The 247,709-nt window shown below is 43.1% G+C and overlaps 2 protein-coding genes and 1 long non-coding RNA gene across 7 annotated transcripts; 2 read left to right on the top strand and 1 right to left on the bottom strand.

The window, feature by feature from the left end:
- The first annotated feature begins 74,256 nt into the window (after positions 1-74,256).
- On the top strand, positions 74,257-195,437 carry TUBGCP3 (tubulin gamma complex component 3). Of its 2 annotated transcripts, XM_084631503.1 has the most exons (22): positions 74,258-74,467; positions 84,852-84,959; positions 88,825-88,892; positions 96,496-96,573; positions 97,276-97,493; positions 97,910-98,082; positions 100,945-101,063; positions 117,366-117,491; positions 124,729-124,797; positions 138,559-138,691; positions 140,613-140,779; positions 144,783-144,893; positions 145,261-145,369; positions 157,894-158,083; positions 159,431-159,566; positions 160,385-160,453; positions 166,925-167,060; positions 187,562-187,650; positions 187,805-187,936; positions 189,657-189,797; positions 190,752-190,868; positions 194,305-195,436. In XM_084631503.1, the coding sequence occupies exons 1-22, from the start codon at positions 74,392-74,394 to the stop codon at positions 194,461-194,463; spliced, it is 2,724 nt and encodes a 907-aa protein (XP_084487629.1). In that variant the 5' UTR covers positions 74,258-74,391; the 3' UTR covers positions 194,464-195,436. The 2 variants fall into 2 exon arrangements, with proteins under 2 accessions (XP_084487630.1, XP_084487629.1); XM_084631504.1 differs by lacking the exon at positions 124,729-124,797 and having other exon boundaries at positions 74,257-74,467; positions 194,305-195,437.
- LOC311522326 lies at positions 101,291-105,057 on the top strand. Its single transcript, XR_014712103.1, has 2 exons — positions 101,291-102,102; positions 103,521-105,057. It is a non-coding gene; the product is annotated as an uncharacterized lncRNA (long non-coding RNA).
- Positions 195,438-201,330: 5,893 nt separating the features above from the next.
- On the bottom strand, positions 201,331-230,231 carry LOC311512584 (uncharacterized protein). Of its 4 annotated transcripts, XM_084613861.1 has the most exons (11): positions 229,952-230,231; positions 223,422-223,529; positions 222,649-223,248; positions 218,560-218,643; positions 216,598-216,669; positions 216,422-216,520; positions 214,476-214,559; positions 206,439-206,555; positions 205,787-205,858; positions 202,475-202,622; positions 201,331-202,236 (listed from the first exon to the last, which is right to left on the bottom strand). In XM_084613861.1, the coding sequence occupies exons 1-11, from the start codon at positions 230,058-230,060 to the stop codon at positions 201,468-201,470; spliced, it is 2,262 nt and encodes a 753-aa protein (XP_084469987.1). In that variant the 5' UTR covers positions 230,061-230,231; the 3' UTR covers positions 201,331-201,467. The 4 variants fall into 4 exon arrangements, with proteins under 4 accessions (XP_084469987.1, XP_084469988.1, XP_084469989.1 ...); XM_084613862.1 differs by lacking the exon at positions 214,476-214,559; XM_084613863.1 differs by lacking the exons at positions 214,476-214,559; positions 216,422-216,520.
- Positions 230,232-247,709: the final 17,478 nt, after the last annotated feature.

The raw sequence follows: 247,709 nt of genomic DNA, 5'->3' as shown, positions 1-247,709 counted from the left end.
CCCCCATCCCAATTTGGGACAGGACCCCCAGGGTTACAACACTGTGAAACATCTGAAATCTTTAAATTGACCAGTTTTAAAACCCTCTGGCTATGAAATTGACCAGGATGGACTGAATTTGGTAGGGCCCTACCTGTATCTTAATCGTTGCCCTACCAATACAGGTGGACTTTAGTCTGTCAGTACATATCTGGTCAAATTAAACTATACAAAAATTGCAAATCCTGCTGCTTTAAAGACCATGAGTTTGATTCAGTCCAACTATGGACAATTGACATGCAAATCTGGGCCCAATCAGGCTGCTCCTTTGGGCTCACTCAAGTGCAGGCAAGATCAAAGAGGCATCTGAAATGTTTGCTGTTGAGAGAAGAAACTGTGAAATACTCCAGCACTAAAGTAGGGCAGACACACCCTGGGGTGGGAAGGTAGGAAAATGTTGTTACAAGATAGAGAAAACAAAAGTGGTTGTACAGAAAACAGGGACTGTTACCATCTCTCCCCCACTCTAGATGATCAAACATTACTTTGGTGAAATGCTGATGTAAACTTCATCGGCATGCCTGATTTCTGTCATGCCTTTAACTCAGAAAAAGTCAGACTATAACAAACATAAGAATGGCCATATTGGGTCAGACCAAAGGTCCTTCTAGCTCAGTACTCTGTCTTTCAACAGTGGCCAATGCCAGGTGCCCCAGAGGGAATGAACAGAACAGGCAATCATCAAGTGATCCGTCCCCTTTTGCCCATTCCCAGCTAGGGACACGCTAATAGCCATTGATGGGCCTATCCTCCATGAATGTATCTAGTTCTTTTTTGAACCCTGTTATAGTCTTGGCCTTCACAACATCCTCTGGAAGAGTTCCACAGGTTGACTGCGCCTTGTGTGAAGAAATGCTTCCTATTGTTTGTTTTAAACCTGCTGCCTATTCATTTCATTTGGTGACCCCAGTTCTTGTGTTATGAGAAGGAGTAAATAACATTTCCTTATTTACTTTCTCCACGCCAGTCATGATTTTTATAGACCTCTATCATATCCCCCCTTAGTCATCTCTTTTCCAAGCTGAAAAGTCCCAGTCTTATTAATCTTATCTCCTCATATGGAAGCTGTCTGTACCCCTAAAAATTTTTGTTGTCCTTTTCTGAACTTTTTCCAATTCCAGTCTATCTTTTTTGAGATGGGGCGACCACATCTGCATGCAGTATTCAAGATGTGGGCGTACTATAGATTTATACAGAGGCAATATGATATTTTCTGTCTTATTATCTATCCTTTCTTAATGATTCCCAACATCCTATTAGGTTTTTTTGACTGCCTCTGCACACTGAGTGGATGTTTTCAGAGAACTATCCACAATGACTCCAAAATATCTTTTTCTTGAGTGGTAATAGCTAATTTAGACCCCATCATTTTATATGAATAGTTAGGATTATGTTTTCCAATGTGCATTACTTTGCATTTATCAACATTGAATTTCATCTTCCGTTTTGTAGCCCAGTCATCCAGTTTTGTGAGATCCTTTTGTAGCTCTTCGCAGTCTGTTGTGACTTAACTATCTTGAGTAGTTTTGTATCATCTGCAAATTTTGCCACGTTTACCCCTTTTTCCAGATCATTTATGAATATGTTGAATAGTACTATTCCAAGTGAAGACCCCTGGGAGATACCACTATTTACATCTCTCCATTCTGAAAACTGACCATTTTATTCCTACCCTTTGTTTCCTATCTTTTAACTAGTTACCAATCCATGAAAAGACTTTCCATCTTATCCCATTATAGCTTACTTTGCTTAAGAGCCTTTGGTGAGGGACCTTGTCAAAGGCTTTCTGAAAATCTAAGTACACTATATACACTGGATCATGCTTGTTGACCCCCTCAAAGAATTTTAGTATATTGGTGAGGCATGATTTCCCTCTACAAAAACCATGTTGACTCTTCCCCAACAAATCATGTTTCTCTGTGTGTCTGACAATTCTGTTCTTTACTATAGTTTCAACCAATTTTCCCAGTACTGAAGTCGGACTTACCGGTCTGTACTTGCCAGGATAAACCTCTGGAGCCATTTTTAAAAATTGGTGTCACATTAGCTATCCTCCAGTCATTTGGTACAGAAGCTGATTTAAATGATAGGTTACAAACTACGTAGTAGTTCTGCAATTTCACAGTTTCTTCAGAACTCTTAGGTAAATACCATCTGGTCCTGGGGACTTGTTCCTGTTTAATTTATCAATTTGTTCCAAAACCTCCTCTAATGACATCTCAATCTGGGACAGTTCCCAAACCTGAGCCATTCTTTTTAGGTGACAAATCTGAGGAAGTTCCATCACATCCTCAGCCATGAAGACCGATGCAAAGAATTCATTTAGTTTCTCTGCAATGGTGTTATCATCCTGGAGTGCTCTTTTAGCATCTCAGTCATCCAGTTGCTCCTCTGGTTGTTTAGCAGGCTTCCTGCTTCTGATGTACTTTTTTTTTTTTTTTTAATTGCTGTTACTTTTTGAGTCTTTGGCTTGTTGTTCTTCAGATTCTTTCTTGGCCTTTCTAATTATATTTTTATACTTCATTTGCCAGAGTTTATGCTCCTTTCTATTTTCCTCAGTAAGATTTAACCTCCACTTTTTAAAGGAAGCCTTTTTGCCTCACTGCTTCTTTTACTTTGTTTAGATGTAGTGACACTTTTTTGGTTCTCTTACTGTGTTTTTTTAATTTGGGGTATACGTTTGAGTGTCTATTATGGTGTCTTTAAAAAGTTTCCCTGCAGCTTGCAGGGATTTCACTTTTGGCACTGTACCCTTCAATTTCTGTTTAACTAACTTCTCATTTTTGTGTAGTTTCCCTTTCTGAAATTAAATGCTACAGTGTTGGGCTGCTGTGGTATTTTTCCCGCCACAGGGATCTTAAATTTAATTTTATTATGGTCACTATTACCAAGTGGTTTAGCTATATTCACCTCGTGGTGAAAGGACAGATTCAAGAGTGAAGGGGAACTGAAGACACTTGAAACCAGAAGCTGTTTCTCTGAGATACTAGATGGCTGAGTGGATCAAAGTGGGAAAAGTTTGACAGCTACCTTGATGGAAGAGGTGGTCTCACTGATAGGGTGCACAGAGAAGTAAGATATCCTTTCTTTCACTGTAGATTATCCAAAGTTGTACCACCCTAGCTCAATTCTTGCAGAGTATAAGAATGAATATATGGAGATTTTTTTTTTCATTTCAATCAGATGTTCATTCTTCTTTCTTAATAAACCTGGTTGATTTAATTTAAGTATTTGAGTCTTAGGTCATATCTACACTACCACTAATGTTGGCAAAATTTATGTTGCCTAGGGGTGTGAAAAAACCACCTCCCTGAGCGACATAAGTTTCGCTAGCATAAGTCGTAGTGTGCACAGTGCTATGTTGGCAGGAGAACTTCTCCCTCTGACATAGCTACCACTACCCATTGGGAGTGGTTTAATTATGTCAAGGTGTGACAGGGTGTTTCAACCCCGAACCGATGCAACAGGGGTTAACGCTTCTCTCTTGGCTGAGGAGGCCAGGCCCCCTCAGCTCTTTTGGGCATGCTCCAACTGCAGACAGGATATAAAAGGCAGCAGAGTGGCACAGTCTGGGCTGACCACTTGTGAGGAAGGAGGTGTGCTGCTGACTCTTAGGGGAGGACTACCTGCATTGCAGGACATGGAGGCCAGCCAGCCAGAGATGGACCCCTACACACCGGCTCGAGATGCCACAGAGAGGGGAGAGACCGTGGAGACCCAGAGACGGCGAACTGTTGAGAGTTGGGTAGGAAGTGACCCAGGGAAACTTGGCAGGGAAGCGGCTGTAGAACAGGAGACAGGCTCGGCGTGTTTCGATAGGATCCCTGCTGAGTGGGTGGTGGGCAACTCCACCACTAACAGGCCCTGGGTTGGGACCTGATGGAGAAGGTGGGCCTGGGTCCCCCTATCCTGGCCATCGCTCACCCTGGGGTGGTGGCTCAGCTCCCTAGCACTATTGACTCTTGCCGCTAGGCTGCACTGCCCGAACAGCAGGGGCTGTATTATTGACTCTGGCCGCTGGAACTCAATACCCCAATAGCAGGGGCCATTATTGACTCCAGCCATCAGGCCGCACTGCCTTGATCGCAAGGGTGTCTGACTAAGGCCATGTGGCCCTGAGACCTGGGGCAGCCCTACAGATGCAACCACAGGGCTGTAATGCACCCCACCCCATCCCTGCAAAGGGTGATGAGTGTATCAAACCCATGACACAAGGGAAGAGGACTCTCCCGTCAGCATACAGGAGCTACACGAGAGATTACAGTGGCACAGCTACATTGGTACAGCCAGTGATGAGCTGCCAAAATCTTAACAACCGGTTCCCTATAAAAAGTTCTAATTTAAGGGATGTGCCCCAGTATGTATTTTTTGTACCAACAGGGTTACCATACATCCATATTTTCCCGGGAGGAGTTTTTAAAATTTAAAAATTCCTCCCGGATGGCGATTTAAATACCAAAAAGCCGGACCTGTCCAGGAAAATACGGATGTATGTTAACCCTGGCTAAAGTTCTTTTTTAAAAAGATGGGCCTAAACTAGAAATGAGCTCCGTTTCACATGTGTGGGTCCCTGCCACTCTCTCTGGGGGTGTGCTAGGGTGACCAGATGTCCCAATTTTATAGGGACAGTCCTGACTTTGGGGTCTTTTTCTTATATAGGTTCCTATTACGCCCTACCCCCTGTCCTGATTTTTCACACTTGCTGTCTGGTCACCCTCGGGTGTGCACATGTGTGGGTCCCAACTGCTCCCTGCCCCCCTCATTGAAGCAGGTGTGCAGGGTTACTGCCCTGGGAACTGCAGGGCACCAGTGGACGTGGGGCCAGCTGCAGACAGGAGGGTGCAGGCAGGGCAGGGGCAGCGTGCAGGGGTTGGCTGGATACAGGGCAGGGGGTGCGGCAGGGGCTGGCTGCGGGCAGGGCGGGGGTGGCTGGAGACGGGCTGGCTGCGGGCAGGGCAGGGGGTGTGTACGGCAGGGGCTGGCTGCAGGCAGGGGGTGCAGGGGTGGCTGGAGATGGGCTGGCTGCGGGCAGGGCAGGGGGTGTGTGCGGCAGGGGCTGGCTGCAGGCACGGGGTGCAGGGGTGACTGGAGATGGGCTGGCTGTGGGCAGGGCAGGGGGTGTGTGCGGCAGGGGCTGGCTGCAGGCAGGGGGTGCAGGGGTGGCTGGAGATGGGCTGGCTGCGGGCAGGGCAGGGGGTGTGTGCGGCAGGGGCTGGCTGCAGGCAGGGGGGTGCAGGGGTGGCTGGAGATGGGCTGGCTGCGGGCAGGGCAGGGGGTGTGTGCGGCAGGGGCTGGCCGCAGGCAGAGGGTGCGGGGGTGGCTGGAGATGGGCTGGTTTCAGGCAGGGCAGGGGGTGCGGCAGGGGCTGGCTGCGGGCAGGGCAGGGGGTGCGGGGGTGGCTGGAGACGGGCTGGCTGCGGGCAGGGCAGGGGGTGTGTGCGGCAGGGGCTGGCTGCGGGCAGGGGGTGCGGGGGTGGCTGGAGACGGGCCGGTTGCAGGTAGGGCAGGGGGTGCGGCAGGGGCTGGCTGCGGGCAGGGCAGGGGGTGCGGGGGTGGCTGGAGGCAGGGGCTGGCTCCGGGCAGGGTGGTGGGTACTCACAGGGAGAGCATCCAGAAGCAGCCGGGACCCACCAGGCAGCAGCAGGAGCCCCGGGGCCAGGGGAGCAGCAGCAACAGGGCTTGTGCCCAGGGCCAGGTGGCAGCCCACATGGCTCCCGCAGTGCCCCCGGCGGCCGGAGGAGGAATTATATCACTTTCCAGCTGGAGCCCATCAAAGCCTCAGCGCCCCCTGCAGGGAAGCAGGTTAACAACTGGTTCTAAAACTGCTTCAAAATTTAACAACCGGTTCGCGTGAACCGGTGCGAACCACCTCCAGCTTACCACTGGATACAGCTGTTCTGCTGTAAGGGCTCTTGTGTAGACATAGCCTGAGACTGCTGCTTAGGAGCTTTATGTAGACTGTTTAGAAAGTTGAAATAATTTTCAACTTCTAAGATAGGGTGGAAAAGGCAGAGCATCTTTCACTTGAGATTCTCAGCCGAAAGGGTACAGATTAATAAGTCCTCTTCGGTATGCCTTCACTGCAGTTAGCTCAGATGATCAACACCTGAGTTAGCCTAGTCTGGGTGTGAGCAGCCACACCACAAAACCCTATTCACGTCACTCTGTTCTCATTAGTGCTGCACTCCCTAACGTGTGGGGTCAGTACTTCTGGGGGCACATCCAGTAAGCTGATGCTTTCCCAGTGAATGATAAGAGAACTTTTGTGTCCTGAGCATATAGGGGGAATTGTGGGAAGGCACTGGAGGACTATTAGCACTTGAGTGATTTAGCCTGTGTCCTCACTGTGAAATGGGTTGGCTTCTAGCTCAGGTGAAAGGGGCACCCAACCTAGCTCTTGATGGGCCAGTTAGCCTGGGTTAAAAGCAACACTTGATTTGGGTGAGGAGGTTTTATGTGTGGATGGAAGTGGAATTAGGGGCCACACCTGAGTTAACTCTGCAGCAAAGACATACCCAGAGTGTGTTGCTTACAGGGCTGCAGTCTGAGGGACACCTAGACAATGCTTAATGAGTACTGATGAGAAATGAGTTACACAAGTGACACATTCAAGAAATGTTTGGGATTTGAATTCCCCCATTTACCAGGGTCTATTGGCTCTGAGAATGCCCCACTAGCACTGATGGGAGATTTCTTGAAAACTGTCAGTGGATATAAGGTTTGGTAAAGTATGGAATCTAAAGGAACCACCGCACTGTCAGCCTGATTTTGCAGTGTATAATGGAAAAAATGACACAGCTAAAATACTGTACAACAAATATTATACAATATGTCTTTCATTTGTCTAATTGGAGCAGCATTAGAAAACAAGGTAGCAAAAGACCTCTTAAAGTGCCTCCGGAGGTACTTATATGGCTTACATTACCTTTCTTTCAGCACTATGCAATCTATAATGTATCCTCTCAACATCCCTGTGAGTGCTATTGTCCACATTTTACAAATGAAGCACAGAGTGACTAAGTGACTTGGTCAAGGTCACACAGAAAGTCTCTTGTGAAGCGGATAATTGAATGCACATCTCCCAAGTTTCAGGCTAATGCTTTAACCACAGTGTCATCCAGATTGAATTATTTTATAAATAGGTTTAATTTTCCAGAAAATAAAACTTAATTTGATGCAGTAACATGAGAATCTTAAATCAGACTTGAAACAACTCCCAACTCCTTCCTTACATTTTTAATTTTAAAAAATATTGAGCATGACATGATGTTCAATATTGATTATTTGCGGCTCCTTTTAAATTTAGACCAAGATTTTCCAAAGTGACTCATTATTTTAGGTGTCCAACTTGAGAGGCTTTAACTGAGCCTGATTTTCAGAAAGTGCTCAGTGCTAGCCTTTGCAAATCAGGCCTCTGTAAGGGTGATAAGGGGGCCCCAAAACCAAGGCACTCAAAATCACCTGACACTTTTGAAAATCTTGGCCATAACTTCTAATTTGAATGGACCTGTACGAGTTCCCAAGTCCGTCTTTTAATTCCCCAGTTGCATAACTTAAAATTCCTGTTTTACTCTGGCTTTGTTCGGTGTGTGTAACTCTAGGTCCCAATATAGTAAGGTACCTCAGCACTTACCTAACTTTAACTACGTGAGTAGTTCTTCACTGGAACTACTTATGTGATTAAAGTTAGGCATGTGCTTAAGTATCTTGCTGAATTGGGGTCTGAAAGACTTTTTTTTTTTTTTAACCTGCTATTCTCTCTCCTTTTCTCCTGTCTTCTCCTTTCTTTCTCTTGATTCTCCTCCTCACTGTGCTTTTCCTTCCTCTTTTCTACTTTTCCCATCTTCTTCACTTTTTCCTCTTCCTTCTCTTCCCACTCTCCACATTTTTGTTCTGTTAAAGATCTAAAAGAGCATTAACCAGTGTCTCCAAAAAAGTAGGACTGGAGATGGGAAGAGGAGTCAATTAATATGGCTTCCAGTTTTCAATTAATTTCTGCTGGACGGATGCCTGTGTGTTGTATGCTAAGAGATTTCTGGTTAGACACATCTAAAAGTTAGAAGAGAAGAGGAAAGGCAGAATTATTGATGAATTTCACTCCTAAGTGCTCCATAATATGGGAACCTTTTATCTCTTTAGCTGATCCAATCAGTCTTAAGCTCAGTTTTTGTAAATGGATTTTCGGGTTGGGAGCTGGGGAAGCTCTGCTGTCCTGCAATGAGAACAATCTGAGCGTCACTGTCTATTTGGTTCTCTGTGCAGCAGAATCAGGGCCTTAATATGTGTATTTATAATTTTAAACTGAGGCTTTATTTGAATGTGAAAGTGGTGATGATACTTGGAAATTATTTGGTTTTATATCATGTAAAAATGTGTATAGATATAACGGGTTTCCAGCCTGTGTGGGATGGGAGAAAGGGGCAGAGGGGTTTTTTAATCTCATCATAGTAGTAGATGACAGGAAGGGTGCTATTTCTCTATTATATATGATGAGAGATGATTTTTAGTGTGTGTTTTCTGTTGAGCATCAGGGATTGTTGGATGGAATAGGGTCATGTTTCTGACCTGGTGTCACTGTGCCTCAGTGGGTCACAGCTAAGAATGCCAGATTCAGGACTAACTGCGGAAAAATAGGGCAGATTTACCCCAAACTGGTGGTTATTCTCTCATTAGATTATACCGACCAGTAGCAACAATAAACTTCTTTCTCTACACGCTGATTAACAAGAAGTCAGAAATGCAGTCTACTTAGGTATTCCAGCTGTTGTCTCACCACTCAGACACTAGACTTTAAGATGAATGGTTATTGAAAACCAATTTAATCAAATGTAGGGTCCTTCTAATCCCAAGAAATGTGCCACTTGGCCAAGTCAATATATAACTCAGATCTTACCCAGTAATCACACTGCTGCTGATCCTTTAGTAACTAAAATCTAAAGGTTTGTTAAGAAAAGAAGACGCGAGTTAAAACGGTTAATAGGTCACTGTGATGGAGTGCCTTTCTACGCTGGCCCATAACGGGGTAACAGAGCCCTACGGAGGCTGTGGAGAAGGCAGCCAATTAGAGAGGGGCTGCAAGGAGCAGCCAATCAGGGCCAGGCTGGCCCATATAAGAAGGTCTGCAGAGCAGCGTCAATAGCTTCCTGGAGCTTGCGGAGGGAAGACCAGGCTCCTAGCGGAAAGGAGTCCTGGCACCTCTCTCAGAGCAGTACTGCCAGCAGGGATCAGGGAAGCTAGAGAGAGTACTTGGCTAGCTGCTAAGATTGGCAGGCTGAAGCCCAGAGGCAAGGGTAAAGAAGGTGCTGGGAGCCACAGGGAAGTAGCCCAGGGAAATGAACTGAGGAGTTGGAGGAGGCACATCAAGTGGCAGCCATCTACAGGGACCCTGGGCCGGGACCTGGAGTAGTAGGTGGTCCTGGGTCCCCCACACCCTTGCCACTGAGGAAGTGGCCAGACAATGGGTTGCAGTCACATCTGAGGGAAGTGGCTGGATGGTGGACTGCAGGTGCCCCGAAAAGGGGGAGCATAGAGTGTGGCACAGCCGGAGGGCTGTGTCATAAAGAGGATGCTGTGGTTCTGGGAGTGACGTGGGTCCTGGAGCAGAAGTGACGGTGGTGAGACACCACCAGAAGAGGGCACACTGGCTAGCAGAGCTAATCCCTGGGACAGCCAGCAGGAGGTGAAGCATTGGTGAGTCGCAGCCCCGTTAGTCATTTACATACTATATTTGCAATGTCCTTACATCAGGTTTGTAGATGGAATAGACTGCTGGCTTGTAAATAGAGTTGCCAATTTTGGTTGGATGTATTTTGGGAGGTTTCATCATATAACATCATATTTAATTAAAGATTAATCTTTAATTCCTTGAGACTCCAGGACAATCCTGAAGGGTTGGCAACCCTACTTGTAAAATCTCTCTGGTAACTTCCAAAAGTTTGAACTGTGGTCTAAGGACCTTCCAATATGCTCCTTTTAGTTGTAAATCCACAGTCCAGAGATTGAGAGCAGAAAATATGCAAAATGAAGTCATCCCAGGGGTCTTTCATACTTTTTGCTATGTGCCTGGAAATTTTCTGTTTCAAAGAAAGCTCACAGCCCAGTTTTTGGAAAGTTATTGGCATAAGATCAAGTCCAGGGTCAAATGAGGATATCGCATGTCCTTACAAGGTTTGATGACTCACCATGGGTATCCATTGGCCCCTTGGAGACTGAGGCGTCTGCAAGAAGAGATATCTGGGCAGAATGAGTTTCTTCTATGGCCCATTGTTAGAGTGAAGTGTCATTAATGGGTCATCAAGCTTGAGTAGTCCATTCACAATAAGTGGCTAGCGTGGATATGTAAACTACACCAGACCCCACCCTAGAAAGCGCGTCTATACAGCGCGAATTCGCATATAAGGCGGTTGTGGCCATGGATCACAAATCTCATTACTTTAATTGGAATTCATTTTAACTCGGTCCCCGCTATAACGCGATCCCTGCGTTAACGGATCCCAAATCCCGCGTTCTAGCGAGGGTCCAGTGTACGTTGTGGGTGTTACCCCAGAAACAAATGCATTTGGGAGATATAAATATTGGAGATATAGATATATAACTTAGATTTAAACAGGATAATCTTATTTAGCAATTCATAACTTTTCCAGTGACACCTTATATGTCAAACTTTGTACAAGATTTGTTGCAATTGTCTAACAGTGGCAATATCGTAAGAACATAAGAACGGCCATGCTGAGTCAGATCAATGGTCCATCTAGCCCAGTATCCTGTCTTCTGACAGTGGCCAATGCCAGGTGCTTCAGAGGGAATGAACAGAGCAGGCAATCATCGGGTGATCCATTTCCTGTCGCCCAATATATGATCAATGATCTGCATGGTCATATCTCAATGACACCTGGATATAGAGAGAAAAGAGGGAAGATGGTGTCTGTCACAGTTCAGGGCAACTGCATTTGTGTTTCCCCTTAGTGGTTCAGCAAGGGCACCCATTCTCAGGCTTTTGGCTCCCTAGCTGTTGTGTTTCTTGGGTGGAGACCTATGTCTTTCTCCTTCCTGACCAGGGTATTTCCAGGCCGAACATTTCCCTGCCTTTACTGTGTTGTTCACAACACAAGAACATCTGCCTAAACAGGTGTGGTTGCTTTCTCTTCAGAGACTAATAACAGAGTAATTGCAAACAGTTATAGGTTACCACACAGCATTTCCAAAGGCATAAGCATTACAGAGAAAACCTATTAAAAAAACCTTCACACATGTGAATAAGTTTACCAGAGATCACTCCAACTGTTTCCAACATGGGCTCTGGCAGGTAAGTCCCTAAACCCCTGCTTCCCCAAAGGGGCTTCTTGTGCTCACAAGTTCATAATATCCTTAGCTCAGAACTAGCACCCACTCTTATGGGGCCTCAGTAGGACAAGTCCTTCCAACACTTACCTAAGGATTGGGGCTCACCTTGGACCAGAAGTCCTGTCCGCTTGCTGATCAGGAAGGAGGCCCTGAGCCAGTTTAAAACCAAGCTATTTATCCAAAAATCCTTCCTTTATCTGTTGGTCCCTGGAGAATCTAGTTTGAACTAGTCTATGCAGACCTCTCGAGGGAGAAGTGTTTCTCTGGAGATGTTACAACCCGAGTGAATTTGTCTAATCACTCTCTGCTGTTCTCCTGTTTACTCTTCACATGGCAATGCATACAATCACACAATAGCACATAGACAATTGCAGTTTTAATATGGTGAACTCCAAAGATATTAAACTCAAGTCAATAAGTTTTAACTCAGTTCAGTAAAGTTTGTCCAGGAGCTTACCGGACTGTCACAGTTTCTCTAACCAATGGCAGCAGTGAACTGGAAGGATGGTCTGGAGGACATATGTGGGTGTGCATAGATGGTGGATTGTGAGAGTCAGTCAGTACCCCATATTGGGAAGCTTATATTCTGTAAGGTGGATGGGTGAAAGAAAGCTTCATGTCTGTGGGCTCAGTCTCTACAGGGATACAGGGGAAGAATTCAAGCTGTTTTTGAAAAGTGCCATGTGCTATTTCACAAGACCTACCTTCCCTGAACTGTTAATTTCTGTACTTTTAAATGCAGTCACAGGTCCATGCTTTTATATTCCTTGGTCTTACATTGTACTTTCCATGGTATAAACACACCTTAACTGTTTGTCTGTTAATAGGAAAAAGTGTAGCTTTTAAAGATCTACCAGTTCTCGTCTGGTTTCAGAGTAGCAGCCGTGTTGGTCTGTATCCGCAAAAATAACAGGAGTACTTGTGGTTCTTGTTAGTCTCTAAGGCGCCACAAGTAGTCCAGTTCTTGTCTGATTGTTCCATGTATCTTTACATAAATGCCTCCCTTCGTCTCCTCAAATAGGACTTAGCCTCTGACTGCTATATTGGAGAAAACACGGTCTTTACTGTTCCTGAAGAGATTTGTTTCCTGTCTTCAATTCTGGAAGAAATAAACAGAGCTAAAGGGTAATATTTGCTGAATTGCTGGTCTGGCAAAGAGGTGACACTGTTTGAAGAAGACCAACTCTTTCAAAATTGTCCTGGCACAGCCTAAAAAGAAGCTGAAGTCCAGAGAGGCAAAGAGCAAGAGGATAACTAAAGGTTAAATCTTAAGTAACTTCATGCTGTTGGCATTGATTTTTCTATTTCTCTCAGAAGTCTGAGGATAAGACAAGAAGCAATGGGCTTAAACTGCAGCGGTTTAGGTTGGACATTAGGAAAAACTTTCTAACTGCCAGGGTGGTTAAGCACTGGAAAAAATTGCCATGGGAGATTTTTAAGAGCAGGTGAGACAAACAGGAATGGTCTAGATCAGGGGTGGGCAAACTACATCCCGGGAGCCGCATCTGGACCTTCAAACATTTTTTAATCCAGCCCTTGAGCTCCTTCAAGGGAGCGGGGTCTAGGTTTTGCCCCACTCCACGCTTGCCGTGGCTCTGCGCAGCTCCTGGAAGCAGCAGCATGTCCCGGCTCTGGCTCTGGCTCCCATGCATGGGGCAGGCATGGGGCTCTGTACGCTGCCCCCACCCCAAGTGCCGCCCCCCCAGCTCCCATTGGCCGGCAACGGCGGCCAATGGGAGCTGCAGGGACAGCGCCTGTGGACGGGGCAGTGCACAGAGCTCCCTGGCCATGCCTCCATGTAGGAGCCGGAGGGGGGACATGCCGCTGCTTCCAGGAGCTGCTTGAGGTAAGTGCCGCCCGGAGCCTGCAGCCCTGATCCCCCTCCCGCCCTCCGAACCCCTCAGTCCTACCCTCCTGCCCCAGAGCCCCCATCGTCAGCCAAAGTCCTCATGCCCCCACCTGCACTCCAACCCTCTGGGCCAGCCCGGAGCCCCTTCCCACACCCTGAACTCCTCATTTCTGGCCCCAGCTGGAGCCCTCGCCCCCTCACACATATCCCCAATTTCATGAACATTCATGGCCCGCCATACAATTTCCATACCCAGATGTGGTCCTTGGGCCAAAATGTTTGCCCACCCCTGGTCTAGATATTACTTAATCCTGCCATGAGTGCAGGGGACTGGACTAGATGACCTCTTGAGGTCCCTTCCAATCCTACAATTCTATAAATTCAAATCTGTTGAGTCTGAATTGAAAATCACGGTAACACGATGTATGCCTTACAGTATTTATAACTCTGCATTGCAATAGTTTGGAGAATCCTGGGAAAAGGCCTCTTGATTTTTATCTGCTACGTTCATAATTAATCTCTTTTACAGGAGCATAGTACATCTATGTTTATGGTGATGTGTAAATCACTTCGCTGTTAAGATTGAAACTAGCCAAGTATTTTTGGCACCAGCCAGAGAAGATTACTTTTCCTAATGTTTGCAAAGAGTTATTTAAGTAACAAGCCTTAATAGTTGATGTAACAGCAAATTATTTTATATATAGTTATGTATTGTGCAATTAGTTTTCAATTAAGTCTTAAAGGTAATGCTTCACTGATTATATGTTAATGTTAAACTAATGAATATGAATTGCCATTTGTAAGACTGTTACAATTTTTATTATTTGTTTAGGATAAATAAGCATGGCTGTTCTGTGTTGTTGTTGTTGTCAACAAAGAGTAAAAGGATTTAAAGTCTTATCCTACAGAGAAACTACTCTCATCAGCTCTGTTTTTTCTTCCTTTGGGTATTTGGCTAAAAAATTGACATGCAAATTCCAAAAAGTATTGCACTGCTGCAATCCAATACTGTGGCAGATGTTCAGACAATTTAATGAAAAAATCTGCTATTAATAAAATTTAATCATATGCATTCTTAATAATTGTCCCGTGGATTGCAGCAGATACCCATCTGCCCAGCATGAACAATATTTCATGGGCATCTGCCACAGTCCAGAGAACCAGAACTGGGAACCTATGCCATGTTATTGAGTCCAATCGGTAGTCTCCTCTGTGTGTGTATTTTATCTAATAATGGTTAGCTTTTTTTCACAAATGATCTGCAGTTGGGCCAGCTATTCATAGACACATTCAAGCCAGACACATGAATTGCTTACTCAATTTTATTTACTTTTACACAGGTAATTTCTCCAATATTTAAATCAAAGCACTACACAGAGCATTCTTTAAGACTCTTGAAAGTATTTTGCTCCACACAACCTGTATTTTGATTTTTCCCTCCCTTTTTTGAGGGAGAGAGGAGAAGGAATATTTTACTTTGCATTTTCAATTATTTATTAGTAAATGTCAATCTCTTATTTTGTTTTTTGTTTGACACTTTGAGATTTCATTTATAAAACATCTGAACCTATAATTAATTGTCTCCACATAAAGCCATTCTACTGTTCTTAACAAAAAATGACTTTATTGTTTGTTTCTCATGTAAAGATCCTTCCATGATTCTGGATTCAGTACAGTCCACTGTTGATAATATCATTGCTCATGTTATTTCTTTCTATTCCAGAGGTCTAATGCAGTTCTTAAATCTTAACACTGAATAACTCCTTTGATACTTAGAGGTTAAACATTTCCACAATTGAAGTATTCCTATATGCCATTCTAAATCTTGGAGGTAATATTGGGACATCCAGATTAGACACAATACTATTAGCAGTAATAAAATCATAGCTATCTGGAATAATGCTGGAACAGCCAGAATATTAGCAGTGCTATATTCACTACAGTAATATATCTGTTCCATAGACTACCCAAATCATCACAATTGACCCTTGTGAGGCCTTTGTGTGAACAATACCGGAGAGATGAATAATGCAAAATATAATTCAGTGCAAAAAGTAGATTATTTCTCTAAACCAACAAAAAATAATCCTGCCTAACAATTAAACTGTTACAGTTAGTGCAGATTATCATGGGAGGACACTAATGGTTTGAATACAAGTGAGTTTTCATGTTAATTTAAAAAGTTATTAATGTTAATTTATTATTGTCACCCTTTTCCTCTCTTCCCCCTTCTATGCTGCTATTTGTAACCCACACCTCTTGTGTCTTGTCTTACATTAGGCCGTGATACCGCAAAGATTTACAGGCGTGCTTAACTTTACCCAGTTGAGTAGTCCTATTGAATTAATGTGTGTAAAATTAAGCATATGCATAAGTCTGCAGGATCAAGGACCTAGGTTGTAGGGGCACGGATTCATAACTGTTAAGCTGTGTAGTGATCTTTGGAAATGTTGTTTTAAAGCCTAAAAGAAAGGATAACCAACCATCTGAAATCCAGCCAGGGTGGGTTAGCTATCCTGATCAGGTGGCTAGTGATGATTCAAAATCATGCAGTTTTTAACAGCTCTGAGTGAGTGCCCATATCCTGTAGAAACTTATGCATGTGCTTAACTTTACACACACTAATTCAATGGCAGTATTTAAGTGGGTAAAGTTACCCTTCAAAGAATTCTAATAGATTGGTGAGGCATGATTTCCCTTTACAAAAGCCATGTTGACTCTTCCCCAACATCTAAGTGTCTGATCATTCTGTTCTTTGCTGTAGTTTCAACCAATTTGCCTGATACTGAAATTAGACTGACTTTCCTGCATTTGCCAGGTTCACCTTTGGAACCTTTTTAAAAAAATCAGTGTTACATTAGCTACCTGCCAGTCATCTGGTACAGAGGCTGATTTAAAGCAATAGGTTACATACCACAGTTAGTTGTTATGCAATTTCATATTTGAGTTCCTTCAGAACACTTGGGTGAATGCCACCTGTTCTTGGTGACTTACTACTCTTTTATCAATTTGTTCCAAAACCATCTCTATGGATATCTCAGTGTGGGACAATTCCTCAGACTGGTCCCCTAAACAGAATGGTTCAGGTGTGAGAATCTCCCTCGCATCCTCTGCAGGGAAGGCCAATGCAAATAATTAATTTAGTTTCTCTGCAATGGCCTTGTTTTCCTTGAGGTGGCCTTTTAGCACCTCAATCATCCAGTGGCCCCCCTAAGTGTTTGGCCGGCTTCCTGGCTCTGACGTACTTTAAAATTTTTTGTTGTTTTTGTCTTTTGCTAGTTGCTCTTCAAATTATTTTTTGGCCTGCCTAATTATGCTTTTATTCCTGACTTACCAGAATTTATGTGCCTTTCTATTTTCCTCAGTAGGATTTGACTTCCAATTTTTAAAGGATGTCTTTGTGTGTAACTGTCTCTTTAACTCTGTTTAGCGATGGTGCCATTTTTTTTTGGATCTCTTGGGTTTTTTTTAATTATTTTTATTTGGGGTATACATTTACTTTGAGCCTCTTTATGGTGTGTTTTTTTTAAGCTGCCATGCAGTTTGCAAGCATTTCACTTTTGTGGCTGTTCCTTTTAAGTTCTATTGGAATAGCTTCTTCATCTTTGTGTAGTTCCCCTTTCTGAAGTTCAATATTACTGTGGTGGGTTTCCTTGGTATTCCCCTTCTCTCCCAGGATATTAAATTTAATTACATTATGGTTGCTATTATTGGACCAGATCCTCTGCGCTGCTTAGGACTAAATCAAGAATTGCCTCTCTGTGGATTTCAGAACTAGTTGCTTCAAAAAGCAGTGATTAATGGTTTCTAGAAATTTTATCTCTGCATCCCAGCCTGAGGAGACATATATACCAGGTCAATATGGGGATAGTTGAAATCCCCCTTTATTATTGGGTTTTCTGTTTGTTCTAGCCTCTCTAATCTCCCTGGTTATTTCACAATCACAGTCACCATCCTGGTCAGGTGGTCGATAATATATCCCTACTGCTATATTCTTATTATTAGGGCATGGAATTACTATCCATAGAGATTGTATGGTACAGTTTGATTCATGTGAGATTTTTACTCTCTTTGTCTCTATGCTTTCTTCTACATATAGAACCACTCCTTCACCAGTGCAACCTACTCTCATTCCAATATATATATTGTACCCTGGGATTACCGTGTCCCACTGATTATCATTGTTTCACCAAATTTCTGCCATGCCTATTACATCAATATTCTCATTTAATACCAGGTACTCAAGTTCACGCATCTTAGTATTTATAATTCTAGCATTTGTATACCAGCACATATAAAATTGTCAGTATTTAGTTGCCCGTCTTCATGTGATGTAATTGAATGGGACTCGTTTTAGTTTTACTGTTTCTCTTCAGTTCCTACCTGTACTTTATCAATGTCTATCCTCTCCTCTTTACTAGGATATAGAGCAGAGTTTCTCAACCCATTGGTCGGAACTCAAAATTGAGTGGCCAGGATGTTTCAAAGGGGCACGTGGCAGCTCCCGTGGCTCCTGTCCCACAGGGCTGGCTGAGCTCACCTCCCTGCTCCAGGCACTGCAACCTCTGGGGTCCCAGCACCACTCAGGTTTGGGCCAGTCGTCATGATGACGGGAGCCTGGGTAGGCCAAATTTGAGTATGTGGCACTTCAACCCCATGAGCCATGTCAAAACTCCATTCACACCAATTTGGTCCAGTCAACATGATGGGGCCAAACCTGAGTGGTGCTTCAACCCCAAAGGTTGCAACATCCAGAGCAGAGAGCCAGGCCCAGCCTGCCCCACAGCACAGGAGCTGCAGAAGCCATTACTGTGGGGTGAGTGTCAGGCAGGACCCAATCCTCCGGGTGGGGCAGGATCAGACTGAAACCACTCCAGAGCAGAGCTGTAATCGGGGTGGGGCAAATGAGGCAGCCATCTAGGGTGCAAAGCCGCGGGGCTGGCTCAGGCCGGTGATGCCAGGTGGCTCAGGCCAACCCCACACGGTGGGGCTCCATGGGGCTAGCCCCGCATGGCAGAGCTCGGGGAGGAAGTGCCACCTTCACCTCCAACTTGCCTCTGCGATCCACTCAGCCTCTCTGGGTTGGGGGAAGGAGAAAGCTACCAAAAAATCTAGGGTGGGCACGTGCCCCCACATGCCCCCTCCATGCTTCGCCTCTGGTAGGGGGTGCAAATATGCTTGTTCGCTCTGGGTGTTAAAATGACGAGTTACATCTCTGCCCCAGGGCTTCCACCCCCGACTATTTACTGGGTCATGACAGGCCATAAACATTTACAAATGGGTCGTAAGTTTGAAAAGGTTGAGAACCACAGATATAGAGTATCTCCCTTACCTAGGGGACGTCTCTGTCTGAACTGTGTGGTACTCCACGCATGTCAGCTTTCCCCCAGCCCTTAGTTTAAAACAGGGTTTCTCAAACTGGGGGTTGGGACCCTTGGGGTCATGAGATTATTACATGGGGGGGGGGGTTTGCAAGCTGTCAGCCTCCACCCCAAACCCAGCTTTGCATCCAACATTTATAATGGTGTTAAATATATTTATAAGTATTTTTATAAGGGGGGGGGTCGCACTCAGAGGCTTGCTACGTGAAAGGGGTCAACAGTACAAAAGTTTGAGAACTACTGGTTTAAAAACTCCTCTACAACCTTCTTAATTTTACATGTCAGCAATCTGATTCCATTCATTTTAGGTGGAGCCTATACTTCCTGAATAGGCTCCTCCTTTCCCAACAGGTTCCCCAGTTTCAAATAAACTTAAATCCCTCCTCCGAATACCATCATCTCATCCACACATTGAGACACTGCAGTTCTGCCTGTCTTAACTGGCCCTGTGCATGGAACTGGAAGCATTTCAGAGGTTGTACATGTGAGGGGTTCCCTCTGTGCAAAGACTTCCCCCTTCTCTTGTGAAGGGGAGAGGGACAGCTGCCTCTATGGCTCTGAGGGAAGGGGAAGTTTTGCCAATGTAGGGCCCCGCTACTTTGCATAGGCGTGGAGGGGAGAGGAAATGTATCAGGGAAGAAATGAGTGGGTTTGTGGGAGGGAAAGGATGTGCTTTATTTCCTCGCTGACACACAGTGGAGATTAGTCAGGAGTGTTAGCAAAGACTGTAGAAAATTTTGCGGGACACCCCCTCCATGCTGGCAAGCCTCCCTTTGTGTCTTGGAAGTGCGGCTCCATTAGAGCTGTACTTTCAGGAAACAGGGTAGAGCTTCAGGCACAGCGCTTCATGCTTGCCACAGATTCCTAGAGATACATGAGATTTGTTTCAGAGTAGCAGCTGTGTTAGTCTGTATTCGCAAAAAGAAAAAGAGTACTTGTGGCACCTTAGAGACTAACCAATTTATTTGAGCATAAGCTTTCGTGAGCTACAGCTCACTTCATCGGATGCATAAAGTGGGAAGTACAGTGAGGAGATTTTATACATACAGACAGACAGACCATGAAAAAATACACATTGTAAGGAGAGTGATCACTTAAGATGAGCTATTACCAGCAGGAGAGTGGGGTGGGGGGAGAGAAAACCTTTTGAAGTGATAATCAAGGTGGGCCATTTCCAGCACATTTCCAGGAGTTAACAAGAACGTCTGAGGAACAGTGGCTGGTGGGGGGCGGAATAAACAAGGGGAAATAGTTTTACTTAGTATAATGACTCAACCACGCCCAGTCTCTATTCAAGCCAAAGTTAATTGTATCCAATTTGCAAATTAATTCCAATTCAGCAGTCTCTCGTTGAAGTCTGTTTTCGAAGTTTTTTTTTTTTTTTGAAGGATAGTCACTTTGAGATCAGAAATCGAGTGACCAGAGAGATTGAAGTGTTCTCCTACTGGTTTATGAATGTTATAATTCTTGACATCTGATTTGTGTCCATTTATTCTTTTACGTAGAGACTGTCTAGTTTGCCCAATGTACATGGCAGAGGGGCATTGCTGGCACATGATGGCATATATCACATTGGTAGATGTGCAGGAGAACGAGCCTCTGATTTGTGGGTAAGATCCTTGCTTCCTTCCCCAGTGAGCCATCCTGCCAGGATAGAAGAATGGAGGGGAAACTCATGGAGTTTCCTGGCCCTATGAGAGGATGAATATGGCCCTTTGTTTAAGGCTGGTAATTATTCTGTGAAATTACCTGGCACTTGAACTGGCAACTAGTTTCACCACCCTTATAACAGGGCTTTATAAGAGCAAGAAATGTTCTTTGCCCATGTGCTGATTTAGATCAGCTCTGATGTGTTAAATATTAAAATATTACCCATTTAAGAACTATTTTTACTTCTATCTTTATAGTTAAAGTAGGAGGCCTGAAATAGCTGCCAGATAAGAAGACAGGAAGAACTAAACAAATATCATCAGTTTTCTTTCCTTCTAGACTTGCATTGTAAAACACAATGACTGCTGCTCCCATCATTAAACTTTGTCCTACATATTTTTAAACCACTATGTAAGTATCTCTGTGTAATGATCCTGGGATGGAGGTGTGGGGGTGGAATGTATCTTTTTAAAAGATCAGTATAGATAAGACAGATTTTTTTTCAGAGAAGTCTTGGAGAGATGATCAAAATTAATATATTTTAAGACAAACTCTTTCCATTAACTTCAAACCTTTAACAGCCATATCAGAACATGTTCATTTTATAGGAGTAATTCTCATTCTAAATGAATGGAATGTAGATCAGTGTTTCCATATTAAGAACTGGTTCTATTAAGGTTCATCTTGTCCATCAATAATAAATACTTGTCACCTCGGGGAGGTAAGAAACCGTAGCAGCTAGCTAAGGTTTTCAGATCTGGCTGAAAATTAGACTCGAAGTCAAGATTCTCAGTTAGTCATTGGGGTCAATATTTTCCTTGCCTTGCCTTCCATTTTCATTCAGGGCATATAGTAAACTAGATACAGAAATGTGTTTACAATGTGACTCATAAACTGCTGGCCTTTGACTTACACAGTTAGTCATCAGTAATATTTTCTTCACTTATTGAAGAACTTTTTTACTCTGAAGCCTACTTACACACACGACCCCCTTTTTAGTTCTGGCAAAACACATAGTGTGGCTGTATTATAAATTCATCAACCAGCTAGCATTCTGGATTCCCCAAAGCATACTGCATGATTACTTTGGATACTTCTCAAGTCTTTCGATTGTTCCGGGTGTTATAGGTAAGGATTTTTGTTAGTTAAGACTTCTGCTGGGTACAATTGTTCATGGTATTCAAAATCAATTTTGAAAACACTTTTGCTATTTTGGGAATGGCTTTGAAATGCCTCTGTAATGCTGGACCATACTTAATCAGAGTACAGTAGATGATTTTGGTATTCTGCCTCCTTGATGGTGTCCTTAGGAGGCCATAGAGAAGACAGAGGACCTAGGTTGTGTACATTTCTTTAGATGTTCCTGTCATATGATGACTGAGTTTGGCAGGAGAAGATGGTGACCTGTTCTGATTCTGGTAACCAGGTGCTAGCTCATGCCAAAGCCCCAGGACAGTTCACCTGTGTATGAGTATAGATCAAAGTGATCCGTTAAATGTATAAGAGTGTATTTGGAGTTTAAACTTCATGAAAACTAATGGGATGTAACTAGCATCACTTATCTGTATGCCATTATAATGTACTAGCAAACATTTATATTGTGTTTACTCCTGTAACTAAATAACCCATCAAATGAGAAAGAAGCCTTGTGGAATGCAAATGAAGAACTTAAACAGAAAAGTGATAATTGCAAAGCAAGTGGTCATTATGTGTGGTGATCGGAGGTCAAAGTCTCAAAATGCATTCCTCACTGTCTGTCAACAAAGGAAAAGCCCATGTGGGTAGTGACCCTGTCAGCTTGTTTTCTGTGAGAAGAAGCTATAAGTATGGTTTGAGGGAAAGATCCTGCATCTCTGGACTGTTTGGATTCTAACAGAGTGGAATAGCTGAATGAGAAGACAGAGATTCTGGGTAGCCCTAAGAGACTTTTGAGAAACTGGCAGATTACTACATCTCTGGTACAATGTGGATTTATAGACTGTGACTCACTTGTACATATATTTTACCTACTTTAACCTCTCAATAACTCTCATTTCCTTTTCTTAGCTAATAAACCTTCAGTTAACTATAGAACTGGCTACCATCTTGTCTTTTGGTGTAAGACCTAGGGTACCAGTTGATCTGGAGTAAGTCACTGATCTCTTGGGACTGGGAGTAACCTGAATGTGATATGATTTTTGGTGTAAGTGATCTTTTATTACAAAGTGCAGTTTGTCTGAGTGGCAAGATAGATTGGAGAGCCTAAGGGGACTGTCTGTGACTCCGTGGTAAGACTAGTACAATGATCCAGGAATTCACATTCATTACCGTCTTGGTGAAATCTAATTATAGAACGCTCCACAGGTTGGAGCTGTCTGCCCTGTTTTCTGCCAGTGTGCCCTGGGTAGGCACTCTCCGTTGTGAGCCACTCCAGCCAGCGTGACACATGTTATGAAAAATAGGGCAGCAGCAGAATTTGAAGTACATGGCATGGGCCAAAATCATCCCTGGTGTAAATAAGGAAAAACTTCACTGAAGTGCATGAATTTGCCTCAGGACTGAATTTGGACAAATGGGAACAGAATTATATGAGTTCCTGATGACATAAGTGTGTCTTCTGTGGTATGCACTAGGAGACATGTGGCAGCACATATTTAATCCCGGTACTGTGGTTGTGGGGTTTATAAAGGAGCTGTCCACTATGCACAAACTATAAGAACCCTCTCCTTAATGGTAAATAAACTTGTTCATATGTGCCTTGTCAAAAACTGTTCATAAAGTTCTCTTGAGTTAGATGTCAGAAAATATCTTACCTCTGTGCCCTTCACCTCCCTCATTTTTTTTATCTGTGAAAGCTGACATAGGTATATGTATATGTGTATATATATATATATATAATGTCAACCAGTAAAATAATACACACCCAGAAAATGACATCTTACAGCTCTGACAGACACGAACTGACAAGCATTGTTCCTGTTAGGGTCTCCGTCTGTGGTGATATTGTCATCAGTCAGCCTTTGTGAGCTCCTGTGTGCCTAAACTGTTCAGTTAGAGCAGGGGTGGGCAAACTATGGCCCAGGGGCCGCATCCAGCCCTTCAGACATTTTAATAAGGCCCTCGAACTCCTGCCGGGGAGCGGGGTCCAGGGCTTGCCCCACTCTGCGCGTGCCATGGCTCTACGCGTCTCCTGGAAGCAGCAGAATGTCTCCCCTGTTTCCTATGTGTAGGGGCAGTAAGGGGGCTCCACATACTGCCGCTGCCCCCGCCCCAAGCGCCGCCCCCGCAGCTCCCATTAGCCAGCAACTGCGGCCAATGGGAGCTGCAGGGGCGGCACCTGCGGACAGGGCAGCATGCTGAGCTGCCTGGCTGCACCTCTGAGTAAGAGCTGGAGAGGGGACATGCCGCTGCTTCCAGGAGCTGTTTGAGGTAAGCGCCGCCTGGAGCCTGCACCCCTGACCACTTCCAGCACCCCTTCCCCAGCCCTGATCACCCTCCCGCCCTCCGAACCCCTCAGTCCCACCTTCCTGCACCTCACGGTGTGCACTGCGAGCTGGAGCCCTCACCCTCCCACCCGCACCCCAACCGCCTGTCCAAGCCTGGAGCCCCCTCCCAAACCCTGAACCCCTTATTTCTGGCCCCACCCCAGATCCCACACCCCAACCCCCAATTTTCTGAGCATTCATGGCCCGCGAAACAATTTCCATACCCAGATGTGGCCCTCAGGCCAAAAAGTTTCCTTGACCCTGAGTCAGAGCATGATGATTTCACATCTTAAAAGAAAATTGCACCCATTTTTTCTCAGCACAGCCATCTGGAAATTCAGATAGCAAGTACCACTTTTTCAGTGACATCAGACTCTGAGATATCTAGGGCATGTGGGCTATGCTTATTTTAGAAGATGAGTTTCTACAAGTGCTGGCACTGTACCCATTATACTGCTGAAAAAATATCATTTGTGACACTTAGTTTGCAACCTACATACCAGGCTCCTCTATCTTCTATCCTTAAATACGGATGTATGTCACAGGAAACACTATTTCAGTTACAGGGAATGAGGGAATGTGTGGGGTTGGGGGAGTAGTGGTTGTGGGGAGGAAGCTGGACAATGGACTGGAAGAACGTATTTTCTAGGTCCTCTGCAACACCTCATGAGAAAACATTGATGCATTACTTTATTGTTACAGAGGCACAGTAATCTCTCTCTAAATTAATAAATATTTTAGTTTGTCCCAAATCCAGGTGGATATTTTTTCCCCACGGGGACCCATCAAATAGAATAAATTATGGGCCTGCTTAACCACTGAAAGCTCTAGGGAAATAATCTTTGCTGTAACTGTTGAAACATGATGGTTTGGAAAAAAACAACTGCTCATTGAAATTGCTTTTTTTGTCTGAGCACTAGGGCTGTCAAGCGATTAAAAAAATTAATCGTGATTAATTGCACTGTTAAACAATATTAGAATACTGTTTGTTTAAATATTTTTGGATGTTTTATACATTTTCAAATATATTGATTTCAGTTACAACACAGAATACAAAGTGTACAGTGCTCACTTTATATTTATTTTTGATTACAAGTACTTGCACTGTAAAAAACCAGAAAAAAACTATTATCTACCCTTTCGTAATTGCTGTTCTTCTAAATGTGTTGCTCATGTCCATTCCGTTTTAGGTGTGTGCTCACCCACGTGCACAGTTGTCGAAGATTTCTGCCTTAGCGGTTTCTGTAGGTCTGGCTGAGGTGCTCCCACATGGCAGTATATCAGGCGCCGCCAACCCTATGCCCTCTCAGTTCCTTCTTGCTGGCAGCTCCGACATAGGGGTAGGAGGGCAGGTAATGGAATGGACATGAGTAACACATCTCGAAGAACAACAAGTAAGGAAAAAGTAGGTAACTGTTTTTTCTTCAAGTGCTTGCTCATGTCAGTTCCATTTTAGGTGCCTCACAAGCAATATCCACGGAGGAAGGCTTGGAGTTCACAGCTTAGCAGCTAGCAGTACTGCCCTACCAAAGCCAGCATCGTCCTGGGCCTGCTTCGTCGGTGCATAGTGGGATGTAAAAGTGTGGACAGATGACCATCTGCTCTACAGATGTCCTGAATAGGCACATGGGCCAGAAAGGCTGCCGAAGAGGCCTGCGCCCTGGTAGAGTGGGCAGTGACAATCGCTGGGGGGGCACCTTCGCTTGGTTGTAGCAGAAGCGAACGGAGGCAGTGATCCAAGAAGAAATTCTTTGAATGGATACAGGGCGACCTTTCATTCTGTCGGCCACAGCAACGAATAATTGCGTCAACTACAGGAACAGCATAGTCCTGTCAATCTAGAAGGCCAGAGCCCTTTTGACATCCAGGGCATGTAGCCTACACTCCTCCTCCGATCTATGTGGCTTCAGATAGAAGACTGGTAGGTAAATGACCTGGCTTGAATGAAACTGAGAGACTACCTTGGAAGAAAAGCTGGGTGCGGCCTTAGTTGGACCTTATCCTTGTAAAAGACCATGTGTGGCGGCTCCAAGGTGAGCGCCTGAATCTCAGATACCAAGATGTCACCGCAACCAGGAACACAACCTTCCAGGAGAAGAGAAGGAGGGAGCAGGAAACCAGCAGCTTGAAAGGAGGAGCCACGAGCTGAGACAGCACCAGATTCAAGTCCCACAGACGGACGGGGTCCCTGGTGTGTGGGTAAAGGCGCTCCAGGCCCTTTAGGAATCTGGCTGTGATATCCTGAGCAAAAACCGACCTGCCCTTGAACGGCAGGTAGAAGGCTGAGGTGGCCGCTAGATGGACCTTGATCGATGAGAGAGACAAGCCCTGAAGCTTGAGTTGCAGGAGGTATAGTCCATAATAAGCTCCAGCAAAGCCCACTTAGGAGAAACACCTTTGTCTGAAATCCAGCCGGTGAACCGTTTCAACTTGGCTAGGTAAGTCACTCTGCTGGAGGGCTTCCTACTTCCCAGGAGAATGTGCTGAACCTCAGCCGAGCGCTGCTGCTCCTGCCATGGAGCAGCCAGGCTGTCAGATGTAATGCCACCAGGCTGGGATGCAAAAGACAGCCATGGTTCTGGGACGAGGTCCGACCAGAGTGGTAGCTGGAATGGGGTCGCCACCAAGAGGTCCATCAGAGTGCTGAACCAGTGTTGGCATGGCCACACTGGTGGTAGGAGGATGACCTTCACCCTGTCCTGTTTGATTTTCATGAGGTCCCTGGGTAGTAATGGCACCGGAGGGAAGGCGTACATCAGATCCCCGATCATGGGAGCAGAAAGGCGTCGGATAGGGCTCCTCTGTCCATGCCCCCAATTAATCAGAAGATGTGGCATTTCCTGTACTGCCAGGACACAAACAGGTCCCCCCGGGGAGTTTCCTACCTGCAGAAGATGGAACTGGCCACCTCCAGATGAAGGGACCACTCGTGGCGAGATGAGAACATCCCGCTGAGGCAATCTGCCAAAGTGTTTTAAGTCCCTGGAAGATGAGCGGCTACGGGATGGATGCTGTGCTGGAGACCGAAGTCCCCGAGCCAGAGGGCTTTCTGGCAGAGGGCAAATGGCCTGGCTCTGCCCTGCCTGTTGATATAGAAGACCGTAGTCGTGTTGTCCATCAGGACCTTGACTACCCTGCCTTGTATATGAGGTAGAAAGGCTTGGTAGGCTAGCCGAACTGGCCTGAGCTCCCTGACATTGATATGCAGGGAATTATCATGACTGGACTAGCAACCTTGAGTGCTGAGATGCCAAGGTGGGCTCCCCTGCCCAGGTCTGAGGCATCAGAGACAAGGGTCACTGACAGGGCTGGGGCTGCAAAGGGAACTCCTTCCAACACCGACTTGGGATCCTACAGCCAGAGGAGGGACGACCAGTACGCTGTCCGAGATCCTGACCGCTCGGTCCAGGCTGTGCCAGTTGGGGACATAGACCGATGCCAGTCACATCTGAAGAGGTCTGAGGCAGAGCCGTGTGTGCCCGACCACATAAGTACATGCTACCATGTGGCCCAACAGCTTCAGGCATGCGTGGGCAGTGGTGAGTGGGCGGGCCTGCAGCCCGTGATGAGGTTCGCCATGGTCTGGAACCGAGTCTTCGGGAGGAAGGCCCTGGCCCGAATAGAGTTGAGGACCGTTCCGATTTAATTCTATGCATTGTGCTGGTGTCAAGGTTGAGTTTTTCTCATTATCAACCGCAGGTTGCAACAGGTGGAACATATCAGGTCGAGATGTCTCCGCACCTGCTCCGAAGACTGATCCCTTATCAATCAGTCATCAAGGTACCGGTATATTTGAGTCAACCAGTCATCTCAGGTAAGCGGCCTCTGGCTCTATACACTTTGTGAACACTCTCAGGGCCAACAAGAGACCAAAGGACATTGCTGTAAACTGAAAATGGCACTGACCCAACATGTAGCAGAGGAAGTGCCGGAGCCCCAGGAAGATGAAAATATGGAAGTAAGCTTCCTTTATATCGATGGTGGCGTACCAGTCTCCTGGATCCAGGGAGGGGATGATGGAAGCCAAGGAGACCATGCAAAACTTCAACTTCTTGAGAGACTTGTTGAGGCCCCACAGGTCTAGGATGGGTCTGAGGTCCTGTTTTGCCTTCAGAATTAGGAAGTAGTGGGAGTAGAATTCTCTGCCTTCATGTTCCGATGAACCTTTTCCACTGCCCCCAGGAGCAGGAGGCTTTCAACCTCCTGAACGAGGAGTTGCTCATGAGAAGGGTCCCTGAAGAAGGATGGGGAAGCGGGGTGGGAGGAACAATCGGCTATAAACTGCAGGGTGTAGCCTGAAGAAAGTGTGTCTTGCACCCACTGGTCCGAGGTGACACGGTGCTGAGGAAAGGGAGGGTTGGATCCAGTACATTGGCTGGGGCGACGTCCTTGAGCACACCCTCAAAATGACTGCTTCTGCCCTCCCTAACTTCTGGGAGGGTCAGGTTGGGCAGCCGGGTGGGAAGAGGATGGGTAGCATCTCTTAGGCCCTTTGTCCTTGTCCTTCCTTCTGTAGGAGACAGACCTGGGAGCCCCCCAGGACCTAGACTGCATCAGAGTAGGTAGAGGACGGAACAGTTTCCTGGGCTGCTGAGGGGTGTGCAAACCCAGGGAGCGGAGGGTGGCTCTTGAGTCCTTGAGCTCAGGGAGCCTACAGTCAGCTAAGAAAAGAGCCCCAAACTTTCGAATGGCAGGTCCTGGCTAGTGGCCTGCATCTCCTGGGGCAGCCCAGAAGCTTGCAACCAGGAGCTGCATCTTGTAGCCAACGCAACCGCCCTGGCAGCTGAGTCCACTGCATCCCAGGCCCTCTGGAGGATTCCCTGGGCCACCGCCATTCCTTCGCTCACCAACGTGGCAAACTCTTGGGTATGCTCCTGTGGGAGGGCTTCTGTGAACTTATTAAGGGAGTTCCACGGGTTACAGTTATAACATCCCAGCCTGGTGGTTAAGAGACCCTAAACTGTAAGCTGTCCATCAAATAAACCTTCCTGCTGAATAAATAGTCTCTTGACCTCCTTATTTTTTGGCATTCGCTGGGGTGGCCCTGCCTGCCCCTTTCGTTCACCGTGGACACGACCAGTGATGCTGTGGGGGGGGATGAGTATACAGATACTTGAAGCCCTTTGCAGGGACATATTTCTTTTCTGCTTTCTTGGACGTTGGTGGTATAGATGAGGGGCTTTGACCCACCGATTTGGCTATTTTGAGCACCCCTGGGTGGACGAACAAGGCAATTTTTGCCGGTGTGGTGGCCAAGATGACATTGAAGAGGTCATCTGCCTCCTGCTCAATCTGCAGGCCAAGCTTTTCAGTCTCCTGTTTAAGGAGGGCCTGGTGCTCCTTAAAATCGTCTGGGGGACTGCTGGTGTGGGAGAGTCTGGGCACTGCCTTGTCTGGGGACAACGAGGACGATTGTACCACCCGAGGGATGGTGTCATCCCCTCCCTTGTCGGGGGAAGGCTACCTCAGTGCGGGGGTATGGTGTGCGGGCTCTGCTTCCGTCGTGGTGCTGTGTTCCGATTTGCGGTACCATTGGTACTTCTACTGGTTTGTCCAATGCAGCCAGTGAGGGGTGGGAGTACTGGACTGGAACCACCGGCTCGCCACCAAGTTCCAGTATGGCCACTGGGGGGGCCCACAGCCCCTGCTGCGTCAGCACCATGGCCGGAGTCCCACGTCAGAAGGGAGTCCGTCCGTCTCGGCGACAGGCTAAAGTCGCTGTCCGACCCTGATCACTGTCCCTCCAGTGACCACGGTGGGGCCGTTGAGGCTTGAGTCTGCCTACTGACCCTGGTAGGCGATCAATTAGGGGATGGGAAGTAGAGTTGCCTGCCGGAGGAACAGTACCAGGGTGAGCGCGAAGGACACTGAGATCCTGAACGAGCCCTCCAGGACAGAGCCCGACAATGATGAGACCTTCTGGGTGTGTCTAGGTGACCTATGGCCAGACAGTCGTCAGTACCAGCGGCATGGGGAGCGGCACTGTGAATCTGGAGTCCCTTGCCTAGTAGGCGGGGATCTCAATGCAGATCTAGGTCTTCTGGCTGACGGGCTAGTCTGCGGTGCCTGGTCCCGAGGTTGGAGCAACACGGACTTGCGCCTGCAATCCGATGATCTGGGGTGTTCCGCCACTCTTTGCTGCAGCACCCTGGTGGCTTTCCCGTTTGGTGCCGCAAGCAGAGCCCTATCAGTCACCTGGCATGGCACTTCTGGAGCCGGTTGGCCTTGCTCCTTGGCTGCCAGGACTGCTTCAAGCGCTGAAGGCCCCATCACTAGCTGAGAGCCCCTGCCGCTGCGGGGCTGGTGGGTCCGACCTCTGCGATACCCCCATGAACCCTGTAGTGGACATAAGGCCTGACACAGGTCCTTTACCTGAGGTCCCACTTGTCGTCGATGCCCAAGGGCTTCTTTTCATCAGCCTCTTCTTAGGCACAGGCGAAATGGAACCATGCCGGGCCGAGTCTGGCACCGGCAGTGCATTGCGCACTGAGGCCGAACTGCTGGGCATGGGTACCACGGTGGAGCATTCCAAGGCTGGACGAAGAGCAGCCTCCATCAATAACATCCTCAAGCAGATATCCCGCTCTTTTTGGGTCCATGGGAAAAATGTATTACAGATGCGGTACTTGTCTTTGCAATGGTCTTCCCCCAGACACTTAAAACAGCTATCGTACAGATTGCTGATAGGCATCAGCCTGCTGCATGATGCACATGGCCTGAAGCCGGGGGAGCGGGGCATGTGCTGCTCAGAGCAAAGTCCCAAATGGGACTCTATTGACTAACTAACACTATCAGCTAACTATCTATGAAACAATGTACAAAAACAATGAAACCAGTCAATGGATAACCATTACTGCTCTTGCTAAGCAAGACGAGGCGTTCCAATCAACCGTTACAGGCGATAAGAAAGAACTGAGAGGGCACAGGGCTGTCGGCGCCTGATATACCACCTCATGGAGCGCCGCTCTCCATTAATATTTTGGATGTGAATTTTTAAAAAACGTATACATGACATACTTAAAATGTTCTTTAATACCAAGCCAAAATTTTATTTTCAGACTGTTAGTGATAAAAATTGTGGTTCTGTCCCTCCTAATTTGTGGTTTCTTGCCAAAGACTCCTAGGTTAGAGAAATTATTATTATTTATATATGTAACATTTTTAATGAACACTTGGTTAACACATTACCCAAAAAGGATATTAAGGTCTATTACACATTTTAAGAGAAGAAGGGACCATTATAATCATGTAATCTAGTTTACTGCATAACAGACAGGGACCAACAGGGACAAATTAATCACTGTGGGCCTAGGAAGCCACGCCCCCTTTCCCCTGCTGCTCATGCTTCAGGTGGAAGAGCCGGATAAAAGGAGGCAACCCAGCTCAGTCAGGCTGGCTGAGGAGGAGGAATAATGTGTACTGCAGGCTCCTGCAGAGGTGCCTGTGATGTTCCAGGCGGCATAGCCCATGGACCCCGACTACGCTGTGGAGATTGATGGGGACACCAGGTCTCCTCCAGCTGAGGAGATGTCTCAGACGCAATTTGTGGTAGGAACTGACCCAGGGGATGTAGTAGAAGCCAATACCTTAACCCTTAACGTGGAAGTCTTCATAGGGCCCTGGGTCGGGTCAGAACCTGGTGGCGCGGGCAGGGCTGGGTTCCCCTACTACTCCCTACAGGCCAATAGGCTCAGGGGCCACAGACTATTTGTTTGCCTCGCCCCACCCAGGGCTACAGGTTGATCATTATTCCTCCCTGCCCAGAGGGCCAGAACTCCCAACTGTTATTGGCCTCAGCCTTGAGGCTCGGGCTAGGGTCTGTTTGTTTGCTAGGCCCCACCAGGGGTCCGGAACCCACCGTGCTGCAATTACCTGCTCTAACAGGGAATCCTGATGACTGGGTGATGGAGTATACCAACCCTGCACTGGGCCAACAGTGACGACCTAGCTCGAGAAACAGGGCTCCCACCCCACCCCCGCTCACACAGACCATAAACTGCTTCTAGGGATTCTACAGACGTTGGTCTCAAAAATGTCCAGTATCAAGTCAGTATTTATAGTTTTACAAAATTGCTTCTATTTAGCTCTAACAATATTGAGAATATTAATTTAAACAGTTTACATTAAAATGTATTGTTTTGGACAATGTTGCATCACTTACGATACGAGGCTTAATAAAGCTAAAATTTATATTTTCAAAAACATTTCAATGGTTTAGGAGCCTGTCACATTTTAAAAAGTGACTTAGGCACTTACAATCCAAGTTCTATTGAAAACCAATGGGACTTAGGCTCATGAGTTACATTTGAAAATGAGGGTTAGTCTCCTAAATCAGTCAGACCTTGCAATACTATGCAGACCAAAAACTAAATATCTATAAAAATTTGAGGTTTATGCTCCTAAATCAGATAGGTGCTTTTGAAAAATTTTCCCATAATCTTCTTAGCACATAATTTCCCATTATGTAATTAGTATAAATCTTTTCTAGTTTTCCTAATTAAAACTCACTTGCTTCCAAGATCAGGGGCAACACCTGAACTGTGGGCATTGGCTGTCTCTCTGAGGCTCCCCGAGGATACCACTTTATACAATAGATTCTTCCCTGAGGTCTCCACTAGTAGGACTGGTGAGGCAGGAAATTTCACTCTAGGCCAGGGGTCTGCAACCCTTAAGAAGTGGTGGGCCAAGTCTTCAGTTATTCACTCTAATTTAAGGTTTTGCGTACCAGTAATACATATTAACATTTTTAGAGGGTCTCTTTCTATACAATATAACCACGCTATTGTTGTATGTAAAGTAAATAAAGTTTTTTAAATGTTTAAGAAACTTCATTTAAAATTAAATTAAAATGCAGATCTTACCAGTTTAGTGTGATCCTTGCCCTTCCTTTTCCTTGCTGAGTTTTCCAATGTCTGGCACGTATTTGGATACTTTAAGGTGCACACCAGCTTCTGAGTGATCAGTTGTTAACTGGCTCGAAGAGGGTCAGAGAACAGATTTCATGTGTGAAAATACCTGTTCACACAGGTATGTGGATGCAAATACTGAAAGCATTGCAAACGCAATTTTCTTCAAACAGTTGAATTTCACTGGCAGGGACATCCAGCAGGTCAGAATAGAGACCCCATGATCTCTCTTGGTAGCATCAAATGCACTCTTCAGATCTCCAAACTTTGATGCCCACAATTCTGAGCTTTTTAACTAAATGAGCTGCATTTTGAAATCTTAAACATCCATCCACTGAAATACAGACCAATCCAAGTCACTTTCATTGAAGTTTTCAGGTTTATTTAGAAAAGAAAGCATTGGGCCAAATAGCTGGAAATCTTCAAATCTGTCAGAAAATTCGGATTCCAGTTCTTGCATGTACATTCCAATCTCATCGACACTGACAGTGCAACGTGGTGTTAGTTCTTTTATGGGTTGGAAGTAGCAGAAAGTCAAAGTTCGAATATCCTGAGAAAAAACTGCTAGTTTTAGAACAAATGCCTTCCAGGTTTCATAAAGATCCAGAACTGTTTGCTCTGCACCCTGGAGACGGAGGTTGAGTTCGTTTAGGTGAGCGGTGATGTCAGTTAGAAACCTGAGCTTACGCAGCCATTTGTCATCATCCAGTTCTGGGTAGTTTTGTCCTTTTTCTGACAAAAAGGCCTTGATTGCATTAAAACAGTTTTCAGAGCACACCAAAACCTTGCCATGAGTTTGCCACCGAATATTGCTGTGAAGTGGAATGTCATTATAAGCACTGTCCATCTCTTCTGTCAGTGCTTGAAACTATCTGTGAGTCAAAGCAGATAGAGCAACAAGGAAATTCACAGTTCTCACTGCTGTATTCATCACATTATTAAGCTCTGAATTAGAAATTTTAGCACACAGGTTTTCTTGATGGATGACGCAGTGAAATTTGACTGTTGGGTGGCCAATTTGATCTTCAAGTAACTTTACAAGCACCATCTATTGTCTCACAAAATATTTTTCTGATGTCAATGCCTCGTTCTTCAAAACGGTTTACAAAAGTTTCCACTATATCTTCCCCCCTTTGTTGTGCCATGCAGGGGTTTTAGGCAACAAAGTTCTTCTTGGATTTTATTGGAAGCACAATAGGTTGCAACCACTGCCAAATGTGGAATGTCATTTATATCCACGCTCTCATCAACTGCAATGCTAAACACTGCTGTGTCTTTTAATGCAGTCGTCTGCTTTTCGTTAATGTTTTCTGCCATTTCGCTTACGCATCTCTCAATTGTTCTGGCAGAGACAGGCAGTTCTTTTATTCTAGATATGATCGTGTCTTTATTTGGCAAATCATTGAACAAAATTTCCAAACTGCTGAGAAAAGCTTTTTATCTATTCCCTATCTGTAAATGACTTTCTGTTTTTTGCAATGCACTGTGCAATCTTGTAACTTCCTTCTGTGGCTTGATTTTTACTTACACTTAAGCATTTAAAAACACTGCTTTGCTTCTCATATCCTGCTACTGCCTTTTTGATCAATTCTGTCTTGTCCGCTTCATCAAGAAAGGTTTTCTCATGCTTTGTTTGAAAATATCGTTGAACACTTGATGTATGACAAACCACGCTTTCACAACAGAAAGCACAAATCAGCATGGTCCTTCTTTTGAATAATGTGTCTGTCCAAGAAGTCTGAAATGAATGGACATCTAAGTTGCTTTCTTAGGAGCTGATATTTTGTCAAATGTACCCCCTCAAAAAAAATCGCGACAGACGGCACGCACAATGTCAAACGCAGTGTGCTGTTCCACATGATGTGATAGTGATGTAAGCAGCAAATCAGGACTTAAAAATATCCCAATACAGTGGCACTGGAACAATTTTTAAGGTGGGGGTGCTGAGCTGTGCCTTCCCTTGCCCCTGTCTGCACCTCTCACTGCCCCAGGCTGGAGCCAGTGGGCCACAGCTGTGGAGCGGAGCCCTGGCCGAGGCCAGGAGCAGAGTCCCGGGCTGAGGCCAGGACCCAGGATGGCAGCAGAGCCCCCAGGACCGGTGGCTGGGACCCAGGGCTGGTGGACAGGACCCTGGGTGGCACGGGGCTGGCAGTAGGACCCCAGGCCAGCAGCAGAGCACCAAGGCCGGGGGCCAGGACCTGGGAAGTGTGAGTGCTCTAGGCTGTGACAGAATACAAAATTACAAGTGTCCCATTTGATATCAAGCATTCTCTCTAACGTTCCTTGAGGACCAACGAAGAAAACTTCTGACTGAGTCTGATGGCATGGCCAGGTGCAGTGAGGTAGGCTGAAAGACACCTTTAAAATGCAAAACATATAGTTAAAGATTGAAGTGTACAGAGCCTCCTTTGTGAAGTGTGTGGCAGGCTCAAGTCAGAAGACAATAGAGAGAAGACTAGAGGCAACTGAAAACCAAATAAGATCTGGAGATTTGCCCATCCTTGGATTCCCCTTTGATGCAAAGGGAGCAGATTCTATTACATTTGTTACTAAAACTCTTGCTGAACTTCTGGAAACGGATGTCAAGAAGGAACATTTTTATGTGGGGAAAGTGCTGTAGGATACCAATGAGGAGAATGTGACTGTGAGTGACAGTCGGAATACTTTTATTTCATCTATGTTTGAAATCGGAGAACAGGATAGACTGTTGTGAAAGCAACTCAAGCAACACAATCTCCAAGATCAGGACAACAAAATCCTTTTGTTCCCTGACATCAGCCCCACCATAGAAAGCAGGAGACGTGTTCAGAGGTGGATTATGTTTTTCAGGGGCCCTGGGCCAAAGCAAGTGGGCCACCCTGCACTCCTGCTGGAGAAATGGGGTTGGAGCGTAGGGGCTTCCACTGCCTCACCCAGCACTCCTGCTGCAGTGCGGGGGCTTGCCCCGCTCCGCCCACCCAGCACTCGTGCTGGGGAGCGGATGTGGGGAGCAGGGGCTTGCCCCGCTCCCCAGCAGGAGTGCCAGGCAGGCTGGTGAGCAGGGTAAGCCCCCGCACACTGACCCTGCTCCCCAGCAGGAGTGCTGGTCAGGTGGGCAGAGCAGGTCGGTGCACGGGGACGCCAATTTTTCTGGGATCTCCCAATTGGCTGGGGCCTTTGGACCAGTGGCTAATCTGCCACTGGAAATGTTATTGAGCTGGATGCAGTGTTGTAGCCATGGTGCTCCCAGGATGTTAGAGAGACAAAGCAGGTGAGATAATCTCTCTTACTGGACAAACATCTGTTGGTGAGAGACAGAAACTTTTGAGCTCTTCAAAAGAAGAAGAGAATTCGTAGAAGAGCTCTGTGTACTTGTCTCTCTCATGAATAGAAATCAGTCCAATAAAAGATACGCCCTCATCCACCTCTTACTGAGCTACAGGCTTCTGTTTACTGAATGGAATACTGAAGCTGTACGACTGTGTCTAGCAAAACTAAAAGTGCTATAACCAAAGAGAGCTATTTTGGTTGAAGAAGCAGCAGGGATTACACTGATGAGAGAAAGGTCAATGAATGCTGAACTTTTATAAACTGTAAACTAAATCCTGTAGATCAATATTTCTCAACCTGTTTGACACCAGGGACCAGCTTGCTGCCTTCCTAAACTGGTGTTGGGCAGATCTCGGGGACCAGCGCCAGTCCATGGACTGATCGTTGAGAAACACTGCTGTAGAGAATGTTGGTTCTTTTAGTTAGTCTACATCTCTACCTGAACATGGTCTAAAGGGCACTGATGTAAGACATTTTAAAGGGCATGTAACTCGTGCAAGTTTAATTTTGTTAATATTGTTCCGTTTAAGACATTTGCAACACTTCAGTCAGCTCAACTTTTGAATTTTGAATTTAGTATTGTAGTAATATCCATCCCCTTTTCTACGTGCAAGTTTTATGTATGGACTGAGTAATTCCTTGGTCCTGATCCTGCAATGAGCTCTGGGTGGGTGGGTCCTTGTGCCTCTGCAGAGCTCACTGCAGGATTGAGGACTTTCTTTGTAAATACTTGTGGACTAGCTTTCCTAGTGGGTGCTTAGCACTGACTGTCAGCTAAGCTCCCTCCCCTCAGCTCCTCCAGCCTTCTGGCGGTCCTGCTGATCAATTCCTCCCCCTCTCTTCCAGCACCTCCCTCCCTGCGGATCAGCTGTTCCATGGCATGTAGGAGGTGCTGGGAGGGAGTGGGAGGAGCAGGGACGGAGCACACTCAGGAGAGGAGGCCGGAAGGGGCAGGAGTGGGGCCTTGGGGGAAGGGGTGGAGTGGGGGCAGAATGGGGGTGGGAAGGGAGGAGATGGGGGCTAGGGGAAACGGTGGGGACAGGGTCTGGGGTTTGAGCACCCCTGGGGAATATTAGAAGCCGGCATCGCTGACCTCCACCACAAAAACATCAGCACATGGGTGTTCACAAACTGTTCGCTTTGACTTCATTATTTGTTAGGTATGCTTAATCACACCTAAGCCACATGGTGTTTCTGATCTGTAATCAGATGACATACTTTTAAAATAGGAAAAAAGACAAATAATGTGTAGTGAATAAAGTATTTCCAATTTGAACTTATTGATAAATTAATCACTTGTGCTAAACTTCACAAATTACAGAAGTTTTATGAATATTTTGAATATGCATGAACTAATAAATGATCTTACAAATTAAAACCCAAAGTCACAAGTTTTATTCAGTCAAGTTCCTTTTACTGACAAAAATATTCAGAGATTGTTCTGTGTATGATTCTACCAACTCTACTCCAGAGTGTTATCAAAGACATTAGGTCAGTTCCAGAGTTGTTCATGTTTCTATTAGATATTTATTAAAAAAATTATTAACATTAACTTCCAAAAGCTAAAAACATTTCTTTCTAATATAGATCTCCTCCTCCCTTTAAATGAAGACAAATTAGTAGAGATGACAGGATGGAATTTATCCTCTGAAGGAAATTAGTTATTTAGATTTATGTGCTTATTTCATACTTTAGGTTCATTACACATGAAAAACACAAACTTCAAAAAAGTAGATCCAATAAATCTTAAGTCTTCTCCCCATATGTGACAATCAGTGTCCAGAAACGCCAAGAGGCGAACAGAAGATTTAAATCCCAAATATGAGCAGTTGAAACAACTTTTATAGTCCAATAATACAGTATGCAAATCAGAATATCAGGAAAGGTCTTTTAAGAAAGCTTGTAAGGTTCTGAACTTGATGGCCATTATGAGATATGTATAGAGACTTGTCTTTATGATTCTGTGTATTTATGTACATAGGAAAACTGTTCATAACCTCTGCTACAACTTCAGCTTACACCTCCTCAGTTGTAAGGTAGTGCTCATGTTTCTTGTCCTTACTGAAATCTTTTAGCTCTGTACAAATCTTTGACATGTTTGATTTTATTATAATAACTGCACTATTAACATAGTCGGTATCTGAATTTGCTCAATAGCGTCTATGGTCAAGTAGAGCTTTTACTTTATCACTCAGTTCTATGAGAGTTTACATTATCCATATATTTTGGTGGCACACTACGGGTATGTCTACACTATGAAATTAGGTTGAATTTATAGAAGTCAGTTTTTTAGAAATCGTTTTTATATAGTTGATTGTGTGTGTCCCCACACAAAATGCTCTAAGTGCATTAACTCGGCAGAGTGCTTCCACAGTACCAAGGCTAGCATCAACTTCCGGAGCATTGCACTGTGGGTAGCTATCCCACAGTTCCCGCAGTCTCTGCTGCCCATTGGAATTCTGGGTTGAGATCCCAATGCCTAATGGGGCAAAAATATTGTCACAGGTGTTCTGGGTACATGTCGTCAGACCCTCCCTCCCTCTGTGAAAGCAACAGCAGACAATCGTTTTGCGCCTTTTTTTCCTGAGTTACCTGTTCAGACACCATACCATGGCAAGCATGGAGCTCACTCAGCTCACTGTCACCCTACGTCTCCTGGGTGCTGGCAGACGTGGTACTGCATTGCTACACAGCACCAGCTCCCTGCCTTGTAGCAGCAGATGGTGCAATAGGCCTGATAACCATTGTTATAATGTCTGAGGTGCTCCTGGCCGCCTTCGTAAGGTCGTTCAGGAGCGCCTGGGCAGACATGGGCGCAGGGACTGAAATTGGAGTGACTCGACCAGGTCATTCTCTTTAGTCCTGTCGGCAGTCCTATTGCACTGTCTTCTGGCGAGCAGCCAGGAGATCAGGATGGCTAGTAGTCCTACTGCACCATCTTCTGCCGAGCAGCCAGGAGATGAGGATGGCTAGCAGTCCTACTGCACCATCTGCTACCAGCCAAAGATGCAGAAGATAGATGGAGTGGATCAAAACAAGAAATAGACCAGATTTGTTTTGTATTCATTTGCTCCCCCTTCCCTCCCTCCATCTGTGAAATCAATGGCCGACAATCGTTTCGGTGAGGTCTGTCAGAGGCACCTTGAAAAGTTTAATGGAGATTCAGGGGGAGGGATAGCTCAGTGGGTTGAGCATTGGGTTGAGCATTGGCCTGCTAAACCCAGGGTTTTGAGTTCAATCCTTGAGGGGGCCATTCTGTGTGACAGTTGTTTTTGTTTCTCCTTGATGTAAAGCTATCCCCTTTGTTGATTTTAATTCCCTGTAAGCCATGTCGTCAGTCGCCTCCCTCCCGCCATCAGAGCAACAGCAGACAATCATTCTGCACCTTTTTTCTGTGCAGACGCCATACCATGGCAAACATGGAGCCCACTCAGATCACTTTGGCAATTATGAGCACGTTAAACACCACGCGCATTATCCGGGAGTATATGCAGCACCAGAACCTGGCAAAGCGAAACCTGGTGAGTAGGCAATGTCAGCGCAGTGAGTGATGAGGACATGGACACAGACTTCTCTCAAAGCACGGGCCGTGGCAATGTGGGCAACATGGTGCTAATTTGGCAGGTTCATGCCGTGGAACGCCAATTCTGGGCCCAGGAAACAAGCACAGACTGGTGGGACCGCATAGTGTTGCAGGTCTGGGAAGATTCCCAGTGTCTGCAAAACTTTCGCATGTGTAAGGGCACTTTGATGAAATTTTGTGACTTGCTTTCCCCAGCCTGAGGCACAATAATACCAAGATGAGAGCAGTCCTCACAGTTAAGAAGCAAGTGGCAATAGCCCTATGGAAGCTTACAACGCCAGACAGCTACCGGTCTGTTGGGAATCAATTTGGAGGGGGCAAATCTACTGTGAGGGCTGTTGTGATGCAAGTAGGCAATGCAATCAAAGATCTGCTGATTTCAAGGGTAGTGACCTTGGGAAATGTGCAGGTCATAGTGGATGGCTTTGCTGCAATGGGATTCCCTAACTGTGGTAGGGCCATAGATGGAACCCATATCCCTCTCTTGGGACCGGAGCACCAAGCCAGCGAGTACATAAACCGCAAGGGGTACTTTTCAATGGTGCTGCAAGCACTGGTGGATCACAAGGGATGTTTCACCAACATTAACGTGGGATGGCCGGGAAAGGTACATGACGATCGCATCTTCAGGAACTCTGGTCTGTTTCAAAAGCTGCTGGAAGGGACTTTCTTCCCCGACCAGAAAATAACTGTTGGGGATGTTGAAATGCCTATAGTTATCCTTGGGGACCCAGCCTACTCCTTAATGCCATGGTTCATGAAGCCATACACAGGCAGCCTGGACAGTAGTCAGGAGCTGTTCAACCACAGAAAGTGCAGAATGGTGGTAGAATGTGCATTTGGATGTTTAAACGTGCTCTGGCGCAGTTTACTGACTTGCTCAGACCTCAGCGAAACCAATATTTCCATTGTTATTACTGCTTGCTGTGAGCTCCACAATATCTGTGAGAGTAAGGGGGAGAAGTTTATGGAGGGGTGGGAGGTTGAGGCAAATCGTCTGCCTGCTGGTTATGTGCAGCCAGGCACCAGGGCGGTTAGAAGAGCACAGGAGGGTGTGGTGCGCATCAGAAAAGCTTTGAAAACCAGTTTCATGACTGGCCAGGCTACGGTGTGAAAGTTCTGTTTGTTTCTCCTTGATGAATCACCCCCACCCTTGGTTCACTCTACTTCCCTGTAAGCTAACCACCCTCTCCTCTCCTTCCCCCTTCGATCACCGCTTGCAGAGACAATAAAGTCATTGTTGCTTCACATTCATGCATTCTTTACTAATTCATCACACAAATAGGGGGATAACTGCCAAGGTAGCCTGGGAGGGGTGGTGGAAGAGGGAAGGACAAGGCCACACAGAACTTTAAAGCTTATTGGGTGCCAGCCTTCTGTTGCTTGGGCAATCCTCTGGGGTGGAGTGGCTGGGTGGCCAGAGGCCCCCCCCCCGCCGCATTCTTGGGCATGTGGGTGAGGAGGCTATGGAACTTGGAAAGGAGGGGCTGTATCGGCGGTCTGTGCTCCAGCTGCCTTTCCTGCAGCTCAACCATACGCTGGAGCATATTAGTTTGATCCTCCAGCAGCCTCAGCACTGAATCCTGCCTCCTCTCATCACGCTGCCGCCACCTATCAGCTTCAGCCCTCTCTTCAGCCTGCCACCTGTCCTCGCATTCATTTTGTGCTTTCCTGCACTCTGACATTGTCTACTGCCACATATTTGTTTGTGCTCTGTCAGTGTGGGAGGACAGCATGAGCTCAGAGAACATTTCATCACAAATGCGTTTTTTTCGCTTTCTAATCTTCGCTAGCCTCGGGGAAGGAGAAGATCCTGTGATCCTTGAAACACATGCAGCTGGTGGAGGAAAAAAAAAGGGACAGTAGTATTTAAAAAGACACATTTTATAGAACAATGGGTACACTCTTTCACGGTAAACCTTGCTGTTAACATTACATACATAGCACTTGTGCTTTTGTTACAAGGTTGCATTTTGCCTCTCCTTCCACCCTCCACATGACTAACAGCGGGGAACATTTCTGTTCAGCCACAGGCAAACAACCCAGCAGGAACGGGCACCTTTGAATGTCCCCTTAAGAAAAACACCCTATTTCAACTAGGTGACCATGAATGATATCACTCTCTTGAGAATAACACAGAGAGAGATAAAGGACGGATGTTGTTTGAACGCCAGCAAACATACGCTGCAATGCTTTGTTCTGCAATGATTCCCGACTACGTGCTACTGGCCTGGCATGGTAAAGTGTCCTACCATGGTGGAGGGAATAAGGCTGCTCTCCCCAGAAACCTTTTGCAAAGGCTTTGGGAGTACATCCAGGTGAGCTTTATGGAGATATCCCTGAAGGATTTCTGCTCCGTCCCCAGACACGTTAACAGACTTTTCCAGTAGCTGTACTGGCCGCGAATGCCAGGGCAAATGAATCATTAAACACACTTGCTTTTAAACCGTGTATACTATTTTAAAAGGTACAGTCACCAGAGGTCCCTTCTCTGCCTGGAGTGTCCAGCCTTGGGTGGGTTCGGGGGGTACTGGCTCCAAGTCCAGGGTGAGAAACAGTTCCTGGCTGTCAGGAAAACCGGTTTCTCCACTTGCTTGCTGTGAGCTATCTACAACCTCATCATCATCATCTTCCTGGTCCCCAAAACCTGATTCTGTGTTGCCTCCCTCTCCATTGAAGGAGTCAAAGCAAATGGTTGGGATAGTGGTGGCTGAACCCCCTAAAATGGCATGCAGCTCATCACAGAAGCAGCATGTTTGGGGCTCTGACCTGGAGCGGCCGTTTGCCTCTCTGGTAGGCTTGCCTCAGCTCCTTAAGTTTCATGCAGTACTGCTTCGGGTCACTGTTATGGCCTCTGTCCTTCATGCCCTGGGAGATCTTGACAAATGTTTTGGCATTTCGAAAACTGGAACGGAGTTCTGATAGCATGGATTCCTCTCCCCATACAGCGATCAGATCCCATACCTCCCGTTCAGTCCATGCTGGTGCTCTCTTGCGATTATGGGACTCCATCATGATCACCTCTGCTGATGAGCTCTGCACTCACCTGCAGCTTGCCACACTGGCCAAACAGGAAACGAAATTCAAAAGTTCACGGGCCTTTTCCTGTCTACCTGGCCAGTGCATCTGAGTTGAGAGTGCTGTCCAGAGCAGTCACAATGGAGCACTTTGGCATAGCTCCCGGAGGCCAATACCATCTAATTGCGTCCACAGTACCCCAAATTCAAGCCGGCAAGGCCGATTTCAGCACTAATCCCCTTGTCGGGGGTGGAGTAAAGAAATCAATTTTAAGAGCCCTGTAAGTTGAAAAAAAGGGCTTCGTTGTGTGGACGGGTGCAGGGTTAAATTGATTTAATGCTGCTAAATTCGACCTCAAGTCCTAGTGTAGACCAGGGCTAAGATCTATATCTGTGTGATATATTACTGTATATCCTTAATTCATCCTAATTATTTAAACTCCTTATCCAAATCCTTTAAGAAATTCTTTTGCATTTTTGTTCAGTAGACAAGTTATGCACCCATTCTATCACCTGCATTTGCAGATTGCTCTTCCACTCAAGCACAAATGGGACATCCTGTTTCAGTATTTCAAACTGAGTGGTATGTGTTCTTATATGGGCATGCAGATATTTGGACCCCTCAGACAAGACAGACACCGGACCACAGTGCCTGCAAAATCTACAAGATCACCACTGACATCTACCTGGACTTGAGACTGACATGTTAGGGGGGTTAACATAACAACTAGAGTCATGCCAGGAAACTGTGAGTGGTTGTGTTAAATGACCAAAAAGGGGGAGGAGGGAAGTTTATGGCATCCTCTACCAATGGTTCTGGATGTATATTTTAAAAATCTAGCCATATTTGTGTTAATTTAGTGTAACTTGTTCTAGCATTTTTGTGTTCATAATTTCTATTGTTTGTATAAAGTTTATTGGAGTTGTTTTGTAACTCGAGAAGTGTGTACTTATTTATAAAGGGAGTATGGTAACCACTGTTAGGATGGATTACCTGTCATTTCCCAAAGGCATCATTATTACAGTAGCAGTCCGAGTAATCCAGAACACCTGGGAGGGGATGGGACAGACAGGAAGAGGCAGTCATAAGTTCAGAAGGGAGACGTACGCTGGCAGAATGACCCAGGATCTCAGGATACAGAGCACATCCCCAGCCACTTGAGTTTGTACCCTCAGAGGCACCCCGGGGGTAGGGGGAGGGGTTACACAAATCTGTCTTTTGCTGGGAATAACACAGTGAAGACAGGAAAGTGTTCAGCAGGGGGATAGATGCAGGTCTCCATCCAAGAGAGGTGAAGACGATGGGAGCCAGAAGCCTAGAGTTGGTGCCTTTTCTGGACCACTGAGGGGAAATACAGGTGTAGCTGTTCTGAACTGTGACAATCTGCACCACAGTTTTGGAGAATCTGCCCATGGTATGATGTCTCTTTGCTCCCCGAGTGCCTGCGGGTAACCACGCTCGTGACTGGAGCACTAGGTAACTCCAGTTTTGAAGAGGGAACAACAGACTTTCACAGGAAGCGTTTCTGAGTCATGCTCACCAGTCATAGGTTTCTCCAATAAAAACATTTTTTTTGCCTCCGGGCAATTTGACTGCATCAGCAAAAAGATTTGTGTAACTCCCCCACCCCCAGCACCTCTGAAGGTACAAACTCAGGAGGTATGGTGTGTTCTCTGCCTCACCCGCCCCCAGCACCTCTGAAGATACAAACTCAGGAGGTATGGTGTGTTCATTTTTCCAGAGTGGAACAGAGGAGTCTATTCTCCATATTTCTTGATTTCAGAGAAGGAAGGTTGGCATCCTATTCTGGACCTCAGGTGGCTGAACAAGTTTATCCACTGCATCAAGTTCTGATGATTGAAGGAGGCAGGCTTTCCACATACTATTTTCCAGAAGAACAGAAGAATGACTAAGATTTTGCTCAAAGTTTATACCAAAAGTAGTTTCAGACTTTCACCTGAACAATTATATACACTTACCAGTGATTCTTCCCCCCCCCCCCCCCCGCCCCAGCCTCATTCATCTGGCAAGGCAAAACTCTGTACTTAAGATATTCTGAGAGCTCTTTCTTATTCCCTTAATTGAAACTGTTATGCACATCGCTCAGACTTTTTGTAGCCTTTGGAATTAAGTCTTGAGGACAAGCCATTTCTACACAGAGACTTTTGTAATAGATCTCAGATTGCATTAGGATTTTATCTGAACAAATTGGCTCCCCCCCCCAATCAAATCTCACTAGTAGCTAAAAGCCTGTGCTGTTGCACAGGTGCAATTCACATGTAGTGCTATGTAAAAAAGCTGAAAATGGCTGAGAACTTAAATATTGGGTGGTAACAGACCATGAGTCCTAGTGATGACTGAACCTGCTAATATTTGAAACAAAAAAGAGCTCTCAGCCATGGTTGTAGCTGTTTCTGTCACTTCATACTGATTCAACAGACATTCTAGGCTTCAAAGTGATGTTTGGGATTATTGTGTGTGCTAGTTGTATTGATTTGTGTGGGGGTTGTGTTGTCCTGGGAGAGCTGTGTTCATTTATGTAGGTGGCAAATGAGGGGGGTGTGCTGCTCTGAGGGCCTATGTGTGTTTGAGGTTGTCGCGTGTGCTGGTTGTGTTGTGGAGGCGGTTTTGAAGAACAGTGGCAGCTGCGTCAAGTATTCCACCATCTATGCAGGCTCCTTCATTCAACCAGTGAAGTTGTTGCATGCAAATTAGCTGTAGAATAAGTGTAGTGATTGATTGAGTTACCTCTGATATCACAATGGTCTAAGATTCTTGGCATGGTGTGTATACATGCCTTGCTGTTGCATAGGTATACATTTGTAAAGTCAAAATGGACAAGAACTTAAAAATTGGATGGTAACAGACCATGCAATCCAGTTAAAATTGAATCAGAACAAAAAGAGCTCTCAGCTCTACTTGTAATTGTTTCCATCACTTCACAGTGACCCAGACATTCTAGGCTTCAGCATGACACAGAGAATGACAATCCCAGAATCTTATTATATGGATGAGTAGCTGAAAGCCTGTGCTGTCACAGGGGTGTGCCAGTTGGTCCTCAGTGATCCACAATCAATGCTGTATATCTCATACAACCAATAAAATTGTTGCATGCAAATTAACTGTAGAGTAAGGGAGGTGATTGGTTGAGTCACCTCTGATCTCACAATGGCCTAGGATAGGGTTTCTCAGCCTGTGGAGAGTTGTGTAGATTTGCGTGGGTGGCAAATGTGTGTTTGGGGTTATTCTGTATGATTGTTGTTTTGTTTTGTGTAGTTGGTTGTGTTGATTTATGTTGGGGGGGTTGGGCTGGGAGATGTGTTGATTTGTGCGGGTGGCAATTGGGAGCACAGATTTGGGGATTATAGTGGGTTATTTAGATATTCTGTCCACATGGATCCCACATCCTCCTTTCTCACTGCTAGGGAATCCTTTTATTCTGGATTGTGTGTGGCAAAATAGCTGAATGGCAGTGTGAACAGCCCCAAAACTCACTGCTCATTAAAAGATTCCAATCTCATATGGATTGGGTGCATGCACACCAAGAATTGGATCCATGTGGACAGGACATCTCGAAGAACCAGAATTACTTTAAGGTAAGTAACTGTTCTTTGTACATTTATTGTAAAAAACTCCAACAATGAACTTTGTATCATCCATTCTCCTCATCAGAGGTTTGTCCAGCAGCTGTACTTTCATGAATGTATTTTTTGTACTGAATTTACAATATGTCTTGAGAATGATAAAGGGTTTGCTTCTATTGCATTCATGGAATTGCACCCATTGTCATGAACACTTCTTGGCAATGTGTTGTGATTATTTCCACATTTATCATTAACAAATCTTGTCTCTGCAGTTTTATTTACCTTTGAATTCTCTCCTTTGCTTTAGGAGGTGGAGTTGTCTTGGCTAGTCTTGTAGGAACATCGGTGCAAACTGAGAGCCCATTTCTCTTGCATAGCAAGGACACATACTGGGAGCACTTGTGGCAGATATACTCTTCTTTGCCTTTTTAGAAGGTCTCTTCCTGACCTTTCGCCTGCTCTATTTGGCTAGCCTCACTGTTCGGGGTGGGGAGGAAAGGAGCTTGACAAGTGGGACTGTTTCAGTAATGATACCTCCCTTCCCAAATTTCATCCCACAGATGAAAGACAGGGGAGAGGGAAGGAATACCACAATGCTGCCCCAAAATTTGGCTTTTAAAATCTGAAATAGTAGCATGTAAGGCTGGAGAGCTGAGCTGCTACATTATTTGTCTGACAAGAAGCCGAGAAGCTGGAATAAAGGCAGAAAGGGTGTGGGCAAGCTCTGGAATTTTGAGTACAAGTCTGAGCTGCCTCAGGTACGTGCAGGAAGAGAAGCACAACACAAAATGTCTAGATTGTTGGCAGAGGTGGGGATCCAGAAATATGTGTTATGCACATTCTGTACACAAAGAAGTCTGATTCCTGATCAGAGAAAACAAACAGAAATTCATATATACATTTACCACATCATAGTATGTGCCATCCTCTTCGTCTTTTAGATCCTGGTCTGTAGCATCCATGTGGGACAAACCATATTGTCACCGATAGTGATGCCATCATTTTAGTACAACCAAAATAATAATTTAGCAAGAGGGTAGGTAGGCTCAAGGCTGCTTGAGCATCATTTATTGAATTGCTTTAAATTTGCTACTTTTTTCCTAGCTTTAGCACTGCCATCTGGTGCTTTTACTTGGAATTGCAAGCTATTTCAACCACAGTGATAATTTTTTCCGAATTTCATAGACAATGTACCTTCCTGACAGGTTTGAAGTACACACAGCTTCCTTTGCAAAATCACCAGTAAGTCTCACAGAGGCAGTTTGCCCTGTTGCTGCAGCCAACTCGTCTCTGGCATCCACTCATCCTGTGTATTCTTTGAGACTCCAAACTCTTGTCATTTTCTAGGTGTCACATTGAGAAGCAATAGTAGCTTCATAACACTGCTTGCATATAATCCTCCATGTAGAAAAGCACCATTTTCTGTGTGGTCAAATTCATTGAGCTTTCCTCAAAAGCAAAATATCATCAATATCAGACTCTGATGCTTGGAGTCACTTTTGTCAGCTCTCATGCCTCATAGTTTTTTTTCATTGCTTACATATCTCCCTCTCTATCTTTGTTCTGGTACTCCTTACATTCCTACTGTAAGCAATGTCAGGATGAGCTCCACCCTGACATCTGGTGGTGAGGTGTGGCAAGTTGTGGAAAAGAACTTCAGGGGCCGATCTCATTTGCATAGACACACCCACCCCGCTTAGAATGAGGCCATAGCTGCCCAAATGGTCACTTTGGCTGCTGTGGGATCCCCAGTGTCTCTGTTATTGGGGCAGGAAGAATAAATTGTTATTATCCTGATTATGGGAACTGTGCTTGGAACTGTACTTGGCCTTTTGTTACGATGGAGGGACTCACCATCAATTAAGTAGCACTCGCTAGGCAAGGGACATGGGTTCCAAAACTCTGTGAATTGAGAGAGGTTGGGGACAAGTATTAATACTTGGTGGCATGGGCCCCTTGGTGAGGGCCTTACATGCTAATTGCACTTTCTCCTCTCTCCACTGTGGAATATCAGAGCTAATTTTGATTTCATTAGGAGTCTAGTTACAGGCTGCTGAGTTCGCTTTGGGCTAATGGTGCACCAGCACTGAGGTTCCCCTACTACAAGCTGAATTCAGCGAAGAGCTGAACTGACAAAGAGCTGAAATCACTGAGCGTTGTGTTAAGTAGTGGGGGAGCCTGAAGATCTATTGTGGAGCAGTTTGCAGGACGGCTGGAGTGCCTTGTGGACAGGCTGGTGGAGCAGTTCATAGGATGGCGGGAGCTGCTGGTGGGACGCGGAGCAGTTTGTGGGACAGCGGGAGCTGCTTGTGGGCCACGGAGCTGAGCGAAGCAGTTCGTGGGGCGGCTGGTGGAGCGGAGCGAAGGCCTATGGAGCTGTGGGGCGGTCAGCTTCAGATCATGTAAGGTGCCTTTTACCCTCGCCCCCATCTCCACCCAGGTTGGGAGGTAAAGCTCTGCAGATAAACTTTTGAACTCTGGGGCTGCCCTGACCAGGGACAGAGACTTTTGGGTCATTGGACTTTTGGGACTTTGGGTGATTTGGGGTTGCTAGACTCAAGAACCAAAGGGAAAGGGGCATGCCCCAATTTGCTTGGGGTGGGTTTTTTGCTCATGGGTTTTGTTATGAATCCTGTTGGTGGTGTTTCCCCAACATAATGCCACATTGTTTCTCTCTGTTATTAAAAGGCTTTTTGCTACACTCAGACTAGGTGCTTGCGAGAGGGGAAGTATTGCCTCTTGGAGGCGCCCAGCGGGGGTGGTATATATTTGTCCCAGGTCACTGGGTGGGGGCTCGAGCCCGTTTGCATTGTGTTATTGGAATGGATCCCCTAGATATTGAACCCGGCCCTTGTTCCTGCCAACTCTGATGGGCAGAAGGGTTACAATTTTGGGGGCTCGTCCGGGATCCCTGGATCAGTACCCCTCACAAGCACCTGTTGAGTGATCCACTACATTGGGAAACAATTTATATTTTGTTTGTTTGTGCTTATATTTTGAGGAAATTACTGTTTGTATAATGGCTAATATGTCAGGTTTGTTGGGCCCTGGCTCAGCAGCTTCTAGCTCAGAGGCTGCAGCCTCGGCTGATGATTGGACAAAAGCTCTGGGGCAAACATTGGAAAAGGTTGTGCTGTCCCATGCTGCGTCAAACTCTTGTCGTAAGTTAAGATTATTTGCTGGGGAGGAGGAGTTTGAACCCTGGTTAGAGCATACCGCTGAAATGCTGCAAGAATGGGCCGTACCAGATGCAGAAAAGCGAAGATGCCTCATAGAGAGCCTTGGCAGCCCAGAATTAGATGTGATTCGCACCCTGAAACTCATTGACCCTGGGATCAGTGTGAAGGACTGCCTAGAGGCCCTTGAACACACCTTTGGGAGTGTAGGGGTCCCTGAAAACAGCTACTGTAAGTTCCTTAATTCCCGACAGCAAAAGGGCGAGAAGGCTTCAGCCTACATACAGAGACTGGAGAGACTGCTTCAGAGAGCTGTCATGAGGGGAGCAGTGACTGCTGAGCAGATGGATCAGACCAGCCTGGCTCAAATTGTAAGAGGAACTCAGTATCAGAACCTGATTCTACTTCATCTCCAGCTAAGAGAACAACAGGAACATCCCCCAAGTTACTCCCAGCTGATAAAAGAGGTCAGAGAGGAGGAAGAAAGGCAGGCTGCCAGTGAGTTTTGGGAAGCCCAAACATCGGATCCAGCCAGCACAACACCACTGCAAACGGCCAGTGTACTGATGGTGAGCACCAGAGAGGAATTTGCCCAACAAATGCAGGTCCTGACGGAACGGATAGCTGAGCTGCAAAGTACCATTGACCGAGTTAAGACTTCCAGGAATAAGAAGCCTCAAACTGTGGCGATTGAGAAGCCCGCACTTAGAGCCACCATCCCACCCAGGCGAAGGGGGAAAGGTCAATTCTTCTGGTACCGATGTGGTCAGGATGGACACAGTGCTGCCAAGTGCTGTAATGAAGAAAACCCCTCCTTAGTGTATGGAAAGCTGAGGATCAGTTGGGAGAGATCCGGTAGCTGCCAGAGGGTCTGGGGACGGGGACCCCCTAGGTCTGCAGGATTTGAAGATTCCCCCAGAAAAGACTGTCCAGCTGGGATCCCCACAGGACTGATAGGGCCTCGAGCAGAGGTCATGGTGAGGATCGAAGGGGTGGAGTGTAAAGCAGTGCTTGACACTGGATCTCAAGTGACTATTATATTTCAGTCATTCTACCAACAGATGCTTAGGCACCTGCCTATACAGCCACTGACTGGCCTTGGCCTGTGTGGCCTCAGCATGGATGAATACCCCTACCAAGGGTATGTCATAGTGCACCTGGAATTCCCAGAGGAGGTTGCTGGGGTAAGAGAAGAGGTAGACACAGCTGCCTTAATATGCCCTGACCCTAAAGGGACCTCTGATGTGTCTGTGCTGATAGGGACTAACTCCAGTCTCTTCAAGGTACTCGCAGATTACTGCAGAAGGCAGGCTGGGGACCAGTACCTGAATACCCTGATGATCCATACGCTTTGTGCTGAAGCCTATAGGAAAATTGAGAGCGCTAAAAGGGACACATCTGAGCTACTGCTTGGGGCACTGAAGTACGCGGGCACAACCCCCTTAGTAGTGCCTGCAAGGACAGAGCAAGAAGTGCTTGTTATGAGTACCTGGCTGAAAGGCAGTAAATGGACGTTAGCAATGATAGAGCAGCCGATGGGAGGAGAGCTCCCTGAAGGAGTGCTGGTCCCCAGTGGAGTCATAACCCTACCTGTTGAAGCCCAGGAAAGGGTGACTATACTGATTGCTAATGAAACAAGTCGTGATGTTGTTGTGAAGCAAGGACAAAGATAGCAGACTTCTTTGAGCCCGAGTCGATTGTAAAACCCCAGTGTGAAACTCAAGTTCCGACAATAGACCCAGCAAAGTTTGACTTTGGAGATTCACCAGTGTCCGAGGACTGGAAAGATTGCCTGAGGAAGAAACTTTGTGAAAGATCCAAGGTGTTCTCACTGCATAGGTGGGATGTGGGATGTGCAAAAGGAGTAGAGCACAATATCAGACTACATGACTCTCGCCTTTCAGGGAGAGATCTAGGAAGATTGCTCTCTCTGAGATGGAAGATGTGCGACATCATCTTCAGGAGCTGGCTGCGAATGACATCATTACAGAGTCCCGCAGCCCATACGCCTCACCCATTGTGGTAGTCCGTAAAAAGAATGGGAAAATCCGGATGTGTATTGACTACCGCACCCTAAACAGCCGTACTGTGGTCGACCAGTACACTATGCCTCGAGTGCAAGATGCCTTTATACTGTTTGCTGGGAAGCCAGTGGTTCTCTGTGTTGGATCTTCGAAGTGGATACTACCAGATCCCTCTGGGAGAAGAAGATAAGGAGAAGACAGCCTTCATCTGCCCATTAGGGTTTTATCAGTTCGAACGCATGCCCCAAGGGATTTCTGGAGCACCTGCCACCTTTCAACGTCTCATGGAGAAAGTTGTGGGAGACATGAATTTACTGCAAGTGTTAGTTTATTTGGATGACCTGATTGTGTTTGGAAGAACCTTAGAGGAGCATGAAGAAAGACTTCTTAAAGTGCTTGATAAGTTGGACGATTATGGTCTGAAGCTTTCAATTGACAAATGCCAGTTCTTCAGAACCTCAGTGAAGTATGTGGGTCACATTGTGTCCCAAGAGGGTGTGAGTACTGATCCTGATAAAATAGAAGCACTCACTACATGGCCACGTCCAAGTAACTACAAAGAACTCAAGACCTTTCTTGGATTTAGTGGCTACTACCGCAGATTTGTGAAAAACTATGCTACGATTGTAAAGCCTCTGAACGATCTTACCAGGGGACATCAGTCCAGCAAGAACAAATCTAAGACCAAGAATAAGGGGAGGTCCCCAAAGCCTCCTGTGCAGAGACACTATGGCCCCTTTGAACCATTTGGGCCACGGTGGGATGAGAGATGTGAAAGGGCTTTTCGAGAAATCATTACTTGCCTAACTCATGCTCCAGTCCTAGTTTTTGCTGACCCAAGCAAACCATTTATCCTGCATACTGATGCCAGTTTGGAGGGTCTGGGAGCAGTCCTGTACCAGGAAGTGGAAGCAAACATAAACCTGTAGCCTTTGCCAGCCGAGGATTGTCTGATAGTGAAACTCGCTGTCCCACCCACAAGCTGGAATTCTTGGCCTTGAAATGGGCCATCACTGAGAAATTTCAAGACTACTTGTATGGTGCTCAGGTCCAGGTGTGGACAGACAACAGTCCATTGACTTATGTGTTAACAAGTGCTAAGCTGGATGCTACAGGGCAGAGATGGGTGGCTGCCTTGGCTAGCTATGAGTTCAGCATTCAGTACCAATCAGGGAGAAGCAATGTAGATGCAGATGCATTGTCCAGGCGTCCGCAGGCTCCAGAAGTTGCTGTGATACCCACAGATGGAGTGAGAGCTATTTGCAGTGTGAGTCACTGAGAGCCAGAGGCCCGTGAGAGCCTTCAGGGATGTGTTGCAGAAGCTTTGGGCCTGCCCCCTGAATGCATGCCTTCTGCTTCAGTGAACTATATTGCATTGGACCAATCTCCTTTGCCCATGCTCAATGTGGCTGACTGGCAAGAAGCCCAGCGGCAAGATATTGACATTCGTGATACACTACTTGCCAAAAGGGAGGGGCGAAGCCCAGCTGCGCTTGTCCCACCTAACCCGGAGGGTAAACTACTATTGAGAGAATGGACCAAACTAAAACTGATTCAGGGAGTGCTACACCGAATGACCACCGACCCTTTACAAAAGCAACGAGCACAACGAGTACAGCCAAAAGAGTACAGAGCCCTGGCCATGAGGGCCCTGCATGATGACTTTGGGCATTTAGGGATGGAGAGGACCCTGGAACTTATTCGTAGTAGGTTCCATTGGCCCCGAATGGCTGAAGATGTTCGCAGGAAATGTGAGACTTGCGCTCGATGTGTTCAAAGGAAAACTCTGCCCACGAGGGCTGCATATCTCAAGAACATCACCAGCAACAAACCTTTGGAATTGGTATGCATTGATTTCTTGTCTGTAGAGGTGGACAAGAGGAATGTTGGGAACATTCTAGTAGTGACTGACCATTTTACACGGTATGCACAGGCATATCCCACACATGATCAGAGGGCCACCACCGTCGCTCGAGTATTGTGGGACAAATATTTCTCAGTCTATGGATTCCCAGCTCGGATACACTCTGATCGGGGCGGGATTTTGAGAGTCACCTTCTGAAGGAGGTGCTGAAGATAGCAGGAATTAAAAAGTCTAGGACAACGCCTTATCACCCCCAAGGTGATCCTCAGCCAGAGAGGTTCAACCGAACCCTATTAGATATGTTGGGAACTTTGCGACCAGAGCAGAAGGCAACCTGGAGTCAGCATGTCACATTTCTGGTGCATGCCTACAATGCCACAAAGAACGATGCTATGGGAGTCACCCCCTATCTCTTGATGTTTGGGCGAGAACCAAGATTACCCATAGACTTGTGCTTTGGTGTATCAGAGGATGGAGATAGCTATGAAACTCATCAGCAATATGTATCCCGACTAAGAGAAAAGCTGCGGGATGCTTATCGCTTAGCTACCGCTGCGGCTCGGAAAAACGCAGACCGCAACAAACATCGATATGATGCTAGAGTGCGTTTGCAGGAGCTCCAGCCGGGGGACAGAGTCCTGCTGCGAAATTTGGGTATTGCTGGCAAACACAAGATAGCTGACAGATGGAAGTCAATACCTTACCTGGTGATGGAAAAGCTGGGAGATCTGCCGGTCTAGAAGATCAAACCTGAAGACGGTCCAGGGCAAATAAAGACGGTGCATAGAACTCTTTTGCTCCCTATGGGGGAATTGGTAAGCACCCCTTATGAGATGGGCCATGACAGGGCAGCCGGGCAGAACAGAAGTGCTAGACCAAAGCCACCATCCAACACAGACAGCGGGCCTCTTGCAGCTACCTTACCCCTATTCTGCACACCTGAGAGTGAGTCTGAGGAGGAAGACACAACCCTGGTGTATCCTGGGATGGACACAAGATTTCAGTCTCGATCAGCTGAACCAAACGAGAGTTCTCCCTCTTCCCCCCTAAACCCCATGGCGGAATTATTTAGGCCCATTTCTGACACCCCTGTGCCGCTGATGAGACCCCCGTGTGATGACACACACAGGTTATTGGACAGTGGAGACACACAGGTAGAGGATGTCCTGGGCACCTTGGACCCTCCAGCGTTAGAACTAGGAGTGCAGGGGCCTACGCCAGTAGGCAAGGGACCCTCAAAGGAAGCCTCTCCATCCGTCAATCAAGAGGATGTTCCCCCTACCTCGGCAACAGAGATTCTCAATAGACGAGACAGGGTGATAAGACCAGTAAAACGGTTAACTTTTATGATGCACCTGGGGTGACTAGTGAGGAGCCAATACATTTAGCACACAGGATTGTGGAAGCTAAAGTGGGCTTTCTGAGGCCCTTTGGAGGAAACCAATGAGTTGGTATAAAGGGAGTGTGATTTGTTGGGACGACAAATTCTCGACTGGGGGGAGGATGTAAGCAGTGTCAGGATGAGCTCCACCCTGACATCTGGTGGTGAGGTCAGGGGCTGATCTCATTTGCATAGGCACACCCATCCCACCTAGAATGAGGCCATAGCTGCCCAAATGGTCACTTTGGCTGCTGTGGGATCCCCAGTGTCTCTGTTATTGCGGCAGGAAGAATAAATTGTTATTACCCTGATTATGGGAACTGTGCTTGGAACTGTACTTGGCCTTTTGTTATGATGGAGGGACTCACCATCAACTAAGTAGCACTCGCTAGGCAAGGGTCATGGGTTCCAAAACTGTGAATTGAGAGAGGTTGGGGACAAGTATTAATATTTGGTGGCATGGGCCCCTTGGTGAGGGCCTTACATGCTAATTGCACTTCCTCCTCTCTCCAATGTGGAATATCAGAGCTAATTTTGATTTCATTAGGAGTCTAGTTACAGGTTGCTGAGCTCACTTTGGGATAATGGTGCACCAGCACTGAGGCTCCCTTACTACAAGCTGAATTCAGCGAAGAGCTGAACTGACAAAGAGCTGAAATCACTGAGCATTGTGTTAAGCAGTGGGGGAGCCTGAAGAGCTATTGTGGAGCAGTTTGCGGGACGGCTGAAGTGCCTTGTGGACAGGCTGGTGGAGCAGTTCATAGATGGCGGAAGCTGCTGGTAGGATGCAGAGCAGTTTATGGGACGGCAGGAGCTGCTTGTGGGCCACGGAGCTGAGCGAAGCAGTTCGTGGGGCGGCTGGTGGAGCGGAGAGGAGCGGAGCGAAAGCCTATAGAGCTGTGGGGCGGTCAGCTTCAGATCATGTATGGTGCCTTTTACCCCCGCCCCCATCTCCACCCAGGTTGGGAGTTAAAGCTCTGCAGATAAACTTTTGAACTCTGGGGCTGCCCTGACCAGGGACAGCGACTTTTGGGTCATTGGACTTTTGGGACTTTGGGTGATTTGGGGTTGCTGGACTCAAGAACCAAAGGGAAAGGGCATGCCCCAATTTGCTTGGGGTGGGTTTTTTTGCTCATGGGTTGTGTTATGAATCCTGTTGGTGGTGTTTCCCCAACATAATGCCACATTGTTTCTCTCTGTTATTAAAAGGCTTTTTGCTACACTCAGACTAGGTGCTTGCGAGAGGGGAAGTATTGCCTCTTGGAGGCACCCAGCGGGGGTGGTATATATTTGTCCCAGGTCACTGGGTGGGGGCTCGAGCCGGTTTGCATTGTGTTATTGGAATGAATCCCCTAGATATTGAACCCTTGTTGCTGCCAACTCTGATGGGCAGAAGGGTTACACTGCTTTACTCTACTTGGGCTGCTGATTTTGAAGCAATCTAGTTCAGTGATACAATCCAATGAGCCCAGCACTTCAGCTCTTTCCGAGCAATCTGTAACCTGTTCTCATCATTCAGTCAGCTATCTTAGTGTCTTCATTACATTTCATTACAGAGATTAGTTAGTTACTAATAGTCTTTAATAGTCTACTAATACCTATCTTTACCCTAGACTTCCACATTGGAGTCTCTGTTTTGAAGCTAAAACCTCCAAAAGTCCAACTCTTTCTTAGTCATTAAAATATAAGAACATAAGAATGGCCATACTGGATCAGACCATAGGTCCATTCAGACCAAAGGTCCAGTATCCTGTCTTCCGACGGTGGCCAGTACCAGGTGCCCCAGAGGGACTGAACAGAACAGGGAATCATCAAGTGATCCATCCCCTGTTACCCATTCCCAGCTTCTGGCAAACAAAGGCTAGGGACATCATCCCTGCCCATCCTCGCTAATAGCCATTGATGGACTTATCCTCCATAAACTTATCTAGTTCTTTTTTGAACCTTGTTATAGTTTTGGCCTTCACAACATCCTCTGGCAAGGAGTTCCACGGGTTGACTGCGTTGTGTGAAAAAATACTTCCTTTTGTTTGGTTTAAACCTGCTGCCTATTAATTTCATTTGGTGACTCCTAGTTCTTGTGTTATGAGAAGGAGTAATTAAAACATCCTTATTTACTTTCTCCACATCAGTCATGATTTTACAGACCTCTATCATATCCCACCTTAGTCATCTCTTTTCCAAGCTTAAAAGTCCCAGTCTTATTAACCGCTTCTCATATGGAAGCTGTTCCATGCCCCTTTTTTGTTGCCCTTTTCTGAATTTTTCTAATTTCAATGTATCTTTTTTGAGATGGGGCGACCACATCTGCAGGCAGTACTCAAGATGTGGGTGGTACTATGGATTTATATAGAGGCAATATGAGATTTTCTGTCTTCTTATCTATCACTTTCTTAATGATTCCCAACATTCTGTTCTCTTTTTTGACTGCTGCTGCACACTGAGTGGATGTTTCCAGAGAACTATCCACAATGACTCCAAGATCTCTTTCTTGGGTGGTAACAGGTCATTTAGACTCCATCATTTTATATGTATGGTTGAGATTATGTTTTCTAATGTGTGTTTGGCTATTACTTTTTGAGTTTTGGCTAACTATTCTTCAAATTCTTTTTTAGCCTTCCTAATGATATTTTTACACTTCATTTGCCAGAGTTTATGCTCCTTTCTATTTTCCTCAATTGGATTTAACCTCCACTTTTTAAAGGAAGCCTTTTTGCCTCTAACTGCTTATTTTAGTTTGTTTAGCCATAGTGGCATTTTTTGGTTCTCTTACAATGTTTTTTCAATTTGGGGTATACATTTAAGTTGAGCCTCTATTATGGTGTCTTTAAAAAGTTTCCTTGCAGCTTGCAGGTATTTCACTTTTGGCACTGTACCTTTTAATTTCTGTTTTACTAACTTCTCATTTTTGTGTAGTTTCCCTTTCTGAAATTAAATGCTACAGTGTTGGGCTGCTGCGGTGTTTTCCCCACCACAGGGATGTTGAATTTAATTATGTGGTCACTATTACCAACTATATTCACCTCTTGGACCAGATCCTGTGCTGCACTTAGGACTAAATCAAGAATTGCGTCTCCTCTTGTGGGTTCCAGAACTAGCTGCTCCAAGAAGCAGTCATTTAAGGTGTCAAGAAACTTTATCTCTGCATCCTGTCCTGAGGTGACATGCACCCAGTTAATATGGGGATAGTTGAAATCCACCATTATTATTGAGTTTTTTTCATTTTTATAGCCTCTCTAATCTCCCTAAGCATTTCACAGTCACTATCACCGTCCTGGTCAGGTGGTTGGTAGTATATCCCTACTGCTATATTCTTATTATTAGAGCATGGAATTACTATCCACAGAGATTCTGCGGTACAGTTTGGTGCATTTAAAATTTTTACTTCATTTGATTCTATGCTTTCTTTCACATAATGCCAACATGACCTGTTCTATCCTTCCAATATTTTTTGTACGCTGGTATTACTGTCCCATTGATTATCCTTATTCCACCAAGTTTCTGTGATGCCTAATATATCAATATCCTCACTTAATACGAGGCACTCTAGTTCACCCATCTTATTATTTAGACGTCTAGCATTTGTATATAAGCACTTTAAAAACTTGTCACTTTTTAGCTGTCTGCCATTACATGATGGGATATAGAGAATTTCCATTAATAGATCCTCCCCGAAGGGATGCCTCTGTCTGAAAGCAATGCTCCTCCACACCTGTCGGCTTTCCCCCAGCCCTTAGTTTAAAAACTACTCTCTGACCTTTTTACTTTAAGTGCCAGCAATCTGGTTCCATTTTGGTTTAGGTGGAGCCCACCCATCCGATATAGGGCCCCCATTTCCCAAAAAATTCCCAGTTCCTAATAAACCGAAATCCTTCCTCCCTACACCATTGTTTCATCATGCATTGAGACCCTGCAATTCTGTCTGTCTAACTGGTCCTGCACATGGAACTAGAAGCATTTCAGAGAAAGCTACCGTAGAGGTCCTGGACTTCGATCTCTTACCTAGCAGCCTAAATTTGGGCTCCAAGACCGCTATCCTATCCTTCCCTTTGTCATTGGTACCTACATGTACCATGACCACCAGCTCCTCCCCAGTATTACACATACATCTATCTAGATGTCTTGAGAGAGCCGTAACCTTTGCACCAGGCAGGCAAGTCACCATGCAGTTCTCCCAGTCATCACTAACCCAGCTATCTATGTTTCTAATGACCGAATCCCCCATAACTATTACCTCTCTCTTCCTAATAACTGGAGTTCCCTCCCCTGGGGAGGTACCCTCAGTGCAAGAAGATACCATGACATCATCTGGAAGGAGGGTCCTAACTATGGGATCGTTTTTCTCTGCTCCAGTTGGATATTCAACTTTCTTGAGACTTTCATCCTCCTCAATGACACAGAGGCTGTCAGACTGGGGGTGGAATAGTTCTCCTATGTCCCGGAAAGTGTATCTATGTATCTCTCTGTCTCCCTTAGCTCCTCCGTTTCAGCCACGCTGGTCTCCAAACCCATACATGGTCTGTGAGGGCCAGGAGCTCCCTACACTGAATGCACGCATACACCACCTGTCCATACGGCAGGTAATCATACATGCTGCATTGGTGCAATAAACTGGATAGCCCCCACTCTATTGCTGGACTTCTGTCTGCATTCTCTTTTTACTCCTGCAGCTCATTCCTTTGTTGATGTTTTGTTTTTATCAGGGAATGTTTTGGGCTTTAAGATTAAATAATGTTAAGTGTATCTACCCCCCCCCTCACATTTTCCCTCTAAACTCCTTCGCAAAACTCCCCTGTTAGCTGATCCTGTTCACTAGCTTTCTCTGGTCACTTAGGAGTGGGCTTTTTAAAGCCCCAGTGTTCCTGAGTAGCCCTGCCCCCTGGTTAAGGGTTGATAGGTGCTAAAGGGCTTGGGGATCAAAGCCTCGTTAAGAAGCTCTCAGCCTTGCCTAGCAGGCCGCTGGGCTCAGCACATGTTCCCCCAAACAAACAGACCACATGGTATATTTCAGTCAAGCAGCAAAACTCTTTCAGGGCCCATCATTGTAGAACATAGAGCTTGCTACAGTACTTACCCACTCCATTATTTGTCGCTTGAATATTCTGCTTTAAGAAAGGCTTTTCCTTTTCCGGAAAATTATTTTTTGTTGCCTTTCCTGCTAACAATTTTTTATTTACATTTATAAAATGTGCCTATCGTTAACATCAGAGTACACTTCCAATAAATAAAACTGCATGGTATGTCAGTTAAACCAAGGCTTACTAACACAAAGAGCTCCATTACGAAACAAATTATCTTAAACAGCCCCCTCAAAAAATACCCCACCATATTTAAATAGATAGGTTTTGCTTGTCTTCAAAGTTGGACTCGGTTGAACTGGTTGTAGAAAAAAATTCCAGAGTCAGGGAGCCCACACATGCTGAGAATACCCTACCACCACTCTCTTCATATTTAAATCTAGGCACTGTCATTTGGTGCTAACTACAAGTACTGTGGTGCAGATTAGAATCATAGGACTGGAAGGGATCTCAATAGATCACCTACTCCAGTCCCCTGCACTCAAGGCAGGACTAAGTAATAATTAAACCGTCCCTGACAGGTGTTTGTCCAACCTGTTCTTAAAAACCTCCAATGACAGAGATTTCACAACTTCTCTAGGCAATTTGTTGCAGTGCACAACTACTCTGGCAGTTAGGAAGTGTTTCCTAATGTCCAACCTAAACCTCCCTTGCTGCAATATAAGCCCATTGCTCCTTGTCCGATCCTCAAAGGTTAACAAAAACAATTTTTCACCCTCCTCCTTTTAACAACCTTTTATGTACTTGAAAACGGTTATCATGTCCCACCTCAGTCTCCTTTTCTCCAGACTAAACAAACCCAATTTTTTCAATCTTCCCTCATCGGTCATGTTTTCTAGACCTTTAATCATGTTTGTGGCTCCCTTCTGGACTTTGTGCAATTTGTCCACATCTTTTCTGAAATGTGGCACCCAGAACTGGACAAGGCACTCCACCTGAGGCCTTATCAGTGTGGAGCAGGGTGGAAGAATTACTCTCATGTCTTGCTTACAACATTCCTGCTGATACGTCCCAGAAAGATATTTGCCTATTTTTTTTTAACAATAGCGATACACGATTGACTCATATTTACTTTGTGATCCACTATAACCCTCAGATCCATTTCCACAGTACTCCTTTGTAGGCAGTCATTTCCAATTTTGAATGTGTGCAATTAATTGTTTCTTCCTAAGTGAAGTACTTCCCATTTGTCCGTATTGAATTTCGTCCTCTTTACTTCAGACCTTTTCTCCAGTTTGTCCAAATCATTTTGAATTTTAATCTTATCCTCCAAAGTACTTCCAATCCCTCTCAGCTTGGTACCATCCACAAACTTTATAAGTGTACTCTCTATGCCATTATCTAAATTATTGATGAAGATATCGAGCAGAACAGGACCGTACTCAAGAAGTCCTTCCAGCTTGTCTGTGAACTACTCTTTGGAAACGGTTTTGCACCCACCTTATGCGAGACAGTATCAAAAGCCTTACAAAAGTCAAGATATACCATACCACATCTACTACTTTTCCCGTATGCACATGGCTTGTTACCCTGTCAAAAAAAGCTATTAGGTTGGTTTGACATAATTTGTTCTTGAGAAATCCATGTTGACTGTTACTTATCACCTTATTATCTTCTAGGTGTTTACAAATTGATTATTTGCTTATTTGCTCCATTATCTTTCTGGGTACAGAAGTTAAGCTGACTGGTCTGTAATTCCCTGGGTTGTCCTTATTCTCGTTTTTATAGATTGGCACTATATTTGCCATCTTCCAGTCCTCTGGAATCTCTCCAGTCTTCCAGGAGTTTTCAAAGATAATCACTAATGGTTCAGACATCTCCTCGGTCAGCACTTTGAGTATTCTAGGATGTATTTATCAGGCCCTACCATGCTGAAGACATCTAACTTTTCTAAGTGATTTTTAATTTGTTCTTTACCTGTTTTAGCCTCAGATCCTACCTCATTTTTACTGGCGTTCACTATGTTAGACATCCGATTTCTACTAACCTTTTTGGTGAAAACTGAAACACAGTCATTTAGCACTTCTGCCATTTCCACATTTTCTGTTATTTTCTTTCTCCCCTCATTGAGTAATGGGCCTACCCTGTCTTTGGTCGTCTTGTTCCTTCTAATGTATATAGAGAATGTTTTCTTGTTATCCTTTGTGTCTCTAGCTAGTTTAATCTCAATTTGTGCTTTGGCCTTTGTTTGTTTACTTTTATGAGGTGGCATGCTCTCTCTCAGATAATTCAAAAATCAGGAAATGGCAAGTTCCAAGCTGAATGTGTAGCCTTAACTTTGCTTCTTGTGCATATATATTATTATGCTACAGTCTTAATTGCATGATCCCAAACTGTCTTAAATAACATTAAATATTTTTCTGCAACTTTAGATATATATGTAGCTACTTGTAATATTTTTAAGTTATATTTACACTAATGTCATTGTCAAAGATCCAGCATATTTTTGACAGACTTTTATGTAAGTTTCCTTTTCTCTGAGGTATTTTAATAATTTGGTCAGGAATTGTGTGATATATAGTTTCTTTTTAACCAGTAGCACAGGCAGTTGAGGGGATAAGGCAGTTGATTACAAAATGAAGTTACAGAGTAACAGCCGTGTTAATCTGTATTCGCAAAAAGAAAAGGAGTACTTGTGGCACCTTAGAGACTAACCAATTTATTTGAGCATGAGCTTTCGTGAGCTACAGCTCACTTCATCGCTTCATCACTTCATGCTCAAATAAATTGGTTAGTCTCTAAGGTGCCACAAGTACTCCTTTTCTTAAAATGAAGTTAGTTGTGAATGGATGTGCAATGCTCTTTTTCTTAGGTGCAGGTCTGGGCGTGAGGCAAATAGCTTTGTGAAGCTGGGTGGCCAGCAAATTTTTACTGATACTCTGTGTTTTATATTTAGGCCAAATTTTTTGTATGTAGGTGCCTAAAGTCAGGCACTTAAATTCATATTAGGCACCTAAATAAGTGGTCTGATTTTAAGAGGCCTTTAGCACACACAGCTCTTGATCAGTTTCCCTTATTTGATTTTCAGAAAGTAGACCTGCAACCATATTACTGTGTGTGATGTTTTCTGCCTCAACTGTTTGGTGTCAGAGATCTGGACTTAATAGACACTCCAGCATTTATATATGTCCCTAATGAGGGAAATGATTAGGATGGGTTTTCTCTGTAATGACGTCACAGCATCAAATATTGGACGATACTTTTATTTTGAGATTTGATCACATATTTAATTGTGCAACAGGCTCTGTATCAGGTAGGATGATAATACAGCAAACTCAAATACAAGAAGAAACTGAGGAGTGTGATCAGTATTATTCAACAAGAGCAAGGGACTTCAAATCATGAACACAAGTATAAAAATGAATGAGATCATTACTGATTTCCAAAGTTCTTCCACAGCTAGGTCTGCTATATCCAGATTTGAGATGCAGGAGTAGATTCCAAATGAGATCCGCCTGCTTGTTAAGGGGAAGAGATCCCAAGAAAAAAAAGCTGGGGAGAAAGTCTCCCTGGATGAAGGCCTTTTTAATGGGTCTGCTTCGCATCTTCAGTAGTTTATGCTGGAGAGAAGATTGTGACAGACTGTACCCTTATGTTCACCACTTTTACAAGATTACAATAAATTTTGTACAAAGTATGCCTTGTAAGGTATCATTTGAAAACTCATAATCTACTGAACATTGTTGTCTTGATTACATGTGTATAGCAACATTGTATGTAAAGTTATAAGATTTACTGTATGACATTACTGAGATATGCTCCAAGTTTAGAAAAGCAGCCCAAACTAGTTCCTCAGAGACAGAAGGTTAGCCAGTACCTCAGCCAGGTGTCAACATAATCAAGTAGACTATTACCGGGTTGAGCAGCCATTCTTTGGCAGGAAGAAGGGTGCGAGTGAGAAATTTACATCTTGGCAAACAGACTTGCTGTCGCCTGAACCCCAGTTGGAGATTATTCTCAAAGAGAAGAAAAAGACATAAAAATGAGGAATAGAGGCCCCAAATCACCTCTCTCCCCTCATCTCTATTCACGGTATCAACAATGTTTGAAAGACAAAGGAAGCATCAGTGAACTTGGGGGAGTGTTCCTGCGTGAAGGAATCTAGCCAGACTGCTGTGAATACATGGTGAGAGTAACCCATTTGCTTTAAACTCACTTACTTGACAAATTAGGTATTAGTTTGTTTTTTACCTTTTATTTTGTTGTAACTGATTCTGACTTTTATGCCTAATTACTTATAATCATTTAAAATCTATCTTTCTGTAGTGAATAAACTTATTTTATTTATCTAGGACAAGGTGTTTGGGTTGAAATGTTTGGGAGCCTCCATTTGAGATAAGATTTGTGCATATTATTTTCTATTAATGAAATGACCAACTTTTTATGAGCTTGTTCTGCACAGAAGGAAAGAGCTGGGCAGTACAAGCTGTACTTTTCTGGGGACAAGTCTAGGACTGGGAATTTGCTGTGTTGCTTTCCAATATATTTTAGGAGTGGCTGACCAGAAGCACTTATATATTCAGCTGGGAGTGTTTTTCATGCTAGAGGCCATGTGAGAACAGAGCAGGAGTGGTTGTTCTCCCCGCAAAGCAGTATAAAAGGCACTCCTCGTTGGAGAGTTGAGGGGACACAGCTGTCCATCAGTCAAGATTGTACCATGGTGCAGGAGTTGTCAACCTTTTTTTTTTTTTTTTTCCCTGAGGCTCCCCCAACATGCTATAAAAACTCCATGGCCCAGCTGGGGAGGGGTGGAAGGGGGGCCTCAGGGTTCCTGGCGTCAGCCACAGGGAGGTAAGGGGGGACTTGGGGCTTTATCCCTGCAGGGCTTCAGCCATGGAGTGGGGGGTGCGCTTGGGGCTTCTGCTCTGTGAGGCGCTGGGGCTCAGGGTTTCTGCCCTGCAGGGCATGGGGGCGTGGGGAATTCTGCCCTGTAGGGTGCCAGAGCTCTGGGGGGAGGGACAGCTCAGCTTATTAAAAATAATGATCAGTTTTCCCAGTTTATGAAAACTGAAAGATCTGCACAGAATGGATGCATGATGGTCATGTGCCTTCTAGAGACATGCTGAGTGCATATTCTTTAAATAGAATGCAGCCAAAAGATAATTGCAATATTTATAAATGCTGCAGAACAAAGAGTTGTAAATAGGAAGTGATGATAGTTTTGTGGTTAAAGAACAACATAAGGAGAAGACCTGGGTTATAGTCCTCGCTCTTCTACCGATTTCCTGTGTGCCCTTGGGCAAGTTACTTCACCTGTCAGTCCTCCATTTCTTTATCTGTAAAATGGGGATTATAACATTTACCTTCCTCAAAGGGATGTTGAAAATAATTCTGTAAGACTTGTACAGTACCAGATATTCTGAGATGGAAGGTGCTATATAAGTACAAAGTATTGTTATAAATGGAAAACATATGCCCTCTCTAACTAGCCTTTCAGTTAAAAAATTAATCTAACTACATTAGGAAACCTAAGAAATATAGTTAATAAAAATCATTCTCAAAGGTTTTGATTACTTGCTTAATGCGTCTGTTTATGTGTGTATGTCTCTCCATGTCCTTGACTCTCCTGGAATACGCTTGCAACTCTTTCATCTCATTCAGGCTTTTTAAAATGAAGGAACTGCTGATGTGAGCTCCTGATCCACCACCCAGTAGGTCCTTTTAAAAAATCTTTGTACCTTTTGGCATAGCAAATGTTAGCTACTTTAATTTGGCTGCCAAGCTACGCTGTCAAAGAGTGAAGAAGTTCCCCAGCACATCCAGGAACCAAGCAAAGTTTTTCTGGATATGTGGTGCATTTTAGGACAACCAAACCAATGGGGCATTGGAGCTCCTTTTTTGGCTGAGGCCTTCCTGTTGCTACAGATTTAACAGTGGTGATAATAATTAATACTTCACAATTCTATACCACCTTTCATCTGAGGATTTGAAAGCATGTTGAATATCCTTACCTTTTATTTAATATTTATTTAGTTACACTGCTACAGTGCAGCCACTTGCTTGGTAGAATAAAGCAGATTTTTAACAATGTAAAGCAAAATGATTCAATAGTTTAATACAGCAAATGAAGAAAAATATTCAATAAGACTGCAAGGAGAATTTAGATAGACAGGATGTTATTAACCAAATGGGAAGTTGGCAGGGATGCTGGGAATTATACCCCTACTCTAACAAAAAGTGCCATGTGATTTTTTTCAGTGACCTCAGTTGTTCAGAACCTCATTTTTATCTTTCATCCTAAACATCCAGTAATACATACGTGATTGTTCCTAACACTAGGATTGCATCTTAGATTCATTATTAATTCTGATGGAAGAGAACGATGTAGCACTATGACTGATGTGACATGGACACCCCAATACAGTTCTAATGAATTAAAATATAATACTTTACAATTTTAAGAAGCTTTACAAATGTTAATTAGGCCTCACAACACTACTGTGAGGTAGGTGTAAGCATTATCCCCATTGTACAGATGAGAAAACAAAGGCACAGAAAGTTAAGTGACTTGCCTAAATATCATCTACGTGGCTGAGCTGGAAATATGATCCACAGTCTCAGTCCTGCTAGGACTTAAATGCATGCTTAGTTTGATACATGTGAATAGTCCCACTGAAGTGAATGGGAGATTTGCTTTTAACATTTAGGGAAGTAGGATCAAGCTCAAAATGCAGACTTCAAGTGATGCTGTTAACTTGACAATCATTTATGTCTAAAAATGTTATACCTACTATGTCATGAACAACAACAAAGACAGTTAAAGCTGAAAAAAGCCAGCTGAAAAAAATGTTTTCCTCTAATTTTCAGTTTGTTTAGCTTGTGCATTTAACTGAACTTTAGGCATAGTCATTTTTCCTGTTTCCCTCTATAGTTGGTTGGCAAGGGAGAAAATGACTAATTGAAAAAATCCTAGCAATCAACAGGAGAGCAGAAAACTCTTAAATATTTTTAGAGGACTTACAAATACAGATAGACACATACACATTCAAAGAAACACTTTTTATAGAACATACTGTTAGAAATTTTTTCAAATAAAAGTGAGTTAGTTCAAAGAAATTCAAGATAACAAATGTTGTTTCAAAAGTTTAAATTGAAATTAACATTTTAAAGAAAATATCTGAAAAATCAGTTCCTCCATAACCGTCTTGGTGCTGTTTTACCATCAGCTGTTACAGAATAAACACTGAAACCTGACCTTGAGTCACGGGGCCCAAGCTGATGTGAGATTTGCAGTTGGGACCATGAACAGTCACTTGGGGACATGAGAAAAGAGAGTAAGGTTAGTAAAGTACAGAAAAAATCTTCACCTATGTTTTACAATGCAACAATCTCTAATTCCAGCTTATGTGTTCATTGTATTTGATTTAGGATTTTAAGCATACTTTGTATATTTTCTTGTACAGATTTGCAATTCATTTCAGATACATTATTTGCTTGGTTATTGACTTTAGGTCATTTTAATGAGCTATTTATGTATGTTAGGAGCTTTGTGGTATTTTCACATCTCTACAAAAATATCTCACTACAAATATAGAGTTACATATTTACCAATTATTCTTTGTATTCAGCATTTTATTCTAATACTCTTTCTTCCTTTCTCCAAGGCTCAGAAAGATTAACATGAAAGCCTGAGTTAGAAAATGATGTGACTAAAGCTGGAAAACTCAAATTTTCCGTTCCATGGGAAATTTTGACACTTCAAAATGTCCTTGTTATCCCCAATTGGAATGAATATTCAAAATTAAAAAATTTCCGACGAAACAAAATTTCCAAAAAGTTTTGTTTCAGGAACATAAAACAACCTCACAGAAATATTTTGTTTTGATAAAATTGAAGCCTTACTAATTTTGATTTTTTATTATATTATAAATTAGAGCTGTCGAGCAATTAAAAAAAGTAATCACTATTAATTGCATGATTAATAACACTGTTAAACAACAGAATACCACTTACTAAAATATTTTGGATGTTTTCTACATTTTCAAATATATTGATTTCAATTATAACGCAGAATACAAAGTGTACAGTGCTCACTTTATATTTTTTATTACAAATATTTGCACTATAAAAAACAAGATATAGTATTTTTCAATTCACCTAATACGAGTACTGTAGTGCAATCTCTTTATCATGAAAGTTGAACTTACAAAACTAGAATTATGTTAAAAAATAACTGCATTCAAAAATAAACCAATGTAAAACTTTAGAGCCTACAAGTCCACTCAGTCCTATTTCTTGTTCGGCCAATCACACAGAAAAACAAGTTTGTTTACATTTGCAGGAGATAATGCCAAAGAATCTAACCCAGTAGTTTCTACATCAAGCCCATGTCTCATGGTTGAACTTCAGTAATACTGTACTTTCAGAAAGACATCCAGTTTTGATTTAAACTTCAAGAGATTGAGAAAGTGTCAATCTCTAGGTAAGTTGTCCCAATAGTTCATTACCATTGCTGTTTTAAAATTTTATGATTTATTTCTAGTCTGAATTTATCAGTCTTCACCTTCCAATGAGATACTTTTTTCTGATAGATTAAAGAGATGTCTACTATCAAATGATCAAGTACCATGTAGTTACTTGTAGACTGTGATCAAGTCACCGCGTAACCTACTATTGGATAAATTAAATTTCCTTGTAAGTCACTGTAGACATTCTAAAAATATGTATTTATCTGTGTTCACTGATGTGTTCTCTGCACTCAGAGCAATGCAACCTACTCAAGAATTGCAAAAGCTATTATTATTAGGGCTGTCAAATGATTAAAAAAATTAATCACAAGGTTTAAAAAATTAATTGTGATTAATTGCAGTTTTTAATCACACTGTTAAACAATATTAGAATACCATTTATTTCAATATTTTGGTTTTTTTTCTAATTTTCAAATATAGGGTCAGGGCTGGAAGCTCTGGGCTTCAGCCCTCCTCGGGGCATGGAGTACGAGGTTCCAGCCGTCCGTGGTGCGTGGGGCTCTCAGGGTGTAGGGCTGGGGGCTCCAGCCTCTCTTGGGGCTCAGGGCTTCAGCTGCTTTTGGGGCTCACCCCCACCACCCGGGAAGCTGCGGGCTGAGACTGCTTCAGCCCCTCTGCTGCCTCTGGAGCTGCGGGCTGGGGCTTCTTCTCCCCCCTGCCACCCACGGAGCTGGGGGTTGATGATTCAGCCCTCCCCACCACCAATGACTCCCACCCCACCCACAGGTATGCAATTAACACGTTAAAAAATTAACACTTTAATTTTGCTTTCAATTAGTCACAGGTGTTAACTGCGTGACCTATACCCACCCTATCATCTCTCACTCACTATCAAGATGTCGACTCCAGCCTCCATTGCCCTCTTTTTAAATTTTTGAACAAGCAACTTTATGGTTTCTCCTATGCTGTCCCTCATACTTGGGAGGAGCTCCCAGAAAACGTCAAGACAGCTACTTTCAGCCGTGGTGGAGGCTTTCCAAATGTGTGGGGGCCCCCTGCTCCTCTGTGGCTCCGTCCCTGCCCCACCCCTGGCCAACCTGGAAGCCGGAGTGAGCTAGGAATCACAGACCCACCACCTACCTGGGGTGGAGGAGCTGAGAGCAGCCCCCAGCCCGTGTCCCAACCCTGTGGGCCCCCCGCCCAGGGCAGGTGGAGGGTTTGTGGGTCCCCACAGCTGCCCACGTGGCTCTTACCCTGACCTAGCTCTGACCGGGGGAAGGGGCCTCAGAGCTGCAGCCAAGCCATAGTAAGAGCTGCGAGGCCAGGCAGCTGTGAGGAGCCGCAAACCCTCCGCCTTCCCTAAGTGGCAGGCTCAGGGGTGGGGACACAAGCTGGGGGCTGCTTTCAGCCCCCCGCCCCCCTCCCCAGCCTGTGCAGGTGGAAGGTCCATGGCGCGGCGCCCCCTGCTGCCTGGGCTCTCTGGCCAGGCTCCAGCTGCTTGCCTGGTGGGGATGGAGCAGGGCCTTGGGGGGAAGGGGAGGGGCGAGGGCCAAGGGGCCATATCAAAAAGTGGACAGTTCAGGCCTGTAAACTTTCAAAAAGTAGGAAGGCCATGGCCCCCTGGCATCCCTATTCTGGCGCCCCTGGCTACTACATTATTCTTCTTCAAAACCCTGCTTAAAACTCTCCTTTGCTGTGAAGCCTAAAAAACTTGGCAACTGTTAGGCTGCTGGTATGTTGAGACCATTGTCTATCAAGCTGACCAATATTTTCTCATTGTTTCATTGTACTCCCCTGTTTGTCTGTATCCATCTGTTGTCTCTTGTCTGATACTTAGATCATAAGCTTTTGTGGGGCAGGGACTGTCTTTTTGTTCTGTGATTGTATAGCTCCTAAAATAATGGGGTCTTGGTCCATGACTGAAGCTTCTAGCTGCTATGGTAATACAAATGATTAATAATAATGATACCCATTACGATATTTCAGAATCATAAACAAAGAATATGGTTTTGTTGTGATTAGGAGTTGGAAACCTAAATGGGTAATTGCATGTGTGTTCACTCATGCATGAGTATGTGCATTTTAACAGTGCGTTCTTATTATTCTGTTCCATGATGTTTTTTTTAGCTTTAGAGCCATGACCTATATAATAGTCATAATTAGAAATGATTAACAGGAGCAGAAACTGTTATAGTTAAGTTTCAGAGTGATAGCCATGTTAGTCTATATCAGCAAAAATAGTGAGGAGTACTTGTGGCACCTTAGAGACTAACACATTTATTTGGGCATAAGCTTGAAGTGGGTTTTAGCCCACTTCAAGTTTATGCCCAAATAAATGTGTTAGTCTCTAAGGTGCCACAAGTACTCCTCGTTCTTTTTGTTATAGTTAAAGTGTGTCCATTTTACAAACTGAAATTATGTCAGTAACAAAATGTTTGCTAGTTGTTGGGTTTCCTTGGGATCTAAAGATTTTGTGAAGCAACAATGTTTCCTGGCACTGTATTGTCAATGTTCTTTATATGGTATATGAGTAACCCGCATCTGCCTTGATAGATTAAATGTATTTACATTACAAAGTCAAACATCTGAAGGTCAGGAAATGCCAGTTTTATGATAAGCCATTCAACATTAATTCTGCCTCTTTGTGCATCCATCATGTGCACTGAAGGAGGAAAAAGATTGTGGAAAAAGTGGTAAGTGATCATCTAACTAAAGACTGTACCATAATGCATACACATAAGGGAGCTGAATTAAGGTTGCACAGGTAACTACAACAATGGCATTTCCTAACTTTTGAGTGCTTGACTTTGCAACTACATAATTTTCCTTTATATCATTTTTATAGATTTTTTTTAAAGAATCAGTTAAAAACATTTTTATTACGTACAAATGTAACAACTCCCATATCATGCATTATCAGCAGGGTTTTAGACCTTGAACACTCAGCACTGAAGAGCAGACTGTTAGCACTTGAGCTATGGCAATAACTACATTAACTGGCTGCAGGAGAAAATTGTTGTCCTGGTGTGGAGGGGCAGGTGTGATGTTCTGTTGGACCAGGCTCCCATGACCACCCTCTGGAACTATCTCTTTCTAATCTCTACAGGAGTTGCAGGAGCTTCTGTCCTATGTGGGACCACCTGAGGAGAGGATGGAATTCTAGGACTATGTGCCATGCCAGCTCAGGGTTAGGGGTGGGGAACAGCCCAGCCCAGCCCAGCCCAGCCATCCCTCTCCTTCTTCACCACTGCTACAGTGAGGGCTATTGCTGCTGCTTTGGTGGCCTGAACACAATCTTGGATTTAGTTCAAGTTCAATTATTATTTTGATATGATCCCAAAATGTTCCTATGGAATGTAAGTGTGCTAAGGGAAATGGTGATTTTTAACAGTTTATAACTCCGTTAAACATGAACAGATTTTCAGGGGAAAAAGGAAAGGTGCTTCTCTATTCTGAGAGCTTTCTCCAAGTTGAATTTCAGAGGCCTGCTGCAAATGATAGAAGTGTTAGAGATTTTCAAAAGCTAGTCACAAGAACCTTTTACAAAGTGTTGTGTAATGTAAATATATGGGTTACTTCTTCCTCCCTCTATAATTTAGTAAAGACCACATGAGTAAGAATTTCCAGGAGTGGGCCCTTAGTCTTCTTTTAACCACAGATGCACGCAAGCACCATTTTGCAAATATAAACATGTAACCCATGTGTCAGTGTGTGTTATGTGTGACATCCCTCTGCTGCGTTGACACAGTCTGTGGGTCTGTTTCAGCTCTTGGCTAGAGACGCTTGCTCATTAGCTCAAGTAGAGACTCCTGCTTTTAGTGCTTGGGCCCTTAGTATTTTGATCAAGGTGGTGGCCCGTAACCCATCTGGAGGGGTCACACATATGCATACCTGCCTTCAAGAGGAAAATGAAAAGCCTGACATTTCCCCCTTTCCTGACATCCTCAGCCACCTCCCTCCAAATGATAAAATTTTCCCAGTGTCTCTTTCTTTTTTCTACTTATAACGCTTCTGCCCATCAGAGTTGGCAGCAACAAGGGCTGGGTTCAATATCTAGGGGATCCATTCCAATAACACAATGCAAACCGGCTTGAGCCCCCACCCAGTGACCTGGGACAAATATATATACCACCCCCGCTGGGCGCCTCCAAGAGGCAATACTTCCCCTCTCACAAGCACCTAGTCTGAGTGCAGCAAAAAGCCTTTTAATAACAGAGAGAAACAATGTGGCATTATGTTGGGGAAACACCACCAACAGGATTCATAACACAACCCATGAGCAAAAAAAACCCACCCCAAGCAAATTGGGGCATGCCCTTTTCCCTTTGGTTCTTGAGTCCAGCAACCTCAAATCACCCAAAGTCCCAAAAGTCCAGTGACCCAAAAGTCTCTGTCCCTGGTCAGGGCAGCCCCAGAGTTCAAAAGTTTATCTGCGGAGCTTTACCTCCCAACCTGGGTGGAGATGGGACGGGTAAGAGGCACCTTACATGATCTGAAGCTGACCGCCCCATAGCTCCGCTCCACTTCGCCAGCCGCCCCACGAACTCCTTCGCTCAGCTGCGCTCCGCTCCGCCAGCCGCCCCACGAACTCCTTCGGTCAACTGCGCTCCGCGGCCCACGAGCAGCTCCTGCCATCCACGATCTGCTCCGCGTCAAACTGCTTCACCAGCCTGTCCACAAGGCACTCCAGCCATCCCGCAAACTGCTCCACAATATATCTTCAGGCTCCCCCACTACTTAACACAACGCTCCGTGATTTCAGCTCTTAGGTGAATTCAGCTCAGCAGCCTATAACTAGACTTCTAATGAAATCAAAATTAGCTCTGATATTCCACAGTGGAGAGAGAAGGAAGTGCAATTAGTATGTAAGGCCCATACCACCAAGTATTAATACTTGTCCCCAGCCTCTCTCCATTCACAGAGTTTTGGAACCCATGACCCTTGGCTAGCGAGTGCTACTTAGAAGATGGTGAATCCCTCCATCATAACAAAAGGCCACGTACAGTGCCAAGCACAGTTCCCATAATCAGGGTAATAACAATTTATTCTTCCTGCCCCAATAACAGAGACACTGGGGATCCCACAGCAGCCAAACTGACCATTTGGGCAGCTATGGTCTCATTCAAGGTGGGGTGGGTGTGCCTATGCAAATGAGATCGGCCCCTGAAGTTCTTTTCCACAACTTGCCACACCTCACCATCAGATGTCAGGGTGGAGCTCATCCTGACACTGCTTACATACTCAACATCATGATTAAGCAGTGGAACCAAGCCAGGGTGGAGACCAAACTCCAGAGATTATGGAGGCTGCAAATCTCCATCAGATCCTGCATCTGTTTCAAGGTGGACAAGCAGTGCAGGCATCATATGCTGGTTTCTTTTAGGCCACAACCTTGTTTGCATTGAACAAGTTGAAATTTTTCCAGTGGGACAGTTTTCTGTCAGAAAATTCTGATTCCACAAAATGGAAATGTTCCACAGGACGGTGAATTGATAACAAGCATGTGTGACAGGAAATTATCAAAATATTTCTTTTCTATGTTTGTTAGAGTAAGATTTATAATTTCAACTTTTCTATGAAATATGGTGTAATGTATAATATAAAGATCACACTGCTAAGCTGCAGGGAGCTATTGGGGAACAGGGCATTTGGAGAGGGCAGCGGAGCTTTTGATTTTTCATCCCAGTTCAGGATGGAAACAGAAGTCTTGGCATTTTGCAATCTCCTGGTGGCTGGAGGGGCCGTATTTTGGCCAGCCCTCATTTGCAGCATGACATAAGTCGGTGACATCGTTGGGTGGTCGTGAGGCTGGTGACGACATAGAGCAGGTCGGGTGACAGCCTGAAACACTGCTGGGGTGTCACCATGGCAGGAGCAGGAGAGTCTTGGGTCTGGCAGGGGCCTTGTAGACCCCCCCCCAAAAAAACAAACAAACAAACAAACAAAAAACCTGTCGTCAGCACCGAGGGGACGGGGGCAGGGAGATCTGCATATTCCTGTCCTGATTTTTGTGCTAATCCTAGCCGCCCCCTGCGATGGTAACGGGCTCTACGTGTGGGTCTGGGGTCAGTATCTGGCTGAGAGGACCGGCGGTCACTTTGTGCCCCGGAACCTCTCCGCCGGGGCTGTGTGAGGAGAGCGGGCGGTGTTCGGCGCTGCGCGCTCCGGGTCGCCCAGCGCACAAGGGCATTGTGGGCGCTTGCTGCTTTCCGCGGGTTCTGTTAAAATGGCGCCCTAGGTAATGAGAGGCGGCGGCTGTTAGGCTGTGAGGCGCAGGGCGCGCGCGCGGGGGCTGTTGCAGAGGGAGGTTCCCCGCCCACGCCCCGGGGTGAGGATGGCGTGTCCGGATCAGAAATCCCCCAACGTTCTGCTACAGAACCTGTGCTGCCGCATCCTGGGCAAGAGCGAAGGTAACAGCCCCCCCTCTCCCCCCGCCCGGGAGCTCGCGGGACAGCGCGAGCCCAACGGGGAGCCGCCTCGCGCGGCGTCCCGCGGCTGAAACCCAGGCCCCCTGCTCTGGGTGGGGCGGCTGCTGCTGTCAGCTTGCTCCTCACTGGAGTAGCGGGGCCGTGCCCGCCCTGAGCGGCAGGCAGGCGTGGGCCGGCTGATGGAGACCCTGCCCCAAGGGAGAGGGGTGGGGCGGCGGCTGAGAGCCTGCTCCGTGCCATGGCCCTGGGGAAGGGGAGGAGAAGGAGACCAGGGAAAATAGATGGAGAGGGTGGGACGTGCTCGCCCTGTGTGTTTCGAGGCGCCAGAAGTGGGAGGAGAGAGACCCCACTTTCCCCAGGGGAGAGAGCGAAACTTCCATTTGCCTGCTGCTGTGGTAGTTGGGGAAAAGGGGACACCCGGGAGTGTCTCAGTCTCCTGCTCTCCCTCCAAGCAGCTGCAGCCAAGGCAGGGATTCAGCCTTTAGCAACAGCAGCAAAATACTTAAGACTTGTCTACACTTACAGCACTGGAGCAGTGCTGCTTTAGCGCTCAGTGAAGACTCTCCTCAGTCGGTGTAAGTGCTCCACCTCCCTGAGGGCAAGCCTACACTACTCCTGAGAGATCCCGTCGTCGGCAAGCTTCTTACGCCGCCACCACCGCAAGAAGCGGAAGCTGTGTTGGCGGGGGAGTGTCTTCTGCCGACATAAATGCTGAACACACCGGCACTAGGTCGATGTAACTTACATCGCTTAGGAAGGATGTCTTTCATACCTCTGAGCGATGTAAGTTACATCGATTTAAGCAATAGTGTAGACCAACTTGAGAGGCTGTAGTTATGTCAATGGGAGAAGGCCTCCTGTCAACATAGCAGTGTCTACGCTCAGGGTTAGATCAGTATAACTGCATTGCACAGGGGTGTATTTTCCATGTTGCTGAGTGATGTACTTATAGTGACGTGTAGTGTAGACCAGGGCTTAGTTTAATTCTGCTGCTCAGAGCCTGAGGACAGCCATAAAACGCTGTCAACTGCTGTGTGCTTGGCTTTTGCCCTGGGGGTTGCCTTGAAGGTGTGTCCCACTTACCTCTTCTGTGAGAATGTTCACCCTGCTGTGTTAGCCCGCTCCTGTAGCTTAGCTCTGCCCTGCCGATGGCCTGTGCTGGGTCTGGCAACAGCCAGCTCTGGGCTGGAGTGATGGGCTAGCTGCCTGCTGGCTAGACACCCAGCTGAAAGGCTGTGCTCCCTGGGGCTAGGTGCTTCCTGGCAGCATACAGAGCCTTGGCCTGTAGGTGTAAAATTTTGAAGTCCCCTGTCTCTTGCTGATTCTTAGGCTATGTCTACACTACCTCTTTTGTTGGTATAGTTTATGTCGCTCAGGGGTATGGGAAGAAAAAAAGACACTGCCAGTGTGGACAGCATCTCCCGCTGACGTAGCTACCGCTGCTCGTTGCGGGTTGTTTAATTATGTCGATGGGAGAGCTCTCTCCCATCAGCATAGAGTGACTACATGAGAGACCTTACCGTGGTGCAACTGCATCGATAGGGCTGTGCTGCTGTAAGCTCTCTAGTATAGACGTGGCCTTAAAAGAAAAAGCTGCTTTCTGGAGAGAGATGCTCCCCCCTGGAAGATGGGGCATGGGGTGGCTCATTACTCTCTTCTTCTATGGGGAAGGACATACCTCTTTTCTCTCTCTTTTGGTTCCTAGAAATATATAAGGAGAGCACTTCCAACCCTCTCCATCAATTCCCTGTCCTCATTTTCCTACCTTCCCCATCACATACGCTCTTCTTTGCTCCTATCCTGTCAAGCAATTCTTCCATCAGCTGAATGAGGTTTTATAAGGGCTTAGACCAGGGGTGGGCAAACTTCTTGGCCCAAGGGCCACATCAGGGTTGCGAAACGGTATGGAGGGCTGGGTAGGGAAGGCTGTGCCTCCGCAAACAGCCTGGCTCCCGCCCCCTATCTGCCCCCTCCCACTTCACACCCCCTGAATGCTCCCCTCAGAACTCCCGACCCATCCAACCCCCCTTGCTCCTTGTTCCCTGACTACTCCCTCCTGGGATCCCCTGCCCCTAACCACACCACCCCCCCAGGACCCTATCCAACCCCTCCCCCGTCTCCTAACTCCCCTCCCCCCCCCGGGACCCCTGTCCCTTATCTAACCCCCCCCCCCCTTACCCTTACCATGCCACTCAGAGCGGCAGGACAGGCTTATTTGAAAGCCTGGGAGGTGGGAGGGTGCAAGCCTCACTGCCCGTGTGGCGGCTTTGCTGCGGGGGAGGGAAGACGGCCAGGGTGGGGATGGGGGTGAGCCTTCCTGGCCGGGAGCTCAGGGACTGGGCAGGATGGTCCCGTGGGCCATAGTTTGCCCACCTCTGGCTTAGACCTGTGGTTCTCAACTTACTTATGCGACCCACAGTGTGTTACCTGGGCCGCAGGAGCTGAGTGGCCGGGCAGCGGCAGCCCAGGCCCCGCCCCGGACCCCCTGCCATGTGGGGCTGGCCGGCAGCCCCGACCGGACCCCAACCCTGCTGCGCTGGATGGTGGGGCAGCTCGGATCCTACTGTGCTGGGCAGCTGGGAACCCGGACCCAGCCACGTGGGCTGGCCTTCAGCGCACAACTGAGCTGGGCCACAGCTGTGTGCTAGTTGGGCCACATGCGACCCAATCTCACTTACACAGATTTGTGTGGCTGCCCCCAGGCTTTAATCAGTAGTACTAAGTACTTAGTTGCTGCTAGAGGCTGAGTCCCTGCCTTGTCTGCAGCTGCTTAGGGCATGTCTACACCTAAAACCCTGCAGTGGTGCAGCTGTGCTGGTATAGTGCTTCAGTGAAGACGCTACTGTGCTGACAGGAAAGCTTTTCCTGTCGGTGTAGTTAGCCACCGCCTCTCGCACAGGTGGATTATGTCGGTGGGAGAAGCTCTTCTGTTGATATAGTGCTTTCTACACCAGGAGGGTTAGGTTGGTATAACTGTGACACTCAGGGTGTATATAAAGACTAACAATATTTTCCACATCTCAAGGACGATTTTAACCAGTTGATTCTGGGAAACTTTCACGGGAAAGCGCATCAGCCACTTTGTTAGAAGCTCCTGCATGTGTTGGATGTCGAAATCAAAATCTTGGAGAGCGAAACTCCACTGAATAAGTTTTTTGTTATTTCCCGTGGCGGTATGAAGCCACTGTAGTGCAGCATGGTTGGTTTGCAAGTGGAAACGCCGTCCCCAAACATATGGGCGTAGCTTTTCCAGAGCGTAGACGATGGCGTAACATTCTTTTTCACTGACTGACCAGTTGCTTTCCCTCTCAGACAGCTTCTTGCTGAGAAACACTACAGGATGGAATTCTTGATCCAGTCCTTCCTGCATTAAAACTGCTCCCACACCACATTCGGACGCATCTGTGGTTACTAGGAACGGTTTGTCAAAGTCTGGGGCCCTTAGTACAGGGTCAGACATGAGTGTCGCTTTAAGCTGGTTAAAGGCCTTCTGACACTCTTCAGTCCACTGAATGGCATTTGGCTGTTTCTTTTTGGTTAGGTCTGTCAGTGGGGCAGCTATTTGGCTGTATTGTGGTACAAATCTCCTATAATATCTGGCCAAGCCTAAGAAGGATTGGACCTGTTTCTTTGACTTTGGGACAGGCCACTTTTGGATAGCGTCCACATTGGGGTCTGTCGGGGGTTGATAGTTCCTTGACTCACCTGGTGTCCAAGGTAAGTCACTCTGTTAGGCCTATTTGACACTTCTTAGCCTGAACAGTTAGTCCTGCCTCCCTTATGCTCTCGAAGACTTTTTGTAGATGTTCCAGGTGTTCTGCCCAGGAATCCGAAAATATGGCCACATCGTCAAGGTAGGCGACTTCTCCCAATCCATCTATAAGTCTTTGGATGGTGGCGGGTGCATTCCGCAGCCTGAAAGGGAGTACGTTAAATTCATACAGCCCGAGATGTGTGGTGAAGGCTGACCTTTCTTCTTGGTGGATTCATGTAGCAGTACCTGCCAGTACCCCTTGGTTAAGTCCAAGGTAGATATGAACTGGGCCCGTCCCAGTTTCTCCAATAGTTCATCTGTGCGTGGCATTGGATAGTTGTCTGGGCGAGTTACGTTTTTGCGTGGACTACCATAAGCTAAATGCTGTATCTCCCCATCTGGTTTGGGAACTAGAACCACTGGAGATACCCGTGCACTGCCAGAGGGGCGGATTACCCCCATCTGTAGCATATCCTGGATCTCCCGTTCTATAGCTGTTTTAGGTTGAGGAGACACCCAGTAAGGTTGGACTTTAATTGGGTGAGCATTACCTGTGTCAATGGAGTGGTATGCCCTTTCAGTCAGTCCTGGGGTGGCTGAGAATGTTGGCACGTAGCTAATGCGCAGCTCCTTGATCTGCTGTCGCTGCATACACCCAAGGGTCATGGAGAGGTTCACCTCTTCCACGCCACCAGCGCTTTTCCCTTCATAGTAGACACCTTCAGGCCACTCAGCGTCATCTCCTCCTTGGGCTGTAAACTGACAAACCTTTAATTCTCTGGAATAAAAGGGCTTTAGAGGTTCGGAGGGTGTTTTGTAGGTTGCGTACAAAGTCCAGAATGTTAGTTCCGGGAGAAGGTGTAAACCTCTCCCATTGCTGCTTCACCAACTGTAACGGCCCCTTAACCTCGTGGCCATATGCAAGTTCTAATGGTGAAAACCCTAAATTGGGATGTGGTACAGCGCTGTAGGCAAAGAGCAACTGCTGCAACGCTAGGTCCCAATCATTGGAGTGCTCATTTACGAATTTATGTATCATGGCCCCTAAAGTTCCATTAAATTTCTCCACCAGGCCATTTGTTTGATGATGGTAAGGGGTGGCAACCAAGTGATTCACCCCGTGAGCTTCCCAAAGGCTTTCCATAGTTCCTGCCAGGAAATTAGTTCCTGCATCTGTGAGGATGTCAGAGGGCCAACCTACCCTGGCAAAAATGTCTGTTAGTGCCTGGCATGCACTTTTAGCCCTGGTGTTGCTTAGAGCTACTGTTTCTGGCTATCGGGTGGCAAAATCCATGAAAGTCAGTATGTACTGCTTTCCTCTGGGTGTCTTTTTTGGAAAAGGACCCAGAATATCTACAGCTACTCGCTGAAATGGAACCTCAACGATGGGGAGTGGCTGGAGAGGGGCTTTGACCTGGTCTTGGGGTTTTCTAGCTCTTTGGCATACCTTACAAGACCGGACATGGGTAGAAACATCCTTGCCCATTCTCTCCCAGCGGAGTGACCTCCCCAACCGGTCTTTGGTCCTGTTCACCCCAGCATGGCCACTAGGATGATCGTGGGCTAAGCTCAAGAGCTTGACCCGGTACTTAGTTGGAACTACCAACTGTCCCTGAGGATTCCAGTCTTCCTGGTGTCCACCAGAAAATTTCCTTGTATAAAAGTCCTCTTTCTACAACAAACCTGGATCGATTAGAAGAGCTGAGAGGCGGTGGGTTGCTCTGGGTCGCCGTCCAAGCTCTCTGGAGGCTTTCATCTGCTTCCTGTTCGGACTGGAACTGTTCCCTTGATGCTGGAGACATCAGTTCCTCATTGGATTGTGGACCTAGGTTTGGTCCTCTGGAAGCGATGTAGGGGATGGGGCTGTTTCCGTTGACTGTGAACCGCTCTCCGCTGGTGCACTATGTTGGGGTTCAGGCTCCAGCTGAGCCTCTTGTGTCGGGTTATCGGCTGCTGCCGGTTCAGGTTCAGTGGGGCCCTCTGGTGTTGGGGTTGCAAATACTGGATTCAGTACTGGCAATGGGTCTGGTGCTGGTTGTTCCGCCAGTTCCAGTTCTGGGAGTGGCTCTGTCTGGGTCTCTGGGACTGGATCCACTACTGCTGATGCAGACGTTGGCATGGGGTCCAGGTCCATCACCTCTGACCGGGTCCTGGTAGAAGTTTCCAGAACAGAGCTAGGTGGGACGGCTTGCTTAGCCTGGCTGCGGGTGACCATTCCTGCCCTCTTGGCTAGCTTCATATGATTGGCCAAGTCTTCCTCCAACAGCATGGGGATGGGATAATCATCATAGACTGCAAAAGTCCACGTTCCTGACCAACCCTTGTACTGGACAGGCAGCTTGTCTGTAGGCAAATTGAAAGAGTTGGACTTGAAGGGTTGAATTGTCACTTGGATCTCTGGGTCAATTAAATTGGGGTCCACTAAGGAAGCATGGATAGCCGACACTTGTGCTCCGGTGTCCCTCCTCGCGGTGACCTTCTTCCCGCCCAAACTCGCAGTTTCCCTCCACTCCGAGGGTATCTGGGAGGTATCTGGGCCTGAGGACCTCTGGTGTGATTCCGGTGCAATGAACTGTAGTCTGTTGGGGTTCTTGGGGCAGTTGGCCGTCACATGCTGCGGCTCGTTACATTTAAAACATCGTCCAGCTGACGGGTCACTAGGGCGAGGTGGGTTGCTGGAGAATGGTGTGGCAGGATGATAAGGTGTCTGGAGTATTCCTTGGTGTGTAGTTGGGGTCTTGGGCTGCCCCCGGTAGTAGGGTGTGGTCTGAGGGTGTCCCTTCTGGTATCCGCTCCAACTGCAACCAGGGTTGTTTCTCTCTCCTCCCTCCACCCGTTTTGTTCCGGCTTGCCCCGCTTCTCTGGCGATCTGGAACTGCTCGTATCGATCAGCATAAGAAGCAAGACTTTCTCTTCCAATAGCTATAGTCTCTTGAAAGGTGTGAGAGTTGTCTGATATTACTAACTTTGGGAAGTGCACTGAAGCAGATCAGTTGCTTATTAATAAAAGGAATGTTCCGGAAGGCTGTCCTCCAGTTTATCAGGCTTATCTGGAAATAAAAATTATCTAGCCAGTATAATTAAATTCTTGTATTTGTCTCCGATTTTCCTCCCTTTTAAATTACACCATTTCTTACTATTTTTCCTTGTTTTTGCCCACTAAGGATTCTCCCTCCTTTCCTCTTTAGTTTTTCTACACTTTTCACATGTGCTTTGTTTAAAGCTCCTTTTAGGCTTTGAAATGGAACATGAAAACTGCATCATACAGTTCTGATAGATCACAGTGTGGAGGGGGAGGGGAGGAATAGATGCATGCATAAAGGACATTGTCTACTAAGCATCAGAAATTTGCATTTGCAGATGGAACATAAGAATCTACTTTAGGCAACTCAAATTAAGATTTTATAGATCTTGAATTATTGATTTTTGTTTGTTTGTTTCCCCTCCTCTGAATGTAGCAAGCTTTTCACACTGTTTTTTATGTATTTGGTAAATATAGTCGCTTATAATTAATAGCATTATTCTGCTGTGTTTCTATTCATAATTTTTAGAATTTGGAGTCTTCTGTTTCCTCTGGATAAAGAGCTCACATCAGAACACTGAAAATTAAATCACATCTTCCATAAACAATTTCATCCTTCTCATCTATTAGGCAGATCAAGATGGCAGTGTTGCATAGCAGTTGCACTTGTTTACATGTTTATGCAATGTGTGTATCATGTGTACACATCTATTTTTAAGCCCATCTAATGTCTCATGGGGGACATCTGCTTATGTAATAAACTTCCTGTGTGTGTTGCTATTGGACATCTTACTGCAAAATATATCTTTAATTCTTATGACTTCTGTATGCCATCTTACTTGTTCTGTACGTGAAGTCAGGAGTGTGACACCAAAAGCGCTCCCACAGAAAGTGAGTCTCTTGCAAATCAAGGACTTTGAAATCTTGGTTGGATAGGTAAACCATTTTGGTTCAAAGCGATTGTATAACTGCAGGTCCAATATAAATCTTAAGAAAAGTCTCAAATTTTGAAGATTAGTCTTGAATTATTAAAGGAGGGGCCAAAAGTTCATTGATTCAGTCTTAGCAGAGAGCAAGGACTAAATGGATAAGGAGACTGAATTATCATTTTGGAAACAGATGGTCTCTCCAAGTCAGGATAACCCAAAATATCCTCTTTAGGGTTAAGTCTCTCACTGGTGAGGATTTGTTTTTAAATTTTGTTGTTAGATTGAATACGGATAAGATTTCAAAATAACTGTTCAGAAACTTTTGCTTCCATGTCTTTTGTCCCATAATCTGCACAGCAAAGTCATATTGCACCACAGAACTAGAAACATAGGTAGACTATACATTGGCTGATGCAGAGGCAGTTTTCAAGGGCACAGACAGCAAAATGTTTAATTCTGAAATAACAGCAATTTCTTAGACACACAGAAAGCAATATGGTTTTACTTGCTACAAAGGAATGTGTTTGTAATAGTAACACACATACACCATTAACTGTGACCAAACTAAATGTTATTTTTACTGGTAAACTCAAAATATAAATGCAATAGATTTGAAAAATAGAAATTGCATTGATCAGCTTCAAATGCATGTCCACATACCATAGTGGTGCCATACCATATTATACAGTCTATTAGGACAGTGATTATATGCAACTCCCTCTCAAATAGGTGCTGTAACAAAAGTTCTACTGCCGGTAATGAGGGGGATGTGTAGTGGTGGTATAGCTGTGTCAGTCCCAGGGTATTAGAGAGAGAAGGTGGGTGGACCAACTTTTATTGGACCAACTTCTGCTGGTAAGAGAGGCAAGCTTTGAGATATTGACTGACTGCTCTCTCATATCTCTCTTAAAAGTATCTCTAGATAACAAAGTAGTACACTTACCATTCATTTACTTTCCATTCACTTACCATTTCAGAGTTAAGGTATTGTAATTAAAACATGCATTTATTTATAATAGTAAAAATGTGGTGTGCATGGCCAGTGGAAGATTTTTGATGTACCTGCTCTTAAGTGCTTGAATTTATGAAAATGCGATGATTTACCTAGTACTTTAACACCCTCAAAAGCTTTTGAAACAATTTTTTTTTGTTTTAAGATATGGCTGTAGCTCAACTTCTGTGACTTACAAATATATTTGCAAAAGCATAAAGTGAAGACCTTTATGTAACTCTGCACATATACAGAGCCAAACCTGTCATAACAACTAGTAATATCTGAATACTTACACAAAAGTTCAAATAATATGATGGCAGTGTTCTATAATACAGTTTGTCAGACTTTTCCACCTGGGACCTCAAATCCACCAGCTATTGCATTTCAGGACTTGCTCAAATTCTATAGCCCTCTCATTTGAGCTTGCTGCAAAGATCCTTGGAGAGTGGTTGGGGTTGGATAAGTGGTATTTGAGAGGTAGTGCTAGGGCAGAAGGAGAGGAGAATGTAGTCTTCCTCCCTTAAGCTGAATCCTAGTGCCTGTGGAATTTTGCTGGGTTTTTCCTTTCTGCAACTCAGATGGTACCCGCTTCTGGGTTGCTTCTTGTGGGTGGAAAAATTGAGGATTAAGCTGCTTCTTCCTTTGTTAGTGTTTGTTTAACCTTGATCAACATCTAGCATTCAGAGATGCTGATCGTTAATTGCTCTGGTTCATTGTCTTCCATTGCCAATTTGAGATGAGCTCAGTCTTTGTTTAGTGGCTTTTCTACGCCTTGCCCTTATCTGCCATTTGATTAGCATGCTGCTATACTTAAGTGCCTCCACTATTAAATTTATTCCTAAAATAAGCATATGATAAGTTTATTGTGATCATAATGAAATTGATTGCTGACTAGTTGGATTTTGTAGGTTTTAAATTGAACTGGAGGCGTACTTTTAATTTTTTTGGTAGAAAGTAACTGGGGTAAAGTACTTGGTCCTTGCACATAACAGTTTAAGAAACTGAAAGATACTTTTTCACCCTACCAAAATTAAGTAGGTTTAATTGATTTGTCAAAACTAATGAATAAACATGGTGTGAGAGTTAAAGCAGATCTCTTGCAGTTTTACTAATCAGTATGTTATGTTATTACCATGGAATTCTGTAGTTTGACTTCAGTAAATCTCCAGTTTGATTCAAATCTGCTCTTGGGGAGCCTGGAATTCAGACTTGAAGAATGCTTAGACTGGGGAGGAGAAAGGAGATTATGTCCCCTCGTTTTTGTGTTTGTGTGAATATTGACCCATACTAAAGACATGTTATTGACTGAACTGTTCATGTTTGTAGGTAGTACTGATGTTTGCCGCATGAAGCAAGATGCTAAGAAATATGCTGACAGAAGGAGGTGCCAGCACTTTTAAGTTGTAGTTTACTTCCATGATTGGATTTGTGCTCTTAAAGTGCCTGACTGTTTCTGCATAAGAGCTTACAGGACAAAATATCAGTGCAAGGTAGTATTAGGGGAAAGATTTGATCTAGTCACTATCATATTTGATCTCTCATCTGAAACGTCTACATTTTTTGCATTTTTATTTGACTTAATCACTTAGTAACATGGCAGCTCTTATTTATTTTTTCTTCATTTTAAAAGTTGGCTTAACTAATTTTTTTCCCCCTCCCTCTTTCAGCTGATGTAGCCCAGCAGTTTCAATATGCGGTGAGAGTTATTGGAAGCAACTTTGCTCCTACTGTTGAAAGAGATGAATTTCTTGTTGCGGAGAAAATCAAGAAAGAACGTATGTCTGGCTTCCTTTCATCTTCAGTAATTTAGATCTGAATAATTTTAAAATGAATCATTGTTTTGTTGAGGGTGAAAATTGTAACAATATTCTAAGTGTGTTTTAAAATACCACTCCAAATACCAGAAACTAGTTCTATAAGTAATAAGGGTGAAACTTGTTCACCATAAACCTTAAATTTGACTCTTAACATGCAATTTTTAAAGTCAGGAAATGCCAAAGTGAGTTTTACTTACTTACACACACACACACACACCCCTCAGATACAAAATACACTTTTTTTAACTACAAAAACACACACCCCTCAGATACAAAATACACTTTTTTTAACTACAAAATTAGATATACTCTGTTCTATTGCACTTTCTGTGCTTTGATACAAGAGCACCAAATGTAGTATGAAAGCAGTAGGGATGCAGTACATCCCTCTGCAAAAAAAAAAAAAAAAAGCGTACTTGCTCTCTACAGATTCTTGAGTTCATAGTAAAATGTGTGAGCAAGCTGTGTGAGGGAATATTTTAATTACATGTAAACCTCCCAGTTGGTAGATATTCAGAGCTATTAAGCGTAAACCTATTATATTGGATCAGGATTAACATACATCGTCGGTTAGAACTCCTCTTAAAGAATATCTTGGTTAGAGTTCATATTGCCTTCTCCAAAGAAGAATTTCAGAATTCTCCAACTCAAATTTTCAAAGCACAAATATTCTTCAGTATGGACCTTCAGCACTGAAGGTTTTCTATGTAGTTTGGTCATCGTTACATAATGCAGCATACACAGCTGATTATGCAGTAGATTTGACACCAAGAGTTTATAAACTTACTCTTTCCATTTCTCCCCACCTTGTCCCCCTCCCCTGATTTTGTGGGTTGAGTGAGCCCTCATGAAAAGAAGTAGTGGGTTATATCCTTCTTATTAACTCTCACTTAAGAATTGTGGTGCAGGAAGTGACTTTAGTTGCAAAAATGTCTTTATCGGTAGCTTTTAATACTGGCATGTAGAGTGTTTGACACATTTTTATTTTTATTATTCTGTAAAGGTTTCTGTAGATTATTGCTTGATTTGGAGTCTGACTATTTTTACTGTAATGTGCTCTTGCTCTTTCAAATGACCACTTTAAAGCTTAAGACAAAACTCCAATTTCCTGGAGAAAGCTTTCCTGTTTAACTAGTTAGATGACTGAGACTAAGGTACGTTCTTCTGATGTATTGAAGTACTATGCCAAACTATTTCCACCTATGCTCTTCACTTTCTGTGTGATGTTGGGCAAATCACTTTACTTCTCTGTGCCTTACTTTTCTCATATGTAGAATGGGAATGATGATTTTGCTTTTCATAGAATCATAGACACTGGAATGCGTTACCTAGGGAGGTGGTAGAATCTCCTTCCTTAGAGGTTTTTAAGGTCAGGCTTGACAGAGCTCTGGCTGGGATGATTTAGTTGGGGATTGGTCCTGCTTTGAGCAGTGGGTTGGACTAGATGACCTCCTAAGGTCCATTCCAGCCCTGATATTCTATATTCTATGAAAATCCCATTACTCATCTAAATTTCTGTTGGTGGGCTTGCACAAAGTTGTCTAAGTTCTGACAGTACTGAACTGCTCAGTGTCTAACTTGTGCCTAAATCCTGGTCGCTTCCTCAAACTAGGCCTTCCCACATCATCCTGCCTCCAGGGCCTGATCCAATAGGATGCTCAGAGGCTGCCAACTGGATCAACCTCCACACACAGCACAGAACTGGTGGTGATGTAGTTCTCTCTCCCACACCACCCCCTTTATACCCAATAGCCCAGAGGTGAGAACACTTACCCAGGATGTAGAGATGGTGGTTCCAAATACCTCTCTGCCAGGTGTAGACTTGAACCCATGTCTCCTTCATCCCAGATAAGCACCCTAACTATTGGGGTATTGGATATTCTGCGCGGGGGGTGGGTCTGTCCAACCCTCCATATGAAGCTGTTCCACTTTGTATAAAATATTTAAATATTTATTGGACCAGAGACCGAATGAGTGACTGTAACCCAGTGATCAGTGAACTCATGCTGGACACCCAAATTCCAGTCCCTGCTCCAATGATTGATTATTTAAAAAGTAAAAAAGCTTTGAGTGTGACTGACTCACTCTCCTCCCAGAATGCCCACTGGACCAGGGGTTTGGGCATTCATCTGGGATATGAAAGACCTGGGTTCAAGTCCCTGCTTCACATAAGGACATCAGGCAGAGTGGGGATTTGAACTCGGAGTGTGCTAACCAGTGGGCTATAGAGTATAAACGGACAACCACCACCTTCTCCCCAGCACTTCCTACTGGCTAGCTTAGGCAGCTCCCTACTCAGCTTACTGGCTTTTGTGAATCTCATACTTAGGCAATTGATATAAAAAAAAAATTAAGACACTTCGAAGTGGAGACACATAAGTCATGAGAGCATAAGTACAATTTAATAAATGTGAGGCCAGGTCTATATAGGAACATTCAGGAAAGTTAAGGTGACTCAACTAAAGGTGCAAAGTCAGTGCATGCTAAGACCACATTACTCTTGAATAAAAACATCCACATGCGGTTTTAACTTGTGTGTTTACTTCTTACATTTAGTTGATTTGACTTAATATTTTCTGGAGTGTCGCTGTACAGTAACTCCTCTCTTAACGTCGTCCTGGTTAATGTTGTTTCGTTATTAGGTTGCTGACCCATTAGAGAACATACTCTTTTAAAATCCTGCAATGTTCCCTTATAATGTTGTTTGGTCCCCACCCCCGGCTCTGCCTGCCGGGCATTCCAGCCAGGGAGCAGGGTCGGGCCAAAGGGGCTTGCTCCGTTCTGCCCGCCCAGTGCTCCCGCTGGGGAGCGGGGTGGAGGCACAGGGGCTTCCCCCATTCTGCCCACCCAGCTTTCCAGCCGGGGAGCAGGCAACCCCCACCCTGTTCCCAAGAAAGAGTGCCAGGTGGTCGGAATGGGACAAGCCCCCGCATCCTGACCCCTCTCCACAGCTGGAATGCCCGGTAGAGTGGGGCAAGCCCCTGTGCCCTGACCCTGGTATGCCCCTGCCTCAACAAAGCTTCACAATCATCATTGGTGAATACAGTATTAAATTGTTTGTATAAATTTTAAATTGTATATGTATATAATGTCTTTTGTCTAGCGAAAAACATTTCACTGGAATCTAACCCCCCATATTCCCATTAATTCTTACGGGGAAATTGGATTCACTTAACATTGTTTTGCTTAAAGTTGCATTTTTCAATAACATAACCAGGATGTTACATGAGGAGTTACTGTATAGGCGAGTCCTTACCTATATTTATTAGTAGAATGTTTTAGATAATCAGGAAGAGCTATAACACCTCAGAATTGTAATGGAATACAACTTTATCTCTGTCAGTGGCTTGCTTACTTATGGCCCAACTGGTATGGACCTAAAGTCATTGTCATTTAACACCTGTATAGTGATTGTGAAGTGAATAGATGATCTTTGCTAGATGCCATTTTGCAGAAAAAAATAGAATAACTCTTAGGACCTTTGCCTGCAGTCTGGGGATATGTCTTCACTGGAGTAAAAGACCAGCGGCATGGACACTGCTGTCCAGGATCAGCTGATCTGGGCTTGGGCTGTGGAGCTAAAAATTGGTGTGTAGATGTTCGGGCTCAGGCTGGAGTCTGGGCCAGCTGCAGGTGTTTGATTATTCTGTAGATGTACCCTTGGAGGCCAAGGAGTGCATGTGTATGGGAAGTGAACTGTCTCTTTATCCTCTTGCTTTCCTCCCACCCCACAAATTGCACAAATGTATCAATACAAAATAATGTTGTTACTATAATTGACTTCTTTAGTTTCATACCCTAAGAAGCATTTTCCTCTTAACAGTTGTGCGACAAAGAAGGGAAGCGGATGCTGCTTTGTTTTCAGAACTTTACAGAAAACTCCATTCGCAGGTATAGTAATGTGTGGCTTTACCAATAATTTCAGTCTTACAATGTGTTCCTTCTGGACTTGCTGTTAAATTTCCTATTGTTCAAAATGTAAGAAACTAGCTCGGATTAAAATAAAATTGAAAAATATCAGCAGTCTTTTGGTTTGCGTATTACTGCATAAAGGACATTTTATGGGAAGGAAGTAGCTTTGCAAAAATAGAAGTGTTTACTTTTTTATGTGTAAAATTGAAGGATTATCTCACTGCCACTTATTTTTAGGATAATGTGTCCTGAAGTGTATCGATGTATTGATTAGAAGTTAAGCAGTCCTCTTATTTTGAGTATTTAAGTGATCTGAGGTTTTCATGTTGAAGGTTAAGGGTTTTGCTGACTTTGAGAGTTCTGCTAACACACAAGCACTTACCAAAGAGCAGTGTATGTCAGTCTTTTCTGACAATAGAAGGTGATCTGTAGAGTCTATGTATCAGAAGAAGGGAAAGCTTTAGGCTAGAACTTTAGACGAGATGGAAAGAAATCAATACTTTAAATGTGTCCTGAATTCTCAAACTTGCACATCTGTCATGTTTGATGAAAATCTCAGTGAAACTGAGATAGCTAATAAGACAGTATCTTAAGTCATCTGTTTTGTATAGTGTGATAGGGAGAAATAATATAGGGTTATTTTTAGTTGTCAAAAACTAATATGCAGGATTAAAATTTCCAGTGTAGTTGATCAGTGCTTTTCAACCTTTTTTTATTTGTGGATTCCTAAAAAATTTCAAATTGAGGTGCAGACCCCTTTGGAAATTTGACCTGTGGTCTGTCGACCCCTACCATAGAAGTCTGAGACTGAAAACTGACTTAACAGAATTCAACTATAAATGTTGCACATGCTTGGCATGGCATTTAACGCAGCATGAGAAAGGGCGCTAAACTGTGGGCTACTATGATAATAATACTTCTGGGTTTTGACCTGTAGGTGGGGGTATTCACATATTTTTGGTTGATCAGAAAAACGGAATGCCTGTTCTGGGATCTGAAATTTTTGTTTTCATCGTCAACTTTTGCGGATACCTTAGACATAATTTGTGGGACCCCAGAGGTCTGAGGACCACAGGTTGAAAACCACTGTAATAGAGGATTGTTAACATGTTTCAGTGACCACCCCTTATCTTAAAGGGGAAAAGTAACTTGAGTTAAGTAGGATAAAAAAATGGTTCTACTAAGGAACTTTATATTGTGACAATGAATTCTATAGGCTAATATAATTGAGAAAAAAGAGCTTAGTAAGATCACGTAAAAATGGGACACTTATGTGGAGAAAATCCAGTGTTCCATTCAGAAAGAACAAAAATTCCATACAGTAGTTTGGAAGGAATATAAACCCTCATGCTTCTGGGTGTAAGTCAGTCTCTGACTTTAGTGGGTTAGGAAGAAACTTTCCGTGTGTGCAGGTTATTCCGCAGCTGCTCACTCCAGGACTTTTTGCACTTTTTTGTGAAGCATCTGGTACTGGCCATTGTCAGAAAAAATACTAGACTCTATGGGCCATTGGTGGGTAATACCTGTCTCATTGCAAATGAGACCCATTCAGTCAATCTGACTGTTGCATTTAGGTCCCACTCCTGCAAACAGTACTCAATTTTAAGAAGTCATTAAAGTTACGCATATGCTTTAGAAAAATAAGGCCCTAATCCTGAAAATACCAATGTTGTTGCTAAGTTTATCAGCTCACCTTTACTCCTTTTTCTCTTCCCCATGCATTCCACATGTCTACAAGATATCTTTTCCAGCTTCTGTAGTGATGGACAGTATCACCAGGTTGCAGTAGGGTCCATCATCAGCTCTTCCATTTCAGCAGCACTAACTTGCAGCTGTCCTCAGTCCTACTGTCAGCAGTCTTGCTACCTTGTTCTTTTAAGATAGCTTTTATATGTGTAAAATACACACACACTCTCATGCTTTGCTATTGATCTAATGTGGTATTATCATAGCTAGCATTTGGCAAGAGTAGTATGGACACACAGCATATGAGAATGACCAAAATTTAACCCATTATAACACACACAAGCAATACATACATTGCTTGAAGCAGAATAATAGACGATGTGAGCATAATTACAAGAATGTGACTATAACCTACTTAAACTTTTAAGCTGGCTTTAACCTTCTGTCCCCCCCCCCCCCCGTATTGTTAGTTGACATCTACCAGAACAAGCCGATAACTATTTCATAGGGCATTGTTTAGAACTTTTTCCGCTCCTCCCCGTTTCCCTATAGCAGTCTCTCTTAAATGCCTGTCATTGTAGTGTCTAAGCGCTAGAGTGATTTATTTTTTCTGTTTTTGAAAAGTGCACACACTGTGATTTCTGAATGCTAATAGTAGTGTAAGGGGACTGTTGGTCCCTTGCTGAAACTTAGTGGGATTTATTTGGTTGTCCATCTCCCAGTTCCAAAAGAAAGGGGAAGGGCCAATGAGAGATCAAGATCCTGAGACTGACAGGCCCCAGGGCCCATGGGGAGAGGCCAACAGTCCAGGTTAACCTGATTGACAGGGCAGGTAGGCCAGTGAGGGAGTCAGGAGCCTGGGGTCTCATCCTCCATGTGAGCTGGAGCTGCCTGAGCCAGAGTAGCATAGATCTAAGGGGAGAGCAGCAAACTGAGCTGAGCTGGAGGCAGAGCAGAGGGGGCCAGAGAAGCAGCCCAGAAAGCAGAGCTGGGCTGGAGGCTGAGCAGCGCAGAGCAGCCACGGCTGAGCTACAGTGGGAATCTGCGGGCCCAGAGCTGGGGAGTGTATGCGTGCTGTGCCGTAAATAGCACCGGTGTTGAGTGCTGTGAGCAGCTGGGGCGAGCGAGGGCCCAGCGCAGGGACACATGGCCAGACAAAGTCTTGCAGGTTGGACTTGGAGTGGGGTCGTGACCCTAATTGGAGGGAGGGCTGGCGTTGGGGAGAGAGTGAGGGCATGTGGCCACCACCAGAGCATGTCTGACCCGTGGTATCACTACAGTGCAGCCAGGGCCTGGGAAGGAGGCCTGGGACATGTGAGGAATAGACTGTGAACTTTTCTTATGTTCCAGAGACCGCTGTTTGTGGTTTCCCTCTGCCCACAGGGTGGGGTTACTTGTTTCCTTTAATCTTTCTGATTTTTTTTTCCTTATTTTTCTTAGTGTTTCTTGCTGTTTGATAAATTGTATTTGGTTTGAACTTAATGTAGTGCTCACTGGGCCAGGGAAGTGGCTGGTGTGGAGGGAGTACCCTGAGGTGGGGACATCTTAGCCCCTGTCCTAAGTGACCATGATGAGACTGGGGGCATAGCCTCTCAGGAATCCTGGATCCAACATTATCAGGGTTACAAGGACTCTCCCTCACAGGAGCGGGAAAGGGAAGTCCTCAAGGTCAGGCAGGCGTCTGGGTAAAGGGAGTTGGAGCAAGGGACTCAGATCCTTTTGCTGTCTGATTCCACTGGGCTAGTGCAGAAGCCAGGAAAGTTCCCCACAATAGCAAGACCATTCCCCTGCTTACAGTAGGTACACAACTGATTCCATAGAAATATTTTTTTTGTGCTGTTAAGTGTAGTATTAGCCATGGAAATCCTTTCCCTCCACATTTATATGTTGGTGGTGATGGTGTAGATATGTGTTTTATGATTAACTTTTTTTGCAACAGTCTTGGAAACTATCTATTTCAAAAGTGTAGTAATTACTTTTCCTAGATTCCTTCAGTGTGTAACCTTTTAAAGTGAAAGCTGCTTAGTACTTGTGAATTCCATCTCCCTTCCCTGGGCTCACGAGGCCAGTTCATATGTATTTAGTGGGATATATCTAATCCAACAAGCTATATTTGTTGTTCATCAGCTGACATTAAGATATATCACATCATGGTTAGCCCATACATCAAAACCTTATGTAATTCTTCTTCCTCCTGCTTCCCCTTTGTTAATGAGGTCTTTGCTGGTTCAGTTGTTTCCAGCAGGTAGAATTTGGATGCCCTGCCCAGTTTGCTGAATATCTGAACTAATTGCAGAAAGGAGTCGTCATCTGACCTATGAGGACTTCTAACATACATTTTGTTTTTTTACAGCACCTGGCACAGTGGTCGAAGTCCCTGACTAGGGCTTCTAGGTGCTATGATAATACAGGAAAGGGGTATATATCAGGGGTGGCCAAACTGTAGCTTGCGAGCCACATGTGGCTCTTTTACCATTCAAGTGCGGCTCTCAAACCCCCTCCACACTCCCCATTCTCCGCTACCAGACTGAGTCGGGGGGAAGCTCAGGACTTCTGCTTTGCAGTGGGGTGGTGGGCAGGAGCTTCTCTCCAGTGGGGAGGAGGGTCTCGGGGGTTCAGCCCTGCGGGGCACACCTGCCAGGGTTTGGGGCTTCAGCAGGAGCGAGGCTGAAGCCCTGAGCCCTGGCTCTTGGCAGGTGTGCTTCGGCACTTGAACTTCTGAAAATTGTTGTATGTGGCTCGGAGGGCCAGTAAGTTTGGCCACCCCTGCTGTATATATAAATACTTATCTTTTAAAAAGGGGATCAAAGAGGACCCAAGGAATTTATAGGCCAGTTAGCCTAAATTCAGTACCTGTAAGTTGCTGGAACAAATTATTAAACAATCAATTTGTAAGCACCTAGAGGGTAACAAAATCTGACCTAAAAATACTATTACTGAAAAATTGCTTGCTTTTCTCATTTTTACCATATAATTATAAAATAAATCACTGGAATATAAATATTGTACTTATATTTCAGTGCGTAGTATATAGAGCAGTATAAACAAGTCATTGTTTGTATGAAATTTTAGTTTGTACTGACTTCGCTAGGTCCTTCTGGGTGTCACCTGTTCCATCCTGTCCCCACTGGGGGCTCTATTGTGAGGGTGACCCCACTACCCAGTGTTAGGATATAGATATTCAGGCCTGTCTGCAAAGGCCTGTACTTTAAGAATTTAGGGGTATTCTTATCACTTGGCTAGTTCTAGAGGTATAAAAGAGAGAATCAAAATCACTGTCTGCTGGTGTAAGGGCCTTCTCTTACTGTGACAGTTTGAGGCCCTGTTCTTAGGCTAAGGCCTTTGGCTAAGCAGCAGAGGCAGCCATAAGCTAGGAAGCGAACAGTCACATCCTCACATTCCAAACTAGTCACATTGAAATAAGGTGCTATTGGGCTGTCAGGCACTATCAGGACAGGATTGTATTCCTATCACCTCCAGAGAAAGGGAAGTGCCTAGAAAATGTAAAAGGAAACTTAGTTTGATAGCATCCTGTCTGGCAAGAACTCACTTATCAATAGCTGGGATGTGAAATCCTCACTTCTGTGTTGTTTTGTCATTATAGTTCCCACTTTGCTATTGTTTGTCTGTATAATCTGTCTGGTTCTGTGATTGTTCCTGTCTGCTGTATAATTAATTTTGCTGGGTGTAAACTAATTAAGGTGGTGGGATATAATTGGTTACATAATCATGTTACAATATGTTAGGATTGGTTAGTTAAATTTCAGTAGAATGATTGGTTAAGGTATAGCTAAGAGTATTACTATATAAATTAGGGGCAAACAGGAAGCAAGTTGGGATTCGAAAATAAGGAAAAAGGAACTTGTATTTAAGCTTGCTGGAAGTTCACCCCAATAAACATCGAATTGTTTGCACCTTCGGACTTTGGGTATTGTTGCTCTCTGTTCATGCGAGAAGGACCAGGGAAGTGGGAGAGTGAAGGAATAAGCTCTCTAACACCCAGTTCCAGTTTGCTCCTGGCGGCTCGGGCCCCTGTGCTCCACTCCAAGAGGCCCCTTTTCCTACACTGCTTTAGAGCATCCTTTGAGCTGGCAGGTGCTGGTCAGGTGGGGAGTGTGGGGGCGCTTAGAGGGTGGGCCAGCATGGGGATGCTGCAGCTTGGACTGGCAGGGTGGCACAGGGGCCAGAGATGCTGGAAGCCTGGGGTGAACTGGAACTGGGTAGTGGGACCGTCCTTGCAGTGGAGCCCCCAGCGGCATAGTTGATGTCCAGCGGGCCAAGCGAAGGCCCCATGCGGCCAGATCTGGCCTGCCAGCCTCTAATTAAAGAAGACTGTTCTAGAAAGTGACCTTTACCAAAATTATCTAGGGATTCTTCATTATAAAATGTCTCAGAAGATGCAAGACAAAGAGTCAATGACCATAGAAATCTAGCAATTGGACATATGATCTCACTTGGATCATCTATCTCTGTGTATTCTACACAGAGACGGATGTTGGAAACTGCTGACTTATTTAATTTAATTAAAGTTAAGGGCCTTTCTATTGACTCTATTGAAGATATGGAAAAGGAAAGGTAGAAGTGCATGGAACACAATAGTCTCCATTTTCATGATAAAAAGAAAAGGAGTACTTGTGGCTCTTTTTGCGAATACAGACTAACACGGCTGTTACTCTGAAACCTGTCAAAATTTTCATGATTGTAACACTTCGGTTTTAGTCAAATTACTAGAGTTAAGTGCAAAACCTAAATTGTAAAGATTTCATACATACAGTTGAATTTCCTGATTTGGTAAGGTTGCACTGGTACAGAATTTAGACAAATGAAATTTAGAAGGGAAAAAAAATCAGTTTTTTGGAAAATTCTGTGGAATCTCATTCTCCTCAACTCTGCAACTGATTCCCCATGAAGTGATACATCATCAACTCATTTGAAAGTGGTCAGCCACCATATTCCCTTATATTTTTGAGTTAGTGGTATAGAATAGAGTATATGGTTCCAAGTGTATTAATGTGCAGCAAAAACAAGGACATCTTTATACAATTGTCTTTATTACTCCTTACAAGATGACATTGGAATTCATCTAACACGGATGTACCATTAAGTTATCTCCTGCAGTTCAACTTTCCTATTGAGATTTAAAAGGTTGATAATGCTGTGTTTCAAGATAGCAGCCTACACAGCTCCACTTTTCCTTTCTCTTGATTTTTGTTCTGGGACAATCCACAGTTGAGTACAGCTATGTGATCTCTGTGCCTCTGACTTCATAAATAGTTTGGTAGTTTCCTTTGTCTCTGTGTTCTTTATGGAGATTATAGAAATCCCAGGTTCGATCCCTCTTATTCTGGAGCCTCCTTGAAGGGGGATCAGCAGAGAAAGGGCAGCTATTTGTTAAATTTCTCAGAGGTTGGGATTGGGTCTTCCACCTCATTTCTATTGTAGAAAGTAGGGGTTAATCCAAGATGCTGATTTAGATCAAAGAGAGACTGATGTATGGCGTACATGAAGCAGTATGTAAACTTCCTTTATAGTTAGCTATGAATTTTAAAATTTGGTGTGCTGATTAGTTGACCTCTTTCAGTGCATGTGAGAATTTGACACAATAAAGTTGAATGCTGGAGGAAGTTTTCTTTATAGAACTGACATATAAACTCCAGTGTCTCTACCTTGAGAACATGACTTCAGACATCCTCCCTGTGTATATTTAAATTATGTTTATGTGTAGTTTTGTTTTGTTAAAGTTTTAGCCTGCTCTTTACAACTACAACATAGAAATGAGTTGCTTATGATCTAGGTTGCGAGGTAGGGGTAAAAATGCAATAAACTCTGGCAATAACTGTGGAGCAATGTCTGTTTTTAACTGGATATTATCTAATACATGCCTATTTCTGAATAGGGTGTCCTGAAAAACAAATGGTCAATACTCTACCTCCTGCTCAGCCTTAGTGAAGACCCACGTAAGCAGTCTAACAAGGTAGGTAAGGGGTTCTTTGTTTCTTCCATAAATATTTAAAATTCAGTACAAATCCCAAATGGGAATGTTAAGAGATGTTAATATCCAGACTAAAACAAATATCTTCAAAAAGGAAAGTATCTGCAAAGTCCTTGGAAAGGCTGGAAGCAAGAAATTTTTAATTATAAGGATGCTTTTAAAAATGTATTTTGTGTAAATATTCTAACAATGAGAATTAAAGAAGCTATTCTCTTTAAGCATAAAACTGAATAATTAAACATGCAAGGTAGTCATTATCTGGAACACTTTGGATAGATTTAACTTAGGTCAAGTCCATACTGAACGTTTGTGTGTTTTGTTTTTGCTGGTATAGCAATTTTGGTTGGGGGTATGGTGTTTTGGCAACACTTTGCTAGGAGCAAATGTCCTAGTGTAGTTGCAGTTATACTGGCAAAAATGTGCTTTTGCTGGGATGGTATATACCAGTTTGGAAAGTGAAATGAACAATGCTGCCAAATGCATTCTTTGGCTGGTATAAGCTGCCTCTTCATTAAGAGGGTTTTGTTGATATAGCTATACCAGCAAACCTTTTCTAGTATATACCTGACTTTAATTTACTATTAGGAAAGGCAATAGCCGTTCAGACACACGGTTGGAGAAAAAATATTTTAGCTACTGATGTGATTGATTAAAGTAACTCTCAATTTGTGTTTTGTCTTTAAGGTGTCAAGTTATGCCACATTGTTTGCTCAAGCATTGCCGCGAGATGCTCACTCAACCCCTTACTACTATGCCAGGCCTCAAAGCCTTCCATTGAATTACCAGGACCGCAATGCTCAGTCTGCCCAGAGTGTGGGCAGTATGGCGAGCAGTGGGATCAGCAGCATAAGCATGTATGCCCTGAATGGGCCAACGCCAACTCCACAGTCCCTCCTTCCAGGGTAATTTAAATCTTCCCTATAGTGAAGACTTCGATAAATATTTTTAATATTACTTAGCATTTTTATCCAGTGATTTCAAATTTCTTACAGTGATAAGCACGTTCAGTATGGGTATCCACATACATTTTCACGGCAGCAAACCTCAAAATATTGTTATGGGTTTATCGACTACATGGCTGAATGAAGGAATAGAAGGGATATATGGTTAACTTGTTCACAATTCCTGTTAGTGAATATCTTCATGTCACTCTTTTGCATTACACTCTGTTTCAACTTGGTGCCTGTGAAGTTTACGTGCCTTGCAGTCTTGGATGATGAAGTCCTCGGTTTATCTGCAGAACAGCTATGATAGAGGCAGCAGTTGTGCAGACGTCATACACTGTCCTGTTAACATTGTTTTCTTCCTGTCTTTTTAGACAATCCTATCAAGCTCCAGGGGTGGGAGACTGCCTTCGTCAACAGCTGGGTTCACGTCTTGCATGGGCTCTAACTGCTGGCCAGCCTTCGTTACAAAGCTCTACCTCAAAAGGCCTTCCAAACACTGTCTCTCGCAATGTGCCAAGGTCAAGGCGAGAAGGGGAGACAAGTGGTGAGCAAGATGCTTTTTGCTAAAGTTTTTTTTTTTCTTCCTGCAACTTTTTTGTTTTCTTGTTTTGTTGTGACTATTCTATACTCTTCCTGGGAATAGCTTCTGTTCCATTGCGTGTTACTATATGTGAAGAACTTTCCCACAAGGGCAGATTTGAAGGTAGGAAGACAGCACATATACAAAAGAGCAGTGTATTTGACCATTAACTTTTCTACATTCCTCTGTTCCTGTTGTGGGGTGGAAAAAAATGGTTTGAGTACACATTCTCCCCATTCCAAATTCCTCTTTTCTTTGATATTGCAAGTATCATAGACCTAATCCATTGCTGTGGACAGCAGGACCAAGTAGCAGAGCAGATGGATTGTGAATGAATATGCTTTTAAAAGCTGCAGTGTCTATAATGATAACCAAAAGCCTCAGGGGAAAAGGACAACAAGGGGGACAAAACCACAAAACATATAGAACTATTTATATTCACATATATAAGACTGAATAGACTTTGAAGGAGCCACTCTTGGTTTTACATTAACTGAACAAAGCATTTGGCCAATTTAAGTAGCTAACTCAACTGTGGAGGAGCTGTTGAGGAAGTTAACCTTCCATCTACTTGTATTCAGAAACCTCTCCCATTCTCGTATTAACAAGATCAACGCTGAACAGTGACTAAAAAGAGACAAGGTGCCTCACAATGCCATTTTTTTTCAACTGCTTCCTGAATAAATTTGGTCAGTTAGCAAATAAAAGATCTCCTAGCTGCCAACCCTGCAAAATGTATCCTGGATTTGAAAATCAAGCTGAGTTATTCCAGTTGTGTATTGTGGCTAGGAAAAAAAGAATAGACCAAACGGAGTGTACATTTGTAACTGAAGAGAGAATTTGGCCTTGCAATTAGAATCTGATTAACAATACTGTGAATGCACAAGAGGAAATATATAATTTAGCCCAGTCTCTTATGGTCATGCTAGCTTTTCAATGCTAATACGATTAAAAAGTAGTAAAAACTTATTTTTCTCAGTGTACCAGCAGGTAGGACTCTTAATTTATACAAGGAACAAATTATATTAAGTGTACATGAAGTGTCAGTCACTTTTTGGAGTAAAACCACATTCCAAATATAAGAACAGGCAGCTATTGAAATTTACAAAACATACAGATAATTACAGAGCTCTGTAAATAGGCTGATTACTGTTAATTGGCATTCTCTGATATTGCCTCTGCAAATGCACAGTTCAGGAGTTGTGAACCTGTTCTAGAGCTGTCTAACAGTTTAAAAGCTAGATGTAAGAGTGCACCCCCATTTGAGCTGAATCTGTAAAAGGATCCCCCACCACACTGTCATATGCCCTCAGTTCCTCTCTCCTTCCTCCAGACTATTGACTTTCTGAAGAAGGGAGAAAGGAAGAGAAAGTTCATATGGATCTGCAGATACAGTGACTTTGGAGAACCTTTTATTTTCTCTGTTGTGAAATAAACTTGTTCAGGTAATACTTTTCAGCTATGTTTGAGAATTTGTACCCTCTTAGCTGATGGGAGTGTTTTTAAAGCATAACATAGACTAGCTTTATTTGTCTGTGAGGTGTTCAGAAAACCTTGCTACACTTAAATAAGTCTTATAGCACAGGTTCTGGATGTTGATATGAAGCCAGCCTCTCTTGACTTCTGTAGATTGTATCCTTAGATGACCCAGCTGGCTTCCTTAGCCTAAACCAGCACACCTGTTTCTTATTACAAAAATTGGGGGAGATGGTAAAGGAACTCATTGGGGTTCCCAAATCAGGACAGCTCTCTTGCCAATTCCAGAAGAGGCAGCGTCCTATTAGGACAGAATCTGTAGATGATACTGAGAACATCATCAAGACTGAAATGGCTTTGTTCTTAGCCTCAAATAGGGTCACAAAAGTACAGGATACTGTAAGACCAGCAAATGAAGACAAGCTGCTCGCTATCTTGAATTGCCTTCTGTAAATTGATAACTAGCCTGAGGCACAAAAGCAGTCTGGACTTCAATCAGAGCTGTGAACTAGAGGACAAATTGGATGCTCCAGCACCTTAAGCTCTACTGAATCAAGAGCTAGATTTTTTTGTAGGAGGATAACTTAAATTTTTCTCTGTGTTTACTTTACCTGGGATTTAAAGGCTGTAAAGTGACAAAGTTTGAGTGATCTCCCAGCACCCAACACTGGAGTAATTTTTTAATATGAGAAAAATATCCTGATTTCACAAGAAACATTTTTTTAATAAGCAGATCTCCTTCATGGATGAGCTGTATTGTCTCCAAAGGAGACTATTAAAAAATTAACTCTGAAACAACAAACAAATTTCAACTGTGCTGTCAAGAAAGGACAAGGAATTATTCAGGGCTACTTTCACTTATGGTAAGATCAAAATGGAGTTGACCTTAAAGGCTGTCTGTTCCTTTCATAGTCTCTGGAATGTTGTGCTAAGTTTAGAGTGCACACATCTGGTGGCTGAACTGCTTTGGTATGTTTTCAGGTATAGGCATATGGCTTTCTTTGTGCCTCCTCAGGACAATTTCATCATTGAAAAATTAAAATAAATGGAAGGTAGTCTTTTTGTTTTTCAATTCAACTTCTACGTAACTTTTAAAAAGAATAATCTAAGTATCCTTACAAATCTAACAAATTTATTAGAGCATAAGCTTTCGTGAGCTACAGCTCACTTCATCAGTATGCATCCGATGAAGTGAGCTTTAGTTCACGAAAGCTTATGCTCTAATAAATTTGTTAGTCTCTAAGGTGCCACAAGTACTCCTTTTCTTTTTACGGATACAGACTAACACGGCTGCTACTCTGAAACCTTACAAATCTAAACAGTCTTAACCAATGTTCTCTTTTTTTTTAGGCAATGTTGAAATAACTGAAGCAAACCTTGTAAGAGATATTTTGTACGTCTTCCAGGGAATAGATGGCAAAAACATCAAAATGTGTAATTCTGAAAACTGCTATAAAGTAGAAGGAAAGGTACTGTACAGTTGCTATCACACTTTATTTATGAATGGAATCAGAACAGGCAGGAAAGCTTAGGGGAGAGGGATACCATTGGAATGTACAATATTTATATACACTTTATGTACAATTTAATTTTTTAAGAAAACCCAACTTATCAGTAATACCCAACAGCCTCTAAACTTATCCACTGTCTGTTGGTCAAACCATCTTCAAGGCCACTTCTTGTGTACTGCCTGCAAAAAGATGGGGGAGGAGAGTGGCTTTAAAAACTAGTTCAGAGAGGGCATTGTATGCGTAAAGGGGCAGTGTAGAATAAAGGATGGAGATGATCCCATCAAAGTGGATGAGGCTAGTATTGTTGGATGTTAGGTGTGTTAAGAGGTGGGGTGGATAATTGGGAAGGTGCAGACCTGTGAAGGGCCATGAAAGTAAGTACAAGCAATTGTATATGATGGATAAAGAGGAACTTACGGCAGTTTACAGGGCTCCCTCTAACAAGAGGGAGTCTTGCCTATAGTGGCTGGGTGTTAGCTTCCTAACATCTCTATCCTTTCAGCCATGGAAGCACTCTCCTCTGGGCTATGCCAGCCCTGTCATTGCCTTGCAGGTTAACAAGAAGTGCCTCTAAGTCCTTGAGTCTTCTTTAAGTGTTCCCCTGTGATATCCAGCCCCTGACACTTGGTACTCACAGAAATCCCAGAGCCTTCTGCTCTCAAAGGAGCAGTGCACCCCAGTTTACCATTTTTACCTTAAATCACCACTCCTGTATAACACATAGTACAGGAACCATGATCCAATCTTTCCTGAAACAACCATGCTCAACAAGATGTCTCCTCAGTGAATGGAATCAGAGTGTCTTTCTGCACCCTGTGATATACTGAATCAGTCTTTTGTCTTTATTAACAAACAGGGAGATCCCCTGTCTGTTAAGTTTCCTTTTTACCTCCAACAGGTTTTGATGGTTCTCTCATGGTTTTCCATTGACCTTTCTGGGCTGTTGCAACAGTGGACAGTTGAGCAGTACATTACTTAATTGGCTAGCCGGTGAGAGGTAACAACTTCCTCCTGCTTCAATGGGCTAGCACTGAGCCTTATGGTTTCCTGGTGACTCATTTTAACTCCAAGACCATAAAGGATATAATTTTCAATATAGTTATGTTATTTCTTAAATATTAATTATACACCCATCTCGCAATGATTGAGTATTGGTAAGTTACAATAGAGACCTCACAGGATATCCTGCTTGGATAAATGCCATGAAAGTTTTGTATATTAGGTGTAGTGAGTTTGTCTGGTCTGAGACGGTTGCTTGTAAAGAACAGTGAATCCTTTGCCTGTTGGTACCAATGGGTCTCTGTGTCACAGAGCTAATGGAGGAAATTGAAGGGGAGTATGAGAGATACATGTTGAGAAGAATAAGCAAAGAACGTTATCTAAGCTGTAGAATTTTTGTTGGTCTGGGAAAGGGCAATGTGGGTGTTTGCAGGCTACAGCAATTATTGAAGATAAGCATGTAGCAGTTCTCCAGAAAGGGCCATATTTTGGAGCTTAATGTACCCACCCTACACACACCCACATCATTATATAATTTAAAATCTTATTATATATACATTTAGATGAGGTATGATGTGGAGCAGTAAAGTGATGCTGTAAGCCTTTAGGCAGGGTGAAACGAAGTGAGTGTCATTTTTTGCACAGTACCAGAAACACTGCAGTATGACTACAGGTTTTACTGTTTACGTTAATTTCAACACCTTAAGGTGGTATTTATTGGTTAAAGCTATCAAATGACAGTGTATTAAAATATTTTTATTAGTTTTGCATGGACAAGTATTTTTTTTCCAGAAATGATGAAGCAAAAATGCCTGTAGCAAAAATGGCGAATATCCACGTTTTGCAATATGCTAACATGAAATGTTTTCACATCACATATTCTTAATTGTCCAAGTATCTACCAAGCGATTATAATAGTTTTGTATATATTCCGTTGAAACTTGCTGACCAGATCAGTTTCCCATAGTTTGTACTATATAATGTACTACGTAGTTTGTACTACATAATGGAGAAGCATTACATTAGGAATTCATGTGCATTTACGTGTACATGTAAATGCACATGAATTCCTAATGTAATGCTTCTCCATTTGTAAACCGTTGTACATACAATGTAGCATCCAGTGTGCCTGACAGATGGCTTTAATTTGTCATTGCCTGTGCATGCAGTACTAGCCTTTGAAATAATTCTGAAAACTAGGTTTTTAATCCAGTGACACTTATGCACAGATCAGTGTTAATTTAGAGATGACAATACACAGCTTCATATTGGACTTCAAAGTGCTCACCAAACAAAAATGGCCATTTTGATACTAACAGATCTAGTTTATATCTAATTTAGCATATATTTGTATACTTGTACAAAATGAAAAGTGGTGGTGGTAATGCTAATCCTTTGGGAATTTTACCTCTACAGGGATGTTACAGTATATGAAGATATGGCGAATGCAAGGCTCTTAAAGCTTACATCAAATAGAAAAAGACTCTCCACAAACTTCGAAAAATGTTATTTGTCAAGAAAATCAAAAGAATGTAAAATTGTCAAAATCCACCAGTGCTGTACAGAATTCTTGGTGCTGGCAGCAGAAGCCAGGAGAGATGAATTCTGTTGGCAGCTACTGGATGAGTTTTCTAGTTTAGATGATGTGCTACCTATACGCCTTCATAGGGTTTGCTTTCAGAAATACATAAGCAAGTAGAATTTGGTACATGTCAGAGTTGTACTGAACCCAGGAAAGAAAATAGACTCTGAATCCGATCAGAGAACATCATATTCATCTGCTTCTATAGCCACCAGAGCAAGCACACCCTCCAGCATTTGCTCCTGTTGCATTGTTGGCCTGAGGCAAAGCACACAATATGGACAAGAAACATCATAAAATAGAAATATATGAGAGAGCAACCAAACTAAGGGAGGCATCACTTCGAAGAGGAGATGACTTTTCATGGAATATCTATGTAAGACTTGATTGCTAAGGATGCAGTTTATCACTCAACATGCCTTTTTCTTCCTACTTGAGTAAAATGAATCTTAAAGCAAAGCCATCTAGTTATACTGCAACAATAATCACCTTATGACATTGCATTTTATCAGCTGATTGAAGAGATAGACAATGATCTTATGTACAGCAAGAAGGCTCTTCTCCTTTCCAAGCTCCTACAAAGATATAAATCCCTATTTCTCTTAGATGTAGATCCTGCAAGCTATTTCAGTAGCAAATTACAGGCAAGATTAGAAAAATGCAACTTCTGAAACTTCATGCCATGAATAGCATGGACAAAACAAGTCTATCCTTATTCTATACTGATCAATAACACTAGCTGACTTTAGTCAAGCTGCTAGTAATCTGAAACAGGAACTTAAGTCATTGAGATCGTTTGTAGATGTTCTTCTGGCGAGTGAGCCTGATGAACAGCTTTTAAATGAACAGGTAGCTTTGTATAATGCCATTTCAATCCTTGTGTCTGAAATAGCCAAAATGAATGCCTCAGAATATTATTCAAAGCTAGGTCATTGTAGTTGTCAGAGGTCATCTGCTTTTGTGCCCCAGTTGGAACAGAAGTGTCTCTTTTGGTTGGTTGATTGAGACACATAATTCAGCCAACAGTTCCGAAGACATTCAAAGAAGATGCCTCTTAGTTGCGGAGTGCATAGTATTTAACAGATTATCATCTCCTTCATGGATGAGATTTTGATAGACATCAGCGTAGAGGCCATTGATGGAAAGAATACTTTCCAATGAAAGGCTAGAGTGGTATTTCAAGAACAGGCTGCAGATAGTCCAGCATGACCAGAAATATCACTGAAGTGTTGGAGAGAAAAGTCACTTACTCTCTCCAGGCAATGAGTCTCTTGTGCAGTGTGCAGCATTTGAAAAACCTAGAACATGTCCAGAACTGTCTCACCATGGAAAAAGTACTTGAGAAAATAAACTCTTGTCACCTACAAACGACTGCTGTTTGAAATCTCTTCTGTTGTCTTTTATGACTGCTGAGGTTGACATTGTTCATGCTCAGGTGATTCCAGTCTGGACTGATTTCAGCCATAAGCTTGCAACTAAGTGCACCTACACAAAAGTTGCATGTGCACTTATTGTGGATGCCAGACCAGCTGATATGTACAAAGTCCTTTACCAATGTAAGGCAATCTCATCAGCTCTACAACAGCATCATGCCATTCAGACCATGGAGCAGCAGCCATATGCTGTTGCTCAACAAGTGAAATGGGCTCTCCCAAATGAGCTTGGTACCAATGTGATTTGCCTGAGTAGTTTTTCACAGCCTGTGCTTTTTTTTATTGCATTTTTGGGGAGATGCAGGACTGCTTGTTTCTGATGTGTATGCGGCTTGTACTGCAAATCAAATGTTTGGTGGTAAGCAATTCAACCATGCTTTTATATTGGCTGACTTTAGCATTTGAGGACCTGAGTGCTCTGAAATGTTGTTCACTTTTTAAATGGTGTGACTAGAGAGGAGTTACTCCTGTATTTCTAGCATTTTGTCTGGCAAATGTTGGCTGACCACTCACAACATGTGCCGAGTCTGAAGGCATTGAGTCCTCCTTACAACAAGTCATTAAAGAGATTGATGATGCTGTAATTCAGCATATGCTGCTTCTACTACTGGAGGAATTTCAGACATAGGGATATGCCTAATCTACTACGTTCAAGTTCTGGGATTGCTTTCTCCAGGTTATGGAGATACTGCTTCTAAATGGTCTATGCAGAGTGAGAGGATGGTTGGAAACTTCATGTACACACACAATATGTCATACTTCCATCCTTTTTTTTTTTTTTTTTTTTTTTTTACTGCTAACAGGCCCAGCTATGCCAGATGGAAACCCGTCTATATTCTTGATGTGTTAAATCTCGTTCCAAGTACACAGTGCCTTTGAACCTGGGGAATTTGCTGTTCACCAGACTCCTCATTCTTTTAATGGAATTTGGAGTGATGTGGGAACAGTTGAGTGTCATCAAAGACTCAAAGGGCAGTAATGGGATTGTAGGACTGACAGGAAGGAAGCCAGCCTTTGTCAGGTGGACCCTCACAAGACATGTCCTGAGTGGATATGCAAAAGCTAAGAGAGAAAGAAGTGAAGTAACAAGAAATAGTGAAGAGACAGTCCCCAACAAGTCTTTGCCTCTACACTGAAGAGGGATGAAGAGCATGTTACAGCTCTTACCAATCACATCACCAACAATATGGCAAAGTCATGTAACCATGAATCACATCCAGAGATGCTTATCAACATATCTACTAAGCTGCATGTAGCATCAGATGTACAAGAGTCTCTTGTGAAAATAGCAGATGTTGATGAAGAACAAACAGATTTGTGAGAAGTGCTCTTGATTCTGATGGGACACGTAGCTTCTTCAGCCCAGTCGAGAAGTCTGGCAACAAAACATAACTAAGACAACCAAATTTAAGTCTGGTAAGTGATGAACAGTCACAGCAGCCATCAGTCCAGAAGTTTGTTTTTTGCAGAGCCCTTTCCTCATCAAGAAGCAGAGATGATGTTTCAATGGCAACTGTTATTGTCACCTATTAGGACCTCTGCCTATGTTCCTCTTCCATGCTGATGAATGAGAAGAGCAGACAAAGCTGAATTAAGGTATTAGCTGGAAGCTCAAGCTGAAAGAATGTATGAGCTAAGAGCATGCAACAAAGAAACCATAGTGTACATCACATGCCATGGCAGTCATACAAATGATGGCTGGAGACAAATTCCACAAAATTGATTGATCGGCTGCTGAGTAATTGAGGCAGGTCCTAAAAGGATTGACAAAGCTAATTCTGTAATCTAAGTCTTTGACAGATATGGGAACAGTAACTGTGAACTGCAGGTAAGACCGACAGTGCTAGACAGAGTCTAAAGTTGGATGCAAGAAATACCAGGAGATTCCTGGAAGCCCTGTGCCTCCATGGAAGAAGTTTCTAAATGTGGCATCCAGCAAGCAGTCACTTGTAACATTCCTCTGAATATATTGTTCAAAATGCACCTGTGTGTAGGAGCACACCCAGCAAAAACGCTCCTCCTTGCTGGAGGCTTTTCCAATGGTGAAGCAACAAAGTCCATCACCAGTAGAAATGTTGAAGAAGCCCAGGGCTTGTACATTGCTCAAGAGGAAACAGACACCAGCGTGCTTCTGCATGCTGCTTGTGCCAATAGGGCTTTTTATCTATTGGTGTGAAAGGAACCATAGTAATTAGGTAGGTCACCTGATACAGATATTTTGGTCCTTGCTGTTCACTACTTTCAGACACCTGACCTGTCAGTACAACTGACAAGTATTACTTTATACCTGTGCATGCAATCTGTGACACACTCACTCCTGTCTTGTGCAAGATACTTTCCCCTGTACATGCATTAACAGGGTGTGACTCTGTCTTCCTTATTTGGTTTGGGGCAGGGAGGGGGATTTGACAACATTAAACACAAACATAAGGAGCTTTCTGCTTAAGAGATCTTGCTAAACTGGGAATGAATGACGGACAAGGCCCAATTTCTGCAGCAAGAAAGTTGGTAGCAGTGCTGTATGACCAGGCCAAGAAAGAAAAGGACGCTCAGAGACTTCAATTGCTTGTGTCTGAATGTAGCTATCAAAAAGGACAAGTCACTGACCAAACTCCCACCATGTGAGACAGTTTTGAAGAGCATGTCAAAAGAGGCATCTTTGCAAACAAAGATTTGGATGTCTTCTCGCCAGATACTGGATCACCATTGCAAAATAAATAGAAAAATGTGGATGATGAACTACTTCTATATTTCAAGGGCCCAATGGCACCCGAGCTTCTACAAAACTTATTCGGGTTTGTACCTGTAGAGTTTGTTGCACAATCAACTATGTCACAATCTTCCCTGTACAGAACCATGTTCATGCCAAGGCAATGAAGACTGTGATAACCCTTGTAGTCTTGGCAGAGATCATAATGATTAACAAGATGATGATGATAATGTTGACTAGAAATGTCACCAGTGCTATTATATTTGAATGATACTTGTGCAAATTTAATAAGATTGTTGTTATGCTTTGAGGTCAAAAATCTAATTTGGTCTCTCCAAATTATAAATAGTCATTAAACTAACAAATTAATGCACATATTTCACCATGGTCATTTGAAAGTGTTGATGTTATTTTTTATCCCTATTTTTATGGTATCAGCACTACTTGACAGCACCACATCATACTTCATCTTAAGGTAGACATAATAAGCTTTCAAATTTATGTATGATGTGCATGTGTAGAGAGGGTGCATTACGTCAACCAAATTGGTGGTGTCTGCCGCTCACCTAAGGAAATGAGGGCCTCGACAAGATTTCTAGCTGTGTGTACAGAAAGGAAAAAATCAAATCTTAAGTGTTATGGGAGAAATGGCAAGATATGGACATGGCCATGATGGTGAGGCTCAAGAGATAGGAATCAGATTCATGTGCTGGGGAGTCAGGTATAGTGGTATTGTCAGCAGTGTTAGAAGATAGAGATGGGGTAGGTATGGGTCTAAAGAGTTCACGTTTGATCCCTGTTACTGGTGATCTATCCAAACAGGCTCTAGGTAGGCTGAGATGTGGGAACGGTCAGGAGTGGAAAGGCTATTCTGTAAGTTGCCACTCTAAAGACAGTAGTTGAATCTATGTGATATGATGAGCTCATCTAAGTAAAAGAGGAGGAGGAGGAGGAGGGGCCATGTCATAAATATAAAGGGAAGGGTAAACCCCTTTGAAATCCCTCCTGGCCAGGGGAAAGCTCCTCTCACCTGTAAAGGGTTAAGAAGCTAAAGGTAACCTCGCTGGCACCTGACCAAAATGACCAATGAGGAGACAAGATACTTTCAAAAGCTGGGAGGAGGGAGAGAAACAAAGGGTCTGTGTCTGTCTGTAGTCGTCTTGGCCAGGGACAGAACAGGAATGGAGTCTTAGAACTTTTAGTAAGTAATCTAGCTAGGTATGTGTTAGATTATGATTTCTTTAAATGGCTGAGAAAAGAATTGTGCTGAATAGAATAACTATTTCTGTCTGTGTATCTTTTTTGTAACTTAAGGTTTTGCCTAGAGGGGTTCTCTGTTTTTGAATCTAATTACCCTGTAAGATATCTACCATCCTGATTTTACAGGGGGGATTTCTTTATTTCTATTTACTTCTATTTTTTATTAAAAGTCTTCTTGTAAAACACTGAATGCTTTTTCATTGTTCTCCGATCCAAGGGTTTGGGTCTGTGGTCACCTATGCAAATTGGTGAGGCTTTTTATCCAACATTTCCCAGGAAAGGGGGGGTGCAAGTGTTGGGAGGATTGTTCATTGTTCTTAAGATCCAAGGGTCTGGGTCTGTAGTCACCTAGGCAAATTGGTGAGGCTTTTTACCAAACCTTGTCCAGGAAGTGGGGTGCAAGGTTTTGGGAAGTATTTTGGGGGGAAGGACGCGTCCAAACAGCTCTTCCCCAGTAACCAGTATTAGTTTGGTGGTGGTAGCGGCCAGTCCAAGGATAACGGATGTAATATTTTGTACCTTGGGGAAGTTTTGACCTAAGCTGGTAAAGATAAGCTTAGGAGGTTTTTCATGCAGGTCCCCACATCTGTACCCTAGAGTTCAGAGTGGGGGAGGAACCGTGACATGATTAATATGGTACACCTTAGGCTTCCGGTTGGAGGTGGGGAATGCTATGAGATAATTAACAGCTCCCAGGCGCTCCTGGACCGTGAATGGCCCTTCCCACGATGCTTCCATTTTATGGGCCTGGAGCGCCCTTAAGACCATGACCTGGTCTCCTACTTTGAAGGAACGCTCTCTGGCATGTTTATCATACCAGGCTTTTTGCTCTTTTTGAGCATCCTGTAAGTTTTCTTTAGCAAGGGCTAAAGAGGTTCGGAGGGTGTTTTGTAGGTTGGTTACAAAGTCCAGAATATTAGCTCCTGGAGAAGGTGTAAATCCCTCCCATTGCTGCTTCACCAACTGCAATGGCCCCTTAACCTCACGGCCATATACAAGTTCAAATGGGGAAAACCCTAAACTGGGATGTGGTACAGCTCTGTAGGCAAAGAGCAACTGCTGCAATACTAGGTCCCAATCATTGGAGTGCTCATTTACGAATTTACGTATCATGGCCCCCAAAGTTCCATTAAACTTCTCCACCATGCCATTTGTTTGATGATGGTAAGGAGTGGCAACCAAGTGATTTACCCCATGAGCTTCCCAAAGGTTTTTCATAGTTCCTGCCAGGAAATTAGTCCCTGCATCTGTGAGGATGTCGGAGGGCCAACCTACCCTGGCAAAAATGTCTGCTAGTGCCTGGCACACACTTTTAGCCCTGGTGTTGCTTAGAGCTACTGCTTCCGGCCATCGGGTGGCAAAATCCATGAAAGTCAGTATGTACTGCTTTCCTCTGGGTGTCTTTTTCGGAAAAGGACCCAGAATATCCACAGCTACTCGCTGAAATGGAACTTCAATGATGGGGAGTGGCTGGAGAGGAGCTTTGACCTGGTCTTGGGGTTTTCCCACTCTTTGGCACACCTCACAAGACTGGACATAGGTAGAAACATCCTTGCCCATTCCCTCCCAGTGGAATGACCCCCCCAAGCGGTCTTTGGTCCTGTTCACCCCAGCATGGCCACTAGGGTGATAATGGGCTAAGCTCAAGAGCTTGGCCCGGTATTTAGTTGGAACTACCAACTGTCTCTGAGGATGCTAGTCTTCCTGGTGTCCCCCAGAAAGAGTTTCCTTGTATAAAAGTCCTCTTTCTACAACAAACCTGGATCGATTAGAAGAGCTGAGAGGCGGTGGGTTGCTCCGTGCCGCCGTCCACGCTCTCTGGAGGCTTTCATCTGCTTCCTGTTCGGTCTGGAACTGTTCCCTTGATGCTGGAGACATCAGTTCCTCATTGGATTGGGGACATAGGCTTGGTCCCTCTGGAAGCGATATAGGGGATGGAGCTGTTTCTGTTGACTGTGAACCGCTCTCCGCTGGTGCACTATGTTGGGATTCAGGCTCCGGCTGAGCCTCTTGTGTAGGGTTATCGGCTGCTGCCAGTTCAGGTTCGGTGGGGCCCTCTGGTGTTGAGCTTGCAAGTACTGGATTCAGTGCTGGCACGGGGTCTGGTGTTGGTTGTTTGGCTGGTTCCGGTTCTGGGACTGGTTCCGTCTGGGTCTCTGGGACTGGATCCACTACTGCTGTTGCAGACATTGGCCTGGGGTCCGGGTCCATCACCTCTGACCGGGCCCTGATAGAAGTTTCCGGAACAGAGCTAGGCCTCACGGCTTGTTTAGCCTGGCTGCGGGTGACCGTTCCCACCCTTTTGGCCTGCTTCACGTGATTGGCCAAGTCTTCCCCCAACAGCATGGGGATGGGATAATCATCATAGACTGCAAAAGTCCACATTCCTGACCAGCCCTTGTACTGGACAGGCAACTTGGCTGTAGGCAAATTGAAAGAGTTGGACTTGAAGGGTTGAATCGTCACTTGGATCTCTGGGTTGATTAAATTGGGGTCCACTAAGGAAGCATGGATAGCTGACACTTGTGCTCCGGTGTCCCTCCACGCGGTGACCTTCTTCCCGCCCACACTCACAGTTTCCCTCCGCTCCAAGGGTATCTGGGAGGTATCTGGGCCTGTGGACCTCTGGTGTGATTCCGGTGCAATGAACTGTAATCTGTTGGGGTTCTTGGGGCAGTTGGCCTTTACATGCCCCAGCTCGTTACATTTAAAACATCGTCCAGCTGACGGGTCACCGGGGCGAGGTGGGTTGCTGGAGAACAGGGTGGTGGGACGATAAGGGGTCTGGAGGGTTCTTTGGGAGGTAGGTGGGGCTTTGGGCGGCCCCCGGTAATAGGGTGTGGTCTGGGGTGGTCCCTTCTGGTCTCCGCTCCAACTGCGACCAGTTTTCTTCTTCTCTGCCACCTCCACCCATCTGGCTCCAATCTCTCCTGCCTCGATTACAGTTTTGGGTTTCCCATCTAGGATGTATCTTTCTATTTCCTCAGGAACACCCTCTAAGAATTGTTCCATTTGCATTAGGAAGGGCAAATTTACTGGAGATTCAACACTTGCTCCTGATATCCAGGCATCCCAATGTTTCACAATGTGGTAGGCATGTCGGGTAAATGACATGTCTGGTTTCCACCTTAGGGCTCGGAACCTCCGACGAGACTGCTCGGGTGTTATCCCCATTCTGACTCTCGCCTTGGATTTAAACAGTTCATACTTGTTCATGTGTTCTTTAGGCATTTCAGCTGCCACCTCAGCTAAGGGTCCACTGAGCTGCGGCCTCAGCTCTACCATGTATTGGTCAGTAGAGATGTTGTACCCAAGGCAGGCCCTTTCGAAGTTTTCTAAGAAGGCCTCAGTATCATCACCTGCCTTGTAGGTGGGGAACTTTCTGGGATGGGAAGTGGTACCTGGAGAAGGATTGCTAGGGTTTGTTGGTATATTCTGCTGGGCCTTTATCCTCTCCATCTCCTCCACATGCTTCCTTGCCTCCATTTCCCTCTTGTGGGCAGCCTCCTGTACCTCCTTCTCCAGCCACATGAGTTCTATCTGTCTTTCATGTTCCCTTTGTTTTTCCTCAGCCTGAAATTTGGCTAATTCCATCTGTAGTCGAGCCGAGGATTTGGCCATTCTAACCTCTCTGTTTTTAACTAACTTTACACCCGAGGTTTAGAAATAAACAAACAAAACTTGGCTGTAAAATTTTGCTGTGCTGGAATAGAATACCTATTCTCTGATAGTGATTGTCAGCCTACAGAAAAAGACAATTCCCTTGTCTCTGCTCTGGGCCCAAATTAAAGCAAAAAACCTCCAACTACTTGGAAACCTGCTTACCCAGCCCAAAGAAAAAAAAATTTCTTTTCAAACCTGTGCTCCTTGTAAAACAAAAAAAAAATCAAAATCCTAAAAAAAACCCTGCCACTTTTGTCTCCAGGCAAATGGGTAGAGCACACACCCTCTATTTACTTTGAGGAAGAAAAGAAAAAAAAACCTCTGGGTTGGAAGACTGTGAATTTCCCTGCAGGAGTTAAGTACCCTGCCTCCAGGCAAAGAAAACCTGCAATTCACAAGATAATCCCCTTTTGTCTCTGCTTGGCCACAAAGCAGAGAGAAACCAAGCTGCTTTCAGTTTCAAAGCTGCTTTCTGGACTTCCTAAAAATTCCTTTTTAAAATCTGTATTTCTAGTTCAAAAAATCTCAACTGGATCTCAAAATGATTTCAGGTTAATCCCACCACTGTGCCACCATGTCACAGTTCCTCCCCCACTCTGAACTCTAGGGTACAGATGTGGGGACCTGCATGAAAAACCTCCTAAGCTTATCTTTACCAGCTTAGGTCAAAACTTCCCCAAGGTACAAAATATTACATCCGTTATCCTTGGACTGGCCGCTACCACCACCAAACTAATACTGGTTACTGGGGAAGAGCTGTTTGGACGCGTCCTTCCCCCCAAAATACTTCCCAAAACCTTGCACCCCACTTCCTGGACAAGGTTTGGTAAAAAGCCTCACCAATTTGCCTAGGTGACTACAGACCCAGACCCTTGGATCTTAAGAACAATGAACAATCCTCCCAACACTTGCACCCCCCCTTTCCTGGGAAATGTTGGATAAAAAGCCTCACCAATTTGCATAGGTGACCACAGACCCAAACCCTTGGATCTGAGAACAATGAAAAAGCATTCAGTGTTTTACAAGAAGACTTTTAATAAAAAATAGAAGTAAATAGAAATAAAGAAATCCCCCCTGTAAAATCAGGATGGTAGATATCTTACAGGGTAATTAGATTCAAAAACATAGAGAACCCCTCTAGGCAAAACCTTAAGTTACAAAAAAGATACACAGACAGAAATAGTTATTCTATTCAGCACAATTCTTTTCTCAGCCATTTAAAGAAATCATAATCTAACACATACCTAGCTAGATTACTTACTAAAAGTTCTAAGACTCCATTCCTGTTCTGTCCCTGGCCAAGACGACTACAGACAGACACAGACCCTTTGTTTCTCTCCCTCCTCCCAGCTTTTGAAAGTATCTTGTCTCCTCATTGGTCATTTTGGTCAGGTGCCAGCGAGGTTACCTTTAGCTTCTTAACCCTTTACAGGTGAGAGGAGCTTTCCCCTGGCCAGGAGGGATTTCAAAGGGGTTTACCCTTCCCTTTATATTTATGACAGGTCATAAACCGAACTTTAGGAAAGCAGGAATATAGTAGGATTACCCATTTAAAATACACTGAATCTCCAAAGAAGTAAGAGGAGAACCAGGAGAGGTCAGAGTTGCTGGGGACAAGATGCCATGAAAGGAGAGTATAACTGTATTAAAAGCAGCAGAAAAGTCAAGGAGAAATGGGATGGAATAGTGGCCCTGAGAGTCTGGTGACAGCAGTTTCAGTGAAGCAGAGTGGAAGCCAGATATGGGCTGGGGGTGATCTGTGGTGGAGCTGGAGGAGAGGACCACAAGGCAATGATTGTAAATGGTGCATCCAGTGAGTTTAGAAATGAAGACTAAAGATGGACCCAAGCTTGGAGTGGCCAGAGAGATGAAGGATCAACATTTTTGAGGCTGTAAGGAGACTAGAGTATGCTTGTATTGTGGGGGCAAGGAGCCAGAAAAATGATAGGGGTGTGGGGGGGAGCAGTGGACCCCTGGGTGCGTCTAAATGCTTTTCTTAACCCCTTCTACAGTTTTTAGCTGGTGGATGCTGCCTATAGCATGAGTACAGTGACAGTCCTTCAACTGCCTTTAAGTGTTTATTCAAATGAAGAATAATAGGTTTGATTCTCATGCACTCTTCGCTGCTCTGGCAGTGTAACTTAGCCTTATAGAGGGTGAAAATTACTTTCAGGCGACTTCATGTTGCCAAAACTGTAGAGTGGCCATAACATAAATGACAATCTGGTCCAGTTTTGTGTGTGTGTTGGGCTTTTTGTTCTTTTGGTTGGGGGTCTGCACATGGTGGAATTCATAAACTGCCCTTTCATGAGATGGTCAGCTATCCAAACAATAATTGGGGAGATTTTTCATATTCAGGTAAATCTCTCTTAGCAGCTTGCTTTTATAAAGCTTTCCTTCTGCCTTTGCAGAATACAGAGCCTAAAATCTCCCCCAGTCCTTTCTTCCTAAAAATTACAAACTGCTCTGAGAGTGAAACTGGGTTCTTCCCTTCGTATGCATCAGTGCCAGTAATAAAAGTTCTGCATAGTGAATTGTGCCTTCAGTTACATCTGTGCAGCCCCAATGTCTTTGGCTTTTGCCCTCAGTGATAAAATTAGTAAGCAGTTTTAATGTACAAGAAAGAATGGAATCCAATTCCCTTGCTTGTAGTTGTGTTGGATGTGCATTACCAATCAAATTAAAAAGTTGTCAAAACTTACATTTGCCCATGAGGGGAGCAGGTATGCCTCCGAATACACAAAAAGAATAGGAGTACTTGTGGCACCTTAGAGACTAACCAATTTATTCGAGCATAAGCTTTCGTGAGCTACAGCTCACTTCATCGGATGCATCTGATGAAGTGAGCTATAGCTCACAAAAGCTTATGCTCGAATAAATTGGTTAGTCTCTAAGGTGCCACAAGTACTCCTATTCTTTTTGCAAATACAGACTAACACGGCTGTTACTCTGAAACCCATCCAAATACACAGGAGCAGATTTATTTAGTAAGAAAGTGCCTTTTGTACATGGTAACTTTTCAGAGTAAAAACACACTTCCAGAACTCTAGAACGTATATAGACAGGTCAGATATCCATATGAATATTGTTAAGCCAGTTGGTTACATTCAGCAGTTAGTGAGCTTGTGGAGTCCCCAACTTGACTTAGTTGGCGTGGATATAATCTCACTAAGCTGTTTTTGCTCTTTCCTCTCATACTGAGGGTCATGAGGAGCAGTCACTCCTTACTAAGTGCTCTTGCTTGTGGAATTCTAAATGTGTTGCTCTTGTCATCTGTTGTGCTAAAGTTATGGGTGAAGCTGCCAGCTCTACTTATTGTAAACAATTTCCAGGATAAAACCCTGCTCTGTTACTTGTAACTTTGCCAAACTACAGCCATTTGGGCTGAAATTTTCCATGCTGGGTTTTTGTCTCAGGCCGAATCTTTTTTTTTTTAATGTGTTTTTCTACAAAAACTGTTCAGCCATTTATGAGAGCAGAGAGGAAAATACTGTGTTTTGTCAATGTTAGTCTTACCATGGTTTCACAAAGAGGCTGTAGCACCTCTCAGCCTAGAAGCAGGGTTTGAAATTTGGCAGGGCAGGGGCTCTAAAGTCAGATGCCTTTTGCTGTTTCCATGAAAATGCACCAGATCTGCCTGAGTTATAAGCCTCTGAATGGCCATGTGCAAATGCTCAGAGACTCGTTAGCATTTGGCAGCTAAATTCTCCAAAGATTTTTGTCTGCACTGAGCATGTTCTAGCCCAGGACTGACCAGGACTTTTCCAGCAGTTGCTCATCCCAGCTGCTGTGGCACAGAGCAGCAAAACTGATAACAAAGCCATCTCTCCTGTGCTCTTTGCTCCTTCTGTTGGTACCTAGATAATGTGGAGGAGGAAGCAGCCTGACAAATACAGAAAGGCGAGTACCTGGATGGGACAGAGGCAGGTTAGTGGAGGAGGTGAAAGGGGATAACGATAAATAGGAGAAGACTGAGCCAGACAGAAAGGGACAAGCTAGGGAGGTTTATGCTATAAGACCGGAGTAGAAGGGTCTGTAACCACTAAGAACACACTCCCTATCCAGGACTTGGAATTGAGCTCTTGATTCCTGAGTCTCTGCTGTCTAGTAAATGCAAAGTGTGTATCTTATCTGTTTCTAGTGGCTGGTCCACAGAGAGGATAATAGTGTACTATTTACTTCATTAATTCAAGTACTAGAGGTTTGTGGATCTGAAAGTTGCAACTCTGCTGCTCACCTACCTGGGATTCTCTATAGTTCCACATGATGCAATTTCTGTGTTTTTTCTGCTTTGCATTTTTAAAAAGTAGGAATATTCATTAAACCTATGTTAAAAGAACATTGAGGTTTCAAAGTCAAGCATTCTGAAGGCCAAAGGCTTAACATTGCTTGTTCACCCTTAATGCTGCCACCTTGTATGTGTACATTGTGATAGTCTTCACATTTTTTTCTTCCCCTCGCAGAATCCCTTCTTCAGGGTATAGGATGAATGACATTCACTGTATGAATTTGCTCTCTGCTGAGCAAAGATATACTTGGGGAAATAGGGAGGGTTTGGTTTTGTTTTTTTAATCCAGACTTAATGAGCTTTTCTTGTTTTGCTAACTTTGTAGGTCAGCCTGTCCAAATCGCTCAGAGACACTACAAGCAGACTCGCAGAGTTAGGATGGCTACACAATAAAATAAGAAGATACACAGACCAGAGGAGCTTGGATCGTGCCTTTGGGCTTGTAGGTCAGGTATGTTGGCTCGGTTACAATACTTTGGTTTCATTCCCTTTAGGAACTGCTGGATCTAGAAATACAATATGGGAATGGTGGGGAGACTCTGGAGAATTCATAACTTGGAGTCGTTCCATATCATTTGACTTACTCCTGTGTGAACTGTCATTGTTGGCGATGAGCCAAAGTCTGGGTGTAGGGTAAAGGAACTCTCAGCTGAATCATAATAGGGTTCATTCTTGCTAGTCCTATGGAGCAGTCTTGCCCTTCTATCCCTAGTTGGGAGTGCCTCCTCCATAGACTTAAATTTAATTTTTTTAAAGTTTACTTTTATATTTAAAAAAAAAAAAATCCAGGAATGGCATAGTGACATTTCTGAGCTAATTAAAGTGTGCCCAATTGCATTGTTAGGAGAAAGATTCTGCTTTACTTTTGTAGTTCCCCCGTGAAAAATGTGTAAGGGAACACTTGACTAGCTGATAGATGATGATCATTAATGATAAATAAAATACTGCACTACTGAGGCTAAATGCAAATCACCAGTTATCTGCTGCCATCTCTTCTGAATGCAACATCAAAAGAATGTCAATTTTTGTTTTTATAGGTTCCATCACCATGATTTATAATCTGCAGTAACATCACAGCTGCTGTAAAACCTAAAACCACATTTACCGCTAAGACATTCCCGTTTCCTCTCACTTGCTCCCTCTGTAAAACTGGATATTATCCCTTCTGAGTCGTCAGAAATGTTGTTGTCCCTGCCTCTAGCCATAAGATCCTACCTAATCTGCAAAGAAAGTGAAGTGCTCCTTTCTTCAGTCTAATTTTTCTTGAGGTCAGTAGAGACACTATGGTGCTTTCTACTTTTCTGTCGTTTTTATTCTGTCCCCTTCTGACTGTCTTTTTTTCATTCTAAATATATATATATATTTATATAAATATATATAATACAATATTAAGAATTGTTTTCTAAAGGCTAATACTGACATCCATGTTTTATTTGGCTGTGTGTGTGTGTGTGTGTTTGAGTGTTTGAGAATGTGAAAAAACTCTCAATTTCTAGGTGAGGTTTCCTACCCTCTTTCCTAGAATAGTTTCCTGCTTATGCTTATTTTCGCTGTCTCTGGTTTTAGTTTTTCATTTCACAAAACAAGAGACTTTAAATTCATGAGTAAATTAAATGTTTATATCTCCGACATCAATTGCAAGTTTCAAGGCCTGTATAGAATGCTGTATAGGCCATCAAGTGTATCTGTATAGTTTTCCATTCATGATTTGTGTCTGAGACTAGCATTTGTGCGACTTCTATGGCACCAGTGTATGAAGATAAAGCTGTATAATTTACTTAAGTTGTCAGTAACTAGGCAAAAGATCATGTTTTATCATTCTTGAACACTTCTTTATTTGACAATTTCAGATGCTGCATGCTCAGCATTAAGAACTTACTATTGCAAATATACTGTGCAGTTGAAAGCCTCTTTAATTTGCTGTCTCAGAAAATCTCATCCTTATTTAGAGCACACAGAAAATTACACATTTATTTTAAACCTAAACCACCTGTATGTGTTCCTGTTAACCTAGCTTTTTGACTGAAATATGAGGGTCAGAAACTAGTCTGTCAGTTACTAGCAGTACGTGTTAGATACACTGCACATTGACCTTTTATTTTTCCACCTACGCTACTTAATTGTTGCTGCTTTTCCAGGATAATCAGCAGTGGAATATAATTACCTTACATGTTCACACATTCTCAAAGAAAATATCAAAGTAGGGTTGAGGTGCTAAGCATTTTAAATTCCCTCTCTTAAGCACAAGTTCTACTTTCCCCTTGAAACCCCTTCTTTCTGTGTTGTTAGCCATGTGAGACTTCTAGGATAATATCCAGTTTTCATTGCATACTTTATATTCCAAACCCTATTTTACCAGGTAATTGCAATTGGCACTGAATGCAAATTTGAACTATTAAAGTTAATTTCTTTTACAATAATCTGATGTCCAGTATGACTGTAAATGCTTTGAGTTTTGAAGTTAGAAATGTTTAACATAAGGAATGTGGAGAAGTAACATTTAACTAGTGCCTTTGAATGTTATCTTACTATAGACCCTACTTTGCCCTTCAGTTTAATAGGCACTGCTTTGGTAGATTACTAAATTGTACTGGAGAAACAAGTGAGAAGAAATGGAAAGTAGGGTTATATGTCGTGGAGTTTTTATTCTTCAGCAATCTGTACATAACTCTTGACCCCTCTCTGGATTAGCATAAATTTATTGTCGCGCATTTCTCTTTCTCATAAAATCAAATTGGAGAGAGGAACACTTTCACTTACTTTAGACATTTGATCCTATCCTTTAGACTGGTCACATTTTTCTTAATCTGGAAAGAAGATGATTCTTTTGATAAGGGACTTAAATTTATGGAAGGAAAATTGGGATTTCTCTTCCTTCTGTCAGTAATAATTATTCAGTGGGGTACACCTAAGGTAGCAAATAGTTAGTTTACTTTTACAGAGTACTGTTAGCTCCAGTTTTTTACTTTGGATTTGCTTGACTTGGTTTTAGGCTGAAGGGGGTAGGGAGTAGAAAAATTTCACTTAGCTGCATATGATGTAGCAGACTTCTTTATGTAAATTTACTAACCTGGACTGTTTCCAGTTAAATCTGTGAAGGCATATATCAAAATTGCTGATTTACTTTGATTAGCAAAGTAGTTTAGATATTTCATAAAGTGTTAGTCATTTGTTACTTGAAATAGATTAAAAAGCAACACACACTTCTGTCACAGTTCAAGAATGGTAATCAATTTTTGAAAATTAAATTAGTCTTTTTAGCCTACTGTGCCAGGTTAACAGAATTAATAAATAGTGATAATGGAGAATATTTCATATCCTCTCCTAGATCTATTTCTACCCAAATAATAATAAAAAAATGTCTGGGGAAATGTTTTCAACTGCCATTAGAAAAATATTTAATCAAAACTGTAGTTCAGTTATTTTTTGGTTATACTCTAGCAATATAGGCCTTCTTGGAAGAAGATGACAAAATGGTCTGTGATGCTTTTGCTTCTGATGGAGTGTTGTATTTGCAACTGCTCAAAGCTCATTTAAGTCAATGAAAGTCTTTCTGTTGCAGTGGTTTTCAAAATTTTTAGGCCCTTTCCAAATAATGTAGTCTACTGTGTACCCCCATCTGAGAGAGGGACATAATGTACCTTTGATTAGATTGCCAAATCTTACTAAGTAGAATCATAGAATATCAGGGTTGGAAGGGACCTCAGGAGGTCATCTAGTCCAACCCCCTGCTCAAAGCAGGACCAATCCCCAATTAAATCATCCCAGACAGGGCTTTGTCAAGTCTGACCTTAAAAACTTCTAAGGATGGAGATTCTACCACCTCCCTAGGTAACGCATTCCAGTGTTTCACCACCCACCTAGTGAAAAAGTTTTTCCTAATATCCAACCTAAACCTCCCCCACTGCAACTTGAGACCATTACTCCTTGTCCTGTCCTCTTCTACCACTGAGAATAGTCTAGAACCATCCTCTCTGGAACCACCTCTCAGGTAGTTGAAAGCAGCTATCAAATCCCCCCTCATTCTTCTCTTCTGCAGACTAAACAATCCCAGTTCCCTCAGCCTCTCCTCATAAGTCATGTGTTCCAGACCCCTAATCATTTTTGTTGCCCTTCGCTGGACTCTCTCCAATTTATCCACATCCTTCTTGTAGTGTGGGGCCTAAAACTGGACACAGTACTCCACATGAGGCCTCACCAATGTCAAATAGAGGGGGACGATCACGTCCCTCGATCTGCTCGCTATGCCCCTACTTATACATCCCAAAATGCCATTGGCCTTCTTGGCAACAAGGGCACACTGCTGATTCATATCCAGCTTCTCGTCCACTGTCACCCCTAGGTCCTTTTCCGCAGAACTGCTGCCTAGCCATTCGGTCCCTAGTCTGTAGCTGTGCAGTGGGTTCTTCCATCCTAAGTGCAGGACCCTGCACTTATCCTTATTGAACCTCATCAGATTTCTTTTGGCCCAATCCTCCAATTTGTCTAGGTCCCTCTGTATCCTATCCCTCCCCTCCAGCGTATCTACCACTCCTCCCAGTTTAGTATCATCCGCAAATTTGCTGAGAGTGCAATCTACACCATCCTCCACATCATTTATGTAGATATTGAACAAAACCGGCCCCAGCACCGACCCCTGGGGCACTCTACTTGACACCGGCTGCCAACTAGACATGGAGCCATTGATCACTACCCGTTGAGCCTGACAATCTAGCCAACTTTCTACCCACCTTATAGTGCATTCATCCAGCCCATGTTTCCTTAACTTGCTGACAAGAATACTGTGGGAGACCGTGTCAAAAGCTTTGCTAAAGTCAAGAAACAATATGTCCACTGCTTTCCCTTCATCCACAGAACCAGTAATCTCATCATAGAAGGCGATTAGATTAGTCAGGCATGACCTTCCCTTGGTGAATCCATGCTGACTGTTCCTGATCACTTTCCTCTCATGTAAGTGCTTCAGGATTGATTCTTTGCTCCATGATTTTTCCAGGGACTGAGGTGAGGCTGACTGGCCTGTAGTTCCCAGGATCCTCCTTCTTCCCTTTTTTAAAGATTGGCACTACATTAGCCTTTTTCCAGTCATCTGGGACTTCCCCCATTCACCACGAGTTTTCAAAGATAATGGCCAATGGCTCTGCAATCACAGCCACCAATTCCTTTAGCACTCTCAGATGCAACTCGTCTGGCCCCATGGACTTGTGCACGTCCAGCTTTTCTAAATAGTCCCTAACCACCTCTTTCTCCACAGAAGGCTGGCCATCTATTCCCCATGTTGTGATGCCCAGCGCAGCAGTCTGGGAGCTGACCTTATTCGTGAAAACAGAGGCAAAAAAAGCATTCAGAGTAACAGCCGTGTTAGTCTGTATTCGCAAAAAGAAAAGGAGTATTTGTGGCACCTTAGAGACTAACCAATTTATTTGAGCATGAGCTTTCGTGAGCTACAGCATCCGATGAAGTGAGCTGTAGCTCACGAAAGCTCATGCTCAAATAAATTGGTTAGTCTCTAAGGTGCCACAAGTACTCCTTTTCTTTTTGCAAAAAAAGCATTGAGCACATTAGCTTTTTCCACATCCTCTGTCACTAGGTTGCCTCCCTCATTCATTAAGGGACCCACACTTTCCTTGGCTTTCTTCTTGTTGCCAACATACCTGAAGAAACCCTTCTTGTTACTCTTGACATCTCTCGCTAGCTGCAGCTCCAGGTGTGATTTGGCCCTTCTGATTTCATTCCTACATGCTCGAGCAATATTTTTATACTCTTCCCTGGTCATATGTCCAACCTTCCACTTCTTGTAAGCTTCTTTTTTATGGTGAAATCCTAGCAGATCTTAAACGTGAAGCCAAGCTGGTCGCCTGCCATATTTACTATTCTTTCGACTCATTGGGATGGTTTGTCCCTGTAACCTCAACAGGGATTCCTTGAAATACAGCCAGCTCTCCTGGACTCCTTTCCCCTTCATGTTAGTCCCCCAGGGGATCCTACCCATCCGTTCCCTGAGAGAGTCGAAGTCTGCTTTCCTGAAGTCCAGAGTCCGTATCCTGCTGCTTACCTTTCTTCCTGTGTCAGGATCCTGAACTCAACCAACTCATGGTCACTGCCTCCCAGATTCCCATCCACTTTTGCTTCCCCCACTAATTCTTCCTGGTTTGTGAGCAGCAGGTCAAGAAAAGCTCCCCCCCTAGTTGGCTCCTCTAGCACTTGCACCAGGAAATTGTCCCCTACGGTTTCCAAAAACTTCCTGGATTGTCTATGCACCTCTGTATTGCTCTCCCAGCAGATATCAGGAAAATTAAAGTCACCCATGAGAACCAGGGCGTGTGATCTAGTAGCTTCTGCGAGCTGCCGGAAGAAAGCCTCATCCACCTCATCCCCCTGGTCCGGTAGTCTATAGCAGACTCCCACCACTACTACATCACTCTTGTTGCTCACACTTGTAAACTTAATCCAGAGACAGTCAGGTTTTTCTGCAGTTTCGTACCGGAGCTCTGAGCAGTCATACTGCTCCCTTACATACAGTGCTACTCCCCCACCTTTTCTGCCCTGCCTGTCCTTCCTGAACAGTTTATACCCATCCATGACAGTACTCCAGTCATGTGAGTTATCCCACCAAGTCTCTGTTATTCCAATCACGTCATAATTCCTTGACATCACCAGGACCTCCAGTTCTCCCTGCTTGTTTCCAAGGCTTTGTGCATTCGTATATAAGCACTTGAGATAACCTGCTGATCGCCCCTCATTCTCAGTATGAGGCAGGAGCCCTCCCCTCACAGACATTCCTGTCTGTGCTTCCTCCCGGTATCCTGCTTTCCCACTAAATAAAATACATTGTCTGCCATTATAGGATTTTTCTTGCATTCCCCGATGAGAGCCTGCGTACCCCACTTTGAAAACCATTATTCTATTGATTTCTTTGAGCTTTGGGTCAGGCCTTTGTAAATTTGACCACATCATCATGGAGTACACCTTTCAGACTATTTACACTTTTCATTGTTCTTGGTCTTCCTTTCTTCAGTGTCAGGTGAGGAGTGGCGAGCAGTTATCGTGTGTTCCAATGCCAAAATATACAATACTAATTTAAATAAGCAGCACCTAAAGAGGGAATATTAATTCTTTTCAAAGCATGACAGAAGAATGTACTGTCATGATGTATACAGACCTCTTCTTTATATTAGATACTAGTCTTTAACTGTATGTTTTTATTATTTAACGTTTATATTGCGGTCATGCCTAGAGGTCTCAATCAAGTTGAGATCCTTTTGTGCTAGGCACTGTACAAACACTGCAAATGCCATTCTTGCTCCCAAGAAGTCTATAGTCTTCATAGAACTGATATGAACAATGCTATTGTACTTCTCCTATTATTTTTAACCATTTGAGAACCAAATTACTTAGGGTATTGATGTCAGAATTTAGACTGTCAGTAGAATTAAGTTGGCAACCAGCAGAAATTTTCTTGTTCCCTGACTGACAATGTATATACCGGTTAGCTGCATGCTGAAGAGACAGGCAGCAGTTGGTGCATTCATATAATCTTTCTGGATGATACCTAATTTGACTTTCTTAAAGACACTTTAGTTACGTTTGTGGTTTTTAAAAAAGACGCAATCTTAATATCCGTGTTTTAAAATGTTAGATAAAAGTGAAAATGGAAATAGCATTTATTTGATTTTTTTCCCCCCCCTCAGAGTTTTTGTGCTGCCTTACACCAGGAACTCAAAGAATACTACAGGCTTCTCTCTGTTTTACACTCCCAGGTAAATTAATACTTCTGATTGGTTAATGAGTTCACCCTTTGGTGTTTACAAATCACTTCTAGAAGATTGTGACTTTTGGTTAGACAGTTTTTATTTAGCTAATTGATACAATATGAGCATTGTAAAAGCAGAAATCTGGCTGGTGAAGGGTCTAACTATGTGGGCGTCCGGCAACTATTAAGTAAGACACCAGGTGTGTCACTCTGAAGCCTGGAATGTCTATAGCGATTGTATGAAGTAATGGAAACGGCTACAAGCATGGTTGAGGACTCGTATGTTCAGAATATCATCAGGTTGAATCATCACTCAGTTTTGCAGTTTACCATCCAATTTTTAAATTCTCAGCCATTTTGGTTTCATGAATTAAATCTGTGCACGTTTCTTCTTTTAGTGCTTGTATATATCCATTACAGTGTAGGTCTGTGCATGCCTCTTTGCACTGGTGCAAGAGAGTTTTCCTTAGTGGTACCTGTAGAGGTGGCCCTGCCCACTGCCAAGCTCCATGTGTTGGAAAGTGAGGGTAGAAAGGGTGGAGTCACCCCACCCTCAGTTCTTTCTCACAAAAAAGTTTGTGGTCAGAGTCAGTGTTCGTAGTGGTACTCTTTTAAGCAAAAAAAATATATATATTTAATTTCTAACTTTCATTAATCCATTTTTTAGTATTTTATTTAGATTATTTTAGTTTTCAGGCTAACGTTTGCTTAGCAGGGCTTCTGGGCCCCACCCAGTACTGGGATGACCCTATACCAAAGTCCCTGAGGATCAAGCCTTGCATGGGCTGCAGAAAACCTGTGCCCATCAGTTTCCCAATTTGTGCTATCTGAAGTGCTTGGAGGAGGGTCATGTTAGAGACAGGTGCTCCATTTACCATGCTTTTAAGACCAAAACAAAAACTGAGGGGGGGTGTCTCCACTGCATCCTGGTGAAGGTAGCCCTGAGACTGGCTTTGGAATGCCCTTGGTCGTTGAAGGGAAGCTCTTCAGTAACCCTTCTCAAAATGCTTCCCCAGCATTACCACCAGAGCAGAGCCCCATCACCAGGTCCATTATCTTTGAAGTCTAGGGCTTCTGAACAGTCTTGACCAATGTTTTCCCCAGGAATTGAAATTAAAGGGGGTGTTTGAATTTGCCAGGGGGGTTCGAAAATGACTAAATTGACAACACTGCCTAGTTGACCACTAGGGGGAGATAGGGTGTTCAGGCGGCTGTAGGGAAATCCTTGGTCCTGACCTCCGAAACATAAGAATAATTCAGTACTGGTTCTTCGAAGTCCAGAGCTGGGGATTCCTCCGCAGAACTTCGGCCTGGTACCGATGATCAAGTGCTCCCCTTGGTTTGCCATTCCCTGGTACCAACTCATCCAGACAGACCTGAGTGCCCTCTCAGGGACTGTTGAGACTGGCAACTTCATTGACGATGATAAAGTAATCCTTCATTTTTGCAGGTCAACAGCCTATATTGTTCTAACTACTCCGCGGGCTAATGCCGCGGCCAGAGACTTACTGTGCATGTCGGTACTGCCTTTTCCCTTGTTTCAAGGACCCACCTATGGGATCGGTACAGCAATTGAGATCATCGGCGCTGGAGCACTCCAGTTGTGCATTGCCTTCCTTGGTACCTATCCCTATCCCTTTGGGGTCGGTAACAACTCCTTCACAATTCACATTGCCAGTGGCTAGGAAGCCTTCCATGTTACGTCCACTATTGTGCCCTGGATGTACATCTTGGTCACAGTTACAGAGGACAAATCTTGGTACCACCCAACACTAGCCCTTGGACTGCTGGCTCTTGGGTGCTTTGGTACCGAGAGTCTAAGAGCTTCTTCCTGCCCTTGTTCCCATGCTTGTTGGTGGAGTTCTGAGATGACTTCTAGAGACTGGGAAGCTTGAGCCAGGAGTGCCTGGTATCATACTAGCCCCCTCAGTGATCCTATCGGATGCTATGGGGGATGCCTCTAGCATCTAGATTTACTTCACCGATCCCTCACTCTAGTAAATCTATGGGGGGGACCCTTCTCCTACCAGTACTGACAAATTAGTCAGGGTCTGTACAAATCCACCAGTGGATGCTGCAGCCCTCGTTTTTTCTCATCTATCCTGGAGCCACAATCTCTCTCTTGGTACCACAGAAGCAGCCTAGAGAATGTTCTCCCTTAGTACCTCCACGGCCATCGTCGTCATTGCCCGATGAAGCCTTGGTATTGGTACTGTATGTCTCTAAGGTGCATCAGGAGCCCTGCAGAAGGACGTCAGCTTCTTCTCTGAGTGATTGCTCATGTCCATTGCATTGTAGGTATGTTCATGCCTCGTGCACAGTTGTTGAAGATTTTTCCCTCAGTAGTACCTGTTAGGGCCATGTGAGCACCCTCTGCTGCCTAGGACCACTGCACGCAGTATAACAGGTGGAGCTGCCCTTGACCCCTTTTAGTTCCTTTCTGCTGCCCAGGACTGTTGTTGGAGCTGCTATCCTTGGATTTGCAAGTTCTGCCCTCTTTTGTGTAAATAGTACCTGTTGTGTTAGTTTTAGTTTAGAGGTTTTATACATAATTTAGATACAAGAGTAAATTTAGATTATTATGTAGTAGCATGGATTCACCAGTTCCCATTTGGGTACCAGTACCAGACCCATGCCTTGTTCTCCTGGCTTCAAGTCCTGTCATTCATGTAAGAAGTGTATGCCAATGAGTGACCCGCACCCCAGTTGCCTTAAGTGTCTGGGACAGGTACGTGTGAGTGACCAATGTCAGATTTGTAGGGGGTTCAAACCCTGCTCAAAGAAAGACAGGGCAACCTGACTCAAGTATTTGCTCATGGAGTATGTTTTGCCCAGCATCAGAGCCTTCTGCACAGAGCACATACCAAGCATGTCCTCATCTCTTAGGGGTGCTCCCTCTGCTCTGACTGAGTTGAGAGGCAGATCTTCATTGCCTGTACTGAAGAAGAGGCAAGTTTAACACTTGGTACTGAGATCTTAAATCTTCCGTGAAAGCACTGAGTGGAGACAAGGACACAGAAGTGTTCTTAGAGAGGCACTCCCAGAAACAATCCTTAAGCCAATACTCCTGAGGGAATTCTGCACCAAAAAAAAAAATTCTGGCACAATATTTTAAAATTCTGCAAAATTCTGCAAATTTTATTTGTCAATAAATAAATGTGGAGGCTCCAGCATGGCAGTGGGGAGCACAGGCCACTGGTTGCATGGAGGTGGGAAATCACCCTGCACCTGACTTCCCCCTCCACCCCCCAAAACAAGGAACTTGGTGGTGAGGCTGTACCCGACCCTGACACAGCGCAAGGGTCAGGCCTGCCCCAGAAATACCCTCTGTGCCAGGTGTGCACAGAGAGGCTCACACTAGCAGGATCCAAGTGTAGAGGGGCTTGTTATGGGGTAAGAGGGTTTAATGTGGGGCAGTCTGGGTGAGGGCGGCTCAGTTGGGAGATCTGGATGCACAGGGGCTCGTTGCGGGATTGCAGGGGCAATAGGACTTGGCCAGCGGGTCCAGGTGATGGTGGTTGGAGCTCAAATAGGGTAGGGGTTCGATGGGCCTGCTAATGGGGGAGCCCCAGCTGGATGCCCTATGCTGGAATCCTGCTCCCCTTGCTGTCCCTGATTCCCTTATTCCCTTCTCTTCCCCATCCCCTCCCCATTCCTTCCCCACTGGCTCTTTCCACCACCCTGCCTCACTGTGGGGACTCACTGTTGTACAGAAAACAGGATGGCTCCCAGCATACGGAAGGGGAGCATGAACAACACTAGGACCCAGAAGGCAGTGTCCAGCTGCAAAGTCAGCAGAGCCGGGCGGCAGTCTCTTTCAGCTGGGCAGCTCTGCGCTTGCAGAAATGGGGGGGGGGTGCGGGGGGTGGCATGTGACCTGTGTGCCATACTCTTGTGCCACACCTCCTCTTCTTTGTTGCCTGATGAGGTGGTGATAAGAGTCTGCTTATCCCCCACCTGATGATTTCAGAGCTCATCACGACTTGGTGAGGAGAGTGGCTGCAGCTCTGGGCATCCAACTGGAAGAGGTACAGGAAAAGTCTTAACGGTTGATGGACATTTTCGTCTTGGCGGGATCATCTAGGGTAGCTCTCCTTAATAATGAGGCTATCCAGGAGCCTGTCAAGGTATTATGTCAGACCCAGTCTTCCCCTGTCTCCCACTGCAAAAAGGATGGAGAGAAGATATGTCCCTTTACAGGGATTTGAACACTTTTATAACTCTCCTTCTCTTGGCTTCCTGGTAGTCTCTGGTGCTAATGAAAAAGAGAGGCAGGGACACCTGGCCTCAACATCTAAAAGGAAAGAAGCAAGATCATCCGGCTCAACGGGTAATGATCAATGGCTCCATGTCTAGTTGGCAGCTGGTATCAAGCGGCGTGCCCCAAGCATCGGTCCTGGGGCCAGTTTTGTTCAATATCTTCATTAATGATCTGGAGGATGGCGTGGATTACACCCTCAGCAAGTTTGCAGATGGCACTAACCTGGGCAGAGTGGTAGATATCTTGGATGGTAGAGATAGGATACAGTGACGTAGACAAATTAGAGGATTGGGCCAAAAGAAATCTGATGAGGTTCAACAAGGACAAGTACAGACTCCTGCGCTTAGGACGGAAGAATCCTATGCACTGCTACAGACTAGGGACAGAGTGGCTAGGCAGCAGTTCTGCAGAAAAGGACCTAGGGGTTACAGTGGATGAAAAGCTGGATATGAGTCAAGAGTGTGCCCTTGTTGCCAAGAAGGCTAATGGCATTTTGGGCAGTATAAGCAGGAGCATTGCCAGCTGATTGAGGGAAGTGATCATTCCCCTCTAGTCGGCATAGGTGAAGCCTCATCCAGAGTAGTGTGTCCAGTTTTGGGCCCCACACTACAAGAAGGATTTGGAAAAATTGGAAAGAGTCCAGCGGAGGACAACAAAAATGATTAGGGGGCTGGAGCACATGTTTTATGAGGAGAGGCTGAGGGAACTGGCACTGTTTAGTCTTCGGAAGAGAAGAATGAGGGGGGATTTGATAGCTTCTTTCAACTACTGAAAGGGGGTTCCAAAGAGGATGGATCTAGATTGTTCTCGGTGGTAGCAGATGACAGAACAAGGAGTAATGGTCTCAAGTTGCAGTGGGGGAGGTTTAGATTGGATATTAGGAAAACCTTTTTCACTAGGAGGGTGGTGAAGCACTGGAATGGGTTACCTAGGGAGGTGGTAGAATCTCTTTCCTTAGAGGTTTTTAAGGTCAGGCTTGACAAAGCCCTGGCTGGGAAGATTTAATTGGGGATTGGCCCTGCTTTGAGCAGGGGGTTGGACTAGATGGCCTCCTGCGGTCCCTTCCAACCCAGATATTCTATGAAAGAAGCTGTACCTATTCAGAAGAAAGCTTTATTCCACTGGAGGTTTATAGCTTAGAATAGCAAACCAGCAGTCTCTCGTAGGTCAGTACAATTTTAGTCTGTGGGTCAATTTAAGGACAGATTTCTGGATGAGGTAAAACAGGAGTTCACTGCTGTGGTGGTGAAGAGAAAGTTATTTGCTGGAATGGCCTTGCAGGCAAGTCTAGCTGTGATGGCCTCTGCATTTTGAGCTATGGCTTTCATCATCATTATGCAGTACTCATCTTGCTGGCAGTTGACCGGTCTTCCCCCCCAGAGCTTCAACAAGCTATCCAAGATCTCTCATTTGAAGGCCCCTCACTCTTTTCTGAAAAGACTTACAAGAGGCTATGTGGTCTTAAGGATTCAAGGGTGACCCTTAGTCTCTGGTGATTTATACCAGCAACAAAAAGAAAGCAGTTCCACCCTCAGCAGTCCCAGTGATCTTTGCCTTTCATCCCTCCAGATCTGTCCAGAAATAATGGCAAAAGTTACAAGAGGCATCTTTCTCTTCCTTCCTCTTCTGCAGCTGCCAGTTCATCTAGGCAACTGGGTCCTCTTAACAAACATTTTGACCCATGGGTCAAAAGCAGTCTGTCATTCCTCGGCGTACCGTCATTCCTCAACGTACCATCTTTTTCCACCCCAGTATTTGCCAACCATCTGTCCCACTTCCTGACTGCTTGGGCCCGCATCACCAGAGATAAGTGGGTCCTAAGCATGGTGGTACTGGGATACACCTTCCGATTTGTTTCTCTCCCTCCTTCCTATCCCCTTTCTCTGTCCCTCTTTAGGGACCACTCTCACAAGAATGTGTTGCTTCAGGAGGTCCAGTTTCTCATTCTCCTCCTGTGGGGGCCATACAGGAAGTTCCCTTGTTGTTTAGGCGATGGGATTTTATTCCCAATACTTCCTAATCCTGAAAGCAAAGGGGGCAGGTTGGGGGTCTCAGGTCTATTTTAGATCTAAGATAGCTAAACAAATTCCTAAAGAAAATAAAATTCTGGGTGGTCATTCTAGCTTCTATTATCCCTTCCCTAGATTCTTCCAGTGACTGGTATGCAGCTCTTGACTTAAAAGATGCACATTTTCACATGGCTATTCACCAGAGGCGCTGAAAATTCCTCAGGTTCATGATCAATAAATCCCACTACCAATTCACAGTGCTGCCCTTTGCTCTGTCAGTAGTTCCTCATGTTCACAAAGTGCATGGCTGTGGTAGCAGCATTCCTGCGAAAGTCAGCCATCTACATATTCCCCTACATAGATGACTGGCTAGTAAGAGGCCAGTCCAGGTCTCAGGTACTGCCCTGGCTACTATACAGTCCAAACGTCACGTGCAGGTCGTTGTCCACCAAATCCTGAGTCTCCAACATTCTGGGCCTAAAATTGAACAAACAGCTCAGACAGGAATACTATCCTTTCCAGCAGCCTGACCAATCCAAGAGGAGGCAAAGATCACAAAGAGAGAAGCCCTTGCCTTTCTCTTCATCTCAGCAATCAAAGGCCTCCAAGCTGTCATTTTGACTTTTTAGGTTGAGGACTGTGTACTATCCAGTCTGGATCTCACTGGTCCTTCCCCACCTTTCTGGGACAGGTTGTCCCATTTTCTCTGTGCTTGGTAATTCATTGTCTGTCTCAAAGAACTGGGTGCTCAGCATAATGGAATCTGGATGGAAATTCCCTCCTTCCTCTCCCACCTGTTACCAAGTCCCTCTTCAGGGATCCCTTTCACTAGTCTGTGCTAAGACAAGAAGTACAGGCTCTATATTCTTTGGAACCATAGAGGGCATGCTCTTGTGTCATCAGGGCAGGGAATTTTATTCCCATTACCTTCTGATACCCAAAGACAGAGGTGGTCTCAGACCATGTTAGACATTTCGAACCTCAGCTAATACATCAAGAAGATGAAGTTTTGTATGGTGTCCTTAGCTACGATCATCCCTTCCCTCGATCCAGAAGAATATTATACTGCCTTCAACTTTCAGGACACACATTTCTAAGAGGCGATCCATCCTGGCCACAGGAGGTTCCTCATGGCCAGTGTAGGAGACTACCATTACAAATTAACCATCTTACCCTTCGGTCTGTTGTCAGCTCTGAGAGTATTTAACAAATGCATGTGATAGTGGCAGCTTGCCTACCCAAAAGAGACCGATCTATATCCTTATCTGGATGAGTGATGGCTGACAGAAATCTCATTCATTGAGATGTGTTGGGCATGGAATCATAGGACTGGAAGGGACTTCGAGAAGTCATCTAGTCCAGTCCCCTGGATGTATGCTGCTTAAACATTTACACAGTTACCGGATACACTGTCCATATGCTGATAGCTTCAATCCCTGAAAACCAGAGACAGGTAACAAAACACCCTGCTGCAGATGGCCGTGTTATGATCCACTGTGCCTCCCTGGGACCTGTGACTCCTCCAATTCTTGCTCCGGAGTCTTGGCCACATAAGTCAGTTTGCATAGATTATCCATGGCTTCATTCCTTGAGCCCTGTTCCAGAATAACAAGGATGAAGAGAGAATTTAACCTGTGAAACTCAGGGTGGTTTTAGTGTTTGTGTGGTGGGGAGGGGGAACAGAGGGAATGATGAACCTCAGTGAGGCTGAAACGACAATGGCAATGGCTTGCTCCCATGGTCTTTTTGAGGCCCCAGTCTCCTACCAGCTAAGTAAAGAAAAAATCAATTTACATTGGCTTCTGGTACCAGAGACCATTCTAGATTGCATCAGGTCACAGATATTCACTGTATAACAGGCCTCCACATTCATCTTGTCCTAGTTAATCTTCTGTATTGTTTGAGTCCAGACAACAGGTTTGACACTGCAGTTAGGAGACCTGTTCCAATAGCCTTTCATCCTCTCTTCTGACACCATCTCTTCCCTGTCTCTTTGGAGAAGGGTTTGTGAGGTTCTATGATGCCTGGTGTAAAGAAATTGCTTCAGATTGCTGAGTACCCAGAAGCCTTAATTCAAAGTTACTCCATATACAGATCCTCATCAGACTGCCTCCCAACCCTTGTTACCCATCCCTCTTTAGGAATACACTCATAAGAATGGCTATACTGGGTCAGACCAAAGGTCCATCTAGTCCAGTAGCCTGTCTTTTGACAGTGTCCAATGTCAGGTGCCCCAGAGAGAATGAACAGAACAGGTAATCATCAAGTGATCCATCCTTTGTTGCCCATTCCCAGCTTCTGGTAAACGGAGGCTAGGGAAACCATCCCTGCCCATCCTGGCTAATAGCCATTGATGGACCTATCCTACATGAACTTATCTAGTTCTGTTTTGAACCCTGTTATAGTCTTGGCCTTCACAACATCCTCTGGCAAGGAGTTCCACGGGTTGCCTGTGCATTGTGTGAAAAAATACTTCCTTTTGTTTGTTTTAAACCTGCTGCCTATTAACTCACGGAAGTTACTCTCTTCTGACTTATACTTCTAATCTCCATGAAGGTTGATGGCCTCCACCCAATCTTAGATGTAAGAAGTCTAAACAAATACATCAGAACTTCAGAATTCAGGACGATCACCATAGGGAATCGATGATTGATCTCCATACCAACGAGGCTATGTGGCTCTTGACTTGAAAGATGTCTACTTTCATGTTGGTACAGAGCAGTTGCACAGGAATACCTGAGCTTTTGCTGAAGAGAAAAACCGTCCCCTCCAAGAAGTCAGTAGTGCAGGGTATTTTTTTTTCGAAGTCTCTGGCCGTAATGACAGCCCACCTAAGAAAGAGTACATGTTTTTCCATATTTTAAAGGACTGGGTTCTCAAGGCCAGATCACAGCAGGGGCTCTTCTGTTCTCTTGATCTAACATACCATTTTGGACTCAGAATCAACCGGCAAAATTTGAAACGGTTCACTTGTCAGGAACTCTCCTTTTGTAGGAGCAGTATATTTTGAATATAAACCACTTCTGCAGCCCTAGTCATGACAGACACCTCCAAACTAGGATGGGCAGCCTGCTTCCAAGATTTACACACATGGATTCTGCAGTCAGGCCAGGGCCTAGTGCTAAGTGCTGTCATTTTGAAGCCTTTTTCTTTGTTTGTTTTTTAGTTCAGACAGCCAAATCCTGAATTGCTGTTTCGTTGATTGATTAGAGACTACTGCCAACCTTACAGCACAGGTTACCCTGCTCCAAGCAAGCAGCCAAACCTGGCGGACAAAGGCAGAGAGCACCTGCAATATCACATGTGACCCTCAAGGGGGCACTGCAGAGCAGCCCTACCGCCCACACAGAACTAGTGATCTCTCTCTCTCCCGCCATCCATCTCCACCCTCAGACAAACAGGGGCTTGGGACACTATTCCTTACCCATCCTGGCTAATAGCCATTCATGGATTTAACCTCCATGAATGTATCCAGTTCTCTTTTAAACCCTGTTATAGTCCTAGCCTTCACAACCTCCTCAGGCAAGTCCACAGGTTGACTGTGCGCTGTGTGAAGAACAACTTCCTTTTATTTGTTTTAAACCTGCTATCCATTAATTTCATTTGGTGGCCCCTAGTTCTTATGGTATGGGAACAAATGAATTCTTTCTCCACACCACTCATGATTTTATATACCTCTATCATACCCCGCCTTAGTCTCCTCTTTTCCAAGCTGAAAAGTCCTAGCCTCTTTAATCTCTCCTCATATGGGACCCATTCCAAACCCCTAATCATTTTAGTTGCCCTTTTCTGAACCTTTTCCAATGCCAGTTTATCTTTTTTGAGATGAGGAAACCATATCTATACGCAGTATTCAAGATGTGGGCATACCATGGATTTATATAAGGGCAATAAGATATTCTCTGTCTTATTCTCTATCCCTTTTTTTAATGATTCTTAACATCCCGTTTGCTATTTTGACTGCCACTGCACACTGCATGGATGTCTTCAGAGAGCTATCCACGATGACTCCAAGATCTTTCTCCTGATTAGTTGTAGCTAAATGAGCCCCCATCATATTGTATGTATAACTGGGGTTATTTTTTCTATGTGCATTACTTTACATTTATCCACATTAAATTTCATTTGCCATTTTGTTGCCCAGTCCCTTAGTTTTGTGAGATCTTATTGAGGTTCTTCACAGTCTGCTTTGATCTTAACTATCTTGAGCAGTTTAGTATCATCTGCAGACTTTGCCACCTGGTTGTTTATCCCTTTCTCCAGATCATTTATGAATAGGTTGAATAGGATTGGTCCTGGGATTGGTCCTAGGACTGACCCTTGGGGAACACCACTAGTTACCCCTCTCCATTCTGAAAATTTACCATTTATTCCTACCCTTTGTTCCCTGTCTTTTAACCAGTTCTCAATCCATGAAAGGATCTTCCCTCTTATCCCGTGACAACTTAATTTACGTAAGAGCTTTTGGTGAGGGACCTTATCAAAGGCTTTCTGGAAATCTAAGTACACTATGTCCACTGGATCCCCCTTGTCCACATATTTGTTGACACCCCCCTCCCCCCCCAAAGAACTCTAATAGATTAGAAGACATGATCTCCCTTTACAGGAAACCATGTTGACTTTTGCCCAACAATTTATGTTCTTCTATGTGTCTGACAATTTTATTCTTCACTATTGTTTCAACTAATTTGCCCGGTACTAACGTTAGACTTACTGGTCTGTAATTGCCAGGATCACCTCTAGAGTCCTTAAATATTGGCATTAGATTAGCTATCTTCCAGTCATTGGATACTGTAGCTGATTTAAAGGACAGGTTATAAACTATAGTTAATAGTTCTGCAATTTCACATTTGAGTTCTTTCAGAACTCTTGGGTGAATGCCATCTGGTCCCGGTGACTTGTTACTGTTAAATTTCTCAGTTAATTCCAAAACCTCCTCTAGTGTCACTTCAATCTGTGACAATTCCTCAGATTTGTCACTTACAAAAGACGGCTCAGGTTTGGGAATCTCCCTAAGATCCTCAGCTGTGAAGACTGAAGCAAAGAATTCATTTTGTTTCTCCGCCATGACTTGTCTTTAAGTGCTGCATTTGTATCTCGATTGTCCAGGGGCTCCACTGGTTTTTTAGCAGGCTTCCTGCTTCTGATGTACTTAAAAAAACATTTTGTTATTACCTTTTGAGTTTTTGGCTAGCTGTTCTTCAAACTCCTTTTTCGCTTTTCTTATTACATGTTTACATTTAATTTGGCAGTGTTTATGCTCCTTCCTATTTACCTCACTAGGATTTGACTTCCAGTTTTTAAAAGATGCCTTTTTATCTCTCACTGCTTCTTTTACATGGTTGTTAAGCTACGGTGGCTCTTTTTTAGTTCTTTTACTGGTTTCAGAGTAACAGCCGTGTTAGTCTGTATTCGCAAAAAGAAAAGGAGTACTTGTGGCACCTTAGAGACTAACCAATTTATTTGAGCATGAGCTTTCGTGAAGTGAGCTGTAGCTCACGAAAGCTCATGCTCAAATAAATTGGTTAGTCTCTAAGGTGCCACAAGTTCTTTTACTGTGTTTTTTAATTTGGGGTATACATTTAAGTTGAGCCTCTATTATGGTGTCTTTGAAAAATGTCTATGCAGTTTGCAGGGATTTCACTCTAGTTACTGTACCTTTTCATTTCTGTATAACTAACCTCCTCATTTTTGCATGGTTCCCCTTTCTGAAATTAAATGCAACAGTATTGGACTGTTGAGGTGTTCTTCCCACCACAGGAATGTTAAATGTTGTTATATTATGGTCACCATTTCCAAGCGGTCCTGTTATAGTTACCTCTTGGACCAGATCATGCGCTCCACTCAGGACTAGATCGAGAGTTGCCTCTCCCCTTGTGGAGCTGTATTGATGGTACATTCATCTGATAGCGCTATTCTTACTGGGAATATAAAATGTCCAGGCAGGCTCCCTGTGCAGAAGATGACAAGACCAATGAGTGATCTCTGAAAACATCAATGGTTTACCATTACTTCTGCCCTTGGAGAACACATGCAATAGATCTTCGCCACCAGCGAGAACAGTGTGTCACGACTTTTGCTCAAGAGCAATTATAGATCAGGAGTCCCTCACAGATTCATTCCTCCTGGTTGGTGCAAAGACCTTTTTATAGGCATTCCCTCCAAAGCCTCTCGGATCCAGACTCCTACAAAAGATCCAGAGAGGCAGTGCAGAAATTCTTCTGAATGCATCAGTGTAGTCCAGACAGCTCTCGTATGCTGGTTTTCTGGTACACTTTCCCACAGGAGCCGCCATATAGCTTTCATCCAACACCAGACTGCTGTCTCAGATACTTGAGAGTATCCTCTACCCTGATCTAGAATTGCTATATTTGGCTACCTGGATGATAGACTCTTAACTAGTTCTGCCCTCTCTTGCTCTACAAGAATAAGAGATTCTTTTCCAGTCTAGGCACTTGCCCTTCCCAAGGGCTAGGGTCAGAGATGGAAGAGTTTCTCTACTTGGGCGACTATTACAGGGGTTGTTCCAGGGTCCTCCTGTGTTCCCTTATATGGATTACTTGCGATACCTCAAGGAGTTAGTCCTGTTGCTAAAAGGCCATTTACCTACAAGTTTGGCATACCATCATCTTGTCCAGTGCGTTCTTCCACTCTACAGCCATGTATTTCTTCATGTATTTGGTTGTGTACTCTCAGGCTAGGTCCCCTTATTAACGGGGTTGGTGCCCACCCACATATGATACAGATGCTTCTGTGTATGTTTCGAGCAGATGCCCTTTGGGAAGATTTGCAGAGCAGCCACATGGATTTCAATTCACACCTTAATTAAGCACTATTCATTAAATCTGAAGTAAAACTTTTTCAAAAGCACCCAAGTTCCATTTCTAGAAGTGACTTAGGCTCCTATATATTAATAGTACTCCATCTTTGAACTTTGTAGTTAACTTATTTGCTTTGTTTTGGTGACTTTTGGAGGAAAATTTCAAGAGGGTTTGTCCCATACAGAATTAAAATCAAGCTGCTGCTGTCACAGTAGAAGTTTCACTATTCATTCTGTTGCTCTCAGGATTCTTGTTTTACACATTTTTGTTTTCTTTCCATTCATCTCTGAATAGCCTCTCTGATTGCCACCTGCTATCCTTCAACATTGTTTCTCTGTCCTTCGCTGCTTTTGTAACTACCTATCCATCAAGCTGTCTGATGCTTCTGTTGCATACTCTCCCCCTTGTGTCTTCCCTACCCTCTTTCTTCTGTCAGATCCATTATTTTTACATTTTGCTCTGTGCTTTCATCTACACTTGATTCTTGGTTTCTTCTCATGTCAGTTTGTGAAGTTGCAGGCTAAGAATTTTACGATAAAATGTACATATTGACTAGTTGCATGTAATAAAATAACTAAACAAAGCTAACTTCAGAACAAAAATGTGGAATATCTGTTTTGCTGCCAGTAGTTGTATGCTGTGTTTTGACTGTGCCCTGTGTGTTTTAATTTGATCAGCTGCAACTTGAAGATGATCAGGGTGTAAATTTGGGACTCGAGAGCAGTTTAACACTTCGTCGTCTTCTAGTCTGGACGTATGATCCTAAAATAAGACTCAAGACACTTGCAGCACTTGTTGATCACTGTCAAGGTCTGTTATTTTGAAATGTATTTCTTTATTTTTTTCAAGTTTTGTAACTTCAGGAGTGATTGTGCATGCCAAGCATGGATGCCAGTTATATTAATTATGTTTGAGATTAAACTAGTAGATTTCTGGTAGTGATGTGTCTACCAGGTAAAAATGTTCACCTTTCCTTCAGACAAGTCTGTAAGCAGTAGATCCATCAGACTGTCTTCAGCATTTTAAATAGTTATTTACATAACCGTAGTAATACTCTCATGCACTTTTGTAAATTTACTTAGTAAAAACACATTTAAATTATTATTTACTTTATTTCCTTTCCTGTTGTTGCTGGTTACCAGCATAAATGTTTGTGCATAAATGGAAGCTTTCTTCTTATCAAAATAATGCAGATTCTTCAAACTGCCCATCTAACTAAAACTCACTGAAATCTCTTGTACAGGATACATGTGAAAAAAAAAATTAGGGTTAATGGTCACTTCTTCATGTTCTTCACGAGTTTCTTACTCTGTGGAACCTGAAGATTAATGTTCTGCTTTGGAGAATTACACTAAGAGCTACCCTCTTTCAAAATGGGTGCCATCTCCCATTGCTGTAGTGGGTCTGAGTGTTCCTCTGACATGTAGGGTGTATAATCTGCACTGAGGAAAACTTGGCTTCACTCTCATTGGAAACAGTGGGAGGCTATGGTCATTTTGAAACCTTTTCTTAATGGAAGAATGCATATGGCCTCGGTACCACAGAGAACAGTGAGAAATGATAGTCATTTTGTAACAGAGAGTTCATTGAGTTTCTCTGAAGAAAAAGATTTTATGTAGCAGTCTGTGCTGACAGACTTTCACTTACGTGACATAACAGTAAAGAGACCATTAATCCTAAGTGTTTTATTACTAAAGCTACTCAGATTGCAAGAGGAAGGGGGAAACTCTTCAGGGGAAGATAGGAAGGATTGGAGAGAGGGGAAGAACTGTGTGTGTGCATGCATGCACACAGAGGAATGTAGGGAGGTGCAAGAGGCAAGGATAATTTAGGGGACGAGAGAGGAAATTGAAATGTACCCTCAAGCTGGGTTTATAGTTGGTTTGCTTCACCAGAGCAGTATAAAGCAAAAACTAACTGTCAAGCTTGGTCTTGCTTGCTTCAGGGTGGCATAAAACAACCAGAGCTTATCAGTGGATGTGTCCAAATGTTAAAATTGAGATTACAGTTCGATATTTAATATTTAAATCTTCCTTCTAATTTTTTTTTAATTGTCATAATTCTAAATGTATGTCTACATTGCACACTCCGTTTGGTGGTGTGTAGAGTACATACGCTACATGACCCCCTTTTACCCCCAGCAGGGGTATAAATAGCAGTGCAGATGATGAGGCACTGCTTAGGTGAGTAGACTAAAAGACACACCTAAACCATGTGGTGTACCTGGGTATGTACCATAAATAGCTCTCTACTTGTGCAAGCTGCACTGACCTCATCTAGACTGCTATTTTTAGCAGTGTAGTATCCCGCTGCCTCCCTACTGCCAGTCTCTTCCTGCAGCAGGGAGCTGCCAGAGCCTTTTACCACTGTGGGAAAAGGCTCTAGCCGGGGGGCAGCAGAGAAAGATTCCAGCAGCTCCCTGCTGCCAAGACTTTTCCTATGCCTCCACGCTGCCAGAGGCTTCCACTGACACGTGAAGCCACACACCACAGTGTGACTGCAGTCTGCTTTTCTCCACAGAATGTAGCTATATATACCCTAAGCACTGCTGCAAGTGGCATGCATTGTAGACATAGCCTAAATGTTTATATGCATTGGATTTAAAATTGCTGTATAACAAGGTCAGAGATGGACAGACATACAGCTCGTCATCAAGGCCTGAAAAAAGTTATTTTTGAAGTATAAAGTACATAATCAGAACCTGCTCTCTTTCCTTCGCCTGTCTCCTTAGGAAGAAAAGGTGGTGAACTAGCATCAGCTGTCCATGCCTACACTAAAACAGGAGATCCCTATATGAGATCCCTGGTACAACACATTCTTGGCCTAGTGTCCCATCCTGTCTTGAATTTCCTTTACCGTTGGATTTATGATGGGGAGCTGGAGGACACATACCATGAAGTAAGTTATGTGTAACTAGTAATGTTATCAGGTTTCAGAGTGGTAGCTGTGTTAGTCTGTATCAGCACTCCATACATCTGATGAAGTGGGTTTTTAGCCCACAAAAGCTTATACCCAAATAAATTTGTTAGTCTTTAAGGTGCTATAAAGACCTCCTCGTTGTTTTAGTAATGTTGAGACCTCTTTCTAGTTCTTATTTGAGTAAAAATCAATGAGACGTTTGAGTGAGAACTGCAGGATTGAACCCACTATGAGCATAAGAATAGTTCAGTTGCACATTTAAAGTATGAAATTGTCTGTGTAATTTACTGTGTATGTAACTAAACTACATGTGGTAATGACCTGACAGATTTGGATAACTGATTCATCTAGTCCAGCATGCTGCCTCTACTCGTGGCAAAAAACTGGTGTTAGAGAGCCCAGCTCCTCTCAACCTCTTTCTGGAAAGTGTACTCCTAACATTATGGTGTACAAAATTTGTTCTAGCCCTTGCAAGCAATCCATTTTGTGCCTGAAGTATGAGGTTTGACTATTTCTCTTGTTTTGTAGTTTATTTTTATTAGTGTCTTATGTTTACAGTTCCTACTGTTATCCTAGGCATTAGTGCTAATAATTTCCATAGATTCCAAGGCCAGAAGGGACCACTGTGAGATCATCTAATCTGACCTCCTGTGTAACATGGGCCATAGAACTTCCCCAAAGTAATTCCTGAAGCATATCTTTTAGAAAAATACCAGTCTTGATTTAAAACTTTTTAGTGATGGAGAATCCACCACAACCCTTGGTAAATTGTTCCAATGTTTAATTACACTCCCTGTCTCAAATTAATGCCTTATTTCCAGTCTGAATTTGTCTAGCTTCAACTTCCAGCCATTGGATTGTGGAATACCTTTCTCTGCTAGATCGAAGAACCCATTATTAAATATTTGTTCCAGATGTAGATATTTAAAGTGTAATCAGGTCACCCCGACCTTTCTTTTTAAGCTAAATAGATTGAGCTCTTGGAGTTTTCACTTTTTCAAATTCTGTAGAAAATGTTGAGAATGAAATACCTTTAAAAGTCCTACAAAATTTGCTTTGACCTTTGCAGTAATAGAGTCCTATAAAATGCATCCTTAATACATGAATAACTAGAACATCACCTTCATAGTACCTCCTTATTCTATCATTTAACAAAATTAATCATCAGAGTATTCAACTCTTACATAAGGCTTTTTATTCACAGATCTTGTTGGCACTTCACTGTTAACTGTACATGTTTACACTTACCTCAGTCATCTTCAAGCTTTCTTTTCTCCTTGCCAGGCTACAACTCTGTTTATGTAATCTTATTTTGAATTTCAATGAGATTTAGAAGCCTAAATTCCATTTTTAAAAAACGCTTAGGTTACCGAGTTACCGAGCATATCCACTGCTAGGCTTCTCAGATCCTGGCTCCCGCTCACTGAGGTTCATTTACATCTGTGGGTAAGGCTGGATTAAGGCCTAGGCAGAATAGGGATCTGCTTAGACCCCTGGCTCAGTCATGTCACAGCATCAGAATCGATTTCATTTAAAAATACCTTCATAAACATTCATAGCTACAAAGAAAAGCTTGAAAATGTGACTTGATTGTAACTGATGCAACAATGTCTGCTAAAATCGTGCAGAGGAGGAGGAGGAGGAACAGCAGCAACTACTAGCTATAGGGAGAAAGCTATCTGGCTTGTGCAGAGGAGGCCACTTTGGTTATGTGGGGACAAGGCTTGGATATCTTCCTGACCTCTGACTGACTGACTCCCCCTTGGTGAGTTTCTCATTCCCCTGGCCTCAGCTCCTCACATCTAGCGTTCTAGCTCTACAGGTCAGGTTTATTCAGAGGAAGAAACTGATAGTACTCTTCCAAGTGCCATCCACTTGTGGCACCAAGTTGAGTTGCTACTCAGTAGTTTGTGAAGTACTTCATGATATGACTGTCACTCTTCTTTCTTACATGTTTTGATCGGCACTGAGAACAATTTTGACATTTAAATTTTCCTCAGTGGGCACCCCATTGAGATAAATGTTAGTTCACACTTCCCAGAACTATTTCAGGTTTTCTGCAGGCTCGCACAGGCATCTTTGCATCAACTGCACTTGGTTGAGAACAAGATGGAAACCTCAGCATTCTAGATCACCAACCCAGCAGAAGCCTGCCCAATTTGAATATAGAATGTGGCACTTACCACATTTTGGACTACACTTTAAATAGTAAGCCAGGAATTCTCAAAAACTCTTTGATAGTGTAAACCACATCTTAATGGAGACCAAGGACTTGAATGTGTCTGCATAGGAGTAGGGAATGTCCCTTATGGGAATGTCCCTTCCCCTTTGTGATCACATTGCTTGCCTAATTGGAATTTAGCATGCCTGCCTACCAGACAAAGTGACATTAGGAAATAATTTTTATAAGTTCCTATTTGTTTTTAATGAGATTTAGCAGTTGGCTATAAGTAGGAGAACCAGTACTATGTGGCCAGTCAGCTCTCCATGAATCACAGTTTGGAAACTTCTGTTAGGCACTTTCCAAACTCCTATGTAGACACATTCAGGTTTCATGAGTATGTGGTGTATTCCTGTCGCATCATCTTTCCTGGATACTATCAATCTACTAATCAACCAACTAAGTTTAATGAAGAACAGGAACTGACAAAGCAGCAGCTAATTTACCAAATACTAGGATCTTAATGAAAGTGCCCCAGCCAGCTCAGCAGCAGATCCTGTTTTTTTTAATTAATTTAGCTATTGCTGTGTTGTCAGTACCTTCAGAATCTGAGTAAACAAGAAAATACATAAAACAGTATGTTGTGTGTTAATGAAGGTTAGTCTGTACATAACACTTAACACCAATCCCAAAGAACAAGAAATTGTAAGTTAAGGCATCTAATTATGCATGCCCTTTACACACCTCATTACAGACAATGCATCACAACCATAACTCTCCCCTCATGGGGATGAAAGTGTTAGAGTTCGTTCTTCAGACTGCATCATTACAAACAGACCAGATTTCCCTCAGCCCACTATCCTATCTGTACATCTCTCACTCATGTTTGAGGTAGAGGGTATTGGAAGGCAGGAGGGGCTTGGAAGAGCCTGCCAGTCTGCAGTCTGGGCTGTTGCTCTTTGTTATATTATTGCGGGTAGCTGCCTGATCCTGACTTTCCAGTTAAACTCTTTTATGATAGATCTACAAGTCCTTGTTTAAAGAACTTAGGTGGGAAGAGAGTGCCCAGAAAGGGAGCTACCTCCTCCCAAACTCCTGGCTTCTCATTGGCCTCATCCTTTGCAAGTAGGGACTGGTTAGGCAGAATGGCCCACATGAAAGAGATCATACCTGAGACAGATCCAGTGTATGCCCTCCCAGATGAAGGCTTCTCCAGATCAAGCCAGGGTCTTTTCCATAGAAGACTTCAGATCTCTGTGAAGAGACTATTCAAGTCAAATAAAAGGCCTTTCTCTCAAAAAGACTCTCTGGGCAAAGGGAACAGCTGGCAATATGCTGGGTTTTTTTCTACCACCTGTCAGAGATTCTGTGAGACCAGAGATGTGGTCCTTTTTGTGCATATCGCCGACTCTTCCCATAAGGGCATAGCTTCCTTGAAAGATCCTTCTGACGAGAAGCTCAGGAGAAATAATGAGCTAGTTTTGGTGGATTCAACTATGGCTGTTTTTGTGTGCCAAAATGCTGCTGTCCACAAAAAAACACTGCCTACACAGCATAAAAGTACCAAAATGCTTATACAAAAGTACAGTTTGACTTCTATGTAATATGTGCATGAACTATTCAAGGAAACAACAAAACAAAAGAAATCCACTCCCCAAAAAAGCCCAAAGGCAGCAACACCTACTTGACATGGGACTATAAATAGACATGTATATGTAATATGCCTCCCCTTAGAAATGAAATACAAGAGTGGGTGTATGTGTATGAAACGTAAATATCAGGTAAATTCCTTTTATATCTAATGCTTCGGTCAACCTGCAGTTTTTTGTAGCTTCAGATCCTACAGTTAAAGCTGACCGGTTGTGGCATGACAAGTACACTTTGAGAAAATCCATGATCCCTTCGTTCATTACAATGGATCAATCAAAAAAGGTATGGGAAAAAGGATTATTTGTTTGATGTGTCGTTGACCCTTTACTGCTGTTTATGGCTGGAGTAACATTAAGAACATAAATTTAGCCAAATGTTCTGAACCTGCCATGTTGTCTGAAAAAGGTGTGTGGATAGCCTGGATTGTTACTTTGAGATGGAGGAAGAAACTTTGTTTTGTGTAATTGAATTACTTTGAAAAAAAAGGACTTTTAAAAACAAGTTGTGCTTGATATATTTGACTACATCCACGGGTTCATCTATTTTTCAGGGGTTGGGAGTGAGGCAGCAACAATTAACTTACAGACAACATCTCATTTTTATTATTTATATAAAAATAATTTCTAAAATGTTATTCTCTTGTGTTTAGGTCCTTCTAATAGGAAAATCCATAAACTTCTTACATCAGGTTTGTCATGACCAAACTCCATCTACAAAGATGATAGCTGTGGCAAAGTCTGCAGAATCACCAAAAGATGGTATGATATCAAAACTGATAGTTTAATTGTACCTTTGAACTTCAGACCTGTTGTAATTAGTCTTACACAGTATGTGACTTTAAACTATGGAGTAACTTTTTGGTTTTGGGAAGACCAGGAAGGGGAATTAAAAAAATAATAAATAAATAAATAAATAAATTCCTGTGTATTCCTTAAAACCTGTATCTTAAGTCATTCTACAAAAGATGTCTCAGGAAGATGTAAATATGTAATTTCCCTCTTTAGTTCTGTAGTTGTGTATATAATGAGAAGTGTAGGCAAAAATCAAACCATTTCCACCTTTTGACAAATTTTTTGTTGTAGAGTTCTAATCACTCAAGTTTATTATAAAAATCCTCATGATAATTAGTGACCTTTTGTCAGATTAATTTCGCAAGATTTTGTAATAATTCTGAGAGCTGTTAAATTCTATGATACCTGAAATTATTCTCACTGTTATAATTAAAAGAATGAACGGTACAGACATGAGGGATAAAAACCTTTCTGTGATAAGAAACTCGGACACATGGTGAAAGGCACAAGAGCCAAGTGGCATAGAACATATATGTGGCCTACAAAAGAGTCGTCAACTTCCATCAGATCTGATTTTAACAGTACATAATAGTCAGTGTTTGAGCACTCTAACGTAAGAGAGACAAGTGGATGAGGTAATATTTTTTTATTGGGCCAACCTCTGTTGGTGAGAGAGATAAGCTTTTGAACTTATGCAGATCTCTTCTTCAGGTCTGGGAAACGAGTACAACCTGAAGAAGAGCTCTGTGGAAGCTTGTCTCTTATTGGACCAACTTTTGTTGGTGAGAAAGATTACCTCACCCACTTTGTCTGTCTAATAATCTGGGCCAACATGGCAACAACAACACTACACTCTAACCTAAGTAATTTGAAAATATTGTATAAGATAACTTTTTAAGAGAATTAATGTGATTTATTAAAATGGCACTCTTATGAGAGAGAACATAGTAAATTCTTGTTCTCATTTATGATGACATATCCCCTACAGTGATTGGAAGAGTGTCCTGTTGTTGAATACTTGTGAAAGTCCAACCAGATTCATAATTAAAAATATTTTTTACTCTAAATGTTATGTTTGTTTATTAAAAACTAAACAACGGTGAATAACATGCAATACCTACGGTCCTACCACATCCAGAAAAGTGATTTTGTCAAAGTAAAATTTAACTGGATTTTTTTGCTTATAGAAAACTTTCCCTAATAATGTTTTTAATGTGCAAAATGCATTTATACATAGAAAAGTGTAGTTAAGAACATAAGAACCGCCATACTGTGTCAAGCCAATGGTCCATCTAGCCCAGTATCCTGTCTGTGGACAGTGGCCAATACCAGGTGCTTCAGAGGGAATAAACAGAGCAATAATCTAGTGAACCATCCCCTGTTGTCTGCTCCCAGCTTCTGGCAAACAGAGGTGAGGGACACTCAGAGCATGGTGTCACATCACTCACCATTGTGGCTATTAGCCACTGATAGACCTCCATTAACTTATCTAGTTCTTTTTTTGAACCCTGTACAACATCCCCTGTCAATCAGTCATTGTGTGAAGAAGTACTTTCCTTTGTTTTAAAACTGCTGCTTATTAATTTCATTGAGTGAGCCCTCGTTCTTTTGTTATGGGAAGGAGTAAATAACATTTTCTTACTCACTTTCTCCACACCAGTCAAGATTTTATAGACCTCTATCATATCTGGAAGCTGTTCCATACCCATAATCATTTTTTTTTGCACTTTTCCAGTTCTAATATATCTTTTTTGAGATGGGGCAACCAGATTTGCACGCAGTATTCAAGATGTGGGCATACCATTGGTTTATATAAAGGCATTATGATATTTTCTGTCTTATCTGTCCCTTTCCTAATGGTTCCTAACATTCTGTTAGGTTTTTTGACTGCTGCCACGTGTCGAGCGGATGTTTTCAGAGAACTATCCACAATGACTCCAAAATTTCTTTCTTGAGCGGAAACAGTTAATTTAGGTCCCATCACTTTGTTTATAGTTTGGATTATGTTTTCTAATGTGCATTACTTTGCATTTATCAACATTCATAAATGTTCCTTTCAAAAAATTAAACCATGATGTTTCTATGGTTGTTAAATAGACTCCCAATACTATGTTGTGCATACTTGATCAAAGTGTGCATTTTGAATATCATGATTTTTTGTGGGCATATGAACCCTATGCACTTTTTCCATCCCCTCCTAACTCTTTTTCATGTAATCTAAATTCTGTGGGTGTAAAAGCTTTATCCTCTGAAGTTCCTGACATCTGGTAAAATCTCCTTTCTACCATACCTGTTCTCAAATTTCATCCAATTTGCCTTTCTTCTCTTGACTACTTCTGAACTGAATTTAAAAAACAAAACAACTTTTGATTCTTCTGCAGGAGACTCTTTCCCTGCAGTTTCATTCTGCAGTTCCCTCACTGTAGGAGCTTGACCTCTTCCTTATACTCCCTCCTGCTTCCTGCTGCTTTTTATATTCGAATAATCTTATTCCACTCTGGTGGGACTAATTTTGTAATCTGAGCTAGTTTAGCCCCAGGTTCTCCAGCACATGAGCAAGCTACCCTTTTACATGGGGGAATTAATTTTTGAGTTTCAATGAACAAAGGAAACAAACTTGAAAAAAAGTCTCTAATCTTTCAATTGCAGTAATTTTAGATGTTACAAATGACACTAGTTAAAATGTTTTCAGACAGCAGTAGGTTTTTTGTTTTTGTTTTTTAAATTGACTCCACTCTAGTCCTACTCTATTATGATCTTGGCAAGATTGGGGACTATAACCTCAATACACAGTTTGTTTTGGTTTGGTTTATTTGTTTCTGTAGTGTCAATTATGCTAGATGTTGTACGAACATAGAACAAAAAGACAGCCCCTGCCCCTACCAGTTTACAATTTAAGTATAAATGATATGGTAAAATGAAATTATACAAATTAACATAGCAATGGTTATCTTGCCCATCCACACAAGAATAGAAAATTCTGTCAGTGGTGAAACTGCATTTCTAACTCATCCTGCCCTGCCTGTGCATATGTTCTTATTTGCTTAATCTGCCACTGTTGTGAAATTTCCCTTTATATAATTAATTATAATAGGGCAAATTAAAGAGAGTTCCAGTCTTAATTCTTTATTCCTTTGCTTTTGTCATTTTAAATCAAATCCTTAACTTTACCTGAATATATGCTTTATTGCTTTAATTAGCTTTTAACTTTTTAGGGTTAACTTTTGCAAAACATTGCAACCTAGATGCATGTGTGAAGGCAAATATTGAAGTAATGTGATGATTTTGCACAAAATTTTGTACGTCGTTTCCCATTTAGATAGTTCAGTCCATGTTGGTACACAATCAGTACAGTTTTACCATTGTAATTTTCACAGGAAAATTGCATGGCTAGAATTCATTACGCCTAAGCAAATTTTAAACGAGTAAAAACTGACACATTTTGATATTAGTTTGACAAACACAGTCTAAATTCACCAATTTTTTTAGAAGTTTGGCTTAAAGGGAAGTCAACTGGTTAAGTTTTTAGCAAATTATTTTATTCAAACATAAAATTGCTGTCTTTAAACTAACACTGAGTTCTGACAGTGAGTGGGTGTAACCCAGGTAGCTTAAGTGCAGTGGAAATATAGTGATTTGTAGAATACTGTCATTATAATGACTAGAAATAAGTTTATTTACAACAGAAATTTTAAAAAACAGTAGCTGTAACTGAAGACAAATTGTCAGACATAAGCTATGTTATTAGTTCCCTTTTTAATTTATAAATCCACCACTAGAATCACATAGTTCCTAATGTGGTGCTGAGTTTACTAATCTTTCTTTGTAAAAGAGGTTTCCTGCATTCTCTAATTACTTCCAGATGATACCAGATGTGATTGGAAAGAGAGCTTGTCAGTCTCGTTTAACTTTTGATATTTTTGATGAACAATTATAGAATGACTTTACTGTTGTAATATAAATTAATTGTAAGCTTTCTTGATGGTATACTTAGACTTTTGTATGTTTACTTATTATATAACATGAAAGTGAAGCTTGCTGCATAAAGTTGTAATTCTCTGTTTGGTCATTACTTTGACCTGCTTACAATCAGTGCTGATAACAAAAAAAAAAACAAACCCCACAACAAAACAAAAAACACCCAAACAGAACTTGGTTTCATGGAGGTAGAGAACTATATCACTGTAGGGTTTCAAATTCCAGTATGTTTAAACTTAAAGGTTTTGCAAATGCCATTGTTTGTTTGTTTTTGGCTTCAAGAATCTACTACTTTGAAGAGTAGCCAGTTTGTCATACTACATAATTACTTAAGTGGTACCTGTTTCCTAGTGGAATGGAGAAGAGAGAGTGAGGTTATGACTGACTTGTGTGTGACAAAGTTGGGGTTAAAAGTGTTGAGTTCCTGGCTCCTATGTTCAGTCTGGGAAATTACATTACATCTTGTGATGCAATGGCAGTGCAATGAGTGAAATAAGCTCAATGCCATACTAGAGTTGCAATTTCCAAACAGGTGACAGTAATCATTGGATGTTTAAACTTGTATCCATGGAAAGAGATATTTATAGGAAGTGTAGAGAAGGTTATTCAGGTTGCCTGTCTCATAATGCTAGAACGAGAGCTCAATGTATGAAATTGAGAAAGGAATCAAATGTAAAACTGATAAAAGGAAGTTGTTCTTATACAACGCACATACGTATTTGTTCAGTGTTCACGTCGCACTCCCTATTAGTACCTGGCCCATGCTGGGGAAGCTAATGATCTAATCAGCGAACCAAATTCAGTGATGAATCCTCATCACATGCCACCTGAGGCATGTTGCACATATGCTAAGAAGAAATCCTTTTACAATAACCCCCACTTAGCTGCCTTACACCCAGAACAGAAATGGCACTCTATGCAGCTGTTGATCAAAGAGAAGTATTATGCAAGGTCTGAGCTTAGGTCATGTGATTAGACGTTCTAGCTCCTTTCTGGCTGATTTGTCTGCTATTTTGTCTTGCCTTCCACTTGGGCTCAAAACACCCTGTAGAAGGAAGTGGCTCCTCAGGGACTGAGCTTTGGAATGCATGGACTTTGGGGTGGACCTGGCATAACATTGTTTTTCTCTCCTCCTCGCCCGCCCTTGAAGATTTTTCTTCCTACTTTTCAACATGAACTTATGGCAAAGTTAACAACTGAGGCATGCAGCAGTTCAAATGGGTGACAGTACTAAGTGGTCCAGCACAGACAACTCCTGTAAGCCTCAGTTCACATTTTGAAGATAATGGTGGATTGGCTGGAGGTCATGGTTGATGAGAGACCATTAGAATTGAGCAGGCCTCTCTGGTGACATGTCACCTCCAACCATTTGCCATAATACAATTGTATCTATTGATAGTCCCAACCTCCTCCAGTTATTTTATACCTACCTGGACTGGTCAGTCTTGGGCATCCTAGGAATATAGGTATTGCCATGTAAGATAACTTGTCTAGGATTCTTTATCCAACAGTAACTATAACCTGGTGCTTCAGAGGAAGTTGTGAGAACCCCTATAATGAACAGGCATTGTGCCCTAATGCATGATGGTTTAACACTTACGAATTCTTATCGTAGCTAGTGTTACTGCAGATACCACTGTTATGGCTAGAGCTGGCACCATCGCTGGTAATTAAGGTTTTCTGCCACTTTCCCTTATCAGAACCTGTTTTTGGTTGCTTTTAACTTTCCCAAACTGTTCTGGCATGAACACTCTGTGCCAGGAGTGTACCTCAGGTTGAATTTTTAGGAAATTTTCAGCCAAACCAGTTCACCAATTTCCAAGAATGAAGCTAGGGAAAAGCAACTTTTTCTGTGAGAAATTAGTGCCCCTATGATATGGAGTAGGGTTTTGAAATTTAACATGGGGAAGCTTTTTTTGTCTTAGGGATGTGCCTTTTGCTATTCCTGTGAAAATCTCCAAAATTTGGCTGAATTACAGGCTTTGAAAAATCTGTTTTCACATGCGCAGTAGAATTTGGAAGCTAAAATCTCTGAAGACTCTGCTTACTGACCATACTCCATTGCCTCACAGCTTCTAATGCTGACCAGATTCCGCGTACACTACCCCACAGAGCGACTGAGCATGTTCCAACATAGGGCCACAGGGATGAAGCCAGACTTTCGCTATAACTGTAGCTGAGCTCCTAGCTGCCCTGGAACAAAGTGGGTCATGGCATCAAAAATGAGAGCTAGGATCCTGTGTCTCTCCTGTGCTTTCACACAGCCTGGAGAAATAATCTGCCTGACTCAAATGCAGAGAGGTTGAGAGCCAGACCAGGTGGAGGAGGGAAAGGAGTAGATTGATGAGGACTCTGGTGAAACTGGGGCCTGGGTGAGGGTAGAGAAACTGAGGGTGGGAGTTGTGGGGGCGTGGGGATAACTAGGAAGAAAGACTGGGACTGATTGGACAAACAGGCTGAGGCTGGGACCACTGGTGGGGTGATGGGGATTTACAGAGGTGGGGGGAAGAGACACCGATCAGTCAAGGAACCAGGTTGTCGGGGGTTAACTGCAACTGGCTGGTCAAGGAGACTGAATGAGGGGAGGGACTGAAATTGGATGACAAACTGGAGTGGCGGAGGGAACTGTGACTGGCTGGTCAAGGAGCCGGGCACTGGGTTGAGGAACCAGGCACTGGGTTGAGGAGCCGGGGACTGGGGAAGACACAGTATCAGGACAGGTTGTGGGGACCAGGGCAGAAGGGGTCAAGCTTGTAAAGGAACTGACAGAACAGTCTGTGACTGCTAGAGAACACTTCCTTCAGAGCCTGGAATGGAACCCAAGGTTTCTGAGTCTTTCTGTTTCTCTGCTGTCAGCAAATATCTGTGAAACCTTCTGGCAAAAGTGTCTCTCTCATCCCTGTTCGATGCTTGACCACACAGAGGACAACGACCAACTGTTGCTGTCAATTACTTTATGTCAAGTGGCAGAGGTCTGTGTGGTGGATCCAAAGGTTCCAACCTTGATAATGACCCATGTGGGTGTCAGTGTTATGCCACAGGGTGAAATGTCTCTGTTCAATTTGCAACTTTAATATTCTTTAAGGGTTTTTTTAATGTGTATGTGTCGCAGGGCGACGACTCACCACTGCGGCGCCTCCTGCTGGTTGTCTAGGGAATTAGCCCTTTTCAGCCAGGAGTGCCCTCTGCTGTTTGGTGTCTCACCTGCCGCTGGCCCCGTGCCCCTCCTGGACCTGTGGTGTGGCCACCAGGACAGTGGCAGTTCCCCATGCAATGGCCTTTCTGGAATCCCTGGGCATTTCCAGCGCAGGCGGGTTCCCATTCCAAAAGGTCATATTTGGTGGCTTCAGAGCCCAGACTGCTTCCACCACCAGAACACGATCCAGGCTCTGGTACCGTGTACCAAGAGGCAGTATCACAGGACCTAGCCAGTGCTGAGGGTGAAGAGCAGGGCTCGGTGCTGGTTCAGGTGTCTTCTTCCTGTTCCCCAGATGAGGCGGTCATGGGAACTGATATTGTGCCCCTGCAGGAGGATTATAGGGTGCACCAAAGCTAAGGAGGGTAGCTCAGAACCTGGGTATCCAGGTGGAGGAAATTAGAAAGTCTTCCCACTCCCTTGTGAACGTCTTGGCGGCAATTGATCCTGCAAGGGTGACGTTGCGCCCGCCCCCGCCAAATGATGCTATCACAGACCCCATCAGGGCAACTGCAAAAGAGACAAAGAAAATACTTTGTCCCGGTGACAGGGTTCAAGTTCCTGTATACACCCTTACCACCAGGCTCTTTGGTGGTGGCAGTAGCCAACAAGCGGGAAAGGCAAGGCCAACAGGGACTGACACCTAAGGCCAAAGATGAAAAAAAGTTGGACCTTTTTGAGAGGAAGGTCTTTTTGGTGGAGGTTTCCAGCTAAGGATCACTAGTCACCAGGCACTCCTGAGCAGGTACAATTTCAACTACTGGGACTCTATGCAAAAATTTAAGGAGTTGCTACCTCAGGAGTCAAGATGAGAGTTTGTGGCACTCATAGAGGAAGGCTAGTCCATGGCAAAGGCGTCACTACTGGCTGCCCTGGATGTGCTGGACTCTGCAGCCCGATCCATGTCTTCAGCTGTGGCTTTGTGGAGAAGCTCGTGGCTTCAATCCTCAATCTTGCCACACAAGGTCCAACAAACTTTGTGGGACCTCCCCTTTGAGGGTATGTCATTCTTTTCTGAGAAGACAGACTCCAAACTTCACAGTTTAAAGGACTCAAGGGCCACACGTAAGTCCTTGGGCCTTCATACTCCAGCCCCTGTGAGGAAGCACCACAGGACACAGCTGACTGCTCGCTCCCCCCGCCTTCCTCCCCTTCCTCGCTCCACCCCCTTCTTTCCTCCCTTTACAGGATTATAGTGGGAGGAGGATCAGGGGCTAGAGAAGGAGATATCTGCCACAGTCTTCACCTGCGCTTGAACCCCCCAGACCCTCGGTGGGGTCAAAGCAGGCATTTTGATGGAACTTTTGAGGATGATGTGCCAAGACAGTTCATGGATCCAAATTCCCCCATTTTTGTGGACCTGTTATCCCACTTCTGTTGAGCGTTGGCCTGTATCACCTTGGATCGATGGGTCTGTGCATGGTAGCACTGGGATACACTCTTCAGTTTTTTTGTTCCCCTTCTTCCCACCTTCCATCCCTGTCCCTCTTCAGGGATCCTTCTCAAGAGCAGCTTCTAGCCCAAGAGGTGCGCTCATTCATAAGGGAGGGAGCAGTGGAGAATGTTCTGCCAGAGCTAAAGGGCTGGGGGTTCTACTCCTGGTATTTCCTAATCCCAAAAGCCAATGATGGTCTCAGATTCTGGACCCGCAAAACCTCAACAAAAATATTCTCCCTATTCCAGTAGCCCCATTCCAATCCCCCCACCTTTTTTTGAAGTTTAAAATAAACTAAAAAAATGTTAAGAAGTATTTGTGACTAACAAATAGAGACTAACAAATTTATTTGAGCATAAGCTATCGTAAGGTACAGTTCACTTCATCGGATGCATGCAGTAGAAAATACAGTGGGGAGATTTTATATACACAGAGAACATAAAACAATGGGTTTTACCATACACACTGTAAGGAGAGTGATCAGGTAAGGTGAGGTCTTATCAGCAGGAGAGAAAAACAAAAAACCTTTTGTAGTGATAATCAAGGTGGGCCATTTCCAGCAGTTGACAGGAACATGTGAGGAACAGTCGGGGGGAAAATAAACATGGGGAAATAGTTTTACTTTGTGTAATGACACATTCGCTCCCAGTCTTTATTCAAGCCTAATTTAATGGTGTCCAGTTTGCAAATTGGAATTAATTCAGCAGTCTCTCGTTGGAGTTTGTTTTTGAAGTTTTTTTATTGAAGATTTCCAACTTTTAGGTCTGTAATCGAGTGACCACAGAGATAGAAGTGTTCTCCAACTGGTTTTTGAATGTTATAATTCCTGACATCTGATTTGTGTCCATTTATTCTTTTACGTAGAGACTGTCCGGTTTGGCCAATGTATATGGCAGAGGGGCATTGCTGGCACACAATGGCATATATCACATTAGTAGATGTGCAGATGAATGAGCCTCTGATAGTGTGACTGATGTGATTAGGCCCTATGATGGTGTCCCCTGAATAGAGATGTGGACACAGTTGGCAACGGGCTTTGTTGCAAGGATAGGTTCCTGGGTTAGTGTTTTTGTTGTGTGGTGTGGTTGCTGGTGAGTATTTGCTTCAGGTTGGGGAAGCTGTCTGTAAGCAAGGACTGGCCTGTCTCCCAAGATCTGTGAGAGTGATGGGTCGTCCTTCAGGATAGGTTGTAGATCCTTGATGATGGAGAGGTTTTAGTTGTGGGCTGAAGGTGATGGCTAGTGGTGTTCTGTTGTTTTCTTTGTTGGGCCTGTCCTGTAGTAGGTAACGTCTGTGTACTCTTTTGGCTCTGTTAATCTGTTTCTTCACTTCCGCAGGCGGGTATTTTAGTTTTAAGAACGCTTGATAGAGATCTTGTAGGTGTTTGTCTCTGTCTGAGGGGTTGGAGCAAATGCGGTTGTATCGTAAAGGTTGGCTGTAGACAATGGATCGTGTGGTGTGGTCTCAATGAAAGCTGGAGGCATGTAGGTAGGAATACCGGTCAGTAGGTTTCCGGTATAGGGTGGTGTTTATGTGACCATCGCTTATTAGCACTATAGTGTCCAGGAAGTGGATCTCTTGTGTGGACTGGTCCAGGCTGAGGTTGATGGTGGGATGGAAATGGTTGAAATCATGGTGGAATTCCTCAAGGGCTTCTTTTCCATGGGTCCAGATGATGAAGATGTCATCAGTGTAGCACAAGTACAGTAGGTGCGTTAGCGGACGCGAGCTGAGGAAGCGTTGTTCTAAGTCAGCCATAAAAATGTTGGCATATTGTGGGGCTGTGCGGGTACCCATAGCAGTGCCGCTGATTAGAAGGTTTACATTGTCCCCAAATGTGAAATTGTTATGGGTGAGGACAAAGTCACAAAGTTCAGCCACCAGGTTTGCCATGACATTATCGACATATTACTGACAGCTTGTAGTTAATCTTTCTGTGGAATGTTGGTGTAGACGGCTTCTACATCCATAGTGGCTAGGAGGTGTTTTCCGGAAGATCACAGATGGATTGTAGTTTCCTCAGGAAGTCAGTGGTGTCTTGAAGATAGCTAGGAGTGCTGGTAGCGTAGGGCCTGAGGAGGGAGTCTACATAGCCAGACAATCCTGCTGTCAGGGTGCCAATGCCTGAGATGATGGCATTGTTGTATTTGCACAAAAGTGTAAAATAACACCATTTATTTAAATGCATATTTCAGGTAATACTTTCTTCCCTTTATTACCTTTTTACCTCCAAATTGACTAACGTTGGAGATGATGGAAAACTACCAGATCACTAACGCCATCCATCGGACAATGCAGGATTATTCCCTACAATTCACTTTCTTGTGTTTTTTGTCCACTTAAACTTTAAATGGAACAACCCTTTCCCATTGGAGAATCTCATTCTAACATATTTCACTCTTAAGAAATTTTTCATATTTTGTCACAGTGTTCCCTTTCTTACATTTCTGCCACTGTTTCTAACTTCTGTCCCTTTATACAATTTCTTAGTTTTGTTCAGTTTCTTCTAGTTTGAGTCCCTTATATCCATTTATTTTTAAAATATCTGTAGGCTGCTTATAGCTCCACCACACACACATTTTTTCATTTACCTAGTTATGCATATTTATTAATCTTTCTTTGTAAATGTAATCTAGTTTCCTGGTAACTTTTGTTGTTTTTCTCACTGAATTTCATCAATGTCAATGGTAACATGATGTGAAGGTTATAAATACAATATTCCAGGTGCACTTGTACCATAGTCATGTAGAGATGGACTATTGCCTCCTTATTCATTGATGTGATTCCCTTGCAGTTTTGAAGCATATGTGTATTGGTCACTCCTTTTTCCATCTCTGCCCCTGCCACTGAAAACCCACATTTAATTTTGATGCTGCCAGCTCTTGTAACTTGTATTGTGAGTCCTGTGATATTTGGTGTTTTTGCTTAAAGCGCCAACTCCTGGATTCATGTGATTACATGAGAATCTCAGCTTTCTTTATTTAAAAAAAAAAAAGTAATTTTATAGCCTCCATGGTTGTAGAGAGAAGCTGGAATGTGAATTCTATAGATTCAATCAATAGAAGGCATATAAACGAACATACATTTATTATTTTCTAAAAATCTCACAACTTCTTAGTCAATCTCATGACTTTTTTAGCCTGACACTTGCTTTTGCACGCTCATGATTGGTAATACTGAATTTACTTTCCACTCACACTTAAGTCTCTTGCAACATTGGTGCTTCCTAGGTTTCTCCCTCCTGGTATGTATATATTTCAGCTATTTCCCCCAAGTATATCATTTCTTGGTTGCTTGCCTCTTCCCCTGCATTTAAATCTCACTGTTACATTTCTGCCACTGTTTCTAACTTCTGTCCCTTTATACAATTTCTTTGGTCTGACAAGTGTTTTCAGCTCTAAGTAGAATGTCGGGATTACAATTTAACTCTTGAAAATTTAATTTATATTATTAACCCACAACTCTCTCAACTTTTAAAGACTTGTTTTAGCCATCGCAGCACATTTTGTCTTGTCCCCTTTTGCATACACATCCTGTTTGTATGTTCTATTGGATGGTTACAGAACAGTGTGTGATCCTGGCTACCACAGTATCACAGCAGATGGCGAAAGTAGACAGATATTTTCTGTAAAAATTATGAAATAGTATGAGTTCTTAATTTGAAGGTCAATATTGATGATCTTTGCCTAATGTTGATTGACACTGATGTACGGGCTACTCCAGACATTTCTCTATTTTTCATGGATAGGTCAGTTCAGAAATAGAGAATTAGAATCTGTGGAAGTGGTAATACCTCTACATTTGTATAATTTTTTTCATCTTCAGTGTTTTTCTTAAATACGTATGTTAATAACCTTGTATTTTCTGTTTTTGTTTTTGCAGCTGCTGACTTGTTCACAGATTTGGAAAATGCATTTCAGGGAAAAATCGATGCAGCTTACTTTGAGACCAGCAAGTACTTGCTGGATGTTCTCAATAAAAAATACAATTTACTGGAGCACATGCAGGCTATGAGGCGCTACTTACTTCTCGGTCAAGGAGATTTTATAAGACACTTAATGGACTTGCTTAAGTAAGACAACATGCAGTACAATTATACTGCATTTTGAATATTTGCAAATGTACAACAGATCATTTTCTAAAAAGAAAATATGTTAATGCAGCTAATATTTTATTATTATAGACATCCTTAGATTCAACAAAATATTAGACTGGATTTTTTTGACCTTTTAATAGTAGTTGAAATTTGTTTTTTCCTGTAAGTAGTAAGTACAAAAGAATTTCAAGATCTTTAAAAGCTGAACTACTGTTACCCTCTCCCTCCTGATGTGCTCTGGGCTGCCTGCATTTCCAGTGCCCGTGCTCTGTGATTTCTAAATTCTGTCTCACTTTCTAGTACTTTTAAAACACCACTCATGAGCAGGGCTATAAATACAACATTTCTACATCCTTTTAAGTGTATTGCGTTCGTTCGTTCTTTTTCTTCCTTTTTTTTCCAAAATGTTTAGAGTATGTTGGTAAGATTTATGATTACAGCTTCAACTGACAGCTCACATCTTTAACGTTTGGCACCCTCAACTGCAGGCATAAGTGCCCAGCTGAGTTTGTAAGAAGCATACTTGCATAGCATCTTATTTTATTTCGTGGTCATGTTGCTGAAATTTCATGTGCAAGAATTAAAAAAACCATTAAGCAGCTCTCCTTTTCTACAAAACAGATTGTATATTAAAAAGCTTCCATTAACTTGATAAACATCAAAAACAACTTTGGCCAACATTTTTTATTGATAATGTGTCTGTACTTTTTAAGAAAGCAAATGATGTGCAGCAGAAAAACTGGGGATCATGTATAGAATCAATAATGCCTTAAACGCATAATTAGTGGGGAAAAACAACCTCTTGATGTAGAACTTTAAAAAGTTCCCATTAAACTGAGGATTATAGGCTTTAGATACTTTCATCAGCCAGTCTAAGCACTTCAGATTAGTATGTACAAGTCTCTCATAACCACTAACTAAAATTAGTGGCTTTCTGGTTGTAGCTGCCATATTAAGGCACTACAAATAAACAATAGTTCATTCTGATTGTAAATGTGACTAAAATTATAGTTTTGTGTTAGATACTAATACAATTTTTAAAGTAATTACTTGCATTAAATGGTAATGAATCTAGTACTAGCACTGATGTTTGTTATATACACAGATAGGCAAATTACTTAAAATCTCTCAATGTTATTTAATGCTTCATTTCTCTGTCGTTCATTTAGTGAATGTAGGCAGTTGTCCTTAATTTTGAAAATACAATTTGGAGACAAATGTTTAAGTGTTGTACAGACTCACTGCAATTGCTACCATACTGCAAAGTAACTACTATACAATATCATAAACTGTATATAATGACTTTATTTTTGTAACCTCTAGGCCAGAGCTTGCCCGACCAGCTACCACTTTGTATCAGCATAATCTGACAGGAATCCTTGAAACAGCTGTCAGGGCAACTAATGCACAGTTTGATAATCCTGAGATCCTCAAACGGTTGGATGTTAGACTTCTGGAGGTACTCTGGGTCATTTCAGCTCCTGACATGAAAGTTATTTTCTGGGTATAAATATCTAAAATTAGCTCTTGGATCAGCATCAGGTGAACTTCTAGTTTCTATTCATGTTGAGTCACATTCTTCTGCCCACTAAGGTCACTTTGTATTGCTCACACAGCACAAACTGGCCTTATCCTGGCTGGAGATTCCCAGCAGAGACTTGCCTTTCTGCACCCAATATTAGAGTGAATCTTTGGTGGAAAGCTGGTGGATGACACACAGCCTCCTTCTAAACCAACTGTTCCCTCCTCTCCCCACCGCCAACCCCCAAAAGTATAAGATTATCTCTGCTAAATTTGAACCTCTGCTGATATAAGGTCCCTTACACAAGCAGTATGAGAGAGAGAGAGTAGGGAGAGTCCTGCTATAATTTATACAGGGGCTCGTAGTCCAGAATCAGGGGGCTGAAATTAGCTTCTTCAGTTGCCACTCTGAGAATCGGAGGCAGGGTCTTTGTGACACTGGTGGTACGGAATTATGAAGAAAATGAACAGTGAATATTTTCTCGGTCAGCCTTGCATCAGAGAGACTTCTGTAAATTATGGGAGTTTAGTGAGGGAATGTGGTGCTTAGCCTCAAAAGATGTCTAATCTACATGTTATTAAACCAACGAAACAAAGTTGTTATAGTATTTCTTTGTGAAAATTAGCAATATAATATTGATAAAGCCATTTTTGGCAAACGTAACTGCTTTTTCATATTTCTTGGGGGAACAGTAAAGATTTCAGCAGTGTGCAGACTTTGGTACGTGACTAAATGTAGCATTTTTTTTCATATAGGTGTCTCCTGGTGATACTGGATGGGATGTCTTCAGTCTAGACTATCATGTGGATGGGCCAATTGCAACGGTAAGGCTTTATATTGTAGTTTGTGTAGATTTCTCAGATATCCACTTAGATTGCTAACTGCTTTGTTATTAAAATAGCCTTTTTACTCTAGAAATGGATGATTAAAGAGATTTGGCATGTCAGATGCACCGATTGTATTAACAGTTCAACCAGAATCTGTTTCTCTAAATTATTAATGAGTGCTAAAATGCTACAGTTAAAACATTCATTACTTAAAATAAATAATACATTTGTTCCAGCAAAATTTTAGCAAGTACTTAATAAATGGATTGTTCATTTTCTGATGTTATTTCTAGACTGTAGCAACTAATTTGGGATAATTTGCAAGAAACTGTAAAATATATTTAGGGAAATCTATTTATACTAGTTAAATTTGATATGTAGTATTCATTAAAACTGATGAGAAAATAGTTACACTATTGTTCAAAATGCTTTTACCATATGTAAAGAATTTCAGTGCTTTTTTCTTTTTTTTTTTTTTCTTTTAAACAAGGTCTCAGTGACCAGCAGAAGGTATTTTACATAGATGTATAGTTAGAGAAAGGAGAGAAATACCTCTCTGGGCCTCTAATTTGTACATCCATTCTCACATTCCCCATACTTTGGGGCAGATTCTTCTTTTGCTAATTACTCATCCATATAAACTTTATACTTCAAACCACCTCCCTTAAGCTAATTTTGACCATTTGACATTACCATTTGGGGAAACATGGTGTAAACCTCAATTGTGGTGAAATGACTTACACAGAAAGTGTCTCTATTATTATTGAATCAGTTTTTTTCACTTTTATGGTTCATGATAATTTTTTGTTTACATAATTTTTTACCTTTCAAAGCGGTAGTTACAGGGAGGTAGACAACTGAGCAAGTAATTAAACACATAGAATGTACCTAACGTTATACAGGTAATTGATTTAAACAGGACATAAAAAAAAAAGTTCTTATCCCTACCAGCCCCTGCTACTTCATCCACAGTAAAAACTCTAGATTAGTGAGCTCACGAAAGCTTATGTTCAAATAAATTGGTTAGTTTCGAAGGTGCCACAAGTACTCCTTTTCTTTTTGCGAATACAGACTAACACGGCTGTTACTCTGAAAGATTCCTGTGAGTTTCTTTTAACATACACAGAAATTTGGTCTCTTTCCCTGGAATTTTTTTCTGGGTGGCTCAGATACTTTTGATTGTATTCACTGCTGTCTATCCCCCATGCATCAACCAGTATGCAGGCTTCTCCACAAATGCACTGTAGTCCCCATATCTGCAACTCTTGCTATTCCAGAGTAGTTCATTGAGTAGAGGAGGAAAATCAGGTATGAGGGGTTTGAGGTGTACAGCTGACCACTAGAAACTAGGTTTGGTGAAGGGCTGTGTGTCACTGCTGATAGTATCACCTCATGTTCTCAAGCAAAGTGATATTTTTAGGAACCAGTGTAGAAAAATTAGCATCGTTTTATGAAGGATTAAAGTCTCAGTAGATCCTGAGGTTGTTTTTTACTGAGCTCTTTGAACAAAATGTCACTTCATTTTTAAATTACAGGGAAGGCAGCCAGCAAGCCTTTGTTTGGGAGACCTGGAAGGTCACATGTGAAGAGGAATATTAAAACTCCATATGCATAGCAAAAGGTCCAATTACTGAGCACTTCTAGGAGAGTGCTGGGCATTCTCAACTCCCAGTTATCTTATTGGGAATTGAAAGGTGCTCAAAACCTCCCAAGAACAAGAAGTGCTTTCTGGTCTGACAGAGCCCAAGTGTTTATAATGGGAATAGTGATGGAACCGTAACTAAAATGGAGCTTTGTGGTCCTGCTATAAATTGAAAATAGCAAGAGCATCCATAGAAATATTGGAAACTTTTGAAGTGATGTAACTTGCTATCATACAGTAATCTGTAAATCTCATGTATAGAAACCTATATAACATTTAATGCATTTATATTTCTTATTCCTAATCAAGTCAAGAATATAACAATATAGTAATGTTGATCTTTGTTCATGTATGTCTTAAAGTGTGTTATAGACGCCTCTTCACTGTTGAAAATGTAAAAATAAAAATACATAAGGTGTAGGCATGTCCAGTGTAGGTATACTCTGGATAAATGAAAATGCTACATTTCTGCCATCTGAAATGTTTTGTTAGTACTTGGAAAGCTTTGCAGTTGCTGTTTCAGTTAACAAGAGGAAAATGCTCTAGAGAAGCACTGTGTGTAGCTCACGAACGCATTGGAAAATATCTCTGCTAGTGCTTCAGATCTCTGTATACATAAGGCTTCTATTCTTAATGGACTACAGTTCAACTATATTTTAACTTACAGGAGTGTGTGGGTGAGAGAGAGCGAGAGATTGATTCTCCTCTAGCATCTGCAGATAAAACCATTGAGATTAAGCAAAAAGAATAGTTTAGCACTCTAGAGTCCATAGACCAACGCAGATAGTTGATACGGATCGTAATACCAGAAGATGGAGATGGGAGGGAGCAAAGTTCTTAGGACATATCTCTTCCTATAAAGAGGATATCTGTCCAATCCTGCTTAATTGTTTTCCTGTCTCCAGCAGGTGGACAGAACAAAGCAAGAGAGCTGGACTTGGGGTTTTGGGCCCAGATTTTCCAAATGGCATATGCATAATTACCAGGATTGCACATTCATTTGTGGTAAATAGACATACAACGTTTGAGCATGTGCATTTCTGAAATCTGGGTCTCAATTTTTTTTTTGTCTATTACTTTTTTCTTTTGGTGATTCCTCCTGTGACAGTTCTCAAGATACCCAGGACTTTGCATCACCTTGTTACCATCCCCCTGTGGGGCTCCAGTGTGAGGGAAACCTGCTTGTGCCTTACTTGTGCTTTACTGACATCATCAGCCTGTTAGCCACCTAAGCAGTCTCCTCTGGGCTATGCCTTCCTTTGGCTTGCAGGTTAACAGGTGTAGCCCAGTCTGAGTTCCTTTGAAGCATTCCCTTGTAGTGTCCAGCCCCTTCTCCATTGAACACTCACAGAAATACTGGGCCTGCTGCCCACAAGGGAACAACATACACACCAGCCTATTTGATTCAGCTCAGGATTAGCAGCTTGTATAATACCACACCACTAAGCTGTAGTATCGTTTTCACTATAAATAAGTTTTGCTATCAAAGGTTGAAGAGATGGTGAGTAGGGTTAGTGGATCCAAAAAGGTTACATTCAAAACAAAATCATAACAAGCTTTCTAGAGGCTAAACATAACCTTCCTTAGGTTAGCCTGTTATCTCACCCCAAATGTCCTTTGTAGTGTTTTAATCAAGGCTGTTTTAATCCCACTTTCATGAATATAATCACACTGCCCAATTACTTTCCTTAGGTGCAGGATAAAGGGGTGTGTTCCTTGCCTTCTCCTTATATTTCCCCCAAAGTTCATTGTTTGTACTCAGTCAGGATAACCCTCTGTGGCTTATTCTCTGGTGTGCTTGCCCCTCTGTTGATTCATATGTAAATGAATCTCCATTGTGGTATCTTACAATGCTTAATTTACATGCCAACAGAGGTGGTGGCTTCTCTGTCAGAAAATCCTTTTGTGAACTGTACATTAATACATACATTAAAACATATTTTCAGTATACATACGTAACCCCTTACATAGCATCTGTACATATATTTCAAAACAATATTAGCAACATGCCTGACTAAACTAATTGCCTTCTATGACGAGATAACTGGCTGTGTGGATGAGGGGAAAGCAGTGGATGTGTTATTCCTTGACTTTAGCAAAGCTTTTGATATGGTCTCCCACAGTATTCTTGCCAGCAAGTCAAAGAAGTATGGGCTGGATGAATGGACTATAAGGTGGATAGAAGGCTGGCTAGATCAGTCTCAACTGGTAGCGATCAATGGCTCCATGTCTAGTTGGCAGCCGGTATCAAGCAGAGTGCCCCAAGGGTTGGTCCTGGGGCCGGTTTTGTTCAATATCTTCATTAATGATCTGGAGGACGGCGTGGATTGCACCCTCAGCAAGTTTGCAGATGACACTAACCTGGGCGGAGTGGGAAATATCCTGGAGGGTAGGAATAGGTTACAGAGGGACCTAGACAAATTAGAGGATTGGGCCAAAAGAAATCTGATGAGGTTCAACAAGGACAAGTGCAGACTCCTGCACTTTGGACTGAAGAATCCCATGCACGGTTACAGACTAGGGACAGAGTGGCTAGGCAGTAGTTCTGCAGAAAAGGATCTAGGGGTTACAGAGGACAAGAAGCTGGATAGGAGTCAAGAGTGTGCCCTTGTTGCCAAGAAGGCTAATGGCATTTTAGGCTGTATAAGTAGGGGCATTGCCAGCAGATCGAGGGATGTGGTCGTTCCCCTCTAGTCGGCATAGGTGAAGCCTCATCTGGAGTAGTGTGTCCAGTTTTGGGCCCCACACTACAAGAAGGATTTGGAAAAATTGGAAAGAGTCCAGCGGAGGACAACAAAAATTAAGGGGCTGGAGCACGTTTTATGAGGAGAGGCTGAGGGAACTGGGATTCTTTAGTCTGCAGAAGAGAAGAATGGAGGGATTTGGTAGCTGCTTTCAACTACTGAAAGGGGGTTCCAAAGAGGATGGATCTAGATTGTTCTCAGTGGTAGCAGATGACAGAACAAGGCGTAATGGTCTCAAGGTGCAGTGGGGGAGGTTTAGATTGGGTATTAGGAAAACCTTTTTCACTGGGAGGGTGGTTGAAGCACTGGAATGGGTATCTAGGGAGGTGGTGGAATCTCCTTCCTTAGAGGTTTTTAAGGTCAGTCTTGGCAAAGCCCTGGCTGGGAAGATTTAATTGGGGATTGGCCCTGCTTTGAGCAGGGGCTTGGACTAGATGACTGCCTGAGGTCCCTTCCAACCCTGATATTCTATGATTCTATGAACCCATGTGATCCTGGCTTTCATTTAAGAACCCATGTGACATTCTTTGGTGACCCAGAGTGTACATAACAGAATCAGGATATTCTTGTTACCCTCTTGCCAGTTGGCATTGAGGGGTTCATGGGCCACACACCCCACTCCCACATGTTGGTGTGGTGTTTTTTTTTTTTTTGGCTGGGTTAGGAAGAGTAGGTGCTTCATAATGAAGTCCAGTGTCTGGGAACCAAGAGGCCTCAGCCCTCCTTCCTGGAGAATGGTCACAGTTCAGTCTTTCTTTCCCCCCAGCTCTCCTTCCTGGAGCTGGGTTATCATCCAAACAGTCCCTTTATTCTGTGAAGGAGCCATTCTGTCTCTCTGCAGCACTCACCTGAAGCTGTTTCCTCAAGCCAGGCTCCCATGCTTCTGTCCTGTTTAGCCTTCCCATCTATCTTAGATGGTTTGTTAGAGGCTCCCACTTGAGCTTCTTCCTCTCCCACATTCTTCTTCCTAATTAGAGGCTTGATTGGTCACCTGATCCACCTGTCACAGAATCTTCATTCTTCTTACCTGGGAAGTGAATTAAGCTGGTCATAGGTGGTGTTAGGTGCTTCTCCCCTTAAGGAGCCAGCCACCATGTGACACGGTCCCTAGGAACATCTGAGAGACTCACCTTTAATCTTCTGGCAGCTATCTGCCTGATGATGGGTGTATGGGGAAACTTATGCTCTTTAATGCAGGGATATGTTCCTGGTTTATCATCGGGATAGGCTTAATCATTGTTTTTTCCTGTTGTCCTTCCCAAGATGGGTTCCCTTTTCCATTTGACTCAAGTTTCTCTCCCTCTCCTGTCCACCCCAATGAAGTAAGAGAGAAGTGTCTTCATACACTGAAAGAGCTCTGTGTGTGTCCGAAAATAGGTTCTGAAGTTACCTTATTCAGATCAGCTCTTGCTTTCTCTTTAGGGGTCTTAAGAAAGTCTAACAGGTTAAAAGGGATCAGTGTCTTATTTGTATTGACAACCTTAGGGAAGGTTACACAGTCCATTGTAAAGAAACTCTGTCATTATTCAAGGCTTGTTTCATTGTTGGGGCTGTCTGAGTCTGAAAAGGGATGTTTCTGTTCTAGTGCTCTAAAGCCCACCTGGGCAGCCTTAGATACATCATTGCTGACTTGACGTAGTCTGTAAACTGCCTTGAGGCAGTTTCTGCACGTTGTAGAAAATCTTTTTTCCCCTATTCACCCGTACGCCAACCTATGACTGTTGTTGCACAGAGAGATTCTGGAGACTTGCCTGATCACTTGGTTTTGAGAAGTCCTCCTGTGCCAGTCCAGACTTTGACTTTATTTTAGTGTAGTGGAGCCTTTTACTCTAATGGTTTTCTGATTCAGCTTTTATAATGGTGTTTTTGCCTATTGCTTGGGCCGTTGATGACTGAGCCAGATGAGCTCCCTGCACAGAGGGAGTAACTTCCCTAGAGCTTTGGGTTTATTTCCTGTTGTAATCTGCTGGTAAAACCTGTATACATTGTTTGGGATAGCATAGAACGATTTAAAGAAACCAAATGAACAGATAGTAAATCTGGTAATTTTATTTTAAGCTGTTATATTGATTTTATTTGCAGGTATTTACACGAGAGTGCATGAGCCACTACCTAAGGGTGTTTAACTTCCTTTGGCGAGCAAAGCGGATGGAATATATTCTCACAGACATATGGAAAGGACATATGTGCAATGCAAAGCTCCTGAAATGTATGCCAGGTAGGGGAAAAACAAAATGGGTAACGTGCTAACTGGTGTTTAGATGCAATTTAGCTAAAATTGTACACGAGAAAAATCCAGCTAGTGGAGATAAAAAAGAATTTATAAATAACATTTTGTTGCCACCTACTCAGAAATGTCTTGTTTTTATTATTTAACTTGTTCACATAAGAAATTTTGAGTGAAGAAGAAATGGCAAGGTAGTTGGGAATGGAAAGTCTATCCTATGACTTTTGTATTGCTGCTTGTTGATCTTCAGCCATTGAATTATTGGGCATTGAGAACTTCTTAGGCTTCTGTTCGCTTTCTTTCTATTTTTTTCAGGGGAGGGAAAAGATGAAAATCAATGCAGTTGTTTTTAAAAGATGCATCAAAACAGCTTGGCATCAGTCAGAAGTAGCTAAACTCTAAACTAGGCCTACTAATGTATATTTTTAAAAAGATCTCACAATCAAGATTGTATATATTAAGGTTTTAATCAATTTTTTCAGAATACATTAAATCACTTATTTTGTATTTTGCCAGTACTGTTTGCTACGGTGTGGCAGTTTCTTTTACTACAGTCAGATTATTAGATGGCTGAACCTTTTATATAATTAAGGTCCCAATCCTGCAAGGGACAACATGAAGGTGGACAGCTACACCCAGGCGAAGCTTGATTGGCTTCAGTAGGGTTCCACGTGGACAGTTTTAGTCTCACATTGTCCATTATATATTGTAGGCCCAGCACTGATGTCTGAAATAGTTTTTCACCTATTCATAGGTTAGTGTATTTTAATTAAAAAAATAAAGTTTTTAAATATCTTCCTTAGTTGTAATAAATAAGATAGTGTTCTGTTTATTGTGCAGAGCAAAAGCTAATTTTGTTCAGTAAATTTGGAACTGTATTTAAAAAGAAAATCCTGTTGTATGGCTAAAACTGAAATTAGATACTCCATTGCCCTTGCATACATGGTGATAACTATAACCTGGAATATTTAAGAGCATAACGCCAGTATTGTTTGTCTAAATGAGAGCACAAGAGGCAGTGGGTGGAGGGTTTGTTCAGTTTTAAATGTGCTTTGAGGTGTATTTATTTTGTTTGTAGTTTTAACACATGGAAAATAAACTAAGGCAGTCGTAATAGAACAACTAATCTTGATGATAAAGTTTTCATTGTTTTATGTAATAAGTAGTTTAAAAAAAATAGGAAAGCATAAAACAACATCAGTATTGAACTACAAACACTTGAGTTTGTTTGTTACAAATTTTATTTTCCCTAATTAAATTTCAACTGGTTTCGATTACAATACGCTAAATACCCTTGTCTTCACAGCTATCAGCAAAGCTGTTAGTTCTGTTCATATAATAACGTTGTATTGTAATCTGTAACTTGGATCCATGACCCTCTTGGCTGGCAAAATCTTGCAAAGGGAATTGGGTCCATTATTATTAGAGACCCTGCCTTCCTGAAAAAAGGCATCATCTCTTAAATCTCTTAGGTCAGGGATTCTCAAACTTCATTGCACCATGACCCCCTTCTGACAACAAAAATTTTTACATGACCCTAAAAGGGGGGAACCAAAGCCTGATCCCCACTGCCCGGGTCGAGGGGTGAAAGCCAAAGCCCGAGCCCCACCGCCCAGGGTGGGGAGGCCAAAGCTGAAGCCCAAGGACTTCAGCTCTAGCAGGGAGCCTGTAACCTGAGCCGCACCACCCAGGGTTGAAGCCCTCGGGCCTTGGCCCTGGGTGGTGGAGCTTGAACTTCAGCTTTGGTCCTAGGCGGTGGGGCTCAGGCTTTGGCTCTGGCCTTGGGCCCCAGCAAGCCTAAGTCAGCCCTGGTGACTCCTTAAAATGGGGTCCCGACCCACTATGGATCCCGACCCACAGTTTGAGAACCGCTGTTTTAGGCCCATCCTCAGAAAAACATCTGCTGCTCCTGGAGATATTGCCAGTTGTTGGTTTCTAATTTTTCCTTTTTTGATGAGGAGTATGACAAAATATTTCTCCTATGTTCATAGACTTCTCTTTTCTTTGCTGGTTTTTTTTTCTAATTCTCTGTTTTTTCGCACCTGCTACCACCTGTTCTTCCCCTTTCCTTTGTTCCCCTCAGCCTGTCTCTTCCCTGTAGTGCTTTTTTTCCTCCTCCTCCTGTTCTTTCCCACATGCTCTTTATGGTGTTCCACTCCCCAGCTAAAGGGAGTAGTTATAGTTGAAAGTAGCAAGACCCTTTGAATCACCCTTCAAAGCTTAGTAGTTTCCCTGCCTGCCACCCTTACTCCACTCCATTGCTAAGAGTAAAGTGGTATAAGGGAAGGGAGGAGGTGCAGAGCTGCCAGGGTAGGAGTGAAATTTGAAAGCTCTGAAGCATACTAGCACTAACAAGAATCACAACAACTTGTTGCCCTCCAATTCATCTGCTCTTCCCTGCGGGAAATGTGGTAGTGAACAGACTGGGTGGTAGAGAAGTGTCCATATATTGTATTGGCCTAGTCTTTACCTCCCTTTTCTCCCAGTTCCTCTGAATTTTCAAGTTTGATTTATACTGGTCAAGATGGCTACCTTGAGACTACTTTCCTATGGTGTGTGAATGTAATACGTGGGATATGATACACATCCTATAAGCAATGAGAACTCTGCAATACTTGGGTACAATCGGGTGAGATAATGATAATAATCTCACCCGATGATAATGATTTCACCCTCTGTTTCCTCACTTTGTTGGCTTTTCACAAATATTAACACGTGTAGCAAGACAAAACTCACCGGTGGCAGTGCCGCCTCCTGGTTGTCTGGTAATTAGCTCTTTTCCAGCTTACGGCACGCCCTCTGCAGGCCAGTGTCTCACCTGCTGCTGGCCCTGTGTTGCTCCCGGTGCCCTTTACCTTGGGGTTCTGCCCCAGCTGTACCCCCACGCTCTGGATCTCCCCTCCCAGGGGAACCCCCAACCTTCTAAACCCACCTTGCCTCAGTGGCTACTGCCAATCGTCATCCAGCCCCCTTTCCCTGGGGCAGACTGCAGTCTGTAATGGCCACTCATCAACAGCAAAGAGTTAGGACCAGGTGCCTCTGCCTATTCCCAGGCTGCCCCTCTGCAGCCTCAGTACCTTTCTGGGCCTTTACCAAGGCCTGCAGCCTAGGTATTTCCCAGGTTGGAGCTCCCAATCTCCTCTGGCCTTTCCCCAGTCCTGCTCCACTCTAGGTACCCTGCTCAGCTCCCAGGCAGCCAGGTCCTTTTCTCCCTTCAGCTAAAGAGACTCCTCCAGCTTTTGGCCCACAGCCCTCTTATAAGGGCCAGCTGTGGCCTGACTGAGGCGTGGTTCCAGCTGTGTCTGCTTCCCCCAATCAGCCCAGCTATTCCCCGCCACAGCCCTCTCCAGGGCTGCTTTCACCCCTTCAGGGCCGGAGCTGGGTGACCACCCCAGTACAACATACTTTTATCTATTGGGGCAGCAGTCTCTGGAACTTTACACCATTTCCATATCAATCTAAAATTGGAAGCTGTAACTCTGTGGCTTGAGAGCTATAGGCTCTTCATGTCAGGATTGTACCCAAATGTATTTGTGTGTGGTCTTGAGGTAAGGGATTACCTGAGCCTGCACAATGTGCACTTTTCACATGCATGAAAGTGGAGTGAAGTCACTCCACTTATTGCAATGAGTATAGTGGGGAGAAGTCTCCAATAAAACATAGATGGAGATGAATCTGACAGTGCTTTCTAATATTCTTGTTGCCTGCACCCCACATTTGAAAAGCAGGACTTGTCTCCTGCTTCTGTAAGCTTGCTTAGAAATATTTTTTAGGATATGTTGCAGAATGCGCTCTGGATTCTTGTAAATTGGTTCAGTTGCATCTGGCATAAAACCATTGATGGAGATATTGCTTTTGTATTATTTCCATCTTATGCGAATGGAGCCAAATGTAGTGATAGGGCAACACAAGTTCTAAAATAAAATCAGGTTGTTCCATCTTCTGATTAGACAGACTTCTCCAATTCTTTGTAATTCCAGGAACTGCAGAAAGGCAAGACTGAGACACTGACAGATATATGGTCAGAGTCTTGATCTATACTAAACTCCTATGAAGTGTTCGCTTCCCCACTGTCCTAGGCAGTGCCAAAATAGGACGTAAAGTGAACAATAAACCATACATACACAACATTACCATTTCATCAAGCACCCTAACACTGGATCGAAACTAAGATAATTATACTGTATTGAGTACTCAGTGCTGGTACAGCAGGACTCAACAAACTCAGTTGCTAGAGCCCTGCAAATCCATGGATATCCACTTTATATCCACAGACCATGTTTGCAGATCAGATGGGGATAAAAATTTTATATCTGTGCAGGGCTCTATCAATGGGACATTCAAGATTATAGGTTTCCATCTGTAAAGTGTGTAGGTGAGAGATCATTGCACTCTTGATTTAGTTTACGTGGAAATACTGTTGCAATGTAGGTGCTGTGAAATGACGTCTGGGAAAGTCAGGTGATGTCCAACCTGGAAAACAATTATATTATAGAGAGAGGTTCCACAAAAAGGGCATACAGTTATATCAATGAATTAACACTTGTATAGGAGTTCAAAGGATTCCATTTGCAATAATTGTTGGCCACAACTTGGCAGAGCTATTCCATTGATAAACATTACTACTTCTTTGAGGGCTGTCCCTGTGGGTGCTCCACTCCACGTGACAGTGCAACCTGGCGCTGTTGATCAGAGATCTGCAGTAGCAGTGCCTGGTCAGGGCGCACCCGCCCAGCTGTTGTCTCATGGCGTCGTTAGGGTCTGTCTGTGCACACATGACCTGCACCCCCTCAGTTCCTTCTCAACCATCCTCGGCTGAAGACTGAACTCGAGGCTGTGCTGAACCTCTTCCCTGGTCACTGAAGGAAATAAGTAGCAATAGTTAGATGTATCCCAGTTCTTTCCCTCCCTTTAAAATAGTTACTCCTTGTTTGTTGATTTAAAAAAAACACTTTTTTTTCTCTCACATTTGTCTCCCATTGAGACTTCCCCTCAGGCAATCATAGCTTCATGATGCCGGAGTCCCCTGGATTAAAAAAATGCGGCTCCTTCAATGAGTCTGTGCCGCGGTCTGATGGACACTCACTGTGTGTGAAGTGTCTAGGCAAGACACACGTCCCTGCTAAGTGTGTCCATTGTACTAGCCTGAAAACCAGGGCTCGCAGTTAGAGACCTGCAGCTAAAAATGCTCTTTATGGAGAAATCTCTGCAGCCACCAACGGAGACAGGCACAAGTAAACCCTCTCCCTCACACTCCCCTGCCAGATCGGCACCAACCAGGAGCTTGGCTTCACCCTCTCATGCGAAGAGGCAGGAAGCCCCAACCTCTCCACCCAGAGACCTACAGAAACAAAAAAGGTCTCTGGTGAAATCACTTTCCCCCAGTGCTGACCACACCAAAAACCGGCACAGCTGAATGCCCCAGCACCGTAGGCATGGCTCACATGAGGTGCAGAAACCAGGACTCGAGCCCCCCGCCCCCCCCCCACTCCGGCAGCTTTCCTCGGCACCAGCCCTGCCGGCACCACAGATGGACCCAGTACCAGCAGCGCTGTCCATCCCGGTGCTGACTAAGAATGTTGGCACCAAGCCTGACAATGACCCCTGCTGCAGACACACCATCCTCGCAGGGCACCTATAGGTGGCCGATGGCACCCACCGAGGCTAAGCAAAAATTGTTGCGGACATCTGCTGATGCTCCGAGACCCGTGGCATCGCAGCTCAAGGATCAGCAACCATTCTTAAATCATGCTGACATCTCCGTGGCCCCAGAGCCTGACTCCCCTCTCCTAGGCACTGAGCGCTCACTCTTTGACCAGCCGCTCTCGCCACCTGACCTGGCCACCCTCACTGACAGTGAGAATGACATGCCGCAGCAGGCAGAGTTTTCCCCACCAATTTCCCTACTTTGACCTACCATGGGCGAGGCCCCACTTTTCATATCCTATTCCCTGGCCTCAGTGGTCCCTTCGTCTACCCATGACGGCAATCTTTCTTGCGGACCACCAGACCGCAGACCCGCTCTGCACCTCTATCTCCAGCTCCATCTACATCCAGAGCTCCTGAGCCCCCCCTTGAAGATGTGGGCTACGAACCTTTCCCTGAATCATCTGCTCATAACTCTCCGTCAGCGGCAGATGAAGCTCTCATGCCACCACCACCACAGAACGTGGACAATTTTAAGCAGTTCCAGGAACTTTTTAAGGGATGACAATCAGCCAGGACATTCCATTAGAGGAAGTGCAGGTGACGCAACACAGACTCCTGAAAATCCTCCAACCCTCTGCTCCATCAAAGATTGCACTCTATCCATAAACGAGGCCCTCCTGGAACCCACTTACGCTATATGGCAGACCCCTGCCTCCATCCCACCAATATGTAAAAGGGCTGAATGGAAATATGATGTAGCGGCTAAGGACGTAGATTTCTTATTTTCCCACCCACAGCACAACTCTCTTGTGGTGGATGCAGCGACCCACAGAACAAAGTAGCCACAATACCGGCCCACTCTGCAAGATAAGGACCTCAAACGACTTGACTGCCTGGGCCACAAGGTTTACACCTCCTCCACTCTGCAATTCAGAATTGCAAATTATTCCGCCCTCCTCGCAAGCTACGACTATGACAAGTACAAGAAGTTATTTGACTTTACCTCCCATATCCCAGAGGACAGAAGAGCGGATTTTAAATCAGTCCTCATCGAAGGTCAGCTGGTGTCTAGGATGGCGCTACAAGCATCCCTGGACATGGACACAGCAGCCCGCACTACTGCCACCGTGGTAGTGATGTGCTGATCTTCCTGGCTGTCTGCATCTGGCATCCCTAAAGATCTGCAGACCAAAGTGGAGGAGCTTCCCTTTGATGAGGATAAACTTTTTTTCCAAAAAAAAATGAAGTCGTTCACACCATGAAAGACTCTCTAGGGCCATTCTGCGCAAGCTGAGGATATACCCCTGCTTCCCCAGGAGGCAATGGTATCAGCCTTATCAGAGGCCCCATGCACAAGAATATCACCGGCCCCAGTCGAGACCGTATGATAGTGGGAGGAACCACAACAGACCTCCCCGGCGCAGACAAAACCGTGCACAACCGACTACATCCCACACATTGGGAAACAAACAATTTTGAAGCCTTGGTCAGGGGTCTACGCGACCATCCCTTGGCACCACTGCTTACTTGCCCATTTGGCCACCGCCTCCAGTTTTTCCACCATGTCTGGCAACAGGTCACACAGGACCACTGGTCCTGGAAATAGTACAATTGAGCTACTCCATCCCTTTCATTTCATGCCCACCCACCTTTCCCTCTTCCCCGTCCCTCTTCAGGGACCCCTCTCACGAGCACCGACTTCGAGCAGAGGTGACTCATCTTCTACAGGTAGGTGCAGTGGAACCTGTATCAGTGCAACATCGGGGAAAAGGGTTTTACTCTCACTATTTTCTGACCCAGAAGAAAGCCGGAGGATGGCAATCTATACTAGACTTATGCAGACTGAACAAATTCGTACGCATACAGACATTCAAGATGGTCACATTAGGCACAATAATACATGCGCTGGAACAAAGGGATTGGTTCACAGCCCTCGACTTACAGGATGCCTATTTTCATATATCTATTCACCTAGCACACAGATGCTTTCTGCGATTCGCAGTAGGGCATGACCCCTTCCAATAGAGAGTGCTACCGTTCGGACTCTCCACAGCACTGAGAGCGTTCTGCAAGAGTCTTGGAGTAATGGTGGCCCACCTATGCAGACCTGGAATTATACTTTTCCCCTACCTGGACGACTGCCTTATCAAAGGCCGTTCGTACGATGAGACATTAGAGGCCACTTGTTTTACCATCTCCCTCTTCCACAGTCTAGGCCTGCAAATTCCAAAAGTCCACCATGATACCAACAGCAAGTCGAGTTCATCGGGGTTCATCTGTACTCAACTTTTGACCAGAGCCTCACTCCCACACACCAGATTCCTTGCCATTATACACTCCTTGTCCATTTGCCGCAGAATAGAGGCACAAACATGCCTGCAGCTTCTTGGTCACATGGCAACCACCACCTTCATGGTCAAATATGCCAGACTACATATGAGATGCCTTCAGGGTTGGCTCAGCTCCATATACAAACCCAGCAGGCACAGCCACCGCATGATGCTAACTCCTCCAGCAAAGGTATTCGCCTCCCTCCAATGGTGGACAAAAACGGGAAACACGTGCACGGGTGTCCCCTTCCATCAAAATTCCCTGTGCTCATGATCATGACAGACGTTTCCCTGATATGCTGGGGAGTGCACCTAGGAGCTCTCACAACACAGGGCTGATGGTTCGTATCAGAAACACGTCTGCACATAAATCTTCTAGAGCTCAGAGCAGTCAGATATGCCTGCCTCCACTTTCTCCCAATCATAAGGAACAAATCTGTTCAGCTCTTGACAGACAATATAGTATGTAAGTTCTACATCAACAGATGGGGGGGCGCTGTCGCACTCCCTATCACAGAAGCTATCCAACTATGGAATTGGTGCATACAATGTCCCATAGAGATTACTGCTTCCTACCTGCCTGGGTGTCAGAACACTACCACCAACACACTCAGCAGACACTTCTCACAAGAACACAAATGGGAATTGCATCCCACGCTACTACAACAGCTCTTCTCCTACTGAGGCACCCCGTCCGTAGACCTGTTTTGCCACAACACAAAAGCACAAATGCAATCTATTCCACTCCAAAGCGGGACTTGGGACCGCGTCCCTTGGAGACGCGTTCCTCATTCCGTGGGACAAAACACTTATGTACGCTTTTCTGCCAGTCCCACTGATACAGAGTCCTATGCAAGATCAAAGAGAACAAGGCAGGGTCATACTTACTGCCCCAGCCTGGCCCAGACAGACATAGTATCCTTACCTGCTGCACATGTCCATCCGCCCTCCAAGAACTCTTCCCAAGAGTCTGGATCTGCTTTCCCAGGGCAATGGTCAGATTCTCCATCCACAACTGCAGAAGCTCCATCTGATGGCGTCGTTCCTTCATGGTTCCAAACACACGAACTAGCTTGTTCGGAGCAGGTCCAACACATCATCCTCCACAGTAGACGAGTATCCACTCGTAAGACTTACCTGCAAAAATGGAAACAGTTCTCCATATGGTGCTCCCACAGAAACTTGCCACCCAGACCATGCTTTTCCCTGATACCTTGGACTACCTCTTTCAACTGAAAAAAAAGAGACTATCGCTCAGCTCTATCAGAGTACACCTTGCGGCAGTTAATACCTTCCATGACATGCTGGATGGGTTTTCAGTTTTCACCCACCCCACCATAAAATGCTTCCTCACGGGCCTTCAAAACCTTTACCCTGAGATTCAGCTACCTGGAATCTGAATCTAGTTCTCCGGGGTCTTATGAAACCTCCCTTTGAACAACTGGCTACCTCCTCCATACTACACATGTCCATGAAAGTAGCTTTCTTGGTCACCCTAACATTGGTGAGAAGGGTCGTGGAAATAAGCACACTAACGGCCTTCCCTCCCTACACGATTTTCTTTAAAGACAAGATTACGATGTGACCCTACCCCAAATTCCTTCCCAAGGCAGCCTCTACCTTCTACCTCGATCAGCCAATACACTTACTTGCATCCTACCCCAAACCTCATAAGAACCCACAAGAAGCGGCATTACATACTCTTGATGTCAGACGTGTAATTGCCTTTTATCTAGACAGAACTAAGGCATTCCGTAAATCCCCCTAGACTATTTGTGTCCACTACTGAGCAATCGAAGAGTGCTGCTATTTCCAAGCAATGACTCTCCAAGTGGATATCTGAATGTGTTAGGTCCTGCTACCAGACCCAGAATGCTCAACCCCACGAGGGCATCAGAACACACTTTACTAGAGCGATGTCAATATCCGTTGGATTCCTGTAAAACTTAACCGTTACTGACATATGCAAGGCGGCCACATGGGCATCAGACCACACGTTTGCCAAACATGACGCTATCACACAGGACTTCAGGTATGTTGGCAACAAGAAGAAAGCCAAGGAAAGTGTGGGCCCCTTAATGAATGAGGGAGGCAACCTAGTGACGGAGGATGTGGAAAAAGCTAATGTACTCAATGCTTTTTTTGCCTCTGTCTTCACGAACAAGGTCAGCTCCCAGACTGCTTTGCTGGGCATCACAACATGGGGAATAGATGGCCAGCCCTCTGTGGAGAAAGAGGTGGTTAGGGACTATTTAGAAAAACTGGACGTGCACAAGTCCATGGGGCCGGATGAGTTGCATCCGAGAGTGTTAAAGGAACTGGCAGCTGTGATTGCAGAGCCATTGGCCATTATCTTTGAAAACTCGTGGCGAACGGGGGAAGTCCCGGATGACTGGAAAAAGGCTAATGTAGTGCCAATCTTTAAAAAAGGGAAGAAGGAGGATCCTGGGAACTATAGGCCAGTAAGCCTCACTTCAGTCCCCGGAAAAATCATGGAGCAGGTCCTCAAAGAATCAATCCTGAAGCACTTACATGAGAGGAAAGTGATCAGGAACAGTCAGCATGGATTCACCAAGGGAAAGTCATGCCTGACTAATCTAATTGCCTTCTATGATGAGATTACCGGTTCTGTGGATGAAGGGAAAGCAGTGGACATATTGTTTCTTGACTTTAGCAAAGCTTTTGACACGGTCTCCCACAGTATTCTTGTCAGCAAGTTAAAGTAGTATGGGCTGGATGAATGCACTATAAGGTGGGTAGAAAGTTGGCTAGATTGTCGGGCTCAACGGGTAGTGATCAATGGCTCCATGTCTAGTTGGCAGCCGGTGTCAAGTGGAGTGCCCCAGGGGTCGGTCCTGGGGCCAGTTTTGTTCAATATCTTCATAAATGATCTGGAGGATGGTGTGGATTGCACTCTCAGCAAATTTGCGGATGATACTAAACTGGGAGGAGTGGTAGATACGCTGGAGGGCAGGGACAGGATACAGAGGGACCTAGACAAATTGGAGGATTGGGCCAAAAGAAATCTGATGAGGTTCAATAAGGATAAGTGCAGGGTCCTGCACTTAGGACGGAAGAACCCACTGCACAGCTACAGACTAGGGACTGAATGGCTAGGCAGCAGTTCTGCGGAAAAGGACCTAGGGGTGACCGTGGACGAGAAGCTGGATATGAGCCAGCAGTGTGTCCTTGTTGCCAAGAAGGCCAATGGCATTTTGGGATGTATAAGTAGGGGCATAGCGAGCAGATCACGGGACGTGATCGTCCCCCTCTGTTCGACATTGGTGAGGCCTCATCTGGAGTACTGTGTCCAGTTTTGGGCCCCACACTACAAGAAGGATGTGGATAAATTGGAGAGAGTCCAGCGAAGGGCAACAAAAATGATTAGGGGTCTGAAACACATGAGTTATGAGGAGAGGCTGAGGGAACTGGGATTGTTTAGCCTGCAGAAGAGAAGAATGAAGGGGGATTTGATAGCTGCTTTCAACTACCTGAGAGGTGGTTCCAGAGAGGATGGTTCTAGACTATTCTCAGTGGTGGAAGAGGACAGGACAAGGAGTAATGGTCTCAAGTTGCAGTGGGGGAGGTTTAGGTTGGATATTAGGAAAAACTTTTTCACTAGGAGGGTGGTGAAACACTGGAATGCGTTGCCTAGGGAGGTGGTGGAATCTCCTTCCTTAGAAGTTTTTAAGGTAAGGCTTGACAAAGCCCTGGCTGGGATGATTTAATTGGGGATGGGTCCTGTTTTTGAGCAGGGGGTTGGACTAGATGACCTCCTGAGGTCCCTTCCAACCCTGATATTCTATGATTCTATGACACCACAGCAGACACCATAGTAGGACATCCAGTACTGTCTTCCGGTATCAATGACGCAAATCCAAAGTCCCAGCAACCATAGTGGGTACTGCTTCACATTCATCTGGAGTGGAGCACCCACAGGGACAGCACTCGAAGAAGAATAGAAGGTTACTCACCTTGCAGTAACTGAGGTTTTTCGAGGTGCTCCACTACCCACCCTCCTCCCCTCTACTTTGAAGTATGAATCAGACGACTCTACGGTAGAGAAGGAACTGAGGGGTTGCGGGACGCGCACACGCAGATAGACCCTAATGATGCCACGAGAACAGCTGGGTGTGTTTGTCCCGACTAGGCACTGCTACCAAACATCTCCGATCAATGGCGCCAGGACGCACCGTCACCTGGAGTGGAGCACCCACAGGGACACACATCTCAAAAAATCTCAGTTATTGCAAGGTGATTAACCTTCTCTTTTTTCCTCTTCCTCTGCCTCAGCGTAATGAATTGAGATATGCGTCTTAGAGTCTGAAACTGTTGAATCTTAAACCTTTCAGTTCTTCCCCTCCAACTCCCACCCTCCACAAATATGTACATTACACTAACTTAGGCTCTCAGAAGCTCCCCTTAGACTTACTTCAGATGTAGCTCCATTACTAGTTTTTTAACTTGCATCCTATTTTACATATCGCCTCCTGTCCCTTCAGTAAAGTGAAGTCTGATTTAGTGGCAATGCATGTGCTGAGGGGCTGGAAGAGGAGTGTAGCAAGCAAGGCAACGAACAAGAGGATGCAAGAAGGGTTATATTAAAGTAGATGGCCACTTACTTTAACTCATGACTTCTTCCAGTTCTTTGGTTTGTAAATTACATTGCCAATTTCAACACATCTTACTTCAATGGCTACATCAGTTTAAGTAGGCCTAACTTGACACCTGCTTACATTCCCTCTTAATTTGACCTGTGGGTTATGCACATGTGTCATAAATATAAAGGGAAGGGTAACCACCTTTCTGCATACAGTGCTATAAAATCCCTCCTGACCAGAGGCAAAGTACTTTTATCTGTAAAGGGTTGAACTCAGGTAACCTGGCTGGCACCTGACCCAAATGACCAATGAGGGATCAAGATACTTTCAAATCTTGGAGGGGGGAGAAAGGCTTTTGTCTGTGCGATACCTTTGCCGGGAACAGATCAAGGATGCAAGCCCTCCAGCTCCTTTACAGTTAGTAAGAAATCTAGCTAGAAAATGCATTAGGTTTTCTTTGTTTTGGCTTGTGAAATTCGCTGTGCTGGAGGAAATGTGTATTCCTGTTTTGTGTCTTTTTGTAATTTAAGGTTTTGCCTAGAGGGATTCTCTATGTTTTGAATCTGACTGCCTGTAAGATTATCTTCCATTCTGATCTTACCGAGTTGTTCTCTTATCTTTTTTTTGTTCTTCTAATAAAGTTCTGTTTTTTTAAGAATCTGAGTGGGTTTTTTGGGTCTTAAAAATCCAAGGCTGATTTGTGCTCAACTTGTTTATTTTCAAGCCTCCCCAGGAAAGGGGATGTAAGGGCTTGGGGGGATATTTTGGGGAAATAGGAACTCCAAGTGGTCCTTTCCCTGTTCTTTGTCTAAGTCACTTGGTGGTGGCAGCATACTGTTCAAGGACAAGACAAAATTTGTGCCTTGGGAAAGTTTTTAGCCTAAGCTGGTAAAAATAAGCTTAGGGGGTCTTTCATGCGGGTCCCCACATCTGTACCCTAGAGTTCAGAGTGGGGAGGGAACCCTGACAGCATGCAAAACCGGAAGTAACACTAAAGCCCTTGTTTGTGTTAATTAACAGCAAAACTAAGTATTACGTGGAAAACTTACCTTAATCATTTATGCTTGGGGGGAATTGTTGGGTTATGTTTTACATTTTTGTGTGCTGGAATACTTGGGGATTCTAGTTCATGCCAAAGATGGAGTTCTGGCCACAGCCTTACTCTGAGCTACGACTGCTTCACTGCATGTGTTAGGTAAAAAATCTGTAGTATTAACAAAAAAAGCCTCTTTTGTCTTATTCAGATTAATATCAACCTTTTGTGGCTATTTTGATAATGTCTAGTCCAAAGATATACGTAATACACCTGTTTTTAATCATCCAAACTACAAAGTTGAAAATCTTGAAACAGCCTTTAGAGGGCAGAAGAGAATTACAAATGGGTTTTAGCAGAGTGTGTTTCCCATCTACAGAGCCAAATATATAGTCTAGTTTTCTTGTCTAATTTTACAGAAGATGGTACTTGTTAGTCTTTAGAAGTCTGATTTTAGTTCATTGCTGCTTTGGCATAGTATTGTGTTTCTGCTGTGTGTGTGTGTGTGTGTGTGTGTGTGTGAGAGAGAGAGAGAGAGAAATATAAAATAATACTCGATCCAGAGAAAATGAAAATATTGTTTGGGACAGCTAGCTGGCAGGAATCCAAATTTGCCCCTCTCTGGTTGGTTGGTTTAGCTTTTCATTTGTGGGGCAGGTGAACAATCTAGAAGTCTGGCTGGACTTCTGGCCACATCTGATATGTGCTCTTTTAACAGCTGGAACAGCTTTATTTCATCTATTTACAGCCAGGAAGCTGCCATTTTTTTCAGATATGAATGGACTAGTCACACCTTTGTCACTTCTAGAATAAACCATTGTACTGTGCTCTGTGTGGCTAGATCCTGAATCTATTCAGAAGTTTGAAGCTGATTTTGAATTTTAGTACTCTTTTTATAGTGTACATCTTTCTGGGAGCACACGACAGCAGTGTTTTTTGGATCCATATTGGCGACCTACTAGGTATTGGCTAAAATTTGTTATTGATTTTGATCTAGCCCTAAATGGACTGATACCTGTGTGACCGAACACCTCTCTCCCCATGGCTTGCAGTCACTGTTGTGAGCAGTGGAGGTGTCTGAGTTGGAGCTCCACTCATATAAAAGTGAGGGAGACATCTGGTGGGGTGTTCTCCTTGAGGGCCATTCCGCTTTCCAAGTTGCTTCTCCCCCTCCTACATCCTATCTGATCCAACGCTGTGTGTATTCTGGCTTTGAGACACTGGGAGATCACAAAGATGGGTTACATATTGTAGCAGCTTGGTTATAAATGTATTAATTATTGGACAAAGTGAGAGTACTGGAAGAGTCTGGGTTTTTTAATTGTTCTAAAATATATGAAGGATTGCCTAGAACAATGGATAGGTGCTTCTTTGTATGTAATAAAAGTTGAGTGTAAACAAAGCTGTATAATAATACTATGAGAGAGAAGTATGTATGCTGCGGTGTAAGGCTTTTTGTCAGTATGCTGGCCACATACTTACTACTGGCAAAGGTATGAGGGACTTAGAAAGTCTTCACTGGCATTTATATCACATAGTCATAGAAGAGCCAAATACAAATAGAGAACTTTTAGAAAAAAATTAATTTAACTTTATTTTTAGAGGTTTTTTAATATTCCCCCCACACACACACACCTGCACCATACACCTGAAAAGGCAGGCTAAGTTATTATCAGGTGTCCAACTGTACAAGATTTAGAAAGGGGAATTAGATTATTACTAATTATAGAAACCTATAAAATTTACATAATGTAGCTTTCTTATACAAAGTGTTGAAATGTTAAAGGTCCCCATACCTTTGTACCTATGTGGGACTTGAACTACCCAGATATTTGTTGGAAAAGTAATATGGCAAAATACAAAATCTCCAAAAAGTTCTTGGAATGTATTGGACAACTTCTTGTTTCAGAAAGTTAAGGAAGTAACCGAAGGGCAGCCATTTTAGACTTGATTCTGACTAACAGGGAGGAATTGGTTGCGAATATGAAGGTGGAAGCAATTTAGGTTAAAGTGATCATGAAATGATAGATTTTATGATTCTAAGGAAAGAGTGAGAGCAGCAGTATAAGCACCATGGAATTCAAAAAGCAGGCTTTAACAAACTCAGAGAGCTGGTAGGTACGGTCCTGTAAGAAGAAAATCTAAGGTATAAAGGAGTTCAGGAGATCTGGCAGTTTCTCAGAGACAATATTAAAGGCACAGTAGCCTACTATCCTGATGTGAGGGAAAGATAGGAAGAAAGAAGCCAATATGGCTCCATCAGGAGTTCTTTAATGACCTGAAAATCAAAAGGAATCCTACAAAAGTAGAAACATGGTCAACTTGCTAAGCATGAATACCAAAGAATAACAGAAGCATGTAGGGACAGAATCAGAAAGGCTAAGGCAAAAAATGAGTTACACCGAACAAAAGATATCCAAAGCAATAAGAAAAGGCTTTATACATATACTAGGAGCAAGAGAGAGATGAGAGAATGTATAGGCCCTTCCTGTTTGGTGGGGAAGGAGAGCTAATAACAGGTGACTTCAAAAAGGCTGAGGTATTCAATGCATATTTTGCTTTAGTGTTCACTTAAAAAGGTTAATTTTGACCATATACTTAACACAATTCACAGTAACAACAAGGAGGAAGGAACACAAGTTAAAATAGAGAGAGAACAGGTTAAAGAATATTTAGATAGGTTAGATGTAATTAAGTTGGCAGGGTCTGATGAAATTCAAGTTGGAGTGCTTAAGCAACTAGCTGAAGCAATCTTGGAACCGTTAGCGATTATCTTTGAGAACTCATGAGGGGAATGGAGAAGATAAATATAGTAACTATCTTGAAAATGGATAACAAAGAGGACCTTGGAAATTCTAGACCAATCAGCCTGACTTTATGACACCCAGCAAGATATGGAACAAATTATTAAACGGTCAGTTTGTAAGCACCTAAAGAATTAGGGTAATAAGTAATAGCCAACATGGATTTGTCAAGAACAAATTATGCCAGACTAGCCTAATTTTCTTCTTTGACAGGGTTACTGGCCTTGTGGAGGGGAAGGAGGGAAGCTTTTGATTTGAGAGACCTTAATTTTTAGTAAGGCTTGCCAGTCTCATACAGAAATTAGGGAAATATGATCTAGATGAAGTTGCTATAGGGTGGATGGTGTAGTTGGTTGATGATGTAGTTGGCAGCTCCCATTTGCTGGGAGGGGTGCAGGTGGGAATGTGGGGGGGGGGGAGGTGCAGGAGCTCCTGTTTGGTGCTTGGGGTGGGGATGTGGGGGGTGCATGGGGTGGGGGGGGCTGGGGATGTGGGGGGGTGCAAGAGTCAGGGCAGAGGGCTGGGGGCATGTGAGGGGGGTGCAGGTGTCAGGGCACGGGGGCCTGGGTATGTGTGGGGGTGCCAGAGTCAGGGTTGGGGTCTTGGGGCAGGGGGTAAAGGAGTCAAGCAGAGGGCTGGGTGTGTGTGAGGGGGGTACAAGGCTCAGGACAGGGGCCTTGGGGGTGTGCGGGGCTGCAGGGCTCAGGGCAGAGGGCTGGGGTTATGGGGTGCTCACAGCAGGGGGCTGGAGGGGATATGCCCTGCCCCTGCTTCTTTTCTGCCTCCGTCGTCGGGAGCAGTGAGCACGCTGACTCCGCTCCTCCCCCACCCCCTCCCTCGCAAGGGCCAACAGGGAGGGAGGGATGAAGAGGAAGAGGGGCAGGAACTCAGCACACTGTGAGAAGAGGCAGGAGAGCTGGCAGCTGCCATTAAAAATGGGCTTGTGCGCCGTCTTTAGCACGTGTGCCATAGGTTGCCGACCGCGATCTAAACCAACAAATACGTTGAGTCTGTCAAGTCCTTTTCCTTTGGCCTTCCCAGGATTCCCTGACTTTCTTGTCTCTCTTGGGTTGCAAGTCCCTCAGGACAAGGACCACCTTCATTTTGTCTTGTACAGTGCTGGTGTTTAGTGATCTAGTTTAACCATTCTCAGAAGATTTGGGAAAAGACCCAGAAGGCCCTAAAGGAATGAAACCGTAGCTTAAAAAAGTCTGCACGTGGCTGGGAGCAAAATATACCGGAGTTCTAGACTGACCTCTGCCGTTGGCTGCCCTTTATGTATTTCTAGAATAGTATCACTTCTGGTGTCTAAGTGCTACACTCAGCAATATAAAATATAAAATGCCCAAATAAATTTGTTAGTCTCTAAGGTGCCACAAGTACTCCTCGTTGTTTTTACTCAGCAATATAGAGTCACGTAACACTGTCCATAAATGGCATCAGTGGCTCCATGGAGCCAGGCCCATGCTCAGAAGGGGCCCTGGCCTGCTCTGCTTTCACTGTGCCCTCAGACCCTGCCAGCCCACTGGCTCCCCCTCCACCATTTGCTCCTGTTGGCCTGCCCGCTGGCTGGCCGAGGGCTCCTCTCCAGCCCCTGGCCCCACCTGCCCGCTTCTCTCTGCCTCCTGGCCTGAGCCTAGTGCACCTCCGGCTCCGGTCAGTCTCTGCTTCCCACCACCTGTCTACCTGGAGCTGAGCCACCTGGGTCTGGTGCAGAAGCCTGGCCAGTCTCGGTCAGTTGTGGGGAGAAACAGTGGAGTGGGGGGGAGGGGCTTGACTGGGCCCCTCCAGGCAAGTGGGTCCTGGGGGAGCCCGGACGGGGCAGGCCCTGGTCTGGCTGATCTTGCCACTCGCAAGGGGCCGGAGTGATTCCCCACCCCGGGACCAGCCCTGGCTGCGCTGGTGGCTCAGCCGAGCAGACACAGTCACATCCCAGCAGGGCTGGTGAGTGGGGCTGGGGGGTGGGGGAGTGGGTCTCTGGAGGGCTGGGGGTGGGTGCATGGCTGTGAGGGAGCGGGGAAGATCTGTGTGTTGGGGCACTAGGGAGTGGGGGTTCTGTGTGAGGTGCTGGGCAGTTATGGTGGTGTGCAGGGCGCTATGCATTTGTGGCAGGATCTGGTGGGGGCTCTGGCCATAGGGAATCGGGGGAAAGGGGGCGTGTTCTGGTGTTTGGCAGGGAGGCTGCGTGGCACGGCATGGGCCCACCCCCGAGGGGAAGGGGCATGCTGGCAGCACAGAGCCGGGTGGGCTATTGTGCATCTGGCAACTGCCAGTTTGTAAATAGTGCCCTCACACTGGGCTGGGTGGAGCAGGGCCACCCCTGCCATGCTGTGCCCCATTGCCCCGGCTGGTCCCTTGTTCTGGGGACCGACCCCCCTGCGCCATGCTCCATTGTCCCCATGGGGGCCCACAATTATGTTTGCCGCCGGGCCTACAAAAGGTTAATCCGGCCTTGAATGGCATCCTAGTGTGTTCTGCTGTTTGTCTCTACCTGATTTGCCAAAGCTTTCTTCACCATGTCTTTTGATTTTGGGATTATTTTATTTTTGTAAGTGTAAGTAATTCCTTACAAAAGATATGAAGATATGCTGTTGTGTTGTCCATCTTCAGCTTTAGACACAATGTATTATAATCCAGTCTGGGAGATTCACAATGCATCAACTTCTATAGCCAGATCCTCATCCAAGAGAAAGGAGTGTTTCCTTAAAAAGCTGCAGAGGGAAGAAATTAATAATTTTCTCTAACATAGTGAGTGACTAACACTTAGCTATGCCTTTTGGCTCCTATTCCCTATGATATGGGTACATATCAGTATCCCCAGTTTACAGATGGAGAACCTCATGATTGGAGAAGGTAAATGACATGCCTGTTGTCACACACAGTCTGTGCTGGAACTTCGACACTGGCTCCCAGCATAATGCCTATTTTCAGCCTAAAACAAGTTACACAAACAAAGAAACTGAATATACCTTTATTTGTCCTGTCTCTTTGTGCTCCCACATACTTTGGTCACAGGGAGGGTAGCAAATTGATACAATATGTATTAAAAAACAAAGTAGCAGACCCATCCATTTATTATGAAACTAGAGATTTATTTTTTATTTGACTCCTCACATGCATCAATGTAATGTAATGTGCTAGGAATGGCTTATGAACAAAGAAATTGAGTGAAGAACCAGAGGTGGTACTCATTGGTAGACCCTCAAATCTTTTGATGGTTTTATAAACTCACAAAGTGTTTTAAAAAAACCAAAACAACAACAACAATCCACCACCACAGTCTTAACTTGTCCTTAACCTATTTCAAAGTTTCATATTTTTCTTGGGTGGCAAGATTACCTTGCAGTTAATGAAATGTTATTTCTTTAATCTATCTGCATTACTTATATAATCCCATTAGTGTAGTATCTGAGCATCTCACAGTCTTTTATGTATTTTATTCTCACAACTACCTGGTATGGTAAAGAGGTGCTATTATCCCTGCTTTACAGATGGACAACTGAGGCAGCGAGACACTTAGTGATTTACCTAATAAGGTCATGCAGGAAATTTGTGGTGAAGCAGAGAGTTGAACCCATGGCTCCTTAGTTCCAGGCTAATGCACTAATCACTGGACCATCCTTCTCTTTTGCCTCAAAATATCTGAGAGAGCACATATATTTCATGCACAGTATGCAGAAGAATTGTGTGTTTAAAAAAAAACCAAAAACCCTGAAGGATAGTAAGTGTTTGTTCGAGACATTGAGTTGTAAGATTTTCATATTTAAATATTGCGTACAGTTATAATGCATTTCTTTCTGTCTCTTGGATTTGAGAAGCAAAAGGCTTTTACATAATGCAAAGCCATAAAATGCTATATGATTAGACATCTGGTTCCTTGTTTGTCTTATATTGCATAGAAATTCATTAGAGAAAGATCTTTACTCAAGTATTACTAGCTAGTATTAAAGCTAGTGATGAAGACCAATGACTGTCTTGCTATAGCTTACTTAGTATGTTGGATAAAGCAATATTAATACACTGGCTGGTGTGTGTGTCCTCTGTTTTAATATATAAACTCTGGGTTTTTTTACAGAGCTTTCTGGGGTGCTGCATCAGTGCCACGTGCTGGCATCAGAAATGGTCCATTTCATTCATCAAATGCAGTATTACATTACATTTGAGGTACACTTTATCCATCTAATTTGTTACTGTTAAAAAGGGAGAATAGTCACATTTAATAACCAAGGTGACTTATGTGTCTTCTATTTAGAGTAGAAGAGTAACTATATAATCTATCAAATATAGAACAGCTTAGCCCTGAATCCTTGTTTTCTAGGTCCTTGAATGTTCATGGGATGAGCTCTGGAACAAGGTCCAACAAGCACAGGACTTAGATCACATCATCGCTGCTCATGAAGTTTTCTTGGACACAATCATCTCTCGCTGTTTGTTGGATAGCGACTCCAGAGTAAGCCTTTTTCTTTGTATAAAATCATAACTTTGTTATGTCAGCTCATGCTTAAATTATAAAAATATTTTTTTTATATTACAGTAGCACCTAGAGTCCTCCCCCCGGGATCAGAGCCTTATTGGACTCGGTGCTGTGCCCAATGCCTACACTGAATCCTCTTCTCCAGCTACCCCTTTCTTGAAGTGACTTCCTCTGCTCACATGGCTTCCACCAACTCTAGGCTGATGGCTCAAATCTACCACCCTACCCCTAATTTGTCTGCCTCTGTCCAGTCCTGTATCTCAGCCCGTCTAACTCCTCCAGGATGTCTTGCCATCAACTTAAACTTTGCAGGGCCAAAATTGAACTCTTTGTGGCCCCCCCCAACCCTGTCTTTCTGTGTCACTGATCACAGGATTGAGTGAGAAGAATGAAGATAGTGTCGATGGAGTATCATCTAACTCCTGCTCCAGCATCATTCTGACCATGTCTGATGACACACACAGCTTTGAGTCCCTCCACTACCATCTCCCCCACACCAAATACAAGCTTCAGATTAGACCTGGTTGGAAAAAAGGGAGGAAATTGTAAATTTTGTATTGAAATTTTTTTCTTTCTGAAACGTTGACCGGCTTTGACCAGCTTTACTTCTAGCATTTACCTTTTAAGTCCCTAAATATTTACATGCTCTGTATCTTATCACATTTCTCCACATGCTGATTCCATCCTTGTGGCATGTTTGTCGACTTCTCCCACAAGAATCTTCACACCTTCCTCCGTGCCTCCTTTTATGTGAGGAATACCCTCTGCAGACTAGAATGTGAAACCACTACCCTGTTCTCCTTCAGATACCTTCTCAAGACTTGTTCTTCCACGATGCTTATGGGAATCTCCCAACAGATAACTACTAGATAGATAGCCAGTAGAGACATCAGATGTTTATTATCTTTTTGACCTATGTAAATGCCTGTTCTCATTACCATTGCCCTCATCTCCTCTCTCATATTTATTTCGATAGTGTAATCCACCCACTTTCTGCATCTTGCTTTGATTATATTGTAAACACTTTGAGGTGGGTACTATATTGTTCTGTATAACACATAACACACTGAGAGCCTCCAAGCACTACTGTAATACAAATAATTATTTCCTTGATGGGCCAATTAGCCAAAAAAGCTGCTTTTGAGTTGGAAAAGGGCAATACCAGAGCAAAGCCCTTCATGTTAAAAATTCAGTTGTTTTACACAGCTACTAAGAGCTGTACAACTGGTAAGAATTTAAAAAGAATCTTTTAGGAGAACAAAGAGGAACTGCGAAATGTTCTCGCTCTTTCTTTCTTTCCAGACTTTCTGTAGCAGTAACATAATTATTTTGGACCTAGAAGTGGACTATTGGCCATCTGTTTTACTCCACTCTTCCCCTTAATGTTCTTAACCATTGTGATAATCTTCAGATAGAAAAGTGGGTCACTTGGCTTGCATTTGGGGTGCATATGCAGGCACAGAGCTTGAGATGAAGCATGTTGCTATTGCAATATGGACTGGCCCTTTTTAGTTCTGGTAAGAAGTGTATTAAAGTTTCTCCTGAATCAGGGTTTTTTGCACAGTTGTGCCCTAGGTTACCAATTTGTTTCCAGCTAAATAATTCTTTAGTATCTCAACAAATGTAACAGTAGCTTTAAAATCCTCTTTATATCCAGAATTTTCTTCTTTTTTACTCTTTCTGAATCTTCTCACAGACACTTCTTAACCAGCTTCGAGCCATTTTTGATCAAATCATTGAGCTTCAGAGTGCTCAAGATGTAATGTACAGAGCTGCTTTGGAGGAGCTGCAGCTGAGGTTGCAGTTTGAAGAGAAAAAGAAGCAGCGTGAACTTGAGGTACAGTAAGGCTGCCAGTGTAATGTATTATGGGTACGGCTAAGATTTTATCACAGTTATTTTTAGTAAAAAATCACGGACATGTCGCAGGTAATAAACAAAAATACACAGAAGCCTGTGACCTGTTCCTGACTTTTTCTTTTTAAAATAACTGACAAAAGGGGGAGGAAGGGCTAGGAACTGCGGGGGGCGGCCCTGGCCGTCCTGGGCCTGAAATGGGAAATGTCATGGAGGTCTCTGGGAGTCATGGATTCCGTGTCTTCAGTGACCTCTCTGACATAATCTTAGCCTTAATTATGGGTGGCAATTATTTGAAACAGATGGAAGAACAATGTATTTTTTAATTTCAAGTGGATGTGCTTTTTAAGACAAAACAAACATCCAAGGTTGTTAGGTACCTTTGCCAAAAGTTAAAAATATAGTCAGAGAGAGAGTATATCAGCAGCTTCCACATACTCCATAGAAAGTTAAATAGAAGGTCTTGCAGCAGGTCTTGAAAGTCAGCCATTTTTGAGATGTTTCAGACTGAGGAGTGGAGAGTAGGTTCAGAGCTCTGAACCCCTCTTGGAAAATGTCTTGCCTAAATCTAGAAGTCGAATCCTTTTCCCTTCCACCATACAGATACATTCAATTGGAAGAGTGGATATGCGATGAAACCAGCTCATTCCTAAACACACACAAACTTACGGAATTCTCATTTACCGTTGTCTATCATATAATAATTCTTGGCCAGTACATTTTATAACTTGTCACCTTTTGTCGATTAACACAACTAGTTAGTTATATTTGCTGCATAACCAGTGTGAGGGGGTTGACAGTCACAATATGAGAAGCTGAATATGTGGATTGTTATGATGAATTTCGATGTATGAACATGTCAGTTTAGTCCAGTTGTTTGCTGGACCTATAGTTTATACATGTGAGGTTAAACATCTCTCTCACTTTGTTCTGTAGGGTGAGTGGGGAGTAACTACTTCCGAAGAGGAAGAAGAGAACAAAAGGATTAGAGAGTTTCAAGAATCTATACCAAAAATGTGTTCACAGCTGCGAATACTTACACATTTCTATCAGGTGACCTTCAGATTTATAAGGATTGTTTAATCTGTACCAAAAAAATAAATTTGCCAGTTTTGTATAATTTGAATTTGTAAAAATCAAAACTACTTGCAATTTCAATATGAATGTTCGTCTGTCCATGATCTGAATTTTTTTTGTTTTAAAGCATTCGTGTCAGCTAGTCCTCAATACAGTGTGTTGTCTTTTTAAATATGTTTTAATTAATTCAAGAGTGGCTCCATGGAAAACATCAGCCGTAGGAAAATTGATAGTTTGTAGGTGGATGATATTTGGGAACTTCTAGTAGCTGTTCTGAATGAGCTTTGAAAGCAAGTACTTACTTACACGATGGACCATGATAGCCTCTTGTGTTAAGTCTCATACTTGTTTCATAATGGATTTAATAGCTCTTTTAAAAGTAATCTTAATCCATATAATCCCAATTGCATTCCATTTACCTTCCTAATCTTTGCAAATTATTACTACCCAAATAATTCTCTTAAAGAAACAGTCATTTTCTGTTCTTCTTTTAGGGATGTTGAAATGGGTAGTGTCTGAGCAGCTAAGTGAAAGCATGCAGAGTCGCATGCTGTGAAAAGAGAATTATTCAGGCTTACTCTTAATTAGTTACATTTTATTCCAAATGCACCATTCACTATGGAAGCCCTTAGCTACATTTCAAGCAAAGCATTCCACAGGATTTTTTTTAAGGAAATTAACGTTACTGTAATCTACCATAAAACGTTAGGGCCACACTTCTATCAATTTACGAAGGTCAGGAAATTGATTGTCAAGGATGGATTTTCAGTTTCAACTTGCCCTGTTGTGTCTAGTTGTCAAAGCTTATTTGAAATGTCTCATCGTGTACTTTTCTGAAACCCCCTGCAAAGAGCACTGTGTAGGATAAGGACAGTATTTTTTAGCGATAACTACTCAAAAGCCAGTAAATAAAATATAAAATTAGATGTTGAAGATTACGGTGATATCATCTTCATAATGTATGTTTTAATGTATGTTTCTAACTAAACTTGTTGAGCCAGTTCTCTTCCTGTTTTGCTGTTTATAATTTCCCACATGTTTAGTACATTAGACAAAATACAAGATGTTAAATGTAGACCTATTAAATAAAAATAGATCAATGAGTTAGGGAGACAGCAGAGGTTTCTTCTAAGTGAACCACGTTCTGCATTTATACAGCATTGTTGTTACCAGGACTGATGTAGGCCTTAGACAATAAAACACGTGTAGGGGGTTGTTTTTTGCAACACTAAGCCACCAGTAGTTCCACCATTACTGCTTGCAAGGATGCATCGTGTCTACACTAGCCATTCTGGCTGTTATAAACCTGTTCAACATGTTCTTGCACAGCACTCCTCCATCTTTTGCAATACCAATTTGTGGGTATCTGGCTCATCGTTTCTGACCCAGGTCTCCAAAGTTGGATTTGTGATAGTAACTGCCAGAACTGGCAAGGTTCTGTACTAAATGCTTTTAAAATGTGAATCTTGTAAATTAGCATGTCTAATGTATGAAATCGTTTTGTAAAATTAAATAATACCAGCTCCACCTAAAATACTGATGCTACTAAGGTTGTCTGGCACTTCCTAAGACCCTGTTTTTGGTTGCTTATAACTTCGTGAAATTTTAACCCTTTGGGCTGAAAATTTCCATGCTGGCTGTCTGCCTTGGGGTGAATTTTTGTGCAGAATTTCACAAATGAGCCAGATACCCACAAATTGGTATTGCAAAAGATGGAGGAGTGCTGTGCAAGAACATGTTGAACAGGTTTATAACAGCCAGAATGGCTAGTGTAGACATGATGCATCCTTGCAAGCAGTAATGGTGGAACTACTGGTGGCTTAGTGTTGCAAAAAAGACAACCCAGTCTGTGAATCTAGAAGGCACCAGCTTGCCACGCAGTAACATCCCATGGGGGCACTGCTACAACTCACTGCAAGTTTTGTGGTATGTGTTGATGTCATCTGGGGATGAATCAGGATTGTATAGTGAAGGAAACTGTTGGCTGTAGGGCCCCTGCCTCATTTATTGTAGAATTTGGAAGGTGTGTAGTAGAATGAGGCAGAGGATTGCTGGAAGAGAAATTAATGGTCTCAGTCTCTGGATGGTGAAAGTGGTTGAAAACCATCCTGGAGAACTAGATTTTAATTCTTGTCTCAGTCAGGGAGTTCCTGTGTAATGCTGGGCAAGTCATGTAATCCAGACTTTTCACTGGTAGACACTAATTGTGCATTCCTCATTTTCTGGGTCCCCAACTTGAGACCCTGGGTCTGATTTGCAGAAGTGCTGAGCACTCACAGCTGCAATTGAAGTCAGTGGGAACCCTGCTTTGAACATATAAAATTTGCTATAGAAAAGTCAGCTACTAGGCGTTGGCTGACGCCTACATTTACTAGATATTTTTGACCTTAATCTCTCTGTTTTAGCTCCCCATCAGTAAAATTGGGATAATATCACTCCCTCACCGCACAGAGGTGTTATGAAAATAAGTTACTGAATGTTTGTGAAGCACTCAGACACTGTAGAGATGTGTACCAGAGAAAAGCCCAGGAGGAAATTAATAATTGATTTCAGAACAGAGTTTGAATAGTGTGTAGTAAATAGGGCCTAGGGTTACCCATTGAACTATGAGGAGAAAACAGACAGTTGAATTAAGTGGGCACTGTCTGCTCTGTGCAAATGAGGCAGGGACTTGTGGGTAAAAAATAGCATATGATCATGTAATTAAGCTAGCATCATATAATGCATATGCACAGGGGAGTGAATTAAGGTTTCACAGGTAAACTTAGTTCTGATATTTACTAACTTTTGAGTGCGTGACTTTGCAACCATAATAAAGCTAGTTTAACCATTTTTCTGTGAGATTATAAATAAAACATTTTTAAAACAATCAAAATCTTGAGTGCATGCACTGCAGCTAACAGAACACAATTTATGTGCATATAATTACATAAGCTGCAGTACCTTGAAACAGAAAAGTAATTGATAGTGTAATAAACATTGTAAAGTAGCTGCTGAAGGGGTTGCAGGAGAACCAGTTGCAATGGTGCAGCTGCGACATCAGTGCTTTCATACTGCAGTGATTCTGGTGTGGGATACAAAGCTGAAGAGGCTTCTCAGAATAAGCAGTGCCCAACTGGCGTAGAGCTTCTGCTGTTGCGGTTATAGGTTTTCTATTTTTAACTTCAGTCATGAAGTCCCTGTATATAGCTGTGGATTTGTTATACTTAGTTTTGCACTTTTGTATGACCATCTCCACTTGATTTGTGAACTATTAATTATAAACATTCTGCTTGCCTTTCCTTTCAGAGTTCCCTATTCCTCTAATACAGTGCTACCATTCAGATCCTCAGTTTGTCAACAAATACTATTGCACACAAATGACACCATCTGTACATTCTGGTGAATCTCCTCTTTTTCCCTTTTCATTCAGGGCATTGTGCAACAGTTTTTGATCTTACTGACAACCAGTTCCGATGAAAGCCTTCGATTTCTTAGCTTTAGATTGGACTTCAATGAACATTATAAAGCAAGAGAACCAAGACTTCGTATGTCTTTGGGCACTAGAGGGAGACGCAGCTCACATACGTAAAGCAACTTCTAATGAGTCTTCCTGGAATTCTGAAGGATGTTAAACCTGGTATTGGACAAGGCAGTCAGTGTCTACATACTAAAACCAAATGGCATGCAGTAGGTGTCTATGATTTCTGCAGGCAATATGTTTTCAGTCGTGATTGTGTGACACTGTAGGACAGAGAGCAAAAAAGTCTTGTTTTTTACATTAACGTTTGTAATATTACAAAATTAAATGGGCTGGTTTAAACTGTTCCAACTGATCTGCTAAATCTTCCTCTTAATGACCGTATTTTATTTGGGGCTTTTTAAGCTCTCTTCACTGTAACTTACATTCGTCTCCAGGAAATCACATCTTAATTTGTTTCAAAAGGCTCCATTTCCTTTTTTAACAGTAAAATAAGAGGGCGTTATTTTTTCTATATATATTTGTTCTATTGGGATATTGCTTTTGTTAAAACCAAGAGATTTGGATCGAGACCTAATATCCATATTAAGAAAAACATTTTACTATACTGATTTTCAGTGTTGTGATGTATTTGTGTGAGAAACTTTGTATCCTGGTATGTAAACTTTACATACGTTTTAAATTTTTTTCTCTCTTCAAAGCTAACATTTTCAAAATTTTGATTTGTTATTCCAGGCAAATTCTGCTACTATACAAAAGCAAATTACAGGACCATAACAGGTGTGACATGTATCACATAATATAGCATCCTAAAATTGAAGTTAAAACCTTAGTGCTAGCCCAAGTGAAGTAAAGAAATGTGTAAATATGGATAGAAGTGAATGAAGTATTTTGTGGTCAAAATCCTATGATTAGAGAGAAATTGACTTGGATAATGAAGACTACTTATTTCTTTCTTGCCTATTTTTCCATTGTAAATATTTATATATTGCTGTCCAGATGTTAGGGGGAAATGGTTTTTGTAAAGATGTCATTATATCAAGTCATTTAAGTATCCATTTATTATGTTCCACAAGTAAAAGCTTAGAAAAATAAAAACACGACTATCTTTCAAATACTTTGCTGTTTTTTGTGACTGGAAAATGACACATTTTTGGAGAAGGTGGAAAAAGGGTAAATTGCATAACAATATGCATTGATCTTTTTTAATTACAAAATCCCTATCCATAGCAGGTCTTGGTATGCTCACATCAACTAAGTTCACAATTCTACAAAAAGTTATAACATAATTACACTGAAATCCCAACAGCCCAGTCCCATAATAAATCAACCCATGTGATCAGAGCACTTGATCAAGTACTCCAAAGCTTGCCTCTTTCCCCTTCCCTTCACCTCTCTGAACATATGGGGAAAACAGCCTACACTGCATGATGTAAAGCCCCTTTGTCTATCAAGTTTGGGCTACTTTGGATCAAGAGGGAGGAAAATTCCATTTTTGAGAACACCCTGTCACACAACAGCCTTGCCTACTTTAAAACATTGGTGCTTCAGTTCAAGCTCCCCCACTGACTGTGTAGTGGTATCAATGAGGAAAGGTCCTTCAAATAAGGAGATCGTTCAGGTCATCAGCCAAGAGGAACATGAGCCTAAATCACAAGTTGTGGTACAAAGGTCATTCAACTCCAGTACCTGAAAAAGGCAGCTAAAGCACTGAGCAAAGATGACAAAGTTTTTTCATTTTCAGTATTGCCCTGGTACTATGAACACAGTTCAGCCTGAATCATCAGTTTTTTTTCTTCAAAACTATGAATTTGCCCCACAACAGGAGGCACTTGAAATAGAAATGAAGTGAGGAGACAGTGAATTAATCAGAATGTCAACTTGAAACAAATCAATTGACCAAGACCTTGTGGCTCCTAAAGTAGACAGAGAAACTTTTTTGCCTCCCTCCCAGCCACAATATAAGATGTCAAGCATTTTCAACAGAATCAGCCGGATTCATCCTGAGACTTCCACCACGGATGTTTTAGTTGTTTTTTCCTCTTGGTTCATTTGTTGCAGATCAAGGTGATCTGTGAGAATGAAGCTATGGATTAAGATGCCTAAGGGCCAGTGCACTGATGGAAAACAAGTCTGGTACAGTATAAAGTCATACTCAATCATCAGTAGAATGGTCTGAGAATGGAACAGTGTTCTTCTATTTGTTTGGAAATGTCCAGGTTCAATTAACCTCTGAGGGCAAACCATCAAAACAGGTACATTGCCCTGCCAGGAAAGCTGTGCCCTAACCATAGAGTACTCAATTTACCCACAGTGACAGTTTCTTCCTAATCCCTATTAGCTAACGGCTGGTTTATGCCCTGAAGTCTGAGGGGTTATATCCCTTCCAAAACTCTTGGGATTTTTAAATCCTTGTTATCACAACTCTGGCTATTGTCCATATAAAAATTTGATTTTTTTTTTTAATAAATCCTACTAGCCCCTTGAATTAAATGTGGCAATAAGATCCACATGCTAACTGTGCATTGTGTGAAAAAATACTGCCCTTCATCAATTTTAAATGCTTTGCCTTTCAAGTTAATTGAACGGCTTCCTGTGTTAGGAAGGATTTTGTCGATGCATTTTCTTCAACTTTCTCCTTAATCCCACCCCCCAATAATGTTTTCAGTTCCTTCACTGCACCTAAACTGCCCTAATGACAATCTTTTTGCCAAGTGTAAAACAGCATATACTTCATCCATATAAACACTCATGTCTTTTATTTTTCTTCAGCACTGTGGGCTGTTGCTCCTTTCCTCCTTGAGGCCATCTCCTATATAGGCTTCCTTGATTCACTCCCTGCTTTCCTGGTTCTCCTATGTTGCTTAACTGAGCCTGTTGTGTTGACTTTGGAGGATCCTATTTCCTCCTCCCTTCCTCCCACTGTGATGTCCCTTCTGGGTATGTTCACAGTCTTCTTCTCCTTTGCAATTTAACTCACTTATTTTCAACTGCCACCTTTACAATGACTTGCAAATCTACCTCTTCCCCTGACAACTTAGGTCAAATCTCCACCTGTCTCCCCAGTAAGCCAGTCTAAAACCCACTCAGGCTTGCTGCTTAGAATTTTGAGTTTAAACATGCTCACAATGTGGGTACCTAGTCCCCATTAGATAAAATACTTAAGTTATATACTGAGTTAACATCTGTGGCTTGAGAACATGACCAGAATGTAACTGATGCAAGGATCTGAGTCTGTAGACAGTATGGAACAAAAGTTTTTGAGAGAGGGGAACTGTCCCAAGTATCTTAATGGAATATTAATTCCAAGACACCTATCAGCACCATCCCAGTAGAGTATTGTGTGCAGGAAGTCTGGTCTCCCCACCTATGCCAATGTATCCTGGAAGCCAAGGTAAGTACTGGGGGACCCCTGCACAACCACCCCTGCTGTTCCTGGTGGGCCTGGGGACCCCATCCTGCTGCCCCTCCCTCCCTGGAAGAGAAGCCCCTTTGCCACTTCCATTCTATGGGTTGCAGGGTTGAACCCCAGGCAATCCCAGTCATAGCGTGCCTAGGTCCCCAGTTTACCTTCATCTGGCCCTGTGCCCCTGTTCCATCTTCTCAAAGGAGTTTACATGATAGAGTCCACCCTGGAAAAGGTTACATCACATGGACTTATGGAACTGGACATAGCAGACAACTGGAGACTTAAATTCCGTATCTTATTCTCTCTGAATGTTTTTGCGCCGTTACCATCATATCAGACTGCCACACAAGCGTGAACGAAGTTATCTTCATAACACTCCTAGGATGTATGGAACCATTATTATCCCAGTTTCCCACAAGTAGGGAACGGAGACACAAAACTACAGGTTCAGCAAAGCTCAAAGGCCTGTGTAATTCTAATCAATGTGAATAGTCCCATTGACTTTAAAGGGACTGCTTGCATGTAAGTGATTTAAGTGCTCTGTTGGATAGGGCCCAAGTCAGAGGTCCTCAAACGGTGGGGCACGGAGGAACGTTTGGGGGTGCGTGGCAGGGCCTGGGCCAGCCCCCCTGGGGGATGAGGAGAGCGAATGCGACTCGGCCCCACTCCGCTCCCAGCTCTGCCTCAGCCGCGGCTCCTGGCCCTGCCCCCAGCCACAGCCTGGCTGCAGCTCCTCACCTGGCCCTGCCCTCAACCCCTGGATGCGACTCCATTGCCAGGTCTGCTCCCGGCCTTAGCCTTGGCCCCCTTACCCCGGCCGCATCCCCCACTACCTCCGGGAGCCGCAGCCCTGCTCCCAGCCGCGGCTCGCGCAGGGGCATGGATGGGGAGGGACATGACCCTGAAAAGTTTGGGGACCACTAGTCTAAGTGATTGCCCCGAGGCCACACAGGAAGTCTGGCAGAGTGTCATTGCTCTGTTACATGGTGAGTCAAGTCATTTGATCTTCTTTGCACCTCAGTGACAAAATGAGGATAACTGTATTTGCCCACCTTTGAAAGTGCTTTGTAAGCTATTCCGTGGAAAAGCCCTGTATAAGTGACATTGTTTTTGTAATGTGATAGTCTGAGTTCTCCCTACAGCAGTGTTATTGTTGCTTCTTCTGAGAGAAGACTAGTTGTAGTGTGTGTGTGGAGTGTGAGGTTTGTGGATAAGCTAAATCTGTATTTTAACAGTCAAGTATGGTGGGAGGAATGTGGCAGGGGGAGGGGTGGTCTGGTTCTTTCTGACCCATCAGAGTGGTAATGTCGGGCTAGCTGAAGAGTGAGTTCTTGTAATATTTGATAGGTAGCCCATCCAGTCCTGGCTTTTCTCAAACAATAGGTCTTCTATGGCCTTCTGGATTTCCCTGGCGGGTCTGCTGGTGGTGGGTTATATCTTGATACGCTATTGAAATTGGATTCCATTAGATAATTCATTCCTCCTTTTTTTCTTTGTAATTTCACATGAGTGAGTGTTGTGGGGGTTTTTGTTTGTTTGTTTTTTAGAATCTGGAAGTATTTTATTTATTTCCTCTGGAAAGGAAACAGTCAACATTAGTTCATTTTAGAGAGAGGATATGATTCCAAGGGTTTCCTCTGAATATTTCTTTATCAGCCTGCTGTTAGCTTTTCTGTTTTATCTCCAGTGTTCATATATTGACTGCATGGAACTGAGTAATGCTATTTCCATGGGTATTTTTAATTTGTTATTCTCCGTTCAATTTTTCTAATAATTAATATTACACTGTCTTTCTCTTTCCCATCCAAGCTCCTTCTATTCCCTTTATATTTTAATCCTTTCAGCCCAATAGTGTGGTTTTTCTAGAAAATTTCATTGGACTCTTGGCAAACTCTGACAAGTTGATACTTTGTTCTGAGTTAAAACTCATTTGTCACTTTTCCTTCTACTTGAAACTGTTAGCCATCCCCATTGCACCATTTTTTTAAAGAATGGGACTATAAAAAATAAAATAAACCTACTTTTTCCTATTTTTCTGTTGTCTTGCTCTCTAGTCAGACCTGCTCTCACTAAGACTTTTCTCCCACGGCAGTACTCTAAGGCCTGCTTCAGAAAACATCCCTATTCAGGACGGCACTTAAACATGAGTCAATGGGACTTAATCATGTACTTAAAGTTAAGTATGCACTTAAGTGCAGTCCTGAATTGGGGCCTAACCAGCAAGGCTCCAATCCTGCAAAGATTGACACACATGCTTAACTTCATGGAGGTGTACTCATGCTTAAGGTTAAGCATGGGTGCAAGTCTTTGCAGGATTGGGGCCTATATGCCCTAAAATAGCTGACTATATTCTTACCAATGATAATTTTTAGAGAGGGGTAAAAGTACACATGTGTAGGTGATGGGTAATTTTTTATGTACAGTTTTAACGTAACCTTCTACAACATTGGTACAAATGTTGTAGAAGGTTAAGTTTGGAGCTTCTGTTCTAAATCCTTGTTATCAGCCATAAAATCCATCTATCTATCTAATCATCTATCTATCTAATCATCTATCTATCTATAAATAATGTAAAACAGAACAAAAAACCAACTCCGTATTTTGGGCTGAAGTTTATGCTTGGTTTCATCCAAAAGATGAACACAAACCTTGATTAATATCTATGGAACTGGTTTAAAGTAATGCATAAGGGGAAAAAAAATAGGGGTGGGATTTTAAAAGCCCTCAGAACACAGGCCTAACTCAGACTTCAGTTGGAGCACATAGGCCAACACAGAAAGCTTTTGAAAGTCCAATACTACGTAGATGTTTTATGTATTTAAGTAAACATTCAATTGTTGCTCTGCACTAAGAAAACTAAACAGATTTATGCACAAGTTTGAAAATTTTATCCTCTTCAGAACAGCTTAAATTGATGATCTGTTCTAATATTTATTTGTATGTCAACATTTGTTGTTGTGTATGATTAGACTTCATCTTTCAAAATGTTTCTTTATTTAGGCCCTGATTCAGCAAAGCACTTGAGCAGTCCACTTGACTTCAGTGGGACCACTCATGCTTAAAGTTTCGCATGTGCAAAGGTGCTTTGCTGAATCAAGCCCTTTACAATGTGCGGTCTCTCTCTCTCTCATATTTACAGTTCTGGTGTTGGGATGGGGTAAATGTCTTCTAATGTCTAGCATCCATCTCTTCTTGCTTAGTTGGAACTGGACCAGTTCTGGATAAAGGATTTAATTTTGTTAGAACACAGGTATCAGTAAACTGAACTCTTCAGATTCCTTACCTCTACAGAGGATGATCACTGGGGTTGGAGGAATTGAGACAAAAACGTTTGATTAAAAAAATCCAAAAGGCTTGAGAGATTCACATTCAGTATGGGTCTTTTGTGTGTCACTCATTTACGGTATTAGTATTGCAATGTTAGTTATGGGCATTGTGAAAACTCAAACATATAAAGAAAATGTGCATGTTAGCTTAATAGTTTATAAAATGTCATGAACAAACCTGAAACTAATCTCTACATTAGCAAGTACTGACGCCTAATATAAAAATATTTATTTATTAGCATGATTACAAAAGAAAACCACCTCCAGGACTCTCAGGACTATCATGATCACACGTGATAAAATGATTGGTACTACATGCTGCTGGCTCTCACTGATCATGTAGAATGGTCATGTTTACTCCTTTGAATGCTACTAATGTTCTAATCAGAGTATGAATCAGAGCTACAAGAACCCTTTCTGTGCTGAGAACATGTACGCTTTGAACCATCATGTTGAGATGTGTCTGACAGGTGTGTGTTTGCAGTTGTATCTGAAGAAATGAATAAATCTGATGAAGAGTCATCGCTAGGACTTGAGTCACTGCAACATCCATCTAGGAGTGAACAATTTGCATGAGTTCTATTACATTTTGTAGACTTTGATCTATGTTTGTCATGCCTATATGATCTTTGATGGTTTAAATGCTTTCTATGAAGAGCGATATCTTTATCCCGTAGTCTTTTATAGCCATGTTCTTTTGGTTCTGTACAATGTTGTCTTGGTTTGTGACAACAAGATTGATTTGTTTTTAAAGTTCTAGGTCTAGTTCTGTGGTTCTTGCATGTTTTCATTTCGGAAGATGAACAATTGTCGGGAGGCATTTGTGAAGAGTGGTTACATTTTACAGGTTCAGTTGACGTTGACAGAATTCTATTTCTTTCATCAGTCCTTTTTGATGGTGAGTTAATGGAGGAAGGATTATGGCCTGGTTGTTTTTTTGAAGGTTCTAAGTCTTTACCATTTTCTTTAGATTCTTCTGTTGATAAATGCGCTGGTAGTTGATTCAGGTTACTATGTTCACACTGATTTTTCACTACAGCAATGTCTCTTTTCAGGTCTTTGCAATCTATTTCCGAGATTGATTTGGCTTCATCTTTTGTTGGGTTTTCTCTTTTGTAAATGTTGTAAGTATTAGTTATTACTGGTTCCCTGCAATAATAAAAATAAGTTCAGAAACCAATATACATTTTTATGAATTTGGATAACAATTTAAAAATGATCTTACAGCAGAAACCTAATTTACAGTCTGATGATGTCTTTTACTTTGAGGAATTAACACTTTATGTTCCAGAATTCAAAAAACCGTGATGTGTATTTAACCATAACATCTTAATTATTCAATAGCAACCATGTACTATATAATGGGGGGGGGGAAACAACAACTCACTGTTTGTTCTTCGGAAATATCGAAGTAAATATGTGCATCAACACTATTACAGCCAATATCAAACCAGTGACTGCTACACAGGCTATGATGATGTGCTTGAGAAGGCCTTTAAGATCTGCAGCTTTTGCTTTTTTCTTGTCATGAATACCTAAAGGAAATTATACAATTCCACATTAGAGGGGAAAACGTGTAGTATTAATAATTTAACAATGTGTTCTAAACATTGCTGCAAATAATAGTAAAACATTCTTCTCCTTTTGTAATTTCTTTGTATTAGTAAAAATCCTGTTACATTTTTGCATTAAAGTAGCACCAAACAGAGCTCTTTAAAGTTATGCAACTTATGCCCTTTGGGATATATTTTGGTATTTTCTTGAATTGCTCTCATGACTATGGCAATTTAAATATTTTGTATAGATCGACTAGTAAGGATGCAGCCAAATTCCCTCCTGTCTCTACTCCCTTTCCAATCACTCAGATCAGCTAACAGACAAGCATACATTCTCTCCCATTCATGCCAGTAAAGCTTTGCTAGTGAGGACTACAGTATTGGGCCTTAAATCTCAACAGGAAGTGAACTGTAATTTCAGTATTTAAGGAAGGCTGTAAAGTTTTATTATTTATTTAAACCAAGCACTGTATTTAGTGTTTACATTGTTGGACCAATTTTAAATACAAATTATCTTTGCCTTGGAATCTTGCTGTCATATAACCTATCCAAACAAAGGACCATTTCAAACGACACATTGTGGATCAACTCATCAGCGACTTAAATGATGGGGTAAATTAGATGTCAGGTGCAAGAAGTGAAGTATTGTAACTTGCACTGATGTGACACTTTGGCCCTGATTCATCAAGATACTCTTACACGTGTACCTAACTTTAAGCTTATAGACTTCTGGGACTACTCATGCTTAAAGTTCGGCATGTACTTAAGAACCTTCATGAATTGAGGCCTAAATGTCAAAACCGTGCAAGTTTGATATTTCTTCTTACACCTGACATGCATTTTACACCACTATTTAAAGTGTAAACAGATACTGAGTCTGACTTACAATTAGGATTACTCATATGCTGAAAGTTAGGCAAGCAGTGATGTATCTTGCTAAGCTAAACCCTCAGTGGGTGTGTAAAAATGAGTGTAACCACTGATTTGGTATTTCCGGATCAAATTCAAGGCTAGCATAAGTGGATACAACTTGTGTGGAAGTTAATGGTAGCTGCACTGGCTTATGCTGGGCCTGGACTTTCTCTCAGATGTGTTGAGGATGGTGTGGATGTAAATTAGAATGGGGAGTGGGTGGGTGGGAATGGGAGGGCAGCTTTCATTTCCCTGCTCATTACAACACTCTTCCACTCCATCAGCATGAAGTTACACTTGTTTTGCATAGGCAATGAAAGCCAAACTTGCAACTTTCACTTTTTCATGCCCTAAACATGTTTAATTTACAGCACTCTTTAAATATCTGCTAAATTTGGCTTTACCACCATTTACTTCATGTTGAATGTGGCCCTCTGTTTCTCTCCAAATACTTTTAAACCTTGTTTATGTGAGATCTAAAACGGGACGCGTCACTACTCTGTATGTGCCTCTGTCACACAATAGCTCCTCCTAACTCTCCTCTCTTGTAATCAAAATGCATAGAAGCATCGTAATAACTGAGATGAGTGAATAGATGGTCAGGCTTAATAAATATATTTATAATAGCAACAAGCCATAGTTTAAAATGTCTGATCCTATTGTAGGGGGTTATGTGTAATAATGAAACACCCCTCTATCTCTTTCAAAGAGTAAGATTTAGGGGTAGAAATTTCTGAGTTTCTGTCAAACAGTCCTGCCTCTATAAGTAAGCTATTTGCTTCCATGACTTGTCTCTCCACCCTGCCCGCCCCCCCATACACACACTGATTTTCATTTATTTCTTCTCCCCAGGCCCTTTTCCTACTAGTCTCCATCTCCCTTCTAGTGTCTGTATTGCTTTCCTTCACCCCTTCTTAGTTGCTCTTCCTTTTTGTTTTGTTAGAGAGAAGAAGGAAAGCAAGGGGTGTCTTGTAGGACCCATTTCAACATTTTACTTAATCTCTCTACTCTTAATATAATTCATTGTGATGATTCCCCCTTCAAAGCCAATCAGTGCTGCTCCTGCAGCTGAGTTGAGGTTGTCCCCAGAGAGATGATTTTCTTCCCTCAGGGCTATATGTACTGCCTCTGCCATAATCTGACCTTGAACTCCAATGCTCTGCCAGTAAACATTTGGCTTCAGAACGAATCTTTGGAAGCCCAGAAAAATCAGTATGCATAGAAGCTGGACACATATTGTACTAAATCTACTCCTTAGAAACAGCACCCTTAATTCTGGCAACCTAATCTGCAGCCACAGTACTTTGGAATCCAAAAGCCAGCACTCACAGCAGTAATTTAGCATATATCTCGTACTAAAATCTACTAACGTAAATAGACATCTCTCAGTGCGTCTAGAGAGACGCGACCATCCAGCTGTGCTGCTACTGGACTCCACTTTATTCTCTCCAATAAATGGCACTAGTAGTCCTTTCTTCCCTCGGTCTAGTTTCTAGGAATCGGAGGCTGTAGGTTTTCAACTGGATGATTGGCTACTTGAGGAGAAAATACATCCACACCCATTTATTTGTTGCATTCATATTAAAAATAGCAATACTGCATTTATTTAACTGTTCTTTATCTGTCAGCTGAACTTTATTCCATAGATGAAGTCCTGCTAACCAAGAGCCTTATCGGTGAACCATCTGTAAATTATTTTCTTGTGACTTGTTTGATGAATTCTGAAACCAAAGCCATGCAGCTTGAGTACAAAAGTAAATGTAGTAAATAGGTAGACCACAGTTTTTTGTATAGCATTTAGTTCTGATTTCTCATGTCTCACTTTATTAGATGCTTTTATTGTAATCTAAGCAGCCCAACAACAACACAATCTGCCCTTTTAATGTTGTAATTGAGGTCTATGCAAACAAATTGCCATAGCCATAGAAAAATGTTTGCCCTCTTTCAGCTGAACACACACGCTACATTTTAGCTGAATAAAACTCTACTGAAAGGCATAAATCAAGAGTTTAAAAATAGCAGTAGCTTACTAAGTCAATAAATACAGGACAACAAAGCTGAAATTATACCCCTGTTGCGTTAGGTAAGACTCCATTTAACTAAACTACAGTACGTTTTGTTGAGATGGGCAGGAAGAGCAAACTGGTATTTTATCTGTTTGCCTACACTAAACCCTTGTCTTAATGTGCAGCTTTATTGTTTTTTAAAATAAGTAGCAGCCAATATTTTACCTTCATGCTCTTTAAAAAATTCAAATCGTTTGGCATCCTTCATGTTTGCCTTTGTTGTGACACTTGTAGGCTCTGTTTGGGGGGAAAAAAGAGTAAATTCAAAGTGTGTGAGTCGTAATTAGTAGTACAATAACCACTAAGGCAAATTATGGCTTCTCAGCAATCACTTATTCAGCCCATAACTGTGACATGCTAACAGGTTATATGTGGAGATGTTGCGAGCCAGTACAGGCATTTCTAATGCACCTATGGCAGGGATATCTAGACACTAAAGTCAGGAAGATAAACTTAGAAAAGCTTTTTCTGATTTATTTTGAAAAATTTGACAGTTACAGTACTAATATTTTAAAGCCTGGCCTCTGACACTGTGTACACCTGCAGGGGTAGTTACATGTCTCACTACGTGCTTTGTGAATGCAAAACTTTCAGGTACCACTTTGAAGTTCAGTTTGAGGCAAGCACAGACTGACCCCTCAGATTTGGGTGCAGTCTGTTGTAGTTTAATATAAAATCAGCCAGTGGTGTGTAGGCAGTGGTCTCTTTAGCAGGAAACAACTGAAGTGAAAAGCCATTGAGTGGTGGTTATACGAGGAGATAAAACTGGAGCCATTACGTACAGCAGACCTTTTCATTTGGTACTCCGTTTTATTACCTGGCACAGGTGTTGCTTTAAATTGTTCTAGATTTTCATCTGAGACTTGTAGACTGCGACTATGTCCCTCAAAAGGGGTCTGTGTCTTGTTTTCCTTTTCACTGGATTCTGACTTCTCTTTAATAAGAGAAAACAATTCATTTTAAAATGGCATTTAAGTCTTCACTAGCTGATGATGACCATATCAATGATGTAATATTTCTCAGCTTTAAAAGTTAAAGATCATTTTGTATTTTTGTGAGTGAGTCATCTCACCCGTCCAGCCCCAAACAAACAAACCACCTATTTTTCTGGAGGAAATTAAACTACATAATAGTTTTTAAAATCCAGTTAACTGATGCAGATAGGTAAACCAGACACATTGGGTGACTTCCACATTGCATATATTTTACTTTACATTCCAGTTACTGCATTTTTAGCAAATTACAGTAAGAAGCTGAATATTTTATTAACAGAAACACAACCGCCACCCCACAATTTTGTAGAAGCAAGTCCTGTTATGTAGACTCCTGCCACTATAGGCACAATATCCCGCTAGAAAGTGGACAGAGCCAAATCACTGCCCACATATATTCAAGGCACCCTGGTAAAATATTTTAAAATGTTTTATATTTCAAAAAGTTTGTAATCCCATAATATTAATGTACCAAAGAGGAAATGGATAACTGAAACATTCGCTCATAACATGTTACATCAGTATAAATGCTAAAAGTAACACTGGTAACAAAGTAAAAGTACAAAACATTTGTCATGTAACTGAAAAGTTTATAACCGCTAATGCAATATTCAACACAAAACTAACAATTTATTAGACTCAGCTCCTACTACAAACTTCCATATGCTGCCAGGGACACAAAAAGGTTGGGGGAGAAGTGACATTAAAGAAGAGCCATGAGGAAGATGTGGAGTAATGGGAGGGTCTCATGGGAAAGGTTCTAAAGACCTTGTGGATCATTATTATTGTGAACCCTAGAGGCTTTGATACCATTGTGCTCTAAGCTCTGTATAAACACAAGGTGAATGACAGCACCTGCTCCAAAGAGCTTCCACTCTAAAAAAAAGAACAAGATATAACAAGTGAATGAGGTAAACAAGTGAGTGGGGGACAAAAAAATAGTAGTTTTAGTACAGAGCAGTGTAGTGTGCAATTCTTAGTCCATCGGTAACAGTTATCAAATAGCAGCGGCAGTGATCACACTGTACTGGCCAGCAAACATCCTTCTCTCTGAAAAGGAGTTTAAACAGCAATCTAACTTATTTATGGACAGTGGACACCACTTAAAAATTTGATATTTGCCAACCTGTACTACCCTTTACCACAAATATTGCCTATTCCAAGAATAGTGGGACACTGTAGTACCTACTGCAGATAGGTAACTACCTACCTACATTTCTAAAGTACCTGTCACTATCGTCTATATGTATGGCCTTAATATCTACTGGCAAGTTATTTCTTTTTAATGGCAACCACAGTATCGTTTCCACATGTGTCTAATTTTCCATAACTAGGACATCCCAGATAGGCTGGGAACAGTTTGTTTGTAGATGAAAGAATGAACGCATGCAAGAGAGTACAGACTGATCTTCAGCAGTGTGATTGGAGGCCCATATAAATTACCTAGAATATTCTATGTGGGGAAATCCCAGGAATAGGTTTTTTTTTAAAAAAACTTGCAAAATAGAAGCAAGATTAATTCCTTCAATGTGGGCCCCTTAGTGAATGAGGGAGGCAACCTAGCGACAGAGGATGTGGAAAAAGCTAATGTACTCAATGCTTTTTTTTGCCTCAGTCTTCACAAACAAGGTCAGCTCCCAGACAACTGCACTGGGCAGCACAGCATGGGGAGGAGGTGACCAGCCCTCTGTGGAGAAAGAAGTGGTTCGGGACTATTTAGAAAAGCTGGACGAGCACAAGTCCATGGGGCTGGATGCGCTGCATCCGAGAGTGCTAAAGGAGTTGGTGGATGTGATTGCAGAGCCATTGGCCATTATCTTTGAAAACTCATGGTGATTGGGGGAGGTCCCGGATGACTGGAAAAAGACTAATGATGTGCCCATCTTTAAAAAAGGGAAAGAGGAGGATCCTGGGAACTACAGGCCAGTCAGCCTCACCTCACCCCACCTGGAAAAATCATGGAGCAGGTCCTCAAGGAATCAATTCTGAAGCACTTAGAGGAGAGGACAGTGATCAGGAACAGTCAGCATGGATTCACCAAGGGCAAGTCATGCCTGACTAATCTAATTGCCTTCTATGATCAGATAACTGGCTCTGTGGATGAGGGGAAAGCAGTAGATGTGTTGTTCCTTGACTTTAGCAAAGCTTTTGACACTGTCTCCCACAGTATTCTTGCCAGCAAGTTAAAGAAGTATGGGCTGGATGAATGAACTATAAGGTGGATAGAAAGCTGGCTAGATTGTCGGGCTCAATGGGTAGTGACCAATGGCTCCATGTCTAGTTGGCAGCTGGTATCAAGTGGAGTGCCCCAAAGGTCGGTCCTCGGGCCGGTTTTGTTCAATATCTTCATTAATGATCTGGAGGATGGTGTGGATTGCACCCTCAGCAAGTTTGCAGATGACGCTAAACTGGGAGGAGAGGTAGATACACTGGAGGGTAGGGATAGGATACAGAGGGACCTAGACAAAATAGAGGATTGGGCCAAATGAAATCTGATGAGGTTCAACAAGGACAAGTGCAGACTCCTGCACTTAGGACGAAAGAATCCCATGCACTGCTACAGACTAGGGACCGAATGGCTTGGCAGCAGTTCTGCAGAAAAGGATCTAGGGGTTACAGTGGACGAGAAGGATATGAGTGAACAATGTGCCATTGTTGCCAAGAAGGCCAGTGACATTTTGGGATGTATAAGTAGGGGCATTGCCAGCAGATCGAGGGACGTGATCATTCCCCTCTATTGGACATTGGTGAGGTCTCATCTGGAGTAGTGTGTCCAGTTTTGGGCCCCACACTACAAGAAGGATGTGGAAAAATTGGAAAATGTCCAGCGGAGGGCAACAAAAATTATTAGGGGTCTGGAACACATGACTTATGAGGAGAGGCTGAGGGAACTGGGATTGTTTAGTCCGTGGAAAAGAAGAATGTGGGGGGATTTGATAGCTACTTTCAACTACCTGAAAGGGGGTTCTGAAGAGGATGGATCTAGACTGTTCTCAGTGGTAGCAGAATGAGGAGTAATGGTCTCAAGTTGCAGTGGGGGAGGTTTAGGTTGGATATTAGGAAAAACTTTTTCACTAGGAGGGTGGTGAAACACTGGAATGCGTTACCTAGGGAGGTGGTGGAATCTCCTTCCTTAGAAGTTTTTAAGGTCAAGCTTGACAAAGCCCTGGCTGGGATGATTTAGTTGGGGATTGGTCCTGCTTTGAGCAGGGGGTTGGACTAGATGACGACCTGAGGTCCTTTCCAACCCTGATATTCTATGATTCTATGTATGTAAGCTTTTCTGTGGGAGCCCAAAATCGTATGAATGGGAACACAGTCACCAATTATGAGGGACCTGTAAGGAGGAGAGGGAAGATGAATAGCATTAAATTAGGAAATGAGCTACTCTGACTTCTAAGATCTTTACCTGGGTTTCCCTAATTGTACTGGAAACAGCAGTCTCTAACAAAAGGCCAAGTGGCACATTTATCAAAATCAGTCTGATGGTCTGATCTCTCTTCCAGGTATGGAAGTAAAAACAAATCTTTCTCTGGTAAAGCTTCACTAAGCAATTATAAGTAAGTGAAATAAAGCTTTTTTATCATGCAATTAATGAATTTGCAGGCTTCAATAGAGGATGGCTGCATATGAAGGAAACTGTTATTGCATATGCCAAAAATCAAACTTGCATGTATTGAAAGAGAAATAGTTTTGTTCCAAAGCACCAGAATATCTTGAATTCTCCTGAACTGTGTTTGCTCTCTATAACTGGGACAGTAACACCTCATTAAATCTGCAATTTGGTCTTTAGCATACCTAGATCTTCTCAGATGAATGAAAGAAGCAATCATACATATTGTTCCTGAGTTAGATATATGACTTTCTGATCACTTTTTCCCTGAGTTTATCTCACAGGTTCCAGGTTCTTTGGGGAGGGAGGGACAGGAACAGAAAGTGCTCTTCAGGCAGATCTGGGGACCAGTTACTTACATTGTAGGAGTGAAAGCAAGCCCAAGAACATTGGTCAGTCACTTTCTGTGGATACCTACTATATGTGCATAGGGGTAGTATTCCAAAAAAGCACCACCACACGATAGGGTCACTGTCCTCTTATGATTGCACAAGATGTAATAGGTTCATCTTTAACAAGCTTAGCAAAAAAACTACTATCTTCTCGTTGTGAAATTTTCAAACACTCAGAACTTGCCAAATCCAAACCAGTTTCCTCCAGAGTAAGTCCACATATGTACTATTTGTCAATGAGGATTATTTCCATGACAAACTGCCATATTCAAAGCACGGCATTTTTGACTGTTGGGTAGTGAACACCAAAAGTTGCAAGAATTTCAAAGTAAGAAAAATATGCTTTCCTCATTCTCCCCTCACTTAAAAAAAAAAAAAAAAAAAAAAGTGGTTGGATTATTTTTGCTCAAAGTAACCAAACAGAATTCACCTTTGGCCAGAACCAACTGTGGAAAACATGAGCCACCCAGAGGCTTAATGTGTCAGTCATGACTGAAAATAGGACTTCATCAGGGCAGGATTAATGAACTTTTAAAGCCCTTGCCTAGGACCCCAGCTCCAGGAATCACATTATGATAACACAATCTCAGCTTTCTTTTCTTTTCTTTTCTTTTCTTTTTCTTTCTTTTTTTCCCAAAAAGTAATGGCTAGCCCTCCTGCTTCCAAAGAAAAAAGCTTGAAAACATTAGTCGTGTGTAACCAATGCAGTGAGGCCTGCCTAAGTAAACTGACAGCTTGGAATAATAGCTTAAGAGGTGTGAACTACACCAGACAGCTCAGGTCTGTCTAAACTACACAAAAAAAACCCCAGCAGCAAGTCTCAAAGCCCAGGTCAACTGACTCAGGCTTACTGGGTTTGGGCTGTGGGGCTCAGAATAGCAGACGCTCCGGCTTAGGCTAGAGCTGGGGTGCTGAAATCCACTGCCACTGCGGCGTTTCACAGCCCAGCTTCCAGTTAAGCATCTATGCTACAATTTGTAGCCCTGCAGCCCAAGCCCCATGAGCCTGAGTCAGATGATCCGGGCTAGCTGGAGCTGTTTCACAGGTCTTTTATTGCAGTGTAGAGTGTAACTGCATCGTGAACTGACGTACGTGAGCTAGCTTTATTCTAGCTAGCTCGGGTCCTGGAACAGTGAAACTGGCAGCATGACCTTCAGCACAGGCTAACCCCATGTGTAATTACCCAGCATTCTAGACAAGTTCATACAGCTCGTGCTGCCACAGCCCTGCTGATCCAAGACCTGCATTAGCTAGAATAAAGCTTGCTCAAATATGTTTGCTTGAGCTGCAATCGCAGCCAGTGCCTGCAGTCTAAAATTACCCACCGTAGGATGTTAGCTCTAAGCCCTACTGTTCTGGGCAAGACCACGCATCAAAACAATCCTGTTACTCCTAAGCGGAGGGGGAGAACCCTATTCTTGCTCCTGCGCAGGGGGGGGCAGGGATGGGAGGAAGGGGGCTCCATATCCCTGCCTCTCTGGGAGACGGGCCCTCAACCACTACCACTTCAAGTGGGAGGAAGGGTCCTGGCCAAAAAGTGTGGCCCTGAATTGCCTTAATCCTGCCTTAGTTTTAATGCCCAACAGTTCAGCAGCCTGCTGGAACTTTGTAGGATTGCACTTTGTCTCTGAAGCTGCAATGAGAGAGAATGGCTTGGCAACTATGGTGCCTTAAGGAACAAAGGTCCAACACGGAGAACTTCAAATCTCAGCTTTGATAATTTAAAAAATTGGTTCATAAAGAAACCATTATAGAATGACTTTTTAAAAATGTTTGGGTCAAATTTATTTCTAGAGTAATAATACTGACATCATTGAAGTTACTCCAGGGATGAATTTGGTCCAATAATGAGAGAACTAGATTAGTATAAATGTTTTAGGGGGAAAATTAATTGTCCCTTGAAAGATTTTTTTTTTTGTACATACTAATCACAGAAGGACTTGCTAGCATCTAGTGTTTCAAATACAGAATAATTTGCAAGCAGAAGGATAGCACAACAAATATTTCTGTTGTTCCCTGTTAATTAAAATTTGCTTAATTTAAGGAAATTCCACAGAATGAAAGCTCTCTCTTGAGTTAGGTACCCCCTTTAAAAACAGATTGTTTCTAGTAGGAAGGATAAACACTGTACAAGGCAAATAGTTACAGTATATATGATAAACTATCATAAAACATTTTTTGTTTTCTTTGTCCCCAGGCTGATTCAACTCTACAATGTTCACTACAAATGGCATCAGATTCCTGTCTTTAGAGATCTATTGTATAACATCTTGCATAAAAAAGTTAATGTCTTCAATTGTGACTCTTTTAGCATATTGGGTCATGCTGGAGCTGTCCCTTAAAGTAGAAACTAAATCTATGATAGTAAAAATTCTAAGAAAATAAATAGTAGCTAACGATATATCGAGTAGTGGAGGGAAGCTAGAAGTGATGGCCTGTAATTAGGGCCTGCACTCTGAAAGGGCCCATTGTGTCTGCCACCTGCTGGCTTTTGCAAACCCTGAGTCCTGCTGCTGCTATCACTGAATGATACTCCACTTGCTCATATCTAGGCAGAGCTATAGCAGTGACAATCACAGCAGCACTCCCTGCTCTGCCCCATGCCCATAGATCAGGCAGATGGACAGCTCCAGCATTCAGTCAAAATGCCTAGCAATGCTATAACTGCCAAAACGTCTCTGCCCCCAGTCATAGAGAGGGCAGAAGACAGCTGCCAGGGTACAGTAGCAGAAAGCCTCCCTTTCCTCCCAGCAGCCAGGAATGAGAGGGTAGAGCCCTCTTTTCAGCAGCTGGGTGGGAATGGGGCAGAAAAGATGGAGTGCCCCACCTTGCTCACTCTCTGCCTCTTGCAGATAGATGGTTTGGGATTAACTAACTAGTTTATTAACATTCAGGGTCCATTCTCCATTGTCTTCACTGCTGAGGTTTCCATCAGGGGAGTGCACATCAGGCAGCACATGCCCATACGCAGTTCTGAGCCATTTTCCCTTGGGAGAAAGACTCATTCATGGATACTTAAAGTGACATGAATTTAAGTGACAAGTGGCAGGAGATTAAGCAGGGCTGAGAGTGCTCTCTGAATGTAAATAATCATTGTCCCTTACGCAATTAAGTTTCAAAACCAAATTAAAAACACAAACCATTACTCCTGTGTGAAGCTACTTTTCCTAGCGCACTTTTAAAATAATACATAATGTAAAATATGCTGTGAAGACACCAAATTATGCTTGAAACCCCAAGAGTTATGTGAATGAATACTTTACAGTCCATGAATTTTGGTATGATCATAATAAGCCAAAGTGAGAGCCATGCCTGGCCAGCCTCCATAGTTGTGGGCACTACTTGCTTCCTGAGGAACATTAATAAACTTGTTCTGAGATCACCCAGCCCTATGGACTCTGCCCCCAACCCTAAACCACCACCACTGCTATAAACACTGTAGTGGGGGTGCCAGGGAGTGATGCTGGGGAAGTGGTGTCTCTTCTGATACCTCTGAATGACGGGGTTGAGAAGGCTCTCTCTAACTAACTGATAGCCAGTGTTTTAGTACCTTCCTGTATCAGGGCCTATTTTAACTGATGGCCTTGGAAATTACATGTGATGAGCTTTTGTTAGGAATGCTGTATATTCTTAACTTGCTTCAGTAAAAACTTCAAAACATGTTTTTTCTCTTATGTAGCTTTTAAAATACTTACTATCTTAGAAGGACATTTACACTTGTCAGCCTTGAATCTGAAAATGAAACTTGTTGGAAGCAGATTTCTAATAGTCAAGGGCTACTGTAATTACATCCCTATTAACATGCATGTTGGTTTGCTATTTTCTTTCTATGTCCAATCAATCCACATTTCCCTTACCTTTATGTTTTTTTAAATTTTGAAGAATGCTTTCCATGACTGAAGAGTTCATACTCTCACTAACTGATACAGGCACCTGTGTTTCTATAACAACAAGGGTGGGGGGAAAATGTTTATTTTAAAAATGTTTTTACTCCTGTAAACTCAAAAGTATTGCACTGACAAGTTGCAGTACTGTTGTATTTCATTGCTTACATGCAACTTGGGGAATTAGTGTTCTCAACCTAATCCATAACGAACGACCCTTTGAAGATATTAATAAATCAGGCCCAGGAATATTTTATTTCCTTTCTTTTATTCTTCGGTTTTGTATATTTCTTTGTATTTTCATTTTTATTTTTTACTAGTGAGTCTTTGTTCTGTATTCTCAGGGCCAACTCCTGAAGTCTTTACTCAGGCAAAATATCCATTAAAGCAACATTCTCTACTCAGTATTTATTGTCTGTTTTCAGTGTTTTTCCCCAGGATTTAATAATATTTATTTAAGAAGGGCTACCCTGAGCAGAGCGTGGTTATACTATACTTTTCAATGTCACAAATGTGTATGAGGAGGTGAATTCTTTCTAGTGTTGGAAAAGGTACTTGAAAAAGAAAAGCATTTACCCATTGTTCTACTGTAATGACTTCTCAGATCCAATTCTAAAAGCAGAAATAATAGTAGGATCGATAAGCCAGTAAACTCAATGGCAACAGGGCATGGCGCCTCTTCTATCACTAAACTGAACACGGCATACTAGCTGATGACTGGTTGTTCAGTGGTCTACACAATGCTTGCTCTGCCTCTTTCCAGAGGAAGTGTGAGAACTGCTGAGAGAGGCATCAGTTTCTTCAGGCACTTCCCTGACTACCACTGCTCTCCCTTCCCTAACAGGAGGTTTCACCTCCTAGCACCTTCCTATTTGTTTAATTGCTTGGGCTACTAAATAGGGTGCTGCATGCATCTGCACTCTTTGCATGCCCCTAGCACCAGCTCTAGGCCTATGTGAAATGTACTTGTGATCTAAGTTCAGTGGCGGCAGGGTTTTTATGTGTGTACATACTATAGCCACCAATACGTTTGGTATGGCATTTGAGGGAGCTTTTTTACAGCAGGCTTTCTTTTTTTAAATTACATTGTGTACATAGTTTAGGGGTAATAAATAAGCCCCTGATCATGCAATCACCTATTTATCTAACTAACTTTAAGCCATTAATAAGTCCCATTGATTGTATCTATTGAAATCATTATTAAAATCAATGGGACTGTTCATGTGCTTGAGCTTAAGCAGGTACATAAGCAATTGCAGGATCAGGGCCTTTATTTGTAAGTTCTTAAAAGAGGTGATGGCTATTTGTTTTGCATGCCTTTTTCTCTCTGTTCAAGAAATGTAAACGTAGTTACATTTCTTATCTGGTAACGTTTGCCTCTCTTACCCTGAAAAAAGAAAAGGAGGACTTGTGGCACCTTAGAGACTAACAAATTTATTTGAGCATAAGCTTTCGTGAGCTACAGCATCGGATGCAGTGAGCTGTAGCTCACGAAAGCTTATGCTCAGATAAATTTGTTAGTCTCTAAGGTGCCACTAGTACTCCTTTTCTTTTTGCGAATACAGACTAACACGGCTGCTACTCTGAAACCTGTCTCTTATCCTGGTTATTGGAGGCATTCAGCACACTATTTCATATTTTCTGGATTTTAATAATGTTATTTACCAATACCTCTTCCACTGTGTGAAGTTTATATAGCATCTGGCTGTAGCCCAAGTTAAAACTGAACTGAAGATAGAGTTCTCGTACCAGATCTTCAGCTGATGTAAATCGATAATGACTTCAGTGGCACTTCACCAATTTACATCAGTGGAGGATTTGATCCTCTCTGTTTCCAGTATTTTAAACTGTGTTCATCCATAAAATAACAATGCTATAATATAAAATATAAAGATTAATGGAGAGTGAAATATACATACTATATTCTTTCTGTAAATCCTGTAATACATTCTTCAGCATCCTCACTGACATTTGAGAATGGATTCCTTTTACACTTTGGAAATTATATGTTTGAACACCTATAAAAAACATTAAGTTACTAGAAAGTGATTGAATTTTATATTTAAAAAGTTATACCATAAATATTTAGATTTACCCATGTGATCTTCCAGCGTCTGTAAAATATGGTTCAACTGACGCAATGGAAAAGTAGCCGATTCAGGCAGATCTGCAAACAAACATATGAAAACACTTGTGGTCAATTCTTCCATACTTTAATTGTAATGAACAGATCTTTTGCCAACCAAAAATGAGGATGAAAATATCTTTTGGAATGATTTAATTATGTAGCTAGTAAAGTGGTAGGTGCTATACAATGAGTAGCTGCAAATGGATTTTAGGGCTTCTGCGAGAACACTGTGATAACAAAACTAAAATTTAAATGGCTTCACCAATGCAATGGCTCAGTGGAAGAATGTTCTGTAGACAGAAATAAAAACAGGATTGTTAGATTGGCAGCTTACAACGATGGCAGAACAAGCCACACTAGAGTGTCAGAGACACTCTGGAGATGGCAGTCAGGATTTCTCAGTGGTAAACATTCAGGCAGAACACTTTTCTACTTAGTTTTGAGAGTAATAAAACCACTAGTTGCCAGTAGTTCATAGGAAAGAAAATAAAACAGAATTTAAAAAGCACTGGTCATAATTTCTACTGAGTCCAATTATCTTAATTTTCCTTTCTTGCAGAGCTCAGTGAAAAGCTGGACTGTCCCTTATTAGAATATAAATATGTAAAATATATGGGGAACGTGTTCAGGCTAAGATTTTCAAAGCTGTCTGTTGGAACTGGAAGCCCATAAGGTTGGGATTTGACATCCTGAAGGAAGTGTTGTAATCTCCATCTGAAGCTATAATTCTTATGTGACATCCACTGCTATTGTAAAAATGGGATGAAAAATTAAACTTGACTGTCATATCCCTTTCTCATTAAAAGGCTTCTAAAATGCGTGAAAGAAAAGAGGGGAAAAAAGGGTGGGGGGGAATGCAGCACAAGATGATAAAAACAATAAATTGCACTTCAGTTGTACAAACGCCCATTCGCCTGTGAAAGGTAAAACTGCCATTTAAACATTAATTCAGCCTACTGTACTTCTGTACATATGGTGGGCAACTTACTACAGTAAACGCAATGATGTTAGGTAGGGCTTAATGTTAGGTTTTCTGGGTTACATTAGTATAATTTGCAAATTTATCTTTATGTTTTAACACCATGTACACTAATTGGATAACATACTGAGGTTGTTTTCTGCTTGAAGTAATGAAGGAATCCTAAACTAAATAAATGCCAAACACAAATAAACTCTTCCCTGATTTATTGACACTTTTGATGCTGACACGTCTCGGGAAAAGTAAGCTATATTTATTAGCAATTTGCCTCTGTCTGCTACCACTGAGATGGTGGTGGAAGCATCTCTATATTGCTATATATTCCATCACTGATCTCAGAAACAGGCTTCTCCGTCAACTATGGTTACAGAGCAACAATGGGAGGAGGTGGTTCTGGAGGGCAAAATTCCTTCCAATGAATGGGAAAATTGCTCCTCTTCATAACCAAATTCAACAACACACCAGTATTTAAGAGAGACAAAAAAGGGAGGCTTTAGGAGAACAGCTTCCAAATCTCTATCCTACACCCACTGTGGCGGCCCAAAAGATAGGTACCCTACTCAAATTGTAGTAACACCTTTGTCACAAAAATTCCTTGTGTGACTTAATCATATCTCTACAAAATTCCCAGAGGAAACTTTAAGCTGCAATTAAGGCTGAAAAAAACATATGTAGCCATAAAAGGGAACATATGGGCTTCTCTATGAATGAGATACCCTTCTCTGTCCCCTCTGCAAAGTTTGATAATTTTGAGCCAAGTACAAGAAGTTTTAATAGGCTTCCTGTAGCAGACTGATGATTAACTGGAAGTAGAACCAATTTTCACAGTTTCTGTGGTAGGAAATATTCAGGGATGGAAAATGTTGTTAAATAGTCAAGCTCTTCATGATACAATGTTTCTGAAGGGGGAAAACACATACAATTTTTTTTAAAATATCTTTTTTCCTAACCTGTTGGTTTGCTCTCTGTTGGGTAAGTTTCTTCAGAAAATGGTGAATGACTACTTGTTTGTTTCATACTATTCGTTGTCAAATCTGTAAATGTACAATGTTTAATATTAAATTTTTGAAAATTGATTTGGTGAAAATGAAAATCAGTGCTATGATTTGGTTAATGTATTGGCTTTACATCAACAAAAAATCATTTGCTGTGTAAAAAAACATTTTGATTATCCAGGGATTAGACTTTTCAAAAGGAAAATTCTGGTCATTCCCCTGTCCCCAAATCTCTAGAGGGTCTACTACTGGAGCACTATCCCACTCAGAAAAGTTGAAAAACAGAGAGAGAATAAATTTCATTCACAATTGTTAATTAAAATTGATCAATCTACATCCTCAGCTGGTGTAAACTGGTGTGGCGCATCTGCTCCATTTTCAAAGACTTTACATATGCCCTTTGCAACAGGAGTTCCAAAGCAGCATCAGACCTTCACGGGCATCAACTAGAATTGAAGGGACTGAGCACCTTCCAAGTTTTGGACCTAGCCAGCGAGATCAGCCTCCCCCAGTAGGCAATACTGAAGGGTACCCTGAGCAGCAGCAAGTGCATGTGTCCATACACAAAGATTTGAGATCGTATAGAACTTCAGTTTTTACTGCTGTTGCTCCTATCCATTGCTTGCTCACCTCAATCAAGCAGCTCTCCAGCTACCAGCTGAGATTTATTAAGTTAGGAATTCAGTTGCTAAGAGATAAATTGAAGGAGGGGAGGTTACAAAAGAGTGAAACACCTTTCTTGAAAGCTATGTTTCCTCCCTTCATAATTCTTCCTGCATCCCTCCCTTCAACATCATCATTATTATTTATTATTATTATTTTAGGCAGGGCTGATACCATTGCTTATTATTAAGGTTGCCTTGACGCTTCCTATTATTAGCTCCTGTTTTAGTTGCTTATAACTTTGCGATACTTTAATTATTTGGGCTGGTTAGTTAGTTTAGTTATAGGTTTCAGCCAAAACAGTTCAGCCATTCAGAGAATAAGACTAGGAAAAATGTAAAAAAAATTCTTGAGACGTTTTCTTTGAAATGCTGTAGCACCCCCATATTTTGGAGTAGGGACTTGAAATTTGGCAGTGGGATGGCCTGTGTGTCAGGAACGTGCCTTTTGCTATCCCTCGGGAAATTCCCCCAAGTTTAATCACATCATAAGTCTTTGATAAACTGCAGTTTGCACATGCTCATTAGAGACATATTTTAGCAGCTAAAATCTCTGAAGATGCAATCTTTGCTGACCATGCTTATGCCTCTCACAGCTCCTAGTGCTGACCCGATTGTGCATCTGCCATCCACACAGAGCAATTAAGCATGCACCAGCCCAGGGCTCAGAGGGACTCTCCCTGTAATTGCTGCTCCCAGTGGATCCCAGGGCTGGGCACTGGAACTGAGAGCAGAGAGACTGTCTCTCCTGTGCTGTCAAATACCCCACTAAACAGGCAACCCTTATTTCGGCATTTCCTATCTTTGAGTGCTTGACTTTACAACTTTCATAATGTTTTTAATATAGTTGATAGCAGAAAATGGTTTCCACTATTGCTGCCAACAGAGAACTGCTTTTTCAGACTGACCCCCAGTTAATGGCATCACTTTCATGATATCTCCATCATATTGCTTATATGGGAAAATCTGTTTTACAAATCTAGACCTTTTGGATAATTTTACCCTTACCAAGCATAACATTTTCTACTTACCAGGCCCTTGATTTTGTACACTGTACAAACTATTCAAAGTGAAATTATTTATTAGCACTGGAAAATCTTGTGCATTACTTGTTATATCAACTTCTTTAACTTAATTCTGAAACAAAATTGAAAGATTAAAAAAATACTGGTTTCAGAGTAGCAGCCATGTTAGTCTGTACCCGCAAAAAGAACAGGAGTACTTGTGGCACCTTAGAGACTAACAAATTTATTAGAGCATAAGCTTTCGTGGGCTACAGCCCACTTCATCGGATGCATAGAATGGAACATATAGTAGGAAGATATATATATATATATATACATACAGATAAGTTTGGAAGTTGCCATACAAACTGTGAGAGGCTAATTAGTTAAGATGAGTTATTATCAGCAGAAGAAAAAAACTTTTTAGTGATAATCAAGATGGCCCATTTAGACAGTTGACAAGAAGGGTGAGGATACTTAACTTAGGGAAATAGATTCAATATGTGTAATGACCCAGCCACTCCCAGTCTCTATTCAAACCCAAGTTAATGGTATCTAGTTTGCATATTAATTCAAGCTCAGCAGTTTCTCGTTGGAGTCTGGTTTTGAAGCTTTTCTGTTGCAAAATTGCCATCCTTAAATCTTTCAACTGAGTGGCCATAGAGGTTGAAGTGTTCTCCTACCAGTTTTTGAATGTTATGATTCCTGATGTCAGATTTGTGTCCATTTATTCTTTTGCGTAGAGACTGTCTGGTTTGGCCAATGTACATGGCAGAGGGGCATTGCTGGCCCATGATGGCATATATCACATTGTGGATGTGCAGGTGAACGAGTCCTTGATGGCATGGCTAATGTGATTAGGTCCTATGGTGGTGTCACTTGAATAAATATGTGGACAGAGTTCCTCATTCCTCAAGGGCTTCTTTTCCATGGGTAATACTATTTGCATTTACGTTCCTTTGTGGGAGAAATTTTACCTGATATTATGAAGTTACAAAATAAAGACCACACACTGCCACTAATCCAAACTCAAAAACTTCAGCTGAAATCAAGATACAAGATAATATTATGATCCTATGTATTCTATAATTCTACAGACGTATGCTGTAGAATCCTTACTCTACTCCAGAATTGTGCTTCAGCATGCAATCTTATATTAAAAAGAAGAGAATTTCTAGAGTTTATGGTTGCAAAGAAAACCTTCCAAACATGAGGCAAGCATAAATGGTTGCAGTTCTATATCCTTGATTCTGCAGAGAGTCTGAAATAGCAGCTCTGGAAAGTTGGAACAACTCTCATTCATCTGAATGGGGTGTTAACTCTGAAACATGATGGCAATTAAATATCAATATTAACTATTACAAGGGCCCTACCAAATTCATGGTCCATTTTGGTCAATTTCACCACTTGGGAGTTTTAAAATTAATCAATTTCACATTCAGATGTTTACATGGGAAATCCCAAATCATCTTTACACTCTTTTGTGAGAGCCAAAACCCCATCTGCCAAAACCTCCAGTTTCTTCTGACAACCTGTACATTGCAGTTGTGGTTTAAATTCAGAGTGCTGCAGAATTTTCCTGTGTTACAAATTTAGGAATAGAGGCCCAGATCCTCAAAGGTATTTGGGTGCATCGATTTTGATGGGAATTAGGTGAGTGTGGCACCTAAAGATCTTTGAAGATCTGGACCAGCGTACATAGAATTTAATATCAAATTTATAACACATGGACTATTACACTGATTGTATTATGTATGCAGTGCTGTTGTAGCCATGTTAGTTTCCCAGACCCTAAGAAGAGCTCTGCGTAGCTCGAAAGATTCTCTCTCTCACCAACAGAAGTTGGTCCAATAAAAGATATTACCTCACCCACCTTGTCTCACTGATTGGACTACTCATTTTCAAGTTTAATTCAGAAAAAAGCTTAAATTTAAAATTTATCTGAAGTTGATCTCCAGTATGCTGCGCAGGTGATTTGCTGAATCATCAAGCTTTTCATGAAGTACACGTCCTTGGATATTATTGTTTGCATTGAATATTTTTATTGCAGTAGCAACTAGAAGACCCAATCAAGGCTTAGGACTCCCTTTGTGCTAGTTCTCTTCACATACATAATGAAAAGATAGTCCCTGACCTAAAGAATTTACAATCTAAATATTACACTGAGAACCACTTGCATTCAGTAAGCATTTACTCACGAGTAGTCCCATTAAAATCAATGAGACTACATCTGAGTAATTACTCACCAGTGTGAGTAAGGAGTTTACAATCTGTCTTTAAATAATATAATAGTAAAAATCATTTTACTTTGCAACAGTGTAGATATAGCTTTTCATAGGGAATTAATGTTCTATTGAAAAGAGAAAAGAATTTCATACCTGCTATAAGAAGTTTTTTCCTGTTGCTACCTGTGGAGTTTCTTTCCACATTTCCAGCCTCAATTTTTGCAAGACTTTTTCCTCTTACTTTTTTATTATTCTGTATTTTCTTATCCAGTGAACTGTTTACGGTCACTTGCAAAACATCATCTTGTACTACTACTGAATTTATTTTATTTTGTTGGTCAATAATATTGCTGGCGACAATATGCACCTCAGGATTCACTCTTGAATTTTTTAAATTGTAAATATCAATCTGAGTTTGGCTTGAATTATCATTGGAATGGAATCTTATAGTAATATTAGTTCTTGTTAATCTGTCTTTGTTATTACCAGTATTTTTATCTTGCTCCAAATCAGGAAACAACATCCTTTTCTTTTTACCCTCTTCTTTTTTTTCATTATCCACTTTCTTATATTTTGTCCGAGTGTCCAAAAGTATATTTGGGAAAATCTTCTGCAGCTTGTTAATAATCAGCATTGAAGAAGTGTTAGATACCTGAGCTGCTTCTGTTGTCATGCTGTTAGAAGATAGCATCTCTTGCACATCAATCTGCACTCCATTTGGTAATAACTGTGTTTTTACAGATGGCCCTGAAACTATATAATTGTACATATTAAAATCATAATTCTGTATGTATGAAATTCAGATGGCTAGCACAAGGCTGGTGCCAAAGTTGAAGTAATGCACAGACTTTGTGCTGGCCCTCTGCACAGGGATGAATTTTATCGGAAGAGGATAGATAAGAAATTTAAAAACTGGGAATACTTGCCTTTTATGTCTGTCATATTCACAGGTGTGCTTAACACTTCATCTTGTTTTTCTGAAAGTTTATGTTCATGCATCATATGCTTCTGGTGCAGAACTTGGATCCGATGATCTAAAATAAAATAGGTGAATGACTACTTGTGAAAAGGCGAAAGAAAGAGAGAAAATATTTACAGTATTTTAAACTGTTTTGAAAGTGTCAAATACTACAGTAAATTGTAAATGAGAATTACTGACCATAAAATATTTCTTCTAATTTTTAGCAATGAAATATATCTCTAATCCAGAAGGAGAGAAGAAAAATAAACAACCCCAAAACTTTTATATAAAAGGATTTAATAAGAGAAACAATGTACATGAGAGGAAGGTGTGGATTATCAAGGACTTTAAAGAAACCGAGAACGTGAGTATAAAATCCTTACGTCAAGAGTAACCTTACAAAATGAAATGTAAATTGAGGTGAAAAACTAATGTATCTCATTAACCGGGTACTAGTTTCCTGCAATTATTGCCTCTACAGAACTGAACTCTTGGAGCTGTGCACCATACACACAGAATAAGCACACCCCAGATGTATAATCACATTGAGACTGTGTCTGTAAACGAGTTACTACAGCTCAATCCCTTGTAGTTCCTATCAACCAGTCATAATAGGGAGACTCCAAATTGGGATATATGACAGAAGTAGAGCTGATGTGTAATAATCTTATGAATACTGTCAGAGTTGCTGTGCATTAGTCTGGAAATACTGAGATGTAACAATTTTTTCCTGTATAAATGTATTCATCTAGTGTAATAGGGGCTGTGGGAGGTAAAAACAGGAAGAGAACACAATGGCTTCCTGGATAAGCAACCTCTGACCAAACATTTAGGGCTGTGAGTTCTCAACCTTTCCAGACTACTGAAGCCTGAGCCCCGCCACCCAGGGCTAAAGCCCAACCCTGCTGCCCAGGCCTGAAGCAGTAACTTAGTTTTGTGGGGCCCCCCGTGGCATGGGGCCCCAGTCAATTGCCCTGCTTGCCACTCCCCAACTCTGGCACTGCACTTGCAACCCCCCTAAACCCATCCCATGACCTTCCCCCCGGAATCACAACCCCAAGGTTGAGTAACACTGATCTAGATGTGTTGATGTACCACCTGGAAGACCTCTGCGTACCCCTGGTTGAGAACAACCAGTTTAGGGTGCCAATTACAAGACAATGGTATACTTCCAGCCCCAGGCTAGGTACTAGACGGTAAACAGCTAAAAAGCACTTTTCAGGAGAAGGAGGAGAGCCAGTTGTCAGTGAGCTCTGACAGGGAGACATGCTGACAAGACTTGTCTACACTTACACCACTGCACGGCTGTAGCACTTAGTGAAGACGCTACCTATGCTGATGGGAGAACTTCTCCCGTTGGTGTAGGTACTCTGCCTCTAGTAGCTATATGGACAGGAGAAGCCCTCTTGTCAGCATAATGCTGTCTATGCCAGGGGTTTGGTCGGTATAACTGCATTGCACAGGGGAATGGATTTTCCACACCCCTGACTGACGTAGTTATACAGACATAAGTTTGTAGTGTAGACCAGAGCACAGGCTCTGTAGCACTGTCTGAAGGAGCTGGGCCTTTCCAGATGCAGGGAATGATAAACCTTAGGAAAAAGCAGGCATGCATATAAGCTGGTTTATTGTTTTTAAGGTGTATTTTTTCTGAACTGCCTTTGTTCTAATAACTAATACTTTGCTTGAAGAAGGCTGTTTGGTCTATAATTACCATTGTCATTGCTTCCAGAGGGAACAGAACTGCAGGCAGTAAGTCAGACCTGCTGAGTCAACCATGATTAGTACCAGGGAACTGTCATCCAGGGCCCAGCTTGAGAGTGAGAGAACTGTGTGGTTCCACCCCAGGCAGGGTGGCCTGAGAGGTTGGAATGTTCAAAGAGACAAGGAGGGGTCAGAGGTGCTGTTACCTGGGAACTGTGACAGGGTGAAAGGAGGCACAGTGTGAATCTGTGACATTAAGATTTTCATCAAACTCCAGCTATTAAGTGAGTAACTTTAGTTTTCTCCTTCATAAAATTACTCCCACAGATGAAGCTAACATCTGGTATGACACACACTTTCAGTCTGAAGATGATAGGAAAATGGAAGAGGGACTGAAGAAGCATTTTCCCAAAGTGGGTATCTGAGCTAGGCCTTGAATCTATACAATTATATTGGGTGGAGGTATGCAAAGAGCTCCAATTGAGAATTTTAGAAACTGCTGTGATCTGTCTGTCTGTTTGGTAGTGAGCCCAGTGGTCTTGAGACCTTTTGCCTTTTTGGTATTTGGACACCAACTTCTTTATAACGAGCATTAATGCATTCCGTACTCTATTTAGACAGCCTCTGAGCTAAAATATCCCCCTGCTGTCCTTTCTGCATGGGTAAAGAAAAGCCAAAGTGGTTTTCTAAAACACTTAGTTCTTCAGTACAAAAATCTCAGAGCCTGTTTCATATTCAGATTGTAAACGACAGCAGTCTCTGAAGAGAGATGAAGTCTAAGGGGAAAATAACAACAGGGAAATAAAAGAACCACGAATAGTAGGTTTGTCTACTCTGTGGCAGAGAGGTGTGATTTCCAGCTTGGGCAGGCATGTACGTGAGCTAGCACAATGAAAACAGTAGTATGACTGCAGTGGCATGGGTGGCAGCTCGGGCTCACCACGCAAGGACAGCCACGGCTGAGATCATACATATATACTCGGGCAGCTAAGCTGAGCTGCTGTGGCCACACAGCTGTTTTCAGTGCACTAGCTTGAGCAGGGCTAGTGGTGTACATATACCTGAGCCGGAATTACACCTTTCATCTATGTTGTGGATGTGCCCGACATTACAAGAAGCAGCAGAATTATTAAAAACACTTTTAAATTGTTGCCCGATCTATTACGGATATTTTATTTTGTGGATTGTCTTGACCCATTTTTACGTCATCGTTGAAATCTTTCGCTGAGTGCTCTTCTGTGATGGATTTATAGTTTAAGCATAACAGAAGACCTAACGTTCTAGACTGCATGCACACAGTAATTAATAAATATTGTAAATTAAGATAAAAGAAATGCTACTTACTGAGTAACTTAATCATTGATTTAATTTTATTTTTGGAAAGGACTGGAACATGTGCATCTGAAAATGAAACACTTTACAATAAGAATCTATTATATAAATCATAAATATTGTTAAGATTTTATTTCCAAAATATAACTAGTCATACTAAAACTCTTGCCATGGTATCTATTACACCAAGTAATAAGGGTCGGCTCCTTCAATGAAGCCAATGTGACAGCTCCATAATCCCTTGTGCTAGCAGGTGCTCAATCCAGTGGGAATGCTGTGGTGCTTCTCTGCGCCAAAAGCAACAGCTCTGGCAAACTGAGGGGCAGCGGCCATTTCCATTGCTTTATTATTTAAACAATCTAAGAATTCCAAAGGCAGTAGTGATGAGATATCTCCATAAATAAACTACTTTCCACATTATTTCTCAGAACACAATATAACGCCCTTTTACTACAGTTACAGAATATCTTTCATCAGTTCCCTGTAAATACTCATTGATATTTGCATACATAAAGTTTATAGAGCTATCAGGCCAGAAAAGGAAAGTTGTGCATATTTAATCCTGCAGGCTTTACTGTAGCTAAACGTCTTATATAATTGTGTTATCTGTTGTTGTGGTTAATTCATATGTAACCAATGTGTGATGAACAATTTTAAGTTGTATGTAGAAGTGTAGGAATATGCAGGATAGTATTATAGCAGTATAGGATTAATAAGCATATATTATTAGTAAAAATTTGTTAGGTATATAAGTAAGGAAAAGCTGTAAATAAAGCATGGCCTACAGGCTGATGCCTGTCAAATTTTAGCTTAGCCATATCAAGCTTTAGGCCCGAAAGAAGCTGACATGACTACAGACCCAAGGGTAACCCTGTACCAGTAAAGTTGTAAGATTATCGTAAAAGATGTACTAATGGGTGATGTTCAAGAAAATACGTCACAATGTGCCCATCACTACCGCAAGATGCCTGATTGTAACATCATGGGAAACTGCCCTGACAGCAAGTTACCATTGGGACATGTTGATATAAATGTTAATGAAGATAAGGAGAGCTAAGAGGATAGTCTATGAAAAGGAAGCACCACAACATTAATGGGGTGTGGAAGTCCAGATAAGGGGAAAGGGGTTGGAACCCTCATGTATATGCATAGGGGTTATGACTGAAACGCAAAAGAAAAGGGGTTCCCCAACATGAATAAAGGAGGAAGAATCCAACAGGAAGGAGATCCTCTGCAAATGACCACCTGCTGAGACATACTCATCTCTACGGTGCTACCCTTGGGGATGTGAGTATAAAATCTTTGATGTTAGATCTTTTGTGGTTTATTTCTATCTCTGCGTTATGCCTCCAGTAATTGTGGTTTTGTTCATGTGCTTAACGAAATTCTTAATAAAAGGACAATTGATAACTTGAGAATGTCGTGCTCATTGCTATTGTTCCTCCTATGCTCCTAGAGTCTCCAAACCTAATGATATTTCTAATAGTGATTCTGACCCTGCTATTTCTGATACTGTAGCTCAGGGAGCATGAACCTTTGGCACAGGTTACTGCAGTTTAAAGTACCATTGGTAATCTCATCTATATTATAAAGGCTATATCACTCAAGCAAAACTCCCACTGAAAATACTGGGCCCTTAAGAGTTTGACATAACCACCTACCATACCCATTATGAACACCACAATATATTCAAGAAGTATATGCAAGAATCTAAAGTTCCAACTCTAAACCAGTGACAAAGCTGATTTTGAAATGGTTTTAATGATAGACAATCTGCATACCAATTGACTCATTTACGCACATGATGGCTTAGAACAATACCAGAAAAATATGTAAAAAGGTCTGTAATGGTGTATGACAATTGCTTCCAAGTATGCTGACCTTTGGTAAATGAAACAAACAAAAAGTACAGTACTCTTTTGATGAGACATTAATGAATGATTAAGAATGGATACAGCTGCATCATATGAGCCCTTGTTAAAAATATTCTTTTCACTTTGTGTCTGTCCCATAATTATAATAGAGATATTGTGCAAAGCAGTCAGCAAGCATATGCAGGAAAATATTTATATTTTTACAATAACTATATGGTATTTAACAGTGCATTACGGAATGCAGTTACTTTATTACTTTTCCTGCTGCCATTATTTATTGGCAGACCTTATACTTGAAATATACTATTCACTGCCAGTGAATTACTGTAATAAATCACTTAATTTCCAATATTTGTACTCTTTTGATATTGCACACAACTTCCAGAGGACTAGATTTCCTCTTTCCTTCTAGACTATTCAAATAAAACTTTTTGAAGAAACTGGTATCAGAGAGTAAATAATGAATAATCACATTGAATAGTTTGGAAGTATCAGTGGAAAAGAACAGCAGGAAAAATCTTGTTGGGAAGTAAATTTTACATTTTTTGAGAGAACTACAAAAACTGTACAATTTTACTTTAGTAGTGTACTGTGTGAACACTTGTAGAACACCCCTGGAATATTACTAGAGTTTGATCAGGGTTTCTATTTAGGCAGGGTTTCTCCCATAAAGAGCTGCTAGGATAAACAAAACACGAATGTCTTGCCTGTTGTTGTTATCGTGGGTATGTCTACACTGCGGTCAGGATGTGTGACTGCAGCCTGTGTAGACATACCTGAGCTAGCATTAATTTAACTACCCCAGGGAACCAACATCAACAAAGCTGCCTCAGCAGGGGCTGTACAAACCCACCTGGAAACGTACTCTGGGAAGCTAACCTGTGCTGACATCTGTGCTGCTGAAGCTTCACTGCTACTGTTACCTGAGCTAGCTAGATTAAAGCTAACTCTGGTATCTACACATACTGCAATCACACCTCGCCGTGTAGCCATGCCTGTATTACACTAGAAGCCAGGGGCCACCACCCAGACCTTTTTATTGGACTGGAGGCTGCACAAAATCCCTGGAGGAAACAGTCCCTGCCCCGCCCAATATACAGGCCCACTCAGAGTTTGCTTCTTCACGCTTCCATGCCCGGCCTTGCTCTCTCTTTAAGGAGAGGATCCCCCAAGATGAGAGGGGAGTCTCAACACTCTGCCCACCTGAGGGGACTCCATTAGCCACTCGCCCAGTTTGTATCAAGTGAACCCACTGCATCCTCTGCCCCCAGCCTGTGCTGAGCTGGAGGTGAAGCCCTGAGGGCGGAGGAGCAGCAGCCGCAGCCGCAGCCCTGGCAAGGGGCCTATCAGCACCTGTGGTCGGGGGGCGCGCTGAGTGCCAGGCCAGGCTGCCTCCAGGGGCAGCTGCCGTGGAAAGCCGGGCCTTGCAGGGCGCAGCCGCTGGGGGGAGCTGCTCCCAGCCAGGCTCAGCCCCCCCCTCCCCCCAGGCTGCACTGGTGGGGCGGCAGCTCAGTGTCTTGCGGTGCCCAGGGGGGGCTCCCCGAGGGGCTGCGGATCCCACGCGGGGCCAGGGGCGGCTCCCTACCTGGGCCAGGCTCCCCCCGGGGGCCCGCCTGCGTGTCGCCCCCGCACAGGGAGCGGAGGAGGAGGAGGAGGAGGAAGGCGGGAGCCGCAGCCCCTCTGGCCCGCACCATGCTCACCGCGGCGCCTCCGACCTCCCTGCCCCGCGGCGGGGCTCGGTGTCCAGGACACGGCGCGGCACAGAACGCGGGGCCCTCTGTGACCTCACCCGCCCGGGACAATGGCGCCGGGTCGTGCGGCGCCCGCCTGGGAAGCCCCTGCCTGGCTCCGCCGCCAACCCCCGCGCCGGGAGCGCGGGGGGGCGGGCAGCTCTGCCCTGGTGCCCCGCGGGTCTGGGAGAGCGGCGAGGCTGACTGCGGGGCTCGGGGTGTGGGGCCGGGCAGAGCCTTCCCTTAGTCCAGGGCTGGGGGTGGATTGGAAAGGCGCCTCCCCGACAAGCGATGGACGGGGCTGTGAAACAGAAGACGGTTGAAAGCGTCCGAGGGCGCCGTGCCCAGTCGGTGGAGCTGCGTGGGGCCCTCGCCTTCCCTTTCCCCCGCCACAGGCTGGGGGCTGCAGCCCCCCGCGCTCCTCTGTGCTGGCGCGTCCCAGAAAAACTAAACTCGCTTGGGCGGTTCTGCCACAATGAATCAGCCCCTGGCGTCTCTGGGCATCGCTGAGGTACAAATAAGAAAGAATCATAGAATATCAGGGTTGGAAGGGACCCCTGAAGGTCATCTAGTCCAACCCCCTGCTCGAAGCAGGACCAATTCCCAGTTAAATCATCCCAGCCAGGGCTTTGTCAAGCCTGACCTTAAAGAAAGCTCAGAAGTATTTCAGTATTATAAATGCCCTGTCAAATCTAAGAAGAAGGGCCAGGTTTGCCAAGTGCCTAAAGGTGGTGGGGTAAAAAAGGACGATTTATTATCAGTATACTACAGATTAGATTGTAAACCTCTTTGGGATATGGACCATGTTGTCCTGTGCATTTGTACAGTGTCAGCAGATTAGATCAGACTGGACCCTTATCTTCTCACAATGCAAATAGGAAGATGCCTGTAAACAATATCCCTTCAAAAGCTCTGACTGTGCCACTAAGCTTTTCAGTTTCCTTAGTTTAGTCTGACATTAAATTAAACAAACACCTTCTAGGTATAGTATTTCAGTCTACTACTGTAGTAGTTGTTTGAATAAGTGAGTACGCTTGATGGGCATACAATATGTATTTGCATTCAAACGCATAATTAATGTATTGCATCAGCACTAAATAATTGTTTTTTTGTTGCTTATTACAAAATGAAATGATCGTAAATGGGCACTGGAAGTATGGAACTTTTTACTGTTGTTAAAAGCTTTTAAATAAAATGGTCCAATTTCATCCCAGCTGTCCTGAACTACATTCTGCAGTTACACCCAGGATGAATTTGACCTTGATCTTGAGTGATCTTGTCCAGATCCACTTGGCACTCTCAGAACTTTTTCCTTTGTTTTTAATGGAAGAGAAGCCAACCTGATTCCATTGTTTTCTTCCCTATTTTGTGCACAAATTTAATCAGTGATTATGTTGACATTAGGCATGTGCACAGTTCTGGCAATACTGTTTTCTAGTTACCTTCTGCAGAACAAACAGGAGCACAAGAACATTAAACATTACTTTGGAGTAGGTCCTGTGCAAACAGGGCCCAGCATTGCTTGCTTTGAAGTCCATGAGGGTTTAGTCCAGAGTAGTTTAAAAAAAATTGTCAACTGCTCATACAGTGTACAATAGATACATGAAAAGACAGGATAAAGAACAGGAAAAAATAAAAGTGGATGGGAAAAGGAGAAGATAAGGAGTGAATGGAAAAGAAGGAAGGGATAGGATGGCCTGTGTAACTTACTTTGGGATTTAGGCCCACATCCTCAAAGATATTTAGGCTCATAACTTCCATTGAGGGGCCTAAATATCTTTGAGGATCCAAGCCTGAGGGCATGATACTGCAAACTGCAGCTGAAGTTGTTATACCAATAAATTAAAAACCATCAGGATCTTATTAAAGGGAAAAAGGCAAAATACCACATTTACTGTAAATACAGAAAGAATCATAGTAAGCAGTTAGTTATAGTTATAACATTCCATTCAATCTCATATTTATTCACACATTCATTCACACAAACACACACACACACACAGGTTCTGCAAGGTTGTTATCATAGTTACCAGCCTTAGAGTTGCTCATGCCAAGCCACTGGCCAGGTGGCCTGGACATGAGGAGGGAGCAGGGCCTTGTCAGGTGCTCATCTGATGCTCCTGGAAGTTGGTTTGCAGAATCAGACCTCCAAAGTTCTCACTTTCTAGAGTCTATTTTTATAGGAATTTATTCCTAAGCCAGTCTGTGGGAATTGCTTCATCATGCTGTTGCTGAATCAATCAGCAGATAGCACATTTCTGACGGCTGTGTGCTGCTAGATGTTATTTTGTTCTTTGGTTCTCCCATTCTTGAGGCTGTTGGGTGGATTCCAGTCTGCCCTCCGGGGGGTCCTCTGGTTATTTCCACTTGACGCCTTCTTCAGCCGATGGACACTGGATTCTTAGGCTGGTACCTCCCTGTTATTATCCACACCAAGTTATTATCCACACCAAGCATCCATCCACATACATCCTCTATCTCTATTTTAATCAAAATTGTTAATACAACAAAGGGGCGGGGAGTCTCTGGGTGCTGTTTCTGTTGTTACAGAGTATTGCTTTGAGTCTCTCTCTGTGTGAATTGCTTTGAGAACAGGCTCTGTCTTAGAATGTACTAACGCAATTAGCAGCTTGCAAGTTTCACACATAGAGGGAGAGAAACAGTACCAAAAACCAAGAGACCTCTTAATTAGTAATACCCTGGAATTTAAACTGTGGGGAATCAAACTCATTTGTGATTTTAATACAGAACTTCTTTAATATGATCCAACAAAGTCAATGTGGCTCATGGAGCAGTCTGCAGAATTGGGGCCTTATTTTGTAAGTGTTTTCCTCACATGTTCCTCGTACAGTTTGAAGACATTATATGAGATGAATTGGTGCTCAAGTTCTTCCTTTGTCTTCAGCAGGGAAAAAAACATTGTTAGAATGAATGTTTTACTACTTTTTTGGCTTTCTTCTCATGTTTCCTTTATATTCTCATACTTGTGGAGGAAAGTGCTAGTTAGCATGAGTAAGGCAGACTCTGGTCGATACATGTTTTTTACATTATTAAATAGAATGCGTAATGTTGTTTTTCTTCGTTTTTTGTGGAGAGGAAAGAGGATGGAAGGAAGAGGACATTAGAAGGAATAGAATTAAGTTTAAATTGCTCAGGGCAGAAAGAAAAATGTGGGGATTTTCTCCTCCCATCTTTATTAATGTCAAGCAGTTCACTTAAAGTGTTTGTTGGCCTTGATCTCAGATATTTCTCACCACAACACTGCATAGATTCAGATCATAGTAGTAGGCATCCTTCAGTCTCAAGAGACCATGGGTATGCCTCCCTGAGAGGTAAAGAATTTACTCAGTTGGTTTTATGGCAGCCAAGAGGGTGGCTGAAGAGACCCACTTGAGAGAGACAATCCAATCTCTGCCTCATCTGTCATATTTAAAGGTGATGTTTTGACCCTTTGGGCTCTGCCTTCTGTGAGCTCTTTTCTCTTCTGCGAATCTGGACTGCTTTCTCTCGTAACTCTGGAGACCTTTATTAAACTTTTGTTTCCAAAGGCTGCGGTCTTGAGTGTGATCTTCCCATTTGTCCACATCCATGTCTATTTCTTTGAGGTCTCACTTGCACACATCCTTGAAATGCAATTTGGGGAATTCTTTGGGTCTTTTTCCAGATGCCAATTCGCCGTAGAGAATGTCCTTTGGGATGCACCCATCATTCATTCAGCACACATGCCCAAGCCAACAGAGGCATCTTTGTCTGGGGAGTGTGCATGCTGGGTATGCCGGCCTGTTTGAGTACCTCAATGTTGGTGACTCTCTCTCTCCCTCCAGAAGATTCCAAAGATTCGACAAAGGCAATGCATATGAAAGCTGTTGAGCCTCTTTTCCTGATGAGAGTATAAGGTCCATGTCTTGCTCCCATATAAAAGTGTGCTAATAACACATGCATGATACACACAGATCTTTAAAAAAAGATGAAGTGAGCTGTAGCTCACGAAAGCTTATGCTCAAATAAATTTGTTAGTCTCTAAGGTGCCACAAGTACTCCTTTTCTTTTTGCAAATACAGACTAAGACGCCTGTTACTCTGAAACCTGACACAGATCTTTGTGTGTTCTGTCAGTTTGTTGTTTTTCCATACCCTCTTGTTCAGTCTAGACATTGTATCCAGTTTGCAAATTAATTCCAATTCAGCAGTCTCCTACTGACCGCTATTCTTACCTACATGCCTCCAGCTTTCATCGAGACCACACCACACGATCCATTGTCTACAGCCAAGCTCTACGATACAACCGCATTTGCTTCAACCCCTCAGACAGAGACAAACACCTACAAGATCTCTATCAAGCATTCTTACAAATACAATACCCACCTGCTGAAGTGAAGAAAAAGATTGACAGAGCCAGAAGAGTACCCCGAAGTCACCTACTACAGGACAGGCCCAACAAAGAAAATAACAGAACACCACTAGCCATCACCTTAAGCCCCCAAGTAAAACCTCTCCAACGCATCATCAAGGATCTACAACCTATCCTGAAGGACGACCCATCACTCTCACAGATCTTGGGAGACAGGCCAGTCCTTGCTTACAGACAGCTTCCCCAGCCTGAAGCAAATACTCACCAGCAACCACACACCACACAACAGAACCACTAACCCAGGAACCTATCCTTGCAACAAAGCCCATTGCCAACTGTGTCCACATATCTATTCAGGGGACACTATCATAGGGCCTAATCACATCAGCCACACTGTCAGAGGCTCGTTCACCTGCACATCTACCAATGTGATATATGCCATCATGTGCCAGCAATGCCCCTCTGCTATGTACATTGGTCAAACTGGACAGTCTCTACGTAAAAGAATAAATGGACACAAATCAGACATCAAGAATTATAACATTCAAAAACCAATTGGAGAACACTTCAATCTCTTTGGTCACTCGATTACAGACCTAAAAGTTGCAATTCTTCAACAAAAAAACTTCAAAAACAGACTCCAACGAGAGACTGCTGAATTGGAATTAACTTGCAAATTGGATACAATTAACTTAGGCTTGAATAGAGACTGAGAGTTGATGGGTCATTACACAAAGTAAAACTATTTCCCCTTGTTTATTCCGCCCCCCCACCAGCCACTGTTCCTCAGACGTTCTTGTCAATTGCTGGAAATGGCCCACCTTGATTATGAGTACAAAAGGTCCCCCCCCCCTCCTGCTGGTAATAGCTCACCTTAAGTGATCACTCTCGTTACAGTGTGTATGATAACACCCATTGTTTCATGTTTTCTATGTATATAAATCTCCCCATTGTATTTTCCACTGAATGCATCCGATGAAGTGAGCTGTAGCTCACGAAAGCTTATGCTCAAATAAATTTGTTAGTCTCTAAGCTGCCACAAGTACTCCTTTTCTCTTTGTACAGTTCCCTAGTGCACGTTAACAGTACTGTTTTGAACAGCACTATGTTAAAGTGAATTAGGGAACCTTTAGGGCTCACCAGTAGGGTCTACATGCACCAATTAATGTGCAATATGTGAGTGCGCTTTAGAAATCACACCCCTGTAGTCCACATTACTGCTCCGTGTGGACAAGTCCGTAGAGGCAAGTGACCATTTCTGATTTTTTTCCAGTGTTTATTGCATAAATACCAATTTCATTTTTTGTATCAGTGTTTATCAGTTAAAACCTAAAATCAGAAGCCCTAGTTATACAGTATACACAATGGAAATTTGAATTACTGAACAATTATTGAGGGTATGTGATAAATGAAGGGGAGGAGAGTAGCTCCCTTTTATGGACACCCAGCCAGCCAGTAGCTATAAAATCCCTCTTAGTAGCTGTTCTCTAATTGTTCTACCTGTAAAGGGTTAAAAAGTCTCACTGCTGTGCATAGGTAAAAGGAAGGGAGTGGGCACCTGGCCAAAAGAGCCAATGGGAAGGCTAGAACTTTTTAAAAAAGACTCCCCTTTTGTCTGTCTGTTGTGGTTCTCCCAGGAAGAGGGAATAGGGCAGCAACTATGCTGTAAGAAGCTTGGGACCAGGTATGAAAAATCATCAGTATCATACCTAGAAATTACTCATTTGAAATCCCAGATATGTAAGTAGATCAGGAAATGTCTAGGAAGATGCGATTAGGTTTATCTCTTTCTATTTCTTTACGGCTTGTGGACTCCTCTCTGCTAACCCCAGATGCTTTTGTTTTGCTTGTAACCTTTAAGCTAGACCTCACGAAAGCTATTCTTGATGCTTAATCCTTGTAGTTGGTTGTTTTTTAAATCTAGCAAATGCCTAAATTCCCAGATGTATTTTCTTTCTTTCTTTTATTAATATAATTTACCTTTTTTAAGAACAGAATTGTATTTTTGTGTCTTAACAGGTTTGTGCACATGTGTAATTAGCTGGAGGCAACAGCTGATTTTTTCTTTCTCAGCTCGTCCCTGGAGGGGTTGGGGGCTGGGGGTGAAAGGGCTTGAGGGGACCCCACAGGAAGGAATTTCCAAGTGCACCTTCCTGGGTTCTCAAAGGGGTTCTGCTTTTGCATGGTGGTAGCATCTACCCATGCAAGGTCAGAGAGAAGCTGTAACCTTGGGAGTTTAATACAAGCTTGGAGTGGCCAGTATTAATTTTTAGAATCCTTGTGGGCCCCCACCTTCCGCACTCGAGGTGCCAGAGTGGGGAATCAGCCTTGACAGGGTATCTGAACAGTTATACTTTCTAACATTATTACTACTAATTTCCTAGTGAGCTTTTAAGTGAACATTAGTCCCATACTTTCTTTATATGTAATTGATTATTAATAAATTCAACCCAAGCAGTGCATAGCAAAATGGAGCCCTGGTCCATAACTAAGGTTCCTAGGTACTACAATAACGCAAATAATAAATACTAATAATCTAGTAGCTGGAGGGAATTAGATGACACAAACACACGGGACCTCTTTGTTCTGAATTTGTGTACCTGAAGAAAGGAAGAGTGGGATCTCTAAGCACTAAGGAGATTAAAGATAATTAGGTATGACCCAACACCTAAACGAATATTTTGCCTCATTTTTTAATAAGGGTAGTGAGAAACTTAGGGTTAGAGGCTGGGTAGCTAATGGGTATGAGGATATGGAAGTAGAAATTACTGCAGCCAACGTGGAAGTCAAACAGCTTAATGGAACTAAATTGGGGGCCCCAGATAATCTCCATCCAAGAATATTAAAGGAACTGGCACATGAGATTGGAAGCCCAATAGCAAGGATTTTTAATGAATCTGTAAACTCGGGTCATACGCTGTGACTGGAGAATTGCTAATATAGAACCTATTTTTAAAAAAGGGAGAAAAGTGATCCAGGCAACTGCAGGTCTGTTAGTTTGACCTCAATTGTATGCAAGGTCGTGGAACAAATTTTGAAAGAGAAAGTAATTAAGGACATAGAGGTCAATGGTAATTGGGATAAAATACAATATGGTTTTACAAAAGGTAGATCATGCCAGATCAACCTAGTCTCCTTCTTTGAGACGATAACTGATCTTTTTAGACATAATGAGTAGATCTAATCTACCTAGACTTCAATAAGGCATTTGATACAGTTCCACATGGGAAATTATTAGTTAAATTGGAGAAGATGGGGATTAATATGAGAATTGAAAGGCGGATAAGAAACTGGTTAAAGGGGAGATTACAACTGGGTCATACAGAAAGGTGAACTGTCAGGCTGGCTGGAGCTTGTTAACGGAGTTCCTCAGGGATCGGTCTTGTGACCAATGTTATTTAAAATTTTCATTCATGCCCTTGGCACAAAAAGTGTGCTAATAAATTTCGCAGATGACACAAAGTTGGAAAGTAGTTCCAATCTGAGGAGGACCAGAATATTATACAAGAAGAGCTGGAGAACCTTGAGAACTGGAGTAATAGAAATGGGATGAAATGTAATAGTGCAAACTGCAAGGTCATGCACTTAGGGACTAACAACAAGATTTTTTCCTATAAACTGGGGACTTATCAGTTGGAAGTGACAGAAGAGGAGACAGACTAAGGTGTATTGGTTGATCACAGGATGACTGAGCTGCCAATGTGATGTGGCCATGAAAAAGGCTAACGCAGTCCTAAGATGTATCAGGCGAGGTATTTTCAGTAGAGACAGGAAAGTGTTAGTACTGTTATACAAGGCACTGGTGAGACCTCATCTGCAGTACTGTGTGTAGTTTTGGTCTGTCATGGCTAAGAAAGATCATTTCAAACTGGAACAGGTGCAGAGATGATGCTGAAGCTGAAGTACTCAGTGCTTTTTTTGCCTTGGTCTTCACAGACAAGGTCAGCTCCCAGACTGCTGCACTGGGCAACACAATATGGGGAGGAGGTGAGCAGCTCTCAGTGGTGAAAGAACACATTAAGGGCTATTTAGAAAAGCTGGACATGCACAAGTCCATGGGGTTGGATGCAATGCATCCGAGAGTACTGAGGGAATTGGCTGATGTGATTGCAGAGCCATTGGCCATTATCACTGAAAATTCATGGTGATCGCGGGAGGTCCCGGATGATTGGAAAAAGGCAAATATAGTGCCCATATTTTTAAAAGGGATTAAAGAGAACCCGGGGAACTACAGACTGGTCAGCCTCAGAGCAGGTCCTCAAGGAATCCATTTTGAAGCACTTGGAGGAGAGGAAGGTGATCAGGAACAGTTAACATAAATTCACCAAGGGCAAGCCATGCCTGACCAACCTGATTGCCTTCTATGGTGAGATAACTGTCACTGTGCATATGGGGAAAGTGGTGGATGTGATATACCTTGACTTTAGCAAAGCTGTTGATATCGTCTCCCAGAGTATTCTTGCCAGCAAGTTAAAAAAGTATGGATTGGATGAATGGATAAGGTTGATAGAAAGCTGGCAGGTGAGGCCACACCTGGAGTATTGCGTTCAGTTTTGGTCCCCCCACTACAGAAGGGATGTGGACAAATTGGAGAGAGTCCAGCGGAGGGCAACAAAGATGATTAGGGGGCTGGAGCAAATGATTTACGAGGAGAGGTTGAGGGAACTGGGGTTATTTAATCTACAGAACAGAAGAGTGAGGGGAGATTTGATAGCAGCCTTCAACTACCTGAAGGGGGGTTCCAAAGAGGATGGAGCTAGGCTGTTCTCAGTGGTGACAGATGACAGAACAAGAAGCAATGGTCTCAAGTTGCAGTGGGGGAGGTCTAGTTTGGATATTAGGAAACACTATTTCACTAGGAGGGTGGTGAAGCACTAGAATGGGTTACCTAGGAAGGTGGTGGAATCTCCATCTTTAGAGGTTTTTAAGGCCTGGCTTGACAAAGCCCTGTCTGGGATCATTTAGTGGGTGTTGGTCCTGCTTTGAGCAGGGGATTGGATTAGATGACCTCCTGAGGTCTCTTCCAACCCTAATATTCTATGATTCTATGATGCGAGGAATGGAAAACCTACCTGATGAGAGAAGACGCAAAGAGCTTGGCTTGTTTAGCTTAACCCAGTGGTTCTCAACCTATTTATTATTATGGGCTGCATATGCGGCCCATAATGTGCTACCTGGGCTGCACAGTGAGAACCGCAGAGCTTCCCTCAACCCTTCCCATGGACCCCTATGCCCAGCACCCCAGCCCCCATCCAGAGACCCCTCCACAGAATGGGGCCAGGAGCAGAGCCCTGGGTGCGGGGCCAGGCAACCCCGACCCCAGACCCTGCCATGCAGGACTGAGCAACCCCAACCCTGACCCCAGATCCTGCTGTGCTGTGCAGCCAGGACCCTGGATCCTGCCGCACCAGGTGGCAGGGCAGCTGGAACTGGGTAGCCTTTAGCACACAGCTGGGCCACAGCTGAGTACTAATTGGGCTGCATGCGGCCTGCAGGCCACGAGTTGAGAACCACTGGCCTAACCAAAAGAAGGCTGAGGGGAGATATGATTGCTCTCTATAAATACATCAGAGGGCTAAATACCAGGGAGAAAGAGGAGTTATTAAGTTAAATGCTAATGAGGACACAAGAACAAATGGATATAACCTGGCCATCAACAAGTTTAGGCTTGAAATTAGACAAAGGTTTCTAATCATCAGAGAGGTGAAGTTCTGAAACAGCCTTCCAAGGGGAGCAGTGGAGGCAATAAATCTAACTGGCTTCAAGACTCGATAAGTTTATGGAGGGGATGACATGATGGAACTGCCTACAGTGGCATCTGTTAGCTGCAGATACCTCCAACAGCTGGTGATGGGACATTAGATGGGTAGGGATATGAGTTACTACAGAGAATTGTTTCCCAAGTCTTGCCTACATGCCTAGGGTCTAACTCATTGCCATATTTGGGGTCATGAAGGAATTTTCCCCCCAGGTCAGATTGGCAGAGACCCTAGGGGGTTTTCACCACCTTCTGCAGCCGTGGGATCCAAACTTTTCCCGTCACGCCCCCTCTTACCAGTAATGGACTTTGTCTGTGCCCCCCACTCCATTACTACACAGCCACAGCTTCCTTGGGCTGACGGCAGAGCTGGGGACAGAACTGGGAGTAGAGGCGGCGCTGGCCTGGGGGCAGATTGGAGCTGGATGGTGCTCGCCCCCTGCCCCCCGTGGGGGCTGGCCTGGGCCCCACTGCGTGCCTCTCCGGATGTTCCTCCGTGTCCTCCTAGGGAGGCATGCCCCATGATTTGGGGACCACTGATCTGCAGCGTGGGGACTTGCAGGTTTAAACTAGTGTAAATGGTGGATTCTCTGGAACTTTCAGTCTTTAAACCATGATCTGAGGACTTCAGTAACTCAACCAGAGGTTAGGGGTCTATTACAGGAGTGGGTGGATGAGGTTCTGTGACCTGCAGTGTGCAGGAGGTCAGACTAGATGATCATGATGGTCCCTTCTGACCTGAGAGTTTATGAGTCTATGATGTATGCTGTTTCCCCCCACACACACACACCCTATTATGATCTTGGGAGTTATTACCACTATATTTTAAACAAAGAGATACTTAGTCTTAAATTACTGACAGTACCAGCAAAGGAATACATTATAATACTTTGGTTCATAAAAGATAACCCATCAATAACAAAGTGGCTTAAAAATCATTAGAAATACAAGAAATGGAATTTTTCCATTCTGTGGGATGCTTGGTGTGTACACAGCTCCCTTTATGGCAGTTCCACTTCTGCCCAGAACCACAGAGGGTAAATGCTGCTCTTTACTGGTGAAGAGTGCCTTGCACAGGTCCTTTGTACCCAGATGAATTTCATTCTCAAGACGGTGTATTACTAGTATTTTCCTTTTAATTGTAAAACATTGTTGATGTATTTTTGCAATAAAATTTAAATAAATTCAAAATGTATTTGTGTATTTTGTTAGTGGTAGGGTTGTAAACATTTTATTTCCTGTTTGTTCTGAAGCCTTCAAGCAGCTTTCGGAGCAATGTGATGAATTTACAGGTGTGAAGGAAAGAATTTCAAATCCGAAAGATACCTTTGAGCATCTCTGCCACCAAGCACCACATTGCCACTGAAGTCCAGAGCTGTGTGTGAAGATCCCCAGGTAGATTTATTTTCATAGTGAATTAAGGCAGTGAGAAACTTGTTTTTAATCTTTAGTGCCAAACACACTTCCTTTTTCAATACCCATTTCTTGACATCTTTATTTTATTTACATAATCCAGGTAAATTGCCACAGGAAGTCACTCAGGCCAATAAGTTAACAAGATTCAAAAAAGAGAGTGGATATTTCTATAGATTTAAAGAATATCCACAATTATCATAATTATAACTAAGGCTGTGAGTTTGTCACAGAAGTCATGGATTCCATGAGTTCTGCAGCAGCCGGTGCAGCTGGCTCCGGTGCTGCCCGAGCATCTCAGGCAGCCCCTAGGCCAGTCTCACTGGACGCTGCTGGGGCATTCTTGGGATACTGTGACTCCTTCCCCCAGCAGCAGCAAGAGCAATTTGGGTGTGGGAGGGGGCTCAGGGTTGGGGCTCAGGAGGGAGTGCGGGCTCTGGGCGGCGCTTACCTAGTGGGAGCTCCCCAGAAGTGGCAACATGTCCCTCCCTCAGCTTCTAGCTCCGTGTGCTGCCTTCAACTGCAGGCAGTGCCCCTGCAGCTCCCATTGGCTGCAGTTCTCGGCCAGTGGGAGCTGCGGAGCTGGTAGCGCATGGAGCTAGAGCTTAGGGAGGGATATGTCGCTGCTTCTGAGAAGCTGGGTAGGGATCCTGCCAGCTCTGCCAACCCCCGCCCCCAGCACCAGTGGGGGCGCCGGTCTGCTCCCACCCGAGCACCCACGGCGCCCCCCAGACCGCCCTCTCTGAGCACTCATGCCCCCCGCCCAAGCACGTCCAGCCCCTGCGCATCTGCGGCGCCCCCCGGATCGCCCTCTCTGAGGACTCATGCCCCCCTCCCCCCGAGCATCTGTGGCCCCTACACACCCACGGAGCCCCCAGGCCACCCCCCCCCAGCACCCAGGAGCCCCCAGCACCCACTGCACTCCCAAGATTTAGTCAAGGGTATATAGTACAAGTCATGGACAGGTCATGGGCCGTGAATTTTTGTTTTCTGCCCGTGACCTGTCCATGACTTTTATTAAAAATACCTGTGACTAAAATGTAGCCTTAATTATAACAGAAATTTTGAAAGGGATATTAAATGTCAGGCTTCAGGGTTTAAGACAATTTAACTCTTAGAGATCAGGATGAGACCTAATGTGTGGGGCAGATTATTTCACATTTGCCTGTCAGTTTCAGGGTAACTGCATCTGTATTCCCCCTTCCAAGGTTACTAAGGGTACCTGCTTCTGGCTCCCAGTTGTCTTGGGTGCAGACCTGTGTGTCACTCACTTCTGACCAGGACTTTAAAGTTACAGTTCCCTGCCTTACACTGTGGTAGGTCTAGGAAGCCAGTCTGCCTAAGCCGGTCAACATCTGCACTTTGTATTTGTAGTTACAAGTTACCACATGGCTCTTTCTAAACAAGCCAATTTATTCTTAAGAAACAAGCGTTACAGAGAAAACATTAAAAACAATAGAAGTTGCTACATGCATGCTAGGGCTCTGATAGGTTTCAGTGATGAGTCCCCATTTACAATTACATTTTGAGACCTATCAATTAGTCAGTTTTTAATCCATTTAATGTGTGCCATGTTCATTTTAAGTCATTCTAGTTTTTTAATCAAAATGTCATGCTGTACCAAGTCAAGCACTTTAGAGAGACCTAAGTATATTATGTGAACACGGTTACCCTTATCAACCAAACTTGTAATCTAATAAAAAAAAAGATATCAAATTAGTTTAACAGGATCTGTTTTCCATAAACTCCTGTTGCTTGGCATTAATTATATTAATATATTCATTATATTACCCTCCTTTAGTTCTTTATTAATTGAGTCCTGTATCATTTACGCCATTATCTTGCCTGGGATTGATATCAGGCTGATAGGCCTAAAATTACCCAGATCATCCCATTTGCCCTTTAAAAAATTGGCACATATTAGCTTTCTTTCAGTCATAGAATCATAGAATCATAGAATATCAGGGTTGGAAGAGACCTCAGGAGGTCATCTAGTCCAAACCCCTGCTCAAAGCAGGACCGATCCCCAACTAAATCATCCCAGCCAGGGCTTTGTCAAGCCTGACCTTAAAAATATCTAAGGAAGGAGATTCCACCACCTCCCTAGGTAACACATTCCAGTACTTCACCACCCTCCTAGTGAAAAATTTTTTTCCTAATATCCAACCTAAACCTCCCTCACTGCAACTTGAGACCATTACTCTTTGTTCTGTCATCAGCTACCACTGAGAACAGTCTAGATCCATCCTCTTCAGAACCCCCTTTCAGGTAGTTGAAAGCAGCTATCAAATCCCCCCACATTCTTCTCTTCCGCAGACTAAACAATCCCAGTTCCCTCAGCCTCTCCTCATAAGTCATGTGTTCCAGTCCCCTAATCATTTTTGTTGCCCTCCGCTGGATGTTTTCCAATTTTTCCACATCCTTCTTGTAGTGTGGGGCCCAAAACTGGACACAGTACTCCAGATGAGACCTCACCAGTGTTGAATAGAGGGGAACGGTCACGTCCCTTAATCTGCTGGCAATGCCCCTACGTACACATCCCAAAATGCCATTGGCCTTCTTGGCAACAAGGGCACACTGTTGACTCATATTCAGCTTCTCGTCCACTGTAACCCCTAGATCCTTTTCTGCAGAACTGCTGCCGAGCCATTCGGTCCCTAGTCTGTAGCGGTGCATGGGATTCTTTCGTCCTAAGTGCAGGAGTCTGCACTTGTCCTTGTTGAACCTCATCAGATTTCTTTTGGCCCAATCCTCTAATTTGTCTAGGTCCCTCTGTATCTTAACCCTACCCTCCAATGTATCTACCTTTCCTCCCAGTTTAGTGTCGTCTGCAAACTTGCTGAGGGTGCAATCCACGCCATCCTCCAGATCATTTATGAAGATATTGAACAAAACCGGCCCGAGGACCGACCCTTGGGTCACTCCACTTGATACCAGCTGCCAGCTAGACATGGAGACATTGATCACTATGCGTTGAGCCCAATAATCTAGCAAACTTTCTATCCACCTTATAGTGCATTCATCCAGCCCATATTTCTTTAACTTGCTGGCAAGAATACTGTGGGAGACAGTGTCAAAAGCTTTGCTAAAGTCAAGGAACAACACATCCACTGCTTTCCCCTCATCCACAGGCAGTTATCTCATCATAGAAGGCAATTAGATTAGTCAGGTATGACTTACCCTTGGTAAATCCATGCTGACTGTTCCTGATCACTTTCCTCTCCTCTAAGTGCTTCAGAATTGATTCCTTGAGGACCTGCTCCATGATTTTTCCAGGTGGGGTGAGGTGAGGCTGACTGGCCTGTAGTTCCCAGGATCCTCCTTCTTCCCTTTTTTAAAGATGGGCACTACATTAGCCTTTTTCCAGTCATCCAGGACTTCGCCATGAGTTTTCAAAGATAATGGCCAATGGCTCTGCAATCACATCCGCCAACTCCTTTAGCACTCTCGGATGCAGCGCATCCGGCCCCATGGACTTGTGCTCGTCCAGCTTTTCTAAATAGTCCCGAACCACTTCTTTCTCCACAGAGGGCTGGTCACCTCCTCCCCATGCAGTGCTGCCCAGTGCAGTAGTCTGGGAGCTGACCTTGTTCATGAAGACTGAGGCAAAAAAAGCATTGAGTACATTAGCTTTTTCCACATCCTCTGTCACTAGGTTGCCTCCCTCATTCAGTAAGGGGCCCACACTTTCCTTGACTTTCTTCTTGTTGCTAACATACCTGAAGAAACCCTTCTTGTTACTCTTAACATCTCTTGCTAGCTGCAAGTCATCTGAAACTTCCCCAGTGCTTCAAGACTTATTGAAAATCAGCATTAACTGGTCAACATTCTCCTCAGCCAGCTCTTTTAAAATTCTTGGGTGCAAGTTATTTGGACCTGCTAATTTTAAAATGTCTAGATTTATAGCTTCTGTTTAACATTCTCCAGAGCTACTAGTAGATTGGAAAGAATTTTATCATCAGAGACTATATCATCTATTTTTTCCGTAAATACAGAACAGAAATATTAATTGAACACTTCTGCCTTTTCTGCATTATTATTGATGTCTTTTTTGATTTATTGATAACTCTTACATTTGTCTACACTTCCCCTTAGAGAAGGTACATACAATCCCACCCCACAATAATAAAAACTCTTAATAGAATAAGATCTTTCCAGGCTATTGCAGGAAATTGCCATATCTGTCACACTGCCTACTTTGGGGTTCTTACCTCTGAAGCATCTGTTACTGGCCACTACAGAGTCAGTTAGGTGTATTATGAGTTTTACTTCACTGTTTTCCAAAACATAAGGTATTGGCCATTCATAGAGGTAGGACTTGGACTTCCTGGACCAATGGTCAGCTCTGTTATAGCAAATTCTATGTCTCTTATAAAGAAAGTTTAAATTATTTAAATTTGTACCTCTTTCCTCTTCCCTGCTTTCCTCCCCTCCCCCTACCCCCAAAATGTGTAATTTAGAGACTCAAGATTTTGACTCTAGTCCATGTGCTAACTGTCTCAGTGTATTTCATGGCAAGTTATTCTTTATTGCTCCAGTGAGATTGCTGGGGGTTAAAATAGGTAAATTTTTCATAATACTAAACTCTAAATCATATCTTAACAAAATTAAGGAATTTTTATTATTACTTTCTTTGCTAAAAATAAATTTCACCCACATCATTTCCTGTCCTCATCTCTTCCAATTTGTAAACTCTTTATAGCAGGGATTATGTTTTATAATTCTGAATAGCACCATACAAATTTATTAATAGGAGGGTGCCTATCCTGACTCCTGTCTGGTGTTAAAGAAATCTCTGTGGACCCACTTTCCCTCTTGCTTCTGCACAGCATGATGGAAAAAATATCAAGTGAAGAACTAGGGAAGAGGGCAACGGAAAGAGATGAAAGAGGATGATGACAAAGGAAGACAATGGGGATAGTATTTTCTCTCTCACTCCTAATAGCTGATATTTATTGCACTTGTATTTATTATTGTACAGCACCATAGGTATAGCACTGAGGTATAAAGGAGAGATTGTATTGGCAGTGACAGGCAGGTAGTTCAGCTGAGTGAGAAAATACATCTGATGAGGTAAGGGACAAAGTAGCTCTTGTGCTGAACATCAGCATCAAGAGTTCTGTTTCCTTTTGTTGACAAGGGTGCCCTAGCGCACACTGGGCCCAAACAAGTAAGTGAGGGCTGGCGCTGCCTGTCAGAGCATCACGAAATGCCCTTTAGAAGGCGTCCTGTCACAAGCTAGTAAATACTCTCGATTAGTAATTAGTCTAGGTAGACCTGATGAGGGAAGAGTTGTGATTCAAGGTCATGTGAAGATTTGATTGTTGCCTTCCTGAACATTATCATAGAATCATAGAATATCAGGGTTGGAAGGGACCTCAGGAGGTCATCTAGTCCAACCCCCTGCTCAAAGCAGGACCAATCCCCAATTTTTGCCCCACATCCCTAAATGGCCCCCTCAAGGATTGAACTCACAACCCTGAATTTAGCAGGCCAATGCTCAAACCACAAACATCCTTCAGGAGGGACAGGTGATTAAGATTCAAATTCCTTTTAGGATGGCAATGGGTGAATTAGTGCCAATGCCACCCATCTGTTTTCCTTATTGATTGCCAGTATATTATATAGAGCTCCCAGGCCTAGATATTTAGAGATTTCAGTTAGGTATAGTTTTCTGAGGTTGGGGGACGTCTATATGCTGCAGTCTGGATTTTTATTATTTTTATTATTTCTATATAGGTTTTACTTCTTGTTTTTTCCCTCCTTGCTTTTAAAAAGCCTCTTTATGAAACCTGAACATACCCTCCTTCTGGTTTGCCAACGGAATGTGTTTGTTCCATATTTCTTACTTTCAAACCTTCATTACACATTTTCCGTTTTATTTTACTTTGAAAATGTGTGACGGCTGTGTCTACATTACAGCAGCACAGCTACACTGCTGCAGTTGTGCCATCGTAATGCCATAGTGTCGACACTTCCTACGTCGACAGAAAAGGTTTTCCCGTTCCTGTACTGAATCCACTTCTCCGAGGCAGATTCTGTCGATCTGGCCACATCAACACTGGTGTTAGGTCGACCTCACTACTTTTGTC

This window comes from Lepidochelys olivacea, assembly GCF_965140295.1.
Source record: "Lepidochelys olivacea isolate rLepOli2 genome assembly, chromosome: 1".
Taxonomy (NCBI): domain Eukaryota; kingdom Metazoa; phylum Chordata; order Testudines; family Cheloniidae; genus Lepidochelys; species Lepidochelys olivacea.
Note: the sequence above shows the minus strand (reverse complement) of the source record. Positions and strands in the feature narration are given on the sequence as shown.

What these genes read in the sequence shown, in the direction of transcription:
- TUBGCP3 (XM_084631503.1), top strand. Translation starts at nt 74,392, where the DNA reads ATGGCGTGTCCGGATCAGAAATCCCCCAACGTTCTGCTACAGAACCTG. An exon ending in GGAGAAAATCAAGAAAGAAC is followed by an intron (nt 84,960 to 88,824) that starts GTATGTCTGGCT and finishes TCCTCTTAACAG; the next exon opens with TTGTGCGACAAAGAAGGGAA. An exon ending in CACGTAAGCAGTCTAACAAG is followed by an intron (nt 96,574 to 97,275) that starts GTAGGTAAGGGG and finishes TTTGTCTTTAAG; the next exon opens with GTGTCAAGTTATGCCACATT.
- LOC311512584 (XM_084613861.1), bottom strand. Translation starts at nt 230,060, where the DNA reads ATGGTGCGGGCCAGAGGGGCTGCGGCTCCCGCCTTCCTCCTCCTCCTC. An exon ending in GGATTTACAGAAAGAATATA is followed by an intron (nt 214,560 to 216,421) that starts GTATGTATATTT and finishes TTGTTGTTATAG; the next exon opens with AAACACAGGTGCCTGTATCA. An exon ending in ATATTTCCGAAGAACAAACA is followed by an intron (nt 202,237 to 202,474) that starts GTGAGTTGTTGT and finishes TTATTATTGCAG; the next exon opens with GGAACCAGTAATAACTAATA.